This window comes from Schistocerca serialis, chromosome 1, assembly GCF_023864345.2.
Source record: "Schistocerca serialis cubense isolate TAMUIC-IGC-003099 chromosome 1, iqSchSeri2.2, whole genome shotgun sequence".
NCBI lineage: Eukaryota > Metazoa > Arthropoda > Insecta > Orthoptera > Acrididae > Schistocerca > Schistocerca serialis.
In genome coordinates this window covers 201,354,428-201,642,785 of record NC_064638.1, presented here as the reverse complement: position 1 = coordinate 201,642,785, position 288,358 = coordinate 201,354,428, and the positions used below count along the sequence as shown (strand labels likewise).

The window sequence follows — 288,358 nt, the reverse complement described above, 5'->3', positions numbered from 1 at the left end:
TCGACAAACTGTATTGTACGGTACTATAATGATAACTCGTCAGCAGTTTAGAATGATGGTTTCTTCTCATACATAAACTGAGTCTAATCAATACCAGAAGGTGAATTTGCCCCTGAAAATTTAAATAACACGATAGCTGCGACGAGTGAAATTACGTCGGGGTCTAGAGATCGGACTATTGCTGAACCTGTTAGCGTCGCAACACATCCTATTACGTAAATTGTACGAAAACTAGAAACTATGGCTGATGACATCGTCCCTATGAGACAACAACAAGATAGCTTATCTAATTAGGTTGCGCAAATAAATGACCAGGTCAGAAATCAAACTGAGCAGTTAAAAAACTGCTAGTCACGTGGCCACTGTTTTGCAAACCGATCTAGAAACGAGCGAGTTAACGTACATTAAACACACAATAACAGGTCTTCCTGAAGCTGTAGAGAAACTGACTGAAAACCTTATCACTTTGCAACTAGAACAAGAAACTTCGAAACCCATCATTCAATAGGTAATAACCTAAGTAGAAGATCTCTCCACTGATCACGAAAACAGAGGACATGCTTATTTAAAGGAAAGGGACGAACAAATTGCAGAAAGTCTAGGAAACAAATTAAGGCAAGCTGTGCAACAAACTACACTGAAGAGCCAAAGAAACTGGCACACCTGCCTAATATCGCGTATGCTCCCCCTCCCCAAGCACGCAGAAGTTCTGCAGCACGACATGGCATTGGAATCGGTTAATGTCTGAGGTCTTACTGAAGGGAATTGACACCATTAATCCTGCAAGACTGTACATAAATCTGTAGGAGTACGAGGGTGGGAGATGTCTTTTGAACAGCATGTTGCAAGGCATCCCAGATATGCTCAGTAATGTTCGTGACTGGGGAGTTTGATGGCCAGCGGAAGTATTTAAACTCAGAAGAGAGCTCCTGGAGCCACTCTGTAGCAATTCTGGACCTGCGCGGTGTCGCAGTCTCCTGCTGGAATTGCCCAAGTCCGTTATAATGCATAATGGACATGAATGGATTCAAGTGATCAGAGAGGATGCTTACGTACGTGTCACCTGTCAGAGTCGTTTCTAGACGTATCAGGGGTCCCATATCACTCCAAATGCACGCGCCCCACAACATTACAGAGCCTCTCTACCGGCTTGAACAGTCCCCTGTTGATATTCAGGATCCATGGATTCAGGAGGTTGACTCCATACCGTACACTTCCACCCGCTCGATACAATTTCAAACGAGACTCGTCCGACCAGGCAACATGTTTCCAGTCATCAAGAGTCCAATGTCGGTGCTGACGGGCCCAGGCGAGGCGTAAAGCTATGTGTCGTGCAGACATCTAGGTGCACGAGTGGGCTTTCGGCTCCGAAAGCCCATATCGACGATGTTTGTTTGAATGGTTCGCACGCTGACACTTGTTGATGACCCAGCATTTGAGCAATTTGAGGAAGGATTGCACTTCTGTCACGTTGAACGATTCTCTTCAGTCGTCGTTGGCCCCGTTATTGCAGGATCTATTTCCAGCCGCAGCGATATCGGAGGTTTGGTATTTTACCAGATTCCTGATATTCACGGTACACTCGTGAAATGGTCGCACGGAAAAATATCCACTTCATCGCTACCTCGAAGATGCTGTGTCCCATCGCTCGTGCGCCGACTATAAAGCGACGTTCAAACTCACTAAATCTTGATAACGTACCATTGTAGCAGCAGTAACGAGCTAACAACTGCGCCACACACTTGTCGCATGTAAGAGTTCCGACCGCAGCACCGTATTCTACATGCTTACATATCTCTGTATTTGAATAAGCATGCCTATACCAGTTTCTTTGGCGCTCCAGTGTGTTGCTAAAGTGCACTCCGAACCGAGCGTTCCAGCACAAGCTGTTAAAGATGAATTAGGACTTTCTCAAAGAAGTTGGACACAAGATTTGCCAAAAGGGCAAGAAAATGCCGAGATTCATATTAATGATGAGATGGCTAACATAGAAAAAGACTTAAACGCAGTAAAGAGACACACCCCAGGCAGCTCAGGTAACAGAGGCCTGTGACGATTTCCATAGTCCAGTGTCCAATGAAAATACGTAAGTGGATGAGATGCATTGTAGTAATCTGTTGCCCCAAAACCATGCAAGTGGGAATAGAGTGTGCAGAATTATCTTTTTCTGTTATTCTGCCAGACAAAAGGCTATTCAAAGAGCTTCATCTGTTCATATTTATGACAAACGATAATAACAAGAATAAAAAACCAACAATAACAGTTGCGGTGCGAGTTATATTTCGCAGCTGCATGTAAAGTTTAGTTGGCGCACTACTCCACAAGACGGAGCCGTCGGTTCGGTGACGAAAGCAATGAGCAGCGTCACCTGTCGAAAAATGACTGTCAGTCAGACACACGCAGCGTACACGCAGTACCAGTGACCGGGCTGTCCGTGTGTAGAATGGGGAAGGCGCGCCATCTGTCTGAGATTGACTGCGGGCATATTGTGATGGCCCGGAGGCTCGGCACAAGCATTTCGGAAACGCAAGACTCGTCAGGTGTTCGAGGTGTGCCACAGCACACCTTCAGCCAGAGCCTTCAGCACGTGGCGAAAGCTGGGTGAGACCGCGTCCTGACGTCGGGGCGTTGGGCGGCCACCCCACATCACATGTGTCAGGTGTCGTATGCTGGGCAGACTGGTAAAGCAGGACGGGCGACGAAATGTGGCGGAACTAACATCTCACTTTAATGATTGGCGGATTACAAGCGTGTCTGAACACACAGTCTACCGAATACTCCTAATCTTCTTCATTATGATGAAGGGAGGGCGCGAATCCGTTATCTCCCAGGGGAACTGAAGTGTTGGCAGAAGAGCCAACACTGTGTTCCTAGAGGAGGCCGAAATGCACGCTGTTAAGCTCACGCAGATTGGCGTGAGGTCTGGAACAAGGTAAAGTAATTATCCTATAAAGAAAAGAACGTAGTTCTTGGAATACTTAACTTTAATCCATAATTGGAGAACATCGCTCTTGACGGTAAATGTTTTATAATTTCAATATTAACTGGTAATGGCGCCTTGCTAGGTCGTAGCAAATGACGTAGCTGAAGGCTATGCTAACTATCGTCTCGGCAAATGAGAGCGTATTTGTCAGTGAACCATTGCTATGAACGTCGGCTGTACAACTGGGGCGAGTGCTAGTAAGTCTCTCTAGACCTGCCGTGTGGTGGCGCTCGGTCTGCAATCACTGACAGTGGCGACACGCGGGTCCGACGTATACTAACGGACCGCGGCCGATTTAAAGGCTACCACCTAGCAAGTGTGGTGTCTGGTGGTGACACCACAGGAACAGCTCCTTGACACATGTACAGGATGGAGTCAAACTGGCGGCGGCTCCGTTACGCTCTTTGAAACATTCACGTGGGCATCCATGGGTCCAGAGGAGCTCGTGCGAGGCACCGTGGCGGCAGACCACGTAAACCGCTTCTTGACGACCATTTTTTCCGACGGCAGTGGCGTTTTTCAACAAGATACTACGCCATGTCACAAGGCCGAGAGTGTGATGGAGTGGTTCGAGGAACACAGTGGCGAGTTCCAGTGGATGTGCTGGCCCCCGAACTCGTCAGATCTGAACCCAATCGAACGCATCTGTGAATGAACGTGGCGTCAGGGCTCATCGTCCTGCTGCCCGTAGTTTACGGAAATTAGGTGACTTGTGTGAGCAGATGTGATGCCGACTTCCTCCAGCGACCTATCGAGGTCTCGCTGCTTCCAGGCCACGACTCGGCGCCACTGTTCTCCGTGTCAAAGGTAGACGTGACTATTAGGTGGGTGGCCGTAATGTTCTGGCTGATCAGAGTGCGACGCATTGTACAAACAACCGACCACCAGAAGGGGTGTGGCCAATTTAATTCTAAATCAATTGCTTATTAGAATATCAGATTACCAAAACACGATTAAACGACTATATACGCACCGGGAACTTACGAAATACTTTTTCCAAGTAAAAGAAAGCCACTGAGAGGTGAAAAGCAAACTGCATGTTCAGGAATTGCATTTTATATGCCCAGTTAATTATCGCTGAATACACTCATACTATGACAGAACTAAGGTACAGTAAAAGCAAACAGCTACTGTCTGACTGCTACAAAAATGAATAAATGACTCTGATTGTATTTAACTATGTTAGTAATAATGCAGTTTTATATGTAAGTTGCTGTTTTCACTAGGTACACACTTATTGTGGTGAGTAATGATAGGTGTATAACCACTGTGATTTTTAACGTAAGTTTGTGAAACGGAATTGTAGTAATTTTTGGAGGGGAATGGAATTTACCTGATGGGCGAGTAACCAAATGTGCACGAATTTTTGCGTAATATGTATGAGATAGAGCAGATGCCACCTCAACTTCAACTCAGAGAAAGGAGAGTAATAGTAACGAAAGATTAAGTTTTAGTGTTCTCGGATATATGATTGAATGAATAAGTAATGCAATGGCAAATACCTACGAAAGTAGAAATTTTCCTGTGCAGAGTAATAGAATATCTATGTATAGCCAAGCGTGAAGCCTTAGTTGTGAACTTTGAAGCACTGTTTTATTCAAAATATTTGTGTGAAAATATTTTATTGATATTACATAGATTAAAGTGTGCTTTTCCTCTCGTGAGAATAAGAGTAAGATACTAAGTACTATGGAAACCATTTAACTTAAGAAATGCGATCTGATGAGTCATCTGGGGATTTATTTCTTTAAGACATATAAGGAACTCTGTACTGTGAATTTAAAATGACTACATACTGTTGAAAATCTTGGCCTCAAAGTGATCAGTTGAAAAAAATATAAAGATACCGTGACTAGGTAATCTAACCTTCATCTCCGTATGCAGTAGGCGACGAGAAATTTACCGATTAGTAACTAATAGTAAGAGGCTTGATATGTTCCACTCTTGACACTGGCTAAAATTCCAGATACAGTGCGAAGTTTTGAGTAGCACATGCCAATAGGAGTATTTTTCTTATTTCCATGAATTTTTCTAAATATGTATACACCTATCTGTAATTAGTAAATGAGTAGCCTTACACCAAAATAGTTATTAACACGTTATCTGATCTATGAGTAAATGAAGGAACAAAGTTGTGGCTTTAAAATGCCAGCTGGAGATAACCCAGTACATAAGAAATGTACGAGGGTCATTCAACAATTAAAGAGACAAATTGGTATGGGGAAAGACTGTTAATAGGACAAGTTTGGTACTTTTATGGCTTTAAGTTGGCATCACTCTGATGACCTCTGGTCAGCTGATGTGTCAACATTGCTTTGATTATAACCTCAAAAATACATTTCAAGATGGCGAGTCCGTTTGAAACGTCCACATTAGTTGAACAACGTTCTGTTATTCGCTTTATACCTGCTGAAGGCGAGAAACCAGTGGAAATATACTGTAGAATGTCTAAAGTTTATAGTGAATGTTGTATGAATGGTGCAAATTTTTACAAGTGGGTAGAGCAGTTCAAAAATGATGACAGTGACTGACGAACACAGTTCTGGCCGACCGGTTGCAGTTTCAACACCCTCACTTGAAAGTCGAATTGATGATACTATTCGTGCGACCGCCGTGTGATTGTCGAAATGATAGTTGTTAAGGTTCAGGTTAGTACTGGTACAGTTCATAACATTATCTGTAACAAGCTGAAGTACCGCAAAACATGTGCAAGATGGATCCGAAAGGAGTTGTGCGGCTACAGAAGAAAACAAGGCTGAGGGTGTGCACAGAGCTAAATGAAAGTTATTAGAAAGAAGGTGAGCACTTCCTCAATAAAATTTTAACTTGTGATGAAACTGGGGTTCACTACTATGAGTCAGAATCAAAGAGACAAAGCATGGAGTGGAAGCACACCAACTCAGCTCTCAAGAAAAAGTTCAAAACCGAAGCATCAGCAGGAAGAGTCATGTTGACTGAAGGTCCAGTATTTTGTGATTATCTCGAAGAGGAGCGTACAATGAACAACCGATAGTACCCGGATTTGCTTTTAAACAAGGTGAAGCCAGCCATGAGAGAGAGACGTCGTGGATCTCAGAGGAGAGGTGTTATTCTCCAGCGAGACAACGCACGTCCTCATATTGCTCAACTAACCCTTGAAACCATCGACAAAATAGGCCAGAAAATACTGCCTCACCCCCTTCACTCCTGACTTAGACCCTAGCGATTTCCATTTCTTTGGTGCACTCAAGGAAGCATTACGTGGGAAGAGGTTGCAGGACAAAGAGGACGTGAAAACGTTTGTGGGAAATTGGTTCAAACATCATACTAAACAGTTCTTTGCAGTCGAAATAAAAAAGCTTGTAGCCCGTTGGAACAAGTGCACAAATGTTCAAGGGGAATATGTTGAAAAGTAAAAAAAGTGTTGTTTTGTTAAAATAAACGCTTTTTTCCTTCAGACCAATTTGTCTCTTTAACTATTAAATGACCCTCGTACATTTATAGTAATATCTCAGACTTATTTCCTTTGTCCTTTGACGAGTGAGTAAATGAGAGGTATTCTAGAATCCTACGTACAAGTCTCAAATGAATAAATTTTATTTCTACTTTATCTTTCCGCTCCGTGGTTAGGATTTTTATTCTGTTTTTGTCTCCTTTGGTGAGACTGTTTTCTGCACTCATCAGTGCTCGTCATGAGTTGTTTCACTGGTTAGCAGTCCGTTACCGTTTCTATCTTTTAATAAACGAATGAATGGCATTGCGTTGCTAAGTGTGGTTAACGAAAACACTACATGTCTAAAATTCTCTTCTAATCTGACCGGAAATAAGATACAGAATATTATCACTTAGATTAATCGAGTCATCTTCCCACACAGAGAGCAATAATTAAATAAAAATTTGCAACGCAATTTAAACGCATCAGGTGAATTCTTCAATGAATAGTAATTAAACTGCACATGAGTGATACAGTAGAAGAAGAATGGGTAGCTTTGAGGGATGAAGTAGTGAAGGCAGCAGAGGATCAAGTAGGTAAAAAGACGAGGGCTAGTAGAAATCCTTGGGTAACAGAAGAAATACTGAATTTAATTGATGAAAGGAGAAAATATAAAAATGCAGTAAGTGAAACAGGCAAAAAGGAATACAAACGTCTCAAAAACGAGATCGACAGGAAGTGCAAAATGGCTAAGCAGGGATGGCTAGAGGACAAATGTAAGGATGTAGAGGCCTATCTCACTAGGGGTAAGATAGATACCGCCTACAGGAAAATTAAAGAGACCTTTGGAGATAAGAGAACGACTTGTATGAATATCAAGAGCTCAAATGGAAACCCAGTTCTAAGCAAAGAAGGGAAAGCAGAAAGATGGAAGGATTATATAGAGGGTCTATACAAGGGCGATGTACTTGAGGACAATATTATGGAAATGGAAGAGGATGTAGATGAAGATGAAATGGGAGATATGATACTGCGTGAAGAGTTTGACAGAGCACTGAAAGACCTGAGTCGAAACAAGGCCCCCGGAGTAGACAATATTCCATTGGAACTACTGACGGCCGTGGGAGAGCCAGTCCTGACAAAACTCTACCATCTGGTGAGCAAGATGTATGAAACAGGCGAAATACCCTCAGACTTCAAGAAGAATATAATAATTCCAATCCCAAAGAAAGCAGGTGTTGACAGATGTGAAAATTACCGAACTATCAGCTTAATAAGTCACAGCTGCAAAATACTAACACGAATTCTTTACAGACGAATGGAAAAACTAGTAGAAGCCAACCTCGGGGAAGATCAGTTTGGATTCCGTAGAAACATTGGAACACGTGAGGCAATACTGACCTTACGACTTATCTTAGAAGAAAGATTAAGGAAAGGCAAACCTACGTTTCTAGCATTTGTAGACTTAGAGAAAGCTTTTGACAATGTTGACTGGAATACTCTCTTTCAAATTCTAAAGGTGGCAGGGGTAAAATACAGGGAGCGAAAGGCTATTTACAATTTGTACAGAAACCAGATGGCAGTTATAAGAGTCGAGGGACATGAAAGGGAAGCAGTGGTTGGGAAGGGAGTAAGACAGGGTTGTAGCCTCTCCCCGATGTTGTTCAATCTGTATATTGAGCAAGCAGTAAAGGAAACAAAAGAAAAATTAGGAGTAGGTATTAAAATTCATGGAGAAGAAATAAAAACTTTGAGGTTCGCCGATAACATTGTAATTCTGTCAGAGACAGCAAAGGACTTGGAAGAGCAGTTGAATGGAATGGACAGTGTTTTGAAAGGAGGATATAAGATGAACATCAACAAAAGCAAAACAAGGATAATGGAATGTAGTCTAATTAAGTCGGGTGATGCTGAGGGAATTAGATTAGGAAATGAGACACTTAAAGTAGTAAAGGAGTTTTGCTATTTGGGGAGCAAAATAACTGATGATGGTCGAAGTAGAGAGGATATAAAATGTAGGCTGACTATGGCAAGGAAAGCGTTTCTGAAGAAGAGAAATTTGTTAACATCCAGTATTGATTTAAGTGTCAGGAAGTCATTTCTGAAAGTATTCGTATGGAGTGTAGCCATGTATGGAAGTGAAACATGGACGATAAATAGTTTGGACAAGAAGAGAATAGAAGCTTTCGAAATGTGGTGCTACAGAAGAATGCTGAAGATTAGATGGGTAGATCACGTAACTAATGAGGAAGTATTGAATAGGATTGGGGAGAAGAGAAGTTTGTGGCACAACTTGACCAGAAGAAGGGATCGGTTGGTAGGACATGTTCTGAGGCATCAAGGGATCACCAATTTAGTATTGGAGGGCAGCGTGGAGGGTAAAAATCGTAGAGGGAGACCAAGAGATGAATACACTAAGCAGATTCAGAAGGATGTAGGTTGCAGTAGGTACTGGGAGATGAAAAAGCTTGCACAAGATAGAGTAGCATGGAGAGCTGCATCAAACCAGTCTCAGGACTGAAGACCACAACAACAACAACGAGTGAGACCTAAAATATATAGTGTTCCGTTATTAAGGCAAGGAGGAAGGAACCAAATTAATTTTATCCAGTCTCTGCAGCTATTTGTGATACGTGAATTTAGAACTATTTGTGGTGAAATAAAAGGTGAGGCGGTGGCAGCTGGCGATGCGAAATACCTGTGTCGTCTGCCGATTAAACTAAGTGAAAACGAAAGTACGTTTCTCTTATTAATGCTGAGATGTTGTGAAGGCGCACGGCATTCCTAATCACAAAAGGAGTGGTCTCTTCACACACACACACACACACACACACACACACACACACACACATCCAGAACGGTCACTGAACCGATGCGATTCAGCGCCGATGTGTAAGCGCAGATCACTGTTGCAGTCCGATTCGAACTGTGGCATGCCCGGTGCGGTAGCCTTGAAGACGGTTGTCGCTATCTACCTCTGACGACTGCTTTCGTTAACGTTCTATGAAACGATACGAAGCATATTTGCCAACAATAGGAATACGTCCCTACACGTAAGAACTTTTGTAGGGACGTAGCGATGAATTTTCGATCATTCTGTAAAACGTAGGGACTTTTTGCCCAAGAAAGAAGTATTACAAAATAAGAAATTGAAACAGAAAAAGTTGCCAAACTGTATAAATTTTGCACGTTGACTACGTCTTCACCACTGCGTATAGAAAGTTTGCCTGTGAGGCCCTACCTCAGGGAAGAAACAAGATGCCGAAGGAAAGTATTTTAGTGATTGTCCGGAGAGGGGAAACATTGACGTGTTTGTTGTTTAGCGCTCCTCGCGCCTACGAGCTGCAGCCTCCTAAGACAAGTTTCGCATGCAAGTAACTTTGATTCGGGAATGCGCATTACGAGACAATATTTTCAAATGCGGTACAAATTTGCAGCAAAGAACGTAAATTAAACTACGGTTGTTGCAATACATTGCACTGTTTACAAGAAAAATGGCCACACTTGAGGAAACGCAGACCCGAGCAACAATCGTGAACGGAAGACAATCAACGCGAAGTGCTCCGAATGGGGCCGACGTGAGGCGACCGAAACCAGTCACTCATCACGCAACTTTTTGCGTGTCTGCTGTCATCTCTGCACCACTGTTCCTTCCACTGTTACATTCTTCACTTCCACAACGGCGATTATGTTTCGGTCTCTGCTGTGCGTTCACATGTTGAAAATAAACGATAAACAGCTCACGTAGGTCAGTTCAGTTCCTTGAGTCTTCACATAATCTTCTAAAGTTTCTTTTTCGGGGGTGTGTAACTGTACTATTAGCTCTTTTTTATTATGGCTTCAGCACCGAAAAAGAAAAGAGAATTAAAAGCAATGATAGTCAAACCCGAAAACAAAAATTTAGGGAAGTGTGGCAAGAGGATGAACACTTTAAAAGGTGGTTAACTGCAGAACCCATGGACAATTACCGTGCTTGTTGTAGCGCGTGTGATATTAGTTCGTGTGCTAGAAGAAGCGAACTTTTGAAACAAATCACGACTCGCAAAAAAGTCGAGTATCACCATTTACTAAACAATCAGTGCTTTCGCCGTGGTTGCATCAACCTACTACAAGTACCGCAAGTCTTAAGCCAGAAGAGGACACCATAGCCGTTGAAATAAGACTGGCGACAGCATTTGCTGAGCACTCGCTGTCCTCCTTGTGTCCTTGTAGGAAATAAAGAATGTACTTGTTAATAAACAGCACAGTACGTGTAATCTTGTACACATATTAGTTGTAAATAATCTGGAAAATAGTAATGCTAGACAAAGCGGTAGACAAGTTTACTCCCATATCTCCGTAAGCTGGCTTCTCGGACCCCTGGTTCCATACCTTAAATTGCTCAGTGGAGCATTTCTATGTCATGTTGCATTTTTGCACGCTCTTATGGAAACACTCTGCCGAATACTCACTCGTTCAAGTCTCGTAAGAATGCAAGTATATGGCTTAGTGGCTACGTGAATTAATCCAGAGGCCGATGGTTCATTCCCAGTTGGCCTTATGATTTATTTATGGTATTTTTCACTGTCACCTCCGTCAGTGTTTTGCGTATGACAAAAATTCATTTTTCGGAATCTGTATTTAAGCTGTAAATTGCCTGCTGTTAGTTAAGCAAATCAGACGAATTACCACCTTCCATAAGTTTATGTCCGCTTGCTATTACTGTGACCTTCAAACCTACCTTCAGCTTTATGATAGCTTTGCTTTTTTATGAAGTAGTGCAATCTCTATTTATCATACACTACTGGCCATTAAAATTGCTACACGAAGAAGAAATGCAGATGGTAAACGGGTATTCATTGGACAAATATATTATACTAGAACTGACAAGTGATTACATTTTCACACAGTTAGGGTGCATCGATCCTGAGAAATCAGTACCCAGAACAACCACCTCTGGCCGTAATAACGGCCTTGATACGCCTGGGCATTGAGTCAAACAGAGCTTGGATGTCGTGTACAGATACAGCTGCCCATGCAGCTTCAACACGATACCACAGTTCATCAAGAGTAGTGACAGGCGTATTGTGACGAGCCAGTTGCTCGGCCACCATTGACCCGACGTTTTCATTTGGTGAGAGATCTGGAGAATGTGCTGGCCAGGGCAGCAGTCGAACATTTTCTGTATCCAGAAAGGCCCATACAGGACCTGCAACATGCGGTCGTGCATTATCCTGCTGAAATGTAGGGTTTCGCAGGGATCGAATGAAGGGTAGAGTCACGGGTCGTAACACATCTGAAATGTAACGTCCACTGTTCAAAGTGCCGTCAATGTGAACAAGAGGTGACAGAGACGTGTAACCAATGGCACCCCATACCATCACGCAGGGTGATACGCCAGTATAGCGGTGAAGAAAACGCTTCCAATGTGCGTTCACCCCGATGTCGCCAAACACGGATGCGACCATCATGATGTTGTAAACATAACCTGGATTCATCCGAAAAAATGACGTTTTGCCATTCGTGCACCCAGGTTCGTCGTTGAGTACACCATCGCTGGCGCTCCTGTCTCTGATGCAGCGTTAAGGGTAGCCGCAGCCATGGTCTCCGAGCTGGTAGTCCATGCTGTTGCAAACGTCGTCGAACTGTTCGTGCAGACGGTTGTTGTCTTGGAAACGTCCCCATCTGTTGACTCAGGGATCGAGACGTGGCTGCACGATCCGTTACAGCCATGCGGATAAGATACCTGTCATCAACACTGCTAGTGATACGAAGCTGTTGGGATCCAGCACCGTATTACCCTCCTGAACCCACTATTCCATATTCTGCTAACAGTCATTGGATCTCGACCAACGCGAGCAGCAATGTCGCGATACGACAAACCGCAATCGCGATAGGCTCCAATCCGACCTTTATCAAAGTCAGAAACGTGATGGTACGCATTTCTCATCCTTACACGAGGCATCTCAACAACGTTTCACCAAGCAACGCCGGTCAACTGCTGTTCGTGTATGAGAAATCGGTTGGAAACTTTCCTCGTGTCAGCACGTTGTAGGTGTCGCCACCGGTGCCAATCTTGATTGAATGCTCTGAAAAGCTAATCATTTGCATATCACAGCATCTTCTTCCTGTCGGTTAAATTTCGCGTCTGTAGCACGTCATCTTCTTAGTGTAGCAATTTTAATGGCCAGTAGTATAAAATTAAGTTAGCTTCAGCGTTGATACAAATAATTTGGCACTTTTTCTACGCATAATATTTGTTTCAAAACAACGCACTATTAAATACACGGTAAACACCTGATGACCAAATACTGATATGATGCTGTACTTTGTTCTCAGTAAGATTCCTCAGACTGTTAAAGTTCAGTTTATGTAACTGAGAGAGAACTGCACACTTTTAGACACTTACTTCAGCGTAGTTCCAACAAATGCGTGCAGCACGTGATTTATCGCTCCCATCATGACTTGTCAAATCTAATCGACACCTCGTTATCGCGTATCGCTGATAACTATTAGTCCTTGCGTCAAAAAACTCCGCCCGTTAGAATGTAATGGATTGTTATCATGATCAGTGCCCCATAAATATATCATTTGTTTATGTCCATGAAAAGCAGGGAGGCTGGAAAAGTATCTTCCTTTGTACTATCCAGATGTCAGATTAATATGACATCCCTCACATGCAGGCTATTAATCCGCACAGAAACATCTCAAACTCGCGAACATCTGCACACCAGTCGTGTATAGACTTATTTGCTTATATCGTGGCCTTACACGTAAAAGCTACGATGTGATTCTTTATGATAATGCAGTTGCTTCCTGTCCAATTTAATCCTTAGCATACCTATTTTTCACAATCTTAGCCTAGCGACACAACCCAAAAATAGCAATAAACGTATGAAAGGACGTGCTGACAATAACTTCCAGAAATTTCAAATTCACGCGCGAACGGATTTGAAGACACGGAAAAAAAGCTAGGTGTACACGTAGACGTAGATGGACCCAACGTTCTTACGTATGAATACATGAAGATTCCTGGAAATCGCGGCAGGCATAAAGAACGGCCTGAATGAATCCAAACGCGAAGGATATTATGAAAACATACGAGTAGCTTCACTGAGCGGAATCGGGCTGCATAAAGGCGGCGCGCGGCTGGGCTGTGCAGCGTCCGCTTTAGTGGGGTCTCCGTCGGGAACACCTGAACAGGTGAACTGACAGCTACCGGCCCAAGGCTGGTATCTTGAGATCTCTACAGAGGAGAAGGATGTGAACACTAATCCTAGGAGATTGTTACTGTGATGACACAGGGCTTTTTAATGTATTATTTTTTTGCAGCTACGACACGTCGTAAGTGTCCACCTGAATTTACTAATGTCACGTAGTACATAACAAAACCAATATTTGTATGATGATGTTATTTTTTTTAGAACTAAGACTTGCTTATTTGCTTATTTCCCATGTTTCATGAGGGGCGTAGCAGATAACACCCAAACCTTCAGTTGTCACAGTCGGGTCGGTACCAAACTTTGCAGGTAGATAAAGTATCAACGAAAACACTGATTTAGTTCATGCTACGTACTGTCGTCCGTAGAACATGCGTAAACGGCAATTAAAAGTAACACCAGAACTACAGAGCACAGGAAGGGGTAGCTGTGAGTGACAGTTTCGTAGATCTCGCGTGGGTGAGTTGGTAGAGCGGGAGGTCGTCGTTCCAGAGGCCTCGCGTTCAAACTCGACTGGTGACAAATCCGTTCATCGTTTACGCGTGAAACTGCTACACGGGAGAACATTTTCCTGGCAGTCTGCTTTCGCCTCGTTAGCTGAAAGTAGCAAACCTTTAGAGCACATTTGTATAGATAAGTGTGGCGTTCTGTCGGACATGTGTGGCAGAACAGACACCACTCGTGATGAAGCAGCGTTTGTAGTTCCACAGAATAAAAGTAAACAGTGAGAGGAGTAGAATAAAGAAACAAATATATCACACTTGCGGAAGTATTAATAGTCCCATGTAACACACGCATATTACCGTAAGAAAAGGTCATTATTGTGGTATGAACGCAGTACTCTTGGTACAACGATCTAACGCGCTGCAAACTTCCGCACGGAAGCTATACATATTAGCTACTGACAGTTATGCTTTTCCTGCGCTCCGTAGTTCAGATGTTGCTTTTAATTAACGTTTACACCCGTTCTGCTGGACGACGGCACATAGTATGAACTAAACCGGTGTTTGGGTTGATGCTCTACCGACGTACAAAGTTTGGTACCGATTTGAGTGTCCGAGATCCGGAGGCTTGGGTGTAAGCAGCAGACGAAGGTATCTTCAACTTTGCCTGGAATGTTGACGTCGCCGGACGTGAACGTGAGAGAGTCGACGGCCGTGCGCGTGGAGAAGGTGCCGCAAGCTACCCCTAGATGCTATGTCCTATGTTATTTAAATAATGTAAATGTATTTCAAAACGAAAAATGAAATGATGTATGTTCAGTTCTCTGATAGTCAAACTTACTAACTCATGTATGTAAAACTACTTACGTTGCAGTTCTCTGTATTAGCTCTCCGAAATAAAACGGACTGTATCCTCGAAAAAGAAGATAAAATTGTTTATACGGAATTAATTCTTTTGGAAAATACTGAAGCCTATTTATTTAAACTGAGATGTGTTTGGAGATGATTTTCTTGAATGAAATCGCGAAAACTGGTGAATACTGAAGTCTTTGGTGAGCATAGAGCATATCACTGAAAACTAATCGGTTTATTATTTACGAATTATCTAAAGTAATCAAGATTTACGCAAAATAATTTTCCATACTTGGGAATTTTTAGTACGCCAGCTAGACATAAGTGCCGTCGCTGATTTTGGTGTTAACAATGGTGATAACAGTAATCCTTGGCCGGCATAGTTAACCGAAATAAGCCCATAGAGACAATCTTTGAATCAACTCACGTAATTAGATTTTTGAAGATAAATTTTGAAGCACGAAAAATATTCAGTGCCCATAATTGGCCGCTAGAATGGAAACAACCTGTCTACATATATTGTTGCTATTTTATACTCAATAGAACGTACTTCATTATTAAAGGTGACTCTCTCCTGTTATTATTGATAATGCAAAAGTCGTTTATGAATAACAGAAACATGTTTTATATAATTTTGACGAAGTATTGAAGTGATGATTGATATATTTTTGTTTTGTGGGTTTTTTATTTTGAGGAAATTGCATTTTCTGGTGCTATATGATAAATCTGTTCACGGGTGAACTGCCAGATGTTAGTGTCCAAAGGGCACAATATTTTGGCAAATGACCACGTTCCCGTCATCTGTTGCGCTGATGGACTATTTCGACGTGAGTTACGCTGAGAGAAGCTGAAGAAGCACATTAAATCTGTATTGTTTTCTTTCTCTTTTACTACAACATTCCTCTGCTTCACGTTACAAGTCGACGGTTTTCGAATAAAACCTGAATTTAATATTGGATACTTCAACTTTGCTGTAAATACTATTTGTTTTTAAGCGACAGACAAGAGGAAAGTTTTGTAGAACAAAAATATTCCATAGGATATGGGGCCCTTTATATACCCTCATTCCGTGTCATCGCTTCCTGTTTCTAGGGGCATCCCTTAAGGCACTTGTCGCATACGTAAAGAAAGAGCTTGCTATGCGGTAACGTTTGATAGGTATGCAATACGCCTTAACTGAGCAAAGTTTCTAGGAAAACTACCATAGGTTGTGCTTATTACAGTAGCTTTACAACTCTACACGTTACTAACTTCCTCGCCGCGTTTTTCAGTCTGCGTGAGAGGCAAAGCTCTCAAATTGTAGTAGCGTTTTGAATATGGGTTTCACTAATTGATAGATGTATTTATGAAGAAGGTCTTGGTATATAATTCATTACCGTTACACCAGACAAGTCATCCAGTCATAGATATTCAATGTTTCAATGTTACCCATGCAAGGATGAGGCAGGCAACTAGTCTTTACTATATTTGGCAAAAAAATCAGCTACAAACCTTTCAAGCTAAGTTATAGAGCTTTCATTTAAGGTGTTTTCTGACCATAAGTTAAAGTCAAATGAAACGGTATGATGTCCATGAGATGTGTTTTCTATTTCACCTAGTATTTTATCAAATACTTTGTAACATTCTAACTCAAGTAGTCTCGCCGAGTCCTCAGTCAGCAGAAATCGGAAGCCATTGGTTTAATAGCATATTTGCTTCAGCACCCAATCGCTGACCTTTGAGATCTCACAATACGATAGTGAAGTGGCAGCAACATGAACATGAGTGAGATGTGCTGGCGGCAGTTGTTCTGCCACAAACGTTGGGGATAGACGTCTGCTCGCTACTAGTCATTTCTTTGTGATGCTACTTGGACGAAATGATACTCTCATAACAACGTCCACCTAAAGCAAGGAAGTTAAACTGAGGGGAGATGGCAGTACCTATGCCAAGCACAGCCATCAATTGAAGCCAGTGACACAATCTTTTTGACACCCAGAAGTGAGTTTCTCGGTTAAATACTGCATGAAACTTGCCCTCTTAGCTCTCGATATGTCTAATGGAAAGTCATTTCTGAGTATACAATTTGATGCAATACAAAGCAATACTGCAATACAGTATGAATACTCACTCGACACCAAATGTTATAGACACAGCAGTACAGTGGCGGTGGCTTCATTTTTATTGTGTAAGGGCATCTCCCCTTATTCTAACCTCCTTGGCTTACAATCAAGACCTAGTGAAACTCAGGTTCCCACAGGTACGAATTTCTTACAAATGCATACCCCACCACAACTCGCGCAAGTAAACTTAAATGTGGAAACAGCTTCTTGCGTACCATCATGCCAGCTTAACGCGTAGGTTAAGAAAGTTGAACGGTTTTCTACTTTCTTGCACAATGTCGCTTCCCCCACCATCATGTACGAGCTTCAGCAACTGCCGGTAAGTGGATCTGCTCTCGTTCTACTCTTGTTCGGTCGACAGCATAGTTCTAGAACCGTTTGTTTATGTACGTGGAAAGCTAGCATCATGCCAAGGTAAGCCAAGTAAGTAAATACTTTCTAAAGTGGCAAAATGTTCTTAACACTAAATTATTAAACCCTTAGAAAATTTACGATTGTAGTAGGGTATAAAACAGGACATTTTGTACCTAATTTGGTATGTGCCATACCATTGGAAATCTAACAATCGTAATTAACTAATGCATAACCTATAATTTATAACTTACTTTGAATAAAATGTAGACTGGGAGACTTTACGATGATTTAGTAGCAATCTAAAATACCTCTCCCCCCTTTACTGTTCTACAGGGGTGCACCTAGGGCAATACCCTACGTTAAAATACCAATACTCTGCCTTAAAAATACCGTCAATTAATATGATAAGTAAATTGTTCTTTCATAGTACGGAATGACGTAAAAGAATTGATTTACTACTAGAGTAGTGGCATCCAAACAATTCCTAATTAGCCACAGTTTCTCACAATCATACATGCTAATTCGTTATTCCGCCCATAGATGGCGCGCGAAGTTTGCGTGGGAGTTGTGCCTTTATTGCAATCTATGGTACGAGGAATCCCCTTTTAAACCGAAATAAGTAAATTAGAGGTTATCTGTCGTCGTATTTGCTAGTGAAGTGTAGGTACAGTTTTCAGTCAGTTAGCGACACAGTTGTTTGTTTGTTGCTATGAACTGAAGATTGATTAATTTTGCGATGGAGACGTTCACTTTCTTCAGCGAGAAATGAAGATTTGAAGAGGAAAGTTACTAAGAAGAGCCGAATTCCTCAAACCGGATGGAAGCGCAAGATACAATTCTATATATAGTTCTATGGAAATGAATTCTATGAAACATGTTGGTAACGTTTGCTATGGTATTCCTTCAGAGATTGCACAGATCGGACAACAGATAAACATCTAAAAGAAAATAACTTGGCCTGTGTAGCGGACTGGTTCAAGCAACATAAATAGTTGCAGTATTTTGTCGAAAAAGGTGCTGCCTTTTGCTACCCTTGCCAGCAGTTTTTACCTCCTGGTAACACACAGGCTTCATAAAGTTCCACATGATTCAGAAACTGGAAAAATGACATTGATTCAAAAACTGTTTTTCCAAAACACAAAAAATTCAGTTCTCATACACAATCTATGGCGATGTGGTATGACAAATTATATACAATATCTACAACTTAGCACTGCTCAAACGTTGATGCATCAGAAAACATTAGAAAAAAAACGGGTATTACGTGAAGTCTGTTATTGAAGTAATACAATTTCTAGTTGTCAACGAAACAGCTTTGTGTGGAAACTATGTTTTGGAGGAAAAAAGTGAACAATGATTATTTCAGAATATGCCTGAACACACTTGTATGAAAGATCGGAATTTGAAGGAGGCTCTCAGTCAAATACCATAAAATGCAATATATCGTTCACTTGAAATTCAAATTCAAATAATAATTCAAGCAATGATTCAAGGATTACGATGTTCTGTTGTCAAAGATATTAAGGAATCTGAGGTGAACTGGAAGATGGGAAAAAAACAACGAAAGTATTGCAATAGCACTACGTTACGAAATGGATGGTGTCGCCATTGAATCATTGCTGGCAATTACAACTACTGTAAACTTGATGCAGCCACTTTTACAGAAACTGACGTTAAAAGACCTTACGAAAAAATGACATTGACCTCTCTCGTATGCTAAGCCAATGCTATGATGTCGCAAGTGTGATGAGTGAGTAAGTTTCGGAAGCTACGAATAAGAATAGAAAATAGAGTGGCCCGGAGAACTCCTTACGTCCACAGCTATAGCCATTCGCTACATTTGACAGTATCAGGACTAACTCGGAAATGATTTTCATTGGCTCATTTTTTGATTAGAGCATCATGTTATAGGAAATCTTTCACCATGGCAAAATAGCTGCCTGATGTGGGGGAGAAAGTATTTGCCGAATCCTCGACAGTATATAGAAGACTAGGATGCACAGCCATTTAAATCTGAGTATTTTGAAATGTTGGACATGCTAATGGCTGAATTGCAAAGAAGATTTTAGGACATCGACCTACTAAATTCATTACCTAGTCTCGATGATTTGGATGCAGACAACATGATCCAGCTGAAAAATTTAAGTAGACTAAGTGTGAGAAAATTAAACAAAACTACGAGGTTTGTGAGATAAGTAATTAAAGCCAAATGTCGCCACGCTGTTATACATTCGTTGTACGTTCCACGTTGATTTCTGAGGTTATTTCGCGCCGTGTTGCTTGTCTGTTAGCACTGACAGCTTTACGCAAACCCCTCTGCTGTCGATTGTTAGGTGAGGGCTGTCGGTCACTGCGTTGTCCGTGATGAGAGGTAACGACTGAAATTTGGTATTCTCGGTACATTCTTGACACTGTGGATTTCGGAATACTGAATTCGCTAACGACTTCCGAAATGGAATGTCCCATGCTTCTAGCTCCAACTGCCATTCCGCGTTCAGAGTTCATTAATTCCCATCTTGCGGCCATAATCATGTAGGAATTATTTTCACACGAATCACCTGCGTTCAAATGACACTATCATTTTATACTTTGTGTACGCAGTTCTACCGCCATCCGTATCTCTGCATTTCCTTATCACATGACTTTGTTACCTCATTGCACAGTGCAGTGATTCTAGTTGCCAGATATTTCAATGCTGCTTGTAATCCCAATCCGAGCTAGCACGCCAGATCGCATACTTGTATTACAATTTTGTAAAGAGTCAGAATTATGGCACAAAAAGATTTCAAAATTAATGTTACTCATTTGAAAATGATTTTCAATGCTGAACGTCGTCCTTGTCAGATAACTCCATTATTAGGTTTTGATATTCCCAACTATCACTTCGAGGTCTTTATTTCCAAGTCCAATAACTGAAGGTCCGTTTCTTCTTCGTCAAAATCACTATAAGCTCTTCGGCTAAAAGTTTCCCAACTCCCGTACGAATAATTTCACTTGCCTCCATCTTGAAAGTCGCGTAAGCAGTGTTTCCAACTCAGGCGTGTGGAAACAGTTATGGTAATTTGCCTGTAAACGCCGGGAGAAATACCAACTATTTTCATTAAGTTTACTAAAAACCCTGAACTCTTAGCGGGAAAAAAATTGTAGAACAATGCTGCACGTTTTGATATACAATTAGTCACATTAATTTTCATACTCACTTTATTAGAATGTTTTGTGTAGACCAGTAAATTGCATATTTTATTTGCGGGCCAATACTTAGAATCTATGCACTGATTAACTGTCTTACTTAGATGCTTGAAAATTTAAGTACACTTTAACAACACTTCTATCTAAAAAGTAGACTACAGTCATGTCATTTTAGCCACAAGATTTTATTCTAGAAATAATGATACCGGTAATCATAACCGATGGCTACTTTTCTAAAATTAATCAGTATGTATTTTTCTTCTTGTTGGTAGTAAATTAATGTCTGTAGTGTCCTTCACCCCAAATAGTACCCTGAAACATCTCAAAAAATTGCAAACCTCTGGCTCAAACAGATTATTGTACACAAAATAAACATGTCAGAAGATTCAATTCTCAAGAAATTCAAATCAGACTTACATTTGATCTATGGCTCACCTCTACTGTTCTAATACATCCGAGATATATAACCTTAATGGTTCACATGTTCCTCATCTTTTCTCTTCCTTTTCTTGTTTCTCCTCTTGTTTGGCCTCTTTAGTTGCCTCAAGGACTTACTTTTCAGCTGTAGCTACTCTCATGGAATCAACTGCCACCAGTGGTTTGTCTCATACTGAACCCAAAATACACTCCTGGAAATTGAAATAAGAACACCGTGAATTCATTGTCCCAGGAAGGGGAAACTTTATTGACACATTCCTGGGGTCAGATACATCACATGATCACACTGACAGAACCACAGGCACATAGACACAGGCAACAGAGCATGCACAATGTCGGCACTAGTACAGTGTATATCCACCTTTCGCAGCAATGCAGGCTGCTATTCTCCCATGGAGACGATCGTAGAGATGCTGGATGTAGTCCTGTGGAACGGCTTGCCATGCCATTTCCACCTGGCGCCTCAGTTGGACCAGCGTTCGTGCTGGATGTGCAGACCGCGTGAGACGACGCTTCATCCAGTCTCAAACATGCTCAATGAGGGACAGATCCGGAGATCTTGCTGGCCAGGGTAGTTGACTTACACCTTCTAGAGCACGTTGGGTGGCACGGGATACATGCGGACGTGCATTGTCCTGTTGGAACAGCAAGTTCCCTTGCCGGTCTAGGAATGGTAGAACGATGGGTTCGATGACGGTTTGGATGTACCGTGCACTATTCAGTGTCCCCTCGACGATCACCAGTGGTGTACGGCCAGTGTAGGAGATCGCTCCCCACACCATGATGCCGGGTGTTGGCCCTGTGTGCCTCGGTCGTATGCAGTCCTGATTGTGGCGCTCACCTGCACGGCGCCAAACACGCATACGACCATCATTGGCACCAAGGCAGAAGCGACTCTCATCGCTGTAGACGACACGTCTCCATTCGTCCCTCCATTCACGCCTGTCGCGACACCACTGGAGGCGGGCTGCACGATGTTGGGGCGTGAGCGGAAGACGGCCTAACGGTGTGCGGGACCGTAGCCCAGCTTCATAGAGACGGTTGCGAATGGTCCTCGCCGATACCCCAGGAGCAACAGTGTCCCTAATTTGCTGTGAAGTGGCGGTGCGGTCCCCTACGGCACTGCGTAGGATCCTACGATCTTGGCGTGCATCCGTGCGTCGCTGCGGTCCGGTCCCAGGTCGACGGGCACGTGCACCTTCCGCCGACCACTGGCGACAACATCGATGTACTGTGGAGACCTCACGCCCCACGTGTTGAGCAATTCGGCGGTACGTCCACCCGGCCTCCCGCATGCCCACTATACGCCCTCGCTCAAAGTCCGTCAACTGCACATACGGTTCACGTCCACGCTGTCGCGGCATGCTACCAGTGTTAAAGACTGCGATGGAGCTCCGTATGCCATGGCAAACTGGCTGACACTGACGGCGGCGGTGCACAAATGCTGCGCAGCTAGCGCCATTCGACGGCCAACACCGCGGTTCCTGGTGTGTCCGCTGTGCCGTGCGTGTGATCATTGCTTGTACAGCCCTCTCGCAGTGTCCGGAGCAAGTATGGTGGGTCTGACACACCGGTGTCAATGTGTTCTTTTTTCCATTTCCAGGAGTGTATGTTCCTAGCACCTCTAGACAATTTTTGGAGGTATAATAACTTTCGGCAATGACAAAATAGTAAAACCTCGACCTACAGAAATGTTTATAAGCAAAACAACGCTCGAAAACCAAAGATATAATGGGGAAAACATAAGAGCATTTTCAAAGTATATCTTCTAATAGGGTTGTCATCTCGTAAAGCATTTTTGTAGTATATCTTTCCCCAATGGAAATCCATTGATAGCATCTGACGTGTGAAAGCAGCGGAAAGAAGGGCCGCGGCCACACACAAAAATATGTTTAAATTGGTTTTTAAGCAACTTCGCGATGTCCGGTACAATTCTCTTAACTATAATTTTGTTCAAAAAGTCCTAAGCATGGTTAAGATCGATTTTTTTGAAAATGAATTCACAAGCAAAGTAGGCTTAATGTGCATGTAAGGGTAGTGGCGGCGAGGGAGGTGGGGAGATGCACGTGTGGGAAATTCATTTCAGTAGAATCGCGGCTAAGGGCTTCTTCGCGTAGGCAGAAGGTAGGAACACGACGGTTGGGGAGAGTCACGTATATCTGCCTGCTAATTCTTATATCGTCTTTCTCTCCTTTTGCGGGCGGTTTTTGGGTCCGCCCTGACTTTGTGGCCATCCTTCTACTGCAGAAGAAAGCTATTAGGGTATTACAGGCTCATCATATAAGGCACACCGTAAACCTGTGTTTTCTGAGCAAAAAACTGTGACAGTAGTAAACTTGTATATATACTGTCTTAATCTACACGAAAAAGAAGCTACCCGAAGCTAAACGCAGAGAAAATATACATTGCTACAACACTAGGACGAATAGATGTATTTATACTCCATTCCACAGACTCTCAAAACCACTGAACAGTTGTGAACTAATGGGGCACAAATTATTTAATAAACTTCCACTAGCTATGCAAGATTTACCAGAGCAACCATTCAAACAAGCACTGTATGACTGATTAGTTGCCCACCCATTCTACGACATAAAGGATTTCATCAACTGTAATATTATACTGCAACAACAAACCGATTACTGTTTTGCAACAGGAATTATATAGTAATATAAGTATATAGGATTTCACCAATCGTAATATTACCCTGTAATAACAAACCTATTGTTCTTTTGCAACATGAATAACATTGCGTTATACGTTTGACCTTGTAATTGTAATATTATAGTGTTATAACAAATCTATTGCTCTTTTGCAACAGGAATTACATTGTGTTATAAGTATGATTTTGTAGAACTTCATAAATTATAATACTACACTGTAATAACAAACCTATTGTTGTATTTGCAACATGAATCATACTGTATTATATGTATGACTTCGTCTATTGCGTTAATGGCCTAACGGGAGTGAAATTATTCTATTCTATTCTATTCCATCTCGTCGCCACACCATCGGCGCGGCCTTGCATGGTGTGACTGGAGGACACGAGGTGGGAGTGAAGGTGGATTCACACTTGCCGGAATGTCACCGTCACGTTTCTTAACGTTGATGGTCAGAGGAATTGCTGAACATTGACACTACACGGCACGTCAACGTCGAAAGAACTGGTTCATAAAACACTCATCAGAGGCTTCGTAGTTCATGGTAGATCTTCATAAAATGCCGAAACTTAGTTTAAAGCAGTTCGCAATAACTGCTGTTGCACTAGATGGCGAAAACCGAGAGCAAACAGAGTCTGGGTTGGAAAAATGGTAAAAAATAGAGACCGTGAAGGTGAGTTCCACATTCCTTACAAGGGGCTGGAAGAGGAGGAGCCATCGTTCTATAAATATTTCACAATGTCTAAAGAACAGTTTTTTTACCTGTTAAGCAACATACAAATAAAATTTATGAGGAGAAATTCAAGATTTAGGCGTCCAATATCACCTTGACGGAAACTGAAGGTTTGCCAACGGTATCTCTAGATGAGCCGTTTTAGAGTGCTTGAACTATGTTTACACATGTTTCTGCTACATGTTGTTGTTGGTCATTAATTTAGTACGAATCTTATTTTAAATTTCTGCAAGCCGCGTGCCTTCCGTTTTTTTTTTATGTGTCGTCTATTTTGCAATGTATTCCTTCAGTGTATAAAATACAGTACGTTAACTTCGTATTGTCTTCCAGTACATATTAAGACTTTTTCGTAATAGCAGTCAGTGGGGAATACTTTCGTATTAGTCCGCGCTGTGTACTTATGTAACGCCCGCATCTCGTGGTCGTGCGGTGCGTTCTCGCTTCCCACGCCCGGGTTCCCGGGTTCGATTCCCGGCGGGGTCAGGGATTTTCTCTGCCTCGTGATGGCTGGGTGTTGTGTGCTGTCCTTAGTTTAGTTAGGTTTAATTAGTTCTAAGTTCTAGGGGACTGATGACCACAGATGTTAAGTCCTATAGTGCTCAGAGCCATTTGAACTTATGTAACAGTTGCTCGTCAAGCAGACTACCTATGGTCCGTCGAAACACTCTCCCCGAGAAACCCTGACGTGACGCCGACGTGACGTGATGTGTCGATGGCGTCCCGTTGACGGCGTGTGTGAATGCCACCGTTTGAACTACAGGTGAGACTCTTTTGACGTGACGGTTAGGTGACTGTGACGTTCCGGCGAGTGTGCGGCGTGACGTAGCGCGGTGCGGTGAGCCGGGCGGAATGCCGGCGCGGCGCGGCGCGGCGGCCGCCCGTGGGGTCCGGCCTGCCTGAGTTACTGCGCTGCCCGCCTGCCTGCCTGCCTAATCCTGCCAGGGTCGTCGACTCGGCGCGGGCACCGGCAGCGGGGCGCCGCCCACCTGCCAGGGCGCCGGCAGCTCCGGCCCGGTCTCCTCTGGCACGCAGCGAGCCGTGTTCCACGCGAGAGCACCTCTGCTCGTGGATGTCACTTGTAGTACACATCAAAATACCTCAACTTTCTCATGTTCAGAAATCAGAGGGAGCGATCTGCTTTTACTTCGTAAAAACTTTCTAAAGCCGAAATAGCATATGTCTTTCTTTATTTACAACAACCAGAGTTTTCTGTCATCTTCAGGTCTTCAAAAATTCGTGCTATAAAAGCGTTTATTTTTGGTCGGAACCTCACGCCAAGTTCTGATGTTAGTGGGCAAAATGTAGCACACTATACATAGGTTTATCGTCAATAGTACATTTAAAGTAAAAAAGCGTCTTCTGCATGTAGCCATGTCCAGGGTGACAATTATTGAACTATGCTGAAGAGCCAAAGAAACTGGCACACCTGCCTAATATCGTGTAGGGACCCTGCGAGCACGCAAAAGTGCCACAACACGACGCCGCATGGACTCGACCAACGCCTGAAGTGCTCGAGGGAACCGATACCATGAATCCTGCAGGGCTGTCCATAAATAAGAGTACGAGGGGGTAGAGATCTCTTCCGAACAGCACATTGCAAGGCATCCCAGAGATGCTCAATAATGTTAATATCTGGGGAGTTTGGTGGCCAGCGGAGGTGTTTAAACTCAGAACAGTGTTCCTGGAGCCACTCTGTAGCAATTCTGGACGTGTGGGGTGTCACGTTGTCCTGCTGGAATTGCCCAAGTTCGTCGGAATGCACAGTGGACATGAATGGATGCGGGTGATCAGACAGAATGCTTACACATGTGTCATCCATCAGAGGTTTATCTAGACGTATCAGAGGTCCCGTATCACTCCAGCTACACGCGCCCCACACCATTACAGAGCCTCCACCAGCTAGAAGTCTCCTGCTGACATGCAGGGTCTGTGAATTCTTGAGGTTGTCTCCATATTCGTACACGTCCACTCGTTTGATACAATTTGAAACGAGACGCGTCCGACCAGGCAACATCTTTTCACTCATCAATAGTTTAATGTCGGTGTTGACGGGCCCAGGCGAGGAGTAAAGCTTTATGTACTGCAGTCATCAAGGATACACGAGTGGGTCTTCAGCTCCGAAAGCCCAAGTCGATGATGATTCGCTGAATGCTTCGCACGCTGACACTTGTTGATGGCCAAGCACCGAAATCTGCAAAAATTTGCGGAAGGGTTACAGTTCTGTCACGTTGAACGATTTTCTTCAGTCGCCGTTGGCCCCATTCTTGAAGGATCTTTTTCCGGCCACAGCAATGTCGGAGATTTGACATTTAACCGGATTCCTGATATTCAAACTACACTCGTGAAATAGTCGTACAGGAAAATCCCAACTTCATCGCTACCTCAGAGATACTGTGTCCTGTCGCTTGGGTGCCGTCTGTAACACCACGTTCAAGCTCATTTAAATCTTGATAAAAGGTGTCATTGTAGCAGCAGTACCGATCTAAAAAGTGCCCCAGACACTTGTTGTCTTATATAGGCGTTGCTGACCGCAGCGCCGTATTTTGCCTGTTCACGTATCTCTATATTTGAATACGCATGCCTATACTAGTTTCTTTGGTTCATCACTGTCTATAAAAAAACGTAAATCAGTTACAAACTACGGTGTGCACACACTTTACTTAACTTGTAAACATTACTACGAGTTCTGGCTCTGAGCATTATGGGACTTAATAGCTGAGGTCATCAGTCCCCTAAAACTTAGAACTACTTAAACCTAACTAACCTAAGTACATCACACACATCCATGCCCGAGGCAGGATTCGAACCTGCGACCGTAGCGGTCTCGCGGTTCCAGACAAGCGCCCAGAACCGCACGGCCACACCGGCCGGCACTACGGGTTCAATCCAGAATGAAATTTTATGTCTGCAGCGGAGTGTGAGCTGATTTGAAACTTCCTGGCAGATTAAAACTGTGTGCTGGGTCGATACTCGAACTCGGGAGCTTTGCCTTTCGTGGGGAAGTGCTCTACCATTTTTTTTTTTTTTTCATTTTGTTTGGTATTATTCGTTGTGTTCGGTCTGGGCGAACGACATATGATATATGATTTGATCGTTAATTCCTTTACGCAGTTTTTTAGTTACAGAGGGCCACCGGCTCTCTGACCGAACACGCTGAGCTACCGTGCCGGCACGAACGGAGATTTACTTCCGCCAGTATCTCGTCTCCTACCTTCGAAACTTCACAGAAGTTCTCCTGCGAAAGTTTCGGGACCAGGACTACCGGAAGAAAGGATATTGAGGAGATATGGCTTAACCACAACCTGGGGGATGTTTCCAGAGTGAAATTTTCAATCTGCAGCGGAGTGTGCGCTGATCTGAAACTTCCTGGCAGATTAAAACTGTGTGCCGGACCTAGACTCGAACTCGGGACCTTTGCCTGTCGCGGGCACTACAGGTATTGGGATTAGGTTATGACATGATCCATATACATGCCATCATTGGCGATGATGTGGCGCACACGAATAGCGAAATTCTGCCTGAACCGGTGAAGTGTCGGAACATCGATGCTGTCGATAACCTCCTGAACGGCGGTTTTCAACACAGCAATTGTTTTGGGGTTATTGCTGTACACCTTGTTTTTAATACAGCTGACAAAAACGAGTCGTATGTGTTCAGATCCGGAGAATATGGTTGCCAATCGAGGCCCTGCCAGTCCAGTGGCCTTTAGGTACACCAGGGCCAGTATGCGTTCCCCAAAGTGCTCCTGCAGGACATCAAACACACCCCTGCTTCGATGGAGCTCAGTCTTGCATGAACCACAACTCGTCGAAATCAGATTCACTTTGAATAATAGGGATGATATCATCGTCCAAAACCTTCACGTACCGTTCGGTAGTCGCAGTGCCATCAAGGAATATCGCACCTATTATTCCGTGTCTGGACATTGCACTCCACACAGTCACCCGTTGAGGGTGAAGAGACTTCTCGATCGCGAAATGCGGATTCTCAGTCCCCCAAATGCCCCAGTTTTCCTTACTGACAAACCCATCCAAATGAAAGTGAACTTCGTCGCTAAACCAAACCATACTAATTCCCATCATGCCCCGCGGCCAACCGTGCAGTTTGAACGTACTAACGCAAACCGTTCAGAAGTTAAGACGATTTTATTTCATGTAGTTCAGTAACAGTATGTAACACTCACAGATGATTGTTACGTCAAAATAACGCAGTACACAATACAATGCACAGTAACCATCTGTTTACGTTAGTTGGACATGTTCTGATCAGGTCTGCACAGTAGCACTTCTGTTTACTTTAGTTGGACATGCTCTAATCAATAGCACAGTACGTCCAGCTAAGATAAACAGTGTTATCTTTATGACACAACAGTCTAATCCTGATTAGATTATATCTATCTAACGTAAAGAGATGTACTACTGTACATTGTATTGTGTGCTGTGATTTTTATGACATAAGAATCATTTATGAGCGCTACATACATGCACATGGCCATGTGCACAAGGCGTTTTTTTTATTTTAAATGTTTTGTTTATGACAGACCTTCGTATAATGTTCTACATTTTACCCACTAGCATGACAATTTGGCCTCAGGTTCCACCTCAAAATGAACACGTTTTATAACAAAAATTTTTGAAGACCTGAAGATACAGCAAAGTCTGGCGAAACAGGTTATCGCAAATAAAGAAATAATTACGCGATCTCGATTTTAGAAAGTTTTTACAACATAAAGATGTGATTAGGATTACAGCGGTTGGACGAAAACATGGAACCACCGCGAAAACTGCATGCTTGAACATAAATGAAGACGGTAGCCAAGCCTGCGGGTTGCGCCGCTGTGTTTGACCACGAACGGCAGCTGTGCAGTGTCCTCAACACGTTACAAGTGCCAGTCGCGGTCAGAACAGTGTTCTGTGTAGCTGTGAGTGCTTTAAGTCGGAACTGAGTGAATTTGAAAGTGGTCAGGTTTTTGGTGGTTGTATGGTAGGAGCTTCCGTAACCGAGGGCGCAGAAGTATTAGGTGTGCCAAGAGGCACATACAGGGAAGGCATACCGCATACAGGGGAGGTGGAAAAACATCGTCCGCTAAGCCACAACGCGGACGGAACTGAGTGTTGAGTGATCGTAAGCGTATACACGTGAAAAGCAAGTCACTACTGCACAACTAAGCTATTGACGAGAAACTACTGGCAATAGCATCTGCCGTTAAATATTTACGAGTAACTATCCAGAGCGACCTTGAGTGGAATGACCACATAAAAGACATAGTAGCAGAAGCAGATGCCAGACTGAGATTTATAGGAAGACTCTTAAGGAAATGTAGCTCTTCCACGAAGGGAATGGCTTGGTTCAAATGGTTCAAATGGCTCTGAGCACTATGGGACCCAACTTCTGAGGTCATCAGTCCCATAAAACTTAGAACTACTTAAACCTAACTAACCTAAAGACATCACACACATCCATGCCCGAGGTAGGATTCGAACCTGCGACCGTAGTGGACGCGCGGTTCCAGACTGTAGCGCCTAGAACCGCTCGGCCACTCCGGCCGGCAGGGAATGGCCGATAGGGCGCTTGTTCGACCGAGTCTTCAGTGTTGTTCATCGATCTGGTGTCCTTACCAGATAGGAGTGATAGAAGAGACACAGAGCGTGAAGATACAACTAAGAGCGGCACGTTTCGCTACCCGATCGTTCAGTCGGCGCGAGAGTGTTACAGAGATGCTCAACAAGCTCCAGTGACAGACGTTACGAAAGCGGAGCGGTGTATCGTCGAGAGGCTTACTTTTAGAATTTCCAGAGACAACATATTACTTCCTCCCACATACATCTCGCATAATGATCACGACGAGAAAATTCGAGAAATGAGAGACAATGCAGAGGCTTACCCATAATCATTCTTTCCATGAACCATTCGCCAGGGGAACAGGCTGGAGTGTGGGGTGGGGGGTGGGGCGGAAGGGGGAAGGGTGAATCAGTAGTGGTACCAGAAGTACCCCCCGCCACACAGCATTAGGTGGACTGCGGAGTATGATCTAGATACAGATCCTGGCAGACGGTGATTGAAGAGGATTGTGACGAAAAGTAATTGGACGACAGCAGCAAAAGTCACTGCAGAACTGAATGTGGCACCCGCGAACCCTCTCAGCGCTAAGGCAACACGAAGGGAGCCCCACAAACGGGGAATTGCAGGGCGAGGCTGGAATTCCGACTCTACTCATCAGTGATGCAAATACCCGTGACAGGAAAACGTGGCGCCGAAGTCATAAGAACTCGAGTACGGGGCACGTGGGTGAGTCTTGCTGCACATTCTTTCCAACTTATGGCCGAGTTTACATCCCAGCAGTGAAATATGGCGGAGGATCGGTGATGATTTGGGCAGCCATACAGTGGAATTCCATGTGCACCACGGTTACTGTGCAGGTCGTATTACTGCCAAGGATTATGTAACCACTTTGCTGATCTGGTTCATCCATTGGGACATCGTTTGTTTCCCAGTAGTGATACTGTGTTCCTGCAGCTCGCATCGTTTAGCACTGGTTTTTTGAGCATGAGGATAAACTGTCATCTTTGTGGTTTGCTATGGAGGGAAGATAGTCACCTCCATCATCGTTATCCCAACTCTCCACTACTTTGCAGGAAGCACGGTATAAGATTCCCTCGAATACCATCCATTCCGAGACGACTGGAATCTGTTTTGGATGCTAACACTTTTCCTACACCACATTAACCACGGCAATGCTCTGCCTTTTTGGTGTTTCCATATTTTTGTTCACCCTCAGTATGTGCAGCGTACAAGCTCAAACCTCCTCTAGACAACCGATCAGTCAACTAGACATTGCATTAGATTAGTCATATACTGTGGGGTCTTCCCCACTTATCTCGTATAGGGTGCCTAAGGGATGCTGCGTTCTCGGAATGCTATACAACAATTCAAGCAAATAGCATTAGTAGTTTTATTTCAATAAAGCGGATTGACAGTACTTAACTTCGTATTTAGAACAAGTGTCGCAAGCTATGGGCGACATGCAAACAGTAATGTTCTTCGCTGTAGACAAAGTCCAAACAAGCAATGGATATGGGTCACTAATAACTGTTCTCGTAACACTCTCTGCTAGGCCGCGCTAATGCTGTCCCAGTACTCCACTAATGTCTGGCCGACGCTGGCAGGAGCGGCCCTTATACTCACTTTCTGCAGAGGCCGCTCCTGCCGTGGCGCGGTCCTGACGTCGCCTCACCGCCTTCTCTGGTCTTGCGTTCTTCCTCTTCGTTCCTGCGCTTGTGGTTACGCCAGAACATATACCATGAATCCCGCAAACAAAAATAGTCTAAGAAGTACAGGGTGCCGATAAATTATCTTTACAGCTGTGGACTCCCAGACCTTTATACCAAAACTAGATAATAAAAACTTGTTTTCAGCATCTGACAAGGTAGCTCACTGAGGTTTTTTTTCTAATTTCCACGCGCGGCAGATGTGGAGAAACACTGGACGCCACACGAGAAAGCTCAATTTGTAACCTACTGCATAGTGAGAAATTCCGATACTTAAGCGTAACGAAACTTTCGGACACATAACCCATTAGTGAATAAAAATATGCGGAATAAACTAACAATACCTTCACAAAACATTTACCCTCTTATGAAGCACATCACTGAAAAATTTTCACAACCTGCAAGAAACAGCAGTGTTAAGTATGGCTTTTAAGAATCTCCGACATTTGCTAAATACAATGTTATTCATTCTTATTTTATTTTGCTGTAGATATTTCGACAGTTATATGCCATATTTTAAAATGCATATTTGATTCGCAAACATAAAAAAAACGCAAGATTATCGTTAAACTTCAGCAACAACAGTAGCAGTAGTGTCCATACAAGTAACACTAGGACTAGTAGTTGAATATGATAGTTACAAGAACAGACGCCGTATATATATATATATATATATATATATAGCCTACGTCAGCAGCCCCAATAAACCCGTATCGGTGCTACATACGTTCGAACTCATACAGGAATCAGCGAATGCTGCACATATAGAAGCTTAGTGGGCAGGAACACTACGTCAGTAGTGTCAAGGTAAGTTGGAAATTTGAGTTGGTCAAGGACTGTGTCCGGATAAAGCAACTGTCCTTGAGAACCGGTACATCTGGTTTCGAGTCCTGATCCGGCACAAATTTTCAACTTTCCCCACTGATTTATCTCAATGCTCACTAGCTGCGTTTATCAGTCTTTCCTTCGTTTCAAATCTATTACCAACTGGCAGCACTTGTTAGGAACTGCCTCCTGCCCCTTCTTTAATATGCGGTCCCTTCTGACACTAATTTGGTTCCAGAACGAAATTTTCACCCTGCAGCGGAGTGTGCGCTGATATGAAACCTTCTGGCAGAGCGATACTCGAGCTCGGGACCTTTGCCTTTCGTGGGCAAGCACAGCTTGGCTATTATCAAACGTCCTTACACAATGAGGCTTAAGACTTCTTTGTCACGAAATGAAGATAGCCGTGCCTTGGGCCTCTGGGATATGACAGTCGGCAGTGGTAGAGCATATTCTTAATGATATGTAAAAACAATTGGTAACCGTCTGTATGGTGAATTCAGTCCAACTGTAAACGCAGTCAATAGGAACTCTTCATTCATTTATAATGTCCAGAAGACTTTTATGTTTTCCTAAAGATCGGGTATTGTTTCTCGTCAGTTTTTGTTGTTGTGGTCTTCAGCCCGAACACTGGTTTGATGCAGCACTCCAGACTCCCTCCACAATTTACCCCTTCCCCCTCCCCTCACTTCCCCCCTATTGTCAAATGAACCATTCATTGATGCCTCCCAGGATGTGTCCTAAGTACTAATCCCTTCTTTTAGTCAAGCTATATCGAAATACCTTTTCACCGTGGTTCGATACACTTTCTCTTCATTAGCTATACCATCTATGCGTCTAATTTTTCGATATTCTTTCCAAGCACAGCATTTCAAAAGTTTCTTTACTCTTCTCATCTGCTCTGTTTATCATCCATGTTTCTCTTCAGCACAAGACTGCACTCAAGAAGAGATTCTGGGAGAAAAAGAGCACAAAAACCAGAAAACCAACTGCGAAGATTAAACATGCTCCTTCAGTGGAAAAAGCACAGAGAGAAGGAAGGAAGCGTTGACGATAATTTACGCAATTAAAGGTTTCTGTTTATGTGTCTTGTGCAAAATTTATTTTCGTCATTGACATTGAACACTTCATCGCATTTTATGATCCCCGCTCTTGTTTATCCCAAATAACTGCATAAATATCAGAAAGGTGGAGTTTTTTCATGAGTATATATCAGTATCAAATAATACAAAAGTTGACAAGTCAATATGTAAACGCTAATGTGCTTTCCAACTTCTCCACGGTCGCAGTTTCAGCTTTCGATTCACAAAAAACGAATGAAGAGTTGACTCAGCCAATCTAAGACCCTCTGTACAAGTTTGCACATACATTTCAGCTCATGATCTGCTTCACTCGGTAGCTCCAGCTGTGTGGTGTTAACAGTCATCAAATTTCTCCGGTGCCACCTCGTGCAGTTCCTTCTCTCTGCACCACCGCCTCGCGGTGCCAGAAGCACTGTAGAGTGCAGAAGACAGACAGCATCACTCGGCAGTCCCACCCCCACTCTCTTCTCGCATACTGGAGGTGTTGTATCAGAGCAACTACGGTGTTTCACAAATATAGCCGTTGAGCTGTCGCCTTGCTAACTGGCCTGCCATCGGTAAACACATCAAGCGGCTGCCCCACTCCTGCGAAGGCTGAAAGCAGCAAAATGCGACTGCGCCACGTGTGTTCCTCACACGGCTCAACTCACTGAAGCTTGGTGGCACCTGCACGTAGACTATGCAGAGCCCCTTTTAGTTTTTCATAGATCTGACACTGGTTAATGTGTTTTTAAAATTTATTTTTGTGATTTCAGTTCATACAACTGTCGCTGAGGCTATTGTACCTGTTCTGTCAAAAATCTTCTGAATTGAAGATCTTCTTGAAACAGAGGTTTATGACTATGTCAGTCAGAAGCTCAAATTTTCTTTCATCAAAATGATATTAAGCGTATCTTAGCGCGATAGTACATTATCATTCAAAACCGAGGCAAAAGCTGGGTGCGTATGTTTAAGGAATACATACAGAGCACAAGAAGAGAATAGAAGCTTTTGAAATGTGTTGCTACAGATGAAAGCTGAAGATTAGATGGGTGGATCCCGTAACTAATGCAGGAGCACTGAATAGAACTGGGGAGAACAGAAATTTGTGGCATAACTCGAATAAAAGAAGGAATGGTTGATAAGATTCATTATGAGACTACAAGACAACAAGGTATCGTCGGTTTATTATTGGAGAGATGTGTGAGGGCTAAAAACTGTATAGACGAATGCAATAAGCAGGTTCAAATGAATATTAGTTGCCGTAGTTATTCAGAGATGAAGAGGCTTGCAGAGGAAAGAGCAGCTGGAGAGCTGCAGCAAACCAGTCTTTGGGCTGAAGACCACAGCAACAATGACATGCAGAGGAAGGTGTGATGGGTACCCACAGAAGAATCTTTAATCACCTTCCTGCACAAGTGGGTGATGAGACTCATGTGGAGCTGTCACATGGGCGACGACCCTGCATCCTGGTCCACCGACTATGACCAATATTAAGAGCAGTAGCACAGCACAGCCAGTAACTCATGCCAATTAGATTTCTGAGCATAGGTTTACAGTCGAAGATCAGGTCGGTTGTAGGGTGCCATTGTGCACATGAATGGATGATGCACACCTTCGGTTGTCATAGAGTTCGGCATCAGCCTCAAAACGTGCCATCGCAGTCTTCAGTCGCCGCCATCTCCGACTCCGTCAACCATCATCGACCAGCGCCGTGGCTCTCAGGCGATTGTGTGCTGTCCACTGCGGTGCGTCACCGCTGCCAGACTTGAGTGGACGATGGCGGTTGAAATTCCGCCGCCACAGCTGCCCTCCATGGAGGACTATAAAGAAAAGAAGTCATTGTTGCATTTGGCTAGCTGCCAATCTCCTCCTCACAGAAGCAGGCACGAATTGGGCCGTTTCCGTATGTGTGTGCCATTTTTCTAGGGCAGTGGGAGAGGTGCTGTATCCTCGAGACCCATTCATGATGTTACTACGACTTAGGTGTCGATGAAGTGGGGATACGTTTTTCATCACTAGCAAATTGCGGCAGTCAACAAACCGATGGAAGCCCTTATTTGGACCATTGCCGCAATCCGCTGGAGATGTGATAATGGTGATTATGATGATTCTGTGATTCTTCAGTTTTTCCCGGCGTATTTGTTGCTCGAACAGTCCACGGGTATACTGCCGGTTCATAGTGTCCAACGGGCACAATATTTCGGCGATCTGACATATCGCCATCGTCAGGTGCGCTGACAAAATGAACTCCTGAGGGCGGGCGGCCGATTTACACTCCTGGAAATGGAAAAAAGAACACATTGACACCGGTGTGTCAGACCCACCATACTTGCTCCGGACACTGCGAGAGGGCTGTACAAGCAATGATCACACGCACGGCACAGCGGACACACCAGGAACCGCGGTGTTGGCCCTCGAATGGCGCTAGCTGCGCAGCATTTGTGCACCGCCGCCGTCAGTGTCAGCCAGTTTGCCGTGGCATACAGAGCTCCATCGCAGTCTTTAACACTGGTAGCATGCCGCGACAGCGTGGACGTGAACCGTATGTGCAGTTGACGGACTTTGAGCGAGGGCGTACAGTGGGCATGCGGGAGGCCGGGTGGACGTACCGCCGAATTGCTCAACACGTGGGGCGTGAGGTCTCCACAGTACATCGATGTTGTCGCCAGTGGTCGGTGGAAGGTGCACGTGCCCGTCGACCTGGGACCGGACCGCAGCGACGCACGGATGCACGCCAAGACCGTAGGATCCTACGCAGTGCCGTAGGGGACCGCACCGCCACTTCCCAGCAAATTAGGGACACTGTTGCTCCTGGGGTATGGGTGAGGACCATTCGCAACCGTCTCCATGAAGCTGGGCTACGGTCCCGCACACCGTTAGGCCGTCTTCCGCTCACGCCCCAACATCGTGCAGCCCGCCTCCAGTGGTGTCGCGACAGGCGTGAATGGAGGGACGAATGGAGACGTGTCGTCTTCAGCGATGAGAGTCGCTTCTGCCTTGGTGCCAATGATGGTCGTATGCGTGTTTGGCGCCGTGCAGGTAAGCGCCACAATCAGGACTGCATACGACCGAGGCACACAGGGCCAACACCCGGCATCATGGTGTGGGGAGCGATCTCCTACACTGGCCAAACACCACTGGTGATCGTCGAGGGGACACTGAATAGTGCACGGTACATCCAAACCGTCATCGAACCCATCGTTCTACCATTCCTAGACTGGCAAGGGAACTTGCTGTTCCAACAGGACAATGCACGTCCGCATGTATCCCGTGCCACCCAACGTGCTCTAGAAGGTGTAAGTCAACTACCCTGGCCAGCAAGATCTCCGGATCTGTCCCCCATTGAGCATGTTTGGGACTGGATGAAGTGTCGTCTCACGCGGTCTGCACGTCCAGCACGAATGCTGGTCCAACTGAGGCGCCAGGTGGAAATGGCATGGCAAGCCGTTCCACAGGACTACATCCAGCATCTCTACGATCGTCTCCATGGGAGAATAGCAGCCTGCATTGCTGCAAAAGGTGGATATACACTGTACTAGTGCCGACATTGTGCATGCTCTGTTGCCTGTGTCTATGTGCCTGTGGTTCTGTCAGTGTGATCATGTGATGTATCTGACCCCAGAAATGTGTCAATAAAGTTTCCCCTTCCTGGGACAATGAATTCACGGTGTTTTTATTTCAATTTCCAGCAGTGTAAATCCCCTCCCCCCGCGGGTCGCTCTCTTCGCCGTCCGCGCCCGCGCGCCGGTGGTCGCGAAGACGTGGGCGTCGGAATCTGTCGTAGCGTCGATGTGCTTGCTACGTCCGCCCTGGTCGCCAGTTCGTACTTCTTGATGAGAGTCTTCTTAATTACATTCAGTGCTGGGTCCCAAGCCTTGCTGAGATTGTAGCCGCAATCTCGGTTGATAAGATCTTCCCTGGTGCGAATTTCGATAGTCTCCCTTATAACGCTATCCCAATATTTATAGGTCTGAGCCAGGATCTTGGTACGTTCATAATCCATCTCGTGTTTCTCGGACAAACAGTGCTCTGCTACCGCCGACTTATTTGGAGTGTTCTAGCCATAAGCAGGATGAAAAATTCTGTAATGTACTTTTGCTTAGCAGACGAGAATTTTTATTTTGACGCTATGTTCTACCATTTGGGGGTAGACCGAGACCTCCATTCGATGTATTGAAGGGCGTGTGTTTTTAGCGTCTGTATGTGATTCTTGAGCCGTAGGTTCATTGTTTTTCTGATCGCCATCATCTTTCTCATTGTCATCCATTGTTCGAGTTACATCATCGGTGAGTTGGTCTCCACATAATTCTGCTTCCGTTATGCAGTCAACATCAGCTGTACTGATGCACTCACTCACATCACTGGGCTCAACATCTCCTTGTAAAGTAAAGACAGCATCATACTTTTACGATTATTTTGGTACCATAATTTTTACCCCCCATGAACCGTGGACCTTGCTGTTCGTGGGGAGGCTTGCATGCCTCAATGATACAGATGGCTGTACCGTAGGTGCAGCCACAACGGAGGGGTATCTGTTGAGAGGCCAGACAAACATGTGGTTCCTGAAGAGGGGCAGCAGCTTTTTCAGTAGTTGCAGGGGCAACAGTCTGGATGATTGACTGATCTGGCCTTGTAACATTAACCAAAACGGCCTTGCTGTGCTGGTACTGCAAATGGCTGAAAGCAAGGGGAAACTACAGCCGTAATTTTTCTCAAGGGCATGTGGCTTTACTGTATGGTTAAATGATGATGGCGTCCTCTTGGAAAAAATGTTCTGGAGGTAAAATAGTCCCCCATTCGGATCTCCGGGCGGGGACTACTCAAGAGGACGTCGTTATCAGGAGGAAGAAAACTGACATTCTACGGATCGGAGCGTGGGATGTCAGATCCCTAAATCAGGCAGGTAGGTCAGAAAATTTAAAAAGGGAAATGGATAGGTTAAAGTTAGATATAGTGGAAATTAGTGAAGTTCGGTGGCAGGAGGAACAAGACTTTTGGTCAGGTGAATACAGGGTTATAAATACAAAATCATATAGGGGTAATGCAGGAGTAGGTTTAATAATGAATAAAAAAATAGGAGTGCAGGTAAGCTACTACAAACAGCATAGTGAACGCATTATTGAGGCGAAGATAGACACGAAGCCCATGAATACTACAGTAGTACAAGTTTATTTGCCTACTAGCTCTTCAGAGGATGAAGAAATTGATGAAATGTATGATGAGATAAAAGAAATTATTCAGGTAGTGAAAGTAGACGAAAATTTAATAGTCATGGGTGACTGGAATTCGAGAGTAGGAAAAGGGAGAGAAGGAAACATAGTAGGTGAATAGGGATTGGGGGTAAGAAATGAAAGAGGAAGCCGTCTGGTAGAATTTTGCACAGAACATAACTTAATCATAGCTAACACTTGGTTCAGGAATCATAAAAGAAGGTTGTACACATGGAAGAATCCTGGAGATACTAGAAGGTATGAGATAGATTATATAATGGTAAGACAGAGATTTAGGAACCAGGTATTAAACTATAAGACATTTACAGGGGCAGATGTGGACTCTGACCATAACCTATTGGTTACGACCTTAGATTGAAACTGAAGAAATTGCAAAAAGGTAGGAATTTAAGGAGATGGGACCTGGATAAACTGACTAAACCAGAGGTTGTACAGAGTTTCAGGGAGAACATAAGGGAACAATTGTCAGGAATGGAGGAAAGAAATACAGTAGAAGAAGAGTGGTTAGCTGTGAGGGATGAAATAGTGAAGGCAGCAGAGGATCAAGTAGGCAAAAAGATTAGGGCTAGTAGAAATCCTTGGGTAACAGAAGAAATATTGAATTTAATTGATGAAAGGAGAAAATATAAAAATGCAGTAAATGAAGCAGGCAAAAAGGAATACAAACGTCTCAAAAATGAAATCGATAGGAAGTGCAAAATGGCTAAGCAGGTATGGATAAAGGATAAATGTAAGGATGTAGAGACTTATCTCAGTAGGGGTAAGACAGATACTGCCTACAGCAAAATTAAAGAGACCTTTGGAGGAAAGAGAACCACTTGCATGAATATGAAGAGCTCAAATGGAAACCCAGTTCTAAGCAAAGAAGGGAAAGCAGAAAGGTGAAAGGAGTATATAGAGGGTCTATACAAGGGCGATGTATTTGAGAACAATATTATGGAACTGGAAGAGGATGTAGATTAAGATGAAATGGGAGATATGATACTGTGTGAAGAGTTTGACAGAGCGCTGAAAGACCTGAGTCGAAACAAGGCCCCGGGAGTAGACAACATTCCATTAGATCTACTGACCGCCTTGGGAGAGCCAGTCCTGACAAAATTCTACCATCTGGTGAGCAAGATGTATGAGACAGGCGAAATACCCACAGACTTCAAGAAGAATATAATAATTCCAATCCCAAAGAAAGCAGGTGTTGACAGATGTGAAAATTACCAAACTATCAGTTTAATAAGTCACAGCTGCAAAATTCTAACGCGAATTCTTTACAGACGAATGGAAAAACTCGTAGAAGCCAACCTCGGAGAAGATCTGTTTGGGTTACTTAGAAATATCGAAACACGTGAAGCAATACTGACTCTATGACTTATCTTAGAACAAAAATTAAGGAAAGGCAAACCTATGTTTCTAGCATTTGTAGACTTAGAGAAAGCTATTGACAAAGTTGACTGGAATACTCTCTTTCAAATTCTAAAGGTGGCAGGGGTAAAATACAGGGTGCGAAAGGCTATTTACAATTTGTACAGAAACCAGATGGCAGTTATAAGAGTTGAGGGGCATGAAAGGGAAGCGGTGGTTGGGAAGGGAGTGAGACAGGGTTGTAGCCTCTCCCCGATGTTATTCGATCTGTATATTGAGCAAGCAGTAAAGGAAACAAAAGAAAAATTTGGAGTAGGTATTAAAATCCATGGAGAAGATATAAAAACTTTGAGGTTCGCCGATGACATTGTAATTCTGTCAGAGAGAGCAAAGGACTTGGAAGAGCAGTTGAATGGAATGGACAGTGTCTTGAAGGGAGGATATGAGATGGACATCAACCAAAGCAAAATGAGGATAATGGAAAGTAGTCGAATTAAGTCGGGTGATGCTGACGGAATTAGATTAGGAAATAAGACACTTAAAGCAGTAGATGAGTTTTGCTATTGGGGGAGCAAAAAAAAACTGATGATGGTTGAAGTAGAGAGGATATAATATGTAGACTGGCAATTTCAAGGAAAGCATTTCTGAAGAAGAGAAATTTGTTAACATCGAGTATAGATTTAAGTGTCAGGAAGTCGTTTCTGAAAGTATTTGTATGGAGTGTAGCCATGTATGGAAGTGAAACATGGACAATAAATAGTTTGTACAAGAAGAGAATAGAATCTTTCAAAATGTGGTGCTACAGAAGAATGCTGAAGATTAGATGGGTAGATCACATAACTAATGAGGAGTTATTGAATAAAATTGAGGAGAAGAGGAGTTTGTGGCACTACTTGACAAGACAAAGGGACCAGTTGGTAGGACATGTTCTGAGGCATCAAGGGATCACAAATTTAGCATTGGAGGGCAGCATGGAGGGTAAAAATCGTAGAGGGAGACCAAGAGATGAATACACTAAGCAGATTCTGAAGGATGTAGGTTGCAGTAAGTACTAGGAGATGAAGCAGCTTGCACAGGATAGAGTAGCATGGAGAGCTGCATCAAACCAGTCTCAGGACTGAAGACCACAACAACAACAATTTAGTTTAGCATAACACTTTTTGATAAAGTTAGAAACAAGTTATTTCATACTAAAACTGATCGATCTATCACACCTGGCAACGGTCAACTGTCTACTGAACCATATAGTAGACAATGAACCCATCAACAAGCCCAGTTCTGCTTGTAGCAGTGGCCCATGGAGGTAAACAAACACCTAGAGTGGGATGGTTGCACTAAGTTGGGAGTTGGACCATCTGAGGTCAGATTAGAGAGGTTATGAGAACCCAATAGACAAGGTGTAGTAGAGACATGGTGAGTTGGCCACCGGCCCTCAAATAACAGATCGTTAAGAGTCGATGGTTCCTTCTTTCAGGTGCTTCCAGCCTTAGCAACCCCAAAGTAGTAACACTGTAATTGCTTGATGAAGTGCTATTGAGTTTTCTGTGTGAAATGATTAATTGATTAATAACAGTAATTGTACCGGTACTTATATTTATATGCATTTTGGAGTGTGAGGCACGATCAAAAATGTTTACTGAATGTTCAGAATGTCATTTTCAGCATTCAACACCTCAGTCAGTGGAAAGTTCCACTTTCTGGCCGAGGACAGCCCAATCGGAGCCAACTGACTGCCATGCCAACCTCTGCCAAAGGCATTATTGGATGCGATGTGCAGGTGCTGTGGTCATCATACTGCTCTCCTGGTCGTTGTCGAGTTTCTCGACCTTGGAGCCTCTACTAATTGGTCGAGTAGCTCCGCAATTGGCCTCAAGAGTTTGAGTGCACCCCTCACCAGCGCTCTCAGTACTGAGAATTGAACCTGACTCCTCCACATGACAGTTATGAAGGTGGACTCACTCAGTACAAACTGAGCTGTTGCAAAACCTATAGATGAATGATCTGTATACCCAATTAAGTTTGTACAAAACCCTCAGAGTGCCAGCTTACTTGCTCTTCTGTATGTTTTTCTTCTACTCATTGCGTTGTATCGCAACAACCTAGATTTAATTTCATATTCCTTTGCTACAAATGTGTACTGCATTTGTCTTATTATTTACCTTATGTCTTATTATTTGCCTAATTTGCAGTTCCATTTGCAAAATGGTGTGTGGGAAGACCTGCTGTCAGTGAGCCTCGCTATGAATTGTATCATTCTGGTCATTTTATGACACACGTGTAAGAGGAAGAGCCAAAACTTGATGCTTGACTCTTCTTGGAGTACTGTATGCAGTCTTGTAATTTGAAAGGTAAAATATCTTCAGTATGCATGATGCCTCTCTTGTAGGGGCTGCTACTGTAAATGAGTAAACATCTCATGCTTGTTGTTGTTGTGGTCTTCAGTCCTGAGACTGGTTTGATGCAGCTCTCCATGCTACTCTATCCTGTGCAAGCTTCTTCATCTCCCAGTACCTACTGCAACCTACATCCTTCAGAATCTGCTTAGTGTATTCATCTCGTGGTCTCCCTCTATGATTTTTACCCTCCACGCTGCCCTCCAATGCTAAATTTGTGATCCCTTGATGCCTCAAAACATGTCCTACCAACCGATCCCTTCTTCTAGTCAAGTTGTGCCACAAACTTCTCTTCTCCCCAATCCTATTCAATACCTTCTCATTAGTTACGTGATCTACCCACCTTATCTTCAGCATTCTTCTGTAGCACCACATTTCGAAAGCTTCTATTCTCTTCTTGTCCATACTAGTTATCGTCCATGTTTCACTTCCATACATGGCTACACTCCATACAAATACTTTCAGAAACGACTTCCTGACACTTAAATCTATACTCGATGTTAACAAATTTCTCTTCTTCAGAAACAATTTCCTTGCCATTGCCAGTCTACATTTTCTATCCTCTCTACTTCGACCATCATCAGTTATTTTACTCCCTAAATAGCAAAACTCCTTTACTACTTTAAGTGTCTCATTTCCTAATCTAATTCCCTCAGCATCACCCGATTTAATTTTACTACATTCCATTATCCTCGTTTTGCTTTTGTTGATGTTCATCTTATATCCTCCTTTCAAGACACTGTCCATTCCATTCAACTGCTCTTCCAAGTCCTTTGCTGTCTCTGACAGAATTACAATGTCATCGGCGAACCTCAAAGTTTTTACTTCTTCTCCATGAATTTTAATACCTACTCCGAATTTTTCTTTTGTTTCCTTTACTGATATACTATATGAATTTGTGATTAAATGTGTGGCTCTTCTTTGGATATTCTCTCCCTACTTGGTGAATAAGGTTGTGCAGCTGTTAAGGTCCTGGATTCACATTCTGAAGGTGTGGGATATTTCATCCTCTAAGCTGAGCACTTACATGCAGAGGCTATCTAAACACAAAAATATCACCAGTGCAAATGAAGAGAGATGATGTGCTCGGCTCATTTTACCCAACCGTCTTTTCATTTACTGGGTCTTTCTCACACTCATCTGTGAATGGTGGTGGACTTCCGTTTTTCATCTGTGAGTTTCTGTGAATTACCAGACTTTTTTTATCATCTTTTTGATGCATCAGAATTCTCCCCTAACACATGCAGATGTGGTACAGCTGTGTGATGAAGCCCAAGCGCAATGGAATGTGGTAATATCAGTCTCATTATCACTCTTACAGTACTACAGCTTTTGGCCACGTGGCATCACACAGTCAGTGGAGACAATGACCAAGGGAATGAATATTGTCAGCAACTACCAACTAGATGGCACACTTTGCTCTATAAGATGCCATTGAACATTGTGATACCATTGTCAATTATAAGTGCTAGTATAGGTTGCCTACATACAGGCGCAATGACGAAACAATCCAATACGGCGTTATGAAATGCCCATCCTAATCATTGGCATCATGATAATCATGATCGTCATCAACATCGTGTATGAGCCATGTTCTCCTTCAAAGACACCATCATGCCCCTCATCCATCCCTCCACCCCTCTCCAGCCAATAACAGCACGTTATTAAAAGCAGGCACAAAATCACAATGTAGCTGTCATATTTCGAAAGCTTCACTTAAATTGTGTAAAAATGGCAACACATTCAAAAATATTTGCCAGTACCACAATATTATTTATTATCATCCCAATGATCACATTTGTGATATAGGATTTGGCAGGGTACATTTTAACAACTATATAATATCTTTACAAAATTTTTATCTGTGCTGAATTCATATGAATCTATCTTATGTTTAATACAATATACAACTAATAAGTGTTTTTATAACGTAATTTCTTATGTGCTTGACAGACATATTCACTGATGTAATTTCATTTGTCACATTAACTTAAACATATATTCTTATACAGTTGCACAGATATATTCACTTATGCTGTAATAACATTTGCCAAGCATGTGGTTCTTTATAACAGTTTTAAATTTATCATCTTTTCCAGCTCTTTGATATGTTTTGATAGTGCATTAAAAAGTTTGATGCCTTGATTACATACATGTTTCTGACTTCGGGTACTTGTCACAGCTTGCATGTGGAGATCTTTCCGTTTCCGTGTATCGTAATTATGGTAGTCTGTATTGGTTTTCATTTTGTCCTGATTTGTTTTGATCACCAACAGACATTTCAGAATGTATAATGATGGAATTGTTAAAATTTTCAATGCTTTAAAAAGGGGCCTACAATGTGTTTGAGGTGGGCTGTGGGTCATTATCCAAATAGTGCGTTTTTGTAATTTGAAAATCTCATTGACAACAATTTGTTTTTCCCCAGAATACTATCCCATAGGATGCAATGGACTGAAAATAGCCAAAGTATACTAATCTGGTACAGTCATTACTACAAACTCTTGAAATTATTCTAAATACAAAACATGCTGAATTTAGTTTTAGTGCTAAGCTCACCACATGGTCCTTCCAGTTAATATTCTCATCAATGTGCATACCCAGGGATTTTACACACTGTACTATTTCAAGTTGTTTGCCCTCCATGGTAGGATTTAGGTCGTCATATTCACTTATTTTTCCATATTGCACATAATTAGTTTTTTTTTTTTTTCATTCAGTGTCAGCTTGTTAGCACTAAACCATTTTTGTATATCTTGTAGGACTTGATCCACAGAACTGTGCAATGACTGCTTCATATCACTAACTATTAAACTAGTATCATCAGCAAATAACATGATCCTAGCTTTTCTCTCTGACACCTGAATATCATTAATGTAAATGAGGAACAGCAAGGAGCCTAATACACTTCCTTGGGGTACTCCTACTGTGACCTCCCTTGGATCTGATCTTAGTTTAATTTTTTGATTAATATTTGGTGCTGTAATTTCAACCACCTGCATCCTCTTTTCCAGATAAGATTCAAACCACTTTTTTACCGGGCCTCTGATACCTATAGCTTTAAGCTTTTCCAAAAGTATGCTGTGGTCAACAGTGTCAAAGGCTTTTGACTAATCTAGATTTATCCCAACTACACTTTTTCCCTCTTCCAATTTAGTGATTATTTCTTTTGTGTATTCCAGTACAGCTGTTTCGGTACTTTCCCAGCTTGAAATCCATGCTGATTACTGTTTATCAGATTGTGGATATTAAGATAATGTGTGACTCTGTATTTCATTAGTATCTCTGAAACCTTGGAGAAAGTTTGGAGAAGTGAGACAGGTCTGTAGTTTTCTATTTTTAGCTTATCACCCTTTTTCAACAGGGGAATGACTTGAGAAATTTTCAGTTTCTGTGGAAACATGCCCTCAGCCATTGACAAGTTTGCTATGTGCGCCAATGGTTTTGCTATTTGATTAGCTGTTTTCTTTACTAGTATTATTGGTACCTCATCTACTCCAGCTGACATCTTGGACTTGAGACTTTTAATCACTTTTAAAACTTCCTTTTCATTTGTTGGAACTGCCATCATACTGCTGGCTGCCTTTGGTGCTTCCATCTTAATCTGCGCCCCAAAATTATTGCTTAATGTCTGGGGTACATTTAAAAAGTAATTATTTATATAATTAGGCATGGCATATTTATCTACCATTTTATTCTCCTCATCTTTTAGAATAATTTCCTTGCTTTTGATAGGTACCCCAGTTTCTTTTCTCACAATTTCCCATGCTATTTTAGTTTTATTTCTAGACTGTTTTATTTTCATATCATTACTTAATAAATAACTTTGCATCTGCAATTACTCTGCGGTATATTTTCCTATATCTTTTTACATATTCTATAAAATCAGTATCTGTACACTCCCTCAACTCTGAATTCAGTTTTTTCATGTTTTCACATGATTTCTTAATGCCAAGAGTCATCCAAGAACTTGACTTTATGTGTCCAGTAGACTTGATTAGGTCAGTTTCTTTGTAAAACACATCTCAAAATTCATCATATAAATCGATGCAAATACACTATATGCCTCATCTGTACTTGTTTGTTTCATAACATCTAACCAATTTTCATTTTCTAAGATACTTATGAACTGATGATAGCTGTCCACAGAGAAATCTCTTTTGTAAATATTATTTACAACTTTATCTTCCTTTGACCTTAAAGAGATTTCAATGGTGAGAGCATTGTGGTCAGACAATCCTAAATCTATGTTTGTTACCTCTATATCAGTTGCTGACATATTTGAAAAAATGTTATCTATGAGGCTATTGGAGGTGTTTGCTATTCTAGTTGAATTTTTTATGTGTGGTGACATGTTGAAACTCTTTAATATGTCCAAAAATTGCCTTTTTTGTTGACTTTCAACTAGAAGATTAATATTGAAATCACCACAAAGAATAATCACAGTTTCTTTTTTGTAAAAAGTATTTAGCAACAATTCTAATTTATCAAAAAAGACCTTTATGTTTCCACATGGTTACCTATACACTGTTATGACTATGACTTTTTTCATCAGGCCATATAGCTGGACAGCACCTGATCCAAAGAACTTTTCAATACCTAAGTTCTCTGCTTCACATCTCTTTTTAAATCCTAACTCTTGTCTAAGATAAATACCGACTCCACCACCTTTTGCAAATTTCCTACTATAATGATTTGCCAGTTTAAATGGATTAATATGAATACTACTAATTTCATGGTCCTTACACCACTGTTCAGTAATACACAAGACATCAGGTTGGGTGTTACTTACTCCTATTTCAAGTTCACAATATTTGTTCTTGAGGCACTGCACATTTAGAGTCATAATCATTAGAACAGGGGAGTGAGCACCGATGATATTTCTCCTTTCATTCAACACTGTTAACTTGGAGTTTTCATTATGGCCGGATACCAAAAATCCTGTTGTACCACAGGTTTCTTGTTTCTGTTGCTTTTCCTACTTGAAGTGGATGATGCTGATTGGTTGTTTATACTAGCTGTGGCAGCTGATGACATTTTAATATTCACTATAGCAGATGTTGATGTTTTTAGTGCTTCAGCAAATGTTGCTCTTGTTAAGGTTTTCATTTCTTCTGCTTCTGCCCTCATTTGGAGTGGGATTTTAGGGAACTTTTCTATTGATATACGGCTTATTTCTTCTAGTATCTTTTCACCCATCATCTTTTTTCCATAACAGTTCCTGTGCTGTCCATGCCTTGTGAATTGATTTCTCACTGAGCTGTTTGCATCCACAAAAGTTGCACACTTAAAAGCACAGCAGATCTTTGTAAATTTATTATTTGTTGACTTTATTTCTTTGTTTACACAAGATTCCTCGATTAGGTCATGTCTATGTGGCACACTTACAACGAGAACCTTTAAATTTAGATCTGACAGCATTTTTTAGAGTTGGTTGAAGTTTTTTTTAAAAAAATACATAAGCTTCACATGAATTAGTACCATATTCAAAGACATTTTCCTTTGAATTGCGTAAACTGGTGCCATAACTTACACTCACACTTACAATTACACACACACACACACACACACACACACACACACACACACACACACACACACACACACACACTCAATTGGATGAAGACAATGATGGTCAGTTGACTGGGTGACTGTCATTATCCCAGAAACTATTTGGTACAGCAATGATGGTCTGTTCACAGACTGACTTGGCATTACCCCCTGATAATACTGAGTGGGGCAGCCATTGTCAGTTGAAGAGGTGGCTACCGCCGTCGTCATCGTCATCTTTGTTACCCCTCTATCCAACACCTGGTCGGGTTGGGATATTAAAGGTACTTCGCCTGAAGAACAATTTCATATATAGGCTATTATTATGATGGGGTCACCACTCCCAAAGACATTTGGACCCCCCCCCCCCCCCCCCCCCCGGGAAGGAAATAGTGCACCCCAACTGTCTGCGTCTAGTGTAATCCGTGCAATAGTGCAAACGTGTTCAGATGTTTGTGAGCCATGTAACTGAGATGAAACATGAGGACCAGCCCAATATTCACCTAGTGGGATGTGGAAAACTGCCTGAAAACTGCATCCAGGCTGTCTGGCACACCGGCCCCATCGTCAGTCCACTGGGCGGATTCGATCCAGAGCCAGTGCACCTACCCAAGTCCAGCAAGCAACGCATTAGCGCTCTTGGCTCCCCTGGCGGGTCTGAAAAGGTGATTGCCATCACCCCATATTGTATTGGATCTGACAATGGTGCTCATCAGACACTGTGAGTGTCATCTCACATGCGCTCACACATGCTCTCTCTCTCTCTCTCTCTCTCTCTCTCTCTCTCTCTCTCTCTCTCTCTCTCTCACACACACACACACACACACACACACACACACACACACACACACACACAAATCTGAGGAAAATCTAATGGACTCAGTGCAATTACTGGCTGGATGGCAGACAAACAGACAGACAGGCACACACACACACACACACACACACACACACACACACACACACACACACACACACACAGAGAGAGAGAGAGAGAGAGAGAGAGAGAGAGAGAGAGAGAGAGAGAGAGAGACCTTGGGGCTAGTGGGAGAGAAATAGCTCCTCGCATCGGTGGTGAAGATAGCTGATAACATGCCCAGTTGGCTGCTAAGAGGCTACACATGTTGACCCTGCTAATGTTGTGTTAAATTCTATCTATCTCTCTTGCATGAAGCACATATAACAAAAAAGGAAGGAATAAAGTCAAAAAGCAATGCAGTGGATATAAACTTTGTTATAGAAAGGATTACATTCCAAAGATAAGTTAGATATAGATTTGGTTGACGGAGAACTTTTACATACACCATTCAGCACAGCCCATTATACACAGTCACATAACCACAAAAATCAGTTGCATGTTACATTTCCACTACTTGAGCAATTATGATGAACATTTCTTGATCACAAAAAGATGCAAACAAATGAAATGATATAAATTTCTGATATGTCAAAAATTATACATCACCAGACAAAATCAAGATATGTAAAAATATGTTCCTGGTGATTGCAAATTTAGTCTGGTCAATCAGAAAGGAGTATTTCCATATGAGTATGTGAATTCACATCTGTTTCAAAGGTAGTAGTGACACCAAGCTACAAATTACAATTACAGTACAATTTTTCAATTTTTATCTAGGTCTCTCTCTCTCTGACACACACACACACACACAGAGAGAGAGAGAGAGAGAGAGAGAGAGAGAGCGGGGGGGTGGGGTGCGGGGTGGGGGGGGGGGGGGTAAGGAAGAGAGAGATTTTTTATATTTTTCAGGTGTTTACATTGTACACATTTTCAGATAATTTCATTACTTACAATAACAAACATATAGTTTTTCAGATGGTAGTAATTCCATGGCAATGGGTTTGGGTGACCAACATTTAATCATGGTTTTAAGGGAGATGATCAACATATGACCATGATTTAAGGGATGTTTAAGGGAGATTTAGTTGCAATAAATTTCAACTACACAACTACATTTTTTGGAATGAATGGCAATAGAAATATAAAAAACTGACATAATTTGCTTACTTTTACTACACAAACTGAGGGAGTGCAAAAGTGTGTACTAAAAAGATTCAGTGAAAATAGTACACTGTAGTAAGTATGATTATGGAAAAAGACTACACAAATCAGAATATTTTGCACTGACTGTCCTTTGTTTTCAACTGCTGCCAGTTTCAATGATTTGTCAGTGCAGGTTTTTTTTTAAGTGTTGCAGAATGTTGTTATGTTGTGTGTGACAATTGAGAAATAAATAATGTAACAAGGGTGTTTAAACACAGATGTCTTTATAATCTCAGTTCATGGTGAGTGCATCACTGTCAGTACTGACCAAGAAACAAATAAATGTACCCCCGTCTAAGTCAATGTGTTTCTAGACACATAGGCTATGTCTCTCTTTCTCCAGTACTTGCATTCCCTTGAGACAAAGTGCCTTCTTTCCATAGAAACACAAAGAGGAAAACGAATATATGTTGACAATATGCTGCAGACTTAGAAAATGCAACAAACAGAAGCCAAAATGAATATGTTTTTCTATGAAGTATTTAGAGAACAAAGGCATTGCCACAGGAAGGGTGGTGGCTTGAGTGTTGGCTGGCAATGTTATGTGGACTCATGTGGTATCACATGAACTTATGTGGAAAAGCTGTGAGGTGTTGCATGGCATTGGTGAGGAACCATATATGGTCACATACTAGGCCCCAATGGGTGGTGGCCAGAAGCACCAACATGCAATGGGTGACACAGCCTGCCACACAGATAAAAGGTGGGAGCAGCATAGCTTGAAAAAGTTCAGTAAAGATAGCAGTCCAGGAGGGATGTCTGTTTAGGCCAGGCCAGGGACTGAACTTAAGCATTCGCTCTGGCTCTGCTTGTGCTTATACTTAGCTGTGTACCTCCCTCCATGGGATTTTGCAATCACTTTCACTCAAGTCACTATCCAGTTCTTGCCCAGATGAGCAATTTGTAGTTATTCAAGTCTGGCCTTTGTTCAGTTATTTCCTGACTGAGATCCATAACTCTTTCAAACTTCTAGTTAGCGATCTCCACTTTAGCTGACTGGATGGACCTTCTGCAGTCACTGAGCGTCTAGACTTCTCACTGGACGTGACATAGAGATGTTTTTTCTGGTGCCAGGAATGGGGTTAGGTCACGGAATTAGCATGCAGTTATTAGACCATGAGTTATAGGAATAGGTCACCTCTTTTTGGAATATCGAATCTTCCCACATAAGGCAATGGAATGGCTTTGAGAACCCCTTTTGCATTCTTTGAGGAACCCAAATACAGGCCAGTGGCCGATCCAGGAGCCAGGACAGAAAAGAAAAAGGGTTCCTCTCTCACTTTCAAGAAGAAGAAGGCACCCAAATAAAGAAGAAGAGGCCAACCTGGTACCATGTGCCATGGGATTTTTATTCCTGCCAGACGTCATTGATGTCGAAGACCCCTAGAGGTCTCTGCACCATCGCACCATAAGCTGTGGCGGCGAGTGCCTCCTGGCCTGCATTTAGTGTCAGGGTGCCACAGTGGAGCACGTGGTTGCAGTGGCCAATAGCGGTGCCCCCGATAGAGTATTTAAGTGCCTGCCTCTCACTCAGCCAACGAGTCTAATTTGGCATAAGTCTCTGGACACATTACCTTATGTTAGACAGCTTACTTACTTTCTTGTTCTGTGTACGAATGGACGTGGTGGTTAGGTTTCCTTCTGACTCCATTGTTTTGATCTTGTTGTTGTTTGTTCTGTCCTTCGTTGGTCGTGTCCGTCCTCTCCCATTGTATTGTCCGCAGGCCGCTCCACGGGTCCTGCCGCGCTTTACGTCACTTCAACCCTGCGACCATTCTGGTCGCAGTTACAACAGCCAAGACTAGCCCAGCAACAGACAGTGTCTGGGGACAATGAGGATATTCCAGAGGCATCCATGATTGGTGCAGCCTCAATAGCAGCAGACAGATGGTGCCTGGAGTCGAGGAGGACATCCCAGAAAGCAGCCAAGGGTGGCTGACAGCAGGACGAGGATGCAGACAACTGTACAAGAGCAGCCGGCAGCCACGGCAGACGGCACAGGCTCACTGGATGGCATGCAGAGGCAGTGCAGTGGCAGCAACAGTCGCGGATAGCGGTGCAGGCCACAGATGTTGTGAGGGTACCAATAGCAGTGCAGTGACAGTGGTCAGCACAGGGTCGCAGATGCCACAGAAGTTGTGCATTGGGACCGGCAATGACAGACAGTGGTGTGGGTAACACACAGCATGAAGGCAGCCAGCAGCAGGGCAACACTTCACAGCAGACAGCACAGAAAAGTAATGGCAGCAGTGAGAATTCCAATGGAGAGTTAGAAGTCTAGCAGGCGTGTCATGAGATTGAGATAATGTTTCTGATGCAGGCTCTGATGTGCTTGAGTTACAAAGTAGGCAATTCAAAGTTTGTCAGATGTGTTAAAATTAATAGCATAATCATGCAATGGCTCTAAGGACACTCTAAATGAGTTCCTTTACAATTGTGATCTTGCATATGCACTTACAGATGCAGAGTAGCAAATACCATTTTGTAATTTGTTAAACCTAAAATAGTGGGCTCAACATGTAGCAAATTATTAGGCACACTTGGCGAGATGTGCATGCTATTAGTAGAAAACTATGCTTGTAAAAGGACACTTGACTTCTACACATGTCAGATGTTTGCAAGTCAGCAAGAACGTAGGGAAAGTATAGCTCAGTGGGGCTCAAGATTGGATGCCATGCAGCACCATTTCAGAGAAGCAATTAGAGGTACGGCACAACAGTCAGAGCTAGAAGCCAGCCTTGCTCTCATTTAGAAACATAAGCTGAGCACTGTTTATCCAAGGGATTTACAATGACAGGATAAAGACAATATTGCGAACACGAGGTGAGCAGCTAACGTTAGCAGAATCTGTAGAGATAACTCTGACAGAAGAGAGTGTGACAGCCTCAGCCCAAGAAAAGATGATCACTGGAGGTGGTGGTGCAGTGCTGTGGACTGAGAAGAAACCCACCAAGTGTTTGATGTGTGAGAAGCCAGGCCATTTGGTGCTGACAAAAGATCAAAGAACATGGGACTGGCTATATCAAGAGAAGGCAGGAAACAGACTAGTCACAAGTAGTCAGGTACTCACAATGTAATTCACCAAGTCATAGAGGTCCATCTTTTTATTTGAAGTCCATAACATGTTTTAAATGCAAATGAAATGGTCACTATGCAAGAGGCTGTCCAGAAAGCATTTGCCATGTGCAGAATGCACATAGGAGAAGTAAAAGCCAGAAAAACTAAGTAATAGCATGAGAAAGCAGTTGCCTTATGCCTTATCTGGAAAGATATTAATAGCCAACTGCAAAAGTAGAAGTGAGTTTATACAGTTGGAGTGTCAGGATGGCATCACTAATTGTCTGAGGTTGCTCATGGATAGCAGCGCACAGGTAAGCCTAGTTTGGAGAAGTAGTTTGACAAATTGCGGAAAAGTGTAAGCCAGCTGAATGTATTAGGATTTGGGGAATCACCAATATGATTGCAAGGACAGAGGGAACTATAACCCTTGAATTACAAACGATAAATGGAATGAGAATGAGGTACCATTTCCACGTAATTGAGGAAGATGTGAAACTTCCATCTGATTAGCTTGTGAGCTGAGACTTTTTCAAAGAACATGGAGTTGTAATCAGTTATGCCACCAGAAGCCTGTTGATTTGTGGAGAATGGATCAGAATGAAGACAGAATAAGAGGTGAGCTCTGCCTGGTGCAAATTGGTATTAGAAGTCAGAAACGTGCTAATATGGTTATGCAGGTACAATAAAGAGAAGGCTCTTTCAGAGAAACCTCAGACACAGAGCAAAGGGTGTCTAAGGAAATGAAGACAGAGGGACAGGGTGAGATCCGCAGAGTACATTCAAAGAAATTAGTGGGCTCTTGTGAGAGTGCAACGCGAGAAATATGTGGAAAGGCGAGAACAAATAGTGACAGAAACTCCTTAACTGTTGGAATACAACAAAGTTAAGTAACAGGTAATGCCAGAGAAAAGCAAAAGGAGTGCATACAAATTGTTTCAGTGTTAGCAATAGGATCCCAGGAAGAACAGGTGTGTCAAATAAAAATAAAGGCAAATGGAATGAGAGAGACTATCATTTTGAAGCAGGAAATCACCAAGGGAGTGTATTTTCCTGAGGCATTGGTAAAATTAGAATCAGGATAACACCTAATGAGTGTGTTGAACACTACAGGTGAGAGTGTGTTACTGAACTGACAGCCTGTGGTTGGTTGCAGAAGCAGTTCTGGAACAGACATTGTTGTGGCAATCATTCAGTATGAACCATCAGTAAAAATAAGCCACACCTGAAATCAAGAATAAGTGTGCTAAAGGAGAACATCTGCATGAGTCATTTGAATGCAAAAGAGAAAGCAGCAATTACTCAGTTATGCGCCATGACGGTGACATTTTCCATTTGCCTAGAGACATATTACCTTACATGAATAGTATCAGGCACAAAATTAAACAGCTACCAGGAGCAGAAGGTAGGGTGATATGTTTGTGGCACTATAGAATACTGAAAGCACAAAAGGAGGTGATCCAGCAGGAAATCGAAACAATGTTAGAGAATGACATTATAGTTCCAAGTAAAAGTGGTTGGAATTTTCCTGTGATTTTAATTCCGAAAAAGATGTGCGCCAGTGGAAAGCAAATGGGTCAAATATTCATGGGCTATAGGTGACGTAATAAGATCTCCCTAAATTTAGTGTATCCATTGCAAAGAATAGATGAAATTCTTGATGATCAAGGAAAGATGAAGTACTGTTCAACCCTTGACTTAGAGAAGGGATATTATCAAGTCTTATTAGACAAACAGGGTAGAGGAAAGATGGTTTTCAGTACACCATATGGGCATTACGAGTAAAAACAAATGCCCATGTATCTTAAAACAGTTCCTAGTGCATTTCAGAAGATAACGAACTCCATTTTGACATGGCTACTAGGTGACAAATTGCTCATACTGGGATGATGATGTAATATTTGGCTCGTCCTTAGAGGAACACAATGTGCAGCTGATGGAGGTATTCAAAAGGCTTAGACTCCAAAATTTAAAGCTGCAAGTGGACAAGTGTGTGTTTTTGTAAAAGGAAATGTGCTATTTGGGTCACTTTTTATTGGCCCAGGGCTTGAGGCCAAGTACACAGAAAGTGAAGGTGATAAAGGAGTATCCACAGCTCAAAACACTGAAGCAGTTCAAAGTGTATTTAGGCCTTGTGGGATACTACCAGCATTTTATAAGCAACTTAAGCAAAATCATGAAGCCACTACATGACTTAGCAAGAAAGAGGTGACTTATACCTGAGGTATCAAGAAAGTAAATGCTTTTTAACATTTGAAAGAGAAGCTGCACTACAGTACCTGGACTTTGAAAAAGACTTCATAATTACTGTGGATGCCACCCAGTCTAGTACTGGAGTGGTTTTAAGTCAGAAAAGATCGCAAATGACTTCCCTGTCATGTACGCCTCATGGATGCTGAACGAGTATTAACTGTATTTTTCTTACTTGTCACTTCTTCTTCCGTGTGTATTTGCTTTAAGGAAGCTTTAATTGTCGGGTGCTATTAATAGTTCCATAGATTTCGTGTTTGTTTTGAACACAGTCAGAGAGTCCCTTTAGTCAACCATAGTGCCAGTAGTGCTAGTGTTTGTTTTCAATACAGTCCAGAGACAGGTAGTGCTATTTTCATTGTTTTCTACAAGAAGTGCCTAGCAACCACAGTTTAGTGAATAAACAGCTGCCTTTAGTGAATTAGCAGTCTAGTTAAAGGTTGATTAACTCTCTTCATTAAATTGATTCCTTAGGATGGATAGGATGTGTGACTGCTGTGTACGGACGCAGGAGGAGCTGGCCACTGTTCGCGAACAGCTGAGCGTGTTGATGGCCTCGGTCAGCCGTCTTCAGGCTGCTGCCTCGGAGTGTAGCGGCAGTGGGGAGTCTGGTGCATCGCAAGGTACACCCGAGGTGTTACATGCTTCACCCACTGTCCCTGCTGTCGAGACATCTTCGCGTGTACTGGGCGCGGTTGGGCCACCCTCTCCCCAAGGGAAGTGGCGGGTTCAGCGGCGTTCGCGGCGCACGAGGCGGAGGGTCAATGTGGAGGCTGGTCGTGTGGCATCGCCCGCTCTGCCTGTGAGTGGACATGTTGCTGCTCCTTCAGCAAGGTCCGAGCAGGCACACGGAGGGAGGGGTTTATTAGTAATTGGGAGCTCCAACGTTAGGCGGGTGATGGAGCCCCTTAGGGAAATAGCGGGAAGGTCGGGAAGAAGGCCAGTGTTCACTCTGTCTGCTTGCCGGAGGGTCTCATCCGAGATGTGGAGGAGGCCCTACCGGCGGCGATAGAGAGCACTGGGTGCACCCGACTGCAAATTGTTGCTCATGTCAGCACCAATGACTCCTGCCGTCTGGGTTCAGAGGTCATCCTCAGTTCGTACAGGCGGTTGGCGGAATTGGTGAAGGCGGAAAGCCTCGCTCGCGGGGTGAAATCAGAGCTAACTATTTGTAGTATTGTTCCCAGAACCGATCGCGGTCCTCTGGTTTGGAGCCGAGTGAAAGGCTTAAACCAGAGGCTCAGACGATTCTGCGGAGATCTGGGGTGCAAATTTCTCGACCTCCGCTATCGGGTGGAGAAATGTAGGGTCCCCCTGAATAGGTCAGGCGTGCACTACACACCGGAAGCGGCTACAAGGGTAGCGGAGTATGTGTGGAATGCACATGGGGTTTTTTTAGGTTAGATACTTCCCTCCCTAGGCCCGACAAGATGCCTCCTGAGATGCGGCAAGGGAGGAGTAGGCAAAATGCAACAGGGAATAACAATATTAATGTGCTAATAGTAAACTGCAGGAGCGTCTACAGAAAGGTCCCAGAACTGCTCTCATTAATAAACGGTCACAACGGCCATATAGTACTAGGGACAGAAAGTTGGCTGAAACCAGACGTAAACAGTAATGAAATCCTAAACTCAGATTGGAATGTATACCGCAGAGACAGGCTGGACAGTGAAGGGGGAGGCGTGTTTATAGCGATAAGAAGTGCAATAGTATTGAAGGAAATTGACGGAGATCCGAAATGTGAAATGATTTGGGTGAAGGTCACGGTTAAAGCAGGCTCAGACATGGTAAATGGATGTCTCTATAGGCCTCTGGCTCAGCAGCTGTTGTGGCTGAGCACCTGAAGGATAATTTGGAAAATATTTCGTGTAGATTTCCCCACCATGTTATAGTTCTGGGTGGAGATTTTAATTTGCCGGATATAGACTGGGAGACTCAGACGTTCATAACGGGTGGCAGGGACAAAGAATCCAGTGAATTTTTTTAAGTGCTTTATCTGAAAACTACCTTGAGCAGTTAAACAGAGAACCGACTCATGGCGATAACATATTAGACCTTCTGGTGACAAACAGACCCCAACTATTTGAAAAAGTTAACGCAGAACAGCGAATCAGCGATCATAAAGCAGTTACGGCATCGATGATTTCAGCCGTAAATAGGAATATTAAAAAGGGTAGGAAGATTTTTCTGTTTAGAAAAAGTGACAAAAAGCAGATTTCAGAGTACCTGTTGGCTCAACACAAAAGTTTTGTCTCAAGTACAGATAGTGTTGAGGATCAGTGGACAAAGTTCAAAACCGTCGTACATAATGCGTTAGATGAGTATGTGCCAAGAAAGATCGTAAGAGATGGAAAAGAGCCACCGTGGTACAACAACCGAGTTAGAAAACTGCTGCGGAAGCAAAGGGAACTTCACAGCAAACATAAACATAGCCAAAGCCTTGCAGACAAACAAAAATTACGCGAAGCGAAATGTAGTGTGAGGAGGGCTATGCGAGAGGCGTTCAATGAATTCGAAAGTAAAGTTCTATGTACTGACTTGGCAGAAAATCCTAAGAAATTTTGGTCTTATGTCAAAGCGGTAGGTGGGTCAAAACAAGATGTCCAGACACTCTGTGACCAAAATGGTACTGAAACAGAGGATGACAGACTAAAGGCCGAAATACTAAATGTCTTTTCCCAAAGTTGTTTCACAGAGGAAGATTGCACTGTAGTTCCTTCTCTAGATTGTCGCACAGATGACAAAATGGTAGATATCGAAATAGACAACAGAGGGATAGAGAAACAATTAAAATCGCTCAAAAGAGGAAAGGCCTCTGGACCTGATGGGATACCAGTTCAATTTTACACAGAGTACGCGAAGGAACTTGCCCCCCTTCTTGCAGCGGTGTACCGTAGGTCTCTAGAAGAGCGTAGCGTTCCAAATGATTGGAAAAGGGCACAGGCCATCCCCGTTTTCAAGAAGGGACGTCGAGCAGATGTGCAGAACTATAGACCTATATCTCTAACGTCGATCAGTTGTAGAATTTTGGAACACGTATTGTGTTTGAGTATAATGACTTTTCTGGAGACAAGAAATCTACTCTGTAGGAATCAGCATGGGTTTCGAAAAAGACGGTCATGTGAAACCCAGCTCGCGCTATTCGTCCACGAGACTCAGAAGGCCATAGACATGGGTTCACAGGTAGATGCCGGTTTCTTGACTTCCGCAAGGTGTTTGATACAGTTCCCCACAATCGTTTAATGAATAAAGTAAGAGCATATGGACTATCAGACCAATTGTGTGATTGGATTGAGGAGTTCCTAGATAACAGGACGCAGCATGTCATTCTCAATGGAGAGAAGTCTTCCGAAGTAAGAGTGATTTCAGGTGTGCCGCAGGGGAGTGTCATAGGACTGTTGCTATTCACAATATACATAAATGATCTTGTGGATGACATCGGAAGTTCACTGAGGCTTTTTGCGGATGATGCTGTGGTGTATCGAGAGGTTGTAACAATGGAAAATTGTATTGAAATGCAGGAGGATCTGCAGCGAATTGACGCATGGTGCAGGGAATGGCAATTGAATCTCAATGTAGACAAGTGTAATGTGCTGCGAATACACAGAAAGATAGATCCTTTATCATTTAGCTACAAAATAGGAGGTCAGCAACTGGAAGCAGTTAATACCATAAATTATCTGGGAGTATGCATTAGGAGTGATTTAAAATGGAATGATCATATAATGTTGATCGTCGGTAAAGCAGATGCCAGACTGAGATTCATTGGAAGAATTCTAAGGAAATGCAATCCGAAAACAAAGGAAGTAGGTTACAGTACGCTTGTTCGCCCACTGCTTGAATACTGCTCAGCAGTGTGGGATCCGTACCAGATAGGGTTGATAGAAGATATAGAGAAGATCCAACGGAGAGCAGCGTGCTTCGTTACAGGATCATTTAGTAATCGCGAAAGCATTACGGAGATGATAGATAAACTCCAGTGGAAGACTCTGCAGGAGAGACGTTCAGTAGCTCGGTACGGGCTTTTGTCCAAGTTTTGAGAACATACCTTCACCGAAGAATCAAGCAGTATATTGCTCCCTCCTACGTATATCTCGCGAAGAGACCATGAGGAGAAAATCAGAGAGATTAGAGCCCACACAGAGGCATACCGACAATCCTTCTTTCCACGAACAATACGAGACTGGAATAGAAGGGAGAACCGATAGAGGTTCTCAAGGTACCCTCCGCCACACACCGTCAGGTGGCTTGCGGGGTATGGCTGTAGATGTAGATGTAGAGGCAGAGAGAGGGTACAGTATGACTGGGAGGGAGATATCAAATGCATTTGGAAGGAACTTCTTGATATGTACTGACCACAAACTCCTAACATGGGTAGGTAGTTTATCAGATCTGTCATCCAGATTGATGAAATTTAGGTTAAAGCTGGAAGAATAAGACTGTCATATCCTGTGCAAGAACAGCAAATGAAATTCAAAGTGGCTAGTGTGCAACCAGAAGGTAACAGTAGTTTAGCTCAAAATACAGTGGAAACAGAAGCAACGGTGTGGGTCAGCGACCCACTGACAGGCGACAACAGCAGGGCTGTTGGCAGACACGAGCAGGTGGCAGGCAGGGCAGACAAGGACACAGGACATAAAGCGGTTGATCCAAGAACAGTAAAAGATATTATTCAGGAATGTGGAAACTTCATCAAGGTTATAGGAAAGTATATCTGGAAACAAGAGACAGTTGAGTTGGGAAAGAGAAGAAATAAGTGCGAGTGAAAAAGCCACAGTGTTAAAACAGCTTCACGGTTCTCCCGTTGGAGAGGACCAGAGCATAGGAAAAACCTATGAGCAAATAAGGAAGTACCAAGTATGGAATGGTATGAAGAAAGATGTAGAAGAATATATCCGGAAATGTGAAAGTTGCCAAAAGAATAAGCTTACTAGGAAACACATAAAGATACCTCTAGAGATCAGCATGATGCCTGAGCATGTTTTCAAAAGGTGTGGCATTGACATAGTAGATCCATTAAACCAGAAGGACAGAGGCAGCAAGTATATCCTTAGGTTTCAGGGTACGCTGATGAAGTTTATGGCAGCTGATCCCATTAAAAGGCAAGATGCCAATACAGTATTATACTGATGTATGGAATATGGTCAGTCTTATTGACATGGGAAGTGTTGTGTCTAGACAAGACAGCCTAGACACAATGAGAGGAAGCCGAACGGCAAGCGCTAAGCCAAAGCAGAGTGCGTGAGGTCTGAAACAGGATACGTTATGAATGCTATAAAGAAAAGTACGTAGCTTCTGGAATACTTAACTTTAATCCATCCTTGTGGTACATCTGGAGATTGTGGCGATACAAGTGAGACTCTTTAGATACATGCAATGTTACTAATGGCGCCTTGCTAGGTCGTAGCCATTGACTTAGCTGAAGGCTATTCTAACTATCTGCTCGGCAAAGGAGCGAGGCTTCATCAGTGTAGTCGCTAGCTACGTCGTCCGTACAATTGTGGCGAGTGCTAGTCCGTATCTCGAGACCTGCCTTGTGGTGGCGCTCGGTCTGCGATCCCTGACAGTTGCGACACGCGGGTCCGACATGTACTAGTGGACCGCGGCCGATTTAAAGCTACCACCTAGCAAGTGTGGTGTCTGGCGGTGACACCACAGGAAGTAATTTCATAAGTAAGACTATGGAAAGAGAATGTAAACTACTGCATATCAAAAAGATAAAGACAACAAGTTACCACCCTCAAACAAATGGCATGTTAGAAAGGTTACATCAAACATTAACGGAGATGTTGTGACACTATGTGAATAGATGTCAAACAAATTGGGACAGCTGGGTTCCATTAGAAGTTGTTGTGTATAATATGACACTGCATAGTGCAACAGGATATATGCCACATGAGCTATTCTTTGGAAGAACATGTAACGTTCCAGGGATACAGCAGACAGATACAATTGGAACTAGGTATAATTTTGATGATTATGTGACAGAGGTAAAGGAGAGTATAATATGCAGAGAAAAACAAAGAATATTTTAATAGGACACAGAATCCAAAGGAATTCCATCGTGGGGATAAAGTTCTGTTGTTTGATGAGAGCATGTAATGAGGCCATCATCTAAGTTAGATACACAATGATGAGGTCCATATGTGGTGGTACGGACAGAGGGCCCTAATGGTATAATCCTACTGAAACAAAATAAATATCTCACAGTTCATGCAAACAGACTGAAGGAATTTTTCTAATTCCAGATGTCAGCCTCATACTGTGTCATCAGTGTCATCCTACTGCTCACTGGGATTCAGCACAACAGAGAAGAACCATACACACAAGTAATTAAGTTCGAGTTGTCACCTGGACTGTTTTATGACAATATGGATCAAGTGAAAATTTACAATTTAGTCCAAAAAATTATGAGTTCTTTTAATTTGACAAAACAGAGAGAGATATTTGAGTGCACTGAGGTTCTCGCAGTGTGAGCAATTGGATATCATAAAGACAGGTTGGCAGTATTGAATATGAAAGCAACAGATTGTAACAGTGTAGAAGTTATATTAAATGGCACTTAGGAAAAATAGAAAAGGTACAATATCTTCCTGGGCAATAGACATGGCATGAACCCTGTCTAAAGAAATGAGGAATCTTAAACTTTGTGGGCGAAGTCAGGCTGTATCAAAATGTCTCAAATTATTAATTTTTGGAAAACTTCAGTTCATATCAACAGCTAACTGTTGCAGATGTAATTGTTACACAAGTGACCAGCACAGGAAAGAAAATCAAAACATTGCATGATGTTACAATACAGATGACTTCCAATTATCAGGACTTCTGTTTCTTGACATGAGATACTTTATAACAAGTCCTGTAGCATGGTTCTGATGATAGTTTTTTCTCCATTCATCAAAAAATGTGAAATGTCTATTGGATCATGAAAACTAAACACTGGAAAACCAGGATGGAATGTAGCAATATTATGAAGGAAAATTGCTACTCACCATATAATGGAGATGCTAAGTCGCAGATAGGCACAACAAAAAGACTCTCACAATTACAGCTTTCTGCTGTTAAGGTCTTCATCAACAATCAGCAGACAAATGCACACACACACACACACACACACACACACACACACACACACACACACACCTACACACACACACACACACACACACACACACAAATGCAACTCACACACATGACTGCAGTCTCAGGCAACTGAAACCACACTGTAAGCAGCAGCACCAATGCATGTTGGGCGTGGCGACTGGGTGGGGTAAGGAGGAGACTGGGGCGGGGAGGGGGAGGGATAGTATGGTGGGCCTGGCAGACAGTGAAGTGCTGCAGGTTAGACTGACAGCAAGGGAGAGGTGGGGAGGGGGAGAAGGGGGGAAGTAGCGAAAAAGGAGAGAAATAAAAAGACTGGGTGTGGTGGCGGAATGATGGCTGTAGTGCTGGAATGCGAACAGGAAAGGGGCTGGATGGGTGAGGACAGTGACTAACAAAGGTTGAGGCCTAAGAGGGTTATGGGAATTTCGGATGTATTGCAGGGAAAGTTCCCACCTGCGCTATTCAGAAAAGCTGATGTTGGTGCGAAGGATCCATACTGCACAGGCTGTGAAACATGGAAATTTGTGGTAATGTTCTATGGAACCAAACTGCTGAGGTCATCAGTCGCTAGGCTTACACACTAATTAATGTAACTTAAACTAACGACAACACAGACACCCATGCCCAAGAGAGGATTCGAACCTCCGACGGGGGGGGGGGGTCCTCTTGTTTTTTGGCCACAGTTTGTCAGTGGCTATTCATGTGGGTAGACAGATTATTAGTTGTCATGCCTACAGAATGCAGCACAGTGGTTGCAGCTTTGCTTGTGGACCACATGATTGGTTTCACAGGTAGCCCTGCCTTTGATGAGACAGATGATGTTGGTGACCGGACTGGAGAAAGTGATGGTGGGAGGTTGTATGGGGAAGGTCTTGCATCTAGGTGTATTACAGGGGTATGAACCATGAGGTAAGGGATTGGGAGCAAGGGTTGTGTAAGGATGGATGCTTATATTGTGTAAGTTTGGTGGACGATGGAATACCACTGTGGGAGGGATGGGAAGGATAGTGGGCAGGACATTTCTCATTTCAGGGCATAACGAAAGGTAATTGAAACCCTGGCAGAGAATGTAATTCAATTTCTCCAGTCCTAGGTGGTACGAGGGGAATGCTCCTCTGTGGCCAGACATTGGGACTTTGGGAAGTGGTGGGAGACTGGAAACATAAGGCACAGGAGATTTGTTTTTGTACAAGGTTGGGACAATAATTACAGTGAGTGAAGGCTTCAGTGAGACACTCAGTACATTTCGCAAAGGACTGCTTGTCACTACAGATGTGACAACAACGGGTGGCTAGGCTGTATGGAAGGGATTTCTTGATATGGAATGGGTGGCAGCTGTCAAAGTGGAGGTATTGCTGGTGGTTTTTAGGTTTGATATGGATGGAGGTACTGATGTAGCCATATTTGAAGCAGAGGTCAACATCTAGGAAGGTGGCTTGTTGGGTTGAGTAGGACCAGCTGAAGCAAATGGGGGAGAAGTAATTGAGATTCTGTAGGAATGAGGATAGGGTGTTCTCGCCTTCAATCCAGATAGAAAAGATGTAATCAATGAATCTGAACCACATGAGGGGTTTAGGATTCTGGGTGTGTTACCTGTGAAACCAGTTATGTGGTCTACAAGCTAAGCTGCAACCACTATGCTGCATTCTATGTAGGCATGGCAACCAACAAGCTGTCTGTCCACATGAATGACCACTGACAAACTGTGGCCAAGAAACAAGTGGACCATCCTACTGCTGAACAAACTGCCAAACATGATATCCTTCATTTCAATGACTGCTTCACGGCCTATGCCATATGGGTCCTTCCCACCAATACCAACTTTACTGAGTTGTGCAGGTGGAAACTTTCCCTGCAATACATCCTACATTCCCATAACCATCCTGACCTCAGCCTTCATTAGTCACTGTCCTCACTCATCCAACCCCTTCCCTGTTCACATTCTAGTGCTACACAGCTGTCATTCCACCACTACACGCAGTCTTTTTTATTTCTCTCCTTTTCCACTACTTACCCCTCCCCACGTCACACTGCCCATAGTCCTACCTGCAGCACTTCACTGTCTGCCACCCCAATCATCCTATCCCTCCTGCTGCCCGCTCAAGCCTCTTTCTTACCCTCACCCAGCTGCGACTCCCATCGTGCACTTGTGTGTGTGTGTGTGTGTGTGTGTGTGTGTGTGTGTGTGTGGTGTGTGTGCGCGCATATTATATCTACTGTTGGCAAAGACCTTAACGGTTAAAAGCTATAACTGTGAGTCTTTCTGTTGTGCCTATCTGTGACTCAGCATCTCCACCATATGGATCGTGAAAATTAACCATTTCCTTAGATCAGGCACACCAGTTAAAAGAAAAACTGATGCACTCAGGCACTTCACAGTAATTAACAGTTATGTTTAGAACTGGGATGAAGTAAAAAATAGTCATGACCATTGTTATGCATATTGTGCTGCTTAACCAAATTTGTAAAAAGTAGTGACACAAATTGACAATGCACAAATGACTAATGTTTAACAGTTCTGTTTTACTGATAAACTGAAAATGACATCTACAGGAATTTATATTGTCTGACAGTTTTCTGAAGAATCCCTTACACTGTTGAAAAATTTCTTTATCGAGAGGCTGAATCACACTATTCGTTCTGGATGTATCCGAATTATACTAACAGTCTTTCCGTCATTCTCCTAAAGAGAGAGGTATTGTTAAGTCCAGACCAAGACTCTAAACAAAAGCAATGAATTATTTAATGCAACTGGTAAGAAGGTGTTATGGAAGTAGTATTGGAAATTATTCTCACCCATTTCTCCAGATTTGCTGAGTCGATTACAAGAATTTTACAACTAAGCTGTCCTTCTTCAAATGTTTAGTCTAATTTGACTTAAGGTTGCTGAAGGTAGACATAAAGATTTCTTAGAATTGTTTCCTGTTTCTTCTAATTCTTCTTTTTCATGAAAATTTGGAACCATTCAAATGAATTTCAGAAGAATTAACTAATAAATGACACATGTGTAGGTGTTCAGGAGAAGTAGGTGATTTTGATTGCATACCACATTCTTCATATTTCATCCGTGCAAAGTCAAAAACATTAATTGGAATCCACTAACTGTGAAACTCTGGAACCTGCACAAAGACAGGTGCTATTAAAAGCTTATACAAAGAAAACACACAGAAAATCAATTGATTTTTATCACCTTTGGTAACATTTAATGATACCACAAAGGCAATTGCAAATTATTGTGCATATTAAATGAGTTGCAAATTTAGGCAAATAACAACTGTGAGCAATTGTGGCAGAGAAACTATCAATGGAAACTAAAATTTGCTTTACAAATTGCGATCACTTTGGCCTATGTTGTCTGTTTACTGATGCACTGTCAACCAAAGCTATAACTGAGTCAGCCTAAGTTGGTCCCTGACAATTCCAGTGGTCTGGGCATGGAAGCTTCGTGGGCCTACCTCAGTCAATAATGTAATGCGATTTTATAAATGTCTCCATGGCAACACTTCAGTGTCGTCACAAATCTATAAACAACTACTGTTTTCACCTGTAGCCATCATTTCTTCACAGTTGAAAGTTGATAACAGCGTTGTAAGCTGTCAGGGATCTTCTTATGCCATCTCGACTGTAGGTGCCTGCTCTGTTGCATGTGTGCTGCCTGCTACATCACATTCCTCCACTGTCTGGTGGGCTATGAATTTTGCAATTTTCAACATTTTTTAAAAAATACTTGCAGTTTATCTTGTTAGCTAAAATTTTGACATTGTGTTCCTTTCATTGTATTATTCCTGCATGAAAAATTCCAGGACAGTGAACAGTCTGCATTACGATCTGTTGTGTTTTTTCAGTAGAAGACAGTCATTGCTCTTCAAGCCACTTGCAGAAACAGAATGGGAAGAAGCATGCATGAGGTGCAGCAAGTAATCATTAGATGAAAGGTGCACGATTGTTTATAGTAATATACAGGTATCCTTGGGATAAAATAGAAGTTGAACATCAATGCTGGCTCAAATGGCGCAACATCAATACCTTTCCCCGAGTGGAAGTCCCACTTTTATAACAACACCCAATCCCTGCTGAGTCAGCCTAGTAGTTCCAAATACTTCAAATTGTTCTGAGTGGTTCCAATTATTCCTGCTGAATCAGCAAGTGGTGGGAGGAAAGAGTCTGAGCATGTGGAGTCACACAATTTCATATCTGGTATGAAACAATTAGTCAACAAGTTTTCACCAGTTCTTGTCATATTCCAGTCCTTTCCAGCAGGCAAAAAAGTGAGAATTCCTGCCTTGTCAACATGTGCATAATATTTCTCTTCAACATTTCAAGTTACGCATATTTCAAGTGTGCTTCCACATTTCAAGCAACAGAAACAGATATGCAGTTTCAAGGAACTCAAATTTAGGTGCTGTCTCTATCTTCATCTATGGAGCATGGTTATACTGGATTTTTTCAGCAATAATTATAATTTTGAAGTGAAATTAACTCCCTTACTGTCTAAGTCTTATGAGCGTACCAGCTGTCAGCTGTCCATTGCTGCCTCGACACGAGTGAGCTGGCAGAGGACACATGTTGCTGTATGCAGTAATATTTATGTTATGGAAAGTTAATGCAGAGGAAATTATGGCAGACTGGATCAAACCAGTCAGAAGACTCAAGATTGAACAAAAGGTGACATACAAACATTTCCAAAACATTAACTTGTTTTTTGATAGGTTAATATTACGTACAAGCTACAATCTATGACAAGAACACAAAAATCCTTTTAGTGTAACATAAGAGAGTGCGGCAAGAATATGTCAATGTTGACATAAAACTATCTTCCCATGGAACTTTGATGTCTATGTGAATGAAATGTATTTTGTAAACCTTTTTTTGACATTCTGATTTTTTGATAGTCTGTCGGACCGCATCCATTGTCAAAACTTTTTTTTTTACTTTCCATTTTTTAAATGATTTGTATGAATGAAATTCTGTGATGCACCCACTGGCATAAAAAGGAAGTGAGAGGTATTGTGTTGTCAGCAGAGAAGCAGTAACAGCAGAATGTCTTGGTGAGGAAAGCACAGTGACTTTGAATGGTGGCCAGTCATTGGGTGTCACCTGAGCAACAAATCCATCAGTGACAAGTCAGCACTTTCAAAGCAGCCCGAATAGACTGTTGGGGATTTTGGAGGTGGGGGGGAGAAAGATAAAAACACCAAGACTAGTGGACCTCGTGGACTGGTAGATTATGGATAGGCATTTCATTGGAAGTGGCCCCAGCAGATTTCAAGCTATCATAAAGGCAAAGTGTGGACACACTCAATACTAATGTACAATCAGAAGTATTCAGAAATAATCCACATGATGATAAAGTGAAAGACTCAATGGAACAATGGGAATTTGTGTATGAGAACGTTCTATCAGATTTAAGAGACAGTAAAAAGTGGGTTTTGCAAATCTGGAAGCAGTTTATGTAATTATTGCATAGGATATCACAGCACTCTCTGGATCTAAGGAATAGATGGAGAGGGATTGTATTTGATTTCAGATGAGAATTGGAAATATAGTCCAAATTATAGTGCTAGTATTATGTTCCCATCTGGACACTTAACTCAAAAGAACATGTGATGTACTGTCCAGCTGAACATATATCTTATTTTGCTCTCCCTGGGAGGAGTCTGGCTCCTTCTGGTAGCTGTTTTGACGTGTCAGATATGATAGCTTGGGCTTTCATGCACAGCAGTAGGTAATTTTACTGCAAAATTGGGATTATTGCCAACCAATGTAACCCATGCAGCAAAGAGGTGCTTAATGTAACATGTGCATTTGAGTTCCTTGAATGTTCATATCTGTTTCCTGTTTCTTGTAATGTGGAGATGCAACACACACATTTAAGATAAGTTTCCTCGGTTATGGATATCTCAAAGCATACATAGCTCTGAGATCATGTTCCTTGAAATGTGGAAAAAGAAATATAATGTTTGTAGTGACAAGACAGGACTTGCTAACTAATGCTATGTAATTCCTTGGTTTGCGTGTTGGGGCTCGTTGAACATGTTTACTCAGGATGATTATGTGTAACAAAAGCAGAAGACCCAATGCAAGTAGCTTGTCATTGTTGCTGGTCTGTAAGAGACATCATCATCATCATCATAGTCATTACCTCCATTCATGGCTTTCTTCTTTTTTGGACACAAAATGTTAAGTCTGACATGCACTACATACTACTACTACTAAAATTTATATTTTGCTTATCAATTATTTGTTGTAATACAAGATGGCAGGTGTTCTTCTGGCTGCATGTTGCAGAACCGAAGCATCTAGGTGAGGGTAGAAGCACAATATACACTGAAAGAAAATGACCTTGCAGGTGGGAGAGCACTACCCAGTATCAAGCATGAGACAAGTCAATACCAAACTGAAGCAAACTGGTCCATTCTGCTCAATCCTGGTGCAGCAACAGTGGGTCCACGTTGCAAGTAAAATAAGTCTCTGTTGCAACATTTATTGATTAGTAACACATTCTGCGGTCTTACTGCATCATCAGATTAACTGCAAAATATGTAAGTTTTGATTCGTGAACCTATCTGAACCATTAAGTGGCAGAATAAGCTAATGGTGCAATGATGCAAACATACCTTAAAACGGCAGTGGAGGCCACAATATTCAGAATAAAAAGCTTTGGTGGCAGTCACCTTAATCAATATTAAAACCATACAATAAACTGGTTGAACTAGAATTTCTATCATTAAACTGAGATAAACATCCCGAAATGATAAAAAGTAACCATCCATTAATGAAAAACAATGAAAGCTGAGTATTCAGAATCAGGAAAGAAAATGAATTAATCAAGCACCAGTAGCAAATGGTGTAGATAGGTCAGTGCTCGCAGGCATACGTCTCACTATAAGCAAATACTGTTCCCGATGAAGAAAAAAAGTTAATTCTCTTTGAAATAATGAAACTTCTTAAGTCACTGAGTCAGTTATGTCTTAATGACTAACTGGTCAGTAGAAATCACATCTACTATGATGTCAGCTTTGCCACAATTTGCTTGATTTTGTTCCAGATTTGTTTGATGCTTGTTTTTTGTGCCTCTCACACACCTGCCTCTCATCACTGTGTTCTTGTGTACATTTATGTTTGTCCCCTAATCTAGTTCTTCAAATCTAAGCAGTTCCCTACTGTTTTCCTGTTCCCCTTCCCCCCTACCTATTCACGTACCCACCCGATTTCTCCTCCTATTTTCCCCTCCTCTCCCTCCCTGTTTCATAACTTTTGTGTCCTTCATTTTTTGTATTTCTCTTTACTCATTTATTTGAACTGCACATTTGTTTACTATTTTGCTAATGGTCATTTTATTGTTATTTATGTCTTATCAGTCATGACCCTAACTGTCACTCAATGTTATAATTTTTCACATTGTTTTTAATTTTTTGCTTAAATAATAAGAACTGTTTTTATATGCTCACTACTTAACTTCTTGTCTTTACATCGCTTCTTGTTGTGTATTTTATTATTTCAGTTTTATCAGCTTACATAAATCATTCAATTCATCTCAGCCTCACCACTAGTGCTGCCACCCGGCCCTCCCAGTCAACTTCCGCTTTTCCCTTACTTTACTCCGTGTCCTTCATGCCTCAGCATACAGTTCATTGGCGGTGGTACTTGTTTATTAGTGAATTACATGCCTGTGAATGCTGACCTATTTACAGTGTTCACTTCTGGTGCTTGGTGAGTTCATTTGCTTCCCTGATCCTGAATACTTGGCTTTGTGTGAATTTCATGTTTTTCCGTTCCTACATGGTTACTTTTTATCATTTCAGGACTTTTACTTTCAATTTGACAGTTTTGCTTCCATTTCAAATGATTTTTTTTTCCATGGTTTTAATACTGACCACAGTAATTGCCATTATGGCTTTTAATTTTGACTACTGTGGCCTCCATTGCCTTTTTAAGGTATGTTCCCATCCTCGAACTATTAGTTTATTCTGCCACTTAATGGTTTAGATAGATCCACAAATCAAAACTTTCATGTAATACTGGTAATTACTTTGTCATGATCTGCAGTAAATCTGATGATGTGCCAAGAGAGTAAAACACATTGTTAATCAATAAACATTACAACAGACTGTCTTTTATTTGGAACCAGATTTGGAGAGGCAGTTCTGGTTTATCTGAACGACTGCAAAATACATATGTCAGCAAGATTCCCACCTATTACTGATTGTGAACTTGACTTTCTCAGTTGTGGCACCATGTGCTTGATGTATTGTGGAAGAGTGAACAGCACGGACATAGCTGATTTCAAAAATAGTGATACCAATTAATGTAATTTTTTTCATATGTGCCTTGTAGAAAACTATGCAGAGTGAACATGAATAAAACCAACAATCTGCAGGAACAGAACCCTGACTGGAAATGGACAAAAAGGTCCTATGGACATGTGTCCAGAAATGCTTCATTGCCACAATAGATTGCACTGACAAATGAAAGTTCCTCTGACAATGTGCTGTGTGTTGCTGGCTATGTGATTGACACAGTACTATAAGCAGCAGAATGATCTGGTATTCAGATCTGGGGTGGTCTTCGTGTACCATCAAGCAGATGGAAACAGTCGAGAGGCAGCATGGCTCACAGACACCAACCACATCACACAATGTTTTGGGCATTTGTGTGATCATGGATCTTTTCAGATAGATGAACGTGCAGGGAGGTGGTGGGCTGAGTGTACACCAGGTTTGGAGAGCCGGGTTCTACAATATATTGACACAAACCCTAGTACAAGGTCCAGGCAATTGGCCTACCAACATGGTGTAAGCCAAAGTATGATTATATGTGTATTATGCATGACAACACATCCATTGTGTCCCATGGAGGCCACTTTGAACATCTGTTGTGAAATGATTGCGATGCAGCTCTGTACTGTGTTCTGGGACGATTTGTTGTCATTACATGCACACTGTACATTTCCAGACACATACATGATAATAGGGTCGTTTTTCCTCCATTTCCATTCAGGAATCCGTCCCTTCAATTTGTCGCTTTCATTAATGTTCACCCTGTACATAATAATATCAGGTCCTACTCATAAAGTACGGCGCAGTGGAACTATAAGAGACATTAATGTTCAATTAATGTTGACTCTCTAAAGAAATTAAAAAATTGTTGTGGCTCTGTGTTTAATTTGCAAGTCATTGATTTTGGTAACAATCTAAATGCTTTCTTCAGTAGTGCATGAGAAAATGGTACAATCTCTCAAGAAGGAGTGTTTACAGATTCTGAATGCTTTGTTGGTTTTGAAGTGTATGATAAGTATCAATGTACTTATTACCCTGAACTTTGAGAGTGACAAACAGGTCAACTGCACATTAAAAATATATTGTTAATACTGTATACAGTTTGCTGACAAAATGCAATTCACTATCCCTTCAGTTTTATTAAACAACTGTCAAAACTTGATTATCTAATGGAATTGCCCAAATATTTACTTAAATCTTAACACCCTTCGGTTTACAATAAACAATATTTTAAAAAGTGTTGAAGATGATGATTTGTGGCAGCATAAGATGAGAAATAATTTGTGCTGCAAGTCAAAGTTAACTATGATTTTATAGAATGAAAATGTAAAAAAAAATATTTATAAAAAGTTATATCCATAGCATTTTTGTTTGCATTTTTTCCCTCTCATTCCATCTGTAATATATTATGACAAGGTTGGGAGTGTGTGAGAGGGAGTGGGAGAGGGGATTTAATAAATAAAAGAGATGAAATTTAGTGATTATGATGATGATGACCCACATGTGGAAATATACATAATTCTTTGATGTTATGTGCACATATGTGAGGTGAAATTTAATGACGAGACAGTACTGTATTTACAGAGATGTTTTCTCTTTGTGTGTATTTTGGTAAATATCTTTGAACATGGCATCATTTTTATGCAATACATGTGAAGCTTACGTAAGCTGACAACTACATTTTAATACTTGCTAAAATACTATGCTGCTGCTAGCTGTAGAGGGGAACGGCAGGGAAGGGGCATGATGACATCACTGAAAGGGGGCCTGGCATGTCATGTTGTGCCAATGATATCATTAATAAGGAGGTGCATTGCTCACTGCCCTCTCTGATTGTGATGTCATTGCCCCTGCATTTAGGTGATCCCCACTAGCACTTGAACTTAATAACAGTCGTATTGCAAGGTTCAATACTGTATTTATGTTCAAAGTTTGTCAGATAGTTGACTACTTGTGCTATTAGCTACACACTTTGTTTTGGTGTAGAATGAGCACTAAAGTCTCTGATGTTTACTTGAAATAGCTACAGGTTGTTCTGGATAAGTGTGGTGTGAATATAGGACCATCTTCAGGGTGGCACCATATGTGAGTATCAGTGGAATTGCCTCACAACTGGTGGTGTGAATAGTTGCATTCAATTTAATCTACTATTATAAATTTCAATATGAACCTATTTCATGTGGTAGAATTGGCTCCAGTGTTATGCTCCACACAGTATACTTTTATTGTGGGCTGTGGAACACAAAATCAAACATTTGTGTGTGAAAATGTTTCATAATTTCAAAGCATTTTAAATATGAATAGGTGCCTTGAGCAATCACTTTTGCATTTTCCCCTGACACAGTCATTATCTCTCACCAGTTAAATTAATTAACTTCAGCAACTCTAGCTTTTACTGGAGACAATGCATTTCATGTCTGAAAAATGATAGATGAGTACTCTCACTGCAAATACCAGCATATTTCATAAGTGGCTGTCTTTATTTTAATATACGGGAGTTTTGTGTTGGTAAAGTTTCACATTGTCTGGCTCAACAATACAATGCTCAGTGTTTGTTGCTCTGTGATTCTGGCTGATCATCTGTTAATGCCATAACAGATGTACCAAACCCCCAATACTACTTGCCCAACAAAACTGAATGCAGCAAGAAGTATGAATAAAATAATTTTCTCTACAACTGAGCATATGATTGCAGACACACTTGTGAAAAGGAATGACATCAGTTGAATACTGGCTGAGGATGAGTGGAGTATTTCCCAAAAACGCAGTAGAAGTAACCAAATATAGATCTGTCTAGGGTTTTGTTCATAACAGTGTCCCTGCTCACATGTTGCCAAAACATAAACTTTTCTTAGGGAACTCTTCATCGATCCCTTTCATGGAAATAGCAGGCGCATCAGGAAAGAAGGCCAGTGTGAACTCATTACGTTTGCCAGGAGGTCTCGCCCGAGATGCGGAGGAGGCCCTGCCAGCAGCTATTGAACACATTGAGTGGAACCAGCTGCAAAGCATGGCCCACATCAACGTGAATTATGCAAGGCTGTTGCGTTCTGAGGCCATCCTTGATTCCTTTCAATGTTTGGTGAAGGCAGCTAGCATCACACATGGAGTGCAATCCCATCTCACTATTTGTATCATCATAAGCAGTTGATTTTGGTCCTCTGGTGTGGAGGCAGCTGGAAGTTCTAAACCAGAGGCTCCAATGATTCTGACACAGTATTGAATGTGAATAAAGTAGAAAACAATAGGACTACCCTCACTAGGTCAGATATGCTCTACGGAAAGGAAGCAGCTACTTGGGTAGCAGACAACATGTGGCATGCACATGGAGGTCTCATAGGTTAGAGGAACCCCTCCTTGCTTGCAGAAGTAGGAGTTAAGTCATTCCCATTATTCACCAAGAATGTTAGCCCTTGTATATTGCTAGTAGACAAGATTAATACGATATCAGTAAACTGAAAGAGTACTCATGGTAGGGTCCCGGAATTAGTATCACTTATTAAATTTAATTATGCTCAGACAGTATTAGGAACAGGAATTTGGTTGGAAACAGAAGAGAATAGCAATGCAACCCTAATTTCCAATTGAAATTAATTAATTACTGACAATATAATGTAAAGGATGATAAAAAAATCTGCTCACCAAATGGCAGCAGAACAACACGAACACACACACACACACACACACACACACACACACACACACACACACACAGAAAGGTTTAACTTCTATAAGTTTTCAGAGCCAGTGGCTCCTTCTGGCAGAAGAGTTGAAGAAGAAGGAGTGCAGGTGAAGGAACAGGACTAGAGAGATTAAGGGAAAGGGGTACAGTTCACAAAAGTCACTCAAAACTCCAGGTCAGGCGAGACTTACCAGATGGGTTTTAGGTGATTTTTCTGAACTGTACCCCTTCCCCTAAACCTCTCCAGTCATTTTCCTTCACCCCTCTTCCTTCTCTCTCAACTCTTCTGCTAGAAGAAGGAGCCACTGGCTCCAAAAGCTTGTAAAATTTAAAGCTTTCTGTGCGTGTGTGTGTGTGTTCTCCTGCCACCTCTTGGTGAGTTGATTTTTTATGTATCCATTTACATTACAATTTCCAATTGAAACATATATAGAATAGGTTATATGCAAATACAGCGGTGTATTTAACCCAGTAATGAATTTGATAATATCTAATGAGTTGGTTATGGATTCCATGTATAAAATATCTGGATGAAGTTAGGCATCAAACATGAATAATCGTATGCTTTGATAGACAAGCTACCTCAGGAGGTGTAATGGCAGAATGGGTCAGACACAACTTGCATAGTATCACAAATAAGTTTCATGATCATTTCAGTTTATGAGCTATAGAATGGGATGGTTACTTGCTCAAAACTGGTGCATAATACAACGATTCATGCGAATTTAGTCTGAATGTCTTGTCTGACAATTACTTCAGTTTGGTTGAGAACCAAGTCATGAGTGTTAAGGCCTTAGACTTCCTAGCAACAAACAGACATGAAATGTTTGAATCAGTTAATACAGAAGAAGGCACCAGTGATCATAAGGTTGTCAATGACTACGAGTATTGCAAGGAATGTTAAGAAAGGTAAGAAAATATTTTCACTTAGTAGGAATGAAAGGATACAAATTGCATAGTATCTGAGTAGTCAATATCAAATAGTCCATTCCAAGGGTGAAGATGCGGAACACAGAAACCTAACTGAAGAACAAAAGCTGAATGAAGTACAAATAAGCATGAAGAGAGCAATAATAGAAGTATTCAGTGAAGTTGGAAGATAATATTTCAAGCCAACCTGACTAAAAGCTGTAAAAAGTGCACTTTGCTTTTCACTCTTATTAATTTGTGCACAATGTTTCATTAGTTCTCTCTGTCTTGCATATTACCCAGCCTTCCACCTTTAAGCTCTCAGGTTTTCAAATCTTGTCCAGTGCAGTCCCCAACAATCAGCCTTCCCTTCTCATCCCGTACAGTAAGTCTCCCCTGACCTGGGGTCCTGGGTGACTTTTCTGAACTGTACCCCTTACCCTAAACCTCTCCTGTCCTTTTTTTTCACCCCTCTTCAACTTTTCTGCCAGAACAAGGAACCACTGGCTCCAAAAGCTTTTAAAAGTTAAACCCTTTTGTGTGTGTGTTCCCCTGTTGCTGCTTGGTGAGTAGATTTTTTTATCTACCATTTACATCGTAATAAGTTTTGGACTTATGTAAAGCCAGCATGCAAATCAAAATCATCTATTCAGTCACTCAGTGACCACATGAATATTTATGGAAATGGAAACTCAATGCAAAACTTGTTCACACACTAACAAATAAACAGGAAGAGGAAATATAAAGAATTTCTGCTGAGCTATCGGGTAGAGCCTGATGTGATCCCACATTTCTGTCAAAAGAATATTTCTGGGGATGAAAGTTGGTGCTACCAGTGTAACCCTAACACAAACCACTATGACGCTCACACAAAGCAGCAAAGTTCTGAATGGTGGAGTCCTGGGTCACCAGCCTCGAAAAAAGTCAAACGACAACCTTCAAGAACAAAGATGGTGTTGGGTGCATTCTTTGTTAGTGAAGGATCACTTTAACATGAATATGTTCCTCCAAGTCGAACAGTGAACCAAACTCTTTACATCAAAGTCTTGAAACATTTGTGTCAAGCAATTCGATGTCACCGCCCTGATTTGTAGAATTCTCGGGACTGGTTCTTACTGCAAGATCCCATACTGCTTTATCTGTTACCAAACATCTGGCCAGACATACTGTTATTGCCACTGAGATTTGCCATATTTGCTCGACCTCTTTTTTCTTCTGTCCATGAGTGAAAAGACGACTGAAAGGAAAGCTTCATCACGATATCCCAGACATCCAATGGACTGTGACAAATGAGCTTACAAGCACCACAGTTGAAAATTTCCCTGCTTACTTCTAAGACCTCCAGAAATGTTCTCAACTAACCTGTCCTGGAACTTTTTTTTTCAAAGGGAGTAAATTGACAGAAAGTACTCTGAATACATAGGCAAAGAAATCCAGTACTGTATGATTATACTATTGGGGAAAAAATCACTGGAAACAGTAATTACAATAAAATACCTAGGGGTAACTATCCAGTGCAACCTAAAGAGGAATAAACACAGAAACTAAGTGGAGATTAATGGGAAGAATCTCAAGGAAATATGATTCACCTGTGAAAGAAGTGGATCGTAAAACACTTGTTCGACCTATTCCTGAGTATCAGTCAGAGACCCTCACCAGGTTGGATGGAAGAGGCAGATAAGGTTCTACTAAGAGCAGTGGGTTTCATCACAGCATTACAGGATTGTTTTGTTGCCATGAGAATATGTTCAACAAAGTCCAATGAAAAACGTTACAAGAGAGGCACTGTGCGCCATGGTGAGGCTTACTATTGAAATTTTGAGAATGTACATTGTAAGGAGAGTCAGGCAACATATTTTTTCCTCCCACATATACTCGCAAAATGACCACAACAAGAAAATCTGAGAAATTACCAGAGTTAATACGAATATTTACTGATGGTCATTCTTCCCACACTTCGTCTGGGAATAGAACAGGGAAGTCGGGGAACAGATAGTGGTATCAGAATTATCCTCTGCCGCACATTGTAAGGTGGTTTGTGGAGTATAGATGTATGTTTAGATTCATGACCACCATTTTGAGTCTCTGAAAGTGGCTGCATCCAACTATGAAGTTTTTCTGAACAATCTTCTAAGGAAGATGCACACTTTGCAGACTTCCTTAAAAATACATAGAGGAGACAGTGGTGAATATAACAAGAAGGGGAGTAGTTTGAAATGTAAAGATAAGTTTTGCAAACTCAAGAGTTTTTAATAATTTCTCAACATTATGTGTTGCCCAGATACAAGTACAAAGAGTAATAAAATTAAATTTCAAAAGGAAATCATGAAATCTAAAATTGTTGAGCATACAGCCTCATTATTTTCAACTCAGCTTTGGTGGAAAACTGAAACACATTTTTATAATTGTAGTATTTAACCTCACCAACTTTTGCTAGCATGGCTGACTGCTTTAAACAGAGTCCCAAATCACATTTGACAAGGAAGCCAACAGTAAACAATGAATGCATGTAAGGTTTGCAAAACCTTTCTAGTTAATTTAAATATTTTCTTTGCACTAAATCTTATTATTCTGTTTAAACTGAAAAGATTGTACTTCTATGTATTTCACGTATGTCTGATTTTGGATATCTTTTCTAAGAAACTGTGGTATTAATGTAATAGCAACAATTACCTCTTTTGCATATTTGAGATTTGTTTTCAGCATTTTTCTGTAAATTTACGACCAGAGGTTTCAGAGGAAAAGGATGAAGATAGAGATGAAAATGAGACAATGCGTAGCAAAATAATGATATATTTTTCTGTTTTTAAAAAATTACTGCAGAAAAACTCACAATACACAGCCTAATGTGACCTTTTATATCAACCGGGCCCATATTTACATTACAATATGTTCAATTCACAGAACATGAGAATTGTAGTTGTGAAAATATGTAGATATAAGACTACAGCATATAGGAACACTTGTAACAATATCAAATTTGTTTCTCAGTATCTTCTTTTCATATCTCAGAATGGAAGTACAGATAGTTTAGCATCATATCTCACAATGATTACAAGAAAAAGGTAATGGTAGCACAATAATGTGTAAACTTTATGAGATATTTACATACAACAGTATATTCACAGTTTAATACTGTTAAAACTATCACATACATAATAAAAAGTTTAAAAATTAATAAAAAAAGTTTTACACCCCAGCAAGTAACCCTGCTAATTTGTGTTCTTTACTGAATTATGAGGATAAAAAAAAACAAAAAACAATAATACTATTTAAATGCTACGATTAATAAAGTGCCATTCATATGAAAGGAAACTGGGCTTTGGCACCCACTATCACTTCTTCAGTTACTGAGGATGTTTGACACTGCCCAAACACACTGTTACTAGTACACAAACATCACTATGGATAATGCCTGTACACTTTAACATTCCAACACAAATTATGTGTTAATATTAGAGAGAACTTACAGTTCTCAACATAAAAACAGTTTTCTTGTGACCTACTACAACAATATTGAGCGTAAAATATAAAATTTAATTTATATACTTATTTTTCTTAAAAAAAAAGAAGGAAAAAAGTAGTTAATACAAATACAGGTGGAGGGGAAACAATGACTTAACATTATGGAATATGTTAGGGATTGACAGCACTGAAAAGATGCTTTTGTGTAAGCTATTCTAAGCTTCACTCACAATAGAAACAAAGAAAACAGAGGCTTATACTAATACTACACATTTCTTTATAAATCTGTACATCCAAGTTTTCTTTGTTCGTTGTATAAATCATTCCTATAGGCATGATGGATAAGACAAAATTTGTTTTAAAGTCTGTGAAAAATGAATAACTGTTAACAAAGCAAGCATTGAGGTAATCTGCAGACTAAGTCTCTCCTAATATTTTTTCCCTACTTCAGGTAAAATCCAGCAACATACCGGAATCAATCCCAAAGCTTGATTCTATAAACTATTGCAGAATTTCCCTACTATAAGCTTTTTCCTGAAATGCAGTTTTAACTATTTCTCATTCTGTTTATTCTTACCTACATGCTTCTGAATTAAAGTCTAGTGTTATCATTATGGTCAATCCTACACTGAAGAGCAAAACCAAGATTTCAGAAATTAAGTCAACAGTAAATTCTTACAGACACTGTTAACCACCTGTACTCCCGCTCTTTACAAAATGTTTAAAAACCTTGTAAATAAATATAAAAATCACATTTCAATATCTGTACACAAAATTTCATGCAATGACCTTTGCATGGTCAGTCTGCTTATCAAGCTGTGGCAGAAGGTGCTGGCCGAGCACTTTTGTGCTGTTGATAATGTGAGGTGCTTCATTGAATTCCTCTAATTCATCAGTCAAATCCACATCTTCAGCCAATAAGAAATATTGCTCACTACGTGTGGGCCACAACAAATGTGTCATCACACAGAAAGCAAGGCAATCTGCTGAGTATGTGATACCTGCAACATGACAAAAGTATATTCAATCAGCTGTTATACTTGTTAGTGTCAGACAAACCTCATACATTTGGCTAGTACTTATGAGCACATTGTCTCCAAAACTGAATTTAGTTCCTGTGTATTTTTAGTATTCCATATAGCTTTATTTTCTTTAGCTATGTACATAACAAAAGGTTTGGAAACATAGTATACAATGGAGGGAGTGTGAGGAGGGGAGAAAACCAAACAAAATTGTTTGTTCTCATTAAATTAACTTTAAACAATCTTAATATGGAATGTACACTGTGGAGACTGCATAAAAGACAACTGCAATTCAAAGACATCAACTGAATTCTTACATATTAAACTATTTTTCTATCCATGCCATCCCATGTGTTATGTTGGAAGTAGTTTATATCCAGTTACAACGGATGCTAACTGATAAATAAAGCATTCCGTAAATAATTTAGGAGTAAAGGAATACTGAATAGTAAAGGTGCTGAGTCACCGATAGGCACATAAACAAGACTGAACACACACACACACACACACACACACACACACACACACGCACTGTATGGCGATGATGGGCCAGAGGAATACACTGTGCCAGGACTGCAGTCCTGCAGACATTTGCCACATCCAGACATACACTGATTTAAACATTCTCCCAGCAGACATAGGCTCCACCATTGTTGCGATGAACTGATTACCTGACACGGGGTATCTGTCAAGTGGCCAACTTCTCCACCTCGAAGCCCTGCCTTAGTCAACAATCCTGGATGGCCCACTGTAGCTAGTTAGTGTGCTCTTGCGAACCAAACCCCAACTAACAGCCCACAGCCTAGGCTCGCATATCGAAGATAGGCTACAGTATGTTAACTGGAAGTTCACCAATTGCCAGAGGGGGTTGAAGGAGCGGAGGTTACAGGGCCGGACCCCACAAAGACTGCCACGGCATGGGGATCTATGTGGCGTGACACCTGCCTACTGCAGTCCAGGTACCCTAACCTGTGCTTCAATGTTTCCGTGAAAACAGATGTCACGCATGAGGTGAGAGTCACTTAAATGTTGTTCATAATCAAATCTGAAATCAAATTGTGTATTGACATTTTTAATAAAGATCATCAGTACAACAATTATATACACTTATCACAAGGAAAGGGAACAGTACGAAATAGAGTGAACATAGCAGACAATAGCTACTTCATACAATACTGTCAGATGCGTAATGCTGGCTGCAACTGAAATTAAATTACTACCAGCCGAAGGAAGGACAAGGAAGTTGATCATCCAACTTTCAGATAACAAACTGTACAAATAATTTCCTTCGCCAAATCCCAGGCATACACACCCTATTACAGTAGGATCTCTTTTTGTAACTATTTAAGGCACCTTCATATACAGCAACAACACCATGTCTTGAGTCACTACCACAGTGAGGGCAAGTAAACAGCAGCATAATAATGTAGATTTAAGCATAACAAAGCACACACTTTGCATAACTGAACAAAGAAATATGGGAAATAAGCATTCGAAGGTGACTGGTGTCTTGAAAACAATACAGTACATAGTTTATGAAATAAATAATAACTGAGACTGTAATTTCTATTCTCCGGGTTTTATAATGACAATTATGCAATAAATAACCGATACTTGTAGCTCTTCACTCAGAAATTTAAGGAGACAATGGTGCAATTCCATCCAGCTCCCCATCATAACTGTTGTTGTAATCAGTGCCAAAACCAACCTTATTGTCATCATCACCAAGACAAATCATTAGGTGTTCATGGTTACCGATGATATCTTTCATTGTCTGTGGAATACGTTTTTCGACATGCTCAAATTTTTTCCTCCAAGGCACTACACCCAGTCGCAAGAGCTTCAGGCGACAGCCTTTCCACCTCTGTCATCCTGGACTGAAACGGCTGAACCATATATATTATAAAAACAAAGATGATGTGACTTACCAAACGAAAGCGCTGGCAGGTCGATAGACACACAAACAAACACAAACATACACACAAAATTCAAGCTTTCGCAACAAACTGTTGCCTCATCAGGAAAGAGGGAAGGAGAGGGAAAGACAAAAGGATGTGGGTTTTAAGGGAGAGGGTAAGGAGTCATTCCAATCCCGAGAGCGGAAACACTTACCTTACGGGGAAAAAAGGACGGGTACACACACACACACACACACACACACACACACACACACACACACATATCCATCCACACATATACAGACACAAGCAGACATATTTAAAGACAAAGAGATTGGGCAGAGATGTCAGTCGAGGCGGAAGTGCAGAGGCAAAGATGTTGTTGAATGACAGGTGAGGTATGAGTGGCGGCAACTTGAAATTAGCGGAGATTGAGGCCTGGTGGTTAACGGGAAGAGAGGATATATTGAAGAGCAAGTTCTTATCTCCGGAGTTCGGATAGGTTGGTGTTGGTGGGAAGTATCCAGATAACCCGGACGGTGTAACACTGTGCCAAGATGTGCTGGCCGTGCACCAAGGCATGTTTAGCCACAGGGTGATCCTCATTACCAACAAACACTGTCTGCCTGTGTCCATTCATGCGAATGGACAGTTTGTTGCTGGTCATTCCCACATAGAATGCATCACAGTGTAGGCAGGTCAGTTGGTAAATCACGTGGGTGCTTTCACACGTGGCTCTGCCTTTGATCGTGTACACCTTCCGGGTTACAGGACTGGAGTAGGTAGTGGTGGGAGGGTGCATGGGACAGGTTTTACATCGGGGGCGGTTACAAGGATAGGAGCCAGAGGGTAGGGAAGGTGGTTTGGGGATTTCATAGGGATGAACTAACAGGTTACGAAGGTTAGGTGGACGGCGGAAAGACACTCTTGGTGGAGTGGGGAGGATTTCATGGAGGATGGATCTCATTTCAGGGCAGGATTTTAGGAAGTCATATCCCTGCTGGAGAGCCACATTCAGAGTCTCGTCCAGTCCCGGAAAGTATCCTGTCACAAGTGGGGCACTTTTGTGGTTCTTCTGTGGGGGATTCTGGGTTTGAGGAGATGAGGAAGTGGGTCTGGTTATTTGCTTCTGTACCAGGTCGGAAGGGTAGTTGCGGGATGCGAAAGCTGTTGTTAGGTTGTTGGTGTAATGGTTCAGGGATTCCGGACTGGAGCAGATTCATTTGCCATGAAGACCTAGGCTGTAGGGAAGGGACCGTTTGATGTGGAATGGGTGGCAGCTGTCATAATGCAGGTACTGTTGCTTGTTAGTGGGTTTGATGTGGACGGACGTGTGAAGCTGGCCATTGGACAGATGGAGGTCAACGTCAAGGAAAGTGGCGTGGGATCTGGAGTATATATATATATAGAGGGAACCAGTCCACGTGGGAAAAATATATCTGAAAACAAAGATGATGTGACTTACCAAACGAAAGCACTGGCAGGTTGATAGACACACAAACATACACACAAAATTCAAGCTTTCGCAACCAACGGTTGCTTCATCAGGAAAGAGGGAAGGAGAGGGAAAGACGAAAGGATGTGGGTTTTAAGGGAGAGGGTAAGGAGTCATTCCAATCCCGGGAGCGGAAAGACTTACCTTAGGGGGAAAAAAGGACAGATATACACTCGCACTCACACACGTATCCATCTGCACATACACAGACACAAGCAAAAGCTATGCTCGGCCTCAGTTCTCTATGTGCATTGCTACAGCTCTTTGTACACATAATTGGTTCCTGCTGAATGTTACTTAAATACTGTGTTTCAAGTTGTTAATACTTCCATGGAATAAAGTTGTGTTCAGTCTCATGGCCGTGTCGTGCTTATACCTAATTACAACACGACTGACAATGAGTGTGCCCTGTTCTCTGTGCAAATTTCTACTCTGGTTGGACCTCCATTTATTCTCATGATGGCTAATGGCGTTACAGAGGATATTTTGCATTGATTGGTCAAACATAAGAAACATTCACCATGGCATTGCACTGCCAATCACAGGCACCGGACAATTAGACTCAGGTACTTTAATCATTGGCTTATGTTTTGTCTAGTCGACATGCTCGTTAGCCTGTGTCACCTGTTGTTTTGTCCTCCGTGGCCCCCACGTTTTCCCTTCACTAGATACGATGAGTCTTTTGAGGAATGGGGCACATATGAGAAATGCCTGCGACAACATTTTCACTAACAAGCTTTTGGGGTTACTGACACTATTTTATGTGGTGTCTTGTTTCTTTAATGGATATTGCGAAGAATGTATCAGGTCCTACTTCAACTTGCTACTTTGCAGGATCCATCTTCTTTAATGTTTGATCAAATGTGTGAACTTCTTTCAAAAGACTACTATAAGTGTGCCCACGTTATTGCACGCCAGGTCGAGTTTTACCGCTGTAAGATGCAACCACAGCAATCCTATCGAGCAAGGGCAGCTGAACTCCACGGGTTACATCCTCATCGTCATTTTGTGTCCTATGTGCATAAAAGAGCCATATGTCGATCAGATGGTGAGAGATGTTATCATTCGTTTAGCTCTGGATCGTGAGGTGTGAGAGTGTGTCCTCCAGTGTGAAAATCCATCCCTCGCTGAGGTTTTAGATACTGCACAATCATTCGAAGTGTCATGAGCTGCACGGTCATTCAAACTGAATTGTGGTGTAAGGTATAGCCAACCCAACCCTCTCCTCCACACCGAGCTTCAGACAGTTCACGAGAGGAAGACGTGGTCATGGCGGTCTGCACACTATCACAGTGTCAAGGCAGCATGCCTCACTCCCAGCAGCAGCCGCACCAACAACGTAGACAGGGCTCGTAGACAACAACATAAGCAATTCGTGCTCCCACCCTGCCCTTATTGTTTCATTAAACAGGAGTGCCCAGACTGACCAAAATGCAACAAAAAAGACCACATTCCTTCTGTTTGTAATGCAAAAATTCAACACAATGATCCTGATGCTGATTTGGATGTAAACATTGTATTGGCTATTTCTGTTGCGTCAAACAAGCTTTTCATTGATATTGTGGTTTTTTAACTTCTGCAAATGCAAGTAGATACAGGAGCTGCAATAACCTTGTAACTTCTGCACATGCAAGTAGATACAGGAGCTGCAATAACCTTGTTAAACTTCCGAACTTACCATATATACTCGAATAATCTGCACACGTTTTTTTCCGAATTTATGGACAAAAACTGGGATGTGCGGGCTATTCAAAACAAGGTTGGTACTGCTCTGCCTCCAACAATAGATCTCATTATACTATTGCATTGTTGTGGTCTCAGTCTTTGATGTGTCAGTAACATGTTAGAAGTGAAATATTAATAACATTTTAAAACTTGTTAATCATGGCTACAAGTTCTCGTTATTGCTCATACACTGCTAAAGAAAAACTGAAAATTATTGAAGAAGCCATGAACAATGGAAACCGTGCAGTGGAAAGAAAGTACGATTTGAGAGAGAGTTGTATTCGCAACTGGCAAAGAAACAAAATGTGGCTCCAAGAAATTAAACGTGGCCTCAAGAAACTACCAGTAATTGCCAGGAATTTCTCAGCCAAAAAGCGAAGCATCTGGATCTCAAAAAAAGACTCTGCTATTATGAAGATCAGAAGCAACAATAGGGATATGCGATGACAAGTGAATTGTGCCAACTTGAAGCATTGGCTTTAGCCAAAGAACTGGGCATTACTAGTTTCAAAGCTATTCGAGGCTGCCTATCAAAATTTTTCAACTGAAATGGATTAGTATTCCGGAGAAAAACTACCACTGCTCAATGGCTTCCATGTGATTATGCAGAAAAAATGTGCATTTTCATCGTTACATGATAAATCTGAGATGTGAACAGCCCTATATTATCGCAAACTGGTAATGCGGACCAAATGCCAGTCTATTTTGAGATGCCGCTCAACAACTCCATAAACAGGAGAATCCAGCTTCATGATACCACCTGTTGGCAGTGAGAAGGAAAGGTGTACAGTGACGTGATGAGTAACTGGTGATGGACAAAAGCTACCACCTTATGTGATATTTAAAAGAAAAACTATTCCGAAAATATCAGTGAAAGGAATATTAATGAGAGTGAATCTGAAAGGGTGGACGGACAATGACCTTGTGGTTGACTTGGTGATTCATGTTTGGCAATGTCGTCCTGGCCCGTTACTGAATTTACATTAACATGTTGGTTCTGGACAGCTTCCGCGGACATACAACTAAGGAAGTGCAAGAGAAATTATGAGGGTAATCCCAAAAGTAAGGTCTCCTATTTTTTTATAAGTACATAGACCTGTTTATTTCTACAATGGTTTACATTAGTTTACAGCTTGAACATTTAGCTATTTTTCGACATAATCACCATTTCTGTCTATGCATTTTTGTAGGCGCTGTGGCAGTTTTTGTATGCCCACGTCATACCAGCTCTCCGCCATGCTGTTCAGAAAGTTATGAACCTCTTCTTTCACCTCATCGTCGGAGCTGAATCGCTGGGACCACAATTGATGTTAACAGGTACTGTGAGACTCTGAAAAAACTCAAATGGGCAATTCAGAACCGGAGAAGAGGAATGTTGAGCAAGGGCATACACATTCTCCATGACAACACTTGCCCACACATCGCTCGGCAAACTATTGCTCTCCTGCAACAGTTTCAGTGGAACATAATCACCCACCCACCCTACAGTCCTGACTTGGCGCCCAGTGACTATCACCTGTTCTCTAAGTTAAAAGAACATTTGGCCGGAAAGCGATTCAGCTGCGATGACGAGGTGAAAGAAGAGGTTCATAACTTTCTGAACAGCATGGCAGCGAGCTGGTATGACACGGGCATACAAAAACTGCCACAGTGTCTACAAAAATGCATCGATAGAAATGGAGATTATGTCGAAAAATAGCTAAATGTTCAAGCTGTAGACTGATGTAAACCATTGTAGAAATAAACAGGTCTATGTACTTATAAAAAATTAGGAGACCTTACTTTTGGGACAATCCTAGTACAATAAGGGAAAACTGGCTTGGTCATTATACCTGGAGGCCTAACACCCACTTTACAATTGCTACATGCGTGTACAAATTGTCCATTCAAAGCCGCACATAAACAGCGATATATATGCAATGGATGGCTGATGAAAAACACAAGTTCACAACCAGTGATAAAATCAAACGGCTGGATTTGCCCCAGATTAGTGAGTGGGTGAAAAGTGCATGGGACTCCATTCTGCGACCACTGGTGGAAAAAAAATCCTTCAAAAAATGTGGTATCACAAATACACTGGACGGAACAGAGGATGACACTCTATGAGGAGATGGTGACGACAACAATTGTTCTCTCACCAGTGATGACAATGAAAGTGATGATGAATAGAGAGGTAAGCCAACATATGTACTGACTAAAATATTTTATTGCACATATTAATATTACATTCTTAAACATGGTAATTCATATTTTTTTAAATGTTTTTATTGTAGGTGGGTCTAGAGCCCCAGCCGGCAGGGATAATGTTCCCAGGCTGGCCACTTGGCTAATGGACCAGCTGGTAGGCCTGCCAGCTGACCACCTGCATGCTGCTGAATTCGCTGTGTTTTAATGATTTATCAGTCTCTACTACAGTATGTGAGGATTATAGATTATGACACATTTCTTCAAATCAATTGATATTATATATAATTCTGAACACATCATTACATTACAACAATTTTTTTTTGTAAATAAAACAAATTAAAGCAAAAAATTTTTTCTTCTCTCTCACAAAATTAGGATGCGTGGATTATTTGAAGGCATGGATTATTCAGTTATATGCGGTATATCAACTTGGTCTCCCCTCTGCTTCTCCCTGTGTCAAGAAAGTTACTAAATTACAGTAAAACGGAGTATTCCTACTCTCACTCAATTCTCTGCGACAGTGATCTACAATTCAGTAGTCCAGTCACTTACATTTCTTGTTGTAGATAACACACATATGGAGAATCTTTTGGGATTACGCACTTTTCAGCTGTTTGGTTTTACACTTCAGATAAAGTGAATTTAATATGTGAACAAGTGTTCTAAACGCAGTTAGATGTACTATGTTCTGAGTTTTCCTCTTTGTTCTCTCCTGAATTGGGGTATGCCAACATTTTCAAATGCACATTACCTTCTGGTCAGCCTTGTGTTTTCTGGGCCCCTCTGGTTCTAGTTGCACTCAGGGACCAAGTCAAGGATGAATTAGATCGCCTCATGGAATACGCGATTGTTTGGCCTATTGCATCCAGTGAATGATCTACTCCCTTATTTATAGTAAAGAAACTGTTGGGCCACTTCTGCCTCTGTGGTGATTTTGAAGTTTCTGTGAACGCACAATCCATAGTGGATACATACCCAATACCTCACCCAGATGAATTCTTTGCAAAGTTATCCGGTGGTCAATGTTTCTCAAAAACTGACTTGTCAGATGCCTATTTACAACTCCCTTCAGATACAGAGTCACAACGTATGTTAGTTGTCAATACACCTTTTGGACTGTACCGATACTTGTGGTTACCTTTTGGAGTCGCCAGCACTTCTGCTATTTTTCATCAATTTTTGGAACAACTTACAGCATCTGGGCCAGGTTGTGCAAACTATTTGGATGACATTTTTGTTTTTCGTGCCTCCACTGAGGAACAAAATATCTAATCCTCCAAGAGGCCGGGTTGAAGTGTACTTTAAAAAAAGGTCAACTTTTTCAACCTTCTATAGTTTATCTTGGGCTTGAAGTTTCTCGCATGGGCCTCAAACCCCTGCATCAACATGTTTCTGATATTGTGCCACTTCCAAGGCGACCCCCCCCCCCCCCCCCCCCCGGTGTCATTCATAGAACTTCAGATTTTCCTAGACATTTCTCTTACTACCATAAATTTTTGCCTGGGGCAGTGACAATTGTGAGGCCGTTAAATGTGTTGCTGTGCAAACAGAGTCAGTTTTGCTGGTTGCCAGTTTGTGAAACCACGTTTTCCACCCTTAAGATCATGTTGCAGTCGGCACACTGCTTAGTCACATACTAATCAGGCCTCCATTTGGTCCTTGTGATGGACGTTTCACAGTACAGGCTGGGGCGGCACTGGCCCACAGATGTCCCGATGGCTCTGAGCAGCCTACTGCTTATGTCTCAAAAATGCTGACTCCTGCTCGAACTAGGTACTCTCAGAGAGAAAAGGAAGCTTTGGTCATTGCCTATGCTGTGAAGAAATTAAATGTTTTTCTTTATGGTACCAAATTTCACCTGGTTACTGATCACAAATCACTGGTTTCCTTATTCAGTCATTCTGCATTATTACCAGATCTATCGGCACATCACATTCAACTTTGGACTCTTCTCCTTTTGTGTCAGAACTACAAGATTCATTAACGCCCTTGGAATCAACACGCAAATGCCAATGCCTCTGTCCAGCCTACCAGCTGGTATAGATCCAGAATTAGATCAGGAGGAATTGCTTTGTTTCCACATTGATGTCGCCGCACAGCAGACAGTTGCTGGTTTTCCTGTAACTAGCGCACAGATCACAAACGCTGTAGCTTCAGATCCCGTTTCGCAGGTCATAACATTCATACAACATGGTTGGCCAGATTCACCACCTTATTGTGTGTCTGACCCCTCTGCAATTATTATACCTTTCAACAATGGTTCTCAGTTACGGATGGTACTCTGCTTTTAGACATGGATCACATAGCCTCTCAGGCAGTAATCTCCACAGTGGTTTGTTGGAGACTCTCCATTTCTTACATGCTGATCACTGGGGGTATGTCATGTACAAAAGCATTGGTCCAACAATATGCATTTTGGCCTGGCTTGGATGGTGATGTTACCTGCCTAATTGCCTCCTGTTTATAGTGTGCGACCCACCAATCAGCTCCCTGGGCATCATTGTCTCCGTGGCTGACGCTGTCGCATGCATGTGGCCGCATGCATGTGGCCACATACATGTGGATTTCACTGACCCCTTTCTCAACACTTATTGGCTGTTGGTCGTTGACATGTTCTCATTTTCTGTATGATATTTGTTGTGTTTCCAAATTCACAACTGTCACTATCGCAGCATTGCCCAAAATTTTTTACTCGAAGCCTTGCCCACAACATTAGCATCTGATAATGGTCCAGAATTTTCATCGGCAGAATTTTGCGATCCCTGTGATATCTGTCACATCCTCGTCCCACCATTCCATCCATGATCTAATGGTGAGGTGGAATGCCTAGTGCAAATGTTTAAAGCTAAAATGAAAAAGTATGGTGCCAACTCTTCGCCCAACGTTGCCTCAGAATGGTTTCTCTCCTCATATTATTCATGCCCTCGGCAAGAAGAGCCTGGCAGAGCTACTCCATAGGTGCCAGCCAAGGACACTGTTAGATTTCCTGTGTTCTCCACCTGGGCATCAACCTGTGCAGCCACCGTGCCTCTTCAGGCTAGCTGAGCTATGTTCAGCTTCAGTTCTCTATGTGTATAGCTACAGCTCTTTTTATACATAATTGGTTCCTCCTGACTGTTACTTAACTACTGTGTTCAAGTTGTTGATGCTTCTGTGGAATAAAGTTGTTTCAGTCTACTGGTCATGTTGTACTTGTATCTAATTACAACACCGTGCTTGAAAATGAAGAACTTCCTACTCACAATCTTTCCCACACCTCCCACAGTGGTATGCCAGTGTCCACCCAATCTACACAACATTCTTTTCCATGCTTATGCCATATCAACTCGCAACTCCTAGCCACATGGGTCATATCCCTGTACAAGATCTGTCTGATATGCCCAGTATATCCTATTCCAGTCCTGAGACAGGCTTATCCTATACAGTTAGACACAGAGCCACTTGTGAAAGCAGTCATGTCATATACTATGTCTGCTGCAATTTCTAGACAGTATTTTATGAGCTGTCCACCAACCAGCTGTCAATCCAAATGAAAGGCCACTGCCAAATCGTGGCAAAGAGCAAAGTTGACCATCCAGAGGCTGAACACAAAGCTGAGCATAAAATGCTAAACTACAATGACTGCTTCATAACCTGTGCCATCTGGATCCCTCCCCCAACACCAGCTTCACTGAGCTACATAGGTGGGAGTTATTCTTACAACATATCCTTCATTCCTGTAATAATACTGGCCTCCAACTGCTCTAGCTCCCTGCACCACACCAACCCGCTCCACTCATCCTCTTTCCTGCAGTCTCCCCTTTCTATGTTCTGTCACTCCCTCTCAAACCACTCCACAACGCCACAGCCATCATATGATGCACTAAATCACTTGTGCTGGTGCCTACATCTCATTCTAATCCCACACATGTGTTGCCTCTTCCTCACACACTCCTATCCTGTGGCCTTACTGCTTCCCTTCCAGCTGTCAGTCACTCTTTCCCAACTCTCAGTCCCACTTCCCGTATCTTCTCCACCCTCATGTAATCCACCTGACACAACTGTTCAACCCCAGTAAACCAACAGAACAGTCCCAGCACTACGTATTCAGCCAGTAAAACATAGCAGTAAAGGTGTGTGTGTGTGTGTGTGTGTGTGTGTGTGTGTGTGTGTGTGTGTGTGTGTGTCAGGGAGGGGTGCTCTAGTTCGAAAATGGATTTGTCCAAAAGCTAGCAAAGTTTCCAGTCTTTTTTGAGTACCTGTCAACATCTAAATGATTCTACTATTCAGTGAGGTGGCACTTTTATTCTTAAATTCTATTAATTTTCCATAGTTCTCTTTTTCAGTATATACACAGTTCTACATAGAGGGCAATGTATACTTGGTATAAACAACACATTATTTTGTTACACACTGCACTGTTCTAAGCACTATCTTTTTTTTTTTTTTTCTTTTAATATCTTCATCACGCTGAAAATAATTCAAGTAGCCACAGCAACATCCAATGAAATTCCACATTGTGGGATAATAACAACAGATCCACATATATTTTCTTGTTTTTTTCCCTTAGCTAGAATGGTTAGTTAGTGTGAATGCCAATCTTCACTTCTCTCTCTCTTACAGTTGACACATTTCAGATTCATTATAATGTATGAAACAGGAAGTGGCCTACAATGTTACAAATATGAAAATTTCTAGGGGAACTTTGCTATAAACAAGCCATCCCAAAGAAGTCACAACATTAAAGACATATTTAAGATAATCTCTGACTTCTTCAATTGATTAAAAATTTTAATCCTATCAGGTGATATTGTATTATTTTCATTTTTGTTCACTTACCCAGAAGCAATTTAAATCTCCAAAGTGTTGAGACTTGCAGTGCAATTAATGCAACAACTGGTAAATATATAAACCAGACAAGAGCTGAAGCTCCAAAGTGAAGGAAAAAATTAAGTTTTTGGATGTTGTGCTCATATCTCATTGTGCTCCTCAATTCAAAAAGGAACCATATCATAATAAGACTTCTGAACACAATAATGAGCCACCCAGGCCAGGTCTGGTACTGGTCAATATCTTCAATAATGTCAACTTCTGTCTGCAAAAATAAATATAAAGGGAAGTTAGACAAGATAAAAGATCCTTCATAAAACAGCTTTAAAATATAAATTATTTCAGTTTTCTCAGTTGCAGTGATTGCTTCTTAGACAATCTGTCTTTAAATGAATAAAGGTCAGACTGATACATAGAACTTAAAAATATATAAAAATTACATTATCTTTTCTCTTGCTCTCAACAGTAGCAAAGTTTGGAGCACTGTGAAGGCAGCAGAACTGTCCATGTTCATTTTGGAGCAATGGAACTCAGAAAAGTAACTGCCAACATGTTCTGTAATAGCAGAATATTCACAAAGTGAAATGAAAATCAAACTGTAACAAAAGCAGAACCCAATTCCAAAAGTAAAAAGCAAAGTCTCCAGGTTAAACAAAGAATATTAGTATTTCTGCTGACACCGGTTTTGTGGGCATTACGACATTGTCTGGTTCAGTGTCTTAGAAATAGGGAGGAATAATAATTTGTTAGCACTTGCACCAACAGTGTTGCCACAAAGTGTACTTCATCAGAGGCTTTCTATCAAATGTTACATCATACGACATTTCAAGAAAGAGAAAGAGAGAGAGAGAGAGAGAGAGCTGGGACAGAGGGGGAGGGGAGCCTGGGGGAGTGTGTATGGACACCCAGTCTGGTACCGTGCGCCACAGAATTTGAATCCCCGCCAGACGTAATGGACGTCGAAGACCCATAGACGTCTCTGTACCATTGCGCCATAAGCTGTGGCGGCGCGTGCCTCCTGGCCCGCATTTAAAGTGAGGGCGCCACAGTGGAACATGTGGTTGCAGCGACCAATAGCGGCGTCCCCGATTGAGTACTTAAGCGCCCGCCTGTCGCTCAGCCTTTGAGTCTAACCTCGCGTGCAACTCAGGCCATATCGCCTTGCATTAGACAGCGTATTGACTTTCGTGTTTCTTTACGAGTGGACGTGGTTGTCTTGTTTGGTTCGTGACTCTGTTGTCTGTTCTTGTGTCATAAGGTCCTTCGTTGGTCGTGTCCGTCCTCTCCCCTTGTGTTGTTGTTCGCAGGCCGCTCCGCAGGTCCCGCCGCATTTCCGTCACTACAACCCTGCGACCATTCCGGCCACCATTACACATTTTGGTGACGAGATAAACGGTGGTCATTCTTGGTATGGAGGCGAAGTTGGTCTGTCTGCTGGAGCAACAGCAGCAGCTCATGCAGCAGCAGCTCCAGTTAGACATCTTACAAAAGTTGCTGCAGTTGCTAATGGACAAAGTCGATGCCCAGGACGCGTTACCGCAACAGCTTCAGACTCCTCGGGTGTCTGATGCTTTCCCGCGTCCGCCGTCGTTTACACCGTTTAATGACGCTAAAGAGGACTGGGAAACCTATTTACATTGGCTGGAACAACATTTCACAGCTTTTCCAGTCACGGACAACTCCTTGCAGCAGTCTTGTTTTTGTCTTGGGCCTCTCCGGACACGTTCTTTCTTCTCTGCAAGTTGGCACCATTGCCTGATCCTGTGGCTCTCTCTTTCCAGGAGATCTGCCTTTTGCTGACGAACTATTATTCCCAACGCTACCATGTGGTTGCCTCTCGGCTGGAGTTCCACCAGTACCATAAACAGCCTGGTCAATCGTATAGTTCCTGTGTCACGGACTTGCAGGGTCTCAGCCATTGATGCGATTTTACATGCACCAATCAGCAGTGTAAGGCTCCGTATGCGGACTCCGTGATCCGGGATGTGGTGGTTCAGCTGGCTCCAGATCCTGAGGTCCGTACTGTGGGGTTGAAACTAGACAACCCCTCCTTGGAAGAGATTCTCTGCATTGCCCACTCTTTTGAAATTGCTCAAGCGGCTAACGAGCGTCTTATGGTGAGACTGCAGGTGGCAGTGGCACGGCGTCATGGCGGGTTCCGCCCTTGCGACGTCGACGTGGCCCAGCCGACAGAGGCCAGCGCCATCGTGACTCCTCGTTGTCCGATGTCTCTATGGCATCGTAGCCTTCGGTTGACGGTTGCGCGGCCCACTTCCATCTTGCCCACAGTGCATTACTGCACATTCGCGGGCTGATTGTCCCCACCGTCGGAAAACATGCACGCTGTGTAACAAGGAGGGCCACATCCGATCGGTTTGTCGTAGTCGCTCGACTCGCTCCAGTCCTGCCCCTCCTGGGCCTCAAGATACAGTCCATGCTCTACAATCGGTCGTCCCACAGGACAACCCGTCAGAGTGGAAGCTTTTCCTCATACACCGTATTTTCACAGAGGATGTCAGTTTTCAGGTCGACACTGGGGCCACCGTCTCCCTCATTAATATGGTGACATATACCGGGCTGGGCTCTCCTGCGTTGTCGCCTCCCTCTCGCCGTTTGTTTGCCTATGGAGACAGTTCCATTCCCCTTCGTGGGCAGTTCGTCGTCTAGGCAACGTACAAGCGTGTTCCCTGGCTCCTTACCCCCTTTGTCGTCGACCATCCGTTGGCTTCGAATATATTTGGCCTGGATGCATTTCAACTGTTTGGCTTTTCAATTTCCAACGAAGTTAAGGTCGTTTCCATGGCTGTTCCCTTTCAGGACATGGACGATCTGTGCTCCTCTTTTGCGTCGTCATTTTCACTGGATCTCGGATGTGCTTCCGGCTTTCAGGGGCACTCACCCTCCGGCCGGATGCACAGCCTCGCTTTTATGGGCCCAGCCCCTTCTGGTGGCCTTACGGCCTGCGGGCAAGCAGGAACTTGATCGGCTCCAGGCCGCTGGCGTGCTGGAGCCTGTCACTTACAGTGCATGGGCGACTCCACTGGTGGTCATACGGAAACCCAATGGGTCCCTTCAGCTATGTGTGGACTTTGGCACTACAATCAATGCTCAGTCCCTCAGTCCCGATTCCCCAACAGGAAGACCTTTTTGCCAAGCTTACCGGCGGAGAGTATTTTTCTAAGATCGACCTGGCTGAGGCATACCACCAGTTGCCCTTGGATGCCGAATCTCAGAACATCATGGTTGTCAACACCCCTTTCGGATTGTATAAGTACAAGCACCTTCCCTTTGGCGTCTCTTCGGCGCCGGCCATTTTTAAGGGGTTCCTGGAGCAGCTTACGCAGCCTATCCCTGCCTGTGTGAATTATCTGGATGACATCTTGGTCACTGGGCGTTCCCGCCAGGAACATTTGCAAAACCTCAGCGCCTTATTTCATGCTCTGTAGTCTGCTGGTTTACGCTGTCGGCTGGACAAGTGTTGTTTTTTTTCAACCGGAAGTGGAATACTCAGGCCACTGGTTTAGCAAAGATGGCATTCGCCCATCGGGTCGTAATGTCGCGGCCATTAAGGCCCTTCCTCGTCCCAAAGACTTATCTGAACTCCAAGTGTTTTTGGGCAAGGTTACTTATTACTTAAAGTTCTTGCCCCAGGCTGCCTCCATTGCTCAACCCCTCAATCACTTGCATCACAAAGGGGTACCTTTTAAGTGGACCCCTGCCTGTGACCAGGCTTTTCTCCGTTTTAAGGTGATACTGAAGCCTGCCCCTTGTCTTATTCCCTTTTCCCCGGACCGTCCCTTGGTTGTGGCGGCAGTTGCGTCGGCGTACGGCATTGGGACCGTCCTTGCGCACCGGGATGCCGACGGCTCCGAATATCCCATCACTTATGCCTATAAGATGTTGACCCCAGCACAACGGAACTACTCCCAGATTGAAAAGGAGGCTCTGGTGAGCATGTTTGCTGTCCAAAAATTTCACCCGTATCTATTTGGGACAAAGTTCACCCTCCTGATGGACCATAAACCCTTGGTTACACTTCTCAAACCCCACTCTCACCTTTCGGAGCGGACAGCTCGTCTCTAGCACTGGGCATTGTTTTTACGTAATTACATTTACACCATCCGGTATAAGCCTACCGCCCACCATGCTAATGCGGACACTTTGTCACATCTCCCAGCGGGCCCCGATCCTGCCTTTGACCAACAGGAGGTCCTCTGCTTTCACATTGATTCTGCCTGCCGGGATGCGCTGAACGGTCTGCCTCTTATGGCTGCTCACACTGCTGCGGCTGCCCACCGTGACCCTGTCTTGCGGCAGGTTCTCAACTACGTGGCCCATGGGTGGCCGTCCTACATCACTCATCAGATGCAGTCCGATATCAGCCCCTGGTGCCACCAGTCCCACAGGCTCTCTGTGGTCAATGATGTCCTTCTGTTAGCCATGGAGTCAGATGCCCATCGGGTGGTTATTCCTCCGGCATTGCAGCTTCGGGTGCTCAGTTTGTTGCATCGCGGGCACTGGGGTATGTCCCGTATGAAAGTTTTGGATCGCCGGCATGTGTATTGGCCCGGCATCGATGGCGATATTGAGTGCCTGGTCCGTGGGTGCACTGTCTGTGCGCATCACCAGGCGAGTGCCCCTTAGTCATTTGCTCCCTGGCCTGTGCCTCGCTGGCCCTGGGATCGCATCCGTATCGATTTTGCGGGCCCGTTTTTGGGGTCCATGTGGTTGCTCATTGTTGATGCCTACTCCAAATACCCATATGTTGTCCAAACGGCATCCACCACCATGGAGGCTACACTCATGACCCTGGCCCAGGTTCTCGCCATCGAGGGTTTGCCACACACAATGGTCTCCGATAATGGTCCCCAATTCACGGCATCCTCCTTCACAACTTTTGTCAGGCCAACAGTATCAAACATATCCCTAGCCCACCTTTGCACCACCCTTCAGCCAATGGCACGGCGGAGAGGCTTGTCAGCACTTTTAAACAACAGTTGACTAACGCGGTCGACACATCTCCAACCATGTCGGCCCTCACCCTGTTTCTGATCACCTATCACACCATGCCCATTGACGGTCGCAGTCCGACAGAGCTCCTTCTTGGGTGACAGCCGCAGACCCTGCTCCATTTGCTGATGCCATCCTCCTCCGGCCCCCGCTCCCGGCCCTCACTGGTACGCCCCTGGCACGGCAGTGTGGGCCCGCGAGTTCGGGCGCAAGGTGGGTTGGACACCCACCACGGTCGTCGCGGCTCATGGGCAGCGTGTGACGTCGGTGCAGACATCGAAAGGCTTGGAGCGCTGCCAACATAATCAGCTCTGCCCGCGTGCCGCCACGGGACTCGCGCCGCCACCTCTGTCCCTACCTCCTTCTGGTACGGACGTGGTCCTCGAGTCACCGTCCCTGCCCCCAGTTGCCGTCTCCCCGAGGGCCTGCCGCCAGCCCTCTCCACCTCCGGGTGGATCGGCGGCTCCCTCCCCAGCCCTGTACTCTTAAGCGCCTGCCTGTCGCTCAGCCTGCGAGTCTAACCCGCGTGCGTCTCAGGACATATCACCTAGCATTAGACAGCGTATTGACTTTCGTGTTTCTTTACGAGTGGTCATGGTTGTCTTGTTTGGTTTGTGACTCTGTTGTCTGTTATTGTTGTGTTGTAAGGTCCTTCGTCGGTCGTGTCCGTCCTCACTCATTGTGTTGTTGTTCGCGGGCCACCGTTACAACACCCATATACTGGAAGAAGTGAATAGAAGTAAGTAGAAATAAATAATAAAAAGTAAAACATACCATATTCCACACATACAGCAGTACATGTACTATTCCATATAAGAACCATATTCCAAAGACAAGAGGCTTCCATGTAAATTCTTGTCTTGTAATTGCCCATCCTTTTGCAAGGAGCAGCAGCAACAGCATGAAGATAGTCTGCAGAAAATAAAAAGAGACTGAAACTATTTGAAAAACTGAAAGAATTACAAGAAAGTTGATCAAAATATGTTCAAACTGCTGTTATGCAACTAAATAATGGAGAATTTGAGTCGCAGACAGGCACAACAAAACTACTGCTGCCAACACAGCCAGAATCATTGGTCATGAATGTCTGAGTTGCGTTTGCGTGAATATGTGTGTGTGTGTGTTTTCTAATTCAGAAGAAGACATTTTGGCCGTAAGCTTACTTGTTTAGCAGTCTTTCTGTTGGGCCTGTCTACGTTCAGCATTTTCACTACGTGGTGAGTAACAACCTATTCTTTTCATAATATTGTCATTATTCCATCTTGGGTTTTCTATTGTTTGATATGTAACTAAATTGCCATAAAATTGGTATGAAATTTTTGGGCGGAGAACAATGATCATCTGAATTCTTGATTTCAATTAAATATCTCTAGAATTGAAATAAATGTCAGTCTTAATATTTTTAACTTGGGTACAATTTGAAAAGTAACAAACAACTTAGCCTGTCTCTTTTTTTCAGTGGGTTCATTCATTCTCAGCTGCCTGAAAGGCATCTCACAAAACAATTTCCTTACACTAATCTTAGTCTGGTAGCTCTTTTTTATTTTCTACAAGTTGCTTCACATCTTCTCTAATTACTTATTATCCTAAATTCTTTGTTTAATCTTTCTTAACCATAGGTATGTACACACAGTGTTACACAGCAAATTTCCTACTTGGAAATCATCTGCAGTAAGCAAATGTATTTTTAATGATAATGATTTTTGTTTAATTAGTCAACTGCATGAACTTTACTTAAATTATTAGTTTTATTAACTTTGTTCTTGACATAAAATACTTGGATATAATTTACAACTCTTATCAAGTTTTATATTGTTTAATGTATTAAGAACTTATGAAACATCTTCACTCTATCTATTTTGCATTTACAAGATAACTGAATTTCTAGTTGTCATCTGAACCATTTATTTAACATACTTCCTGTTATCGAAATTTCTCTCTGTTGTGACTCGCCGTTCTTTCAAAGTGCCGCCGCGCAGCTACACGCATCCTCTACATGCGGCGCTGTCTGCCAGCCATGCAGCAGCAGTGCCACCTAAGCGGCCAGCCAGCCAGTGGCCGCTAGACTCGGACTCAGTTATGATTTGACTGTTAAAAGTGACACACGTCTTACTCTGTTTACTTGACCTGCGACTTTCATGTATTGCGTCATCCTTGAAATATATTTGTTCAACTTGAAGTTATAACAATTGGCGACAAGGTAGGAATTTTTCTTTTCATCGTTGACCCACGTGTTTGCATGACTACTTTAGAGGAACTATTGCAAGGTCTCATAGAACAGGAAATGCTTCTCACAAATGCAATTCGTGATTTCGTTGCGGCATCAAATGCGGGGCCTCTCTCGTAGTCGTCTCTACCACCTTTTCCTCCTTACGACGAGACGGCGGAAGACTGGTCTGATAATGAAAAACGTCTTCCACAGCACTTCTCGGCCTTTCATGTCGCGGACGACCAAACATGTAAGTCTCTGTTCCTTTCATGGATTTCACCTCAAATGTATCGGTTGTTGTCGCTGTGGTGTCACCGCCAGACACCACACTTGCTAGGTGGTAGCTTTAAATCGGCCGCGGTCCATTAGTACATGTCGGACCCGCGTGTCGCCACTGTGTGATCGCAGACCGAGCGCCACCACAAGGCAGGTCTCGAGATACGGGATAGCACTCGCCCAGTTGTACGGACGACGTAGCTAGCGATGCACACTGACGAAACCTCGCTCATTTGCAGAGCAGATAGATAGAATAGCCTTCAGCTAAGTCAATGGCTACGACCTAGCAAGGCGCCATTAGTAACATTGCATGTATCTAAAGAGTCTCACTTGTATCGCCACAATCTCCAGATGTACCAAAAGGATGGATTAAAGTTAAGTATTCCGTAAGCTACGTACTTTTCTTTATAGCATTCATTACGTATCCTGTTTCAGACCTCACGCCCATCTGCGTGAGTGTAGCGCGTGCCTTTCGGCTTCCTCTCATTGTGTCTAGGCTGTCTTGTCTAGACACAACAGTCGCAATTGGCTCCTTTGAAAGATCCTGCGTGTTTGTCCTTTGCTGCAATGTGCTCACTTCTGTCCATCTATTTTCAAAAGCATACGCATGTGGTAGCCTCTCTTGTTGCCTTTTATCGTTGTCAAAAACAACCGAATCAACCCTATCGCGCTTGGGCTGCTGAACTTCACGGCCTCAGTACAAAGTGTCAATTTGTTGCTGAAGTTCACAAAGAATCCTACGCTGACTCCATGGTATGGGATGCTATTATCCGGTTGGCGCCCGACAAAGAAGTTACGCTACGTGTCCTTCAGTTGGCAAATCCGACTCTAGATGAAGTCCTATCCATCGCTCAGTCTTTTGAAATTTCTCACGCCGCTGGAGCGCAAATAGAGGCATGGGGTGACGTCGGGGAAATACAACCTTTGTGCAATCTTGACGAAGCGTGTGGCATGTCCCTGCCGGCCAACGTGGCCGCAGTACGATCCCAAGTGCAGCATCAGCCTAACCGTAAACAAACCTCTAAGAAACTGCAGCAAAACCCACAGCAACTTCCTTCATGTCCGCGGTGTTTTACGATACATTCACGTGAGGATTGTCCACAATGTTGGGCCGTGTGTGTAAAAAAAAATACTTGGTCGAGATGTTCGCATGCAGGTGGATACTGGTTCTGCTGCCACTATCATCAATTCTCAGACGTATCTTCAGTTGGGTTCTACAATCCTGTCACCTGTCACTACACAATTTACGGACTTACAATAAACAGAAGATTTCTCTCTTGGGACAATTTGATGCTGAGGTATCTTACAAATCTGTCGTTCACACTGTTCCCATATTTGTGGTCGACCATAGTAATGTGGAGAATCTTTTTGGTTTCGATGCCTTTCGCGTTTTTGGGTTCTCCATAGATGACTCTGTCAATATCGTCTCTGATGTTATTCCTTATGCTCAATTGGATTCCTTGTCGAAGTCATTTTTGTCCCTTTTTTCTCCTGGGTTAGGCCGTGCAAACGACTTTGAAGCTCACATCACGCTCAAACCCACTGCTCGGCCGAAGTTTTTTCGGGCTCGGCCCATTCCTGTGGCCCTTCGTGATCAGGTCATATGGGAGCTGGATGGTCTCACTGCTTCAGGGGTCTTTCTTCCTGTCACTTCCAGTGAGTGGTCCTCTCCTGTCGTTGTTGCTGCTAAGCCAAATGGTGATATTCGTCTCTGTGGCGATTTCAAAGCCACTGTAAATGCTCAATGCTTCATCGACACTTACCCTATGCCTTGACCTGAAGAATTGTTCACTAAACTTGCTGGAGGCCAGTATTTTTCTAAACTTGACCTGTCAGAAGCTTATCATCAACTTCCTCTCGACGCTGCTTCCCGGCAGTTTCTGGTCCTTAATACGCCTTTCAGCCTCTAACAATGCCAACAATTGCCATTAGGGGTTGGCAGCGCCCCTGCTCTCTTTCAGGGATTCTTGGAACAATTATTGCTCACTGTCCCTGGGTGTACAAATTACATGGACATTTTTGTCACTGGCTCCACCATCACTGAAGAACATCTTCAGAATCTCCGCACACTTTTTCATGTCTTACAGACTGCCGGTCTTAAGTGTAACCTTCATAAATCAAAATTTTTTCAGGCATCTATCACGTACTTGGGGTTTCAACTCTCTCGGGACGGTATTCGTCCACTTCAGCAAACTGTCGCTGCGATCAATGTCCTGCATACTATCACAGGCTTTTACTGTCTGCTGCTACGGTGGCTCAGCCGTTGCATCACCTGTTGCATAAAAACGTGCCGTTTCACTGGCCGCGTCATGCGATGCGGTTTTCCAGAAATTGAAGAGTATGCTGAAACAGGCCCCATGCCTGGCTACTTATCGACCTGGCCAACATCTTGTTCTTGCAACGGACGCCTCTCAATACGGGGTTTCTGCAGTCCTTGCGCACCGTGTTTCTGATGTTTCTGAACAACCCATTGCTTATGCCTCCAAAACGCTCACGGATGCCCAACAAAAGTATTCTCAAATTGAAAAAGAAGCTTTGGCCATTATTTATGCTCTTCATAAGTTTGGTGTTTTTCTCTATGGATTCAAATTTCATCTTGTTACGGATCACAAACTACTTGTTTCCTTGTTTCATCCATCCACTTCACTTCCCGACAAGGCTGCACACCGCCTCCAGCGTTGGGCTCTTTACTTGTCTCGTTTCAATTATAGATTCATTTCCGGCCAACGGCTCAACATGCGAATGCTGATGCACTGTCTTGCCTTTCCATGGGTCCTGATCTGGCATTCGATAGGGATGAACTTTCATGTTTCCACCTGGATGTTGCCGAGCAGCGGGTTGTGGACGGGTTCCCCATCACCGGGGACCGGCTGGCGGCTGCTATGGGTTCTGACACTACCCTCTCCCGGGTTTTACGCTATATTCAGAAGGGTTGGCCAGATCGTCCATCCGCTAAGACTTCTGATCCGTTGCGGAACTACTACGCTTTGCATTACTGCCTCATGGCTAGGGATGGTGTTATCCTCCTTTTCACTGAAAATGTTTCGCCGCGTGTTGTGGTACCTGTGTCTTTGCGTGCTTTAGTCTTGGGCCTCCTTCACCAAGGGCACTGGGGTGTCTCTCGCACCAAATCTCTGGAGCGCCGTCATGTGTACTGGCCCGGCATCGACTCTGAAATCGCGCACATGGTCACTGCCTGTGGCCCTTGTGCGTCAGAGGCCGCCGCCCTGAAGTCATCTTTGTCACCATGGCCTTTGCCTGAGAAGCCCTGGGAGCATATTCATGCTGACTTTATGGGACCCATTTTAGGTACTTATTGGCTTCTCATTATTGACGCCTACTCTAACTTTCCTTTCATTGTCCGTTGCACGTTGCCTACCACCACGGCAACCACTAATGCTCTAGCTCGCATTTTATCTTTGGAAGACCTACCCTCTACTCTTGTTACTGATAATGGTCCGCAATTTGCCTCTTCCGATTTTGCGGATTTTTGTGCCCGTCACGGCGTCATGCATGTCACGGCCCCTCCGTTCCATCCACAGTCAAATGGTGAGGCTGAACGACTGGTCCGCACACTTAAGGCTCAGATGAGGAAACTCCTGACTTCTTCTGCTGCTGATGATGCGCTTCTCCAATTTCTGGCTTCTTAACGTTTCACCCCCATGGGCGACCACAGCCCGGCTGAGCTCTTACACGGCCGACAGCCCCGAACGCTACTTCATCTTTTGCGGCCTTCCACCTCATGGCCGCGGGTGCCTTCACTAGGCCGGTTCACTGCCGGCGACCTTGTACGGGTACGGGGATATGGAGGTGGCCAAAATGGAGTCCTGGCTGCATCTTACGACATCGTGGCCGACGCCTGTATGAAATCCAGACGGACACGGGTGTTACAGTGCGTCATTCGGACCAGCTGCGGCCTCGTGTGCAGGCAACGCCTGTTCTGGATGCCGCTACACCACCTTTGGCTCTACCTGATCGGCTCTACCTGATGCTCGGGATCCTGGAATCTCTCATTACTCACAACGCAGTCCTCTCACCATCATATCGGTGCCAGCACAAGAAGTGACACCAACAGGAGACGTGCCCATGCAGGAACCAGATGACCATCATCTGTCAGAGCAACTCTACTCGCATCCTTCTCCTACGGACGCGGACACATCGCCCATGTCTCCTGTTATAACAACCAGACTTGCCGCAATGGGCAGATTGGTGCACGGGGCCCCAGCAGATTCGACCCCCACATTTCCTGTCATCTCGACCCGTTATCATTGGGGACACTTCCGTCCGTACGGGAAGCCTCCTCCTCGAGACTTTACGGCCAGTCAAACAACAGCTATGGACGTTAGCAATCTACAGGCCAGCTCCATCAAGACCTTTGCAAAAACTTCAAAGGGGGGGAAAAGCGTTGTGACTCTCCGATCTTTCAAAGTGCCGCTACGCGCGTCCTCTACATGCGGCCTGTCTGGCAGCCATGCAGCAGCAGCGCCACCTAAGTGGCCAGCCAGCCAGCGGCCGCTAGACTCGGACTCAGTTATGATTTGACTGTTAAAAGTGACACACATCTTACCCTGTTTACTTGCTCTGTGAATTTCATGTACTGCATCGTACTTGAATTATATTTGTTCAGCTTGAAGTTATAACACTCTCTCAGTTCTCCAATTCCATAAATTCATTTTCTACCTCTCTATGGACCAAAAATATCCCATTTTTGTATCAGTGGTTTGTTATGGGAGAAATAATCAAGGTTCCAGTCATTGGAAGGTAATACCATAGGTATGTACACACAATGTTAAACAGCAAATTTCCTGCTTGGGAATCATCTGCAGCGAGCAAATGTATTTTTAATGATAATGAGTTTTGTTTAATTAGTCAACTGCATGAATTTCACTTAAATTATTAGTTTTCTTAACTTTGTTCTTGGCATAAAATACTTGGATATAATTTACAACTCTTATCAAATTTTGATTGTTTAATGTATTAAGAACTTATGAAACATCTTCACTTCTATCTATTTTGCATTTACAAGATAACTGAATTTCTAGTTGTCATCTGAACCATTTACTTAACATACTTCCTGTTATCGAAACTTCTCTCTCAGTTCTCCAATTCCATAAGTTCATTTTCTACCTCTCTATGGACTTAAAAATAGCCCATTTTTATATGAGTGGTTTCTTATGGGAGAAATAATCAAGGTTCCAGTTACCAGAAGGCTCTAGCATGAAGTAAAATGAAAGAGTATTATTTCAGTGCTATTTTATAAAACGCCATGTAAAATGTCATACAACAGGCAAACTTCTTATACCACCCACTTGATGATATTGTAAACTCACTGATGCCACTACTTACAGTAGAACATTCAACTAGCTTTCTCTGGCGAAAGAGCAGTAAATGGAGACTAAATAAGATAACAGAGGTGTGTGATGGAAAGGACAATTTATCGAACAGACTAGGATCAAGCAGCAGGTTTTCCACAGTAGAAGCACATACAGAAGCAGTCAGTATATATCTCATCCTCTGATACAGTTGTCCACTGTTTAATGATATAATGAGTAGGCCAGTATTTAATTTTTCATGAAATCACACATACAGCAATGCTGTTAAACAGTTTTATGCGATTTCCATGTAATGATGCTCATTAGATAACAAATCTTCAGTTTCAATGGAATATATAAAAGACTGTTCGATATAGCATGTTCAAGTGCCTAAAATGCTAATTCACAGTTTTGTTAATGTTTTTAAAGTTGATATGTCAGAATAATGGGACAATTAGGGAAACAAGTGGAGTTATCATCTTCATAAACTCGAACTGTGCATTATCTTCATCTGTGTCACAGACATCAAAAATGAAATATTTATGAAAAGGAAGAAAAAAAGGTTCCTGTAATTGAAATATGCCAATGACAAAGACAGAAGTGGTTTGTAAACAACAACTATGCATTGTCATGTTAGAACAGATGGTTATGACAACTTCTTACAATGTATAATATTCCAGTTTTGTGATTGTACCTATTTAGGAATTACTTCTATCATCAATGTCAACAGAAAATATTCCGAAACTGAGCACATGTATGAGAAATTAAGGATATATCTGCTGTCGAATCCATGAAATTGGGGCAGAATTTTAATGAGATTACTAAATAATTTATGAGTACAGGTAACAACTCACCAAACAGTAGAGGTATTGAGTGGTCGACGGGCACATAAACAAGACTGAAAGCACCTTTTTAGCACTAAAGTGCATGCATGTGGACACACAAACATACCACTGCTCCCCACAAACACCTGTATGGCTACACTGTACCAGCTGAATTGAGTGTATTTGTCAGCACTATGTAACCATCAAGTGTGTGTGTGTGTGTGTGTGTGTGTGTGTGTGTGTGTGTGTGTGTGTGTGGGCGCGCGCGCGTGTGTGGGGGGGAGGGGGGGCGGCTACAGCTCAAAAAAGGATTTACCTCAGAACTAGCAAAGTATTCGGTCTTGTTTATGTCTCTGTCAATAACTCAATGCTTTTACGACTCAGTGAGTTGATATCTTCACTCCTAAACTACTTACATTCTACCTGGACTTTGCATTACTATATGCTGACATTAATATATTTATTCAATTTAAGTCAGCAAGACAAATGTCTTAGGATAAAATAAAGAGTATTTAATGCTCATAATAAATACTGAAAAAAGCCATTAAAACCAGTATGTGGGAGAGAGTTAAGTTTGTGCCAACATCTGTGAAGATGAGGATTCTGGGGAAGTATAAGTGAACACAGCTCAGTTTCAGTCTGAGACAATTCAAGGTGGCTCCCATAGTTAATGATTTGGTGCTCAAAGCACACATGTGATAGCTACCAAGCATTTAAATGGCCTTGCGACTCTACAGGTAACACTTAATATAGACATTAATATCTAGACCAAAAAGTTACTTTTAGGTAACTGGTCAAGTATTCAGGAGATTTCATGTGATTATTTGAGGGGAGCAAACAGTAACTCAGTCCCAAGGCACAATGTCAGCTACCTTCGGACAGTTGGAGGCTATCAGAAGTTTATGCCACAAAATTATCTCTGTATTTTATAAATCAACCTCTATCATTAGGGAATATTTGAAATTAGTATTTCTAACCTTTGCCTGTGATTGTTAATTTGTATTTTTAACCTCTGTGTGTGATCATTAACAACTTGAACATAATAATGAATTAAATGTTTTGACTCATTCCACACCCACTTGCTTTCACACTATGATGTATGTTTGGAACATGTAGAGCAACAAATAAATAAATATGACTTATCAAAATGTGCCTATGTTGAAGTAATCACTGTGTTAACAGTAACTGAGGACATGTAAGTGGAGTATCATTTTAGACTACATGGCTGTATCAACCAAAAAATATATGCAATAATTATTAAACACACCACAGTCTTCTATATCTTCTGAGGTCCACATTTGGCGCAAATGAGTGAAATGTTTGTGAACAATATGCCAACACACTAAGCACATGTGTATGTCTTTTAGAAATACTACTTTTTGACTCTGCAGTCCGGGATCCAGAGAGAGTTTAAATTTTGCAGTCTTTTGTATGAGAGAAGTAGTGAAACAGAATTACAAAATGTGCTTCAAATGGAAAATTTGGGCAAAAAGCAATGACATTTCACAGTTTAAGGCAAATGAAATGAATTAACTAAACAGAATTTTGCATAATTCAAAAAATTGTTAGTTAATTGCATTCATACAATGTCATAAAAGATGAAGTTACAAAGCTGGTCTTAATAAGTTCAAAGCAATGCTTCTACATGTAAGTGTAACATAAGATGTCAAATGATAGTTAAATAAAACACTCCCACAAAATTTATATGGCAGAGAGATGACGTTCCTTCTTTCTATGGGAACAATTATATCCGCTCTATAATGAGCAATTCTCACATAAAATGAGGCTATTGCTTATTTTAGGACATCACATCAAGCAGCTTAGTGGTGTTTCATAGCTAGAGCTTATTTTCATGAGAGCACCTCATTTTGGCCATCTGAATAATCAAGTTTCCAATTATGTGGTCAAACATCTCACCCAGTGTTCACTAATACTTATTGTCCTGCATCTTAGTTCAGTATTTGGAAATGGTGTTATACAGGGAGGTTCAAAAGAATTACTCCATGTTCAGTGTCATCAAAAATTCAGTTTTATAGCTACCCATTAATCTGAGATCATGTCTGAAGACAATTTAAAAATACTGAATAGAGGAGCTGGACAAAATAATTTTACGCTACTATAAACATTACAAATCTGTAATGCATTATCTGACTTAACTGTAATTTATTAGCACTGTTCTTTGTTCTCCCCTTGTACTTTGATATCTCTGGAAGTGAACCCCGAGATTTTTCAGCATGATTGATTAATGGTGTGCTTTCAGTTACACAGCCAAGATGTTGGTTCCATTTTGTGCACTATATTTGGAAAACCAATTCAGCTGTCTTCTTCAGGTGCTGAGAGCCATGTTCTTACACATACCTGTTGCCTGGATCCCAACCAGACTATGTAGTATTGTTGGTGTCATACCACCACATATGACTGAGTTTGACTTCCGTGCCTGCTACGTTCTTCGATGCTCAATTGCTTTTCAGAGCTGGAAACAACTGGGAGAATGTAAGCTTCACAGAATAACATTGCAAGCTCTGGAAAACAAATGAGCATCAAAGGATTTAGTGGACACCAAGAGTTGAACTCTGCTATAAATAGTGGCACAACAGCAACAATATTTCACAATCCGCTGGGAGTCCAGGTGGCAAGTACACATAATCACACAACTTGTAGCACCTGAATACGATGGTTGGGTTGATGTAGAACCTAAATTATCTGATCTTTTATTAACCAACTCCTTGAATTATCTGACCAAGTGTTCAACCATCCATCTGCTCCAAAAAGTGTGGCACCATTGTCGATTGATGTTGCTCCTGTCCTAACAGGTGTCCATCCGAATAACACTCCTCACGCATGCTCAATTGACAGACTTTTGTCACACCAAACTGTTCGCTTTACTGTACTCTTTAATCAGCTGCTTTATTTGTAAGCTTTTCAAGTTTATTGCTGTATTCATTTTAATTTTAAGGTTACTGTGTAGTTTTATACAGTTTTAAAGTTGTGATTCAGTAGTGTAAGGATTCTGAAACACTAAAAATTGTTACAAGTCAGAAAAGGAAATGTTGTGTGCATAATCAAAGAGAAACTAAGAGTTCTGCAGAGACCTGACAAAGGTGAGTCAGTTACTAAATGAGCATGTGAAATGCTTGTTAGAGTGACACTCATTAAAGACTGCAAAAACAATGAAAAAGATCTTTAAGCTTTTGGGTTAACTGTAGATGGTGAGAACATTTTAAAACCTAGACTAGCACTGACAAAACCAAAACTTGAGCTCTTGAATGATGCAGTGTGGGTTTGGTGTTGCCAGGAAAGACTTACAGGGACCACCCTCTCAGGCCCTATCATAGAAGCTATTCAATTGCACCAAAAACTTGGGGTGGCATGTCTGAAGACAACAGATTGCAAGTAAGTGAAGGTTGGCTTCACTGGTGGAAACATCATCACGGCCTTAGGAAAGTTGCTCTTTCTGGTAAAAGCTCTCTGCTGATGAAGATGAAGGTAGAGAGCATGTCACAAAATTTGAAACACTAGTCTCAGAAAATAATCTGGTAACTGATCAATTATACAAACATTGTTGAGAGTGTGCTAAACTACAAAACGCTCCCTCAAAAACCCTTGTCTCAAAGAATGAAACAGTCACAGGCATGAAACAAACAAAGGATAGGATCACCATTGCAACATGCAGCAATGCAAATGGTGAGTATATGTTGCTGTTGTTTGTAAATGACAAATCTAAGAAACCAAGAGCCTTTAAAAACACAAACACACTGGCAGTTTACATTTATTACAAACCTCAAAAAGTGCTTGGAAGAATGGTAATTTGTTTAAAGAATGGTTTTTGTTGCATTTGTTCCAGCTGTTAAAATCAAAAAATGTACAATGCCATGCAGTTTTATTGCTGGACAATGCCCCAAGCCACGCCTCTGAGTCTGAACTTCAAGTAGGTGATATAAAAGCTATATTTCTGCCCCCAAAATTTACTTCATTAATCCAGACAATGGACCAGTGTGTTATGAAGTGGTTAAAACAACATTACAGGAGGAAATACATCAGCGATTTGTTAGAGAAGACAGAAGAGCGTTGTGATCTTTTAGAAGCAATGAAAGGCCTCAACATAAAAGATGCAATATGTACAGTTGGTCAAGCTTGGGAAGTACCTAAGAAAACCACTCTACAAAAACCATGGAAGAAAGTTTGTCCTAGCCTAAATAAAGACCTGGAACTTCCAGAATCTAATGAGTCAATTGCTGTAGCTTCAGTCACTGATTTGCAAACTCTTCATAATTATGTCCAAATTGCTGAAGTAAAGGAATGGCTAGCAGAAGGTGACATTGCTGCTGTCACCAATGAAGAACCTGAAGACCAGTAGAGAAGTAATCTTGTTTTACAACAGAATGTGTTGAGCATGAGAAGTCATATGATGAAGAAAAGGAAGAATACGAAAAGATCAGCCATTCTACAACAAAGGATGCATTCAAGACTGCCCTCAGATATCTGGAACAGCAGTCAACCACTACAACTATGGACATACTGTGTGCAAAGAAGTGGCGTGATAGAGCTGTGTCAAGTTTTACGAAATTGAAACAAAAAAAAACACTCCACATTTTTTAAAATAGATTTTCAGTGTCCAAAATTAAGCTCTGTAAATGACTTGTTTCATTTTTCTCTGATTATCAGACCTTTTTGGCATTCTGACCTCTGCCTGATCTGGGAAGTGAGGGTTAACCGGGGTTTTAGCTGTGTGCCCGAAATTGCACCATTAATTATCAATAGAAGTGTCTTGGCTTGATAACATATTTGTGATGATCACAAACCATGTCAAACCTTACAGTGCTTAATTGAGGGTAAATTTTAATGAGCTAATAGCTCCATGGTAGGGTTAGAGAGAGAGAGAGAGAGAGAGAGAGAGAGAGAGAGAGAGAGACTGTCAAGAGCAGTAAAGAGTTAGTGAAAATCTTCACTTGCAAAAAATAGTAGTGGAAGGGAAACTATATCAACTGATAGACATCAAATGCCATTAAAATGATATGTGGCTCCTAATGAGAAGACAAGTGCTGAGCTTAACATACAAGCAGAGATGATGAAGTCCACAAAAACAGTATGATGAGGACGATATATGTAAAACACTGATGATAGTACTGTTACTTCCAAACCTTGTACAAATTAAGTGAACTCAAATAAGAGCCTTGAGCAGTGAAAGAGTGCAATGCTTAACTTTTAATCAATGGAAACACGTAGTATGGCCTGCAAAGTCTGCTGGTCCACTATTCATAACTGCAGGATAGGGCCACAGTTTGAGAATAGCAAGGGTAGTGTACAACCCAGACTACTTGCATCTTTGATACACAGTGGAGGGAGGTCCTGTAACAGTTAGGGTGGCCCTAACATGATTACAGTAAAATCAACAGTTATCAGTTACCTATAGAATGAACTTAAGTAGCCATGTGCACTACATGTCACACGAATTGTTCCCAACAGGGGACTGCATAATCTGAGATGATAATGCAAACATGCGTATAGCTGGAAATGTCTACAATTAGTTTATCGAGTAAGAGGATGAAACAAGAAATGAAAAATTCAACAGCACTGAGTCACGGTGGTTTGTACGTGAAAAACCCATTAAGGGTAGATTATCCACTTTCTGCATCTCTAAAGGAACTAGAATAGTTTCTTTGTGGGAAACTACACAGGATATATAACCATAAATCCCCAGTATTCAGCAAGCCAAATGTAGGGCTACACCATTGCAGATGTGTATTTAGATTATTTTTATGTGTATTTATATTATTTTGTATAACTGCTATAACTTTCTTGAGAAATATTTCTAGTGAATAATTCTTGAGACTCTTCTCAGTGACAATAAATTAGTATTTCCTTTTGCTCTAATGAACTGTTTCTTTAAAAAAATCTGTTTATCAAATTTATGCAGAGAGGATCTTCTACATATTCCATGAATTTTCTGTTTTTCATTTTTTAAGAGAGAGAGAGAGAGAGAGAGAGAGAGAGAGAGAGAGAGAGAGAGAGATGCACATCAAAATAAATTAATGTGTGGGAGGTCAGAAATGATAGCAGAAACAATGGGCAGATCTGTGGGAGTAAAAAGGTGACAATAACAGAATACTTAAGAAAGAGACAGGTCACGTAGGTGATCTACACCACACACACACTGTAGAATTTTTTGTCCGACTGTTTATGCCTTGTACTTTATCTTACCTTTTTATACCCTGGATGCTTTTTTTCTGACTCTGCAACCAGCTTTTGTTGTATAATTTATGGATCTACTTTCAGTTTCTCTCACATATCTCTGACTTGTGAAACTTCTTTCTGCTGTTTCTTAATTATCAAGTTACAAAATATAATCTGTTCATAGCATTTTAATGTTGGGTGTTTTCTTCTCTCATGCTATTGTCTATCCCTAGAATCAGTTTGCTGATTAATCTTAATACCCAATTCTTTGAATGTACTTCTTCCTCACGTTTATCAAATGAAGGGACTCCATTTCTATCAGTGTCCCCTCTATCCCCAATTAAGAAAACTTTTTTTTTTTTTTTTTTTTTTTTTTTTTGGTGGGCATCAATCATGATCATTTTGTGATGTGTACAATATGCATTCTGAAGAACACTGTTTTCTGCATCTGCCATACATCAGCAATAAGTAGTTACGGAAATGGTGAAACTATTTTGCTTCTAGCATTGGTCTTAGTAGTCATTTGAATAATGCTAATTAGGTAGGACTTATAGCACTTGCAGACTTGGGTGATGCTTGTCAAATTCATATATACACTTTCTTCCTTTTTCATATTATAATACAGTTGTAACTTTTTTATGTAAGGGTACTCAACATTGTCAGTTATGCAAGAAAACTTGATATTAATAACATAAAATGCACTTATAACTTAGGTAACTGTGGTGCATAATTTACAAACCAAATAATTACTTCAATATGTAAAATACAGAAATAAGTCATACCCGCGACAATATATCAAAAATGTCTCCAGCTATGGATAATTCCTGGACACCCACGCCATCGAGTGAGAACTTAATTATATGAAGCAGTATAAATCCGAGACCCAAAAACTCCAGCAGGAGACTGACAGTGAACAGTCTGGTGACAGGATGACTCTGTCTAACTGCTGCATACAACTGCAGTGGTACAAGCACCATATAGCAGAGAAAGAATGCTAGATACAGCTCCACTGTTCCCTGAAAAAAGAAGACACCTCAAATTAAAACAAAAAGTTAAATAATGCAGAAAGAGGTTCAGTTCCATTCATCTTAAAAGATCACAACAATTTTTTACACTGACCTGTGTTTTCATTATTTCAATTGTTTTACAAGGAAAATGCAAGTGAGAAAACTAATAAATTATGAAACAGAATTGGTGACAAGTATTTACCTTCTAGAGGTGAAATATTTAGTAATGCTGATAGGCACATATAAAAATAAAAGTAAAACCAACAATGTTATCCTAGTTTTTGAAAGTATTAGTTTATTCCTCACCAAACAGAGAGGTATGGGTTGGGAAATGTTAAAAATGAAGGGCAGGTCACTTGGACCAAGGATGCAACTATTAGTTCCAAAAACTACGACAGGGGGTGGGGAGGGGAGAGAGGGAGAGGGGGGAGAGAGAGAGGGAGAGGGGGAAAGAGAGAGAGGGGGAGGGAGGGAGGGGGAGGGAGGGAGGGAGGGAGGGAGGGAGGGACGGAGGAGAGAGAGAGAGAGAGAAGAGAGAGAGAGGGGGGGGGGGAGAGGGGGAGGGAGAGGGAGAGGGAGAGAGAGAGAGAGAGAGAGAGAGAGAGAGAGGGAGGGAGGGAGGGAGGGCAGGAGGGGAGGTGAGAGGGGGGGAAACGGAGGAAAATGATGCACCATAAAGGAATTATCTGAATGGGATGCAAATTGGAAGATGTGATGTACATGTACAGATGATTTATTCAAGAGAAAGAATTTCACAAACTGAACAAGTGAGTAACACACTGATCCACCTCTGGCCCTTACAAAAGCAGTTATTTGGCTTGGCAGCAATTAATAGAGTTGTTGGATGTCCTCCTAAAGGATACTATGCCAAATTCTGTCCAACTGGCATATTAGATCATCAAAAACCCGTGATGGTTGGCCAGTCCTGCCCATAATGCTTCAAACATTCTCAATTGGGGAGAGATTCGGTAACCTTGCTGGCCAAGGTTGGATTTGGCAAGCATGAAGACAAGCTGTGGAAACTCTCGCCGAATTGTAAGCTGAGGATGGCTTACCATGAATGGCAATAAAATGAGGTGTAGAATATCAACATATCACTGTGCTGTAAGGGTGCTGCAAATGACAACCACTTGCAGACATGCACAATGAAAAGACTTTCATTGTGACAGTCTTCTCACTGTGCTCATCTGCTACTCATCTTTACAGTGAGTAGCAATCTATCCTAATCCTTATATTGTTGTTATTACAACCTGGAGTTACCATCAACAGACAATTCACTACTTGTGAGCTGCAACACATTTTTCACTTGATATCTTAATCTGCCCCCCCCATGAACCATGGACCTTGCCGTTGGTGGGGAGGCTTGCGTGCCTCAGCGATACAGATAGCCGTACCGTAGGTGCAACCACAACGGAGGGGTATCTGTTGAGAGGCCAGACAAACGTGTGGTTCCTGAAGAGGGGCAGCAGCCTTTTCAGTAGTTGCAAGGGCAACAGTCTGGATGATTGACTGATCTGGCCTTGTAACAATAACCAAAACGGCCTTGCTGTGCTGGTACTGCGAACGGCTGAAAGCAAGGGGAAACTACAGCCGTAATTTTTCCCGAGGGCATGCAGCTTTACTGTATGGTTAAATGATGATGGCGTCCTCTTGGGTAAAATATTCCGGAGGTAAAATAGTCCCCCATTCGGATCTCCGGGCGGGGACTACTCAAGAGGATGTCGTTATCAGGAGAAAGAAAACTGGTGTTCTACGGATCGGAGCGTGGAATGTCAGATCCCTTAATCGGGCAGGTAGGTTAGAAAATTTAAAAAGGGAAATGGATAGGTTGAAGTTAGATATAGTGGGAATTAGTGAAGTTCGGTGGCAGGAGGAACAAGACTTCTGGTCAGGTGACTACAGGGTTATAAACACAAAATCAAATAGGGGAAATGCAGGAGTAGGTTTAATAATGAATAGGAAAATAGGAATGCGGGTAAGCTACTACAAACAGCATAGTGAACGCATTATTGTGGCCAAGATAGATACGAAGCCCACACCTACTACAGTAGTACAAGTTTATATGCCAACTAGCTCTGCAGATGACGAAGAAATTGAAGAAATGTATGATGAAATAAAAGAAATTATTCAGATTGTGAAGGGAGACGAAAATTTAATAGTCATGGGTGACTGGAATTCGAGTGTAGGAAAAGGGAGAGAAGGAAACATAGTAGGTGAATATGGATTGGGGGACAGAAATGAAAGAGGAAGCCGCCTGGTAGAATTTTGCACAGAGCACAACATAATCATAACTAACACTTGGTTTAAGAATCATGAAAGAAGGTTGTATACATGGAAGAACCCTGGAGATACTAAAAGGTATCAGATAGATTATATAATGGTAAGACAGAGATTTAGGAACCAGGTTTTAAATTGTAAGACATTTCCAGGGGCAGATGTGGACTCTGACCACAATCTATTGGTTATGACCTGTAGATTAAAACTGAAGAAACTGCAAAAAGCTGGGAATTTAAGGAGATGGGACCTGGATAAACTAAAAGAACCAGAGGTTGTACAGAGATTCAGGGAGAGCATAAGGGAGCAATTGACAGGAATGGGGGAAATAAATACAGTAGAAGAAGAATGGGTAGCTTTGAGGGATGAAGTAGTGAAGGCAGCAGAGGATCAAGTAGGTAAAAAGACGAGGGCTAGTAGAAATCCTTGGGTAACAGAAGAAATATTGAATTTAATTGATGAAAGGAGAAAATATAAAAATGCAGTAAGTGAAACAGGCAAAAAGGAATACAAACGTCTCAAAAATGAGATCGACAGGAAGTGCAAAATGGCTAAGCAGGGATGGCTAGAGGACAAATGTAAGGATGTAGAGGCCTATCTCACTAGGGGTAAGATAGATACCGCCTACAGGAAAATTAAAGAGACCTTTGGAGATAAGAGAACGACTTGTATGAATATCAAGAGCTCAGATGGAAACCCAGTGCTAAGCAAAGAAGGGAAAGCAGAAAGGTGGAAGGAGTATATAGAGGGTCTATACAAGGGCGATGTACTTGAGGACAATATTATGGAAATGGAAGAGGATGTAGATGAAGATGAAATGGGAGATACGATACTGCGTGAAGAGTTTGACAGAGCACTGAAAGACCTGAGTCGAAACAAGGCCCCCGGAGTAGACAATATTCCATTGGAACTACTGACGGCCGTGGGAGAGCCAGTCCTGACAAAACTCTACCATCTGGTGAGCAAGATGTATGAAACAGGCGAAATACCCTCAGACTTCAAGAAGAATATAATAATTCCAATCCCAAAGAAAGCAGGTGTTGACAGATGTGAAAATTACCGAACTATCAGCTTAATAAGTCACAGCTGCAAAATACTAACACGAATTCTTTACAGACGAATGGAAAAACTAGTAGAAGCCAACCTCGGGGAAGATCAGTTTGGATTCCGTAGAAATGTTGGAACACGTGAGGCAATACTGACCTTACGACTTATCTTAGAAGAAAGATTAAGGAAAGGCAAACCTACGTTTCTAGCATTTGTAGACTTAGAGAAAGCTTTTGACAATGTTGACTGGAATACTCTCTTTCAAATTCTAAAGGTGGCAGGGGTAAAATACAGGGAGCGAAAGGCTATTTACAATTTGTACAGAAACCAGATGGCAGTTGTAAGAGTCGAGGGACATGAAAGGGAAGCAGTGGTTGGGAAGGGAGTAAGACAGGGTTGTAGCCTCTCCCCGATGTTGTTCAATCTGTATATTGAGCAAGCAGTAAAGGAAACAAAAGAAAAATTCGGAGTAGGTATTAAAGTCCATGGAGAAGAAATAAAAACTTTGAGGTTCGCCGATGACATTGTAATTCTGTCAGAGACAGCAAAGGACTTGGAAGAGCAGTTGAATGGAATGGACAGTGTCTTGAAAGGAGGATATAAGATGAACATCAACAAAAGCAAAACAAGGATAATGGAATGTAGTCTAATTAAGTCGGGTGATGCTGAGGGAATTAGATTAGGAAATGAGGCACTTAAAGTAGTAAAGGAGTTTTGCTATTTGGGGAGCAAAATAACTGATGATGGTCGAAGTAGAGAGGATATAAAATGTAGACTGGCAATGGCAAGGAAAGCGTTTCTGAAGAAGAGAAATTTGTTAACATCCAGTATTGATTTAAGTGTCAGGAAGTCATTTCTGAAAGTATTCGTATGGAGTGTAGCCATGTATGGAAGTGAAACATGGACGATAAACAGTTTAGACAAGAAGAGAATAGAAGCTTTCGAAATGTGGTGCTACAGAAGGATGCTGAAGATTAGATGGGTAGATCATGTAACTAATGAGGAAGTATTGAATAGGATTGGGGAGAAGAGAAGTTTGTGGCACAACTTGACCAGAAGAAGGGATCGGTTGGTAGGGCATGTTCTGAGGCATCAAGGGATCACCAATTTAGTATTGGAGGGCAGCGTGGAGGGTAAAAATCGTAGAGGGAGACCACGAGATGAATACACTAAGCAGATTCAGAAGGATGTAGGTTGCAGTAGGTACTGGGAGATGAAAAAGCTTGCACAGGATAGAGTAGCATGGAGAGCTGCATCAAACCAGTCTCAGGACTGAAGACCACCACACACACATCTTAATCTGATGGTAAATGACAGCATCATCTGTAAACAGTCTATGAGGATTGCTCAGATTTTATCCTAAATCACTTGTATAAAGAACAGCAGAGGCCTATAACACTTTCTTTGGAATGCCAGATAGCACTTCAGTTTTACTAGATCACTTTCCATCAGTTATTAAAAACTATGACCTCTCTGGCAGGTAACTGATTACAACTCACTTGTAAGGATCAGTGTCAAAAGAATTTTAGAAATCTAGAAAATGGAATCAACTTGTGACCTGTCAATAGTACTCAATACTTTGTGTGAATTAAGAGCCAGTTGTATTTCACAAGAATGATATTTTCTGAATGTGAGCTGATTATGTGTCATAAGATAGTTTTCTACGAGGCATTTCAATGTTCAAACACAGTACATGTCCCAAAATCCTACTAGAAATCTATGTCAATGATATAGGTTCCTTCTGTTTCCTTTCTTGTATATTGCTGTGACTTGTGCAGCTTACCAGACTTTAGGTACAGATCTTACATCGAGCAAGCAGTTGTATATGACTGTTAAAAATTAGGCTATTTCATCAGCATATTACGAAAGAAACCTAACTGGTATACTGCCAGGATGGTAAGACTCGTCTTAAATTGATTTATGTTGCTTTGACTCTCTCTTAGAAATGCGTCAAGCAAACTTTTATCTGATGTTCTGAGTAGATAAATTTTACATTTATGTTTGGTGGATTTGGATAATATGGTACACAGTCTCGCTGCAATGACCTTGTGGTCACTGGTGCTATTTATTTGCTCAGGATTCTTCGTCACTAAGAGGTCTAATATGTTACTGCAATCACTGATACTTTTGTGTGGACTCCTGAACTAATTGCACAAAATAATTTTTGGAGAATGCATTTCTACATCAATGATTACAACGTGTAAGCAATCTTGTGGTGTGTAGTGGAGAGTACATCTAGTATCACTAGCTGTTTCCCCCTTCCTGTTCCATTTCCAAATGGCATTTTGGAACGACAACTGTCGGTAAATCTCTGTATTAGACCTAATTTCTCAGAATATCTTATCGTGGTAATTTTGCAAGATGCATGTGGGAGAAAGCGAAACATAGATTGCCTCTTCTCAGAATGTACTCTTCAGGATTTCAATAGTATACCTTTCTGTGAAACACAATCCTTTCTTCTACCATTTTCCACTGGACATTGTTGAGCATCTGTGTAATGTTCTTGCAGCAACCAAACAATCATTCAACAATTAGTTGTCATCAGTTCTGTTAATTCATCCTGGTAAGAGTCCCAGACTAACGAACAAGACTCAAACAATGATCGAACCCAAGTGTTTTGTAAGCCATCACCTTTGTGAATGAATTATATCTCCTCAAGATTCATCGTACGAATCTCCAACTCACATCTGCTTTTCCTTACATTTGTTTTACATGGCTGTTGCACTTTGGGTCACTCTGGATCGTTAGCCCTAAGTATTTTACGGAAGTTATTGTTTCAGGTGATTTTTCACAAACAGTGTAATCCCACAGTAGTGGATTTCTTCACCCATTTATGCATAGCAAGTTAAAAACTTTGAGGTTCATCGATGACATTCTAATTCTGTCAGAGACAGCAAAGGACCTGGAAGAGCAGCTGAACAGAATGGACATGGTCTTGAAAGGATATAAGATGAACATCAACAAAAGCAAAACAAGAATAATGGAATGTAGTTGAATTAAATCTGGTGATGCTGTGGGAATTAGATTAGGAAATGAGACGCTTAAAGTAGTAAATGAGTATTGCTATTTGGGGAGCAAAATAACTGATGATGGTCGAAGTAGAGAGGATATAAAATGTAGACTGGCAATGGTAAGGAAAGCGTTTCTGAAGAAGAGAAATTTGTTAACATCGAGCATAGATTTAAGTGTCAGGAAGTCGTTTCTGAAAATATTTGTATGGAGTGTAGCCGTGTATGGAAGTGAAACATGGACAGTAAATAGTTCAGACAAGAAGAGAATAGAAGCTTTCAAAATGTGGTGCTACAGAAGAATGCTGAAGATTAGATGGGTAGATCACATAACTAATGAGGAGGTATCGAATAGAATTGGAGAGAAGAGAAATTTGAGGCACAACTTGACTAGAAGAAGGGATCAGTTGGTAGGGCATATTCTGAGGCATCAAGGGATCACCAATTTAATATTGGAGGGCAGCGTTGAGGGTAAAAATCGCAGAGGGAGACCACGAGATGAATACACTAAACAGATTCAGAAGGATGTAGGTTGCAGTAGGTACTGGGAGATGAAGAACCTTGCACAGGATAGAGTAGCATGGAGAGCTGCATCAAACCAGTCTCTGGACTGAAGACCACCACCACAACAACAACAACAAGTTAAATTTATTTATGTTCTGGATAAATTGCTAGTCCTTTGACGAACTGTCAATCCTCTGAATGTCTTCCAGCAATCTGCTAACATCCTCTGGCACTGCTTCCTTCTTACAGACAACCGTGTCACCTGTGAAATGCTGTATGGAGCTTTCGACATTGTCCACTATGGCGACCAAATGGCCTTCTTGAAGCCAACACTCCCCCACTGCGGAATCTGTGTACCCATCTGTCTGCACCCAGAGTGATCCTCATGTTCAAAAATTTCTTAATATTTGTGTAGCAACACACTATCTTGAAGCACTCCTGAAGTAATCTTTATATCTGTCAGTTTCATTTCATTAATAAAAATGAGATCGACAGGAAGTGCAAAATGGCTAAGCAGGGATGGCTAGAGGACAAATGTAAGGATGTAGAGGCTTATCTCACTACGGGTAAGATAGATACAGCCTACAGGAAAATCAGAGAGACCTTTGGAGAAAAGAGAACCACTTGTATGAGCACTGAAAGACCTGAGTCGAAACAAGGCCCCGGGAGTAGACAACATTCCATTAGAACTACTGACAGCCTTGGGAGAGCCAGTCCTGACAAAACTCTACCATCTGGTGAGCAAGATGTATGAGACAGACGAAATTCTCTCACACTTCAAGAAGAATGTAATAATTCCAATCCCAAAGACAGCAGGTGAATGACAGATGTGAAAATTACCGAACAATCAGTTTAATAAGTCACAGCTGCAAAATACTAACGCAAATTCTTTACAGACGAATGGAAAAACTAGTAGAAGCCGACCTCGGGGAAGATCAGTTTGGATTCCGTAGAAATATTGGAACACATGAGGCAATACTGACCCTACGACTTATTTTAGAAGCTAGATTAAGGAAAGGCAAACCTACATTTCTAGCATTTGTAGACTTAGAGAAAGATTTTGACAATGTTGACTGGAATACTCTCTTTCCAATTCTGAAGGTGGCAGGGGTAAAATACAGGGAGTGAAAAGCTATTTACCATTTGTACAGAAACCAGATGGCAGTTATAAGAGTCGAGGGACATGAAAGGGAAGCAGTGGTTGGGAAGGGAGTGAGACAGGGTTGTAGCCTTTCCCCGATGTAATTCAACCTGTATATTGAGCAAGCAGTGAAGGAAACAAAAAGAAAAATTCGGAGTAGGTATTAAAATCCATGGAGAAGAAATATAAACTTTGAGGTTTGCTGATGACATTGTAATTCTGTCAGAGACAGCAAAGGACTTGGAAGAGCAGTTGAACGGAATGGATAGTGTCTTGAAGGGAGGATATAAGATGAACATCAAAACAAAAGCAAAACGAGGATAATGGAATGTAGTCGAAATAAGTTGGGTGATGCTGAGGGAATTAGATTAGGAAATGAAACACTTCAAGTAGTAAAGGAGTTTTGCTATTTGGAGAGCAAAATAACTGATGACGGTCGAAGTAGAGGGGATATAAAATGTAGACTGGCAATGGCAAGGAAAGCGTTTCTGAAGAAGAGAAATTTGTTAACATTGAGTATTGATTTAAGTGTCAGGAATTCGTTTCTGAAAGTACTTGTATGGAATGTAGCCATGTATGGATGTGAAACATGGACGATAAATAGTTTGGACAAGAAAAGAATAGAAGCTTTCGAAATGTGGTGCTACAGAAAATGCTGGAGGTTAGATGGGTAGATCACATAACTAATGAGGAGGTACTGAATAGGATTGGGGAGAAGAGAAGTTTGTGGCACAACTCGACTAGAAGAAGGGATCGGTTGGTAGGACATTTTCTGAGGCACCAAGGGATCACCCATTTAGTATTGGAGGGCAGTGTGGAGGGTAAAAATTGTAGAGGGAGACCAAGAGATGAATACACTAAGCAGATTCAGAAGGATGTAGGTTGCAGTAGGTACTGGGAGATGAAGAAGCTTGCACAGGATAGAGTAGCATGGAGAGCTGCATCAAACCAGTCTCAGGACTGAAGACCACAACAACAACAACAACAACAATTATACGCTGAGTTCTATTGCAATAAAATCCTGAATTCAGTCACAAATCTGATCTCATTCTTCTTTTCTTCTTTTTTCAGCTCAAAATGGTACCAAATGCTTTCATGAAGTCAAGGAACATGGCATCAACGTGGGTGCACTTGATCTCATGCACAAACGCAATGAGCTCAGTTTTGTGAGATTAAATCACAGTGGTTCTTTCCCATCTCTTAAAACCTTGTTCAGCACATACCTGTCTATGTCATAATGAAGAATACTTCGGAATTTTATTCATTTGTGCTCGACATCTTTGCTCTCAGAGTTGAATTTTTTATGTTGGCTACTCAAATACTTTGAAACTTGTATCCTATCATTCTTGCTAAACAAAAACAATTTCTTATCTTTCTCAACATTCCTTGTAATACTCAGAGTCGCTGATGCTATCAGAGCCTTATGATCACTGATGCCACCTTCTACATTAACTGATTAGAAAAGTTTAGGTCTCTTTGTGGCTAGGAGGTCTAAGATGTTACCTGAAAAGTAGGTTCTCTAACTAATTGCTTGAAGTAATTTTCATACCAGACATTCACAATAATATCATGCGAACTATTATCTCTGGCACCAGTTTTGATTGCACAACTGTCTCATTAGCTGGCACACTGAAGTCCCCCCTACTAAAACAGCAAGGTTAGTAATCAGGAAACTCACTCACAAAATTCTGCAAGTTCTTTCTGAAGTGCTCTGCTACTATGTCTCCTGACAGAGGTGGTCTATAGAAGCAACTGATTACCACATCTGGTCCACCTCTGACACCTAACTACACCCAGATTTTGGTATTTCACAAATTCCGATGATGTTTTATGCCTACCACCACCTTAGAATATGTATTTTCGTCAACATAGCAGGGGCAGATCAAAGTCAGCACCAACTATAATTGTATGGGATGAGTATCTATTTGAAATAAGACTCAACAATGTGGGAAAAGACTGAGTGTTACTTACTATTAAGAAGACATGTCAAGTTGCAGACAGGCAAAATTAAGAGGCACTCACATATAGCTTCCGACCACACACACACACACACACACACACACACAATTGCCAACTCCAGAATCTCAGGTCAAGTTGCTGGAGTTAGCAGTAGCGCGCGCGCGTGTGTGTGTGTGTGTGTGTGTGTGTGTGTGTGTGTGTGTGTGTGTGTGTGCGTGCGTGTGTGTCTTTTATTGACGAAGGCTGTGGCTGGAAGCTATATGTGAGAGTCTTTTAAGTGTGCCTGTCTGCAAGTTGACGTGTCTTCTTTATGGTTAGTAGCAATCTGTCTTTTCCTACAGTGTTGATATTCCTACCTGAGGTTTCCATTGTTTGAAATAAGCCTCAAACTGTCATTGACCCTTTCAGCAATTACATCACCTGAATTCAGGGGTTAGTAAAAGTAACCAATTATTAATTTATTTCCGTTGTCAAGTATAACCTACACCCACACTAGCTCATGTGAAAGATCTACTTCCATTATATGATGAACCACTCCTAACAGTGACAGACACACCACTACCAACTAAATTTTGTCTATCCTTTGTGTACACCATTAGGTCCTTGGTAAAAAGTTTAGCTGAACTTATCTAAGGTTCTTAGACAGATTTCAGTACCTACAAAAATTTCTACTTTAGAGCTTTCTAAGAGCACTTGGAGTGATTTGGACTTTCCCAAGGCAGCTACAATAATTTACAAATATAGTAATGATGTTTTCTAGGTTTACTCTAGTCCTGTGTTTGACCTGCTTCCTTCAAACGTGTACCCTTGGATGAAGTTCTCCAAGACACACTAACCTGAAAACCGTGTGCTCCATTACATCCAGCCCCTACTATACTCTCTACGTAGCTGCCTCCCACGTATAATGGTCCTCTGATCTCTTAAGCAGATCATGTCACCCCTACACTCTATGATCCAAGTCAAGTAATCTAGAGTTTACACAGCCACAGAGCTGCTTGAGTCTCTGATTCAGACACTCCACTCAGCTCTGTACCAAAGACCTGGAGAATCAGTCTTGTCAATTATGCAAAAATACACTTCAGCATTACAGTTTTTTCTGATGTGTTAACTGTTCTCGTGATATGCCAAAAGTACCTTAATTTTGTCTGGATTATTTTGGCCTCCAAAGATATTTTTTTGTTTTATTTTTCCATTACTATTTTATTTTTCACTTTTTCAGCCCACAACATGCTCAAAATCTCTTTCCAAACACACTATTCAAAAGACTACCTAGCATAAATTTATCTAAAAAACAATCAAAGCATATCTCTTAAATAATGAATGCTGAAAGAACAAAATGTGATTGCAGGTGAATAATACTAATGTCTCATATATTTTCCGAGTTCAACATGACTGGATGTTGACTCTGTTACTCAGCACGGCCTTGGTCCTAAGGTTATTGGTAAGTGTGTATGATATGTGCAGTGAAAAGTGTGGAGAGACTGAAGGAACATGTTATTAAGCTATGTTGTTCGTAGTATGCACAAAAGTAAGACAATTGTTGTGTTAGGTGTAAATGAATGATGTAGTGCATGTGGTGAGACATTGCCCTCACTTTCAGGAGACTGCAGGCTCACACACTGTCTGGCCCTCCTGGTTTAGGTTTTTGCAATTCACACCATGCAGATGTCAGCGTCACCCTTTAATAATCAGTGACACACTATCTGTCCTCCCATAATTAAATATGAGTAAACATATCCATATGTCTGTATATATGATTTATGTCTCCCTCAAAATAAGATGAATGATCGATCCTACATCATCACAAAAATTATCACTGGATGAATAAATTATTAATACTAGTGAAATGTTGCATGGCAATCAAAGATGTTAATGAATAAAGCTTAATTCTCAGTCAAGTACACAAACCTGTTTGTCAAAAGAGAACTGGTACACCAGGGAAGTAAATCCAGTGACATTGGGATTTCCATTGACAAGCCATAAGTCGTATTCCAGTTCAGCTTCTTCTGGAAAGTGATGCCAGGTACAAGTTGTCAAATTACGATAGCATGCAACTAGACTGATGTACCAAAATCTGAAAACAAAAACATGTAAATCTTTAATGTAATCAATTAACAAATTTCCAACAGTTTTGTAATATCTACATCTATAAACGTACTTGTCAAGTGCATCCCCATCAACCTGAGTCTGAGTGAGCAGGCCCTTCTTTCTAATCTTTCTTCCCAACTTAAGCCTCTCCCTTTCCCTTAGCAAGAAAATAATAGTTCTAAAAGGAAGGGATGGGTTTTTACAATTTTAAATACATCTACTAATATATGAAAATATATAAATTTTAAAAAAATTGCAAAAACCAACAAATCATATTATACGAATCATCAGCTACACCAGATGTGTATGAGTCTAGCACGCAATACAATCTGAGCTAGTCCAATCCCCTCCCTGAAACACTGCATCGCTGCTCCACCAGGTCCACACTGCAGTGCCGTCTCCACCAGATCAAGTAAGTAACGTGTTCCGAGCAAAATCAAATGATCATTAGGATGTGAACATACACAAACTAAATGATGTATTGTGAACAAAATACAAATATGAAACATAAAGGTGAAACATACAAACAAAAACACACACACTATCAATGCAACATACGAGGGTAAGTCATAAAGTTTCAAGTGTGACCTCAAAAAATAATATTACATAATTAATTTTGGTTTGGTTATTGGTTTGTAGATAAATGCCTGCACTTATGGCACACAATGAAATCCCCATACTACAGTAGCACAGCATGTCATTAGAGAAACCAAAACAAAATGACACATCCTGTTACTAAAGTGCAGTGTCATGCTACATAGGCTACGTAGGTATGATTGGTTGCTCAAGCAAACCCCAAAATTTGAGTGAGTATGCACAGCGGTCCTCACTGAAAACTGCAGTATTATTTTTTCTTTACATTACTTTTAAAATTGACTTGCTCACCACATTGATGGGTAGCTGGTTTTTGTAATACAGCACTGTAAAAAGGTTATTTTAAAACAAATGGCTAACTGAATTTGTAGGAATTAAAATCCACATTGACATATAGCGTATCAGTGAAGTGACCATTTTCTAAAAAAAAAAATCAAATATTAAGGGAATGCCACTTTTTAAATCAATAACATAAACTGAAGGCGGTAACCTTTAATTATTATTTCCTTCACTTTCTCAGACGTTAAGTTCGGTTAAAAATGGAGTGACGCGGACCTTGATCAAGCGTCACTTCCTTTTAACTGTATGGTGTGTGTTATATTGCATTTAGGAACTTTCGGGTAATTGAACATGTATCAATAATTACGGATTTCTGTAGTTGTATATATATGTTTGGATGTAGCTGTATTGCATTGATGTACTGGTGGATATTGTGTGGTATGACTCCTGTAGTTGACAGTATAATTGGTATGATGTCAACTTTATCCTGATGCCACATGTCTTTGACTTCCTCAGCCAGTTGGGTGTATTTTTCAATTTTTTCTCCTGTTTTCTTTTGTATATTTGTTGTATTGGGTATGGATATTTCGATTAGTTGTGTTAATTTCTTCTTTTTATTGGTGAGTATGATGTCAGGTTTGTTATGTGGCGTTGTTTTATCTGTTATAACGGTTCTATTCCAGTATAATTTGTATTCATCATTCTCCAGTACATTTTGTGGTGTATACTTGTATGTAGGAACGTGTTGTTTTAAAAGTTTATGTTGTAAGGCAAGCTGTTGATGTATTATTTTTGCGACATTGTCATGTCTTCTGGGGTATTCTGTATTTGCTAGTATTGTACATCCGCTTGTGATGTGATCTACTGTTTCTATTTGTTGTTTACAAAGTCTGCATTTATCCGTTGTGCTATTGGGATCTTTAATAATATGCTTGCTGTAATACCTGGTGTTTATTGTTTGATCCTGTATTGCAATCATGAATCCTTCTGTCTCACTGTATATATTGCCTTTTCTTAGCCATGTGTTGGATGCGTCTTGATCGATGTGTGGCTGAGTTAGATGATACGGGTGCTTGCCATGAAGTGTTTTCTTTTTCCAATTTACTTTCTTCGTATCTGTTGATGTTATGTGATCTAAAGGGTTGTAGAAGTGGTTATGAAATTGCAGTGGTGTAGCCGATGTATTTATATGAGTGATTGCCTTGTGTATTTTGCTAGTTTCTGCTTGTTCTAGAAAGAATTTTCTTAAATTGTCTACCTGTCCATAATGTAGGTTTTTTATGTCGATAAATCCCCTTCCTCCTTCCTTTCTGCTTAATGTGAATCTTTCTGTTGCTGAATGTATGTGATGTATTCTATATTTGTGGCATTGTGATCGTGTAAGTGTATTGAGTGCTTCTAGGTCTGTGTTACTCCATTTCACTACTCCAAATGAGTAGGTCAATATTGGTATGGCATAAGTATTTATAGCTTTTGTCTTGTTTCTTGCTGTCAATTCTGTTTTCAGTATTTTTGTTAGTCTTTGTCTATATTTTTCTTTTAGTTCTTCTTTAATATTTGTATTATCTATTCCTATTTTTTGCCTGTATCCTAGATATTTATAGGCATCCGTTTTTTCCATCGCTTCTATGCAGTCGCTGTGGTTATCCAATATGTAATCTTCTTGTTTAGTGTGTTTTCCCTTGACTATGCTATTTTTCTTACATTTGTCTGTTCCAAAAGCCATACTTACATCATTGCTGAATCCTTCTGTTATCTTTAGTAATTGGTTGAGTTGTTGATTTGTTGCTGCCAGTAGTTTTAGATCATCCATGTATAGCAAATGTGTGATTTTGTGCGGGTATGTTCCAGTAATATTGTATCCATAATTTGTATTATTTAGCATGTTGGATAGTGGGTTTAGAGCAAGGCAGAAACAGAAAGGACTTAATGAGTCTCCTTGGTATATTCCACGCTTAATCTGTATTAGCTGTGATGTGATATTATTTGAATTTGTTTGGATATTAAGTGTGGTTTTCCAATTTTTCATTACTATGTTTAGGAACTGTATCAATTTAGGATCTACTTTGTATATTTCCAATATTTGTAGTAACCATGAGTGGGGTACACTATCAAAAGCTTTTTGGTAATCAATGTATGCGTAGTGTAGCGACCTTTGTTTAGTTTTAGCTTGATATGTCACCTCTGCATCTATTATCAGTTGCTCTTTACATCCTCGTGCTCCTTTGCAACAGCCTTTTTGTTCTTCATTTATAATTTTGTTCTGTGTTGTATGTGTCATTAATTTCTGTTTAATGACTGAAGTTAATATTTTGTATATTGTTGGTAGGCATGTTATGGGGCGATATTTAGCTGGGTTCGCTGTGTCTGCTTGATCTTTAGGTTTCAGATATGTTATTCCGTGTGTAAGTGTATCAGGGAATGTGTATGGGTCTGCAATGTAACTGTTAAATAATTTAGTTAGATGTGAATGTGTTGAGGTGAACTTCTTTAGCCAGAAATTTGCTATTTTATCATTTCCAAGGGCTTTCCAATTGTGAGTAGAATTAATTGCTTGGGTGACTTCATGTTGCAAAATTATCACTTCAGGCATTTGTGGTATCATCTTGTATGTGTCTGTTTCTGCTTGTATCCATCGTGCATGCCTGTTATGTTGTACCGGGTTTGACCATATGTTGCTCCAGAAGTGTTCCATGTCTGTTATGTTTGGTGGATTATTTATTTTAATGTGTGTGTTATCTATTGTCTGGTAAAATTTCTTTTGGTTTGTGTTGAATGTTTGGTTTTGTTTCCTTCTATTTTCACTTTTTTTGTATCTTCTGAGTCGTTTGGCTAATGCTTGTAATTTCTGCTTCTTTTCGTCTAATTGCTCTGTCGCTTCTTGTTGTGAGATTTTACCTAACCTTTTTCGTTTTTTTTCCGAGATTTCATTTCTTATAAATTGTGTTAGCTGTCCGATGTCTTTTCTCAGTTTTTCTATTTTGATCTGTAGCCTGTGTTGCCATGCTGGTTTTGTGGGTTTCTTCTGTGTGTTGGTTGGTTCTGATCTCTGCCTAGTGTGTATATTTAGCGTAGTGAGTGCTCCTATATAAACCAGTAGTTGTAACTCTTCCATAGTTGTGTTTTCATTTATTTTGTTGTGTATGATTGTGTTGATAGTTTTTATTGTTGTTTCGACTTGTGGGTTATTTGGTGGTCTATGCAAGAATGGTCTAATGTCTGTATTATTATTATTATTATTATTATTATTATTATTGTATTAAATAACTAGAAATGAAGCCAGTTGAGTATGCTATGATGAGAACATTTATACTGTGAAGTATGAATTTAAATAGCAGTTTCTTTTAATATAACCTTTTGATACAGCCACATATGTTACTAGTGAGCCAACATACCTGCTGTGAAGAGTGCCCCATCTCTCCTAGCTAAAACATTCAGTAAATGGACAGTACTTAAAACAACTTAGCAAAGTTCTTTGTGGTTGAATTTGCGGCTCTGCAACAATCACGAAACACAACAGACAGTGAGAGATTTTTTTTACCCTTGAGAATCCTGTTGGATGTACTGTAACTTATCCTGAATTTGAATTTCCAGACTTCAACAAGTGAACAAACAACGAAGTAGTCCGAAGTCAGAATGTGCACACCACTAAACGTTAGTTTGTGATCTACTTGAAATGTGTCATCTGTGCTTGGAATTATATTGTGTCTTCGTGCCTTGCATGTCAAAATCGTTAAAATGGATGAGTATATAGTGAAATACAAAAGGACTTCAACTGGTAATTGTGATGGTGATATCGAGTCGACAGCACGTGGCAGTAGAAGTGATCCATCCTTGGCAGCTTGTGACAATGAAATCCCTGTTACTATTTCTGGTAATTTCACAAAAAATGATAGTGGTACTGAAAGTGGCAGCCATTGGGGCAGGACTTCACAAAAACGCTGGATAAAAACATCTACATGGATTCAGTACAACGAAAAATATGGCAGAGTTTATTGTTTTTTGTAGAGGTCTATGTGTGAAAACAAGAGATTGCCTCTGAAACTGCGAACAAAGATTCCTATAATGCATTCATTAAGTACGGCTTTAAGAACTGTCCCGTTGCTCTAAAACAAAACTTAATGCAGTACTTCAAAAAGTTTCATTGAATTTCTGCCTTGCTTGTCATTCCGTAGATGCTGTTTTGTAGGAGTCAGAAATACAGATACTTTAGGAAGATGCTAAATAAAAATGTGATGCATTGCAATTAAGGGGGGTAGGATGTTAAACGGGCCGACTTGGAGCAGGAGAGGCACCACAGGACATTTTAATTTCCACTGTCTATACTTTTACAAATAAATTCATAAAACTTTGTCAGCATGACCAGGAAGGATTCAGAATTCACATTCATAGCAGTGGAAGTTCGAAAACATAACGAAGTAATTTTTTTTACATGTGAAATTTCATCATTTTTTTCACTTACTAGTGGCAGCATTTGTTGCTATAGGTACACTTTTCTTCATAAGTAAGAGAGATGGTTCAATGAATTTTGCACAACATACAAACCATACTTAAGGTGTATGAAACTCTAAAATTTTCCAAATCTATTAAAAACTGTGGTAAAAATTGAGGTAATTAACTACAAAATTTGTGTTTTTTCTAACCATGAAGTTTAAAATACAACAGATCATTCGTTTTTTCATAAATTAAATAAATTCTAGAGTTTAATACACCTGTAAGTATGGTATGTATGCTGTGCAAAATTCATCGAAGAATCTCTCTAACTTATGAAGAAAAGTGTACCTATAGCAACAAATGCAGCCATTAGTAAGTGAAAAAATTATGAAATTTCACACATTAAAAAAATTATTTTGTTATGTTTTCGAGCTTTCACCTCAATGAGTGTGAATCCTGAATCCTTCCTGGTGAAGCTGACAAAGTTTTATGAATTTATTTGTAAAAGTATAGACAGTGGAAATTAAAATGTCCTGTGATGCTCTCCTGCTCCAAGTCGGCCCGTTTGACATCCTACCCCCCTTAAGTCTCCCCACTGTTTCACACCCTAGAAAATTCCCATTAAAATTGGGAGGTAGTGACAAGCATAATTCGTGAGATATTTAAGTAAAGTTGCTTATTTTATACCACCAAAAGTACCTGCATTTAAACAGTTGCCATCGCTTCCACACCAAAAAAATCCCTTCCCCTAAAGCACAGCCACCCAGGGATGGCGTAATTAAAGTGATGGCTACTCTCTTGCCCAGAACCATAAAGGCTTTCACAGACAGGTACTGTCCCCCGCACATAGCCTGAAAACAGATTTCCCATGCCACATCCCCACACACCTCAAATCCTTCTACCACCCCCAAGAACTAGTTACAGAGGAATTACCCCCCCCCCCCCCCCCCATTACCCAATACTCCCCTGGACTGGAACAACTGACCCATATCCTTCATTAGGGCTTTGATTACCTATCGTCATGCCTTGATATGTGAGACAACCTGTCCAAGATCCTTCCCACCAGGCTTATCCTACACCATCAGAGGTGAGGCCATGGGCATTTTGTCTCCATTCACAGATAATTTAAACATTCCTGTAATCCTCCTGGCCTCAACCTTTATTACCCATTGACCTCACCTACCTAACGCCTTCCCTGTTCCCATTCCAGCACTACACAGCCCTCTATTCTACCAACACACCAAGTCTTTTTACTTCTCTCCTTTTCCGCTATCCCTCCCCCCATCCACCGTATAGCCTCCCGACTACACCTACCTGACCTACCATCTCTCCACCTCGTCCTTGCATGCTCCCACAAGCAGCACTTTATCATCCCCCACCCCTACCCTGTTATGCCTCTCCCTCCCTGTCCCAGCTCTCTCCTTACTCCCATCACTCAGTAGCCTCTCTCACCATGTGCTGTTGCTCGCAGGCTGGCTTCAGCTGCCAGAGATTGTGGCTACATGTGCGTGAGTTGTGTGTGTGTGTGTGTGTGTGTGTGTGTGTGTGTGTGTGTGTGTGCGCGTGTGTGTGTGTGTGTGTGTGTGTGTGTGTGTGTGTGTGTGTGTGTGTGTGTGTTTGTTTTGTCTATTTTCAACAAAGGCTTGTTTGCTGAAAGCTCACTTTCAGACAGTCTTTTTGTTGTGCCTATTGGCGACTCGGCATCTCCGTTATATGGTGAGTAGCAACTATACTTTTCATAATAATGTTACATTCCACCATGGATTTCCCATTTTTTGATTTTGCCTCATGGCTTTTCTTCCCTCCCGTAACCCTGTGCCGTTTTCATCTGTTATTCTAATACATTACTATACTCAGTGTTTATCCATCTTTCTCCTCTTTCCTGTGTTTCTCTTGTCACCTTTAAAACTGCACTCCACACTCTACTTACGAACAACATTGTATCAAATGTCTCGGCCACGCACAACAGATGGCTACAAGACCATACTGATTGTTGGTGCAGCATCTCATGTCCCATGTTAGTCCCACCGATATCATTAATCCATACCTTCTAATTGATCATTCTTCCTGCGTCACTCTCACTTATTTTTGTGTGTTATTGCCCATGTCTTTCCTGTGTCACACTAACTAGTATCTCATCCAACCAACCCCTTCTCCATTCGTCACTCCTTTTCCTCTCTATTCTTGTTTGCACTTATTAACTTCACCTCTTCTAATCACATCTGCAATACCTCTTTTTCACACTTATCTGCCCACAGACATGCAGCCCACATTACAATCTTTTTATTTAATTTTTCTTCAATCCCATTGTGTCTTCATGCCAATTTCAGTTGCTTTTCACCTTTCACTATCGGCCTACTCCATAAGATTTCATCTTGTTTCCCCTTACTTCATCCTTTTTGTGATTTTTTCCTCTTGGTTGGGTGTATTTTTGTGCATTTTGTTTGATGTAGTTCTACATTACATGCACATTTTTATGCATTTTTGGCCACCATCATGGATCCCTGCTCCTTCCATCTGCATCAATACAGAAGTTTCCTTATCTATGGCCAGAACGCACTCCCGTATACTGTTCCTGTGTTGTTTCTTGGCTCATGGAATCCCCCAAAATGGCCTTACCAACAAATTACCCCTCTCTTGCTGTCACACTTCCTTCCACAATGAACTCTGTCTGTTCAGATTCGGCTAATTCTGGACCCTCACTAACAAAGTCCTACAAAACCATATCAATCAGGCACAAACCTCCTTGCAATATCTTCTCTCCATCCATAAAATTCCTCTGCTATGCAATCCCGAATGCCTGGACCCCATAACTCACACAAACTCTTGCCCTCCAGGAACTAGGCCACCTCAAAAAACTCTCCGCCATGTTCGCTTCTTGCTCCTGCATTGGACTTCCACAATCAACCACCTCTACAACAACCTCAACACCTCCCCCATGTCCCCTCATAGTTGACAAACAATGTCTCGCAGATCTACTACATTTGCCCCACCCTCCAAAACTCCCTACCACCACCACACAGAATCCAGAACCTAAAGGGACCAAAAACAAAGTCATGAACCTTTCTTCCAAATGCCTTAGCCTCACAGAAGTATCAGTCCTTTGCAAAGGCCTCAATTTTTGACCCACTCCCAAATTCAATCACGCAGGACCTATATAAAATGTTCTCTCCTTCTCCCTGACCCTACAGTGGAGACACTTTTTCGCCACCTACTCTACCAATAAGACTCAACCAACGACCAACTCAGTCCACTTCTCCATCTAACAGTGATCCACCCCCACTGCCCCCAAATCACCCCTGTTAATTTTCCCCAAATCCCTCAACATGCAAACTAACCTTACATCTGCAGAAAGAACAGCAATCTACCACCTAAAAACGGATCCCAACCTTATAATCCTACCTGCTGACAAAGAGTCCACCACTGTTGTTCTGAACTGCAGGGATTACCTGGCAAAAGGACTCTGCCAGCTGCCAGATTCATCCACCAACTAACCCTGCTACACTGACCCTATACCAGATACCTATACCAGATATCCAGCAGGATGTCCAGTGTCTCCTCATCCCTACCACTCCCTGCACTCCTACCTTCTACATGCCTCCTAAAGTCCATAAAACCAACAAACCAGGATGCACCATTGTGGCCAATTACTATGCTCCCACTGAGAGAATCTTTACTCTCATAGACTGACACTTTTATCCTATTACCAACAATCTACCCTCTTATATAAAAGATACCAACCATTTCCTCCACCGACTCTCCACAGTTCATGTTCCTTTACCACATGGTGCCCTGCTTATCACTACTGATGCCACCTCCCTTTACACTAACATCCCTAATGCCCATAGCCTTACCCCTATTGAACACTACCATTCCCAATGCCCAATGGATTCCAAACCAACAAGCTCCTTCCTAGTTGCCACAACCAACTATATCCTCACCCACAATTACTTCTCCTTTGAAGGCATTACCTACAAACAAATCTGGGGTATGGCAACAGGCATCCACATGGCACCATCCTATGCCAACCTATTCATGGACCATCTAGAGGAATCCTTGCTAAACACCCAGAACCCCAAATCCCTCACCTGGTTCAGATTGACTGATGACATCTTCATGATCTGGATCAACCCAACAAACCACCTTCCTCAACGTTGAACTCCACCTCAAAGATGGCTCCATCAGTACCTCTTATCTATATCACACCTACCAACCACCAATAATACCTCCACTTTGGCAGCTACCACCCATTCCATACCAAGGAGTCCCCTTCATGTAGCCTATCCACCTGCGGCCATCGCATCTGTAGTGATGAGCAGTCCCACTCGAAATATACCAAGGTTCTCACTGGGGCCTTCACAGACCGTAATTATCCTCCCAACTTTGAACAAAAACAGATCTTCCGTGCCTTATCTTTCCAGTCACTCACAACCTTCCAAAGTCACACTGTCTGGCCACAGTGGAGCATTCCCCTCAAGACACAGTACCACCCAAGGCTGGAGCAATTGAATTACATTCTCTGCCAGGGTTTTGATTACCTCTCATCGTGCCCTGAAATGAAAAGTATCCTTCCCACTATACTTCCCACCCCTCCCACAGAGGTATTCTACCGCCCACAGAACCTACAAAATATCCTCACCTATCCCTACACAACCTCTGCTCCCACACCTATTGTCTCATGACTAATATCCCTGTAATACAGCTAGAAACAAGTCCTGTCCCATACATCCGCCCACCACCACCTACTCCAGTCTAGTCACAAACATCACGTATTTCATCAAATGCAGGTATACCTGTGAAACCAGTCATGTGATCTACAAGCTAAGCTGCAACCACTGTTCTGCATTTTACGTGGGCATGACAATCAACATGCTGTCTGTATGCGTGAATGTCCACTGTCAAACTATGGCCAAGCTGAGCCTGTTGCTGAGCATGTCACCCAACAAGATGTTCTTCATTTCAGTGACTGCTTCACAGCCTGTGGCATCTGGATCTTTCTCATCAACACAAGCATTTCTGAACTGCACAGGTGGGAACACTCTCTGGAATATATCCTATGTTTCTGTGACCCTCCTGGCCTCAACCTTCGTTAGACATTGTCCTTACCCATCCAGCCCCTTCCCTGTTTTCCAGCACTACACTTGCCCTCTATTCCACCAATCCACCCAGTTGTTTTACTTCTCTCCTTTTCCGTCACCCCACCATCTGTCTGACCTCCCAACTGCACCTAGCTCCCCTGCCCTCTCTCCACCTTGTCTCTGCACACTCCCACAAGCAGCAGTTTATCATCCCCCACCCCTATCCTGCTATCCCATTGCCTTCCTGCTTCAGTCTCCTCGTTACCCCAAACACCTTGTTGACTCTACACGATGCACTGCTACTCTCAGTCTGGCTTTAGCTGCCAGAAAGTGTGGTTTTGTGTGTGTGTGTGTGTGTGTGTGTGTGTGTGTGTGTGTGTGTGTTGTGTTGTGTTTGATTTTCAACAAAGGTCTTGTGGCTGACAGCTCACTTTCTGACAGTCTTTTTGTTGTGCCTATTTGTGACTTGGCATCTCTGCTGTATGGTGAGTAGCAACTGTCCTTTTCACTGTTAATTTTCTTTATATATATATATATATATATATATATATATATATATATATATATATATATATATATATATATATATATATATATATATATATATATATATATATAACTCCGCCTAAGCCGGTCCCAAGCCCGGTTGTAAAAGGAGGAGGGGGAGGAGTAACACCTCGTACAAAAACCTTGGTTCACCTGGCCCGGGTGATAGTACCTTGTGAGGGTCCCTTGCCAGGGATACGGCGAAGACCTCAACGGTAGTGAAGACGGAGATGAAGATCATCGGTACGGCGGAACTGGCGGAAGAGGCAAGCATTATCAACAAGATAAAGCATATTGAAAAGCCCAGACACGTCTGTGTGGCAACCACCGGTACTCTGGCCAGCGTCTGTTCACCATGTGAGGTGCGGCTGAACACCAAGCTCCAGGAACTAACAATCCCTGGTTCTAACTACCCAGCATTAGCTGGAACTTAATTACAAGCAGTATGATTCGTACAAGTAAAATTAATATTACCCCAGGTGGCCAATCCACTCGCCCTGTGGCGACAACCAAGCTATCGGATTCTGGGGAGCTTGGGCTCGTACGACAGAGAAAGTCGGAGTTCTCTAGTAAACGTCCACGAAAGTCCCATACATTTATTGGCACTTTTAACATTCAGACACTAATTCAGACAGGCAAACTTCATAATCTTGCAACAGAACTCAACAAACAGAAAATTCAAATCCTTGCTCTCCAAGAGACCAGATTCACTGATTCAGAAACAATAGACTACAACAATTACCGTATCTTTAAAAGTAAAACAGACAAGAAAATTGGCAAAGGAGCTGCAATATTTGGCATGGCTTTTATTGTAAATAAGGACACCCTTGACTCTGTTATAGACATGAATCAAATCAGTAACAGACTAATGACCATGCGAATCAAGCACACCAACAAAATATATACATTTATTAATGTTCATGCACCTACCAACATTGCCAACAAAAAAGAACCGGAGAAGACAGAAAAATTTTGGGAAAAACTCGAAACTGAAATGTCCAAAATTCCAAAGGAGGATGTAAAAATTCTTCTAGGGGATTTCAACGCGCAAATTGGCAAAGAGAGGAAATATAAAAAAACAGTCGGTAATTACCCTGCACACAAATTCACAAACAAGAACGGCATGAGACTCATCGAGTTATGTCAGCAAAACAACCTAAAAATCGTGACAACATCACTTCGAAAAGACCCCAAGAAACAAAAAACATGGAGATCACCAAACCTTCAGCTTGGTGAATTTCAAATAGACCATGTTGCGATCTCCTATGACTTCCAGAAAGAAATACACGACGTTCAAGTCCGCAGAGGGGCAAATATAGATTCTGACCACTACCTTACCAGAGTTAAAATTAAATTCACTCCAAAAAGGAAACGCCAAAGGAAATCACCACTAATTCCCAAATTTGACTTGAAAAATATCAAGGAATCAGAAATTACAGAAGCATGGGATAAACAACCAACAAACAACTGGAAAGATTTCCGAACGAAAATTATACAGAAAGCAAGAGATTTGATTCCATTAAAGAAAATATCCAAGCATCCATGGTGGAATTCGAATTGTGATAACGCATTAGAAGAGAGACAACAAGCCTTTTTAAATTACAATTGTGACAAATCAGAAACAACACAACAAACATTTTTCAAAGTGAGAAAACAAACAGCTAAAATACTTAGACAAACTAAAAGAAAATACCTTAATGAACAGCTAAACACAATTGAAGAAAACTTTAAGAACCACAACACTCAAGATTTTTATAAAATATTCGCAAATCAAATCAAAGGATACACTCCACAAAATCTCTGCTTCCGGAAACAGAATGGAAAATTGGCACTAACTAACAAAGAAAATTGCCAAGAACTAGCTAAATATTTCTCACAACCCCTAAATTGCCCACAACCAAGTACAAGATTCCCCAGATTACAACCAGAACACACGAATGAGACTTCACTACCACCATCTCAAGAAGAAATTTATAGTCACATTAGAAAACTCAAAAATAATAAATCATCGGGAGAAGATGGAATTGTAGCTGAACTACTGAAAAACCTTGGTCCAAATTCGTTAAAAGAGATCACTAGCATCATCAAAGAAATTTGGCAGACAGAAAATATCCCAGAGGAGTGGAAGTGTGCACTAATTCACCCATTGCACAAAAAGGGAGAGAGATCAGACGTAAACAACTACAGAGGCATTTCACTTTTACCAGTTACCTACAAAATTCTATCTGCATGTCTCCTAAAGAGGGCACAAGAACAACTAGAACATACAATTTCAGACTACCAAGCAGGCTTTCGTCCTAATAGATCATGCCCGGAACAGATATTCAACCTTAAAACTATTTTAAAGATTAAAGCAATCAGGTCAAAACCAATAATCTGCACATTCGTTGATTTCAAAAAGGCATACGATTCCATAGACAGACAGTCTCTATGTCACATTCTCGAAGAACGAGGCCTAGACACTAAAACCCGAAAACTAATTGAACAAACACTAACAGAAACCAAATCAAAAATTAAATTCAGAGGGGAAATTTCGGAACCATTCTCAATTAAAACAGGAGTAAGACAAGGAGATGGGATCTCACCACTATTATTCAATATAGTTTTGGACAAAGTTATGAAAGAGTGGGAAGTAACACTAAGGAAACAAAGCTTTTGGAAGCCAATTGAACTAGGAAGAGGTAAAGGAAAATTGAACATCCCTTATTTAGCGTTTGCAGATGACTTGGCAATTATAACTGACAGTGAAGAAACAGCAGTAAAACAAATTGAGACACTTAAAGAATGTGCTGAGAAGGTTGGCCTGCAAATCTCCTTTGAGAAGACAGAATTCATCTGCTCAAAATTAGATATTTCGAAACTAAAAACAAAGTATGGTGAAATAACTAGAGTCAAGCACTTTAAGTATCTCGGTGAAGTTATTGAACCAACAGGACTTGAGAAAATAGCACAAAAAAACCGATTACAGAAAATCAAGAAAGTATTCGGACTTATTCAAAATATATATAACAAGAAATGTCTATCAAAAGGCACTAAAATCAGACACTACAACACAGTCATCAAACCAACAGTCACATATGCAAGTGAAACACTCTCCCTGAATAGAAAATTAGATTTACACGAAATTAAGAAAGTAGAGAGAAAAATTATTAGAAAAATCCTAGGACCACGATACACACAAGATGGATACAGGCTGCAGACTACCGAGACAACCGAAAAAATATCAAACATCGAGGCAGATATCAGGAAGAGGCGGATGAAGTTTTATGGACATATAGACAGATTACCTGGAAACAGGTTAACTAAACGTCTATTGGACTATATGACATCACTTAAGGCAACAATACCCTGGGTAACTGAAGTTAAGAAGGATTTGAAAAAGACAAAAATTGACATAACAAACACATCAGACCGGGATACATTCAGAAAAAAAATCGACAAGTGGAAGTTTACTCCAGAGACGGAATCTAAACCTTTCCGACCAAAGTGGACCGAAGAAAGGAAGAAGGCCTTTGGGGAGGCAATGAAGAAATACTGGGGAAATAAGAAGAACATTAAGAAATGTTAATCACCTGCTTATCGTTCTCCCATGGGGACATTCGCTAATAATAATAATAATATATATATATATATATATATATATATAACAAGAGCAGTGAGAGGCAACATCCTTGTCAAACCACTTGGTGAATGTGTTTCCATTCCAATAAGTGGAATAACATTTTGACTGTATATGTTCCAAACTGCTTTTTATGGTGTGTGTTAGGGTGTTACTTTCTGCCCAGATTTTCCAAAGTATTTTCTCTCAGCTGTACTGAAAGATTTCTTAATATCAGTAAATGCCAGATATGTTTTCAGGTTGAATTCTTTCCTTTTCAGTTAGCATCTCCAGTGTGAAGCAGCCATCAGTGCATGATCTACCTTTCCAGAACCCATTCTTTTCTTCTTCCAAGAGTGGTTCACAAAAAGTTTGTAATTTTGATTTTATGATGCTGGAGTAAATTTTATAACCCATAAACTTATGGCTTTATAGTTACTTGCCAACCTGGGCCGAACATTGGAAAACCACACTCTGAATGCCAAAAGTCAAGATAAAGAGTGAGTGATAGAGGAATAACACCTCCTTAAAAAATCTCAGTCCACTGACCTAGCTGGAAGTACCTTATGAGGGTCTCCTGCCGGGGTTAGAGGAGAGAATGGTCAATTGTTTTGAGGGTTGAAGAGGATCGTGCATACCAATGGTAGATAAAGCACATGAATGATCTTCTTCTACACTGCCACATAGGTTTGATAAGGGACTTTCCAAGACTATGGGAGACAACCCCAACAGAAAATTGAACTTGGGTCTGAATGTAGAAATGTGGAAGCACCACAGCCAGACCTTCTACCTTTGGTTAGCAATGAATTGGAAGGCTACATGCTTTGTTTTCAAGCCTCAAAGAATAACAGGATTGGTTTTAACAGTGATTTCTTACAATCCGAAGATCAAATTATAGATTTACTATAGTTTTCCAACAAAAGCACATCTGTAACTGAACTCTCATTAGACAGCAACTCATGTGTCTATAAATGACGAGTGTTGCATAAATACACACTATTACGGTTACAACACGCAAGTTGTAAACACAAGTTTTAGTTATCACTATGTTCAAATTCGTACACTGAATATTGCAGGAGACTCAAACTGCATGGAGTAAGAAGCAGTGCAAAATTTGGAATATTTTTCTTTTTTCCTGAAGGGAGCAAAGCAGAATGACATTTACAGCTGTGATGATACAAATATGATGCATTTATGTCCACATTTAAGCATTTTTAATATCTTTTGGAAAGAATGATGATGGTGATGATGATGAAAAGGTTTTGAGGGAGCACAGCAGCAAGGTCTTTAGCACCTGAAATAGAATTAATGAGATGAGTGTGGAGGAATATAAGAAAATTAGTAACATGGGACCCGCGTATAAAAACATAAATGAGTCCTGAAAGAAAGCTACGAGAAACACTGAGTCAAATCCAACACAAAGTAGAAGAGGGAGAAAACATGGAAAGAATTAAAAGAAGAAAGCAGATACGTATGGCTGACTGATTGATGGAAGAAAGGGGTGTAAACCAGACAGTCTGCAACATACTAAAATCTTAGGCCAGAATCCAGACATATCACAAAATTTTAAAAGCTTAACCACACTCACCTCATCATCAGGTAAAATAGAGGGCAGACCCCCACCTAAATTTCAGGCATCACAGATGGGAGGCTCCTCTCGCTGGAGTAAAAAGCCTTATGTGAGGGGGCAGTGGCCAATGTGGAGGTGGGTCAGGGTTGCCTCATCACGCCAGAGTGACTGGCACATGGATCTCCATAACTGGACAGCTGGCTTCACCAACAGCAACTTATTGTCTGTCACTACTGCCACTCTCCTCCCATAACTGCAATGATCTGTGACCCATCAGCGAAATGGCAGCATGGAAGGAAATGGTGCATTCTGTATGGTATGTTCCCTGCGGGCTTCCTTCACTGCTTTGTCGGCCTGTTCATTCCTCCAAATTTCCGCATTTGCATGTTACCCAGCAGAATGACACTTCCTCCCCCACCATTGTCGGAAGTACAGTTGGTCCTGCATGAGCTGCACCAATTTCTCTGCTGAATACATGTGCTGCAATGATTTTAGAGCATTATGAGAATCAGAGTAGATGAGAAATTGTTTGCCCTGAAGATGCCTCATCTGCTCCAATGTGTTCAGGATCACATGGAGCTCTACAGAAAATACAGTATGGGTATGGGGAAGACGAATCCTGAAGAGAGGGTTGGACGAATTACATAACAGTCAACAAAGTCCCCTGTTGGGAGCCAACCTCACACGACTGTAAAACCATGATACCTTGCTAAAATCTAAAATATTATAAAACAGAGACTGAAATGTAAAATTGGAAATGCAATCATCCATCAAATTCATCAAATCTTAAACAATTCTGGGCCTCTGTAGGACCTAAGGAGGAGATCTGATCCAACCTTGGTGTAAAACATTAAAACCCGCCACACCCACCTCTAACATGCAGTCCACACGAATCCCACAGGGCCTCATCGCTTGTCACAGATTATGAAAAAGTCTTTCCATTGGAGGCCGAGTAACAGTACGGTACGCAGGTGTATATGGCATTGACAGCATCTTATCTTATATGGCTGGCTCACACTGAGCAGCTGTCACCTGATGTGAAGTGGCAGCTCAGCAGCCTCAGCACAGAGGCTCAGTATGGGGCTAGTGAAATCCCTTCATTGTGCACTAAGTCCAATATCTTTAAATAAGATGGTCTTGCAGACCTATACACCATGCGCCCATAATTGATCCAAGACCGCAAGAAAGCTCTGTAAAATTGGAGCAGACAACTCCTGTCTGCCCCCCATGAATTGTGGCTAAGGCATTTTAAAATACTTAGTGCTTTGAGAGACTATCTTTTCAGGTCCTTAAGGTGTGGCACCACGTAAGCTTCAAGAAAAATAGGCCCAGAAACCTAACCGTATCTTTAAAATCAAGAAAAATGTCCCTCATCCTCAACTCAGGGAACTTGAGAACAGAATGGGAACAGCTAAAAAGAAATTACACAGACTTCTCGGCTGAAAACTTAATGCCCCTCTACTCTGCCCATTCATCCAACTGCTGAAGAGTGAGTTGCATCTGATGTGTTGTCGTTGCAAGGCTTGAAGAGGAACAAAAGACAAAGAAGTCATCCACACACAAATAACACTGTACAGGACATTTAACATCTGATGTAACACTATTAATAGCTATGCCAAAGAAAGTCACACTTAAAATACTACCTTGAGGGACACTGTTCTCATGCTCAATGCAGTCATGTCACCAACTTGATTTTGGAAACACCTTGGAGAGATGAAGGACCACATAAAAATGGGAAGATATCCACAAAAACTCTGTTCATGGAACTGCCTGATGATAAGACGCCTCCAAATAGTATCGTAGGCCTTCTTGATATGAAGAAATATACCCAGAAGATGACGGTGCAGGAAAGCCTGTTGTATAGCTGTCTTCGAGAAGGCCAGTTTATCAAAGGTGGAGCAATATGTCCTGAACCCGTACTGAAAGCGACTAAGAAGCCGCCTGGATTCTAAGATTCAGACAAGGTGGCGGTTGACCATCTACTATGAGGTCTTCCACACACAGTTAGTGAGGGCAACATTATGATAACTTCTTAGGCATGTGCAGTCTTTTCCAGGTTTTAAAAGAGGAATTAAAACTGCCTCTCGCCACAAGTAGGGAAAGTAACCTTATGCTCAAGTGACATTAAAAAGGGTTAGGAGGATTTCTTTGCTCCACCCTGATAGGTGCCACAGCATACTATAAAGGATCCTGTTGTGGCAAGCCGCAGACAGTGGAGAATCTAGCTTCCAGATGGAAAAGGAGCACTTGTATTCTTCATCAGTAGTGTAGCAGAAGGCCCAACTGCTCCTCTAAGCACACACTATGCGGTGCCAGTAAACTAGATCCTGATGGGTTGTGGCGGTAACTGTAGCAAAATAGGCCACCATAGTCTGAGAAATGTCTTGTAGAGGGGTTTGGAGACTTCCATTCTCATTACAGCAGCCACCGGTCACACCCTCCTCTCTCAAAAATTTTCCTCATGGCCTCCCATGCAACTATACTTTTAGTGGAACTATTTCCTGACCTCTTTTGTTTTCCCTAATAATTCAGTGATATTTTTCCCTTACTATCCAAATGCTACGAGGTCCTCTCTAGATGGCCGGCATTTGAACCGATGGAGAGCCAGCCGCCTGGACTGGATTGCAGTGCAGCACTTGTCATTCCGCCAAGGGACAGCTTGCCTTTTCAGCAGGCCTGAAGACTGTGGAATGATGCTTTAGCAACACGGTGAATGACATGGGTAACACAAACCACCCATTCCTGGACACTGTTGCAGTGTTCAAACACAGTGATTTGGCTGTTAAGTGTCCAGTCTGCCATACAAAGTGAATGTCTTTCTGGTACCACTCAGCCTGGCAGATGAATCTAGATTGGGAATTGATGACTTGAGTACAAATCATCAACTGCTTCCCACTGAGCGGTGTGCGCGAGGATCTACGGCAGTGAATAACCTCGATGAAGTGCATGTTCTGCTCCATGTTCAACAACATGCATGTGACAGAGCCCCAAAGCACATTATGTGCATTCAAATTGCCACAGAAGGTAAAAGGGTGGGGGAGCTGAGTAAGAAGGTCACAGAGAGGCTCTTTATCAAACACTTCATGTGGGGGCAAGTAAAGTGAACATACCTTCAACTGATGATGTACGTGAACCAATAGAGCACTTGCTTGCAAGGCTGGTTCTGAGGGAGAGAAGCGAGGAGTGGTAGACATTGTTGTAAAAAATGGACACTTCTCCTTTAGCTCTCTCTCCACTGAGGTTGTCCTCCTTGTTGACAACATAGCCATGTAGCTCAGGAGCATCAGAGGATTTAAAATATGTCTCTTGAAGATAAGACTCACTGATCTACCCTGAGTTAACGGACAGAGTTCCTCCACATGTATCCTGAAACCATTGAAGTTCCACTGCAGTATGGAAGCCGTTTTAACAGTAAGGGTTCACTCCATCTTCTTTCCCTTCCTGTTCCTCCATGGTAGCGAGACTGCAATGGAGGGAGAGGTGGGGTGGGTCACTTGAGGAACTCACTGGTTCCCTTACGACAATGCCGCCATCCGTACCAGTGATGGTATGGTCGTCATTAGATCCATCCGATGGCTTTGGAGCAGATAGCTTTCTTCCTATGTCTCCTGTGAGGGTTTTGCTATCTATACTTACACTATTTCAGTAACTTTCAATGTTTCAGTGATAGGAAGACTAGGCTGCAAGACCAGCGGTGCAGGCTGGCAACTGCATTTACAGGTGCAGGTTGATGTTCTCTGCTCAATTGCTACAGCCTGAGTACTAACACTGACCTTCTGGGCAACCTGCTTCAATGTTGAAGCAAAAGACTTAACAAAACTTTGTGGCTCAGAGGCCTTACATTCTTTCTTCACGTCAGTGTAAAAGATACATTGTGTGACTTTTAATTTCCTGAATATTCTTTTCTTCAGCAAAGGCAGTATAGTCCTTGTTCCTAACCATAGGGGCATGGGAACAATTAACACACCCAGGTGGGGCAGTGCATTGAGAACACTGCTTGTGTCCCAGGTTAGCACATCGTCCACATGTTGCCAGACCATTACAACCCATAGTGGTATGACCGAAGCATTGTCACTTGAAGCAGCACATTGGATTTGGGGCATAAGGTCTGCCCTTAAGGCAGAGAATGCCTGTTACAATATACTCAGGCAGCTTCAGCAGACTGAACAGCAGGATAAATGATACTGACTTTTGAAGCTCACTATCAATCCTTTTCATAACTTTCTGGACTTGAATCAGCCTTACACTTTCCCACTTCAGATGCAGTTGTTTTGTATCCATATCCACAATGTCCCAGCATGTTACATCGCTTTTCATGATGTTTAACTCAGTATGCAGCTCACTACTGATGGGATATTTTCCATGTAGCTTGTCATTCAACAGCTTCTGTACTTGGGTAGCCTTCATAGTTTCCAGAAGGAGAGTACCATTCCACAGCCTCTTCATCGATTTGAGTTGCCCTGCAAGTACCTTGAGAGCTCTATGGATATAAAATAGTGACAATTTCTCAAAAGACACATCCACATGTTTCATGACAGCAAAAACATTGTCTACTGCAGAATGTGGTCATTTACTTTAATTACTGTCACTGACAGGAGAGGTGACTCAAGTGGACTAGCCACATGAGGCCTCATGATTTTGGGTGTTAATATTGCCCAATGGCCAAACTGAACCACTGGGAATAGAAACAGATGTCTTAGGCTTCATGGTGTTCCCACGAACAACTACGGAAGAAAGACAGATCCCCATTTGCCTGGGTAAAACTTATAGGTGACCATCAACAAAATGTTGGTTCTACTTTGTTCATTATTGTCAGTTATTACCCAATGTAGTGGTGTTGCGTGTCATCTGCTAAGCTGAGTGATAACGTGCTTGTCTACCATGCAGCAGACCCCAGTTCGATATTTTCTCCACTCGTGGACAGAGTGTTATGTTGTCCTCATCATCATTTCATGATCACCCACACGCAAGTTGACCAATGTGGCATCACTGCAACCCAGCAACCAAACTTCCCTGGATGGGGCCTCCCGGCCATCAATGCCACACCATCATTTCATTTTACAAGTATTGTGTGATTTTTCTTTCGAGAAATATATGAGTACATAGCGTACAAGCTGCCAGTGACAATTTTTTTCATTCTTATCGTCCATACTTTCTAACATATGAACAACTTTCAAAGAGCCAAAATGTACTAGAACAAATAAAATGTCTATAAAATGCCACACAGTACAATGTACTTGTGGTGAGACAGTCGCAATTCCTGAAATCCATTGCCTGTGGTCTCTGGCCTGTTGAAGAGCACTGCAGTCCTGGGTCCATAATGAAAATCCACCGCATTATGCCACAGACAGACCCAGCCTGTGGGCAGGTCAGTGAGACTAGATCTGACGGGCAGCACCTGCACATTAGTGGAAAATATTGGGCGTCACATCGGCAGGCCTGATTCATTAGAGATACCCGCAGAAATGGCCTGCAGTTTTGGCCTGTCATGGAAATCCACTCATGCGGCCAACTATTCACGAGTCAGAGGCAGCACGTTGATGAAATGAGACTGCGGTGATCAATCCGTGCAACAGATAACTTGCGCAAATACTCTGAGAATCAACAATAATGAGGATAAGTAGCAACTCATTGTGAAGATATCTAGATTTCTACATGCCACAGACAGGCACATACAAAAGATAGTCACACTCTCACAACAAAATTTTCAGCCATAGCCTTTGTCAGAAAACGAGAGCGCACACACTTTCACATTATCACTCAGACACAGCTTATGTACACATGATCGCTGTCTCTGGCCACTGAGTCCACAGTCTCTGAGAATCAGATCCAAACAATCGACTCCTCACATCCCCCTGCCTATCATTGGCAGCAGCTAGGCTACTGGCAAGAAATGGTGGCAGCACTGACTTCAAGCTGAGGGGAATGGTTGGAAGGCGAGAAGCTGTAAGAATGAGGGAGTAGGGAAGCGGCACACATACTCAGCTGCATCCAGCCAGTGACCATGCATGACATCACAGTAACCAAACCACTTCATCCACTGAGACAAAAATGAGATTTTACCTTTTTTTTTCTTTCAAATGTCCCTGATATTTGCCTAATTCCCCTGACACATTTGAAATTCCCTTATATTCTCTGATTCCTAGAACTTGTGGACCACAAAAGGGATAAAAATCATGTGAAAATAAGGGGAGATTTTATGAATACTCCAACCAAACTACTAATCTTGATTTCTTTACTTACTATGAAAGATATGAATGAATATAAAATGTTGACAAATAATGCACAGCATGGCTTCCAAACCAAAAGGTCAACCCAGTCAGCAATATTTGCCTTTTTAACAGAAATAGTAACAACATCAACTGGCTTATATATTGAGATTAGTATCTTGAGTTTAGCCGACCAAAGTGTCCGATCCCACCCATTGGCTTTGACCTGTTATGTAAGGCTGTTTTGGTGTGTGACATTACAACGGCGCGGAATTTAGTTTGTGAGACTGGTGTGTTTGTAGGTGTAATTTTGATGAGATCGGTGGTGCTCTCTGATGGTATGTTTATGTGTTGTGTGTTAGGTGACGTTTTCAGATTAGTTTGCGTGTGTGGCGTGTTTGTAGGTGGTGTATTGTTGCGATCGGTGTTTCTCTCTGGTGGTGTGTTTACGGGTAGCGTGTTACGTGGCGTATGGGGTTCATTTGCATAGTAGCAATGCACATGTGTAGTATCGGTAGTGACTGCGCTTTCAGCGGAATATTTTTCAGTGAGTTAACGGTTTTGGTTTTGTTATGTTGACGTTATTGTAGTTTTTTTCTGTTCGTTGTGTGTGAATTTTGGTAAATTGCTTTTTTTATGTCTTTGGTAGGTACGGATGTGGCTGACAAGGTCAACAGTTTTGGGCTGTCGGCAATGATGGGGGACACTGTGTTGTCTCTAATAAAATTTCTTCAACTATTCGAATTTTTGGATGAAGTCGTGAAGTGTTCAGTGTGTCATAAAGAAATGAGGCTTACTAAAGTTCAGGCGTCTCAGACCAGGAACGGCTATATGTGGAGATGTTGTAAGGATAACAGGTCAAGGGAAATGTTCGATTCCAATTTCGTTGGTTTGTTGTGTTTTTTGAGGTAGTGATGATTGCGAACGTGGTTGTAGTTTTGGGTTTTATGATTTGGTGTCGGTAGTTTCTGTTGACCTATATAGGTCTTCCAGTATCAGGAGTTGCTGTTGAGCTATATAGGTCAAGGGAAGTTTTCGATTCCAATTTGTGGGATCGTGAGCTGCTGTTGAGCTATATAGATCAAGGGAAGTGTTATTTGTGGAATCGGGAGCAGCTGTTGAGCTATATAGGTCAAAGGAAGTGTTCGATTCAAATTTGTGGGATCAGGAGCTGCTGTTGGGCTATATAGGTCAAGGGAAGTGTACGATTCCAGAGGATATTGTGTTTAGTGGAATTTGAGGAGTTTTGTGTTGTCGGTTTTTTTCGTCATTTTGTGTGGTTTGGCATGGTGGTGTGTGTCTAAATTTGTTTATATTTACTTTGTTCCCACCCAAAAACCCACAATTTCCCATGCTTGTCCCGTTAGATTTTTTGTGGAATGTGTGTGTGTTGGTATCTCAATATATTTTCGTGTTCGTGGTCATGGTTACGTAATGACGTCATAGGCATCATATTAGAGCTGTAGTGTATGGTTGTTTCCGCCATATTTGTGACATCATGGGTGAAAGCAGACGGGCTTAATCAGATGCTTCTGTATTTCTGTATTTGATGTTATATTGATCACGAAAATCTCTTGCATAAATTAAGTAATTACAGAACAAGAGACAAGTCTAAAGGATAGATACAGCCACGCCTCAGAGATCATCAACAGGAATAAAATATAAAGATACAGTAACACACAGCACTTCTGATTATTGCAGTAATGTGGGGGGAATTCTATTGTGAAGTGCCTCAACACTCAGTTCTGTGACCTGTCCTACTTCTGCTGTATGTAAATGATTTGCCTGAAAAATAACTTTACAGATGTCACTGATATTCTAATTTGATCACACAAAGAGGGAATCTGCAGGGAACTGTGACATCAACACTGCAAAGTTTAGCAAGATGTTTCACAACAGACTTATCATAAACTCTGAAAATAAAAGGTGGCACTTAACTTCCACACTATACAAAAACTTCACAATGCAAATCCTGTTTTCATAATCAAGGGGAGAAATGTCTGAAATGTTTAGGCTTATGTGTACAAAAGAATCTGAAGTGGGAGATCCACATTAAAAACCCAAATAAAAAGCTGAGTACACTTACGTATGCTGTTAACTGTCACACTAAAAATACAAATTACCATGGCACTGCAGTCTCTACTTACATACAGAATTATTTTTTGGGGAATTCCACATTTAAAAAAAATAAAAGGCAAAGCTGCCAGTTTTGTTTTAAAAATGCTTGTTGAAATAATGTTACCCAGCCACATTCGCGTGAGTCATTTGAAAGTAGAACAGTTCACATTTGACCACTTCTTTTGCTCTGTTTCTGGATTAAGTAAATCTGATTTACCAAATATTGTTAGCCCAATTATATTATCATTTTGTGTTATGACACTTTATATTAGGCCTATGTTATATTATTATGTACTTGTTTGTGTTGAACTTGTAGTCTCACTTACTAACTAATGTAATTATTAATTAATTGCATTACCTGTGAATTGTCCTATACGATATGAAGAGTGGACATGGAAAACATTTTAAGCGCCAAATCTGATATTTGTCATGAGAAGGAAAAAACAGTGTATCTCTATTTGTACCTAACTGATTTGTATCCACAAATACTGAGGTGTTCTGATCCCACAAAATTCTGAAGCTCACAAAAAAATTATGTTTAAACAAATAAGAGCATAAATATCTTATTAAGAACATACCACACCAGGAAACTGAAAAATAAAAAATTAGCAGCCGGCCACTGTTAACACTGTTATTTATTTACACAAATAGTACCTTTGCCGGTTTTGAACCAAAAGTTTCATCTGCAGATGGCTGTTCACATTTGTAGTACATTTGTTGTTGAACAGGTGATGGCTGTGTTTTTTTCCCAATAACTATTGTAAACAGTAATAAACATAATAGAAACATGAACAGCTGTTTGAAGACGAACCTGTTGGTTTGAAACTGTTGGTTCGAAACAAGTAATGGCACTATTTATGTTATGAACAGTGGCTGGTTGATGTTTTCTTCTCTGCAAGAATCAGCTTGTATTTTGCGCACAGCCACAGTTTCAAAAATGTCAGTTTTGACAAATTTTAGCAGGAAGAAAGTACTTGTTCCAAATGCCATTGATAATGAAGCATAATTTTTCATTTGTGATAATACAAGTACAGAAATACAGCATTAAGTTTTTAACTAGTAGAACTGTAGCCAACAAAAGCCATTTCTCATGTTTTTTACTCCACAGGGAAGCACAGCCTGACACAAAGCCCATATGCCATCTACTAAAACGTATGTTTCAAAGACATTCTGCATGTGTTGGCACCTGGATCAATGCTATGTACATGGAACAGATTACCAAGAACAGAATAGCACTGAAAATGCATTTCATGAAAGAGTGTCATTAAGAACATTCTGTATTAACACTCTTTAGATGTATGAAAAAATGTACCAAAAAGACTGACTGGGCCAAGTGATAAATAAAAACAAAATGAACAAACACTAATACTGAGTTATCATTGGCAATATTAACACATGTAACTTCTATTTCCCTAAAACTTAGTTTGGAAAGTCCAACAGCATTTAATACTTTCTGCTCTATAAGTGGCACATTAGCTTTCTTGCTTACCTATAACAGCTTCCAAGTAATTAAATTCAACATAAATAAGGTAATTTAACAAATGATAATGAATGGACAAGTTAAGGCCATCATAAAACACCATATAACTTACTGCTTCTTAAGGGTGTATATCATCCATCAGCAGCAAGATTGACAGCCGTAATTACAGATAACATGAGAAATGAATGCAGTCTGTTTACCTTTTAGCAGTGTAGAAAGTTTTGTAATGAGTTTGAAGGATTACTGTGATATGAAAGAGCAGGAAGAAACAGATGAACGTTATATACATATACCCCATGGCACTGAATCTAATATAGTTCAGTCTAATTTACTATGAAATGGTTATAAGGATAACGAATGAATCCATACATAAGCCTACCTTGGCTGTTTGAGATCCTCTATAACGAACGTCAGCTGATTTCCTTTTATGACATTCCACGGTGCATCTTCATCCTTACACAAGCTGTTTTCCGGACAAGGTACTTTCCGGAGAAAATCATTCTTTCCGTCGTTATTGCACACAGAATCGAAGGCTGATTTATTAATTTTATTAAACATCCTAGTACAAGCTACATCTTTATTTTCAATTGATCTGTTTCCATAATATTCTAAAAAGTAGTTTCTGTCAAGGACAGCTAACGTCACCGGGTTAGAAAAATTATTTTTTGAAGTAATGTTCCCAAATATATAACCTGAAGTGTCTCTTTGGTTATGCATATCGGTTTTCTGAATGCCATATTTCACTAGGAATTTGAAATATTCTTTTGTGTTCCAGGTACCTTTTACGTGCAGTCCACGCGAATTGTGAATAAATAAACAAACAAAAAAGAAAACGTAATATTTCATATTACGTTACTTGGCAAGCAACACAAACACACAATGAACCTCGCACGATTTCGTCGATGTTATGTTTATTGTCGTTGTCTCCTTGAGTATATCAAAACAATTTGTTATCTTTGTCCAAAGGTACAGCAAGGTGGGAGCAGTGATCTTTGGCAGGTGCCTTACCGGTAGTGTTTGTGGTGGTTACGTGATGTTGTGGTGGTTACGTGATGCACTGACATTTAATGTTTTGTTGTGATTTGACACGTCGAGTTTCCTCGTAGGAAGAAGACACTTTGGTTTAAGGACGTGCTATGAGTTTTAGATAACGTTTTATTCTAGAGGTGTGTAGTTTGTGTTGTCAACAATAAACAATTGTTCATTGTTTTCCTTTTCAGGTAGTTGTGTTGGTGTGTCAGCAGCTATTAGTTCCTCTCTTCTGACATGCTTAATGAAATGTTATTTACGAATGCACGAATGACAAATTGTTTATAATTTAGCTTGCGATGAAGTAACCTCAGCCTTTTCGGTGGTGCATAAAATATATACTTTGAATTATAAAGAGACGGTTTCCATTATCCTGTAGAATTGCGTGTACCACCTTCGAATTCAAAATTTCTTCCTCTCCACCTAATGCGGCGATAAATGAATATTTTCCTACAGTGAAATGAGTGCATCAGCGATTCGATCTTCTAGCATAACCATCATGCCGCGTGCTTGTCATATAATGGTATTAAGACTTTGTGGTGTAATTAAGAATTCTTTTTCTTCAGTGTGGTAACTGTAGCGAGGATATTTGTAAATGTTACCTTTACGATACAATCGGACAGTTCTTGATTGAACGACATATCATTGGTAACTCCCGTGACAACCTCTTATCTGTAGGACACAATGTAAGCACTAGTTTACAAATTGTAATTCGGAAATAAACGATATTCCAAGTACTTCAATTCTCACACGCTACGGATTGCAAATGATGATTAACGGTAAGCAGTGGAACGTGTTGACTGCATAAACACAAAACAGGAGTGGACACAGTGGCATCACTGTAACCCGCACCTTCAGTATAACAAAAGAAGTACTAGGTGCTATACCGAAAGTGAATGCCTTGTGGAGTTTTTTTTATTATTTTTTTTTTATTGTTAGATAATGACTTTGCCTTGCCCTGACATATCTGGAGGGTTATCAATTCTAGACCACTCTTTCATAAGTACTTGGCATGAATATACAGCCACACGCCGTTCTCTCTGCTCATGTAGCCCAGTGTATACCAGCTATTGTCTTCAGTAAAACTAGACGTATGTAAATTTTTTGTACCACTTATATGAAATGAAATATTTCTGAGACATTCAGAGTAGTCTGTGTTAGTTATGCATTATCATTTTTGCTTATTTATTTTAATTAATGAAATACACTGTTTTTAAATTGTGTGGTGACAGAGGCCAATGCAAGGAATGCTGGAGTTGTTTTCCCGTCTTTTTGCCACACTTTACTTAGGCTAAAGAATGATTTATGGTGATGCAGTGATTGCCATTATTGCTAACACAAACCAGTAGTGGGAAACTAGCAGCTACTTTTGAGACTTGAAGTTGATTTGGCAGGGAGAGTTTGGCCAGGAGTGTTAACATACTTGTTATCTGCAGATGTTAGCAGTAATATTTGGGCTAATCAATGTGAGTAAGTCGAAGTCAAACTGCCAAATTGGTGGAGAATCCCAGGAGATATTGCAGTCCAAACTCCACAGGTTGCTTCAGTATTTCAGTGACTGGGAACAATGGAACAAGGTGGTGCAGTAGTTGGCATACTGGCGTCACATTCAGGAGGGTATTGGTTCAAATATCCACCTTGCCATCGAGATTTAGGTTTTCTATGGCTTCCTCACATCACTTAAGAGATCTGCTGGGAAGGGTCCTCAGAAAGTACATGGCTGTTTTCTTTCTCCATTTTTTCCAACCCGAGTTTGTGCTCCATTTCTAATAATGTTGTTGATGGGGCATCAAAAAATAATTTTTAACGTATGAATGAAGGCACAGAGACAGCCCCACATGTTTAAAAGCAATCTGACTATATAGAACATCAGTTGCAAGTGACTATTTGTGACTAAGAAGTATGTAATGGTTTGTAGCGTTATTGGGATGGGTCAGCCCCAACTGGCACAGAACTCATTACAGCATATATCAGATTTGTATTTAAACAATGGAAAATTCTGGATGGAATGAAAATATGAATCAGGCTAGATTACTATTCACAACTTGTAGGAAGTTTTGAACAATGGACAGGTACATTTAATGCCAGACATTCAAGTGTGTGTGTGTTCTCTGTGTGATAAGTGGCAATCTATCGTAATTTGTACTGTTGTTCAGATAGATATTTAATCCTGTATAATTTCAGAGACAACATGAAATATGTCTTTCATCCATGTGAGAAATTGAGTCATTCCATGTCACATCAACACACCTATTTTACCTCACCCTCTTAGATTTTGCTGAAAGTTGGTATACTTATAGTGGGCACTGAGACTAAGAAAAATACCAAATTCCAATTTTTTCTCTCAAACCATTCCTGAAATTTGGCTATGTAAACTTTTCAAAAACCAGCCAAAAATGTGTGAACGGACTTTTTTTTTAAATTGTCCTAGGAGCTGCCTTAATTGAGCTAGAGAACTGGGAAAGGTGTAAAGGTAAAAAAGTATTAGAAATATCAAAACATCACCTTATTAAACCAAAACTAATCAGCATATTTTATAATTAAGTTGATTGCTTTTTTTAATTTCATACAACTTCACTAACAGTATATTAACCGATATAACAAAAACAAGAAATTGAGCATTTAACTACAAACTGAAATAAAGTATGAATAAGTACAAGTAGGCCTATTTACATGATAGTTCTGGTCCATGATGTTTGAAATGGAACTATTAAACAAATTAAATACGTAATGCTTGTTTTTGACTAACAGGTATCTGTACATAGCTAAATTTAACACAATAGGCACTAACAATAATTTTGAAACAACTTTCTATAAAATATTCATTAACACTAACCTGAGACAAAAATTAAATTTTGAGTTGAAAGCAGTTTCCCAATAAATTGTCTTGGAATTTCACATATTACATTTTAATAAAGCTGACTGGGTTTGGTTTACATCACTTTCATTAAGAATTTATATTCTCCGTGTCAGAGTAAATGGATTAACTTTTGTGAGAACACCCACAACTGACACCTACAGGACATCTGCATGTGCAGGATAAGAGAATGACTTAGCTGGTCCACATGGATGAAGAAGAGTTATTTTCACTTCATCAAGTTCTTCGTTTTTTTCTAAAATGTACCCAAGCCACCAGTTTCTGCCATATTCAGTGGTGACATAGCCTGATACATCTTGTAACTTCAGTTTGTCTGGTGATGTAGTTACTTCCCTCTCCCAACTCTGCATATCACCTGAGAAGTATTTGACTATTAATTTTGATGTAGTGTTGAAATGAAAGCGTGAAATTGCTGTGTTCCTTCGATTGTCAACGCCTCTTCAAGTCCGCTTTTTAAGAATATTTCTGAAGCAGTGTAGCCTTCTTGAGTGGAATATGCAAAATCAACATTTGTGATATTATCTATTGCCCACTCAAATAGATCTCGTGCGGTTTGGATCTGATTTTGGTATGGCCTTTGCAAACTTGCATGAGCTGCCAGTCTCTTTACTGAACCCCCTACTCCATCACAAGGCCCTTTCCCATGTGCTGTGGCTGAAAAGTGCCACTCAGCTTTTATGATGAAGTCTTCCTCATGAAGGCAGAGGTTCAGGAAGTTTTTCTTATTTTTATACTGAGCGGCAGAACCGTCAGAATAATAGTATATCTTTTTTGGAATCTTTTGAAATTTATTTGTTAGATATGAAATTAGCTTCTTTTGAAAGGTTTAAACCGCAGTTGTATTGTGCTCCAGGCAATCAGAAACAATGACAAAGCTCATATGCTCAATTTTGTCTTCCTGTTTGTAATATATAACAAAAGAGTGAATGGTAATCTGCTGTCTTGTCCAGTGGAAACTCTGAGCTTCATCCTGTAGAACTATACTATAATTTTCTGAAAAATCGCGTATGACAACAAATTCAGGTTTTCTCTTGTCAAGTTAAGGAATGTTCGTAGTTGCTTGGCAATGAAGTCATGCCGAATCAAAGTCGACATCTTACTACAAAATAAATCTATAAATTCTTCAGAAGACTGAACTTATTGAATTAAGTTTTCATGAAAAGAGTCTCTTAAAATTTTACATATGACAGTTTCTCCTGGGCAGTATTCACAGTTTCCCATGTTGCAATCAACTGATGATGGGTTGCAAAGCATTTTTGCAATGCACTGGTTATAATTGTTTAAGCTGCTGTTTGTTGCTGTATTTAGTTTGGCATTTTCTGTCATTAATTTTATGTTTTGGTGAGTTGTGCACACACAGACAGTGTGTGCACCACTCCGGCCAGCTAATACACAATGTTTTGGTCTCAACTCAGCAAATTTAGAGAAACATATTTTTATGTTATTTAAAATGCTTGTAAGCTTCTTTAAGGTTACCCAAAAAAGTCCTTTTGATATTTTTGTTTTATTTCCACTTGTTTCTGTAACTGTTACACAATCTTTAATACCTGGCATTGCCCTGCTAACTTCATCATTTTCATAAAATGAATGTACAGTTTTGACAGTTTCTGTTGGTAAACACTTCTCTGGTTTTGGGTTTGGACCTTCTATGAATCCTTTCTCTTTCAAAATTTTTTTGGACTGCCGAACAATGTAATTAGGAGCATTAAATTTCCTCATTATTTTCCTGACACTCCACTTTTCAGGTAAACTTGTAAGAATCATTAGTTTTTTTGCTCTACTTATAGAATTTTTAAAGTTTCTTTTAAGATCTTCAAGAACAAATTCATCAGTATCTGACGAAGAAGTTCCAGGAGCAACAAAAAGTTTACGTGTCATTGATGAGATTTTCTTCGCTTTTGATTTGGCGTAATGCCTAGATGTTAGTTTTCTCTTGTTAGTTGGGGACTCACCTAGTTCTTGAAGTGTTGTGTTAAATGTTTTACCAGCTACTGAAGTTGGAGTGAAGTCAGGGTCTTGGTCTCGGATGATTATCTCTGATCCAGAAGATTCTTCTTCAACACTTTCATCACTGATGGGCTCTGGCGTATTTTTCAATTTGGTTACATCTTTCCTACATTTATCACAAATCTTGGCACCACTTGATATTTGAGGAAATAATTTGGACATCTATGTTGTGACATTTCTCAGTTTTTTTCTGTCTCTAATAAAATGATTTGACTTCTTCAATGGATTACAACACTGCACTCTTACAGCACTGCACTTTTTACTTGGTTCCATATTTATACAAAAATGTATAGATTTACTTTTAAAATGAACTATTAAATATAACAGATACAGAGTGGTCAACACATAGGTAACAATTGATTTGCTCCAAAGCCACAGTGCACAATAATGATGTATGCACACAAAGCCTTAGAATGTAACAATGCAGACTACATCATCTCAACAATGGCTCCAGTCTCTGAATTATTGTACAGTAGAGATGGGCAAACTGAAACACGTAACTGTTTCGAAACTAATGAAACAGTACGATGTAATGTTTCGATACACTGTTCCAAAACAGTGAAACAGTTTGTGTTTTGTAATCTAATAAATCTACACATTTTATCATCTTGAATGTCTACTGTATAAGTATGTCCACATAAACATAAATGAGGTGCGAGATCGCTAATCGTATCGTAGTAAGTATGAAACTATCACTTAGGCATCTTAGCAGTTTCGTATTTCCTTCAGCAAATGCGCTGCTTTCGTGTCGTGTGACTTTCATACTTTTCAATTGGCTGAGGACAGCCATAGCTGAAGACAGAAGAACCACCATGAACGGTGGGAGCAAACTGCAGAAACAACGGATATGCTACTGGGATTCTCACATTCCATTAGTATGGCTAATATACCCATCCTACTAATTTCCATGCACACAAAGGGAATCATTATGGATAATAGACACAGTGACTATAGACTCGCAAATAATTCGAATAAATAATAAAATATAACAGAAAAAAATTTTTGTGTTTCAAGGTGTTTCGAACCGTTACTATTAATTTATGATGCTTCCCATTCACCATTACACTATCAGTGATATGTCAAACAGATTGCTTGCAATTATACCTACATCAAATTTATGTACATGTCTAATAACTGTCACTCTACGCCTTTTTTTATTTAAAATGTTGTAGTCTTACTTGCGTTTCTTAATATGATTTCTGTACATGAACAGAGAAGCGTATGTTATAAAAAAAAGTGTAATTTAACTGAATGATTTTCACATATTTATTATTTTGAATGTGAATAGTATGCGTTGTTTTATTGTTTGGTTAGTGTTTATAAAGCAGATGTTACGCTATTTCGGAATAGGACAGTCAGCTAGAAACGAAGCTTTATTTTCGGATATCTTAAGCTTCATGCTATTGCTTGTCAAAAGATTTCGACACTCTTGAAAGTGTTTCACGAAGTGGTATGTTGTGTTTCAGTACCTGTGCCGAGCCCGAATCTTGTCCGACACAGAGCGGAATGAAACATCACTGTTTCGATACAATTACTCCGTTCCAGGCACAGGTGGACTGAAACAGTCTTATTTTGAAACAACGATACAGTTTCAGTGTCTGGCTCGAGATCCGAGACAGGGGCGGAATGAAACACCACTGTTTCGAAACAGTGAACCATAGCCGTTCCGAAACACTGAAACAGTTCCATGTATCGATACACTGTATTGAAACATAGAAACAGTGGCCAAGTCTATTGTACAGACATCAAGCCCTATGTATACGGTCCTCTACTGACGTACTACCGTAAAGGTCAGTTTGGTTAAACTAGGGCCTTTAGTGAAAAACAAGAGTCCGGAATAAGTTTTTTTAACAATGAACCCATCATCATCCCACATTTATATTTTGCCATGTGATTTACAACAGTATGAAGTAGTTATGGAAATATTTTGCAAATTTTCAATTATGTACTTTTTGTAAAGAAATGAAATCAAAATATTAATTACTATTTTGAAAAAGGTTATTAATTAGAAGCTATGTTTTTTGGTCTATCACTGGAAAGAGCATGAAAAATGCTGCAAAATGACACCTTTCCCAGTTCTCTAGCTCAATTAGGGCAGCTCCTAGGGCAATTTAAAAAACATACGTTCACACATTTTTGGCTGGTTTTTGAAAAGTTTACATGACCATATTTCAGGAATGGTTTGAGGTAAAAAATTGAAATTTGGTATTTTTTTAGTTTCAGCACCCACTATAAGTATACCAACTTTCAGCAAAATCAAAGAGGGTGAGGTAAAATTTTGATTTAAAGTGTGTTGATTTAACATGGAATGCAAACTTCAACTGTGAAATATTAAGGGAACAGTGCACATAGTTGTTGCAAGAAAAATGATGGCAGTATGTAAAGAGTTCCCTTTCAGGAACAGAGTCTTCCATGTGTGTGTAACATCACTCATGCTGCGGATGGGTGTCTTTGTGCCCAAACACAATTGGAGTCCTCCACTGTACCGCGTCAGAAATATTAGACTAGTTGACTACAGTCCATTGGAAGGCACTGTTCCCGAAAGGGAACTCTATACATACTGCCATCATTTTTCTTGCAACAACTATGTGCACTGTTCCCTTAATATTTCACAGTTGAAGTTTGCTTCAAGCAGTTACTACTAAAATATTTACTACTATTCGTCAGCTGCTTAGTAGACTGTGGATAAATCAGTTTCGAACTTCGTCACTGTATTCTGCAGTAGATGCTGGGAAATAATTACATAATACCACATCTACTGTCTTTGAAATAATATAGCAACACGTCTCATATTCAGGATGTTCATTAAGTAACTATGCAGTTCATAACCTACCGTATTAGGATCATGGAAGTTATAAGAGATGCTGGTAGTGATCCACTTGAGCTTGAAGTCACAGTTGCACACATTTCTGCATGTTTTTGAAGATGTTGAGCAGAACATTGGGAGTGATGTTCTGATGTGACATGTGCAGCTTGGAATTCTTGTATGGTGTGTGGATTGCCTTTATAGGCCTTTCCCTTCAATATACCCTATAGGAAGTAATTCGGTGGAGCCAAGTTGGGTGAATGTGGAGGCCAGAGTCCTCGAGAGATGATGTGGTCACCGAAGGTGTCCTTAATAGTGTTCATCGCCTTGTGGGCAGTATGTGCAATTGCCCCATTCTGTTGGAACCAGACATTCTCAATTTTGTCCTCATTCAGTTCACCTAGGAAGGGCTCCGGGATGCAGGTGCAGTGCCAATCTGCATTTATGATGTCCTGAAGTAATATCAGCCCCAGTGATGTGTTTTTGAGTCACGGCGCACCAAACACCAACCTTTTGATCATGCAGTGCAGATACCTTAAATTTACATAGATTCTCTGAAGTCCACACATGACTATTCTGGCTATTCACGTAACCGGAGAGGTGAAACCACGCCTCGTCCGTGAAAAACGTTGTGTCAAGAATCCCCTCACCATTGTCCTACAGGAAGGACAGAAACCAGTTGCAAAAGTTCACATGCACCGAGTGATGGGTGTGTCTCAGTTCATGTATGACCAAGATTTTGTACAGGTAGATGGACAGTGACTTACGTAGAATCTTGTGAGTGGAACCCACGGACACATGGGTCTGCTAAGCTAGTTGTCTAACTTATTTTGGACTTTGCAGGATTGTGTCTTGCAGCTCCATCACCTTCTCTTCGGATGTGGATGGCCTGCCTGATTTTGGAGCATTGTGAATGCTTCCGGTCTTTCAAAACTCGATGATGAGATTCCGTACACAGCATTGTGGTTAGGCATCTTCACTCCTGGGAACTTTGCTGCAAATGCAGCTTCTAATGCTGAGGTAAACTTGTCTGCATTGCGGGACACATGCTCCACAAGAAACACTCTTTGATCAATCGTCAGCTTGATGATGTAATGATATCACTCAAGACGTTGGTCTTCAATTAAGCCAGACCAGTGAACAGATACAAATACGTAGTCAAATATGGTTCAAATGTGCTTGAAATATGTTAATCAGTGGAAAACATTGTATTAACAATTGGCAGTCATATCAGTCATAACTTACTTTCTGAACACCACACACACACACACACACACACACACACACACACACACACTTCAAATTCGATACAATAATCACTATAACAAATATTTGATTCTTGGAAAACACTACCAACAGTGTCTATTCATTTGTCTTACAAAATCTGTATAGTGTAATGTGATTGGATAGATAAAAAATCTACTTACCAAGCAGTGGCAGGACAACACCCCTCTAAAAAAAGGTCTCGTGTATGCAAGCCTTCGGAGCCAGTGCCTCCTTCTGGCAGAAGGATTGAAGGGGAAGGAAGAAGGGCAAGGAAAAATAATGCAAGGGGTTTAAGAAAAGCAGTAGAGTTCAGAAGGCACCCAGAACCCCGGCTCAGAGGAGACTGGGGATGATAAGAAAAACTCTTTATAGTCTGTACTTGTCATTGTTCTGTTTTGGCACTTATTCATGGGAAGGCCCACTTCTCCAGCAGAAGTCGGCGATACACGGAATGTCAATATCACACCCACACACGTTCTTCATCTTGCGAAGTTACAGTGATCACCGATCAACCTTGAAGACGTGCTGTCCATTGACAAAATTAATAATAAATTCACACAGCAGTCTTGCTCTCCTGTACGCTAATGTAATGTATTGTTTTATTCAGTGTGAGTGTCATTTGTTGAAAAGGCAAACATAATGTTGCACATTACATTTCCTGAGTGATATGTAACACCATATATTTTCTCACTTAGACCAACAATCTTATGACAAATTCAAGTACTATACTTTAGTTGTGTGTTTTTAAATAATTGCAGTATATCCCTTAGTGTGTAAAAGTCTTTATCTACTGCTATCTTATAAAGTTAATATTTTCATTTGGAGAATAGTGCTATAATTCTTGCTTTCCTTGCTCATCTGTCTCACTACAGCCATCCACCAGTGTTAAGTTTCAGTTGTCATTAAGTATAATGCTTCTGTATGTGCACAAAAGTATTTTCTTAACTTAAATTACATCCAAACTTAACTCCTACTGCGAAGTACGTCTTTTGTTTTGCCTGTACTTAGTGTCTAATGTAATTTCATTTTTCTGTCCAAGCAATTGCAACACAGTTGTAATACAGTAATGTTTTTTTCAAAACCTCTTACCTATCCTTAATAATGGTTTACTGCAGAATTGTTGAGCATATTCCAAGTCCCTACATAATAAATTTCCTTGAGGCAGAAAAGCATCTGTGCACAAATCAGCACGGACTTATAATGCAAAACTCAGCTTGCCTCCTTTTCTCACATAATATCCTGTGAACCATGAATTATGAGTAACAGGTAGATTCCATGCTTGTAGACTGTAGATTACCAAAAGGTCTTTGCCACAGTGCCCCACTGCAGACTGTTCACAAAGGTCTAAGCATACAGTGTAGGTTCTCAGATATGTGAGTGGCTCAAAGACTTCTTAAACAATGAACCCAGTATATTGTTCTGGATGGCAAGTGTTCATCAGAGACATGGTTATCATCAGGAATGCCCGAGGGAAGGATGATAGGACTGCCCTTGTTGCTTATATACATAAATGATCTGATGAATAGGCTGAGCAACGGTCTGTGATTGCTGATGAGATTATAGCGTACAGGAAAGTGTCATTGTGTGACAGTGGGGAGATACCGGATGACATGGACAGAATTGTTGTTTGGTGTGATGAATGACAGCTTGCTCTAAATGTAGAAAAAGCCGGTTAAAGCAAATAAGTAGTAAAAACAACCCTAGAAAGTTTGAATATGATATTGATGGTGTGTCACTTGACACAGTCATGATGATTAAATATCTAGGTGTAATGTTGCACTGTAATATCAAATGTTGCACTGTGATATAAAATATAATGGGTACATAAGGCTGGTAGTGGGTAAGGCAGATTGTAGACTTTGGTTTACTGGGAGAATTTTAAGAAAGTGTAGCTCCTCTCTAAAGGATATAATGTATAGGCCATTAATGTGTGACATTCTTGACCCCTGCTGTTGCATTTGGGATCCCAACCAGGCTGGATTAAAAGGAAGACATCGAAGCAATTCAGAGACATGCTGCTAGATTTGTCTGATCAACATGTGAGAATTAATATACTGAAGAATTGGCACTCATTTGGAGATTCAACAAAAAAGGCAGGATGCTAAAATTCTCTTTCAAGACTGCTTTAAAAATTACTTTTGTCCGGAAGTAAAAACAGTATTTGAAGGACAATACCTTAAGCATGTTAATTTTGGATAACACTCTGCACCCAGTTAGCTTATCTGAATTATCTGGCAGTGTAGAGATTGAGTATCCTCTTAAAAATACAACAGCTCTGCTCCAGCCAGTTGTTCAAGGTGCAGTAGCCACTTTTAAGTCTTATTATTTATGAAGAACTTTTCATAAACTTATACATGAAATCAGTGGTAAATCTTCAATGACAATAAAAAATATTGCAATAAACAATGGCTGCATGGCCAAAACAATTGATAATTTGGACACACAAGTACACAAAAATAAGACAACAAATTGCCACACTAATAAAGAAGAGAAAATATTTCCCAGCATCCCATACCTAGGTGCCATATCACAAAAAATTGCAAAGCTGTTCAATAAAACCAATGTAACAGTTGCATTCTCCAATAATAAGTCATCACGCTTACTAGTATGCCACATAAAAACAGATAACCATAAATTCAACAGCATTGGAGGGTATAAAGTAACACGTGTTAGTTGTCCTGCCTAATATATAGGGAAAACAGGCAGAAATTTCAAAACGTGTTTCCAGGAAGAGACAAAAGCTTTCAGTTTACACCACTTTGAAAAATTGTGTATTGCACAGCACATGCACTGCACATTGAAGCCAAGGGTAAAAATGTGTGCCCCGAGTGATGAGTTGCGCAATGACAGAATGAATAAACTAACGTATGCTGACCTCAAAACATTAAAAATGTTCTTCTTTGTACTAAGGTCTTCTCTGGCTTCCAGCCTCATTGAGTGGTTAAAAACCCATGAACTTTCGACCGAGCTCTCCTACACCATTGTGAAGTGGTAAATGACTGATTTGTTGCTGTGGCCTCAGTGTTACATAGCTGCAGTGCCGACTGTGACATCACAGGTTCACTCTTCTTTGCCAACTGCAGTAATGTTTTTGTCCTGCATCCATCATGCTCGCTTCAACATTGGGATGGCCTGGTCTTGGTCTGTGTTGAACTGCAAACCACCATCCATGTTGGAGGTGTTTTCAGATTATTTTTATTTCTACATCAGGCCATTTTTGCTGGGGGCCTGAACACTGATGAGATGATGTGTTTCTTCAGGAGCCGGCTAATGTTTCCCGACACTGTGCCACAGAAAGGCAAGACTGCAAGTTTCTTGTTCATATCTTTGGTGGTGTTTTTCCTGCGTGTCACACAAGAAATAGCCTGTGATACCTGACAGTGATTGTAGCTATTTTGGTACAGCTGCTACAATGTCTGCCAAACTACACAATGTGGATCAATGCCAGACTGAACATAAGAGGTGCTTACACCTGTACTGTCTAATGAAACATCTGTCATTATGAGGACATAGAAATTGTGGGTTGCATCATAAAAGAAGCACTAGAAATAGAAATATCTGAAAACACCATCAACAAGGACTCCTGTTGCAGCTCAGCACAACCTGGGACCCAACCAACCCAAGGTTGAAGCGGTCGCAATGCGTGTCGGATGTAAACGTTACCACAGTTGGCAAAGAAGAGGGCACCAGGGCCATCACAGCCAACAGTGTGTCTGTATGATGGTGAGGCCATGGCAACATGGCAGTCATTAACTACTTGACAATGGCAGAGGACAGATCAGTTGAAAGCTCATGGGTTTTAACCTCCTGGCGCGACTGGAAGCCTGAGAAGGTTTTAATAATTCATATCACAGTGCGACCATGCATTCGTATATTCTTACTTGATTTTTTGTTGAGTTTTTTACTGTCCCCCCCTTCCTGTTTCTCTCATGTTTCTGCACTTGATTCACGAAAATATTGAAACTTAATGTCTCATTTCTCACTATAGGAAAATACTTTTCACTTCATTCAAAGAGCAAATGTTAGATGATTTGCACCTGAAGATGAACCCACAGGGTGGAAATGCATTGTGTAATTTAATAAATGAAAGAAAATTGTGACTGAAGGCATTTTTATACAAACTTCTTGTGACATTTTTAATGTTTAACACCAATGTTACTGTTTATTTATTGACTGATAAGTTTCGGGCTTTGCCCATCTTAACAAGCCACATACATCTTTGACATATTTTAACATAAATACCAGATAGATTTAAGTGTGTTGACACAAGTAGAACTGTCCACTCCAACCATTCCCTAATTACAAATACAAAAGTAGTTACTACATGAACCATTTTATTCACTGATACCTTTATTGACCACATTCTCTATAACAAATTTGGTTCTCTGTAATAGGTGGTTTGTGAAAATAAGCAAAGCTAGAAGCAAGGCAGCAAGTGAATAAACATTAGCTTTGGCGTTAAACATTAAAAATGTCTTTTCTACAACAATGTTATTACCAACCACAGTGCATGAAGTTAGTAAAACTGTACAAAAACCAAAACATCAGGTGTCAGCAGGCGTAGATGAAGTATCCATCTGTGTGCTGAAACGGTGGATGTGGAGCATACACGCTGCCATACAAACATAATGAATGAACCATTTGCATCAAGGAATTTTCTAGGGTATTAAAAACAGCCAAGAGTTGGCCCTCTGTTAAAGGTAATGCAAAAGAAAGAAAACACTGCAGACCAAATTCTGCATTGTCGTCATTCTGAAAAATAAATAAATCAGTTGCGAAACACAGATTAATGAGTTGATTAATAAATTCTAAGTGCACTGTAATAGAAGTACAGAATCTGCCATAGTAGAATTTACAAAAGTAGTACTAAGTGCTCTTTATAAGGATGAGTGTTTCGCAAGCATATATTATTAGATGTGTTTAAGGCTTTTGATAGTGTTGACCACGAGATTCTGCTAAATAGGCTATAACCATCAAAAGTAATAACTGTAGCTAACGACTAGTTCTGATCATGCATAACAGATAGGGTACAAGAATAAAGCTCCAGTGAAGCAGTTCTCAGAACCAAAACACATTATGATAGTAATTTCCTGCGATAGCCATTACTGCTCCTGATACATATCATTGACTTTTTCAATAGTGTTAATCATGGAGGAAAAGTTTTCGTTACTGGTGACAGCAGCATTATCATTGCTGAAAAAATGAGAGAACGCTCAGTGAAAGCAAAGGAAACCTTTAAAGAAGTTTACAGTTGGTGAATATGCTGTTAAGCTACATTGAACATAAAGAAAACAAATAAATGAATTTCAGTTTCAAGAGGAAAACTATTACTGGAAACATAAATGTAGGTGATACATCTATAGACTACATAACAAACACAAAATTTCTAGGAATGATTATTGTATGTTGAAATGGCCTGAGTACCAAAAGATATTTGCAAACGGATTGTTGTCACCGTTTTATATCCTTACAGTTCTGCCAGAAGTGTGTAACAGCCTTGCATAGTCACTTCTTAGCAAAGGAATTCTTTTCTGAGAAACAAATACATGAAATAGAACATAGTTTTCAGTGCACAGAAAAGAACCATAAGGATAACAACAAAAATAGTAATGAGGCTCTTTGTATATACGAGGTGTGGCTAGAAAAAAACCAGACTAGTACTGGTGAAACAATAAAACGAATGCAATAAGGCTGAAAGTCGCCTGGCCTGTCACGTGACTCTCGCTCCGCCTACTGCTCAAGTTTCATCTGCCTCCTGCACTCAGTCTGCCCGTGGCGTCTGTTTTAAGTAGTTGACGTTTTGTCTGTGCGTCGGAAAATGTTGAGTGTACAGAAAGAACAGCGTGTTAACATCAAATTTTGTTTCAAACTAGGAAAATCTGCAAGTGAAACGTTTGTAATGTTACAACAAGTGTACGGCGATGATTGTTTATCGTGAACACAAGTGTTTGAGTGGTTTAAACGATTTAAAGATGGCCGCGAAGGCACCAGTGATGACACTCGCACTGGCAGACCATTGTCAGCAAAAACTGATGCAAACATTGAAAAAATCGGTAAACTTGTTCGACGAGATCGCCATTTAACAATCAGAGCAGTGTCTGAGTTAACAGGAGTTGACCATGAAAGTGTTAGGCAGATTCTTCATGAAAGTTTCAACATGAATAAAGTGTGTTCAAAAATGGTTCCAAAGTGTCTCACAATTGAACAGAAGGAACGCCGAAGAATGATTTGTTCTGACATCCTGGAAAACATTGAAAGTGATCCCACCTTCTTACAAAATGTTATTACTTGCGATGAATCGTGGTTTTTTACTTACGATCCCGAAACTAAACGCCAATCGATGCATTGCAAAACTCCTGGTTCTCCACGACAAAAAAAAGCACGAATGTCAAAATCGAAATTCAAGGCAATGATTGTTTTTTTTTACATCAAAGGGATTGTGCACATTGATTGGGTACCAGAGGGACAAACAGTGAATCAGCATTACTACATTAGCATCCTGGCTACCCTACGTGAGCGAGTACGGAGAAAACTGAATGATTTGTGGAGAAAAAAGTCATGGATCCTTCACCAAGACAATGCCCCAGCTCACAGTGCGTTGTCAGTGAAGACGTTTTTGGCAAAACACAACATTCCCATCTTAGATCATCCACCCTACTCACCTGATTTGGCCCCCTGTGACTTTTTTCTTTTCCCTAAAGTCAAGTCAGCTTTGAAAGGAACTAGATTTGAGACTGTTGAAGCAGTAAAAGAAAAAGCGACGGAAGTAATGTATGGACTTACCGAAAATGATCTGCAGCATTGCTATGAACAGTGGAAAATTCGTATGGAGCGGTGTAGAGACCGAGGAGGAGAGTACATTGAAGGAGATAACATGAAATTGTAAATAATTGCAAATGAATGTTTTTTCCAGCATCAGTCCGGTTTTTTTCTAGCCGCACCTCGTATTTGCTCAGAACATTAATGATTTTAACTACACCATATGAATACATTTACCAGTGTGTTACACACATCAAAATTAACCATGATAATTACAGCTCATGCTCATCACCATGGAGCAAGAACTAGACCGAACTTACATTTACTAAGAAAGAATAAATATAAAACTACTACTACATACAGTGACTACACTGTTTAACTATTGTTTTCATAACACCTGATTTTGTGATGTAGACATTTCACTGACTGCAACCCAAGTATGTGTGTTTAATCGGCTACCCTCTACATTCAGGTAATGTATCATGCTTTTGGACCGCGTTGCACATACAACTTAAACTCCTTTTTTTTTTTGCCAAGGAATAAACTTGTCACAGCTGATATTGTGCATAGTGTTAAAGTACATTATGAAATAATGTGTCTAAAATGTGTTCCAAGTGAATGGATGGTATAGAACTAGCTTTTTACGTAATGGGGTAATTTCTTTGAAAGATGATGAAACGACACTGTTGTACACCAGGGATAAACCAAATAGTTTGATCAATTTTAAACAAACTGGTCCTGTATTTGAGGGGATAGAGGGTCTAGTTCCAATCCAGCCAGCCTGATTTAAGTTGTCCATGGTCTTCCTAAATTACTTCAGGCAGCTGCCAGTGTGGCTCCTAGTATAAGGCCATAGCCTCACCTGTCTCATCCTTGTCAAACTAGATCTGTGACTATGTACTTTGTTTTTTGTTCTTAAACTGTAATATCATTCATGTCCAGAATCCTTGTAAAAATGATCCAAGGATTAATAAAAATATTATGGTGCTGCCACTACCCTACTACTACTAATGCTACTACTACATCATGCGTTGTCAATTATGATCATGTAAGCTGGAGGTTTGGTAATGCGAAACTCTCAAGACTTCGACGGAGGGTGCTGCTTGAAATACGTACTCAGTAATATTTGTATGTATTGACTCCATCTATGAAATGCAAACATGTGATGAAATACTGTAGGAAATAGATGTAAAGTCTCTTTGGGGAGAGAGAGTGTCAACATGTGCGTTATTGGAGGGAGTCTTTATTATTTTCCAGACAGTGATGTCTATCAGACTTGTGTATGGAAGGTCTCATTGACAGACAAAGCTTGTGCATTTGTGAATGGGAAGACACCACGAAAAAGTGTCTGCCCCTGTAAAAGGTAATAGAAATGACACTTCACTTTCACATAAACAATATTAATTTTGAACTTCACTGCTTTGAAATGAGTTGTTTTACTTGTGCCCATCATGGAAATATTATTGAGAAATATAAGTGGATTACTTTTAAGTTCACTAGGTAGTCTGACACTGCTGCCAAATAGCCAAGTGGTATACAAATGAAGCTTCATTACTTAGTTTGACATTCCATTTATAATTTGCACAGTAAATCATAATGTTGTGGAATGAGTCATTTTACATTCACATTGTAAATTAATTTGTAAATATGCATACAGGCTGAAACTTTATGAGATAATGTTTTTTCATTATTATTATTATTATTATTATCATTGTTACTATTATTATTATTATTAAATATACAGATGTGAGTTAGTAATTCCTACCCACCACATTTTTTCACATTACAAAACATTTTCAGTTTGTTTTCAAATTTTACTTTGCTGTCTCTCAGACATTCTGTATCTCCAGGTGAATGGACAAAATTTTAGTTACAGCATTGTGCACCCATTTTTGTGCAGTAGTCAACCTTAATCTGTAGAAATGAATGTCATTTTTCTGTCTGCTATTCTAACTTTATATCATTTTTCCTTTTGAACTGGAGTGGTTTATTTACAACAAACATTATGTGGGACTAAATATACTGTGAAAGCAGTAGTCAGAATGCCTAACTCCTTAAGCAGATGTCTACAAGAAGGTTGAGGGTGAGCACCACATGTATTCTTACAGCACTTTTGTGAGCGATAAAGACTTTTTTCTTTAAAGATTATCTACCCAAGAATAGTATTCCATATGACATTATTGAATGAAAATATGTCAGGACAATATGTGAACAACATGTACAGAATATCAAATTGATCAAGCCTGTGGAGTAACTATTTATAGTGATATCCAATGTAATTACTTTAAAATTGCATTGGTTGAAGTGGTTAACGACAAGTTAAATGTTACTGAAGGGTTAAAGGGACAGCACAGCTCTATCCACGAAGGAAACCTGCTGCAGTATCTATGTATTAATGTTCTTCGTTGTGAGTCAGATTTGAGTGAATGTATGACAGCTTTAATTGAGTAGACAATTAGAGAATGCATGGAACAGATGTGTAGTTTAGAAATTAAACTATGATTCTTATAATTATGTAGCTAGCATTAAATGAAATAAGCAATAAGAAAGGTAGCATTTTCATACCTGAAAAGTTAGTGACACTATGAAAAATGCACACAAAGTTTAAAATGTTCAGTATTCCAATTGCATTCAGAATTGTCATAATTTTAGTACTACAGGAAATAAGCATGTGGATCATTGTCCCATTTATTAGTTCATGGTGTATGTAAACGGTCTTTTTGTCGTGTTCCATTTATTTGTAGATTGCAGTAGGAAGGTTGTGCTACTGGTTGAGAGTGTTAATACATAGACAGTAATATATAAGTTTTTATTATTTTTTAATCTGTTTCCTACATTAGGTTCAAAGATATACAACAGATACTATCCGGTTTCTGTAGAATGAGTACTATTTGTTTTACTTGTGGAATTACCTCAAAATATTATCTCATATGACATTAGCAAATGGATGCATGAAAGTAAACTAACTTTCTGGTGATTTCACCACAAAAACGAGCAATCATATACAGTGCAGATGTCGCTGAAATTGTAAAATTACAATGAACCAATCAATAACAGTTGTGAAAAGTTCATTTGCTATTCCTTCTGTTAATGTGTGTCTACTGGGATTGATTTTGGATACGAGGTACAAAATGCAGCATGAAATTCGCAGTGAGTGAGGAAATCGACCGCTAGAGTTCACAATGGACAACTACTCCTCCATAATGGATACCATGCTTAAAAATCAAACAACACCATCTCTTTATGTGGACCTCCCCAGATGGACATTATGAGAATCAAATTGACTATATCCTTATTGATAAGAGATGGAGAACCTCTTAGCGCAAAGTGAAAACAAAACTAGTGTCAAATGCAGATCTGATCGCCATCTACTGAGGGCCTACATCAGAATTAAGCTGAATAAACCAGTGGCTGAAATGAAGTTGAAAAGGCTGGCAGCAGCTGACCCAGTTATATTCCAAGAAGTACTTTGAAGAATTGGACTTCCTGACCTAGAGAGAAATTGCAACATAGCTTGAATGAGAGCAGGAAAATAGATCACAGGTGTAATAAACAAAATCCCAAAGATGAACACCACGGTGTAGTGATAACACTAGATGTTAAATGAAACTTTGGCTTTGATTGAAAGGCAACTTAACATCCAGCTTACAGTCATAGATCCAGGACAATGAGAACAAATTATGGAAAAAGTGAATAATGAAATTAAACATACTTGTAGGAAAGACAAAAATGATCAAATTAACAAAATTTGCGTAGAGCTCAAACTCAGTGCAACAGAGAACCACAGCCCGGAACTATATGACAATGTGAAGTGCTTGGCACGGGTGTGGGAGTTTTCACTCAGGACTCAGTTATTAAAGACAACTAAGGGAATATCATCACAGATGCAAAAGGTATTACTAAAGTGTGGAGTGAATACTGCATCAACCTGTTTGCTGAAGACACACAACCAATGTCAAGATACCAGAGCACAACTGACACTGAACCAGCGATTCTTAGACAGAAGTGGATCATGCACTGAAAAAGTTGTAGAATCAGAGGGTACCAGGCCAGGTTGGAATTACTGCTGAAGTCCTAAGAAAACGTGGCTAACATGGGTGTGGGCATCGCACATAGGTTATGTCAAAAGATCTGGATGTCTGCAAATTGACTGGATCAATGGTGCCTCTCCATTTTCATACCACAATTCAAGAAAGATTCTCCAATTTAGCATACAGGCTGTAGAACAGTAGCCTTTATTTCCCATGCAGTAAAATGATGCTCACTATATTGAATGAGAGGCCGAAGCCCTTCTTACATCCACAATTATCAGCTGAACAAACTGGATTTATTCCATGCAATGGAACTCATGAGAAGATCCTAAATGTCTGACAGCTCATTGAGAAGGTAGGAAAATATAATACCAAAATGTTCATGTGTTTCATGGATTACAAGAAAGCTTTCAACAAGATGAAATAGTCAAAGCTGTGGACTATCTTCATTGACATGGATACGCCGAGACACCTAGTATACCTGATATGGCAACTGTACTTTTCGAACATAGCGACAGTAAGAATCGGTAACACCTCATATAATTTTCCTACTAATGCTGGCATAAGACAAGGATGCATTATTATCTCTCCACCATTGTTCAGTGCATGTAGTGAGCACATTATAAGAGATGTTCTTGAAGAATGGTACAATGTGGCATTATTGTCAGCGGCAGAAAAATCAATAGTCTCAAGTAGGCGGGTGACACTCTGAAAATTGCAACAGATGAGCATCAACTGAAAACCGTCATGTGAAGGTTGGCTAAATGAAGCAGAGAATAAGGTCTTGAAATCAACAATATAAAGACCAAAGTGATGATTGCAGATTGTCCTAAAGACAACAGACCTGATATCACAGATATTGCTGGTTATGAGGTCATCAGCCGGTTTGAGTATCTGGGGTCTCTTGTCAGATACTGGAGATTGTGAGCCTGAGATCCATGGGTGCATTTTGACTGTGAGAAATTCAACAGCAAAACTTGCTCACAACTGGAAGGATGCCTCTGTCACTGTCAAGACAGAGCTCACCCTCATCTGGCTCTAATCTCCCCTATGATGAGCTATGCAGCAGGAACTTGGATGATGAAGGTTTTGGATCATCGTAGGATTCATTCTGTGGAAATGTAGTGCTATAAAAGATTACTTCGAATTCCATGGACAGCACATCGAAGTAATGAATCGATCCTGAGAGAGCTCTAGATCATCTTCTCAACCAAAATTTGTTGAAAAATTTAGCTCACATTGGCAAAAGGCAATGGAAAGAACAATGATAGAGGGAAAAGTCAACAGCCGAAGACCTTGAGGATGCGCACCATTACCCTGGATAAACCAGATTAAGAGCTTGACCAGGATGGGCTTACAGCAAGCAAGTCACAATGCCCAAGACAGAGCTCTGTGGAGGCAGATTAGCAAGGCTCTGACCACGTGATGCCACTATGCCCCTGCGCAGGGTTAGACCAAAGAGAGAGATGAGATAGGAGGTTATTTATGCATAGCAAGAATGTTACTGGATTGTTTGTTGCCCAGACTACTGTTTTAGCAATTATTTTCTTTGTGAAGAACTGCTTTGCTTTGAGACACCCATAAAACATCATATTTTTATGCTTTGTTCTGCTATGAATTGAAGAAAACTAATATTCTTTATTTTTCCCTTTTTTATGATTTTCTTTCAGCAGAAAAGAGTAACAGCATTGCTTTGAATTTTGATTTTGAGGTGACACACAGTGAAAATGTTACCACTTTCAAAGAACTGCTTCAAAACTGTTTCGTCCCTCTGCTCAGCCTACCCCTTAGGTCTTTCCAGCAAGGTAAGTTATGTACTTTTAACATTAGTTTATGGAGAATATTGATTTTATCTTCTTAATAATTATGATATTTATTTGTCCTGTTTCACAGTACATTCTAAGAAATGGATTCGGTTCACTGAAACAACAAGTTTCATTGACAGCTCATAGGGTAAGTGGCATCTTTTTGTCTGTTATTCAAATTACTAGTATGACAGTAACACAATTTTGTTCAATTCGCATAAATCACTTTGACATAGTTGACTGTTAATATAATTTTGTTCAACGCACGTAAATCACTTTTACACAGTTGATTGTTGTTACCCAAAACTTAATTTTCCTTAATTATAAGGCAACAGTACAAACAGTTCCATGAATCTTCCAATCCCGCAGTTTTCCTGAATTTTCACCAATTTGATAATGTTGACTAAGGAATATACACACTTTTCTCTTCTCATGTTTGCTCCACATGTCAAGCAAACATTGCAGGGTTTCTGGATAGGTGTTCTTATTTCCTGTAGTTTCAAAAGAAGAGATAGAAGTTTCAAATTATGATGAATTATTACATTTTTAGCCTCACAACTACGCATAAATGCAAATGCTTTTCTGTTACATACATGTTTTTTGATCTCACTCCATTCACTTCATATTTTTGATCTTGTTCTTCTTCTTAGATTTGCAACCATCAGATCAGTTAACAGCAGCTCGGTATGCATTTCTGTCTTTAGCTTTGCTCTTGAGAGCGGTATGGGTGTTGCAGCTGGTATCATCAATGATCTGGTTGATGGAATCTAGTCTCAGTCTGCCTCTTGTGTTCTCCACTCTACTATCCCTTCAATGATACAATCATATCTCACCAGATGGTCAGCCCATGTGTCCCTTCTAAGTCGGATAAGTTTTGAAACATATGACTTCTCTTGCTCCACTCTGTGGTGCTCTTGTTCATTTGATATCTTGTCTACCCAGGAAATCTTGAGCTTAGGGTATCATCACATCTTGAAGACTGTTGTTTTGTTTTTGTCTGCTTCTCTGAGTGTGGGTTGATCGATTTGGGGGAGGAGACCAAACAGCGAGGTCATTGGTCCCATGGATTAGAGAAGGATGACGAAGGAAGTCGACCGTGTTCTTTCAAAGGAACCATCCTGACATTTTCCTGAAATGGTTTAGGGAAATCATGGAAAACCTAGATCAGGATGGCTGGACGTGGGTTTGAACCATCATCCTCCCAAATGTGGGTCCAGTGTGCTAACCACTGTGTCTGTGTGTCCATATTTGTCTTCTGTACAGCAAATCCAAATAAATGTGTTGATGAGATCCTGTGATGTTTGTCTATGCAACTGGTTGTAAAAATGTTTCTTTTCTTGTTAAAAGCAGCTTTTACTTGATGGATTTGGCTTGCAATATCCTTTATTGATCTTCTGTCTGATGTAACTTTACATCCTTGGTAGGCAAGGGATTGAACATTCTCCAGTCTTTCATTATCAAGTGAGCATTGGGCAATGGTGTTTTATCTACTCACCACTAAGATTTTTGTTTTTCTGTTATTAATTTTCGTGTTATAAGAAGAGCTGAGAGTAGCTTCCATCGGGGTCAGCATCGCTTCTAATTACATCTAACACTGCGGTATCATCAGCGAATCTCGACATGTCTATTTTCTGACCATGAACTTTAATTCCACCTATAGTCCCTATGTTCTCCATAGCTTCATCTATTGCCCTCTGAATTTATACGTTCTTCTTCTTCTTCTTCTTCTTCTTGTTCTCCAAATCTTTTCACAGTCTCTGCACTATTGTAAGTACTTTATACCACCATCTGTCAGAATCTCGGAAAGCTGTCACTAGGCTACTGTTAAAAATGCTTTTTCTAAGCCGCTGAAGGCAATTATGTGTCTTCAGCCTTCCTCAGCCTTTTCTCAAGAGTTAATCATAAGCAAGTACTGCCTCTCATGTGCCTACACCTCTTCAAAAGCCAAATTGGTCTTCCATGATCATTGCATCTATCCTGCCTTTGATCCACCTTAGAATGATAGAGGTCAAGATCTTGGAGACATTTGTTACCAAATTAGGAGTCCTATAGTGTTCATGTCAGTTTGGGAATTCTTTTTGTAGTATTGACCTTGTACATATTTTTTAAAAGTCTGTGTGTTGGAGCTCTCCAGTTTTTTCACATAACTTGTGTGACGTGGAACAGTTCTTTGTGTAGCTGTTCTCCACCAGCCTTGATGATCGTACATCATCAATTCCAGTGGCTTACCCAGGTTTTAGCTGCCTGACAAAAATGTTGAAGTCATCATACACCATCTCCCTCCGGTTTTGGATCAACTTCCTCAGCGTTCTCCAGTTGCAGATCTTCATTATTTCCTGCATACAGCTTTTTAGTGTTTCCACATTTTTCTTGTCTATTTCTGGTCATGTAATACTATTCCATCTTTGTTTTGGACTCCAGTGCATTTGATTTATAGGTACATTTCAGCTTTGCTGTGCTGATCATTTCGTTCACCTCTTTGTATTGGTCCTCTAACAATTGTTTATTCTTTTTTTTACTTCTGGTTGATTTCATTCCTCAATGCTTTGTATTGCCTTTCTCCTACCTCAGGTTTGTCTTGTTTCTGCTTACATCTTAAATTTATTTTTGTTATTGTTCTTTCTGTACTCTGTTCTTGTTTATGCTTTGTCTTCCGTGTCTTGACTGTTTAATTTGCTACTCGTAGAATGTTATATTTCGAAGACCCCCATTTTTCTTCAACATATCTGGTTGTGTGTGTGTGTGTGTGTGTGTGTGTGTGTGTGTGTGTCTACTGTAGCCATGTATGCTTGTTTGTTTGTTGTATGCTGACCTAACTGTGTCATTCTGTAGTCTGTTCAGATCCCATTTATAATTTGCCAAACACATGTAATTAACGCACAGACAGACAGGATAGCTGCCAGAACATACTTTCAGGAGACACTCCTTCCATTACTGGGGATATAAATACTTAAAAATAGATCACCACACTCTTAGCTTCAACAACATTAATTTCCTTATAAACAACATTAATTTTGTTCTTGTTTGGTAGGGAATGTTCCGCAGAGGGGTGGGTCACAAAAACCAAGATAAGGAAAGATGTCAGATAGAGTAGGGGGTGAAAGACAGTGCATTAAGAAGTGTCATGCCAGCTGCGAGTGAAAAATGATAGAAGGACCAGTGTTAGCCAGTGGGTTAGAAGGAGAAGAGAGAATGAATTGTGAGAAGAATAGCGTGAATGTAGAATAATAAATAGAAAGAAAGAAGAGTGAAGAGAGGAAGAAGGTAGAGAAAGAAGTGTAGGTGGTGGGGGACCCATAGTAGAAAAGAATAAAAAGGTAAAGAAATGAAAATATAACAAAAGTTTGACAAATGCAAATGTAAGAATGGCTAAGGCGAGGAGGGGAGACATTAGGCTGTGAAATATTTTTATATTTCCTTATAAGCACTACTTGGAGGTGAGTCTCCCAATGGCATATACTGGCAGCCAATTCTGTTCATTGTCAGTAACAATGTTTTGAATTGAATTTTCTCTTTAATGGAATGAGCACAAGATACATATATCACAGGATGTATGGAGCTGTCATGTTACAAAACACTGTTTTCTTTACCCTACAAGAGTGGTGTCCATGAAAGAACATGAGTGTGTGTTGCATTCTGTGCAGAGAAGGAGAATACTTTGTGGAGAGCACCTCTGTGTCTGTCTCACACCACATGCTACAGTTGTTCTCCCCTCTGACACCTGGCAGGGTTGGTGTGTATTCAACATGGGGAGTGTGTTTCTGCTTCTATCTCTTTTTGAAAAATATATGCTTGCAGAAAACTAGAGCTACTGCTTGTTAACGTAATACGTTTGCTGTATGTTACCCAGAATGAAAACTACAATGACCAAATACCCTTATTGTACATATGTACATTATGTGAAACTCATTGTTAAATATTTTATGCTCACGGTGAAGTATATACTACAGAAACAAGCTGCAGAATGATGTTAATGGCTGGAGTATCAAGCGGTATGCTATTCAGTGCTACTGTGCATCACCTCCTCACTCGCCTTCTTATATACACACCCCTCTAATTTTACCAAGACTTGACCATCATCAGAGTATTCTGATTCTTTTCTTTAGCTTCTCAAATGTATCTCCAAAAGCTACAATGTATTATATAGTACACAGTGTTATAACACACATCCTGGAGTCATTTTGTTATGTGTGAAAAAAAATTAAAAACACACCAACTGTTTTAAAATCTTGTTGACACTCATCTGGAGAAATCAAATAATGTGTTTTGCATTATAACAGATAACAAGTCACTCAACATACATGCGTTGATTTTGTATGTTAAGGAAATTAGAGTATATATCCAAAAATGAAAGATCAAACTCTGCAAAGTTTGATGCAAAAATAAACATATCAAAAAAATAATGGCAAGTGGTAAAATGTGACACAGGAAACCAGTATAATTCTTCATAATTTGGAACTTGGGATCCTTCCTGAAGATAAGAGAATGTTGGAAGAAAGCGAAGAATAGTCAAATATGTGAAGTGAAACTGGAATGCATTCTACTAATGATAATATCTGCATGGATGGAACATGCATAAATGAATATTAATCAATGGACAGCAACAGAACAGATTTGAGATGAAGTAGCTGTACATGGTCACTTAGAAATGTGTTGACACAGACGCTAGGTGGAACAGATGATGATGATGATGATGATGATGATTTTGTTTTGTGATGCACACAATAGTGTGGTTAAGAGGACCCGTGCAAATTCCCAATCTTTTCACTGCCAGTCTTGCCTCTTTCCTGAATGGTGATGAAATGATGAGAACAACACAAACACCCTACCCATGGGCAGAGAAAATCTCTGAAACGGCTGGGAATTGAGCCTGGTACCCTGTGATCCAGAGGTGGAACAGATCATAGAGTAATTGCGAAACAGAGGAGGTGCATAAAATATAACAATCCAAGAGGCAAAACAGAATAAAAGAAAGGAACAGAACAGTTTAATTAATTATGCAGAAAGCTTCGTGGCTACCAGCATCTAACTGTATACTCTGCTAACCACTGTTTAGTGCACGTTAACAACACAAACACCCTATCCATGGGCAGAGAAAATCTCTGGAACGGCTGGGAATTGAGCCTGGTACCCTGTGATCCAGAGGTGGAACAGATCATAGAGTATTTGCGAAACAGAGGAGGTGCATAAAATATAACAATCCAAGAGGCAAAACAGAATAAAAGAAAGGAACAGAACAGTTTAATTAATTATGCAGAAAGCTTCGTGGCTACCAGCATCTAACTGTATACTCTGCTAACCACTGTTTAGTGCACGTTAAAGAATACTTTTTTTCTCCAACATTAACAGTGTAGGAGAAGACAGATTGCTATTTACCGTAAAGAAGACTTATGAAGTTGCAGACAGGCACAACTGAAACACACTTAACATAAAGCTTTCGGTTACAGCCTTTATCAGTAAAAGAGAGATGCACACACCATTCACACAGGCACACACACCTTATGCACACATGACTGCTAACTGCAGCAGTTTGGACCGGAATGCTACTATCACATGGGACGCAAGTATCAATCTAGAGGGGGTGGAGAAGAGGAAGGGGAAGGGATAGTAGGAAGGGGTAGTTGTGTATGGGTAGGGAAAGAGACAAAAGCCATCTGGTGGAGTGTGCAGGGACTAGACTGCCAACAGGTGCAACGTCAGGGTTGTGGGGCAGGGATGTTTGGCAATTGGAGGCCGGGACTATTATGGGAGTGGAGAATTTGTTGTAAGGATAACACCCATCTGCACAGTTCAGAAACGTTGGTGGTGGAGGGAACGATCCAGATAGCTTTGGTAGTGAAGTAGTCATTGAAATAAAGTGTGTTATGTTCAGCTGCATGTTGTGCCATTGGGTGCTTGGCCACAGTTTGGTGGTGGCCATTCGTTCTGGTGGACAGCTGGTTGGTAGTCATACCAATACATTATATTGGTATATGGTCTTTCCCCTCTCCTCTCCTTTTTTCCCCATCTCCCTGTTCCACAACTTGCAGACACTGCATATGTTGGCAGTCTAGTCCCTGCACAGTTTACCAGACAGTGCTCATCTCTCTCCTCTCAACAAACAGCTGTCACTTTCCCTTCCACACCCCCTCCAGGTTGCTGCTGGCATCCCACGTGATAGCCGCATTCCAGCCCGAGATGCTGGAGCTGTGGGTCATGTGTGCATGAGGTGCGCCTGCTTGTGTGTGTGATGTGAATGGTTTGTGTCTGTCATTTATTGATGAAGCCCATGGCTGAAAGCTTTATGTAAGTGTGTTTTAATTGTGCCTGTCTGCAACTTGACATGTCTTCTTTATGGTAAGTAGCAATCTGTCTTTTCTTACATTTTTGATACTCCTACCTGGAGTTTAAGATGTTTGATTTTTCCAATATTACTCACTCCATTTTTAATCACATTCATCTGTGGAACATGGGATAAGTGAATGTTTGCCTTCATATGCACCTTAATCACTTCTCCATATGCACCTTAATCACTTTTATCATCGTGATTCTTACTTGAGATATAAAAATGAGGGTAAGAAATTTGCTGCATAGTCTGCACAGAATATCACTAGTCATCCATTTGACTGTTAATGGCGTGCCAGTGGTAGGTCTAGAGACCATGTATGTGAGAGGCAGGGACCAAGGAGAAGTCGGGGTTTTAAATCCATTCACCTAACCAATAAATTTGATCTGCTGTCTTCCATTACTGAGCCCATGAGACACACTTCACTTATTTGGAAACATGCTGTGTCCTGTGCGAAGGTCAAGGAAACACAAATGTGCCCCATAGGGAAATGGCAGCAGGGGTTGGAAGGGATCACCGTGTGCGGTCTTTGTTATGCATGGAGGCCTCATTCAACATGTTGAATAGGATACAGCAGCCATTGAGGGTAGAGGGTGCAACCAACTGCAAATTCTGGCAAGTGTTGGGAAGAACACTGCATGTCTTTTGGTGTCTGAGGCCATACTCGATCAACCCACTGACTGACATATTGGGTTGAGAAGACAGCCTTGCTGCAATCCAGTGATCACCAAAATCTGTAGCATTGTTTCTAGAAATGATCAGGACCCTTTGGTTCTGAGCCAAGTAGAAGTTTTGGTCCAGAGATTTAGAAGATTCTGTTAGTAGCTTGCATCTTGCTACCTGGACTTGTGCCATAGGGTTGAGAATTGTTGGGTCCCCTTAAATGGGTCATGTGTGCGTTACACATTAGAGGCTGCTATCAAGGTGGCTGACTGTACCTGGATTCCACACAAGGATTTTCTAGGTCAAGCCCTCTTCTGTACGTTCCAGATAATCATAGCTGTAGGTGACTCCGAAGTATAAGGTGAGATTCATCCTAAAAAGCAGTAGAGCTCTTTTAGGTACGGAAAGCTGGCTAATACCTAAAACTGGCAGCTGTTAGATTTTTGGGGTAAATGTAAGTGTATATCAAAAGGATGGGCTAATTGTATACGAAGACAATGTGTTTGTCACAGTAGACAATAAACTTGGACCCTCCAAGATAAAAATCGAAGCTGCATAAATTTTCTACTGTTTTTTTTTTTTTTTTTTTTTTTTTATCGGCCACCAGAGTCACCTCCACATGTAACTGCAAACATTAGAGAGAACCTCAGATTGGTTGTATGAGTGTCCAGACGTGTCATCATTGGAGGAGGCTTGAATCATCCAACCATCAGCTGAGAAAATACAATTCTGTATGTGGTAGGCATGACAGGACATCCTGGGAAATGTTTCTAAATGCATTGTCTGAAAACTGTGTAGAATGCATTGTTCATGAGCCCATTCATGCTAGAAATATATTAGACCCAATGACAAAAAAATAAACCTACACAAATCAGCAAGGAATTAGAAAAAATTGTTGGTGCAAAACTCAGTTTGCCGTTTTCTCATGATACCCTGTGACCCATGGCTGAAGTGCAACAGGCAGATTGCATATTCCTAGATTTCCAGACAGTGTTTGACACTGTGCCCCACTTCAGGCTGTTAACAAAGGTCTGAGCATAAGGAACAGATTCTCAAAAATTTGAGCTGCTTTTGAAGACTTCTGAAATAATACACCTCAGTACATTGTCCTCGACAATGAGTGTTCATCAGTGACAAGGCAGCAGGAGTACACTACGGAAGTGTGATAGGACCACTTTTATTCTCTGTATGCATAAATGATCTGATGGACAAGGTGAGCAGCAATCTGTGCCTGCTTGCTGATGCCACTGTGGTGTATAGGAAGTTGTCATCGTTGAGTGATTGTAGGAGGATACAAGATAACTTTAACAAAATATCTAGTTGGTGTGATGAATGGTAGCTTGCCCTAAGTGTAGAAAAATACAAGTTAATGCAGATGAGTAGGAAAAACGATCTTGTAATGTTGAAAATATAGCAGTAGCGTGTGCTGCTTGATAGAGTCGTGTTAATTGAATATCCAGGTGTAACAGTGCAAAGCGATATGAATGGAGTGAGCATGTAAGGACGGTAGTAAGGAAGGCAGATGGTTGATTTCGGTTTATTGGGAGATAGTGTAACCCATTCTTGAGTGCTGTTCGAGTGCTAGGGATTCCCACCAGGTCAGATTGAAGGAAAACTTTGAAGCAATTTGGAGGTGGTGGGGTGCCATATTTGTTACCTGTAGGTTCAGTCAACACATCAGTTTTATGTAGATGCTTTGTGAAATCCAATGGGAATCTTTGGAGGGGAGATGCCTTTCTTTTCAGGAAACACTATTGAGAAAACGTAGAGAATCAGCATTTGAAGCTGTCTACAGAACATTTCCGCTGCCGCCAACATGCATGTCACGTTGGTACCACAAAGATAAATATATAGGAAATTAGGGTTCCAATGGAGGCATATAGGCAGCCATTTTCCCTTTCTCTATTTGTGAGTGGAGCGGGAAAGGAACTGAGCAGTAGTGGTACTAGGTACGCTCCGCCATGCATGTTACGCTGGCTTGGGGAGTTTGTATGTAAACGTACTGGGCAATGCAGTCAGTCTACAAAGGACACTGCTTACGAATCTTCGAATATTGTTAAAGTGTATGGGATTTGTATGAAATAGAACTATCAGGGTATATTGAACATATACAAAGAAGTGGTGCATGAATCGTCACAGGTTTGTTTGACTCATAGGAGAGCATTACAGGAGTGTTGAAAAAATCCTGAATTGGCAGACCCTTGACTGTAGAAACAAATTATCCCATGAAAGCCTACATACAAAATTTCAGCAACCAATATTAAGTGGAGAATTTTGTTGTAGTCTTCATTTCCCTATGTTTTGGTCCCCTAAGGACAATGAAGACAAACTTACACTAATTACAGTGTGTACAATGGCATTCGGACAGTCATTCTTCGTGCACTTCATACATGATTGGATTGAGAAGAAACCCTAACATGTTATACCATGCAAAGTACCATGTGCCACGCCCAGAGGTTTGCAGCATATGTTTGTATAACTTTTTTTCTGAAGTAACCCAACACATTATCACTAAAATAATGGTACTTCTCCTCCAATGATTCACTGGTCATCTCTGTTTCACTTCTGTACAAATTGTGGGAACTTGTAACTGTACTAACTATGCTTGTTTGAATTCTTGAGACATGTGGTGATACCATAGTATTCCAAGCATTTGGTGTGTGTGTGTGTGTGTGTGTGTGTGTGTGTGTGTGTGTGTGTCAGCAATATGACATCATTGGTTACACATTTTGAAGTCCCCCCCCCCCCCCCCCCCCTCTTCTCTCTCTCAAATAAAAATTTTGAGACTGTTAAATGTTCTTTTATACAAGGCGATTAAAACAAATGAGGTCAAGCTGTGGGAAACCGGCCACTGCAAGAACAAGTAGTAGTGTCAGATGAACACATGTCCAAGGTTGCATGTTTTCCATGTTGGAGACCATCTTACAATATCGACCCTGTACAGCACATTTTCAGCAGATGAAAGGCAGTAATTCCCTGCCACAGGAAGCGCTACCTCGTAACAGCGAGGTGAACCTTTAGGCTGTCAAAGCCATTTCTTTAAGCAGGAGAGACAAGGTGTCTTGTAGAAATTAAACACATCTTATTTTGAAACTTCCTGGCAGATTAACTGTGTGCCAGACCGATATTCGAACTCTGGAACTTTGCCTTTCGCCGGCAAGTGCTCTACCATCTGAGTTACCCGAGCACAACTCATGCCCCGTCCTCACAGCTTCACTTCTGCCAGTAACTCATCTCCTACCTTCCAAACTTCACAGAAGCTCTCCTGCAAACCTTGCAGAACTAGCACTCCTGGAAGAAAGGATATTGCTGCGGAGACACGGCTTAGCATTACGTCATTATGAACACAAATGACGAAACCGTAAGGTTTTCTTCGCACGGCTTAGCCACAGCCTGAGAGATGTTTCTAGAATGAGGTCTTCACTCTACAGCGGAGTGTGCGTTGATATCACTGGCAGAAGTGAAGCTGTGAGGTCAGGGCGTGAGTCGTGCTTGGGTAGCTCAGATGGTAGAGCACTTGCCCGCGAAAGGCAAAGGTCCCAAGTTCGAGTCTCGGTTGGGCACACGGTTTTAATCTAACGGGAAGCTTCATATTAGTGCACACTCCGCTGCAGAGTGAAAACCTCATTCTGGAAACATATTATTTTATTTTCCAGATATAGCAGGAAAGCTTACTGAGCAAAATATCACTTATGAATATTGCACAGACACGTGATATAAAAAATATTTCTCATGGCAACAAATATACAGCAGTATATCAAAAAATTACCTACTAAAATAAATACTTTACGGCAATAGAGAATATACCAGATTTGGTTACAAACATGTGCAGCAATAAATCTCTGAACCATTGGCATATTTTATAAATTAATCATCTTCTGCCATCTTTCCAGAATGCTCTAAAATCACCAACATGGAGCCATTCCATTAATAATAATAATAATAATAATAATAATAATAATAATAATAATAAAACCATGAAGAGGTGCCAAACAGTAGAATAAAAAATTTGAGTTTTTCTGTAGTATTGTGGCTGAGTTTGCAGACCACTCAACTGAAGAGTAATATTTTTTTTTTTTGTCTGTATGAAGTGTTTCAGGCTTCAGACACCTACAGTGACAATTCACTCATAATCCTAGCTTTATCAAAGGACTCTGATGCAATCAGTACAAGCGGCTGACAAGAGTAATATACAGAAGAATGGAAAAGGTAATTGAGGATCTGTCAGATAATGATGGAAAAGAAAATTGAAGATGTGTCAGGTAATGGTCAGTTTGGCTTTAGGAAATGTAAAGGCACGAGAGAGGCAGTTCTGACATTGTGGCTGATAATGGAAGCAAAACTGAAGAAAAATCAAGACACGTTCGTAGGAGCATAGCGTTTAACAATGTCAAATAGTGCAAGATGTTTGAAATTCTGAGAAAAATAGGGCTAAGCTATAGGGAAGATGGTTAACATACAATATGTACAAGAACCAGGAAGGAACCGTAAGAGAGGAAGACCAAGAACAAAGTGCTCGCACTAAAAAGGAATGTATTCTTTCGCTCCTACTGTCCAATCTATACATCGAAGAAGCAATGACAGAAATATAAGAGAGGGGTTCAAGATTGGGATTAAAATTCAGGATGAAGAGAGATCAGTGATAAGATTTGCTGAAGATATTGCTATCCTTAGTGAAAGTGAAGAATTACAGGCTCTAGTAAATGGGATGGATAGTGTAATGAGTACAGAATATGACGCGAGGCTAAATTGACAAAAGATCAAAGTAATTGAAGTAGCAGAAATGAGAATGGTGAGAAACTTAACATCAGGATTGGTGGTCATGAAGTAGATGGAGTTAAGGAATTCTACTACCTATACACCAAAATAACCCATGATGAGCGGGGCAAGGAAGAGACAAAAAACGGACTAGTACTAGAAAAGAAGGGCATTCCTGGCCAAGAGAAGTCTACTAAGTACCAAACGTAGGCCTTAATTTGAGGAAGAAATTTCTGAGAATGTATGGTAGTGTAACACAGACTGTGGGAAAATCAGAATAGAAGAGAATTGAAGCATTTGAGATGTGCTGCTACAGAAGAATATTGAAAATCAGGTGGACTGGTGTTCGCATGGGAGAGGAATTTGTGGCAGGCTGCATCAAACAGTCAACTGACGGATGACTCAGAAAAAAAGGCTGTTACAATGGAAATATTTTGCCATACAGAATAGAGTAGTAACTAATTCTGATATTGGAGTAAGTGAACAAACATAATATACAAAATTTCTAGGCATTTAAATATAACTAAATATAACAGGACATAGAATGGGATACACATATGGGCTATACAAACAGAAAATTGAGCAGACTCTGTTTCATAAGAAGAATGATAGGGAGCTGCATAACAAAATATTCTCAGGACTATATATTTATCATCTGCTCACTAACAATTAATACTGAAATACAGAGTAGTATTTGGGAAACTCTGTAGCAAGCCTGAAGCATTTCAGGCCAAAGAAAAAGATTATTAATGTCAGTGATAATGTGTTACCAGTCCCATACCTGCATATTAGAAAGTATAACTAGCACAATATAAAAATTGAATAGTAGTTTGTACCTTTTCCTAGTTAATCTGTAAACAGCTCCTAAATAATGCATTACGCAGTGGCACAAAAATAATAATGGACAAGGGCAAATTCTAAACATCACTTAAAAAGTGCTTGGTCAGGTGCAGGTAATTAATTGTGAGGGAATATTTAGAAAAACAGAATTGTAGCACTATTTAACATTATGTTCATAAAATATTCTGTATGGATCAGCGCTGTACAATATTATTTCTTGTTGAAAAATATGTTCTTCTCTATAAGATGTAAAGACTGGTACATTTTTTGTTTTTAAACTGCACAGTTGTTAATTTACAGATCATTAAAAATAAATCCATCCTGTGAGGTGATGCTTCTTTAGAGGTTAAGACACAAGTAAGGTCTAGTGAACACAGCTGTAATGGAGAGCAGTACCACATACTGATAGTGAATGATGGCATCACACTCATCAGAATGTACTGTAGGCCCACAAGTGCTGCATGATGTAGATAAAATGGCCTCGTAACTTAAAAACCCTATGCTTCTGGAATGTATTTGTTAAATCAAATCTGTTATGTATTCTCTCTGGGATCATCTTCTGAATTTTGTCCCTATTGTTCAAAGTCACTTTCTGTATAATTTATATATTTATTTTTGCCACTTGGTTTTATTCTATTTATTTTATGTCATCTCATTGTCAGTGTAGAGCTGTACCATGGGAATCAAGTAGAGGATATCGTTTGGTGGCCGGTATCCTCTTTTTATAACACAAACTGCACACATAGATTAACTGGGTTCTTTATTCATAAGAATGGAAAGTTTTCTTAACTCAAGATATTCAGTGTGGTACAAGCTCTTCTGTGTAGTGCACGTTAGCCTCACTGCTGGTGAAGAACAAAAGTCCGTTAGGTACACTATTAGGGTTGTTGTGTGCTGCCTGTCTCTGAGTTAGCAGCAGAGCTAACTGCTACTGTGATTCCCGCCGGGTTGTGACTGATGACACTGGAACTTACTTGGTTTGAATAGACTTGCTCTCCTGGTCCATAGCAGCACACTAAATACTTGTGGCTCATAGCGTTGGCAAAGCATTTCCTGTGACTCTGTTGTTGGCCTCTATCTATCGTCTTGCAACCTCTTTGCCACATGGTGTGCTGGTGTCAGCTTTACGCCAGCAGGTGCCTCCCCTACCACCCCCACCCCCCCTTTCCCTCCCGGAATGCCGCACCATTGTCATATAGTGAAGCTGTGAATGAAAACGCGGAGGGAGGCAGGACACTGGACGTAGAGGTGGGCATCTCCCTATTGTACCCTGTCATCTGGCTTGCGAGCCAACAGGAACATCCTCCAGAAAACTGCTGCCAGGGCACACGTCCTGGCCTGAGGGCGTGTGCTGGGGCGATGATGGTGACGGCAGGCCTAGGTCCGTGGGGTAAGTGAGCAGGGACAGTGGGAGCGAGAATGCATTGTCCATCTATTCCTCCTAGGGTGCGCTGTCGGTACCAGCAGGCGGCTGCAAAGGTTGCACTGTCCTGTGAAGTCATGAATCTGGGGAAAGAAAAGCAGCAGAATCACAGGGCAAAATGACATGCATGAATTAGGTTCTGGTGGTGGTGCTGAAAACCATCGGGACCTGCAATGAAATACAGGTAAGAGCCAATGTATTCCTGGGTCAATCCTCTTTTCCAGCACCCACAGTTGCCATAAACCCTGAGAATAACAAGATCACGCAGTGCAAAGTGATACTTGTGGACCATTGGCTGCGCTGGATGCTGTGATGGGTGTAGCAAGTGTAGCTGCATCCGATGGTGGTGGCCATGCAGAAGTTCCGCCGGTGATGATCCATCTTGTGTGTGGGAGCGATAGGAGGCGAGAGAGAGTTGCAGTACCTGTTTCTGTGTGTGGGTTGTGCAAAGCTTGGCCATCTATTTCTTGAAAGTGTGAACAAAGCATTCTGCTACTCTGTTGGACTGTGGGTGAAACGGAGCACTTGTTAGATGCATTCACAAAACTGTTCGAAGTTATGTGAAGTGAACTGTGGTCTATTGTTCGAGACAAGTACTTCTGGCAAAGCTTCCATGCAGAATATTGAAGACAATGGTTGCATGGTGCTACTTGATGTGTTAGAAGCCATAGGCAATACAAATGGGAACTTGCTAAAAGAATCTACCGCTATAAGCCAACAAGTGTTCCGAAATGCACCTGCAAAGTCAATGTGCACTGCTGCCATGGCAATGGAGTCTTAGGTCAAGCTGAGAATGTTTGTGGCTGAGCAGATTTGGTCCATGTGCACACGCAACACTGTGATGTCATCTGTTCAATGTGGGCATCCGTGCCCTGCCAAGTACAGTGTTGGCACACTAACTGTTTAGTGGAAACAATTCCTCAATATCCTTGATGGAGCAGTCACGTCACATCCTTTTACAACATTTTGGGAATATGCACACGGGATTGTCTGTTGTCATTTTGAACTAGAGTCACACCTTGTTGAACCGAAAGGCTTTGCCGATGGGCAAAATATTGGCGCACAACATAGTTTTGGATACTGCTCAATGAAAGAGGCCAAGATGTGCGAATATAATGCAACAAAATCTTGAGGTCTGGGTCTGCTTCCATGGCCTGTACAATTTTTTTTGTTGCAAGGGAAAAGATTCCAGCAATTCAGAGTCCTGTGCATCAGTTTGCAACAAGGTGTGGCAGTGCATCAAAATCAGAGTCTGGGCCAATCGGAAGGCGAGATATGGCATCTGCATTGCCATGTTTTGCCGTAGGTCGGTACACAATTTCATGTTGATACTGCGAAAGCAACAAAGCCCAGCGTTGCAATTTTTGAGAAGTGCACGTAGAAACTGGCTTTGGCGGATGAAACATGGACTGCAAAGATTTGTGATCTGTCATTAAATAGAACTTGCGGCCATACAAATAGTGATGGAATTTAGTCACACCATACACAATAGCAAGAACATCTTTTTCTATTTGAGAATAATTGCATTGAGTTTGAGTGAGCAACTTTGAGGCAAAAGCAATAGGTATGTCTCGTTCACCAATTCTGTGCGAAAGCACAGTGCCGATTCCGTAGGAAGAAGCATCGACTTGCAAAACTATCGGCTTGACAGGGTCATAATGCACTAACCATCTGTCACTAAGCAAAGCATTTTTGAATTTCTGAAATGCATCTTTACAATCTTTAGTCCACACAATGGAGCTGTGATCTGAGCGGCATTCGGTATGAACCAAATGTAGTATGTCATCTTGCCTAGTACTGACTGTAGTTCAGACACATTGCGAGGAACAGGCAAGTCATGGATTGCAAGCAGATGAGATTGGAAGGGATGCACACCCTGACTGTTTATCATGTGACCTAAGTACAGTAATTCAGATTGAAAAAAGTCACACTTTTCGAGACGACACTTGAGTCATGCTTCTGACAACACTCAAAAAAAGAGTACACAAATTGGCAATGTGTTCCTCTGATGTACGACCTCAGGGAACAATATCATCAAGGTAATTTTAGCAACATGACACTTTAGCAGTCAGTTGTTCCAACTAATGTTGAAAAATGGCGAGTGCGTAAGCACTGCCAAAGGGCAAACATAAATATTTGAACAGTCCTAAGTTTGTATTTACAACAAATACTTTGTTTGATTCTTCATTCAATGGAATTTGCAAATAGGCATCACGCAAATCTGTCTTAGAAAAGAAATGCCCTGCACCAACTTGTTCATGAGTTCCTCAGGATGAGGTAACAGATAAGTGTCAACTACTGTATGTGGGTTGACTATAGACTTCAAGTCAACACAAATGCGAATGCGACCAGAAGGCTGAGGCAACAAAACTAGTGGACTTGCCCATTGACTAGCTTCAGTGGAAGCAATTACACCATTATCTTGCAAGTCTTTCAAATCACTGGCTTTTTTGTCTCTTAAAGAAATTGGAACGGGGCAGGCCCAGATAAACTTAGGCTGTGCATTGTCTTTCAATGCAACATGCGCTACAAAGTTATTAGCTTTTCCCATTCCTTCTGAAAATAGTTCAGGAAATTCCTTACGCAAGCCATCTACACTTTATTGTGGTACAAATGTAGAGACTGACAGTACACCGTTATGGATGCTAAGGCCAAACAAAACAAAAGCATCTAAACCGAAAATGTTCTCACTGTCTCTTGATTTTAACACATTAAAATTCTCTGTTCTAGTGTGAGAATTGTAAGTGACAGGCAAACTAGACTGTCCAAGCACTGGAATTTCCTATCTGTTGTAAGCAGTGAGGTGCTTGCTAGATTTAGAAAGGCATGGTGAGCCCTTTCTGTTTGTACGTGGCACAATTTAGCAAAGTGACTGATGTACTTATGTCTAACTGAAAGTTCACACGATGGCCAGCAATTTGTAGTGAGACAAATAGTTTGCTAAAATGTCGTTGCACAACACTAGGGCGAGAAGGAGGCACAACCTTAATCTTACCTTTGTCAGAACCTGTTGTAGGCTTGGAAAACACAATGTTCACTTCATGTACACAAGCCTGTTTTTTCTGGGAGCGGGCAAAATTGGCGTTTTTGTGCCATTGCAGACAAACTCCTTGGCCATGGCCTTTTTTCTGCACATGTAACGTGTTGCGCTTCGTGATGGGCAGTCTTGTCTTTTTTGGTGAGCAAAAGATGTAGGGCAAGACTTCACTAAGTTCACAAGTCTGTTTACGTGGCTGTCCACATGTTGTGGCTGCTTGGGGCAGTCGCGAGCACAGAGCGACTCGACCCAACAAATCAGGGTCTGGTCAAACTTATCGGCCGCTACGGCACCTGAATCATTTTGCTCTAAGATTGCAACATTTGAGAAAGTGAAGGATCACAGTACTTTAGTATCTGTTCCCATATTCTACTATCTTGGACACTGAATGTTATAGCATCCCTAATCGTTTAGTCACTATAAACATTGCCACAACTACACTTCACTTTACACTTCCCAGTCATGCCCGTTAATTCTGTATACACTTATGGTACATCCATTCCGGCTTTATCTGCAAATGAAAACACTAATATCTGGCTGCAGCTACTTGGACTTGCTGATCATAGCACTGAGTTAATGCAGTGACTAATTCATCATAACTGAGTTCATCGGGAGACGCAGTTGGGAATAGTTTTTGTGTTAACCTGAACACTGGGGACCCCACGATTGAAAGAAAGTATTGTAGCTTCACACTACCTTAAACACATTGAACTGCACAATGAACTTGGAACTGTGGGTTAGGTATTCGTGCCATTCGCCTTCTGTGTCGTTAAATTGCCATAACGGTGGTGTGCTGGTCGGTGCCATTTGTTGGGTGTGTCGGTCGGTTGGCTTCTGTTGTTGTGCAGCCAATGCTGCTTTTGCAGCGAGAAGTTGTTGTACCGTCGTCAGCTCGGGAGCAATTTGTTGGTTCTGAAACTGAAAAGCTTGTGTTAGATCCATTACATTGGAAATCTTTGGCTAAGGTGCAAAGGGGGAGGGGGGGGGGGGGGGGGGGGCAAGCAAAGCCTCTGGAAAGAGAAAGTTAAATCGTTCTGCAGTTTCCCTCCTGGGATACATGTGAGACACAACAAAAATTTAGCAAACACTGGAATACAATCACCCTTGCAATCTGAAACACAAGAAAAGCAAGCAAATTTTTCTTCACTGAAGTTTTCTTGTCGCCATTTTTTATGTTGTCTTGTCTCAGTAGAGCTGTACCATGGGAATCAAGGAGAGGATATTGTTTGGTGGCTGGTATCCTCTTTTTGCACACACAGAGTAACTGGGTTCTTCATTCATGATAATGGAAAGTGTACTTACCTCAAAATATTCATTGTGGTACAAGCTCTTCTGTACAGTCCACGTTAGCCTCACTGCTGGTGAAGTGCAAAGTCCACTAGGTACACTATTAGGGTTGTTATGTGCTGCCTGTCTCTGAGTTAGCGGTGGAGCTAACTGCTTCTATGATTCCCGCTGGGTTGTGACTGATGAGGCTGGAACTTACTCAGTGCGACAGACTTGAATAGACTTGCTCTCTGGTCCACAGCAGCACTCTAAATACTGGTGGGTCATAAGGCGTTAGTGAAGCATTTCCTGCGACTCTGTTGTTGGCCTTTATCTATCATCTCGCAACCTCTTTGCTGCAAGGTGTGCTGGCACTAGCTTATGTCAGCACAATTTATACACAACGTCATGAATGAGAGCTCTCTAGTTCTGGGTCAGTTGAAGTCAGAAGAAATCAGTAGCCTTTGGGCCATGAGAATTTTGTGCCCAGCTACTCTTAGTATTGATCTAAAAATACAGCGTGTGCATGTGTATGACTGTCATGTCGTGCAATAAGCACATGCGTAGTGCCAGCATGTGTATGTGTATGACTGTCATGTCATGCAATAAGCACATGCGTAGTGCCAGCATGTGCTTTTGTGAGCAGAACTTGCTTTCTCCTTTCCCTACACCCATTGGAAACGAAGCCAGGACTTCATAAACAAATAGTGCCTCTACATATTTTTGTCTACTTCGTATGTTCAGCTTTTTGTTTGCCCTTTTTTGTACTGTTTGAAGATGTAGATTCATGGTTTACTGGGAATCGTGCATTAAACAAATTTTCAGTCTCACCAAGCTCTTCAACAGTTTTTTCTTAATAATGCCATAAATATGGTTGAAAATATTTAAAGCTCCTGTCTACTGCTTCACAGCATATTATTTCCCTCATGATATTTGTTTTAAATAAATCACTGCAGTTCAAAAGGAATAATGATGTGCAGAATTAGAATACCAGATGGGTCATTCCATGCCAAGTGGTCTAAACCTTCCCACCATCATGCTTCCAATTTTCTTCAAATTTTATCTGTAGCACTAGTCAAGTGCTAAATTAAGTTTCTCAAGATTTCAAGCCTCTAGCTGCAATACTTGCTGATCTACACCCCCTTGTCTGAAGGGTAGTAAGTTCGCATGCGCGCGACATCAGACAAAATGCCATTTTTGGGGTCTCATAAAATTGAAACCAATTCATAAGAATGGTTAGTAAGATGAGACCCTGTACAGTTTTTTGTGCTGATTCAAACGAAATTAATTATAAGATTACTGATGCAAAATCCGGTCAAACAAGTCGACTCAAAGTGTACCCCTAATTCTGTCGTGACTTAATGCGACAAATTTTGACCAATATTCAGACTGCAATAATTTCCTTGCAGATAAAGATATGGACTTGAACTTTTTACCAAGTCTTATCTTTGTGCTGGACATAATACAGCTGGATTTCCAACTACCCAGGCTTTATAGTCGCCTTGCAAAATCTCTTCAAATTTGGCAGTGTCAGCGCAAATGGCTTTATTTACCAAAGTTCAAAGCCCATTACTACAAAATAGTCAGCCTGGATTTAATTGTGAATAGTATCATCTGAAAGAGAAACTCTTGCTCTACGAGATGGATATATTTTTCTTTTGCAACGCTTCCATTAAGTGCTTATTTACTCAGGTCAAAGTATCTTATATTTTGTGTGCGCAGTGCCCTGCGTTGGTCCATGATGGCTGAGCCATTACTGGTTATCACAATAAAACCAGCATCCCCATCGCCATAGGGGCCACGCCCGATAGCCATGCAGTAACAGCCACGGGTGGGTATCTTTACTGCAGGTTCCCAAGCCTGATTACAGGGTGTCTTTACCACAGGATCCCAAGCCTGATTGTGGGTTTTTTTATGCAGGTTCCCAAGCCTGTCTTCCACAGTTACTTCATCATTCTGGAAGCATCGTTGATTTGCAAGAGAATGCTTTCAGGAAAACTGTATTGCCGACCAGATGATGTCACTGATGGAGCTGGAATAACACCAATGATAAGTTGTTCTGGAATCCAGCAAGTATCACGTCTTAAGGGCCAATAAAATGAACTTGCAGGACCATGAGGATGCATAAAGCTTATGAAAGCATCTTTCTGTTCGACTGAGATTTCAACGATGTTTCCAATCCACCATTTCTTTTCATAAATGCAAGCAACATACTGCCCAGGCTGAAGATCCATGACTTGAACTACTACTTCAGCAGCACTAATTTTGGCCAAAAAAGATGTCGCATCATTAGAAACTCTACTGACCTTAATTGTCGTCATATCAATGGGCAAAAAATGGTGGTTTTCTCTTGTGCCAGCTAGAGTGTGCCCTTGCAGGAATCTTTCTTCTTGAGAAGCTTTTTCTTCTTCAACTTCCTCTTTGCTGATGAAAAAGAATTTGATTCCATTGATATTATCATTGCAGAAGTTGAAAAGATCTTTGGGTGTTAGAATCTGGTTTTCATATGGACGTTGCAAACTTGCTCTTGCTGCCAACCGTTTTGTTGTGCCTCCAATGCCATCACAAGGCGACTTTCCATGGCTTGTTCCAAAGAAATTCCATTCTGCTGTTATTTCAAAATCTTCTTTGTGATAGCATAAGTTGAGAAAATTCTTGAAATTCTTATATTGTGCAGCTGAACCATCACTGAAGTAGTGGATGTGGCTTATTTTGGAAAATTGCATCTTCAGGTAATTGATTACTTTTCCAATGTAAACATGGACAGTAATCGTATCGTGTCGAAGGCAGTCACTAATAACACAAAGATTCACACATTGCACCTCTTCGTTTTCACAGTAGTAGACTACAAATGGATGAACTGTTGCTTGACTGTTTTCCCAGTGAAAGCCTTGCACTGCATCTTGAACAATAAATGAATAGTTTTCAGCAAAATCCATTAGTATTATGAATTCGCCTTCTTTCAAATCAGTTTTGAGAGCTTTCAGGTGCTGGCTTTGATGCTTGGCAATGTAGTGATGACAAGACAGGTTCCAAATTTTTGCTGCAATATCTTCAACATACTCTTCTGTTGAAAGCTGCTTTGTTTCTAAAGTATCCCTGTCGGTATGAATCCATTGTTTGTACTCAATCAGTTCTTCAGGGTCATTATCTTCAAAATATGTTGCAATAACTGCTTCTACACCTTCTGGACCAGGGCAGTTTTCACAACGATGAAGCATACAATCCTTGTTTTCCAAGCTGCAAACAGCTTTGCTAAGAATTTCCTTGTAGTCTTCATTGATTGATGCACCAGTGAGCATAAGCTTGACATTTTGGTGTATTGTACAGACACAAACTGAGTGCATTCCAGCAGAGCCAACTGTAACACACCATTTTGGTCTAAGCTCGCAAAACTTTGAGAAGCCAATTTCTGGTCCATTTTGCTTCTGATAAGACACGTACATTTCCTTCAAATTGCAAAGCAACAACCGCTTTTGCTTGTACACCTTTGTTCCTGAAATTCTCACAGGCACACAGTCTTTCTTCCCTGGACAAAGTCTGCTGAATTCGTCATCTTGAAAAAAGTCATGTACTTTCTGAACAACTTCATCTGAAAGCTTCCTTCCTTGCCGATTTGCTGGAAAAGCTAGAACACCTTGCTCATTCTTCAGTTTTCTCGCTTGCTTTACCATTCTTTCTGATACATTAAATGCTGTTGTCGTATCTTTAATTGTCCAGCTTCTTGGAACCAAGGTCAATATTTGAACTTTTGTCCTACGATTTGACACTTTACATTTTTCTTTCAACTCTTCTATAAGATTATCAAGATCTGCACAATTATTGCATGGGCGACTTTTACTTGAACTTGGCTGTTCATCGTAATTGATTCCTACAGCAGCAGCAATTTGATTCCCAATTAAACTTTGTGCATCCAAGATCTTTCTTTTTGCATAGCTTTGCTTATCTCTTTTACTTAGTTGTCTTCTTTTCAATGGTGAAGCACCAATAAATGATAAACTTTTGTTGATGGCTGGTTCAGTTTCATCCGTTGTGAAATCTTGTTCAGATTGGGTTGATAGTGATGATGAATCTTCTAGCTTTTGGTTCAGTGCCGACATGCAGCGAGGGCAAAGCTTCTGACCAGGTTTTATATCAATCACTTCTTTTTTCTTTAACAGGCAAAGTTTGGCAGCTGTTTCATTATCAAGCAGTCTAAGTCCAGCTTTTACATTGTGATTCCTCTTCTTGAATGGATTGCAACATTTCTTTTGCATCGCTTGATATTCATGTAGGAAGAGGGCTTCATGGTGGAAGCAAATGATGGAATTTTCGTCAAGTTTGGCTTCTGAACGCGAAACAAGCAATTTCTGGTCACATTCTGTGAAATCACTAAACGCTTTGAATCCAGTCTTCTTAGCATAGAAGATAACATGGCACTTCGATGCAGCAGCATCTTTTCCAATTGAACAGGGGGCCAACGATTCTTCTTCTTCATTAACTTCTGACATCTCTCACTGGCCAATCACTGAATAAAACACGAATGAAATATCCAATTATATCAGTAATTCTAAGCGACTATTAAGATTCAAATTCCTAGAAATGAAGAAAAATTAGTGCATCGCGCATACAAAATATAACAACTTTGATGTGAGTTAATGAGTACTTAATGGTCGCGTTGCAAAAAAAACAAATGTCAGTCTTGTAGAGCAAGAGTTTCTCTTTTAGGTGATACTATTCACAAGCAGATTCAGGCCAACTATTTTTTAGTAATTGGCTTGAAACTTTGGTAAATTTTACCGTTTGTGCTGACACTGCCTAATTTGAAGAGATACTGCAGGGCGACCATATGGCCTGGATCATTGCAAATCCGGCTGCATTATGTCTAGCACAAGCATGAAGCTTGGCCAAAAGTTCAAGTCCATATCTTCAACTGCAAGGAAATCATTGCAGTCTTAATATTGGTCAAAATTTGTCGCGTTGTGTCACGACAAATTTTGAAGTATACTTTGAGTCGAGTTATTTGACCGGGGTTTGCATGAGTAATGTTATACATAATTTCGTTGGAATCAGCAAAAAAAACTGTACAGGGTCGCATCTTACTAACCATTCTTATGAATTAGTTTCGATTTTATTAGACTCCAAATATGACATTTTTTTTATGTTGCATGCACACGGACTAAGTACACTTCAGACAAGGGGGTCTAGATCAGCAGCTATTGCAGCTAGAGGCCTGAAATCTTGGGAAACTTACTTCAACACTTGACTAAAGCTACAGTTAAAATTTGACGAAAATTGGAGACCATGATGGTGGGAACTTTTTTCAGTTTTAGACCACTTGGTGTGGAATGACCCAGATGGAAAAAGAGCATTCATCACACCACATTACGATTGTCTTTAGCACAGAAAGGGGTGCACAAGCTGCATCTAAAATTTTTGCTTACTTACCCAGTGACATAAAATGACTGACACATAGCAAAGTAAAATTTGAAAACAAACTTAAGAAAAAGTACATTTTCCCATTTTGTTTCACTGATTATTTATTTTTTGGCATAGGTTTAAGGTTATTAGCCAACTGTTAAACATAGCTGACTAACACATGGAGTTCATAGTGGTACAAACATAAAATGCAAGAATTTACAATCATCTAAGATATTTATTTGTGATTCTAGAAAAGAATACATTCACAATCATAGAACATTAAAATACATAAATAACTGATAGATCAGTTCAATGAAATTGAATTGGGAGTTGGGCAATTTTGGTAATATCAATAAGTGGAGAGTGAATGAAGTCTGTTTGTTCAATCAGTAGGTGTTCAAGACACTTCTTGTACTGCATCATGATCTAAAGTATTTAAGCAATGACAGTTTCTGCCCATTGTGGTCATAGTGCAGTATTTTCATGTCTACTACATAAGTGTGTCTGATTTTCATATAATGCTGCACAAACATGGAGTCTGTTTTCTGCAGCTCCCACTTTCTGTGTTGGTCTTTAAGTCTGATGCGTGCTGAACTACCTGCTTTTCCTGTCTTCTTCATTTTAAGTTATTGTTTTCTTGCAGATCAGCTGTTCCCAGCCAACATCTTCATTCTAATGCAGATACTGTCAACAAATAAAGTACTAATGTCATCTGTGCTCTGAAATCTTGAAATAACTGAGGAACTTTAGTCATTAAAATTTCTTATCTAATGCTAGTCATTTGCCTGAAGTGGTAAAGCAGCTAAGACCTTTGATTCATAGCAAGATGGAGAGATGGAATTTGATGTCCTGGCTAAGAGAGTGGGCTTGTATTTGGAGGCTTGCCATTCAAATCATTGCCATGCCATCTTGATTTAAGTTGTCCTTGATTCCAATCTCTTTAAGTGAATACCTATGCTGGTTCCTGCTACAGAGCGAAGTCTAAATACTTCCCTCTATTTTCTGTTGAGACCTCCATATCTCATTCCCTCGATTTCCTGCGGAGACCTTCATATCTCAGTCCACAATGTCAGTGCAATATTAAACTCTATCCTTCATTCCATTCTTTTGCAAAATGTGTGTGAATGTTCTAAATTTTGTGATTATCTATAATTCATGAATTTAAATTATAGCTGCAATCATCTGCTTTAATAGTAAGGCACCTGGTTAATGTCTTCAAAACCGTGTTCTAATATAGTGGTTTAATTATGTTTTAGCAAACCACATCTTTAGCTGCATCCGCATCTGCATCTGTGAGAGCTGCGCCCAAAAATGAGAGATTGGTTGGATATTGGCTTTTGGGATGTGGTTCCATGGTTTTTGGTGCAGTTGTGCTAGGTAGTGTAATTGTATCATAACTTTGTTTTACATAATATTAATTTTTACTTACAATTTTGAGGTAGAAGTTGTGCATTAGTCTTTGACAACAATAAAGCCAAAAGAGTAATATTTGTTAATGTCCATATGGAAACATTGAAATCAGTTCCGTATTGATGCTACTACAAAATTAACTGGATGTAACAATTGAAAATTTGTGCCACACCGGGGTTCGAATACTGAACTCCTGCTTGTGGCATTCAGTCATATTAACCAGTTAGGGCATATGAGTACATCTCTAGGCACTTTACATCACTTCCAGCCATTCAGTTTCAGGTTTTCAATGGTTTTTGTGTATCACTTAAATTAAATACTGAGATGGCTCCTTTGAAAAGGACATGATCATTGTTGAGATGTTAAATCCATTTCTATTTGGAATGGCAGCACTGTACATGGAAAACAAATATATGTGAAAGCGGAATGTCGTGGTGGTGATTATATTCACCTTCAGTGACAACAGCAAATTTGCACCAGACTAGGACAAATATGTGTCATTTATTACAGCTCAAGGAACATGTGTCAAAATAACAATAATAATGCATGTCAGAGAAGATAATATGTTCAGATGTGATGTGTTCCTTGACTTGTTTTGAGGTGTGGGATATCTGAGCTTTGTTATTTAGGCTTTTGCTGATGTACATTGCATTTCTTGCAACACATGCCATTGCGATTTGTTGAGCATTCCTATGACACGCCTGTGCTAAGTAAATGAGCCATTGAGAGAACTAACAGCTTTTCTTTGAATCTTTTCTCTCTCTCTTCCATTTATATAACCTAGTAAGAGTCTATACACAGGCATGTTTGGCTAACCAAATTTTCAATTTTCAGTGTAGCTCCTTACGTGCACATGAAACAGCTGAGAAATGGTTCTTGATGCAATTGACAAGATTCACTCACTCCAATATGTCTTTTTCTGATCATAAATTTTCCTCTTATTTTCACCTACAGAACTGGTTGCTCAGTATTTCCCTCTCCACAGAGAAATTTTGTAACACACACACGCGCGCGCGCTCGACCACAGTCACTGGTCTGGCCTTGGCAGCTGTAGGCTGTGGTCATGTATGTGTGAGTTGTGTTTATGTGCGTGTTGTCTAATTCTGATGAAGGCCCTTTTGGCTGAAAGCTTTGTTTCATAATATCTTTTATTCGAGGTTTCTTTCAACAGATATTTTTTTTTTTTTTTTTTTAGTAACAACAAGTGCTGTTGTATCTTATTTTATGTAGTCTTTTGTGCACTTTAACAGATTTTACAAATATAATTTTCACAATGTAATGTGAAATATTGTTCTTTTTGACCAATTACCCAAACTCCACTACCATTAAGTATAGTTAATGCTACAGTTGTTTTGTAAAACTTTGAAACTGCTTGTTACTTGGTCTTATTTCGTAGAATCACCCTTATTGTTCTGCATAGTGGCTAGCATTTTTGCATTGAGTTCTTGATTTCATTTCTTCTCTTACAATAGTTGCTATTTTCAAGAAATGTGAATTGATTTAGCTTTCCATTTCAACAGTAGTTAATACTGTCAATATTTGCTGAACATTAACACTGTTTCTGCTATTTTTACACTATTTTTAAGAAACCTGTAAATTTTCATCCCAGGTTTTTCCTTCATTATTTATACAAGCGAAGCTTCAGGTCTTAAAGGGAACACACAATACTTGCAGCATAACAGATCCTGAAATTAAAACAATATTAGAAAGACTAATTTAAAGTTAATTACTTTGTGTTCAGATAAACATAACACCAGTAAGAATACAGGCCTGCCACGAGTGCTATCCTCGGGTACTTAATGAGGTAGTTGCTGTTTGTTGCATGTTGCTGCATGTTGTTCTCAATGGAGACTAATCTTCAGGTGTAAAAGTAACTTGAGTCATACCCCTGTGGAGTATTATTGGACCATTAGGGTTTTTGCAGGTAATGCTGTTGTGTACAGAGCAGTTGTAACACTAGAAAATTGTAGCAAAATACAGGAAAACCTGCAGAGGATCGGTCGTTGTTTCAGGGATGCCAGTTGACCCTCAATGTAAACAAATGTGACATATTGTGCATAAATAGGCAGAAAGAGACATTAGAGCAGACCTCAATCACCCAACCATCAGTTGGCATAATTACAGTTCTGTATGTGGTGGATTTGACAAAGCATTCTGTGAAACATTACTAAATGACTTCTATGAAACATACCTAGAACAGGAAATTCAGTAGTTCACTCACAGTGGATCTTCCTTAGACCTAAAGGGAACAAATACACCTAACTCCTCGATGATGTCCATGTTGAAACTGACATCAGCGACTGAGAGGCAGATGTAATAATAGTGATTCAAAAGTAGGAATGGCAGCTAAAACAAGTAAGAAGATTTACATATTTAGTAACACCAACATAAGGAAAAGTATAGATTGCTACTCGCCGTAAAGATGACACATTGAGTTGTAGACAGGCACAGTGAAAAGATTGTAACACACTTACCTTTCAGCGAAAGCTTCATCAGAAAAGGAAACACATACACATTTATTCACACAAGCAAGCACACCTCACACACTCATCATCGACAAGTCAGACATGAATGCAACTGTCACATAGAATGAAAGCAGTAATCTTGAGTGTCAGGGAAGAGGAATGGATACCATCTTTTCAGAACTGAGCAGATGGGAGCTGTCCTTACAATACATTTTCCAACTCCCAAAATTTTCGCTGCCTTATCCTATGGTAACCTGCTGTCTACCCAACAGTTTATGCCCCCTTTATCCTATCACCTTCTTCCTATTCACACACCCTCTGTCCTACCATCTCCTCCTAAAAAGCACTTGCCTGTCTTTCTCCATCTCTGCTCCTCTACCCCCCCCCCCCCCTCCCCACCCCTGCCAAACTCCCTGCCCCCATGACCTCTTGGCGCTGTGCATGCTGACAGTCTTGTTATACATCCATCTGGTCCCTGCATGCTCTGCCAGATAGTGCTCCTCTTGTCCCCCCCCCCCTTCCCCCCCACCCCACCCAGACACCTGTAACTTGGTATCCCTTCACCTTCCGTGCATCCTCCAGATTGCTGCTTTTGTTCAACCTGACAGCTGCATTCCGGTCTGAGCTGCCAGAGTTGGCCATCAGGTAGATGCAGTAATTCTTGATATCCCAAAAGTATTTGACCCAATACTGTATTAACTTTTGTTAACAAAAGTATGATTGTATGGGGCACTTCAGGTGTACTCTGGGAAGTGAGTTGGGACCCTTGTTATTCATGTAGTATATTAAGGACTGGCAGACAATAGAAACCATGAGCTTTTAGCAGATGATGCAGTTATTTATAATCAAGTACTGTCTGAAAAAAGCAGCAGAAATATTGTCGATCTTGATAAAATTTTAAATTGGTGCAAGGATTGGCAACTGACTAAATATAAAATTATGCATAAACATTTTCAGAGATTCACAATTATAATCAGTCAACTCATAGAAATACATGAGTATAACAATTAAATCATACAATGGAAAATCCAGGATGGAACGTAATAATAGTAGAGAAGGAAAGTTGCTACTCACCATATAGCAGAGATGCTGAGTTGCGATAGGCACAACAAAAAGATTCACAGAATTATAGCTTTTGGCTATTAATGCCTTTATCAGCAGTAGACACACAACACACACGCACACACATACTCACGCAAACGCAGCTTGCACACACGTCTGCAGTCTTAGATAACTGAAACCACACTGGGAGCAGCAGCACCAGTGAATGATGGGAGGGGCGATCTGGTGGGGTAAGGAGGAGGCTGGGGTGGGAAGGGGGAGGGATAGTATGGTAGGGGTGGTGGACAGTGAAGTGTTGCAGTTTAGACGGAGGGCAGGAGAGAAGGCTGGGGGGGGGGGGGGGGGGGGTTAAGTAGCAGAAAGGAGAGAAATAAAAGTAAATTAAAAGACAGGGTGTGGCAGTGAAATGACGGCTGTGTAGTGCTGAAATGGGAACAGGGAGGGGGCTGGATGGGTGAGGACAGTGACTAACGAAGATTGAGGCAATGTGGGTTACAGGAACGTAGGGTGTATTGCAGGGAAAGTTCCCACCTGCGCAATTCAGAAAAGCTGGTGTTGGTTGGAATGATCCATATGGCACAGGCTGTGAAACTTGGAAATTTGTGGTAATGTTCTATGGGACCAAACTGCTGAGGTCATCAGTCGCTAGGCTCACACACTAATTAATGTAACTTAAACTGTGAAGCAGTCAATATCATGTTTGACAGCGTGTTCGGCAACAGGGTGGTCCACAGTTCGTTGGTGGCCATTTGTGCGGACAGACAGCTTGTTGGTTGTCATGCCTATGTCGAATGCAGCACAGTGGTTGCAGCTTAGCTTGTAAACCACAATACTGGTTTCACAGGTAGCCCCTGCCTCCGATGGGATAGGTGATGTTAGTGACCGGACTGGAGTAGGTGGTCATAGGAGGACATATGAGACAAGTCTTGCAGCTAGGTCCATTACAGGGGTATGAGCCATGAGGTAAGGGATTGGGAGCAGGTGTTGTGTAAGGGTGGACGAGTATATTGTTTAGGTTCGGTGGGTGGCTTGAGCAAGGTCACCGTAGCAGAATATGAGAGCTCACTTCCCACATACAAACATTGCATGTTCAAAATTATGTTCAACCCACCAAATATGTAGTACTTCTCAAATGAATGTGATTACTGCAGTGATGCAAGTACTTTTAAAGATGCCGTAATTCCTACACTTTAAGGTAAACTATAGAAACTATATCTCTCCAAGTTCCTAAAATTAGGTATTGCATCTTGCACTGTTTACAATTTCTTGTAATCCTTGGAAGCGGAGTATGTCTCTATATTGAATTCAGTGCTTTTTGTTTCTTTGATCACTTCAGGATGTCCCAAAAGAGTAGCCTATACTGAAATTATATTCCTCTTCCGTGAGGAATATTGCTGTAATCTTTTGTCTTCATACATCAGCTTATGTTGGAAAGATATTTCGTTCCTTTATCTCCCACTCACCTGACTTGTGTATGCCTGAACGTTTAGATCTGACTGCAAACTGCAGATTGTTAGCTGATAAAGTGTGGTGTGGTGCTCTTTCTCTCACTTTTTAGTTTTGTTTATAGCTAGGTGTCTTGTTGCATCTTCCAGTATAGCAGCCTTAATGAATTTCTTTTATCTGATTCCCAACTTGTGCAGGTGGGGTAACACGCCTTACTGAGTCTGGGTTGTCAATGGTAACATGGAGATTACTTGGTGAAAAGAGACCAGTCACACAAGCAGAATGGGAAGCTGAGTTTCTTAAGTATCAACAATTTCCAGAGTTCAAGATGTGAGTATTATGAAAATATATTAAGACGGTGTGATTGCGTTATTTTCAATGAAAGTTTAAAATGACTAGCAAGCATCAGTGTGTGTCTTTGTGAATAAATAATTTTTTCAGAGTTGTTTTATGTGTAGAATGGAAATGCTGGTATAAGAAGAGAAAAAGAAAAGAAAGATTCTTTAGTGATAAAACATTTTCTTGATCTTCTTCTGGTTGACATAATGCTGAAGTCATTTTCCTAGTTTGTATTAATTGCATACAAGTGCACAGTCTACTGTGTGAGTGGCTAAGTATTGCACCTTAACTAGCCTTCCTTGTGTCCTTTCCTGCGCCACCCATCTCACCTCCTACTGCACAACTCCAGAGCCCACCTGCTATATCTTCCATGTAGAGAAACATGATGAGAAATAATAATACGCAAAAACAACGGTTTATTACGACCACAGCAGAGATATTCAATAAGAAAGGGAAAACTCTTTGTAGTAAAAAATAATACAACTTGTCAAACACAAACAGGCATATGTCTGAAACAGACCATGAATGAAAGTAGTGGGGTATAAAAACTATGCCACTGATAATCCTTAATGACAGAGGTAGAGCGTTCGACATAGTTGGTCGACAGGTACGTCTTTGGATATCGCTGGAAAGTTGTAGTTCCCACTGCGATTTTTCCTGACTAGGCTCTGACTGATAGACTGTTAAGAGTTGGGGCATGAATTGTGCCAGAGCTATGGTGGACTGAACTGCCAACATGTTGGCTTGCGCTGCCCTATATGGCCGGGGTGTGGAGGAATTCATGTGAATCCAGTTCCGCACACATGATATGGTGGAGGAAACATGTCATTGGCACAGAGGACCTATGGTGGTGCTTGTCCTATCACCTGTTGTCCTTGTTACGATTGACGCAGTCTGGGATGGCAACACCTTGTACATATGCAAACCTGTGATGCTTCAGTGTCTGACCGTTTCCTGGTCCCTTTAGGTGAATGGCGGGTACATGACACCACATGTGCTTCTGCATCCGCTTTTTGAACCGTGCAGTAGCTTATTTGTAATTTGTAATCTGTAATGATCTCTCTACATCTCCATTTGTACTCCATAAGCTATCATATGTATACCAGAGTCATTGTTTTATTTTTCTCTTCCATTTGTGGATGACACTTGAGAAGAAATATTGTATTTCTGTGATATTCTCATGCTGACCAAGCAAACCCTCTTTCTGAGTCTTCTCAGTCTCTGATAAACATTCCATACCAACAGGTAGTTCTTAGGAATTGGTTCTAAGATGATTCACATTCCCTAAGGAGTCATCCAATAAATCTGTTTGGCACTGCTGTTCCCCTGGTTAGATATATGTGGTTGTTCCACATTAAATCAATCCAGAGATGTACTCAAGACTTGATTGTTGTGACTGGTTCCAATGACTGATCATAAACCGTGTTGGCAAATGATATTGCCTATGTATTCACATTACTTTAAATTTATTTCTATTTTGGTTCAGCTGCCAGTTATTGCACTAGTCACTGATCATCTTCAAATCTTCCTGGATTTTGTAGCTATTGTCTGTGATGTACACTGTATGTATACATGTGCCATTTGTGAACAGCCTCAGAGAGCTGTAAACTTTGTTTGCCAGATTGTTTGTATAGATCACAAACAATTACTGTCCTGTCACAGTCTTACCATTGAAAATCACATACTGGATTTAATTTTATTAGGAATGCTTCAATCTAATCAAACACTTTTCATGGTATTCTGTAAGTATTCCATGTATTTAGTTTAGTAGGTGACAGTGCAGAACTGTTTAAAGGGGCTTTTCAGAAGTCTAGAAACTCAAAATCAACCTGGACTCCACTGTCTACAATCGTCTGTACCTTGTGAACATGACTTGTACTTGTAGAAATTACGTCAGTTATTACAGAGAATAAATGTGACATTTTCCCACTTATGTAGTATAGTTACTAAGATCTCTTTTTAATTACACAACTAGTTTTTGTGTGGTTATGTGAACAAAGTGTCTTCCACACAAAAATAGCAGTTTATTCACATGATGTGCTGCCATTCATAATGATTTAAAAATTATACTGTTTGTGATGTTTTGACAATCAGTGCACTTAACGCAAGAAAATATTATTAGCATTGTATGTTTGCACGTCTGTTGCCACCTTAAGTGCACTAATGTTCTGTTACACCATCACGACCAGTATAATTTGTAAACCATTATGAATGGCAGCACAGCATACAAATTTGCAGCCATTTTCACGTGTATGATACATTATTTTGGGTAAACACTCAAAAATAGCTTTTAAGCTGACACTATTTGGGTAACAGACAAGAGCTCTTAATGATTGTACTACCTAAATGGAAATATCCTGCTTTCATTCAACAAATTTATGGCTGTGGCGCCCACTATGTAGATGATGTCCTACAAAGATGTATTATAGTCCTTAAAAAAAGTCATCGTACACCAACAAAAAAATGGTTTAATAGTGATCATTAATGAGATGCAGGGAACAAACTACCTTTTTTCCCCAACCCCTTTTGATTCTCCCTTTTCCTGTTGTATTTGATAGTCTGTTGCTGGTAGAGAGGCAAGACCTACCAGAGAGTTAGTGAGGGACCTATCTAGACCAGTGGTATTTCCTCACTTGATGACTGGCAATTATTATTTATTTTCACATTCTCTTATTTTGATATTTCATTTTTGTTGCCTAGAGGCAACGGAAAGTAACAAGTGTGCTCAAGTCTCCCACTGTGAGTCAGTTTTGGAAGACAAAATTGAATATTTTTGTATTCATTTATTGCCTCGTGTGTTGCTGTGTCACCATCACCAATGATCATATAAACAGATTTTATAGGTGACCAATACCTTTTAGGATAAGTTGGTACCATTGTAGGTGAAATCTTGATTTTTAATTTGTTTAACACTTCTTGCCTGACTGTCTATACGTTTGTTTTGACTCTATTATGGTTCCATTTGCCAGCAATGAGTTCAGCTACGTTTGAATCGATTTTACAGTTCTCTCTGTTTTGAATCACGTGGGTTCTTTCCACCCCTCTGTGTCTTCCTCGACACAAATGTATGTAACACATAACCAACAATATTTGTAAATTTTTGCCAGAAATTGTGCACACTCTTCTATTCACAGCTGAATGTATCTTTTTTGCTGCTCAGGTAGTTTAAATAATATACTTGTTGCTCACATTAAGTTGAAATAACTTCCTACCCATAACATTTCGTTGGATGCTAATAATAAATAATACACCGACAGCATTAGTGACATGGAATTGAAGATTCGGGGCATGTTTTTTACCAGATTTATGTCGTGTCCCTTTGCAAATGGGACATTTAGTATGTTTAGTATGATGTTGTAAGATTCTGTGTTCCTTCATTTAATTCTAAATACACGTATTTCATACTCTAAAGTTTGCAGATTGAAATCTTCTTCCATCACTAAGGCACTATTGGAAAATTGTGCATGTGATATTTTTCATGCTTTCTCTGAAGCATTCCATAACTTTGGTACTTGATTTGGCTGTACTGTATTTATGTAGCATATAACCTACAATATTTGTAAATCTCTGTCAGAGATTCTGCACATTTCCTTTACAGAGCTGAGTTTATCTTTGTAGTTGCACAGATAGTTTTAATAATATTCTTGTTGCTTGAATTACTTTGAAATATCGTACTACCCTTAACTTTCTGTTGAATGCTAATAATAAATACTTAATATTTCTATCCAACTAAGAGGATTATTTTCAGCCAGATTACGTCACTTTCTGACTGTATTTATCTGTTTAAATGTCGCTGAATTCTGCACAGCAATAAGTAGGCTTCCGCTATGAGTCTATCCTCCAGGTATTCATTCCATTCCGACTCTTTAAGATTTCATTTCTGTTTATTACTGATATAGACAACTTTCTAATCCAGAAAGTTACCATTTCTACCATGAATAATTAATAATAATTTTGTGAGATTGCTTTGTGAATTCTTCTTCAGTTAAATTATATTAACAATTTATTTTTCTGACTTTGGAGGACATGTGTTCTGCCTGTATAACAACTATAGGTGAGCAGCTTGATATATGGTGTACAACTACACTCAGCTGTTTCTTGGGAGTGTAGTATTCCCTCTCCTCTTCCCTCCCCCTTTAGACCTAAAAAAACTCTCATGTTCTTGTCTGCACGTGCAGGGGAAAAAATGAACTACAATTTACAATGAGGTAGCCAGCTGCTCGTAGGACACACAACCTGCAGAGCTGCTTCCACATCTCCCTCTCCCTCAGCGAGTGTAGACTTTTGTGGAAGATTTGCCCTAATCCTAACAGGCAAAGTGACCCATGCTGTCTCAGCCATATTTTCAGCAACAGTCAACGTCTCATAACTGTAAGGTGATTAGGAACAGCTATTTGACCAGTAGCCAAATTCACCTACCACCCAGAGAGAATTGGCCCTGTTGTCCACTCTTCACCTTCAAGTGGAGACTAGTCAGCAAGATGAAGTAAATCAGAAGATGCTGTGATGTCAAGGGACACAGGTGATCCCAGAGACAAAAGTTACCAAATATTCTCAGTTTCAATCAAAACAAATTCTGTGGCTGATGCACTCTAGTGAATTGAGATGTCTAGGAACTGCATCATTGGTTGATAGTGTTCCTACTGACTAAAACAGACATTATTCAGAGAATAATCTACAAGGATATTGGGCAGTAGTTTTGTGGATGACTTCCACTACTCTTCTTGTAGATGGGTGTGACCTGTGCCCTTTTCCAAGAACTGTACACGGTTTTTAGCTCAAGGGATCTGTGACTGATTATAGTGAGAAGAGAGGCTAATTGAGCCACAAACTCACCATAGAATCTGATAGGGATTCCATCAGGCACTGGAGCTTTGTCCAATTTTAACAATTTCAGCTGTTTGTCAACACCACTGGCACTGATACTGATTTCACTCATCTTTTCAGTGGTATGAGAATGAAATTGGGTCACTTCTCCTGGGTTTTCCTTTATAGAGAAATATTTGAAAACAAAGTTAAGCATTTTGGCTTCTGCCTTGGTACCTTCAATTTCAGTTCTTGTCTCATTCATTAGGGACTGGACACTAACTTTGGTGCCACTAACAGCCTTTACATATGACCAGAATTTCTTTGGGTTCTGTGAAAGATCATTTGACAATGTTCTCCGACAGTAGCCATTGAAGTCATCACACACTACTCTCTTAACAGCCAAACATGTTTCATTCTGCATATCTCTTTTTATAGCCCTACAATTTGTTTTACATTTATTATGCAGTTATCTCCGTGTCTTTTGAAATTTCTTTATAGTGACTGTATACCAGGGAGGTTCCCTCCCATTATGAACTGTTCTACTGGGTACATATATATCCAGTGCATAGTTTAAATTTGAGTCATAGTTCGTCTACATGCTCTTGCAGAGCTGAAAGTTTCAAGTTCCTCATTCAGATATGGCACTACTGACTGATTTTTGTATCTAATTGACTGAACATTTATATGAATATTTATATCTTTCTGCATGTTTTATTTTTCCTTTGTACTTTGGTAATCATTGTTGCCACAGCTGTCATGGTTATTGAAATTAGTTTTGATGTGGAAATCGCAAAGAGGTCAGGTCTTTTTGTTGCATTTACATCCAATATATTTTCATCATGTGTGGGGCTTCTGACTGTCTGTTCTAAGTAGTTTTCAGAGAAAGCATTTAGTAATGTTTTACAGAATGTTTTTTCGTGCCTGCCACAAACAAAACTGTAATTTTCCCAATTAATTTTTGGACAAACGTGTTGTTCCTGAAGAGGGGCAGCAGCCTTTTCAGTAGTTGCAGGGGCAACAGTCTGGATGATTGACTGAGCTGGCCTTGTAACACTAACCAAAACGGCCTTGCTGTGCTGGTACTGCGAACGGCTGAAAGCAAGGGGAAACTACAGCTGTAATTTTTCCCAAGGGCATGCAGCTTTACTGTATGGTTAAATGATGATGGCGTCCTCTTGGGTAAAATATTCCGGAGGTAAAATAGTCCCCCATTCGGATCTCCGGGCGGGGACTACTCAGGAGGACGTCGTTATCAGGAGAAGGAAAACTGGCGTTCTACGGATCAGAGCATGGAATGTCAGATCCCTTAATCGGGCAGGTAGGTTAGGAAATTTAAAAAGGGAAATGGATAGGTTAAAGTTAGATATAGTGGGAATTAGTGAAGTTCGGTGTCAGGAGGAACAAGATTTTTGGTCAGGTGAATACAGGGTTATAAATACAAAATCAAATAGGGGTAATGCAGGAGTAGGTTTAATAATGAATAAAAAAAATAGGAGTGCGGGTAAGCTACTACAAACAGCATAGTGAACGCATTATTGTGGCCAAGATAGGCACAAATCCATGCCTACTACAGTAGTACAAGTTTATATGCCAACTAGCTCTGCAGATGATGAAGAAATTGATGAAATGTATGATGAGATAAAAGAAATTATTCAGGTAGTGAAGGGAGACGAAAATTTAATAGTCATGGGTGACTGGAATTGGAGAGTAGGAAAAGGGAGAGAAGGAATCATAGTAGGTGAATATGGATTGAGGGTAAGAAATGAAAGAGGAAGCCGTCTGGTAGAATTTTGCACAGAGCATAACTTAATCTTAGCTAACACTTGGTTAAAGAATCATTAAAGAAGGGTGTATACATGGAAGAATCCTGGAGATAATAGAAGGTATCAGATAGATTATATACTGGTAAGACAGAGATTTAGGAACCAAGTTTTAAATTGTAAGACATTTCCAGGGGCAGATGTGGACTCTGACCACAAGCTATTGGTTATGAACTATAGATTAAAACTGAAGAAATTGCAAAAAGGTGGGAATTTAAGGAGATGGGTCCGGGATAAACTGACTAATTTCAGGGAGAACATAAGGGAACAATTCACAGGAATGGGGGAAAGAAATACAGTAGAAGAAGAATGGGTAGCTCTGAGGGATGAAGTAGTGAAGGCAGCAGAGGATCAAGTAGGCAAAAAGATTAGGGCTAGTAGAAATCCTTGGGTAACAGAAGAAATATTGAATTTAATTGATGAAAGGAGAAAATATAAAAACACAGTAAATGAGTAGGCAAAAAGGAATACAAACGTCTCAAAAATGAGATTGACAGGAAGTGCAAAATGGCTAAGCAGGAATGGCTAGAGGACAGATGTAAGGATGTATAGGCTTATCTCACTAGGGGTAAGATAGATACTGCCTACAGGAAAATTAAAGAGACCTTTGGACAAAAGAGAGCCACTTGTATGAATATCAAGAGCTCAGATGGAAACCCAGTTCTAAGCAAAGAAGTGAAAACAGAAATGTGGAAGGAGTATATGGAGGGTCTATACAAGGGCAATGTACTTGAGGACAATATTATGGAAATGGAAGAGGATGTAGATGAAGATGAAATGGGAGATCTACATCTACATCTACACCTACATTTATACTCCGCAAGCCACCCAACGGTGTGTGGCGGAGGGCACTTTACGTGCCACTGTCATTACCTCCCTGTCCTGTTCCAGTCGCGTATGGTTCGCGGGAAGAACGACTGTCTGAAAGCCTCCGTGCGCGCTCTAATCCCTCTAATTTTACATTCGTGATCTCCTCGGGAGGTATAAGTAGGGGGAAGCAATATATTCGATACCTCATCCAGAAACGCACCCTCTCGAAACCTGGCGAGCGAGCTACACCGCGATGCAGAGCGCCTCTCTTGCAGAGTCTGCCACTTGAGTTTATTAAACATCTCCGTAACGCTATCACGGTTCCCAAATAACCCTGTGACGAAACGCGCCGCTCTTCTTTGGATCTTCTCTATCTCCTCCGTCAAACCGATCTGGTACGGATCCCACACTGATGAGCAATACTCAAGTGTAGGTCGAACGAGTGTTTTGTAAGCCACCTCCTTTGTTGATGGACTACATTTTCTAAGCACTCTCCCAATGAATCTCAACCTGGTACCTGCCTTACCAACAATTAATTTTATATGATCATTCCACTTCAAATCGTTCCGCACGCATACTCCCAGATATTTTACAGAAGTAACTGCTACCAGTGTTTGTTCCGCTATCATATAATCATACAATAAAGGATCCTTCTTTCTATGTATTCGCAATACATTACATTTGTCTATGTTAAGGGTCAGTTGCCACTCCCTGCACCAAGTGCCTATCCGCTGCAGATCTTCCTGCATTTGGCTACAATTTTCTAATGCTGCAACTTCTCTGTATACTACAGCATCATCCGCGAAAAGCCGCATGGAACTTCCGACACTATCTACTAGGTCATTTATATATATTGTGAAAAGCAATGGTCCCATAACACTCCCCTGTGGCACGCCAGAGGTTACTTTTACATCTGTAGACGTCTCTCCATTGATAACAACATGCTGTGTTCTGTTTGCTAAAAACTCTTCAATCCAGCCACACAGCTGGTCTGATATTCCGTAGGCTCTTACTGTGTTTATCAGGCGACAGTGCGGAACTGTATCGAACACCTTCCGGAAGTCAAGAAAAATAGCATCTACCTGGGAGCCTGTATCTAATATTTTCTGGGTCTCATGAACAAATAAAGCGAGTTGGGTCTCACACGATCGCTGTTTCCGGAATCCATGTTGATTTCTACATAGTAGATTCTGGGTTTCCAAAAACGACATGATACTCGAGCAAAAAACATGTTCTAAAATTCTACAACAGATCGACGTCAGAGATATAGGTCTATAGTTTTGCGCATCTGCTCGACGACGCTTCTTGAAGACTGGGACCATCTGTGCTCTTTTCCAATCATTTGGAACCCTCCGTTCCTCTAGAGACTTGCGGTACACGGCTGTTAGAAGGGGGGCAAGTTCTTTCGTGTACTCTGTGTAGAATCGAATTGGTATCCCGTCAGGTCCAGTGGACTTTCCTCTATTGAGTGATTCCAGTTGCTTTTCTATTCCTTGGACACTTATTTCGATGTCAGCCATTTTTTCGTTTGTGCGAGGATTTAGAGAAGAAACTGCAGTGCGGTCTTCCTCTGTGAAACAGCTTTGGAAAAAGGTGTTTAGTATTTCAGCTTTACACGTGTCATCCTCTGTTTCAATGCCATCATCATCCCGTAGTGTCTGGATATGCTGTTTCGAGCCACTTACTGATTTAACGTAAGACCAGAACTTCCTAGGATTTTCTGTCAAGTCGGTACATAGAATTTTACTTTCGAATTCACTGAACGCTTCACGCATAGCCCTCCTTACGCTAACTTTGACATCGTTTAGCTTCTGTTTGTCTGAGAGGTTTTGGCTGCGTTTAAACTTGGAGTGGAGCTCTCTTTGCTTTCGCAGTAGTTTCCTAACTTTGTTGTTGTACCACGGTGGGTTTTTCCCGTCCGTCACAGTTTTACTCGGCACGTACCTGTCTAAAACCCATTTTACGATTGCCTTGAACTTTTTCCATAAACACTCAACATTGTCAGTGTCGGAACAGAAATTTTCGTTTTGATCTGTTAGGTAGTCTGAAATCTGCCTTCTATTACTCTTGCTAAACAGATAAACCTTCCTCCCTTTTTTTATATTCCTATTAACTTCCATATTCAGGGATGCTGCAACGGCCTTATGATCACTGATTCCCTGTTCTGTACATACAGATACGATACTGCGTGAAGAGTTTGACAGAGCACTGAAAGACCTGAGTCGAAACAAGGCCCCGGGAGTAGACAACATTCCATGGGAACTACTGACGGCCTTGGGAGAGCCAGTCATGACAAAACTCTACCATCTGGTGAGCAAGATGTATGAGACAGGCGAAATACCCTCAGACTTCAAGAAGAATATAATAATTCCAATCCCAAAGAAAGCATGTGTTGACAGATGTGAAAATTACCGAACTATCAGTTTAATAAGTCACAGCTGCAAAACACTAATGCGAATTCTTTACAGACAAATGGAAAAACTAGAAATGTTGGAACACATGAGGCAATACTGACCCTACGACTTATCTTAGAAGAAAGATTAAGGAAAGGCAAACCTACGTTTCTAGCATTTGTAGACTTAGAGAAAGCATTTGACAATGTTGACTGGAATACTCTCTTTCAAATTCTAAAGGGAGCGAAAGGCTATTTACAATTTATACAGAAACCAGATGGTAGTTATAAGAGTCAAGGGACATGAAAGGGAAGCAGTGGTTGGAAAGGGAGTGAGACAGGGTTGTAGCCTCTCCCCGATGCTATTCAATCTGTTTATTGAGCAACCAGTGAAGGAAAAAAAGAAAAATTCAGAGTAGGTATTAAAATCCATGGAGAAGAAATGAAAACTTTGAGGTTCGCCGATGACATTGTAATTCTGTCAGACAGAGCAAAGGAATTGTAAGAGTAGTTGAACGGAATGGACAGTGTCTTGCAAGGGGGATATAAGATGAACATCAACAAAAGCAAAATGAGGATAATGGAATGCAGTCGAAATAAGTCGGGCGATGCTGAGGAAATTAGATTAGGAAATGAGACACTTAAAATAGTAATGGAGTTTTGCTATTTGGGGAGCAAAATAACTGATGATGGTCGAAGTAGAGAAGATATAAAATGTAGACTGGCAATGGCAAGGAAAGCGTTTCTAAAGAAGAGAAATTTGTTAACATCGAGTATAGATTTAAGTGTCAGGAAGTCGTTTTTGAAAGTATTTGTATGGAGTATAGCCATGTATGGAAGTGAAACATGGCCGATAAATAGTTTGGACAAGAAGAGAGTAGAAGCTTTCAAAATGTGGTACTACAGAAGAATGCTGAAGATTAGATGGGTAGATCACATAACTAATGAGGAGGTATTGAATAGAATTGGGGAAAAGAGAAATTTGTGGCACACCTTGACTAGAAGAAGGGTTCGGTTGGTAGGGCATATTCTGAGGCATCAAGGGATCACAAATTTAGCATTGGAGGGCAGCATGGAGGGTAAAAATCGTAGAGGGAGACCAAGAGATGTATACACTACGCAAATTCAGAAGTATGTAGTTTGCAGTAGGTACTGGGAGATGAAGAAGCTTGCACAAGATAGAGTAGCATGGAGAGCTGCATCAAACCAGTCTCAGGACTGAAGACCACAACAACAACAACAAGTTTTGAATATTAAAGTCTCCACCAATGATTATTATATGATTGGGGAACTTACATACAAGTGAACTGACATTTTCTCTAAAGTTTTTGGTTACATCAGGAGATGAGTCTGGTGCTGAATAGAAGAATCTAGTCACCATTTTATGGCCACCCCTGATACTGAGTCTTGTTCAAACATTTTCACATGCAGTTTCAATTCCTATCTTGGTGAATTTGAGTTACTTGTCTACTGTGACAAATACATCACCTCCATTTCCCATTTGCCTATACTTTGGATATACACTGAAATTTTCCCCAAAAATCTCACTCCTGTCAATTTGAGGTTTCAACCAGCTTTCTGTACTTAATATTATGTGAGCCTGACTGCTTTTCGGGAGTACTTCAAACTGTGGCACTTGTGAATGTTTTGCCAGTTTACCATTAGGATTTTAATTGTCTCATCTGTTGGAAGCCTTTCTTTCGATCTTATATTGTTACTTCTGGGTTTCCTACAGCTATTGTTATCTCATCTGGATGGAGAGTCGCCTAACCTAAAAAACCCTTGTGTGCATCCCCCACACAGTCAGCTACCCAAGTAGCTGATGTGCAGTGCACACCTGACTCTGACAAGTGGTGTGATGTTAGTTTGTGTCCCTTTTTTTATATTGGTGAGGGTGTGAGAACAACTATTTGGATTGTAGATACAAATGTGTTCCTATTGTGGTGTTCTCATCTTTGGTATTCATGCAAACACTTACTATAGTTTTTAGTACATAAAAAAATGAAATATATAATACCCTGTAAAATTGTTCTCAGCGAATTCTTCAACAGTACTTTTCCACAAGAAGAGTAGAGAACAATATTTTCAGTGAATCAAGCTCGATAATAAATATATTACTGCCCTTTTGTTTTATTGTAAATATTTAACCCCATATGCAAGTATTCTGGTTTTTGTGCATATGGCTATAAACAGTTTGCTGTGTCATATTTATTAAAATATTGTACATTCACAGGCTAAATGATCTAGATGGGCCATATTTTCATATTTAAATCAGAAATCCATTTTTCCCCCTTCTGACAGAAAGTGTGTTAACTAAGAAACAGTAGAAGTGTCTGTTTCTGATGACAAGGAAATTAGCTCACTGAATAATGTAAATGTCCAGAATCTGTTGTGGCTATTGACTGCTGCTTTCAGCACAGTTTATTGATGGACCTGATCTCTTAATGACTCCCTTCTTACAGATGTTATTTTATAGGCAGCACTGATGTCAGAATGATACAGTAGATAGTAATTCATAACTGGATTTAAATAGACCATCTGATAGTAACTGTTAGTTGTTGGACACAAGCTGAAATGTACATAATTAATTTTTTGTCACATTATATTTCAGTGCTGTTTACAGCTTTGAAGAAAACATGTATGACAGACATAAATAGTTTTTGAAAGTTCTGCTTTGTGTAATGTTAAAAACTAAGGAAATACATTTTGTATTTCATATTTCTTCAAATAATTTTCTCTCTGTGTTCCTTCCTTCACTTCCTTTTATTTATATTTTCAGAAAAAACAGAGACATCACTTTAAATGAGTTCAAATGGATCTGGTGGATGGAATATGCGCATCGGATGTGGGGACGTACACTTGGTGCAGCATTCTTGATCCCAGCTGCATTTTTTTGGGCTCGTGGTTATCTAAGACCCGCTATGAAGAAGCGTGTTTTGGCATTTGGTACATTAATTGGTTTGCAGGTGGCTAAATATTAATATATGCATTGACTTCATAGAATTTATGGTACCTCATGTAATAGTTAAACCACTGTTCTCATGATTTTTTTTGTGATTCCAGGGCCTGATGGGCTGGTATATGGTACAATCAGGATTGGAGGATCGTTTCCATGGAGAGAGTGACGTTCCAAGAGTGTCTCAGTACCGCTTGGCATCACATCTTAGTGTTGCATTTGTGTTGTATACACTCTTTTTGTGGTCTGCTCTTGACATTCTGCTGCCAGCACAAGCAGCTCCACTTGTGAATAAGGCAACACGCCGATTTAGAATGCTTGCACACACATGCAAGGGCCTGGTATTCTTCACTGCTGTATCAGGTATATTTTTATCTCAATTGGAATTGCACATTTATATGATCTCTTAAGTACAGAACTTTTTTGTCAGTTATGAGACATGTAATGTGGGCATTAAGAACAAGTTTGGTGATAGCAGATTTCAGAAAATGCGTGTGTTACATATTTGGCCTCTTAAAATTGATCTCTTATTACAAAGCCAATGAATTCACAGTAAACCACATATTGATATAGTGTTGTGAGAAATAATTACCAGATGACAAAAACCATGCATACACACGCGTATGCACCGATATGCTGTATTTGTACACCCCTCTCCTGGCCCCCTCGCTCCCATAAACAAACACATTAAAATAAACAATATTATGAAAAGGAAAGTTGCCACTCGCCGTATTAGTGGAGATGCTGAGTCGCACATAGGCACAACAAGGAGACTGTCACAAATAAAGCTTTCAGCCCATAAGGCCTTTGCCAAAAATAGATGACAGACACACTGTGTGGCTACAGTTGCCTCAGACAACAGTCGTGTGTGTGTGTGTGTGTGTGTGTGTGTGTGTGTGTGTGAGTGAGAGAGAGAGAGAGAGAGGTGACTTCTGAAATTTTCCCGGCGTATTTCTTCTTCTAATAATTTCCGGGTATGCAGCCGGATCCCGTCGACATTCTGCCACGATATTTCGGCCCAGAGACGTCCGGCCATCATCAGGTGAGTACACAACTACTGAAGAGCCCAGGTGCAGTCGCGGTATTTATGCCGAATCTCGCGCATGTGAAATGTACTGGCATCCTACAGCGCATGCGTCAGGTGTTAACATGCGCAGCATAGCCGAGTTGTACGTGCTGCCCTCGGTGGTGGAAATAAAGATTCATCTAGTCATTGAGTATCGAATGACACTGTCGATTCCGCTGTGATTGTATAATTTTAATAACAGGATTCCAATTTTTATCCAGCTGAAAGCCGTTGTCTCGATTTATAAGATTATTGGCAAGACGTATTTCCACTGATTCCTTGATTACGGAATCCCAAAAACCGGAAACCGGGGATAAAATTTTTGTTACATTGTATTCCATTGAATGTCCCAAAGAAATACAGTGCTCTGCTACTGCCGATTTTGACGGTTGCCGCAGACGGGTGTATCTTTCATGTTCTATACATCGTTCATGGACAGTTCTTGTCGTCTGGCCAATATATGCAGCGCCACATTCACAGGGAATTTTGTAGACGCCTGCCTTCTTCAGTTGTAAATCGTCTTTAACGGATCCAACCAGAGCCCGGTTCTTTGCTGGTGGACGGAAGATAACCTTGATTTTATTTTTCTTCAGTAATCGACCTATTTTCGACGACACATTCCCGGCGTATGGAAGGAACGCAGTTGATTTAAAGTCATCATCTGCGTCCTCAGTGCGTTGCTTCTTGTTATGATAGTTGCGCATGGCCTTCCTTATTTGGCGAGAAGTGTAGCCATTCTCTTTGAAAACCTTCTCCAAGTGTTCTAATTCTGCGTGGAGGTTTTCATCATCCGATATTATATGCGCTCGATGTATTAAGGTACTGAGAACACCGGCTGTTTGTGCTGGGTGATGGCAGCTTGACGCCTGGAGATACAGATCTGTGTGAGTCGCTTTCCTGTACACAGAATGTCCTAATGACCCATCATTTTTACGGCGTACTAGCACGTCTAGAAATGGTAAAGTGCCCTCTTTTTCAATCTCCATCGTAAATTTGATGTTCTCATGTAATGAGTTTAAGTGATGAAGGAATTTCTCCAGTTCCTGTCTGCCATGAGGCCATACAGCAAAAGTATCATCTACGTACCGCCAGAAGACCGTAGGCTTTAAAACAGCAGACTCAAGTGCTTTCTCCTCAAAGTCCTCCATAAAGAGATTAGCTACCACAGGCGACAAAGGGCTCCCCATGGCGACGCCGTCTGTTTGTTCAAAGAATTCGTCATTGAATAAAAAGTACGTTGAGGAGAGTATATATTCAAACAAGGCCGTCATTTCTGCACTGAATAAGTTACCAATAAGATGTAATGATTCCATTAAAGGCACGCGTTTTACGCGTCGTGAGTTAGACGCTGTCGCAAGGAATTTATATTATTTACATCTGAAGATTTCAGCAAGATGTTCTTCCCTTAGTTGGGACTGGATTGACGGCGTATCCTGGGCCAAGGCAGACTGGGCTCACAGGGACAGTACGAACAGACAAAGTGCGAAGTTTAGCCAACTCGTAACACGAAAACCGCAAGAAGCTATCTCTGGACGATCCGTGGTGAACCTCACGGAGAAATCTTTTGATGATGCGACGATGTCAGTGCTTGCGAAAGGTTTAAACTTCGCTCCTACACCTGCCTCACTGCCTTTAACGGATTTCATCAGTTCCATTGAGGAAGCCATTAGACGTCTCCCTGTGGATTCTGCAGACGAAATTCGACGTGAATCTTGCCGAACGTTGTTGAAATGTGCGCCACAACGGAGTAACATCTCGCCAGCTGAAAGAGCTGCTCTCCGCAGCCTGAGAGAAGATACTAGCACAGTCGTACTGCCTGCGGATAAGGGTAACGCCACAGTTCTTCTGACAAGAGAAGCCTACAACGAGAAGATATATTGTCAGCTAAATGATTCTACGTACCGTAGAATTGAAAAGGACCCAACAAGCCGAATATCAAGGAAAACTACTACCCTTTTGAACGACTGTTCTCTACCTGAAGAAGTTATCAAGAGATTGAGACCACACAATGCAGTACCACCAAGACTCTACGGTCTTCCGAAGATACACAAGGATGGTGCCCCACTACGATTAATAGTGAGTAATATTGGTGCTGCGACCTATTCTACAGCAAAATATCTGGCCTCATTACTAAAGCCGTATGTGGGTAAGTGTTGCCACCATATACGTAATTCCGAGGATTTTGTCAGTCGCTTGAAGGAAGTTAAGCTTAGCAGCTCGGATTTATTAGTCAGCTTTGATGTGGTCTCACTTTTTACCAAAGTGCCTTTAATGGAATCATTACATCTTATTGGTAACTTATTCAGTGCAGAAATGACGGCCTTGTTTGAATATATACTCTCCTCAACGTACTTTTTATTCAATGACGAATTCTTTGAACAAACAGACGGCGTCGCCATGGGGAGCCCTTTGTCGCCTGTGGTAGCTAATCTCTTTATGGAGGACTTTGAGGAGAAAGCACTTGAGTCTGCTGTTTTAAAGCCTACGGTCTTCTGGCGGTACGTAGATGATACTTTTGCTGTATGACCTCATGGCAGACAGGAACTGGAGAAATTCCTTCATCACTTAAACTCATTACATGAGAACATCAAATTTACGATGGAGATTGAAAAAAAGGGCACTTTACCATTTCTAGACGTGCTAGTACGCCGTAAAAATGATGGGTCATTAGGACATTCTGTGTACAGGAAAGCGACTCACACAGATCTGTATCTCCAGGCGTCAAGCTGCCATCACCCAGCACAAACAGCCGGTGTTCTCAGTACCTTAATACATCGAGCGCATATAATATCGGATGATGAAAACCTCCACGCAGAATTAGAACACTTGGAGAAGGTTTTCAAAGAGAATGGCTACACTTCTCGCCAAATAAGGAAGGCCATGCGCAACTATCATAACAAGAAGCAACGCACTGAGGACGCAGATGATGACTTTAAATCAACTGCGTTCCTTCCATACGCCGGGAATGTGTCGTCGAAAATAGGTCGATTACTGAAGAAAAATAAAATCAAGGTTATCTTCCGTCCACCAGCAAAGAACCGGGCTCTGGTTGGATCCGTTAAAGACGATTTACAACTGAAGAAGGCAGGCGTCTACAAAATTCCCTGTGAATGTGGCGCTGCATATATTGGCCAGACGACAAGAACTGTCCATGAACGATGTATAGAACATGAAAGATACACCCGTCTGCGGCAACCGTCAAAATCGGCAGTAGCAGAGCACTGTATTTCTTTGGGACATTCAATGGAATACAATGTAACAAAAATTTTATCCCCGGTTTCCGGTTTTTGGGATTCCGTAATCAAGGAATCAGTGGAAATACGTCTTGCCAATAATCTTATAAATCGAGACAACGGCTTTCAGCTGGATAAAAATTGGAATCCTGTTATTAAAATTATACAATCACAGCGGAATCGACAGTGTCATTCGATACTCAATGACTAGATGAATCTTTATTTCCACCACCGAGGGCAGCACGTACAACTCGGCTATGCTGCGCATGTTAACACCTGACGCATGCGCTGTAGGATGCCAGTACATTTCACATGCGCGAGATTCGGCATAAATACCGCGACTGCACCTGGGCTCTTCAGTAGTTGTGTACTCACCTGATGATGGCCGGACGTCTCTGGGCCGAAATATCGTGGCAGAATGTCGACGGGATCCGGCTGCATACCCGGAAATTATTAGAAGGAGAGAGAGAGAGATCTATTTTTGACGAAGGCGTTACGGGCTGAAAGCTTTATTTGTGACAGCTCTTTTGTTGTGCCTGTCTGCGACTCAGCATCTCCGCTATATGATGAGTGGCAACTTTGCTTTTCACAATATTGTTGCATTCCATCCTGGATTATCCATTATTTGAGTCACATTAAAATAAATATAGAATTATAGTGAATGGACAGGCCTAGGACTAAAAGGACAGTAACTCACTTCATGGACGTTTAAAAGACATGATGCAGCTAAGTGTTTGCAAATCTGGCATTATATTTTTCTATTTCGATGTAACTTATGGTGAAAGTGTAATAACATAGTGTGTAAGAAAATCACATTTAGTGTCTAGCAAGAATGTGAGAATTTAGAGGCAACTTCCTAAAGGGTGGTACTTAAAAGATGAATAGTGCTGAATTAGGACTGTTTAAAAAATGATCATTTACAGTTGTTAATGATTCAGGCCCACGTTCCTGGATAGTTCTTCACATGTCTTCACATGGTTCTTTTTTTTTTTTTCAGAAATTAATGGTTTTAAATTACCTAATAAGAAACGACTACATATACCTGCTTATGGCTGTGAACTTCTGCTCACAAAAGAAAAAAGGACTAAGGGCTACGGATACAGCAGTGTGATTGTGTTGTGAACCAGATCATAAACAAACATATGTACCATATTTACCTGATTATAACTGGACCATGACTATAAGATGACCCTCCTTTTTTAAGAGGCTCCTTGAGAAAAATATAATTTTTTGACATATTCTGACTAATCAAAATTACAAACTTTCTCTGCCTAAACAGTTAACATTACATCTATTCAAACTTATACCATTTATTGATTATCTACATTTTGATAATACAAGGAGAAATAAAATAAACAAAAAAGTAATTTAAATTAATTATGGGGAATTGTTTTCTTCACAGTGATTTTTGTTCACTTAGCCTACCATCTGTGGTATTACAATTTTTAATCCTCTTTGTTGTCATCCTAACAGGACAGCTGTGAAACTTACATCTTTGTTGTCACAAATATTTGGCTGTTTCTTCTGAATATGTTGCAGTTTGTGAGCTTGTGGTTCCAGTGGGACCTGAGAACAGTGTTTCATCCACCCTTCCGAAAACCTTCCAAGGGGGCTTGCCACGTTTTGGCTGGTTTGTGCTTGGTACCACAGGGCCCCAGCCTTTGCAGCATCTTTTCCCATCGGTGCTGCATTCTGTCCTCTAGCTATTCTTTTTCCTCTCCCTTGTGCAACATGTCTGGGATGTTTTTGGGATTGTTCTGCATTGTCCATTGCTGACATAAGAACAATCTCACCATTGTTTTTCATTCACTTTCCTTTTTTTTTGTTCACCTTCTCCTGTCCTCCTCTGCTTCGGCATTTGAGGTTCTTCTTTTTCTTCTTCTTCCCTGTGCACTCCTGAAGGCTGGCCCACGCATCTGACGCTTAACACATGACTGGGTAACACATAATTCCCAGCCCTGGGTCGACAGGTAGGGTTCGCACATACCCCCTGGTACAGGCCAACCCCAGGGAGGGGTGACTGGCTAACTTGCTAACTTCCCAGATGCCGATTGGTCCCTCTGTCAGGTGTTCAGGAGTTGTGACCTGAGGGAAGGCGGGTGTGTTCCCATGCGAAGGGGGCCTCCAGTTGTAAGGAGTGCAGCATCGGAGGTGCTGGCATAGCGGGAGATTTTCTCACAATGAGCCAATCATCTTCACAATCAATGTCTACGAAACGTAAACAGAATGACACTAACAACTCAAAGACCCTTCCAGGTGCACCATGGTTCCTCATGGTTTCACATACTGAAAATGGTCAGCCCTTCTCAATGGTAAATCTGTTTATTATTCAGAATGGTGTTGGTGCAATTGCCAGCCTTGTGAAATCTTGCTCTCGTTTACAGAATGACACTTTGCTTTTAGAGACTACTTCTGATTCTCAAGCACAACAACTACTTGCTCCTTCGCTTCTCCATGGCTATCTTGTTCATCTCGTGGCCCATAGAACTCTGAATTTTTCCTGAGGTGTTATTTACATTAGGCTGCTCGACTGTCTGACTGAGGCCGAAATCCAAACCTCTCTGATCAGGGTGTCCTTGCTGTCCATTGGGCGATGAAAAAATTGTATTCATCCTCAGTGCCCGTGCACTCTTTTTCTCACCTTTGATAGACTGGTGTGTCCATCCAAGTTCGAAACAGGTATCAAGTTATCACAGTCAGACAGTTCGTTCCGAACCTGATGCGCACCTAACCGTGTCATCGTTTCAACCACACTCAAATGTCTTGTCAACACCCAGCTAAATGTGTAACCTGTGGTATGGATGCGCATGGGGGCAATTGTCCACATCCTTCTCCCTGCTGTATCAACTGCAATGGCGACCATGCTGCCTCTTCTTGAGATTTTCCTGTGTATCTCGATAGTGGCCTGTCCAGGAGATCCAGGTAAAAGAAAAAGTTCCTTACCCAGCCACTTGCAAGTTATTGGCTAGTTGCAAACCCTGTGTTCTGCTGTCTGTCACCTATAATACTGTTCTTGTTACATCTCGCTCCATGAAGGACATGGCCACACAGACATGCGACCTCAAATTCAGCTCTGAGGTTGTGAAATCGGCCAGTGTCAAGGAGCATCACCTCCCCTCATTGAGCTGTACAACAAGCTATGAAACTCTCACCTCAAAGGGTGAAGTCACCAGCTACACAACCAGCAGGCCAGAAAGGACAGAAGGAATACTCCTGTGTAGACTTCCTACGTCCCTCCAGTCAACCAACACCCGAGTCTTCCTCTGCTAACCAGAAAGGCTTGAAGAAGTCCAACAAAGGCAAACGGATTTCTCCTTTGCCGACTTGAAGATCCTCTTCGACGGTATTGCCACGTGATGCCTTGCCTGGCTGGCCTCCGTGTGACCAGTGTGTACCACCAACCGTTTTTCTGCATTGGACTCTGCAGACAGACAGCACAAAAAAGCTGATGCTTCTGTGAACCTCATGGAGCAGAATCCTCCTGCCTCTGTGCCCTGTAGCAGCGAGTCTTTGCAGGCTGTAACTCGGCAGCCGCCATGGTGTCACCCCTTCATTTTTTCCTCCTCATGACTCTCCTCCAATAGAACATTCATAGCCTTCTACCCAACAAAGAGGATTTATGGCTGCTCTTAGCATCACATCATCCCTTTGTACTCTGCCTTCAGGAAACAAAATTATGTCCTCACAACCGCTTTGAGCTCCCACATTTCTTCCTGGTCTGTTTTGACCTTCCCCCTTGAGGCCGCCATTCCATCTCACGGGGGAGTCGTGCTGTTCACATGGGATGTGATGTTCATAGTCAACGCATTTCCCTGGCTTCCCGTCTTCAAGCTGTTGCCTTTTTCTTCCCCTCCTGACTTTTTCCTTCTGTACCATTTATATCCCCCTGTCATTCAATGCCACCAGTTCCAGTTGCAGAGTTCCTCCAGCTTATTGGGCAGCTAACTCATCCATTTCTGCTGCTCGGTGACTTTAATGTGCACCATCCTCTTTGGGGTTCTCTCAGAACCTGTCGGAGAGGTGCCGTGTTTTTAACCATCATCCTATGTTGGCAAACTGCATTCATTATAAACAGATGCATGCGCAGTGTTGTTGCATTCTTTGGGATAGCATAAAAGCTAGCTGGATTTCATTCACTAGTTCTCTTAACACTTTCACTCCCTCCTCTGTCGTGTGGACCAACCCCCGACAGCTCTCTGGGACCAAGATCCATTCCCCAATTTCTGGCCTGACAGTAGCACATGATGTCATCATGTACACTATTCCTATTTCCAAGGCCTTGGGCCGCAATTTTGTGGAAGTTTTGAGCTCTTCCAACAATCATCCTGCCTTCCTCCATCGGAAATGAGTGGAGGAGGCTCGGGCGATATCCTTCTCTTCTCAGAATAGTGAGTACTACAATGCCATCTTTACTACGAGAGATCTATATCATGCTCTCACTTCATCCTGATCCTCCTCCCCAGGGCCAGATGCTGTTCACATTCAGACATTGCAGCACCTTTGCCTTGTGGACAAGCACCTTCTGCTTATAATACCTACAACTGCATCTGGCAGAGAGCACATATCCCAGACGCTGGTGTGAAGTCACTGTCATACCCATGCCTAAGCCCAGTAAGAAGAAAACCCCCCTTCTAGCTACTGCCCCATCCCTCTCACCAGCCGTGTTTGCTAGGTGATGGAATGTATGATTCATGCCCAGCTGGTATAGTGGCTCGAGTCTTGCAATTTACTAACCACTGCACAGTGTGGATTTCGAGTGCGCCGTTCTGCAGTTGACCACCTCGTCACTTTGTCCACCCATGTCATGAATGGCTTTCTGCGGAAATCTCAGGCTGTGGCTATGTTTTTCGATTTGGAGAAAGCCTATGACATCTGCTGGAGTACTGGTATCCTCCATACTCTCTACATGTGGGGCTTCCATGGCCGCCTGCCACGTTTCCTTGGGGAATTTTTAAAGGACCGAGTTTTCAAAGTTTGTTTGGGTTCTGCCCTGTCGGACGCCTTTATTCAGGAACATGGTGTGCCTCAGGGTTCCATCCTGAACGTCATCCTCTTTAGTACTACCATTGACCCTATAATGAGTTGTCTCTCACTGGGCATTTCCGGCTCACTGTTTGTTGAAAATTTTGCCATCTATTGCAGTTCTTGATGGACCTGTCTCATTGAGTGGCGTCTCCAGCAATGTCTCAATTGTCTTTACTCATGGAGCATTGATGATAGCTTTTGTTTTTCCTCTGACAAAACCCTGTGTATGAATTTCTGGTGGCGCAGTTGGTTTCCCCCTTCGTCTTTACATCTTGGGCCTGTTGCTCTTCTGTTCGTTGAATTTACAAAACTCTTGGGGCTCGTACTCCCATGTGTCTTACCTGACAGCTCGCCGTACACCGTCCCTCAATATCCTACGTATCCTCAGTGGTACTTCCTGGGGTGCAGATAAAACCTCCGTCTTCTGTTTATACTGTTCCCTTGTCCATTCGAAACTAGACTTTGGGTGCTTTGTTTGTGCACCTGCACATCCATCCCTCTTATGCCATCTCAGTACTATCCGCCACCATGGCATCTGTTTGGCCACTGGTGCCTTTTACACTAGCCCAGTTGAGAATCTGTATATGGAAGCTGCTGAACTCTGCTGTCCCTACCGCCATGACTTTCTCCTCAGTAGGTATGCATGCCATCGCCAGTATGGGGCACATCCCTCTTCTCTGTTACCTCCTAGAGTTCTCTTTTGGTACTTGCTCCAGCAGCTTAACTTCACGCTACCTGCAACTTTTCCGGTGGGTGTGAACCCTTCACCACTTTGGCTTCGGGCAGCGGCCTGTTTTCACCTTGGCCCTCATTTGCTTCCTGAGAGCACTATTCCAGCCTCGATCTATCGCCTTCAGTTTCATGACCTTCACATGCAACTTCATGATTGTACCTATGTGGACACTGATGACTCTCAGACTGACCATGGTGTCGGGGGTACCTTAGTCGTTGGTGCCGATGTTTTTTAGTATCGGCTTCTGGCACACTGCTCAGAATTTACAGCAGAGCTCTTCGCCACAGAGTACATCCGTCAAAGCAAGCTTTTTGATTGTGTCATCTGCTCAGACACTCTCTGTGCCCTTCAAACCATCTGTGCGCTGTACACCACCCATCCCTTAGTGCAACAGGTCCAGGAAAACTGTCGGTTGCTCACTCTTGATGGAGCCACTGTGCTGTTTATGTGAGTTCCTGGTCGTGTTGGCCTGACAGGAAATGAGGCTGCTGACGCTGCTGCCAAGGCTGCAGTCCTCGTGCCTCAGCCTACCAGTTCTTCTTTTCCCTCCGATGGTCTCTGTGTTGCCGTCTGTCAGGAGTTGGTGTCACTGTGGCATCACTACTGGTCCTCCCTTGCTGGAAATAAGCTCCAGATTATTAAGCCTCTCCCAGTGGCTTGGACAACCTCCTCTTGGCACTCCCACTGTGAGGAGGTCATTTTAACCAGGTTGCATATTATTCACTGCCTACCACTTTGTACACATTGCGCCCAATTTTTAATTTCTACCACTTCCTGACAGAATGCCCATTTTTTAACGATTTGCGTTCCTGCTTGGGTTCGGCTGAGTTATCAGCTGTTTTAGCAAACGATGCGTGGGCTGTCAACCACATTCTACTTTTTATCCGTCTTAGCAATATGGTGAAGGCCATTTAAATTTTAGTTCTGGGCCTCCATTTCTTTGTGGCATATTTTATAGACCTTTCTCCATGTCCCTGTTTTTAGCTGTCTTCTCTTCCATTGATTGGGATTGACATGTAGCCATTTTTAACTCATCTTTTTGTTTTCGAGTTTCATATCTTTGACATAGGCTTGTATGACCCTAGTTGTTTTTGCAGCCTGAAACAAAACAATAGCGGATTTTGTTTCTATACTGACGTGAGAATGTTACAGTGTCTCTTGCTTCCAAACATGTTGTCTGTCCATTACTCTCTCATTGATTGCTGACACACCCTAGTCATTCCATCATACCTCATGGTGAGCATCAACAACATTGGTGCACAAAACCAATGTTGGCCTCAATCTAGACTTTTAGTATCTCCTGCAGAAATGTATGCTATTGTTGACTATTTTTCCAATTTTAAAAGTCAGTTCGATTCCGAAAGCAAATGGATTTAAGCAAACTACAGTTTAAACGTGATAGATGTTCATAAAAATCCAAACTATGCAATATACATTCCCGTGGTTGGTAACACAATGGAATTTCTGCCCGCTCACTACTGCCCTCCCCACACTCATCCTAGTTCAAAGCCGAGCCGGTGTCACTGTGCCCCCTGTATTGTTCTGTAGTGCTGTGCTTGAACAACAGTGAAATGTGGATAGCAATATCTTCCAGGGTGGAGGTCATAAGTGACAACAGCAACTAATACATAAATAAAAGATTGCAATCATGATTTGATGCAATTCTTAAACTTTCTCAAACCTGCAGTATAGTTACATCTGCTGCTACTATCTCCACAATGAGTCTTTCCATTACAATTTATTCTTGCGATAACAGTTGCAGTAAGTTTAATGTGATCTACTTTCTTTGTTAGACATTTAACTCTGGGTTAATTTTCTTTCTCGTTTCATCTGAATATCATCATCTTTTTATAAAGCCGATTAAAAGCTGACAACATTTTTCCCCAGCATTCTAACACACGAACAACAACCAAATTTCCCATTTACAACCCACTTGGTAAATCTCTACAGTTATTCATAAACAAATAAGATATTGTCGTGGATTCAGAATCAAGTAATGATTTTTGAAGGACAGGATTTTGCCTTTGAATGTTGCATTTACTTAACAAAGCGGCATAAATGTATTTGTATGGTATCCATATGAATCAGAACTTCTTTTCACAAACCTGCTCCAATACTACAAAAGTTTGTAAGTTTATAGGATTTAATGGCATTTCCTGTGGTGTTTCACAGAATTGTTAATTTTTACACAGAGCAGTGACTGTTGTAGTCACTAGTTCATAGCTTTTCGTGTATCCCTTGCACTAGTGCCGCGAATCTGATGTCACGTGATTGTTCGAGCAAGGTCAATACTGTATCGAATGCTTCAGTGTATCAGGAAATTTTGAGCCTATTCAATTGTAAGCATTGTTTGTTAAGCCTACCCTTTGGGATTGTTAAAAATAAATTTGTGCGAAACATCAATTTCCAAAGCTTCATCTTTAAATGTAAGATGACCCCTATGTTAATCTATTAAACAATGTAAAAACTTTGAACTCAGCAGCAATTGCTTAATCTTCGAATATGAGAGGACCTCGTATTTTTCAAATGATGAATATGGTGAAAAATCCTCATCTTATAATTGGGTAAATACGGTACATAACATTCATTCATAGGGATATAACCTCCAAATAAACATGAAGCACTTTCTGTCTACGGGATGGCAGCAAAATTTGATTGAAGTTTTTCAGGAATAGTGGTGAATTGGAGTTAATGAGGACTTGTGTGTTACAAAGGCAATCGCCAGGCAGCTGGATTAAGGGGAGTTATGATGGGATAGTATTATATAAACATGTACAATGAAATACCAACAGTTCTTAAGATTTGAGAACCTCTGGAGTTAGAATTAACAGAGATTAGAAATTAAGAAAAGGTCTCCTGCAATTAAAGTACAAAGGAGACAAAGTGGTTAGTGGCAGAAAAAGGAAACAGACTTGAAGTAGTGCAAAAGCGGCAATCAGGGTACTTAAAGACAAGAGAAAATACAAAGTATGCAAGAAAGACAAAAAAGGAAAATAAATAAATGTGAGAGAGAATAAAGTTTATGGTTGAAACTAAAGAGTGAAAATCAAAAAGCAGAGCATCAACAGCATAGTGCTTAGTGTATGTGGTAATGAGAGGGGTTAGCAGGAATCAAGTTCCCAGTGAAACAAATTCCCACTTCATATGTTATATTGCTGGTGGCCATGAGATAAACAGGCAGTATTTGTCACTGTTGTGGTATAGCAAAGAATACTCTGTGATAGTGTTCTATGAGTAAATAGTATACACCCTCCATATTTATTTCTCCCGACAGTATTAATATGGTAACATAAAAAGTTGAACAGTTGGTGCTTGTCAGCCACTATATACAGGCTTTCTGCTAGATACCCCTTCCTTTGATAAAGTAGTTGCAACTAGGTCTGGTAGTGGTAGGGAGGACACAAGAATGGTTTCATGGTTGTGAAACCAGTACACAAGTACGAGGGTTATTCCAAAAGTAAGGTCCGATTCGCCGTAACTATTGAAATTTGGCGCCAATGACAAAACACGCATGCGCGCCGACTCCCGGCAAGCCTTGCGCGTCAAACGCCGCCATTCGCTTTGTTACTGTTGCTGAGTGTAGTTCACAGTGTCACTTTACAATGTTTAAGACAATTGATCAGCCCGCCGATTGTGAAGTAAGGGCAGTGATACGGTTTTTGTCTGCAAGAAACAATTCAGCGGCGGAAATCCATCGGCAGATTACTGAAGTGTACGGTCCTAACATAATGAGCGACAGTAAAGTGCGCAAGTGGGTGCGAGCTTTTAATGAAGGACGGGATAATGTGCACGATGAACCACGGTGTGGCCGACCATCAGTGATTTCAGACGATTTGGTCAATGCGGTTGACAAAAAAATTCGTGAAGATCGCCGATTCACTATTACAGACGTAGAAATGCATTTTCCGAATGTGAGTAGAACAACTTTGTACAGAATTGTGTCTGAACATTTGAAGTTTCACAAATTGTGTGCCCGTTGGGTTCCCAGGCTGCTTACTGAGCCCCAACGAATGAAAAGAATGGCTCTTGCTCTTGATTTTTTGGAGCGATATCATAAGGAAGGTGACAGTCTTTTAGACAATGTTGTCACAGGGGATGAGACATGGGTTTCTCACATCACTCCAGAGTCTAAACGTCAGTCAATGCAATGGCGTCACAAGTCATCGCCAGTCAAGGTCAAGGCAAAGCAGACAATCTCAACACGTAAGGTTATGGCGACTGTGTTCTGGGATAGACGTGGAGTATTGTTAGTCGACTTTATGGAGAGAGGAACTACGATTAATAAAGCCGCCTACTGCGCTACCCTGACTAAACTTCAACGTGCAATCCAGAATAAGCGACGTGGTCTTTTGTCGTCTGGAATCTTGTTGCCAGACCCCACACTGCAAATGAAACGCAAGCTCTGATCAAGAAATTTGGATGGGAACAGATGGACCATCCTCCTTACAGTCCGGACCTGGCGCCAAGTGATTTCCACCTGTTCCGTTACTTAAAGGAGTTTCTCGGCGGCAAGCGCTTCGACACAGATGATGAAGTGAAAGAAGCAGTTAAGGACTGGTTATCGTCACAGGCGGCCGATTTCTATAACATGGGCATTCAAAAGCTTGTTGAACGATGTGACAAATGTTTAAATAAGTATGGAAGTTATGTAGAAAAATAGATAAAGATGTAAGGAATGTAAATAAAACAATTGTTTTGAAAAAACATTTCAGTTTTGATTTTTTTTTTATAACCGGACCTTACTTTTGGAATAACCCTCGTATATTGAATATATGCTAAGTTATGTGTTTTCAAACAAGAGGTGCTCTGTTCAAGCAGTCTCCTATTTTATTCATGTTATACTGTAAATTTCTTTTTTCCCCAATTTGATTCTGTATCACCTCATCAGTCATCTGATATATCCATCTAATCTCAAACATTTGTCTGTAGAACAACATTCCAGAAGCTTTTCTTTTCTTCTTTTCTGAACTATTTATCATCTAGATTTTGCTTATTTATGAGGCTATACTCCAGTCAGGTGCCTCCAAAAAAGACTTTATAACAATTAGATTTACGTTCAGTGCTAACAAATTTCTCTTTCTCAGAAACACTTTTCTTGCTGTTGCCAGTCTGCATTTAATATCCTCTACTTTGGCCATAACCTGTAATAACAGAAGTTATCTAATACTGTTAGTTGTTTTGTTTTGTAATCTAATTCCCTCAGCATCAATCACATGATTTAATTTGACTCCATTCAATTATCATTGTTTTACTTTTGTTGGTATCCATCCCATTCAGCTGCTCTTCCAAATAGTTTATCGAGTCTCACAGAATTATAGAGTCATTATCAAACCTCAGAAGGTTAACTTTTTCAGTTCTAATTCCCATTCGAAATTTCACCTTAGTTTCCTTCACAGCTTGCTCAGTGTACAGATTGAATAACATTGGATACGTGCTACAATGTTGTCTTCTCAACTACGGCTTGTTTCAGGTCCTCCGACTTTATAACTGCAGTATGGTTTCTGTACAAGTTGTAAATTACCTTTCACTCACTATACTTTGTCCCTGCTACATTCATATTTTCTAAGAGTGTAGTCCAGTCAACATTGTCAAAAGATTTTTCTAAATCTTCTAATGCTGTAAACATTGGTTTGCCTTTCTTCAGTTTATCTTATGAGATAAGTCAAAGGGTCAGTCTCGCCTCATGTGTTCCTACAATTCTCTGGAACCCAAACTGATCTTCCCTGAGATTGGTGTCTACCAGTTTTCCCATTCTTCTGTAAATAACTCATGTTAGTGTTTTGTAACCAGGACTTATTAGAGAGACGGCTTGGTCATAGATCCTTCTGTGCAGTTGGATTATTACATTTTCTTTGAAGTCACAGGGTATTTTCCCTATCTTGCGTATCGAACATCAAGGGTGGGGGTGCGGGGAGGGGGGGGGGGGGGGGGGGGAAGAAGAAGAAACGCCAACAAGTCCTATATGGGCTGCCACAGAGAAGAAGTGGAGTATAAATCCCCATCTGCTAAACAGCTTTAATTTGCCAGGAAATTTCAAATCATCACACAATCCACTCCAGAGTCCAAATTCGATGTAGAAGTGGAGTATAAATTAACAGTGACCATGTAAAAACTAGATTGGTTAATTAAAAAATGTGGAATGGTTATAATTAATAGTTAGAAAATGGTGATAGAAACAATAGAAGCAGAGTACTAGACAGGAAATGATTGTGACAGAATTGATGCAACTAAATGGGAACTTGGTTGATTGTAAGAACCAGGCACATTCTGTAGTGGAAGACCTTAAGGTTTGAATCTCATCTTTTGATACCATTTCATAATTGAATTTCCTCTCACTCACTCCATATCACCGAGCAAGGTGGCACAGTGGTTAGCACACTGGTCTCGCATTCTGGAGGCTGACAGTTCAACCCTGCATCCGGACATCGTGATTTAGGTTTTCTATGATTTCCCTAATTCCCTTCAGGCAAATGTCGGGATGGTTCCTTTGAAAGGGCATGACCAACTTCCTTCCCCATTCTTCCCTAATCCGATGGGACTGATGACCTCGCAGTTTGGTCCCCTCCCCCAAATCAACCAACCAACCAATCACTTCATTTCACTTAAGACAGCAAAGTGAATGACATGTCTGTTTATTCCATGAACAGTATTACTTCCTCAAAACCCTTTCTCTCTGTTTGTCAGGCAAAGGAAATAAAATTTAATTTGATTGGGTAGTAGTTTTGTAGTGGAACACATTAATGTATCTTATGGTAGTACTTCTTTGCCAAATGCTGATTACTTCCTATTCACCAAGGTGGAAGTGAGTTTAAGAGGACTGTCTCTCTATATAAGACGAGCTCTTTTTGTTTGTAAGTGGAGTATATAAATTGCATTTGAACATCTTCGACTCAGTAAAATCTTTACTGGGCTGAGCATGTATCCAGGTGATTGGTTTTCCTGGGCATTGCTCTTCTTATTGAGGTATTCATACTTCCTCACACTGATTCAAATTTGCATCTCGGTACCAGGTTCCTTCCTATACATCCCAAAATCTTCTTACAAAGTCGGCTGCAGGAATATGTGTGTGTGTGTGTGTGTGTGTGTGTCTGTGTGTGTGTGTGTGACTAACTGATGCTTATCTGAGTTTTTTGTTATTTTTTGCTGTGTGGATATTAACAGTATTATGCATTACCATTTAATACAGTGCAAAATAAATGTTATTTCTCTGTTTAGGTGCGTTTGTTGCTGGTCTGGATGCAGGACTTGTGTACAATTCATTCCCAAAAATGGCAGATCGGTGGATACCAGATGATATTCTAGCATATTCTCCACCACTTTCAAATATAACAGAAAACCCGACAACTGTGCAGTTCAACCACAGGATTCTGGTAAGTAAAGTGGAAAGAAGATTGCCTCTGTAACAGGCTAAACATTAGGGTATAATGTGATGAACCAGTACTAGTGACAGTGGAGAACAATTGTTGGCAACAAATATGTGGATGAAGGTAGCATATGTATTTTCTTTCTCAGGGATAAAGAAAAAGTAGGAAAATAGCTGCAGTAGAGAGAGGAATAATCTGCTGAAAGAATTAGCACAAAAGAAACAGTGGCACAAAATGCACAGGAAACATGTTGGATATTACCACAGAACATAAAACTTCCACCCACAGTCCAACATGTTTGATAGTGAAAACATAGATGTCTTCTCAAACAAAAATTATAACTATTTTAGTATTAACCCATTTATCTGTTCACCAAAATGGCACAGATAGATTAGTAAGAAAGACTAAAGAATTTTGAACTTTTAAAACCCAAAATTTCTCCATTCATAGGTAACAGAGAAAGTTAAAAATAGTGAAGTGTGAGTGTGGTGAATCTGTGGTCTTCAGAGAGCTACAGTTTCTCTTCCAAGTAGCCCATCTGACTTCGCTACATTGTCTCATGCAAGATAATCATAATCCAATTATTGTTTGTGCTTTTGGTATTCTGGTATAGCCAAGAGTGCCCCCCCCCCCTCTCTCTCTCTCTCTCTCTCTCTCTCTCTCTCTCTCTCTCTCTCTCTCAAATTTCACACAGCAGCTTAAGAGAGTCTGTGAGGGATCTTCACTTCTTGTTGGGTTGCCTGTGGTTTCCCACTCAGCAAGGGGGTGATGGTGATGACGATGATGATGACCGTTGTGATGAGGTATCCAACTCGGAGTCTCTACTGTTGATGAACACTCATTATCAGAAAACTTCTACATTTTTTCACTGCTGAACTTTCTTATTATTTGATCATGTGCCATTTATAGACACACACACACATCAGCAATCACAGGTGCTGAAGATCATGTGCTGACCTTACAGTGTTCCTCCGTAGATGATGGTCTTGTGCACTCTGGATCCAGTTCTCATGAACACCCAGCTGCTGGAGGTCCATGTGCAGTTCCTTCTCCCATAGCTTCTTTGGTCTTCCACTGGATGAGTTCTATCACAGGATGTATATGATTCGGGACAACCAGGAGATCCAGGAAAAAACCGGGAATATTTTCATCCGGGAGAAAACCAGGAAAAACCTGGGAATTTTTTAGAATTCCGGGAATTTTTCATTGTTTTAGTTTTCAGTTCAATTTTTGTTATTTTGACTGGTAAGAACCGATACTCTACAAAAGGATATTACTGTATCTCTGTACTGCAGAGTAATACTTCAACAATAAAATATAGATGAGAGGAAAAAACGAAAATAAATTGTGAAGGAAATGTGCCATATACAACGACGACACACAGTGCTCATGCAAGCGTCTGCCAACAGCAAAATGTGTCAAAGGCTGTAGGAAGACTATCCAATGCTTCATAACAAAAAATTGTCTCCAATGAGTGTGAAGTCACAACTGTTTACATTAGATTCGTTTTAGCAGTTACGAGCGGGCTCTTGTGCATGCGCAGTTGAGTCACGTTTGAGTAGTAGATTCTCCCACTTCTGGCTACAGGAATGTTGCTGTTGGCTGTGCAAGCAGTCGCAGCAAGCAGCTAGATGCTACCGGGAAAAGGGGACACCAAATTCATATTCTTGAGGAAAAAAAACTTGTTTCACAAAGCGCCTAGCATCCAGCGCAAGTTGGTCTATCGATTATTCATATGATTTTGAAATGCATCCCTTTAGGTTTTTGAACACATTTTAAGTTGATTTCTTAATCATGAATCATAAGTTGATTTTTGAATACGTGCATTGTGTACGTGATGTCTCTGTCAGGAGAATCCTTGTCGCATCTAGAAATAAACGTTCCACAGACAAAAGGGGACAGGGCTATACGAGGTGGGCGGAGTAAGGCCGAACAGATGAACGCCAATCACTGTCTGATTATGTGGTTGATTGGGTTTGCAAATGTTCAGAGTTGTTCTAATTACTAGCAAAATCCATAGATTCAGACTAGCAGAGTGGAAATAAACGACTAACAGGAACAACAGGTGAGAAAGATTACGTATTATCTTCTTGGTGTATCCAACAAAATGAAATTTTGACAGAGAATTTTTGGCCAGATCACTACACTAGTAAGGACCAGTTGTACAGTCCCCGGCTAGCAGCCGTTTAAATTCTATTCTGGAAGTAACGTGGAAAACGTGTTGTTTGAATATATAAGAACGCCTAACAGGAGAGTAATTGCAGGGTAACTAAACCTGTGATTCTGGTAGGGTTTGTGAAGTTAATTGGCGAACAAATTTTGACAATGGCAGGAATAGCTACAGAATTCTTGATGACAAGATATGTCTGCTTGTGTCTGTATGTGTGGATGGATATGTGCGTGTGTGCAAGTGTATACCTGTCCTTTTTTCCCCCTAAGGTAAGTCTTTCCGCTCCCGGGATTGGAATGACTCCTTACCCTCTCCCTTAAAACCCACTTCCTTTCGTCTTCCCCTCTCCTTCCCTCTTTCCTGATGAGGCAACAGTTTGTTGCGAAAGCTTGAATTTTGTGTGTGTGTTTGTGTTTGTTTGTGTGTCTATCGACCTGCCAGCGCTTTTGTTCAGTAAGTCACCTCATCTTTGTTTTTATATATAATTTTTTCCCACGTGGAATGTTTCCTTCCATTATATTGACAAGATAATTTGTTAGAACCAGGAAGAAGAAGAAACGGGGACATCACACAAATTATGGAAGAATAAGACGATTCCAAATTTATATAAAAATTTCATAATATTACTTTTCGATCTCGTGATTGAGAAATTGGTGCTTATGAATGAAATGTGAAACTATTTCCTAACATAAAGCTTTTTGTGAATCTTCAGGTTTTGGCGGCCCAAAGACTGTTCCATTAAGTTTTGGGTGTGCAACCGCAAGAAATCTCCTTCTTCTTCTAATATTTCGGCTGTATAACATTCAGCCATCTTCAGAGTGAGCCGCAAGACTGCCGTTCCAGTGCTCGCTTCGTCCCTTTATATTGTTGTACTGCGCGACTACGCATGCGGCCACAGAGCACTGGAACGGCAGTCTTGCGGCTCACTCTGAAGATGGCTGAACGTTATACAGCCGAAATATTAGAAGAAGAAGGAGATTTCTTGTGGCTGCACGCCCGAAACTTAAATGGAACATAAAGCTTTTTGCTTGTAGTAAGTCTTATAGGCATTTTACATGGGTACTTCGTGAATGATATTCTATCGTGTTATAAAAATGACCATTTGTGCCAAAACAGCCTCGTTTATTCGGTGTGTGCTACAAAACTACTGCAATATTAGAAAGGCCTATTTTGTGTTATCTAGCAGACAGTGACAAAATAGACGTAATCAGTTCGAGGAACCACACCAGTCTTGGGTATTATTTGTATTAACAGCTTTTTCAGTTTTAGATAACAGCATTCCGATTTATCATGTAGCCAAAAGTTTGACGAACTTTGATGAGGTAGTAGATTCTTTCGCAGAAGGGAAAGCACGTCATGTAAAGCTGTAGCAAGATTAGAGAGAAAAAAAATTTTTAGGAGCTAAGGATTGAAGAAATGTGTACTTTCTTGCCTGTCTCTTGTCTTTATTGGTTTTATGTATCCTGTATTTAATTTTATGCCACACAAAACAGCACATTATTATCTAAAAGACAATAAAGAGTGTAAATTTTCTGAAGAGTTCCTGTTCTCCCGATTACAAATAATCCCATTAACTATTAATTGCGACATTTTTTTAAAAGAGGGGCAGGCTGTCAAACGGACCGACTGGGAGCAGGAGAGGCACCACAGGACATTTCAATTTCCACTATCCTGTGTAGGTTTGATGGCATCCATTGCAAAATATACACGTTTCAGTTCCACAGAGCGAAAAACAGTGACATGCTATAGCAGAATGCTGGATGAAGAGGCGTGGCACTGCACTTTGGCACACTTAAGACCAAATAACATGTCTTACATTTCCTCGAACACATATGTTTTGTGTTTCAGACTTTTCAGAAAGATGCGCACTACAAGATGATTTTTTTTTTTTTTTTTTGACCCCTTTCACAAATATTGTAGATCCGAGCCTGATGCGCAGAACAATCTGACTTATAGTGGGTAGTCTCCACGTGACCCGTGTTTACATTTAGTGATTTTGCTGTTTCCCCTTTGTTTACTCTCACGTCAAATGAAAACAAAATGGATACCTGTCGCCGGGAGCTATCAAGTGAATTAAAATACATTCACATAATTACAGAAGGCTAAAATATGTTATTAGTTTTAGATTATATTTTATTTCCACCTTTCTGACAGTCAAGCATTAATCGCCTTGCAGAACAATCAAGTTATTTTTGTCTGTTTGCTAAAGAAATTTGACTTTTATTTACCTTTTCCGCAGAGGCAGTCAATGTATTTGAAACAAAATGTTTAATTCCACAGTACTGGCTAGTTTCAACTGTTCACTGCATTTCAAGTGCATGTTTTCATCTTCGAGCACCTATGGCATTATGTCATAATAAAGAACCAAACATGATATAATACAGTGCTGGTGCTCCAAGAAAATTTACATCCTGAAAACCACACTGAAAAGCTTAATATCAGGCCATGGTCTACTTCATTGGGAATCTGGACATACGAATGTGCACTTTAAATGTGCACGTTTTAGTATAGTTCACGAAATTCCTGAGCTGTTGGAGTATCCTCTGATGACTGATCTTTTAATGTTTTACACGTACGTACATACGGGCCTCGTAAGTGATGGTAGCTGCACAAGCACGGTGTCGTCTGTTATCTGCGCTCTCAGGCAACTGCTGAAATAAACCTATTTCTAACAGTCGCGGGAAAATACTGCAAATGGTGGTTTGAAAAGCGTTACTTTCAAAGTAAATATCCTTTTAAGTAAGTAGAACTATGTGCGAGGATGTACCATGAATTTCTTAAATCACAGAGTCTTTGACTCTCATTTAAAAATCAACTCTTTGATGACGAGCCATTTAGAAGAATTTCGAACCCTGAAGATAAGACATATAGCCAATATAAAAAATTTTATTTCACATTTGTGTGATATATCTTACAGTGTAACACGCACAAAAAAGATCAACATTATATGCAAAAGCTCAGCTTCTCTTGCAGCTTATTAACCGTAGAGACCAATATTATATGTGAAAGCTTTGCTTTTCTTGTAGCAACACTTTGTATGTTAATTTAAACTGTTAACTTTCCCTGTTTGTGTGTTCGTGCTACTTAACAGTGATGTTGCTGTTGGCTGACTACATCACTTGTCCTATGCTCTGAATATCTGCTGTCATCGGCTGGCGAGATCATGTGACATGAGCTATGACTGGCTTACAAAGTGCTTTGCAATCTCGATTTCAATGATTCGGAAAGCAACATGCGGTGTTTGTTTACTTTTGTAATATGAAAATATGCAGCGTACATGTTGCTGCACATCAAAAATATTTCCAAAACGTGTCTTTTTCCCTAAGTTTTGTTTTCTAAAGTGCCGTGAAATTGTACACCCGTGTATAAAACCATAATCATTCAAAGGATTGATAAGGTTTGCAGTTCCGAGGGAAAATATACTGTTACTTAACATGGAAAAAATGTGTTTTCACCCGGGAGAAAGTGTATTTTTAACCGGGAAAAATCCGGAAATTTATTTTACTTGTCCACGTATACACCCTGTATCAGGTTTCCTAAAAGCTCAGGTTTCGCCCAGCACATTTCTGATCGTCTAGCAATGTGCCCTGCCAGGCTTACTCTCCATACTTTCATTTTCTGCACAACATTCAATTACCTGTAGAACCAGGTGCCAAGGTATTTAAAATTTTCCATTCTGTTTATATTCCTATTGGAACTGATAATGGGGCATTATTAGGGGTTCTCTAGATACTTCTATCATTTCATCCTGAAGACAAATCCTGATAACTTTATGTGCCAGTTAGCAAACATAATTAATAGGCTGCAATAACATTTTATACACTGATGCAAGATGCTACTACATGCCTAAACTAGAAAGTCGTTGGCTCTAGAGTAAGGCTCCAGTGTAACAACATTAACGGACACTCGCTACACTGTTGTTTCTCTATAGTTACTTTGAAATAATAATGCTACAATTTTACAACATTGGTTTTAATTATCTTTTTCCATATAAAATACTTACTTTGCAACTAAGCAATGGAAACTCCTTGTCAGAATATCAACAATATGGAAAAGATAGTTTGCTACTTAACATAAAGATGACAAGTTACACCATCCTGGGCAGTTATATATTCTAAGGCTCACTGAAGCTACCACTCCTCTGATTCTTGTTGCTTCCTCTTCAGTGTTCCCTGTTTGTTGTATGGTGTATGGTTTTACAGTTTTTGTATGTTCAACATATAATAAATTTGGATGTGCAGAGTGTGTGTGTGTGTGTGTGTGTGTGTGTGTGTGTGTGTGTGTGTGTGTGTGTGTGTGATCCTAGTTGGTTCAACATAATACTGCTACAATTTGTACTTCTCTTTATTCATTCATAAAGATTGTATGTGAAACATAACTAAATTGTGAGCACAGTATGCAATAGACTTTACTGATTTATCATGAGCTTTCTTCTCATCATTGACCATGCTGTGTAATCATTACTACAACCATATAAATGTGTTGTTGGCAGACGTTTGTTATGAGTCAGAAAATTGTTGTATACTTAAAAAACACTATCTTGTTTCTGCTCTAATAAGACAATGTACTGGCACTGTCATGGTACAAGTTGTTCATGATCTGGTCAGATGCTTCTAACTTTTCAATCCTTACTTTCTTGTTAATTCTGCAGTAAGTTATCAAAGGTTTGAAGCTGGATGATGATTTGACAATATATTGTCTTCTTACATAAACAGTGTTTATACTCATGAATGGAATTGTGGACCATTATCAGCAAGGACACAGTCAAATCGTATAATGTGTGGGAAAAATCATAGCATAGCTTATTAATCATGATCTTGTGTTTTCTTTACTGAGTGGGCATAAATGGAGAAATGTTCATAGTGTTTCTCTTATGATCATAATTTGTGTGAAGTTACCCTTTGCTCTTAGTAATAGTACATAAAAATCTGTTGACATTGTTTCATCTAATTTCTGTGGAATAATATTGTGCATTAACTTTTTGTGGTGTACTGTAGAAACTTTCATTTTTGTGGCTGTCATAACATGCTCTAAGGACCTTCCTCTCCCCTCTCGCCATACATTAAAGATGTATGATCCTTATAGTCTGCAGTCCAGAATGTACATAGCTCATGTGGGTGTCAGCTATATAGCTTGAGATGCATACTGATTTCGTAGGGATTATAACTTACTTAGATCTGATTCTATGCCATCATGTGCAACAGTGTTTCTAAGACATTATTAGATCTGCTTTTTAAGAAAATCCTGATTTTTGAAAACTTATTGTCATGCTTCATGTTCTGATAGTTTCCAGTACTACTTCTTCTATTTTAAGATTTTATTTCTAGTTAAAAGTAGCTGCAATACTGTTGTGCATGTACAGGGTCACTTTTTAATAATGCTTGTCTTAATATTTCTTGAACTACCCACATGAATACAGACAGAGAGATGTTTAATACAAATGGTGTTACTTGGAACTGATAACATCTCCCTTTTTGTATCAGTTGAACAGTTTCCTGATGATGATGATGATGATGATGATGTTTAGTTTGTGGGGGACTCAACTGCACGGTTATCAGTGTCTGTATAAATTCCCAATCTTTATGCAGTCCAATCTTGTCACTGTTATGAATGATGGTGAAATGATGAGGACAACACGAACACCTAGTCCCAGGGCGGAGAAAATTTCCAACGCATCCAGGAATCGAACCCAGGACCCCATGATCGAGAGGCAGCAACACTAGCCACTAGACCACGAGCTTGCAAACAAGAGTTTCCTGTCTTTCTTTCTATGGTAATCTAATTTATCACTCTCACATCCGTTACTATTCATACATCACCATCTTTCTTGCTCACTACATGTAAAGAGCTGTTATGACAGCTGTCTGTTCTTTCAGTGATAGCCTCAGATAACATTATTTTAGTTTCAGCATCAGCTGCACTTCTACATCCCAACAGCATTGAATATAGTTTGCTGTGTAACAGTTCTTTTATCAGGAAGCTACATTTAGAATCCTCCATGCATGCTGGTTTTGAGAAACATGTTATACGTTGTTAAATCCCATTGCGTTTTCTGTTTGTAGTCTTCTGTAAGGCTGCTCAGTTTGTTGACCTCTCATATTGTTCAAATTACTTTCTTCACAATATGACTTGTTTTATGTCAGCATCTTGATCCATATCTCCTGAACTCACATTCACTGAATGTGTACATCTCACAGTTATGTCTTCTGTGGTGCTTCCTTTGTTGTTGACCTCCGTCATTTTGAGAGGAAAGTCCGCCCCTGGTAGCTGAGTGGTCAGCACGACGGACTGTCAACCCTAAGGGCCCGGGTTCCATTCCCGGCTGGGTTGGAGATTTTCTCCGCTCAGGGACTGGGTGTTGTATTGTCCTAATCATCATCATTTCATCCCCATCGACGCGCAAGTCGCCGAAGTGGCGTCAAATCGAAAGACTTGCACCAGGCGAGCGGTCTACCCAACGGGAGGCCCTCGTCACAGGCCATTATCAATATTAGAGGAAACATTCATATTTTTTAACTTTAACACACACACACACACACACACACACACACGCACACAGAGAGAGAGAGTTGGGGGGGGGGGGGGGGGGTGTCACATTAGTTGGAATTCACTTCAGATAATGTTTTGTCTTTGAAAAATATTGACCACTGACTCTCATGCAGTATGTTTTGGTGCATATTCTGTTCACAGTAGAGAGGCCACTAACTGCAATGTAAATTTACCATAGTTACATGATAGCAAATAAATAGGTTTCAGAGAATGGGTAAAGGATGAGGATGAAGCAGAATGAGAAGAAAACAAGTAATAAAAGCATTAGAAATAGGCAAGAAATCAAAGCCATTGTTTCTTTCACTTCAACTTTACTTCTCCTTTTTTGTGTTATTGTCAAGTTTTACCTCATACTGTTTGCATTAGTTGCATGAAATTGTTGTTTCTATGCATGTATTGTGTGTTTCTCTGCATCTCTTCTTGCACTTAGACGTCAAATTTTAAACAATCATTATTTTTAAGTTTGAACCTCGACTAACACATTACATTGACTGTACACTTTCCTTCCCCCATGCCTCCACCTGTCTCCCACCCTTCCCTCTACCCTTTTAAAAGTTAGGTTAATGAGAACCACTCAATTAGAATGCATGACTCTATGTGTATTTGAAATTTTTTATTCCTTCAGTGAATTGTAACTAACATGGAGTTTGAAACAAGGAAGGAGATGTATCATGAACTGATGTGTCAGAATATTGTGTACTTACTACTCCTACTCACCTGGCCCCACAAATTGCAGCCAGTTTTTGGCCTTGTGAAATAGCTTCCTACACAGTGTCATGTCCTCAGCATCATCTTCCCTTCCTCCAAGTATCTGAAGATACTTGGTCACCTGGTCTCTCCATCTTATTTTTGGTCTTGCTAAAATGAATGTCTTCGTCCCTTTGGATTTCGTCTGCAAGACTTCTCTCAGTATTGATCTCTCCTTCCCTGTCTTCTATAGACGTACCGTATTTACTCAAATCTAAGCCACACTCGAATCTAAGCCGCACCTGAAAAATGAGACTCGAAATCAAGGAAAAAAAATTTTCCCGATTCTAAGCCGCACCTTAAATTTTAGACTCGAAATTCAAGGGGATATAAAAGTTTTAGGCCGCACCTCCAAATCGAAACAAAGTTGGTCCATTATAATATGAGACACAATTTAGGTCGAATGAATGACGATACAGCTACAGTAGTTTGGTTCGAGTCGTAAGCTTAGCAGTTAAGCTTTACCAGGTAGCCATTGCTATGCGTCAGGCGCTCTGTCCGTATTTATACGGATACCCTTCCTATTTCACATGCTTCATCTGGTTTGAATTGATTGCTTACTTTTCTTTGATCTGATAAGTGCCGTTATGTGTTTAAGTCACTCTAAGCTGAAAATGCATTACTGTACTGTGTCATGCATTGTTTGTCGCATTCTGAAAATGAGTGTTTATGGCCTGTCGCCGCTTGCGGCATGGCTTGCTCTTGTGGGCGGTTACTTACACTGCTGCCTTCTTTGATAATGATCAACAAGAACCAAATAATAGACTGCATATGATGGAAGATGTTCTGAACGAGAGTTTAGCGAACATTTTTCTCCGTTTGAAAATCTTTGCAGACGCCTCTTTAGTACATTATATTCTGCACAGAAATTAGAGTCATCTTAGATTTAAAAATCTAGTCAATTGCCGTGCTTCATTTCTGACTGTATCACTATTAGGCATAAGAATAATACGAATATAAACATGACATGATATGTGTATTCTTCCGCGTTTGCTGTTGTCTCGCTCTAGTTTCGTAGTTTATCAGGCAGATAGGATTTAAATGAGACAGCAGCAAACAGTAAAAAATACATGGCAAAATGTTTATATTCGTGTTATTCTTATGGTGAAGAGAATACTGCATGTGATTCACAATTCATAAAAGTTCCTAGTAGCAAACATCTCTTCTCACAGGTAGGAAAAAATTCAGGACGTAGAGTTTCCCATATTGACAAACATCCCAAACAGTCTTGCCAGTCGGATTTTCGTAGTATATTGACATGCTGCTAGAAGATGAACAATACGAAATTTCTATTTACTTCGTTGGATAATGTATGAAAGTGCAGTGGTCGAAACTCGGGGCGGAGAAAAAAAGCTCGTTTTCCACCTTTTTTTTTTTAAATTTATTTACTGACGAAGAGGTTTTGGCGCCAGTATTTATCTTTGTGCCGCAAAACATGCCTGTTGTAGCGCTACATATATTCGATGGCAGAAGTTAGTTGTGGCGGCACCTACCAACATTTTTCAGAACTTCCGCTTACTTTGCACTCGATTCTAAGCCGCAGGCGGTTTTTTGGATTACAAAATCTGGAAAAAAAGTGCGGCTTAGATTCGAGTAAATACAGTAGCCAATCCATCTAAGTCTCCTTGTCTTGGCTCCCTTATGAACATATGGTTCAATGTATATCTCATTGTTCTTTCTTCTTCACCATTCTCCTCCCTCACAGATTGGTCCAAATATCTTTCCCAAGATCTTTCTCTCAGTATGTTTATCTAAACCCCTAGTTTATGTTTAAGTGCAGTTCAGGCTTATAAAAAGCAAAATTGTGGAAAATGCATAGTTGAAGAAAATGCTAAAGCCCCCCAAAGTATGTGCAAAAATACATATAATTCGCATACATGATTAAACATCACAGTCTTCTCCAATACTTTGTATAAAATCTGCCTAAGTGAAGGAAATTAAATGTACAGTGCAATGTTTATACAATAATTTGTGGTAATGAATCTCATAACATTTGCAACAGCAAGTAAAAATTGATCAAAAAATTGAAATTGGTATCTGAGTACAAGGTAATTGAGCTGTTTTCCGACTTGCTACGACTAAAAATTATACATTCAAAACACGTGTTTTTGAGAGATCATCCTTTGTGCTCACCCACAAAAAAAAAGCAAAACTTGATGAACATGCTGACTTAAACCAAAAACATCACAACTGCTAAGTGGTTAAACTGTAAGCATCTACTTAGTTACATACTTTGTCACCATTGCTGTTATTGTTTAATGCTTTTCTTATGAGCCACACTTCATATGTTCACCACCACTAAAGTGTTATTTTAGGCTTGATGAGAGAAACAGATGTGTAAAAAAGAGTTTACTTCCCCAGTTCATGTTAGAAGCTTATTAGAAGTTTGGTCAGCAAATTTCTGTACACTGTGCGAAATTTTAAAGAAAACTCAGGTGCTACATTTTCGCTTCAGGCTCTCTGTCACTGCTGCCAATCTGCACAATCTACAGTTGTAGTGGTTAATAAGAAAAAAAAAAATGGGAGAAGAGAGACCGTGAAAAAGGGAAAGAATGAAAAGCAAATCGGACTTTGTATTACAGAAAAGCTATCGGACTTCGTTATTCACTACCTAAAAACTGCCAAATCCTACTGCTAAAAAAAAAAAAAAAAAAAAAAAAAAAAAAAAAAAAAAGAGAGAGAGAGAGAGAATATAATACATTATAACGTTTGCATCACCTTCAAGGGGTGTGTGAAAGGAGGTGCTTACAATTTACCAAATCTTGGGTAAATGTAAGTGTCCTTACGTCAAGTCTGTGTAGTGTAACATCATGACAGATTCTCTGTTTGTGTTCTGACTGTTCATATGACTTAGTGTATTATACCTTAACAAATCCTTGCATGAGTGAATCGCATGTCCCCTCAGTACTTCCTCAATATCTCCACTTCTTGTGGATACCGTCTATACAAATGGAAAATGTATCTCAGAGATTGTCTCTCTCATAATGTGTATTATATGGTAACATATCAAATTTCCTCTCAAGAGTTCAACCATGAACTTTCTTCTACTTTAGTGAAAGTTAAATATCATGTATGTAGTATATATATATCATTTCTATCTATAAATTATAAATAAAGAACATATTATTATAATTGACAGTAAAATGTCTCTCTCTCACTGTCCGTTGCTCGAAGTCGGCTGCACAGATGGTCACTGCTCCTTTGCACTTACCTTGCATAGCCTAAAAAGTCAAATGTCTTCAACGTAGATGTAATTTTGTCATCTGTTCGCTTAAGTGGACTTGTTGTACGAGTCGCAAAACGGCCTTAATAACTCTCCTATCTTTTGCTTCCTCAGAGTTTTCTGTCATATGTAAGTATAAGTATAATAAAGGCTAACATGGCACTAAATTTCACTTTCGTAAAAAAAATTTTTATACAAATGCATTCACATGAGGGCTGTGTAAAAACTATATTTCAACTTAAGTTCCTTAAAATATCATTCTCCTGTCTGAACACGAAATATAAATGTTTTCTTCCACACAGTGGCTTAACAAAACTTAACGAAAGGTTACTATGTTACACTTCTGAAATAAATTAAAGCTAATGTGTTTCCAAGTTACCTTCTTATTACATTTCTTTCAACAGCTGTAATCATCATTATGTTCACTCTGCTTTTCTTGCATTCGTTCATTTTCAATGGCACTGTAAATAGATTTACCTTTAACGCCTTGTACTCACGTGTTCTAACTCATCACAAATGTTTTCTTTCAAACTGAAATTCTTACATAATCTTAAAGATGTAGACTGTTTACTCACTTCTCTATGTAGCACAATATTACCAAACATTCTCACTCATTCCTTACTCACATATTCATCATAATATATATATCCTTATACATTAAACAGATTCCTCATCAAACATTAATATATCACATACGTGGGGCCATTTGGCACTTCCATTCTCATAAAACTCCAATAATATTTTCCTCAAATAATCTCTTGTCTCCATCAACTACTTCACAGTAACTTACCTTGTTACATTAACCTAAATATTAACTCATTCGTACTGATCATTCATTCTTACGTCCTCATTCATTCTGCTACATACCTATGTCATTACTGATCTCAATAGCTATTATCTCCTGTCATTAGAGTGCCTTGAAATAACTAACTAATTGTTGGTTCACCTTATAATTTACAATTAACAACAAATGTAACCTGTGTAGATCTCATTCCTATATGAATATCTTTTCTCATTTAGTAAGTGTACTCGCCGGGGTTTACCTTCTCTTCATAATTATGTGTACAAGTGTAACTGCAGTATATAATTTCCATAAATGAATGTTTGTGTTCTTAGGCTGTATAACTTAATGTTCGTGTATTCAATACAAATATTTATGATCTCGTTTTCACAGAAACTTGCTCATGTTCAACTTAGTTATCATTATATTATGTTGTTTTAGTGCACAAAGGGTTTCAAATGTCTGTGGGGATGCAGCCCCCTCGGCTTGTGAGATAACGGGTATTCTAGGGAGTAACAACCTGGGTGAGGTATGCTTGCTATTCTGAAAGGACCTGAATATAATAGCTGCCATTTTCTGTTCAGTTGTTTTAATTTTGTAGACTTTGGATGTGAACGCAAAAGAACAAGGTCATCAACCTGATAGATTTGTTAATTCCTGTTCTACTGTCATTTTGTCGTCGTACCTGAGGAAACAAACCGTCTCAGCCGTTGCGCTCTTACACCACCTCCCGACCGAAGCATGAGCGCTTAGCTCGGTCGTCGACTGTTTTCCTTCGTCTGCTGTGTTTGGCCGGGTTCATTGACCAGCTCCACTATGTTCACATTCCGGCCGGTTGGCGCCCACGCGTCAGCTGATGGCGCGCCGCAATTGTTATTGCTACTTCGTGGCGGCGAGTGCAAAACTGTACTGGGGAACGGCGGCGGATTCCGTGGAGGGTTATGATTTGTCATGCGTGAATTTTGTGTGTTCCACATATTCTGTCGGTGATTGTTGGGATTGTTATTGTTTTGGTGGTAATTATGTCTGTTATATGGCATGTTCCTGTCAAAGTAGCCCGGGTTGTACCGGTTATTCTCACGTCTCCTGTTGTTGTTGTACTGTCTGTAATTTTCATTTTGCTTGTAGTTACCATTTTGATATGGGTGATAATTATTGTTGTTATTATTCCACGAATTTCTGCGGTTGTTCCTACCGTCATACACGTTTCCATTTGAATATGTTTCGCGCGCAGGCATCGTATTGTGTCGCGTCGCGGACGGATGGTTCCACCAACCACCGTCACTACGGTTCCTTTGGGGTGGGTGCTGATTTTGGTTAGTAATATGAGTAAAATTTGAATGGCGTGAATCGCCTCTGTAAACTACGTCCATTTGATATAAGAAGTTTAAGAAAGTCTTAATGTCATTCTCCGGTACTCCTATAAATCTGTCTCGGTATGGAGAGGGTAAGTGGCTCTTTAAAGTGTCAATTATCGCTGGAAAGTCGGCTGGTTTGGACCAGTACAGTGTCTTGTCTAGGTACCTCTCAAAGTATTGTCTTAATGTCTCTTTTTTAGGGTCATAGGTCTCGGGGTTGCACACTTCTCTCCTTAGACTCTGTTGCTCATTCTCGGACCAGAATTCGTCCAAGAAGGCTTGTTCGAACTGTTCAAACGTAAGGCACCGCCGCTTCATAGCGGCACCCCACTTAGCTGCTCGTCCTCTCATGAGATTGGTGACGTATCTGATTTTATCGACTTCTGACCAACTACGTGGAAAAACACCGTCGAATGATCTAATAAACACAATAGGGTGGACTTCGTGCTTGTCCTCACTGGAAAATGTCTGGAAATACCCATGTCTTACAAACGTGTCATCGGCCATGCCGGTTGGCATAACTGTATTGATGTGATTTAGGTCTCTTGCTACTCTAGGTGTGGTACCGTAATATTGATCGTTCGGTGGAAAAGAAAGCGGCACATTGTAATTTTGATTGGAAATAGGTGATTCCATAATAGGTGGTGTTCTGTCTGTGTCATTAGCCATGGTTTTAGCTGTTTTGTCGTTTCCTAGCGATGCGTTTGCACCAATCGCCAAACACGGCACAACATTGTCTCGTAATTTTGTCACTTCATCTTCTGTGTGTTTTGTCTCGTCTTTAACATGTGTCTTTGCTTTTGAAAGTATGTCCTGTGTAATTGTTTCAAGTTTTTTGTCCAGATAGTCGTCACACAATTTACATTCATGTACAATTCTTTCGGCCATGTTGGTGTCGTTGTTTAGTGACGCGAGGTCCGCTCGGTCTTCTAATTTTTCTATCTTTTCTTTGAGGTGGGTCTGTTCAAGAACTACCATTGTGAGTTGTTGGGTAATATTTCCCACTTCTTCAGTCAGCTTTTCTTGGGTGGAGCTAGCTGAAGTGTGGGCCTGAGCTACCTCTTCCACACGGGTGTTCACTTCCTGCTGCACATTAACTATTTGAGTTAACGGATTCTCACATCGGGTGATATTGTTTTTTGTTTCGTGTGTGAATGTAACCAAAGTTTCTTCCTGTTTAGTGACTCAATCGGACAATGTCTCAAATCGCTGGCTGAGCTGTTGAGTGGTGTTATTTAATTTTGTCATCTGTTTTGTCGTCCGTTCAAAATTTTCGGTCATAGTATGGTTTAATATGTCAATTTTCTGACTAACGTCTCGTTTCATGTCTGCAAATAACTCTAATAGTCGGTCCAGTTTGTCAGTTTCCTGTGTCCGATTTGTGTCACATTGCTGAATTTGTCTCATATTCGGTTCTGACATTGATGTTAACAATGGCGCTGACGGTCTAGTCTCGCGTCCATTCCACATTTCGTCATTTAAAGTCGCCATCTGTGTATTATCACAAATGTTGCGAGTTTGAGGCAAAATCATCGCATTGATCTGTGAACTCGTCCATGGAGGAAAACTCGGACTTTCTTGTTGGTTGAAAGATGAATCTACTTCACTTAACTCATCTGCCGAAACTATCTCTACCTTACCACGTTCCATTGTAATAGGATGTATAATAGTAAGTCAAAAAGGGAATAATATAAGTCTGATTAATAAAGATTTGACTCAAATTTAGGTTGAAATATTTTCTCGTCAATGTAAATGATTGCTCTATTGCAAACAATGGTTGAGAAAGATGCAGCAGGGCGGACAAAATTTTTCGTAACAAATGACTGTTTGGCGGTCAAATTCACGATCTTCGTATGCTACAACAATACTATAATTACCACAAACTACAATAGAGATAGATAATTTTGTAAAAATCTAGAAGAAAACTACAGGATGTGTGGAAAAGGAAAAATGGATTCTGCAGTTGACTATTGAATGTTTGAATGAAACATAATTGTGTGACTCACCATTAAATTTTCTGTCCTGCAGCGACTGGTCAATCACTTCTGCGTAAATCGTATTCGTTAAAATATGAATTTTCTTAATACATCTCCATCGGATAATCACCAAAAGGTCTCAAAATAACAGTTTTGCATCAATATATGCCATGAAAAGAAAAACACATTGAATTAGTTACAAAAATTCTTTACAATATTGTTGTATAATCATTTGCTGAGGTACAATAAAGTTGGTGTTTTCGTTACTCTTTAAACTTCAGGATTTTTGGTTATTCTCTGTTCGGAAAAAATACAAATTAAAGTTTCAAATTTGCTCAAAAACGACACATCCGAAAATTGCGTCCAGTCGCGGGAGCCAGTTGTAGTGGTTAATAAAAAAAAATGGGAGAGGAGAGACCGTGAAAAAGGGAAAGAATGAAAAGCAAATCGGACTTTGTATTACAGAAAAGCTATCGGACTTCGTTATTCGGGTTATTGGGGTGGTCCTTTGTGGCGTTTTTGAGCAAAAGTTAAACCAATTTTCACTACAAAAGTTATTGAAAAGAAACAGAGAATAACAGAATGTAACTGACAGGGGGAAGTGGCATAGACGAGAGATCATCCTTTACCAGATTAACGTATCTTCTTTAGGGCGGCGTCCATGTCTTCATAAATCTCCTTCATTTCAGCGTGAAAAAATCTGCTCCGAAATCTTGCAATAGTCCTGGGATCACTAATTTATACCAATTAAAATCATCTTGATACTGTATGCAATTTAATTCACTTTGCTACTTCCATCCACCGAATTTCTTAATAACTTCCACAATGTCTACACATTACAATCAGATCAAGATTAGCCATTAAGTTTTTACATCAGCATCCGATCACACCTGCCTTAAGCTACCGCTATCAAGAACAATTGAAACGGAATAAAAAAACAAAAAAAAGTTAACAATTTTAGTAGTTTCTCTGCCGTCGAGCGCTCATACCGCTGCGACGAGATATTTCTTATCTGAGGGAACGAGTGTAGCGCGGCGAAATTCAAAGCCCCGCTACAGTATCTGAGTACAAGGTAATCAAGCTGTTTTCCGACTTGCTACGACTAAAAATTATACATTCAAAACACGTGTTTTTGAGAGATCATCCTTTGTGCTCACCCACAAAAAAAAAAAGCAAAACTTGATGAACATGCTGACTTAAACCAAAAACATCACAACTGCTAAGTGGTTAAACTGTAAGCATCTACTTAGTTACATACTTTGTCACCATTGCTGTTATTGTTTAATGCTTTTCTTATGAGCCACACTTCATATGTTCACCACCACTAAAGTGTTATTTTAGGCTTGATGAGAGAAACAGATGTGTAAAAAAGAGTTTACTTCCCCAGTTCATGTTAGAAGCTTATTAGAAGTTTGGTCAGCAAATTTCTGTACACTGTGCGAAATTTTAAAGAAAGCTCACGTGCTACATTTTCGCTTCAGGCTCTCTATCACTGCTGCCAATCTGCACAATCTACAGTGTGGGTGTGTGTGGTGCAAAGCATATACATGAGTAGTGTATATAGTTGTTGCAACTATATCATGTCAGATTTGAACACAAAAGTCTTTAAAATGTGCTGTTCTACTTCCATGTGACATCTCTTTCATAGCACATCATCTGCATGAAAAGTATATTTTCAGCACTTCACAAAATGTTTTCACCCCTACCTGCACTCCCGTCACTGAAGGGCCACTCCCTTTCTCCACACATCCAGTAGGAGAGCTCATTTTCCATGTGTTAGTGTGGTGTGGTGGCCGCATTGGACTTAACAAGTTGCCAACCAATAAGATTTCACTAGGCAGAAATGGGTGAAGTTTTCTTGGTTATGACCAAACATATTCTTCAAGACTCGGTGCTAGAATTTAAAAGGTTGGTGACTGATATTGTTGCTGAATACAGAACATCAGACATACATGCAAAAAGATGAGACAGGCTGTGACTGTGCCCCTTTGTCACACAATGGCTCTGTCCAGAACACTTCATGTCGACTGTCTTGTTTTTCGATTACTGCTGCAACCTAGCAGTAGTTGTATCATAATTGTGCGGTGAAGCTAAATGTTTCACGTTGTGTTTTCGTGTAACTCCCACATCAACATCTATATACATACTTCACAAGCCACTATACAGTGTGTGGTGGAGGTTAACCTTTATCACTACTAGTCATTTCATTTCATTTCCTGTACCACTTGCATATAGAGTGAGGAAAAAATGACTGTCTTTGTGCCTCCTCATGAGCCCTAATTTCTCTTGCGAAATGTACGTTGGCAGCTGTAGAATTGTTCTGCAGTCAGCTACAAATGCTAGTTCTCTAAATTTTTCTGATCGTGTTCAGCTATAAGAATGTCATCTTCCCTCCGGTGATTCTCCTTTGAGCCCGCAAAGCATCTCCATAATACTTCCATGTTGTTCAGACCTGTTGTTCAGGTAACAAATTGAGAACCCCACCTCTGAATTATCTCGATGTCTTCCTTTGATCCAACCTGGCCTGGATCACAAACACTTGAACAGTACCCAACAATGGGTCGCACTGGTGTCCTATATGCGATCTCCTTTACAAGTGAACCACAGTTTCCTAAAATCCTCCCAATTCACCTTCCTTTCTGCAATCCTCTCATGCTCATTCTATTTCGTATTGCTTTGCAGTGTTACACCTAAATATTTAATTGACTTGATTGTGTCAAGCAGCACATTACTGATGCTGTACTTGAATATTATGAGCTTGTTTTTCCCTCTCATATGTAGTAATACATTTTTCTACATTTAGAGCTAGCTGCCATTCAGCGCACCAATTAGAACTTTTCTCTAAGTCATTTTGTGTCGTCCTACAGTCACTCAACGACAACACCTTCCAGTACGCTACAGCATCATCAGCAAACAGCCGCAGACTTCTGCGTACGCTGTTCGCCATATCATTTATGCATATATAAAATAACAGCAGTATCACACTTCTTTCCACATTTCTTTTTTCATTTATCTCTAATCCACCTTCCTTTGCTTTTTTAAATGGCTTTCTTGCCAGTATTTCCAGGTCATGTAGATTTTCACTGATTAGTGGTACACCAGATACAAGGGACTGTAAATTCATTTGTATTCCCATCCTAATTCCGTCTTCTGTTTTGCTTGCTGAGTCAAATGCTTCCTGATTCTAATACTGAACAATATAATGGTGACATTTCATGTCCTTACCTTACTCTTATTTTTATGTCTAAACCCTGAAATTTGTCAAAAACCCTGGAATATTCTCCATCCATTTTCACTTTTTCTTTCAACCGTTCCATGGTAACTTTTGCAAGATTTGTAATTGTCTTTAGTATTCCAAACTTCGGCATTTTCTCTCTCAACGTTTCTCTGTATATGCTGTCACAGGCTTTCTTAAAATCAATGAACAGTATTGTTGTTGTTTAATTGTGTTTGCAATATTTTGATATGGCTTCTTTCAGTAAAAATATCTGATCTGATCTGTGGTGGATTGATCCTTCATAGAACCTCCATGTTTCTCATCTGGTACTTCTTTTAAATATGGTTCCAATTTTTTCCAAAGAATCTTGGCGAACACTTTTTTCTTCTTTTCTGCACCTGCTTCTTCACATTTGTTTTGTTATTTCTCATGTGCTTTCAATGTAGAGTTTGTATTCTGTTGTTAGAAACTCAGATCTGTTTTGAAACTTAATGACAAACTGTTGTGCCTTGTCATTATCTTTCAATTTATTTGTGTCAGTATTCTATTGTTTTATGCTCTTCCCTTCCTTCAGCTTTTCTATGGCTATTTGTTGCCGTACCTATCGTGACTAAATAGTGATCTGGGCCTGACGGGGTTCCCAGTATGAGTCTCACGTTCATTATACAGCTTTTATATCTTTGGTCTGCCAGGAGGTGTTGTCCATTTGGTTTCTTGTTCTGCTATCAGGAAGCAGCCAAGTTGCCTTTAACATCCTTCTGAGGAAAATATGTACAGATAACTATTACGTTGGGTACTCTTGCATAGCTAAGTAGCCTCATTTCTGTATCGTGCTTTCAACATGTAGGCTTTTAATTGCTACTATTCCCTTCCATAAGGTCTCCCTTCGATTTTAGCTTTGGCATCTCTAGCCATGAGCTTTGCATCATGTCCTGGTATTTTACTTAAGTACCTCTTTAAATATTGCATAGAAACTGCCTTTCTTTCCATCCTCAATTGGTTAGAAATCAATTACTGCAACTGCTATTCTTTTATTGGCCACGAAACATACTACCTTTTGGAAATTTCCATCTTCCAATCTACTGTAGTATAGAATGTGTTAGTCCGTTTCCAGTTTTCCTGTTTATGGGCATCTTGTGTCTTGCACTGCAACTAGGCCCGTTTCATATCTGTCAAGTTCTTCTGACAGAATATTTAGAGGTCCAGGTGTTGCCAAAGTCCTGACATTCCGTGTTCCAAATTGTAAGTCCTTGTTGGTAAGCAGCTTTCAATAACTAACTAACTATTTATGGGATGTGTTGCTTCCTTTAGCTTTTCTATAGCTATTCATTGCTGTACCTGTCATGACTAAATTGTGTCTGTGCCTGGCTGGGTTCATGTTATAAATCTCACATTCATTACTCGGCTTTTATATCTTTGGTCTGCCAGGACATGTGGTCTATTTATTTTCTTGTTCTGCGATAGAGAATTGCCCAAGTTGCCTTTAACATGCTTCTGAGGAAAATATGTGCAGATAACTCTTATATTGTTATAATAGAGGGAAACATTCCACGTAGGAAATATATATCTAAAAACAAAGATGATGTGACTTACCAAATGAAAGTGCTGGCAGGTCGACAGACACACAAACAAACACAAACATACACACAAAATTCAAGCTTTCGCAACAAACTGTTGCCTCATCAGGAAAGAGGGAAGGAGAGGGAAAGACGAAAGGATGTGGGTTTTAAGGGAGAGGGTAAGGAGTCATTCCAATCCCGGGAGCGGAAAGACTTACCTTAGGGGGAAAAAAGGACGGGTATACACTCGCACACACACACATATACAGACACAAGCAGACATATAGCCTGTATATGTGTGGATGGATATGTGTGTGTGTGCGAGTGTATACCCGTCCTTTTTTCCCCCTAAGGTAAGTCTTTCCGCTCCCGGGATTGGAATGACTCCTTACCCTCTCCCTTAAAACCCACATCCTTTCGTCTTTCCCTCTCCTTCCCTCTTTCCTGATGAGGCAACAGTTTGTTGCGAAAGCTTGAATTTTGTGTGTATGTTTGTGTTTGTTTGTGTGTCTGTCGACCTGCCAGCACTTTCATTTGGTAAGTCACATCATCTTTGTTTTTAGATATATAACTCTTATATTGGCTACACTTGCATAGCTAAGTAGTCTCATTTCTGTATTGTGCTTTCAGGATCAGTCTAGTTATTTTTTTGTGGTGAGTATTTTACTCCTTCACTAACCTCCAACACTGCTGGCAGCAGAGCTGGCAAACTTCCTGCCCCACCCCCCGCCCACCGCCCACAATTCCGAAGGTGATGCACCTGATGAGGGTAACTGACAAATCCCCCCCACGGATTATTGTGTACTTCGTCATAACTAGTTTGTTCGTGTATGTAACAGATTATTGGGTGCACAGTTTATAGTTAAATTTGAGGCCTTGTGTAATATAACATGTGGCTTGCTGTGGAAGTTCCAGAAAATACACTGTGGCTTAAACTTGAGACTATTGATATTGCTGTCTTTTATTGAACTAACCAAGCTGTCATTCTTCTAAGCCTACCACAGATCAGGAAGTTTACTTGCTGCTGTCAGAACGGAGGATGTACATAGTCTCAAAAATATGACAAAGTTCCCGACAATAAACACATCAACAATGGAGGAAAGAAGGGAGGAGGGGAGGGGGAGAGAGAAGAGAGAGAGAGAGAGAGAGAGAGAGAGAGAGGAGAGAGAGAGAGAGAGAGAGTGCTAGCTAGCTCCACTGACAGAACCATTTTTAGTGTAGTTCATATAATAGTGCTATTGTTTGTTTTAAGCATAGCTTATAAAGATTGAAAGCCCTATGTCTTTAACACTAATTAATTTCTTTAAATGAGAATATACCTGGTGAAGTATGCCACAGATGCAAATAATATTAGTTGTACTGGTTAGACAAAAGTCAAGCCATAGAAACAAGTCACTGTGGTGAGTTTAACAACACTACACAAGTAAAAATAGTGAGTTAAAGTTCCAGAATACTTTGTTATGTTTATTATAGTTTAAGTGAAAAATGGTGTTTCAGAGGTACTGGATAAATGTTTAATAATAATAGGTCAGTAGTTTTTTTCTTGTAACTCAAAGACACTGTATGTGTTATTGCAGGGAACATCTACACTGGGAATAATTACGGGGATGTGGCTACTGTCACGTAAGAGGGTTCTTCCACCCCGTGCTTACACAGCAGCAACTGCTGTGGCTGTCATGGCCTGGTTGCAGGTTAGTTTATTACTCCTTTGAGCTGATTTTCCTTACTCCTGACACTTCAATATAGAGTCCACCAGCAGTCATAAAATGTTAAACTTTACCATTTAATTAATATTTCTAGTTGATTCTGGACTCTGCAGCTGCTGCATGCTGCACAGTATCTTTTTTTAATGTATTTACTTTATGGCTAGTTTCAGCCAGCAGCCATTTTCAGGGTGTACTTACATAAGCATGTTGTATGTGTTTACATTAAAAGAAAATGTCAGATGATCAGAACTAGTTGTGATACAAACACAACAAACATGATTTTGTGTAGTCAAAGTGGAATAGTAGTTTTTTATTACTAACTCATAAATATGATTTTTTTTTTTTTGGCATTCAGTAAGTGGAGGTCAATTTCGATTTTTCAGGTTACACTTGGAATCACCACACTTCTCACATATGTTCCTGTCCCAGTTGCTGCAAGCCATCAGTCTGGCTCACTTGTTCTACTGTCATTACTTGTGTGGCTCACTCATGAATTGAAATATGTCAAGAAGTTACCAAAGTAATGGAAATATAAATGATTGTTACCAACCATTGTCGTATTTCATTCTGTGTCTGATGTAAGATATGAACTGTTATTTAGATTGCAGTAGTATAGTCCTAGATACATTTATAGGGACTACTGACTTATGGTGTGGAATCATGAGTAAACAACTTCTACTATATGCAAATACTGATCGCCACAAATGCAAAAATGTGTTATGTAAACAGGATTCTATTTTTGTACTTTTGGGCTTATTCGCTATATCATTATTTAAAACACACACGATGTAAATACTCATTCTAATTAAAGTCAATTTTTTTTTGTAAAGTGTTCCTAAGTATTTCAGCCTATAGTTGAGACAGAGTAAGTTGATCCCTGACAGTTGCAGTGGTCTGGGCGCAGCAGCTTCACATGGCCACCTCGACCAGTAACGTTAGGTGTAAAATAAAGGGTAGGGCTATAGATAGAGAGATGTTGAATGAAACATGTTTGGCTGTCAAGAGAGTGATGCCTTCAATGACTGCCGTAGTAGAATATTGTCAAATGACATTTCACAAAATCTGAAGAAATTCTGGTCGTAAATCCTCATACCACTGAAAAGATGAATTAAATAACTTTCAGTGTCAGTGGTGTTGAGAAACAGCTGAAATCGTTAAAATTGAACAAAGCTCCAGGCCCATATGGAATCTATGTCAGTTTCTTTACTGAATTTGTGGCTGAGTTAGCCCCTCTTCTCACTGTAATCTGTTGCAGATCACTCGAACAAAAGACTGCGCCCATTTCTTGGAAAAAGGCACAGGTCACACCTGTCTACAAGAAGAGTAGTAGAAGCGATCCACAAAACTACCGTCCAGTATGCTTGACATCAATTTGTTGTTGAATCTTAGAACATATTCTGAGTTCAAACATAAGCAGGTATCATGGACAGAATGACCTCCTTAATGCCAACCAGCATGGATTTTGAAAATGTCAATCGTGTGAAACGCAACTTGCACTTTTCTCACATGACATACTGAAAGTTTTGAATCAAGGCAATAAGGTCAATGCAGTATTTCTTGGAGAGTCACCATCAGATGTAGAAGTAACTTCGAGTGTGCCCCAGGGAAGTATGTTGGGACCCTTGCTGTTCATGTTGTATATTAATGATCTTGCAGACAATATTATATTAAAATAAGACTTTTTACAGAGATGCTGTTATCTATAATGTAGCACTATCTGAGAGAAGGTGCATAAATATTCAGTCAGATCTTGATAAGATTTCTACGTGGCACAGAGACTGGAAACTTGCTCTAAATGTTCAGAAACGTAAAATTTTGAACTTCACAAAACGAAAAAATGTAGCATTGTATGACTATAATATCAGTGAGTCACTGCTGGAATTGGCAGCTCATACAAATTCCTGGGTTTAACACATTGCAGGGATATGAAATGGGATGATCACATAGGTTCAGCCATGGATAATGCAGGTGGTTGACTTTATTTTATTGGTAGAATACTGGGGAAGTACAATCAGTTTAGAAAGGGATTGCTTACAAATCACTCATGTGACCCAGCCTAGAATATTACTCAAGTGTGTGGGACCCATACCAGATAGGACTAACAGGGAATAATGCATACAGAGAAGGGCAGTACGAATGGTCACAGGTTTGTTTAATCCCTGAGGGAGTGTCACAGGGGAGGTGAAGGAACTGAAATGGCATATTCTTAAAGACAGGCATAAACTATTCTGAGAAAGTCTATTAATAGAGTTTCAAAAACCAGCTTTAAATAATTATTCTGGGGATATACTACAACCTCCTGCATTTCATTCACACAAGGATCATGAGGATAAGATTAGAATAATTACTGCAAGCACATGGGCCTTCAGACAATTACTCTTCCCACACTCCGTACATGAATGGAACAGGAAGAAACCCAAATAACAACTGAGCGAGGTGCCGCAGTGGTTAGCACACTGGACTCACATTCGGGAGGCCGACGGTTCAATCCCGTGTCCGACCATCCTCATTTAGAAACGTCCTGGCAGATTAAAACTGTGTGCCGGACCGAGACTTGACATCTGGACCTTTGCTTTTCGCGGGCAAGTGCTCTACCAACTGAGCTACCCAAGCACGACTCACGCTCCATCCGCACAGTTTTACTTCTGCCAGTACCTCGTCTCCTACCTTTCAAACTTAAAAGAAGCTCTACTGCAGGTTCCGAATTCGAGTCCCGGTCCGGCACACAATTTTAATCTGCCAGGAAGTTTCATATCAGCGCACACTCCGCTGCAGAGTTAAAATCTCATTCTGGAAACATCCCCCAGGCTGTGGCTAAGCCGTGTCTCCACATTATCCTTTCTTTCAGGAGTGCTAGTTCTGCAAGGTCTGCAGGAGAGCTTCTGTTAAGTTTGGAAGGTAGGAGACAAGGTACTGGCAGAAGTAAAACTGTGAGGACGGGGCGTGAGTTGTGCTTGGGTAGCTCAGTTGGTAGAGCACTTGCCCGCGAAAGGCAAAGGTCCCGAGTTTGAGTCTCAGTCCGGCACACAGTTTTAATCTGCCAGGAAGTTTCATATCAGTGCACACGTTGCTGCAGAGTGAAAATCTCATTCTGGATCCTGACTTAGGTTTTCCACGATTTCCCTAAATCGCTCCAGGCAAATGCCGGGATGGTTCCTTTGAAAGAGCATGGCCGACTTCCTTCCCCGTCCTTCCCTAATCCGATGAGACCGATGACCTCGCTGTTTGGTCTCTTCCTCCAAACAACCCAACCCAACCCAAATAATGATTACAATGGGGCATAGTGTCTGCCATGCACTTTACGGTTGTTTGCAGAGTGAAGAAAACGTGATTCTGTAAATATCTCTATGAAGTGCCTCAGGTTTGTCACAGCTCTATAGATAGTTATTGTTTATGCCTGCAGCTATTTGTGCTTCACAATTGAAAGCTGACAACAGCACTGTGAGCTATTGGAAAGCTTTTTATGCCATCTATGCCATAGCTATGGTTACATGCTTCAGCACTGCATTTGCTTTACAATCAAGGGTTTAATGAAAAGTAATGCCTCCACCTTTGTTAATTGGGTTTGGATGGGAATATTTTAATAAATCAAATGCAGAAATAATCCTTAGAATGTGATCTTTAATTACCAATATTCACTTTTCCACATAATCACCAGCCAGTTGGGTACATTTCTGCCAATAATGAACAAGTTTTCTGAAGCTGTCATGGAAGAAATACACACTCTGTTTCCGTAACCACAATCTTACACTTCTCTCAACGTCTTCATCAGAAGCATAATGTCGCTGCATATCATCTTTCATTATCGGAAATAGATGTAAGTCAGACGTGCTAAATCTGGACTGTATGGAGGATGCCATACAGTGGTGAGATTCAGTCTCTGAAGTTCTGCTGTGGTGGCACGTGAAGTGTGTGGTTTGGCATTGTCGTGCTGCAGGAAAACATTTCCCTTTTCCTTTCAGACCCCTGTTAGCCGTCGTTTAAGAGTTTGCAGCGTTGTGATGTAATGCTCCGAATTTATTGTTGTTCCACGATCAAGGAAATCAACCTGGATAACACCATCTGCGTCTCAGAACACTGTGGCCATTATTTTTCCAGCTGAGGGCTGCATCTTGAATTTCTTTTTCTGGGGCGAGTCTTTGTGTCTATGTTCCATAGACTAACGTTTCATCTCCAGGTTGTAATGGTGTACTCACGTTTCGTCTCCTGTCACAGTTGAATGGAGAAAGGCATCGCCTTCATTCTCATAACGTGAGAGGAGTTCCTAGCAAATTTCAAATCTGTGGGCTTTCATTTCAGGAGTCAGCATCCAGGGCACCCATGGTGCACAGATCTTCCGATAGCCAAGCAGAGCAATAATGTGATCCACACGTTCTTGTGAAATGCCGATTGTGCTTGCAGTTTCTCTCTGAGTGCTACAGTGATCATCCTCAATCAGTCTGTCAACATTTTGCTTGTGAAACTCTGTGGTTGCTGTCACAGGACATCCAACTCTTTGTTTGTCATGCAGGTCAGATGTTCCCGCCTCAACATCTTTAAAAGTACTCGCCCAACGACACACAGTACTCACATAACACAATCACCATAAACTGCTTTCATTCTCTGATGAATTTCCTTTGGGGTGACACCTTCTGCTGTCAAGAATTCAATGACTGCACATTGCTTAACACATTGCAGTCGGGCCACAGATACTACTGCAATCCCTCAGAAGTCGTAGACTTTTGCGCCTTTTTTACATGGCTCCTGACCAAAAGGTAATGAAGGAAAGCAAAACCTTTTAACTGATGTGTGTGTTATCATCCTATATCTAAACATTTGTTTAAAGTTTTTTGTAAGATATCATATATTTACAGAATTATTATATTTTGAAAATTAGATGATTCAGAGGTAGAAAAAAAGTTTGAAATTGCAAGAAATCAGAATTTATTATAAAATAAATGTACAAAATTATTTCATTGAATTTTTACAACTCTTTTCATTGAGTAAAATTTGTCTTTGTGTGATATTGCTTGAAACAGTCAGGTAGACATAATCCTACATTACATTCTTCACACCACCATCTCGTCTCCCTTCTCACTCGTTTGCCAGTACTCCGTGCGCCCTTCTCAGAGCAAACAATGCAATATCTTGATGCATATTTCTTGCTTGTTGTCGATGGGACGTGAGTGTGGAAATGCCTTGCTGTTAGCCTGTTTGCTGCTGAACCCTGCTTTTCATTTTCGTTGAAAACTTCGCCGGATTTCTCCAGTATTTGTTTTCCCAGGTTCACCATAAAAGTAAACAAGCTGGTTCGTTTGTGAGAGACAGGCCGAAGTTTCTTGTACAGAATGTAAGAATTGACCACGCACATCATAAATACATGAAAAAATACCTTTTTCCACCATTTCATTGTTCGTCGTTGAAAATAATAGTAGGTCACCAGCTGATCTCCATGATCAACACCAGTTTTATTTTTATTATAATCAAGTATGAGATCAGGCTTCAGTTTTTCTACCATTCCAGCCTTGGATTTTGTCTTAGTAACACTACTTGTCATTCTATGTTTGGTAGAAAGGGCAAACACATCCCTAGTATCTTTCCAGTGAAGTGCTAGCACGGAATTTTTTCTCTTGAATACGATTTCACCTCTTCTTAGTTTATTCTGTTTGAATTCCTGTGGTAGGCCTCTTCTGTTTCTCATTACTGTGCCAACAGCAGATGTGCCCTCATCAAACAACTTTTCAAATAATTTTACAGAAGTATAAAAGCGGTCCATGTACAATGTATGACCCTTACGTAGATAACTGTTGCACAAACGTAGCACCACTGAATCTGCACTGTTGTCTTTTTCACCTGCACCGGTGTACACTTCACAGTTCAAAACATGTCCTGTTGCTGAATCACTTAGAATGAAAAATTTTATACCATACCTGCTCGGTTTGTTCTTGATATATACTCGAAATCGAATTCTCCCTCTGAATGGACATAAACCTTCATCAACTGTGAGATTCTCGCCAGGAGAAAAACTGTTCTTGCTTTTCAGTACAAAGTTATCAAAAAAAGGTCGGATTTTGTGTATAGGATCATGGTTTGGTTGACCCCTTCGTACATAATTGTCGTTGTTATTTACATGAAGCATAAAGTAAATTGACCTAAATCTGTCTCTTTTCATGATTTTTGCAGGTAAGGAGGAATCTAGCATTAGGTCATTGCTCCAATAGTCCGTAATATTTGGTTAGTGTACAAGGCACATGTGAATAATTATAGCAAAAAACTGATACATCTCATGTAGCTTCACAGCAGACCAATTGGCCCAAAGCGACCTGGAAGTTATTATTTTGCATCCGCAATTTGGAAATTGTTGCTGCAGCGTAGCAGTTTGTTTCTGTCTTTATATTTTTGATGACATTTGCGTCAATAAAGACGCTCCAACAGTCAAATTCAGTGCTTTTGGCGCTCAAAGCTGCCAAGACATTACTTACGCCTTCAAAGAGCGGTAATTGTTGTAGGACATCGTCATTTACCCATTCAACAACGTTGTTTTGGGACTGCTGTTGTTGTATTCTGCCTCTGCCTTTTTGAATGGGAGCTTCACACTCTTCTAATACGTCTGATGGCTCATTTTCATTTTCGGACCACTCGTTGTTACCTTCGAAATAAATGACATGAGTCAGTGAAACTGCCGAGATTATAATTGTGATTCGTAAACACAATGACTGACCATTATAATTACCATCTATTTCAGAAGAACTATTTTCAGTTTGAAATCCATCATCCTCATTTCAGATCCAGATTCTTCCAGCAGCCTCAGAATTTCCTCTTCAGTCAAACTGTCCCCCATTTTACGACAAACGTTTGCGATAAAGACAACTACATAAGCACACTGCAAGAGTGAATGTGCGGGAATTGTTTTGGCGCCTTTTTTGAGTGACATAGCGCTTAGAGGATGCAGGAACACCATCTAGCGGTCGTCCGATGTACTACAAGACCGAAACACTCAACTCCAGATGTCACTGCACGGATATAATGCACCGCAACCTGAAATAATAATCGAGAAGGCGGCGCTCGGAGAATCTCCGAGCGCCGACTGTTACGGCAATAAATGCGCGCTCGTAGTTTCTACGGGCAACGACCGGAATGTGTTAAATCACATTGACCAACTGTCTTCGCAGGGTTCCATACTTTACACTGTAACATCATAACCGTTCAATGCTAAGGCTTCCCACCAAATGGAGATGTAAAGAAGAGGCTACGGAACAAGCCAGTACCTTAAATTAGAGGGAAGGTCAGTGTTGGCTGTAATTTTGGTTGTTTATTGACAGCAAAATCGATTTTCAATCGCATAGTGATCATCATCAGTGCTGTAGTGTACAAATTAAACTCATAGGCACTGGTGTCAAGTTATTATCAGTAACCGAAGCTATGTAACGATCACAATAAGTTATTGTTGTTTCTCACGTTTCAGTGTCTTATTGTGGGCAGTGAGCAGTCAAGTCCACTTAAAATGCGAGGTCTGCAAACCATTTCAGATGTTCTAATTGTTGTTCCTGCACTCCTATTTCTTTGGTAAATTTGACAATGTTGTTGTTGTTGTTGTGGTCTTCAGTCGTGAGACTGGTTTGATGCAGCTCTCCATGCTACTCTATCCTGTGCAAGCTTTTTCATCTCCCAGTACCTACTGCAACCTACATCCTTCTGAATCTGCTTAGTGTATTCATCTCTTGGTCTCCCTCTACGATTTTTACCCTCCACGCTGCCCTCCAATACTAAATTGGTGATCCCTTGATGCCTCAGAACATGTCCTACCAACCGATCCCTTCTTCTGGTCAAGTTGTGCCACAAACTTCTCTTCTCCCCAATCCTATTCAATACTTCCTCATTAGTTATGTGATCTACCCATCTAATCTTCAGCATTCTTCTGTAGCACCACATTTCGAAAGCTTCTATTCTCTTCTTGTCCAAACTATTTATCGTCCATGTTTCACTTCCATACATGGCTACACTCCATACTCACAATAGTGAGTTCTAAATTTAAAAAAAAAAAAAAAAAAATTCCGGACATGCCCTTGATTTAACCAACATACTTTGCAGTAATATATAAAATCTTCATACCCATTGTTCATTTCCATTGAAAACTGTTGCAACTGTCAGTGGAATAATGTGTGTGACTTCAGAAATTTTTAAGTAATGAATGACAGTTGCAGACTTTGCTGAATCATCTAATATGATGAACGAAATTAAGTTCAGAAATTTTATTGTTTTTACCATCAGATTCTTCATGTGCTCCATGTCTGCAAATTTAGCACAGAGTGCTTCTTGATATACAGAACAATGAACCCCATCTGTTGATTGTTGTAACTAAATCTTTAAATTCTTTCTGATAGTACTGTTATGTTATTTTATAGTCAATTTGCAGTACCTGTCTTTAATGTGACAGCTTAATATATATTGAGAATTATTATACCTCTCATTTGTCATTCTCATTCATTTTTAAAGTCTTGTGACGATAGATCACTAGACTACCTCTTTTTGTGTAAACAGCCACTGGACTTGTGAACATTCTTCATACCATAAACCAATTGCTAATGGTAAACAGCACTGACACCATGTTTCTGCCGAACAGACTGAAAAATGCTGCACTTCAATACTCAATAAAATGTTTCTGTGTTCTGGGTGTTTTTGAGAAGGACTGAGCAAAGCCAAGACAGATTGGGCATTGGCTCACACACTCTGTGTGCGTGAAATTTGGCTCGCTGTGGCCGGCCCTGGTTTAAATGGATTGTAGGTCATGCTCTGGAGAAGTATGTGCCAAATATGTGGATTACAGATGGAAAAGACCCACTGTGGTTTAATAACAAAATTCAGAAATAGCTGAGGAAGCAAAGACTGCATTCTTGGTTAAAAAGACAACACATAAATTGTGACACACAAAATTTATTAGAGGTTTGTGCATCTGTGAGAAGATAAGTGCATGAAGTGTACAACAATTATCACCATCATACTTCAGCAAATTATTTTGCCGGTAACCTGAAGAAATTTTGGTGCTATGTAAAATTGCTAAAAGGCTTGAAGGCTTCTGTCCAGTTACTTGTTGATCAGCTTCTGCAGCAGTGAAAGAGAGTGTTTAAGAAATCATTCATGCAGGAGGATCGTACAAGCATACCGTCATTTGACCATCACACAGACTGCTGTATGGAGGGCATAGTAATAGGCACCTCTGACATAGAGAAGTAACTGAAAGAGTTGAAAATAAATAAGTCTCCATATCTGGATGGAATCCCAATTTGATTTTACAAAGAGTACTCTACGGCATTGGCTCCTTACTTACCTTGCATGTATCACAAATCTCTTGCACAGTGTAAAGTCCAAAGTGCCTGCAAAAAAGCCCAGGTGACTTCTCATCTATCCAATGGACCCATGAAATTACAGAGCAGTATCCTTAACATTGGTTTGCTGCAGAGTTCTTGAATATATTATGAGGTCAAATATAGTGAAATTTCCTTGAGACGGAAAAGCTTCTGTCCACAAGTCAGTGCAGTTTTAAAAAGCGTCACTCATATGAAACTCAGCTTGCCCTTTTTACATGATATCCTGTGAACCATGCATGAAGGACAACATGCATATTCTGTATTCACATATCCCCAAAAAGCATTTGACACACAGCCCCATTACAGACTCTTACTTACGGTACAGTGGCACATTGCATAGTGAGCATAGTTCGTTTCAGAATCTTACTCATAGTGCGAAACAGTCAATAAGCAAAACAATTTATCCCATATAAATTAATGTAAAATATGATAATATATTCCATGCAAAAGAAGTACTGAAAGTCGTATTATATTCATGCAATTTATTCAAAGAAAATTGTACATACAGTATTACATATTTTATTATTCACAATAAATAACTAATTCTTTTTTACCAGGAAGCTATTTACAGTCATTTGTTTCTGCTGATACTTCAGAACTTGCAAAAATGTGACACAGCATTCTCATCAATCAAATTTGTAGCTTCCCTGGGGTACTCCTGAGAATATCCTTGTCTCTGAGGAACACTTACCATACAGGACAACATGGTGGGTTATACTACTGCAGAAGTCCTTGAGGCACCTACATATTTGGGAACCTATTCTGTATGCTTATATAGTGGAACCTCACTTAACGAGCACCTCCCATAATGCACAATTTGCATAACAAGCAAAACAAATTGTAATAAAATGACTCACTTAATGAGCGATGTTTCGCATAACAAGTGATGATGATTTAGTGTGACATCACCAGCTGTTCGTGTGCAGTGGGGGAAATGTTCAACAATATGAACACCTTTCATTGTCAGCAGTGGTGTATGAATAATGTCTTTTGTATGAACTGCAGTCAGGTTTTAGCGCTGTTTCTGCTACTGTCTTAGTGCAGCTTATGACCACACTAAACTTCTGTACACACAGTGCTTTCGTGTGTGCAAAGTTTAATAACCTTCGTAGAAATGTCTCCGAAGATAAAGCCACAAGATGATGACTGTAAGAGACAGAAAATGGCTTTACAAATTAAAATAATTGAAAAACATGAATGTGGTGTGAGTGTTGCTGATTTAGCATTCACATAAAATCAGTTTATATCAACAATTTGCACTGTCCTCAAGAACAAGGACAAGATTAAGGAGATAATGCTTCAAAGGGAGTGACAAGAGTGTCTAAACAGCAGTTTCGTGTTCTATATCGATAAATGAAAAGTAAGTGCGGGGCATCAGCATTAACGAGAACATCATTTGTGAGGAGGAGAGAATGATTTTTGCTGACCTCATTAAGAAGACGCTGGGATTATCAGCGGCTGAAGAAGAGTTTAAGGGAAGCCATGGGTGGTTCGGGAAGTTGAAGAGAAGGACCGGCATCCACAGCACTGGGAGGCACGGCAAAGCAGCCAGCTCCAAAACAAAGTCAGCAGAGAACTTCATCAGCAACTTCAAGATGGATTAGAGTGGGAGGGTTATGTGCCACAACAGGTTTTTGATTGTGACGAAATGGGTCTATTCTGGAAAAGATGCCAAAGCATACCTTTATAACAGCAGAGGAGAATGCACTGCCCTGTTGCAAGGTAATGAAAGACCATCTCACACTGCTATTCTGTGCCAATGCAAGAACAATTTGAAAATTAAGCTTGTTTACCATTCAGAAACTCCATGAGTCTTCGAGAAGTGTAAAGTATAGAAGGGCAGGTTAAATGTGACGTGGAGGTCCAACATTGGGTGACACATGATCTTTTTTGTGATTGGATCAATGAAGTGTTTGGTCCTTCAGTGAAAAAATATTAGCTTCAGATGAATCTGCCACTCCATGTCTTGCCTGTTATGGGCAATGGTCCTGCCCATTCTCCAGGACTACAAACCCCTTATTGAAGAATTTCAGTTCATCAAGATCCAATTTCTGCCTCCCGACACCACTCCGTTACTCCAGCCTACAGACCAGCAGATTATTTCGAACTTTAAGAAGCTATACACTGAAGGTTGGGCATTACTTTGAGTTGACTGTGAAGCTACCGATCTCACTTTCAGAGAGTTTTGGAAATATCACTCCAACATCTTTGCCTGTGTCAAGATGACCAAAAAGGCATTGGAGGGGGTTATCAAGATAACCCTCACTTCTGCTTTGGCTGGAGTGCATTGTTAAATGTGACCCTGAAGCATTTGAGTCAGTACCTGTAAAGCCTGTAGTCAATAAGATTGTGTCTTTGGCCAAGAGCATGGGACTAGAAGTGGATAACAATGATATCAATGAGCTTGTGGAAGATAACAGCTAAGAAATGACCACTGAAGACCTTATGGAATTGCGCTGTGTTTGACAGAAGGAAGTTGAGAAGAGGAGTTCTTCAGAGGAGGAGGAGGAGGAGGAGGAGGAGACAGTAACAGCAAATCAGCAAAAATCACTATTATTCTCTCAATATTCACTCCTGGAAATGGAAAAAAGAACACATTGACACCGGTGTGTCAGACCCACCATACTTGCTCCGGACACTGCGAGAGGGCTGTACAAGCAATGATCACACGCACGGCACAGCTGACACACCAGGAACCGCGGTGTTGGCCGTCGAATGGCGCTAGCTGCGCAGCATTTGTGCACCACCGCCGTCAGTGTCAGCCAGTTTGCCGTGGCATACGGAGCTCCATCGCAGTCTTTAACACTGGTAGCATGCCGCGACAGCGTGGACGTGAACCGTATGTGCTGTTGACGGACTTTGAGCGAGGGCGTATAGTGGGCATGCGGGAGGCCGGGTGGACGTACCGCCGAATTGCTCAACACGTGGGGCGTGAGGTCTCCACAGTACATCGATGTTGTCGCCAGTGGTCGGCGGAAGGTGCACGTGCCCGTCGACCTGGGACCAGACCGCAGCGACGCACGGATGCACGCCAAGACTGTAGGATCCTACGCAGTGCCGTAGGGGACCGCACCGCCACTTCCCAGCAAATTAGGGACACTGTTGCTCCTGGGGTATCGGCGAGGACCATTCGCAACCGTCTCCATGAAACTGGGCTACGGTCCCGCACACCGTTAGGCCGTCTTCCGCTCACGCCCCAACATCGTGCAGCCCGCCTCCAGTGGTGTCGCGACAGGCGTGAATGGAGGGACGAATGGAGACGTGTCGTCTTCAGCGATGAGAGTCGCTTCTGCCTTGGTGCCAATGATGGTCGTATGCGTGTTTGGCGCCGTGCAGGTGAGCGCCACAATCAGGACTGCATACGACCGAGGCACACAGGGCCAACACCCGGCATCATGGTGTGGGGAGCGATCTCCTACACTGGCCGTACACCACTGGTGATCGTCGAGGGGACACTGAATAGTGCACGGTACATCCAAACCGTCATCGAACCCATCGTTCTACCATTCCTAGACCGGCAAGGGAGCTTGCTGTTCCAACAGGACAATGCACGTCCGCATGTATCCCGTGCCACCCAACGTGCTCTAGAAGGTGTAAGTCAACTACCCTGGCCAGCAAGATCTCCAGATCTGTCCCCCATTGAGCATGTTTGGGACTGGATGAAGCGTCGTCTCACGCGGTCTGCACGTCCAGCACGAACGCTGGTCCAACTGAGGCGCCAGGTGGAAATGGCATGGCAAGCCGTTCCACAGGACTACATCCAGCATCTCTACGATTGTCTCCATGGGAGAATAGCAGCCTGCATTGCTGCGAAAGGTGGATATACACTGTACTAGTGCCGACATTGTGCATGCTCTGTTGCCTGTGTCTATGTGCCTGTGGTTCTGTCAGTGTGATCATGTGATGTATCTGACCCCAGGAATGTGTCAATAAAGTTTCCCCTTCCTGGGACAATGAATTCACGATGTTCTTATTTCAATTTCCAGGAGTGTATAAATGATCTGACTGACAGGGTGAACAGCAATCTGTGGCTTTTCACTGACGATGCTGTGATGTACAGGAATGTGTTGTGGTTGAGTGACTGTAGGAGTATAGAATAACGACAATGTAGGAAAAGAGATTGCTACTTACTGTAAAGAAGACACATTGAGTTGCAGACAGGCACAATTAAAACATACTTACTTACAGATTTCAGCCACAGCCTTTATCAGCAAAAGAGACTCTCACACCATTCATACACACAAGTAAGCACACCTGATGCTCACTTAACTGCGAACTCCAGAATCTTGGCCCAGAATGCAATTAGCACTTGCAATGCAAGCAGCAACCTGGAGGAGGTGGAGAAGAGGAAGGAATAGTAGCGTACAGTTGGGGAGAGAGACGAACGCTGTCTAGTGGAATGTGCAGGGCTGGAATGCCAACAGGTGTAGCATCATGAGGTTATGGGGCAGAGGGGTGGGGAAAAAAGGAGTGAAAAAGGAGAGGGATGGAGAAGATGGGTGGGTGCATTGGCAGAGGGTGGCAAATAAACAGGGTGGGAGATGAGAATCAGGAAGAGGTGATAGGACATAGTGGTGGAAACTGTTGGGTGTAGGTTGTGGGGACAGTATGTTACCTTAGGTTGAGACCAAGGTAATTACGGGAGTGGAGAATGTATTGTAAGGATAATTCCAATCTGCACAATTCAGAGAAGCTACCGCTGGTTTCAGATGGCTAAGTTAGTGAAGCAGCTATTGAAATCATGTATGTTACGTTCAGATGCATGTTGGGTTATAGGGTGGCCTAGTTTCTCATGGCCACAGTTTGGTGGTGGCTGTTCATCCTGTTGGACAGCACATTGGAGTCATATCAATATGAAAAGCTGTGCAATAAGCAGCAGAGCTGATAAATTGACATGGCTGCTTTCACAGGTGGCCCAGCCCCTTATGCGGTAGGATAAACCCGTGACAGGAAAGGAATAGGAAGTGCTGGGTGGGTGGATTGGGCAGGTCTCGCACCTGAATCTGCTCCTAGTGGCAAGGAGTTGGGATTGGGATTGGCATAGGGATGGACTAGGATGTTATGGCGGTTGGGTAGGCAATGGAACACCACTTTAGGAGAGATGGGAAGTATCTTGGGTAGGATGTCCCCCATTTCGGAGCATGACAATGGGTAATCAAAAGCCCTGGTGAAGGATGTCATTCAGTTGGATGATAAGGGGGACACTCCTTTGTGGCTGGTGCTTGTGGGATGGTGGGAGGATTGGGAGTCTGAGGGGAAATGGCACGGGAGATCTGTTTGTGAACTCATTCTAGGGGATAGCGTCTGTCTGTGAAGGCCATGGTGAGACCCTCAGCATACTGAGCAAGGTAGTTCTTGTCACCACAGATATGCTGTCCCCAGGTGGGTGAAAGGGATGACAGCTGTCAAAATGCAGGTACCGTTGGTGAGTTAAATGTGGACAGAGATGCGGATGGAGCCATCAGAGAGGAGGTGGTCAACATCTAGGAAGGGGGCATGCTGGATTGAGGATTGGATGGAAGAGAAGATGTTGAGGCTGTGAAGAAAAACCTCCACAACATTCTAGTCGTCCATATGCCACTCCCAATCCCAACCACTTGCTACAAGGATCATATACTTGTGGAAGACCCATGTGCAAGACCTGCCCAATCTACCCACCCAGCATCTCCTACTCCAGTCCTGTCACAGGTTTATTTTTTGTCCTGATCTAAAGAACAAGTTGTACATCCTACTGATCTTGTTTCATAAACTTATGTTGTAATATTCAACAGAAATGTGGTGATAAGGAACCATTTAGCAACACTGACATACAAGAAAGCTTCAAGCTCAGAACAGTTATTAAGTTATGTAAAAGTATGATTCTCTCTGAGCAACTATCATGTGACAGACATCTGAGGCAAATTCTCAAGAAGAGAATAAATTGGAATATTCTGCTAAAGTAATGTTGTTCATATTTTCCTTTCACCTATGTTATTTTATTTAATGTTCTGTCACTGCTGCTATAAAACATATTACAGTATTTTTCAATGAAGTTAAATACTTGGTATGCATAATTTATAAGCGTATGTTGTATAAAAACATCTACCCTTTGAAATCAGTGACATAATTTTAAACAAACGATTGATTAGTTTTAATCTTCTCACAGTCTTTGGTTTGATGTTAACTCTAAAGTTCTTAGAGGAAGAGCTCTCTCTCTCAGAAGATTACAGGAAAAAGTGGAGGATGAGAAAAATGGGAAACAATATAGAGTCAGCAAAGAGACTGGTAGGTGTATAGGACAATTGGCTCAAATTCTTGAGTCATTGGGAAGAAATTGCTAGAGGACTTGATTATGATTGTGGGAAAGAAGACAGTCAGTATACTGAGAAATAACTCCATTTACAGCTGCAAAGAGATTTGTAATGAAAATAAGTATTCTAGGGTTGTAGTAGGGAATTGAGGACAACAAGCATCCATTTAAAGAGAACCAAAATCATCTCTCATTACCTACTTGTAGCTTAAAAATGTAATGTAGTTCTTGTTTATTTTATCCTCATTTTACAATACATCATAAATTCCACTTTATTCCTTTATTGTACTTCTGTTCTTTGTGCTGTTATTAACACTCCACCTACCCCAATTTTTTACTGTGTTGTGCTTTATGTAACTGGTATGTTATAATTTCTTAAATGGAAAAAAGTTCGCATCTGAGCAGTAAAAGTAAGTATTTTCCTCAAAAGTCGCATTTATTGCTGTCCTCTTTTAGGTCAGTACAGCCTTTCTCAATCTAGGGCTCTTCTCACAAATAAAATGTTGACCATTAAAACTGTGACACCATTAAGGCAGCTTGCAGGAAAGATCAAACTGGCGTGAAGCATCCTACATGCTCGGACATGTGAGTGATTAGCATTTCAGCACAACCACGCAAAGTAAGTAGGATTAATACCATCTACAATTCCCATTCAGAAATCTCTTTTGAGTGTTGGTTGTTTGCAAGATCATGTTATGTCTCATACAAGGAAGAGAAGCCTATGTCTACGTGCATGTGTAGGAATTCGACCATGGTAGGATTGTGGTCTCTTGAGACTGCCCCATGTATCATTCCACAGTGTTGCTGCTCGCATTAGTTGGGATCCTGTGGCTGTTGTCCAAACATGAAACTAGTGGATTCATGTGGCATCTCAATGGTCTCATATGACTAGTGCCTGAGGGGACAGACATTGTTCACTCAGCCATGTTATGTACCTCAAGGCAGGAAATTGACTTGTTTGCAGCAATACTCATAAAAGGACAATGTGTTCAGCACCACAGACTATCAGCACAGCAACCGTTGTTGCAGTTTCATTTGGTGCGGCAGCAGAGAGAGGCATACTCTACTTGTGAGGCATACTGGCGGTGAGGCACTCAGCAACAACAGTGAACACAGGAGTGACACTATGTCTTCTTTACAGACAAGTACCATTTCTGCATGCAGCTTCCTGATGAAGATATCTGTGTGTGGAGACAATGAGGAGAACAAATGTGTCCAGATTACATTCACCATCATATGGGCCCAGCACTTGAGAGTGATAGTATGGACTGCTACTGGGCACACAACATGGTCACCTCTGGTTTGAATAGCTAGTAATTTGGACAGCAACCATTACATTTGTGATGTGTCAAGGCTTGTTGCCGTGACCTGTTATCGAGCACTCTGTGATGTTACTTTCCAATGAGATAATGCAAGACTGCTAGTTGCCCTTACTGTCATGACATACCTCAGTACAGTGTGTGTCTGACTACATTCTGGCCAGCACATTCTCCAGTTCTCCTACCCATTGAAAACATTTCGTCACAGGTTGCTGAGAGACTGACACACCACTGTTCATCAGCCTCTGGGATTGATGAATTCTGTAAAAGAGATGAAGCAGCGTACTAAGATGTACCATTACCTGTCGCCCAAGCTTTGTTCAATTCGATCCCAGAGGTGTACATCAAAATTTCACATCCTTTATGCCGAGAATGCACCAACAAATTGAATTATATGTTATTCCTGCTACACTCGGTATGCACAATAAGCAAAATTTTGTTATTGCTATTCTTCTTGCTGTTGCAATTTTAATAGCTATTGTGTAATTTCATCCACTTTGTCTAAAAGAGTTGCGTAGATTTTGCCAGTTTTTGTTTTAGCCCCTGTAAGGTAATTGATGAAAATAATCCCTTTTGCAGTGCAAAAAGCAACTTTCAGGCAGATGATATGGACTTATCACTTTTATCTTCCTATGGTAAAGGGTTACCAACTTCCACTCACTGTTTTGATTATGGTTTCACTTCTGACAAGATCTCATCATCTAGAAAAAAAAAAGTGACATCCATCTTGCAGAAAGGTTTCTCATATGGTCAGTTATATACGTTAAGTGCAGCATACTCTTTTCTTTTGGTTTTTCTATGGTGTCAACTCCTTCATACCCCTCTAAGTGTCCATTACCATGTACCATATCATGCACTTTATTGATGCTTTCACTTGCTGTTGTATTGTTGGGATGCATTTCATGTAAATTATCTTCAAGAGAAGTGCTGCCACATTTAAATTCATGTGCTCATATATTAACTGATGAAAATAAAGTGCCAACTCCTTATGCAGCTTCTCCAACTTGGATTAATTTCCATTGGTAATAAAATATGCAAAACAAATAAATTTATGGTTGTATTCCAATCGATCAGGAACACACTGATGCAAGTACTTTAAAAAGTCATATAAATAAAATTCTTCTGTAGGTCATGTTGAGTCTTGATTAGTATTATTGTGCAATATATACCAGATTAAAAAATTTCATTGATATTTTGCCACCTGAGTTCCATGTTGAAAACTTTTCATTTTTCCCTTGCAATAAGAATTTTAGAACTTGACACTACAAAAAGGTTTTAATTTTAATAGTTGGTTTAGTAAGACCTTTCCAATCTCCTTTTCTTAATATTAACTCAATTATGTGTGCCACTGAATTTAATTCTATTTTCTCATTTGCTGCATTATGCTCTTTTTGAGCATATTTGTCAGTTTTTACTACCATTATTTCACTTTCATCACTATATTCACTCTGTAATTATTCTTATCTTATCTATTACGATCATAAACAGTAAGATCCACAGCACACTTTTTTCTTACAGCAGTTTCGTAATCCTAATTGATGTTGTAGTATTAGCTGTGCAAATCTTTTATTGTCTTTTGTCTGGTTTTGTTTTGTATCGTAATTTATATAAAATGTTTTTGTAAGTCATAAAATGGCATATTTCATCTACCTATAAAAGAGTAATAGGTTGTATTTTTTTAATTTCCGACAATAAATGCTTTCCCTACAATAAAGGTTTAATTTCTATGACTGGAACTGCCGTCTTTTAGTTTAATATAATTCTCATAGGTGTACGACATTGGACTGACAAAAGTAATTCCACTGCAAGTTTTTAGAAATTTGGTATATTAATTACTTTTTGCAAGGCATCCAAAACTTTGTACCTTCTCCATATGTCCCCGATTACTTGGTATATGAATTTCTCCAACTGAATTTCTTATTTCTGTAATTAGCTCTTCAATCCTCAGATAAACCAGTTATTTTAAGAAACTGGATACAAATGTGTGGAGTGAGAATCTCAAAATATTAGTTGTTAAGTGCCAGAGCATTCACAGTAAAGTCCAAGAGCTCACATCTCTCATAAAAAGCAGTCACCCCCATGTCATATCAGGACTGGTAAATTTTCAGCTACATGTGGAGCATATATCTGAAAGATAAATTAAGATTCTTCAGGAGAAGGATTGTTCATACTGACAAGCAAAAACCTTAGAATACTGAGGTCCAACATTAATCCAACTGCAAACTAATATGAACAAGAGCAACTTAGGTAAGTGTTAGATTAATAATCAGGTTTTTTTTCCAACCACCAGATGTAGACACATTTGTCATAGAGTCATTCAAAAATAGGAGTATCCCTATAGCCTCAAACAACTAGTCTTGAGTATCTGCATGTAAAAGAAATATTTTACACCTTCTTATTACAAACAGACTTGATCTTTTTGAGAGTATTACCAATAAGAGGGGCTAGCAACCATGATGCTGACGCAGGAACTATGATCACCAAAGGCAAAAATGTCGTCGAGAAAGCTACGAGAGTATTTGTGTTTCGTTTAACATTTTTAAAGGACAAACTGAGAGCATTTAATTCAGATTTGCCAAACACAGAATAATTGTGGTTAAAGTTTAAAGACATTATAAACTCAGCAAGTACATCTCAATTAAAGTAAAAAAGGACGGCAAAGGTCCATCTTAGCTTAATGGTATCGTTCATGGGATGCTGCAAAAACAGATACTACTACTGCTCTTGATACAAAAGAGATTTGCAGAGATACTGGCAGCGAAAAATTGATAGTGACTCTTGCTTCCATTAGAATGGGTATGTGTGAAGCCTACAACAATTTTCACAGTCATCCCATGGTAAAAGATTATGAGAAACGTAAGTTGTTCTGGTCATAAATGAAGTCAATGAATGGATGCAAACCTCACATTCAATCTTTTGCGGAGGTTCTAGTACTGAAAATGAAAACAATGAGCTGAAAGCAGAAATTTTAAATCCCACATTTAAAAATCAATTTGCAGGCTAATTTTTGACCACAGCACATACTCTCGAATGAGTGATATTGATATTAGAATCCCCCCCATTGAAAAACAATTCCACAATTAGGACTTCTTAAAGCAAGCAAGGGTCCAAGCCTTGGCAGAATTCCAGTTAGATTTTACACAGAATTAGCTCCTTTCCTGGCTCATGTGTACTGACAGTTGCTTGTGCAGTAAATAGTCCCATGTGACTGGAAAAGAGCACAGGCCACTCTTGTTTACAAAGAGGTCAATAGGCTGGATGCAAGGAATTATAGACCACTTTTGCTGGTGTCTTTGTTGCAGCATGCTAGAGCATATTGTAAGCTCAGACATTATAATGTTCCAGGAAAAAACAAGCATCTCTCAAAAAATCAGCATAGTTTTTGGAAAAAACCAATCAAGTGAAACACAACTTGCCTTATTTACGCATGATATCGTGCAGATAATGAATGCAAGTGAACAGGTAGATTCTACCTTCCTAGTTTGTCTTGAGGTGTTTGACACGGTACCACATCATCGACAACTAACAAAGCTACAATCACACTTTGTACCTTCACAATTATGTGACTGGTTTGAAGAATATTTGATTAATAGAAGCCAGTATGCTATAATGGATAGTGAAAGTTCCACAGAAAAGAACGTAATATGAGATGTGCCACAAAGGCATATAATGGGGCCTGTAATGTTTTCAGTATATTTAAACAAATTATCAGACAGGATGAGCAGAACTGTAAGATTGTTCAGTGATGATGCAGTTGTGAACAGAAAAGTATTGTCATCAGACAACTGTAAGGAACTGGACCAAGACTTGGGCAAAATTTCTACTTGGTGTAATGAATGGCAGCTCTGTTTAAATGTGGATAAATGTAAGATAATGCCCGTAACAAAGAGAGATAATCATGTAAAGCTTGATTGCAATGTAGTGGTGTACATCTGGAGCCCTTCACATTGTATAAGTATTTGGGAGTTATACAAATAAGTGATATAAAATGGGACACTCAAATGAAATCAGTGTTAAAGAAGATGAGTGAAAGAGTTAGATATTTTTGAAGAAGCCTAGGGAAGTGGACTGTTTCTGTAAAGGCAATGGCATACAAAGCACTAGTGCAGCCAACTATATAGTATTGTTTCAGTGATTGGAGTCCTTATAAAGTAGGCAAGACAACAAAAATTGAATGGATTTAGAGAACACTGCTAGTATCTGTGGTTCAGATGGAATATTGTGATTTGGAGAAATTTCAGGATATGGTGATCCCTTACCATACTGACGGCACAGCTCTGATGACATATTCTGACCTGGTAATTGCTCCAGCACTCTCAGGTCAAGTAACGATATCCCAGCAATCAATTGGCTCTGTATGCTACAGTTGGCAGACAGCAAAACAACTCGGCTACATATAGGTAGGCTCAATAACCTATTGATCTGCGAAGAGTTCAGCAACAGAGCTCAGAGGACCTGTGTGTCAGGCCACACAGCTTCCAACAGGCAGCTGCCGGCCACGCTCCTCGGGGTCTGAAGTTCGATGCTGCTGGGCTGCCCATAAAATCCTGCAGGTGAAGGATACCTTCACAGGGATGCCATCAAGTGTGCTAACAGCAACTCTCTTGCCTCATATTCACTGCCTACACACCAACTGGTCATCGCTGCTGCCTATGGATCTACCACAGCAGCACATCAGTGTGCTGCCTCCCAGTGGTGTGTGCGACCTTCAGGCACATTCGCCTCCACTACACTGGCACAAGGACGCCGTGGATCAATTTATTGATACAGAGGGATTTAGTATAAATGTATTTAGTGTAAATGTATTGTAGGTTATAACCACCGATATTTTTAAAAATATTGGGAATCTCATATATCAGTATTTAAAAAAATATCATTATCGGCTCTCAATATATTGAGAAAAAGTATCAGTATACTCACGGAAAAAATATTGACGTACCGGTCCATAAATTCACATTGTAAATATACTACCGGTTTTAGAGCTGTATACTTAAGTATTAATTTAGTAATAAATGAAAAGCACCAGTTTGCTTTTGTTCTGCAATATTACTTTTATTGCTAACCAGTTTTCGGCTTACAAGGCCATCTTAAGACATTTACTGAGTATACTCAGTAAATATCTGAAGATGGCCTTGTAAGCCGAAAACCGGTTAGCAATAAAAGTAATATTGTAGAACAAAAGCAAACTGGTGCTTTTCATTTATTATTATAAAGTTGTTCTACCAAGAACCGACAGAAGATTCTGTTAATATTGATTTAGTATTAGAAAGTTTGTATTAAACAAACTAGCAACCTGCCAATTTCTCTTAAAGTAAGGATTGAAAGGAAAATTATGCATGTTTACACTTGGCAGTAACCCCTTTGCTAACAATGGTAGCTACCCACTGAGTACCCAACACTCTGCCTTCTTCTTCTTCTTCTTCTTGGCACAGGGGAGCATATGCATTCTCTACATTCCACCAATCACCTTTTGGACCGTGTCAGTTTGCTAGTATAAGATTGCCAGTTCCTGGTTTTTTAATCTCCTCCATTCCCACTGGGTGCCCCTTTTGGGCCCATATATTTTCCTTATCATCTTTCTCTCAAACACTAGCAGTTTTTGTCATGTTTTCTGAATGTAAGTGCTTAAGAGCCATATAGAGCTACTAGAAAAATTAAATTGTGGTTTAGTTCTATTCAAAAACTTCTTGAAAGTGCTCTACCGCACAGCATGTCCTGAAAGCCAAAATATGCTCTATTTTCCTCTGCAATCCTTGCTTCCATTCTACTCTGCTCATTAAAAATGCTTCCCAAATATTTAAATATGTCTATTCTTTTAAAGCTTTCTGCATCAACTGTCGATGGAGTACCATCACTGTATGCCTTGCTCTTGATCACATGCTCAGCTTTTTCCTCATTATTTTGTAAACCTGCTTCCCTTGCAATATTTCTGTAAGAACTGCCCATGAGTTGCAAGTCGTCCTTGCTAGCACTTATTATAAAAACATCATCTGCATACACAATTTGATTTATTGTGTTCTTACTCAGTTTTATTGCAGCTTCGTTTAATTTTTGGTGTCCTCTGTCTATCTTTTCTAAAATTGAATAAAAAAGTACTGGAGATAATGTATCTCCTTGTCTAAAACCAGTTATGATTTTAAAATGATCTGACATTCCTGTAGTTATATTTACTCTGTATTAGACGTATTAAGTTTTGTGAAAACTGAAACGCTTTCAAGCCATTGGTGACTGTGCCCCTGTGTAGGATATAGTTAGTTCATGTGAATCACAAAAAAATCATGTGAATATTAGTGTTATGTTCGCAACCTTTCTCAGTTAACTGCCTGATTGTAAGCATAAAAAACTGGTCTATAGTTGATCTGTTCCTTCTGAAACTACACTGATAGTGCCCTATATAATTCCTTTTGCAATTTGAACCATTCTCTTAAGTAAATACTAGTGCAATTCCTCTAGAATCATCACATACCAGGGGTTTGACCTTTGGTATAGAGCAGGCTATTGCCATTTTCCAGTTGCCTGGCAATCTCTCATATTCCCAAATAGTCTTTAACAGGTTCATAATTATTTTAACCAGTACCAGTCTCCTGTTCTTTATTACCTCTCGTGAAATTTTATCTTAACTTAAAGCCTTATTGTTTCTTAGGGTTTTTATTATTTGACATATCTCTTTTTCATTGGAATCTTCATTTTGATGTATACAGTGTACAGTACCCACATGGAAGAGATTCAGTGGGGTCATCAGAGTTTAATAATTCTGCAAGGTACTGTGCCTATCACCATTCCATTCAGTGTCATTTGTGAGGATCTTCCCCTATGTATCTTTCATAAATGTCTCTTTTTTGTTATATTTCTGTGCTACTTTCTTTACTTTTTGGCACATGTCTCTTATCCTGTGGTGGATACAGTCCTCTCCAGCTTCTTCTGTTATCTTCTTGCACTGTTTGTGTTTCCCTTGCCTTAGTATAGTTGCTGTTTCCTTCCTGAATCGGATATAGCAGTCTTTTAACTCTTGATCCTTCATATTTACTAACCACTCTTCCTAGCCAACCTTCTCTCTATTTTGCTGGCACACTTGATTCAACCGCACCTTATCTGACTTCTTTTATTTGCCTAGAATTTCAGGTGCTTCCATGTTTATTGTTTCCTTAACTTAAGACCAGATGTGCTTGATATCAGCCTCCTATCTTTTCCTCACATTTATGTAGATTTTCTGCTAGAGTTGACTGGTATTTTCTTTTAATATCCGTCTCCTTTAATCTGTTTATATCATAATATGTAGTTTGCTTAGCTATTCTACGCACCTTCATAAAATCTCTCTCTCTCTCTCTCTCTCTCTCTCTCTCTCTCTCTCTCTCTATTTCTACCAATTTTAAAAATCAGGTTTCAACTTACTCTCCATGTGTTGTTAGATCTCTGGCATTTTTGGAGTGACTGATGGTAGAGGTTGTACAGCTTATCCAGGAAAGAATAAATTATTGCTTTCTTAATAAAAAGCTTTTCTTACATCACCAACAGATGGCTCTAGCTTATTGCTTCACTATCAGTGGCTACAGAAATGAGAGATATATACTCTTTCTACTTTGAATCTTATGGATACTATCCTTTCATTCACCCATGCATAGGACTGTATCTTACTTTTTCATTCTGTAACTTCTTGCAAGGCACCACCATTTGCGGTGGAATATTGTCTTAGGTCTTTCGACACTTTTGGTTTCTATTTTGTCTTTGTTAGTAAAGCAGGATCTATCTACTGTATCGATCTGTCTGACTTACATTCTGTGTCACAATTTTAAGACAATATTGTATACGAGAACATTTATCCTTCTTCCATTTCCTGTTATTATTGTTTGTGGTGGTCGTATTATCTGAGGCTTTATTGTAAGGATTAACAGTAGGTAAAGTATCCTCCAGCAACATTACAGACACTTTGCAGGGATATTTTGGTTTGTTAAACAATTCCTAGACTCTACAAATAATATAATGTCACTAGGAATTTTTGCATATACATCTTCATATATACTTCACAACTCTCTGTAAGAAACCGTGCATGATGGGCAACAAGTCATACAAATATTAGTGATTTCTTACCCTATTCCATTTGCATATTGAAAGAGGAGAAAATGGTTGTCTGTATGACTCTACATGCATCCTAATATCTATTACAGCAATGAAAATAATAATTTTTTGTAAATGCAATGTAATTGGATAGATAAAAAAAATCTACTCACCAAACAGTGGCAGCAACCCACATATGAATATTTTGAAATTTTCCAAGTTTTGGAGCCAGTGGCTCCTTCAGCTGGCAGCATGCTTGAAGTGGAAGGAAGAAGGATGAACGTATAGGACTATTGAGGTGTGGGAAAGAGGGAGAGTTTGGAAAACTTGCCCAGAACCCTGGATTAGGGAAGACTTACTGGATGGAATGAGATGGAAACTTCTGACCTAGGGCTCTGGGCACCATTTCCGAACTCTCCCCATTTCCTACATCTCACCAGTTCTTTTCCTTCACCCTTTGTCCTTCCCGTTCAACCCATCTGCCAGAAGAAGGAGCCACTGGGTCTGAAAGCTTGCAAATTTCAGTATCTTTATATATGTATTCTCCTGCTGACACTAAGTGAATAGATTTTTTATCTGTCCAGTTACCTAACATTGATTATCTTATTCTTGTGATCTCTATGTAAGATCTACAGCAATGGCAGCAGAATTAATGCACAGTCTTCCTATAATACAGAGTTAAATTTATCCAACAGAGTTTCACAATAACTACATTGCCTTTCTTTCAAGCATTTGCATTTAAGTTCCTGAAGCATTTCTGTTACACTTTCATACAAGCAGTACCAACTTCTTACAATCATAGCAGTTCATCCCTTATTTCATCAACTGGCTGTTGACATGCCTGCCTGATGAGATCTCCAAATGGTGGAGCAATATTCTTGAATTAGTCGTGCAACATAGTCTTGTGTGCTGTTTGCTTTACAGATGCACTGTGCCTTATCAGACTCCTCCAAACAAATCAAACTCTCCAATTCACCTTCCTTAATACCAATTTGAAATGTTTGTCCTACTTCATATTGCTTGTTAATTTACCACTAAATGCTTATATAATGTGACATGATCAAGATCTTCATTACTAATCATGTAATTGGTTACTAGTAAATTATTTTTCTTTGTGATAAGCTTAGACTTTTATGTCCTCACCAAAGCTGTTGAGTGTACGAAACATAAAATTTTCCTTTTGAAGGCAAGGAAACAGAGATGTGGGTTAAAACATTCCTTGATTCCAGAAAGTAGTACTACACAATTTAAATGTACTTCCTCCAACTGTAGTATCATGACACGTGGAGTTCACACAATTCCTTGCTTGGTCATTTGCTGTTCTGTGTCTTCATTAATGACCTTCCACAGTGGATGAGCCAAGAAATTTACTTTGCTATATTTTTACTTCTATCTGGAGTCATGAGAACATTGTTTGGAGAAGTTTGTAATTGCTTTGCTTCAAGTGGTTTTATGTTCAAAGTCCACAAGACACACTTTCACACATCAAAAAGTGTTCAAAGATTGGATAACACATGAAAAAGACAGTGAAATAAACTAAACATGTACTTTTTGAAATTACCTATTGACAACAATAAAAATTAGTTTACTTACATTACTGACCTTTGTAAAAGATTGTTTGTTGTAATTTGTACTATCACATCCATATGTTACACGGATATGACTGCAGCTGCATATTCAGGCAATTTCCTTTCACTTGTGGTGTCATATTCAAGAGAAACTGACCATAAGCAAATAAAATTTTTATTGTGTAAAAGAGAGTCAACAGAACTGTGATTAGTGTCCCCTCTAGGTGTTTATGGATGTTAATTACTTTTGAATGCGTTATGGGAGTATGCAGTGATCAGTGTTATTAAAAAATACTTACTATCAAAAACAGTATTGATCACAAATTATTTATTCCAGTGACCTGTTTCGACCACAACTGTGGTCATCTTCAGACCAATGAGTAAGAACTTCATTTACCACCGAAGGAGGTTCTTACTCATTGGTCTGAAGATGACCACAGTTGTGGTCGAAACTGTTCTCTGGAATAAATAATTTGTGATCAAGACTGTTTTTGATAGTAAATGTTTATGGGTGTGGTTATTGAATTAGATGGGTATCCTTAACATCTCTTGACAATACATTTTCTTTTTACTTATGTGTCTCATTGCTAAGAATCAGACAATTTACAAAATGAATAACACACACTACAATCATAATGCAGAAAGTAAAAAGATCTTTGCACAGAAGCAGAAAATCTCTGCTAAATACATAAATGGGTATATTATTCATGCATAAATCACTAGCAGCTATATTAGATTTATCATTGCTGACGTGACTAAATTTAAGAAACAGTTAAAACTTCATATTATGGGTAGCTCTTTCCAATCTTTACAGAAATTTTGGCAGTGAATATAACTGTATAAATTGTGACGAGTTTTAAGTATTCCTATGTAAAAATACTATGTAATCACTTATACTTCATTACTCAAGTAACTATTATTAAATTGCTCCAACCATAAGCTTTGTACTGATTATGTAAGGTTATTAATTGTTCTGCATTATTGTGATGTACTTATGTCATCAATGCATGAAACTTGAAGTAAAACAATTAAAATAAAAGGAAGCAGATGAGAAATTACATTGACAGCTTGCTAGTCAAAAAATTAGGGACCCCTAGGAGACTCACACTAATACTAAACAACATCACCTCTAGCCTTTATTGTGGCATTAATTTGGCAAGGCAGTGTGTCCACAAGTTTCTTAAAGTATGTCATATCCAGCTGGGGACACTCATTGATGATTAGATACCATACAGCTCCCAAATTGTGAGGACATTGGTTGCTACATTTCACCCACGGTTCCAGTTACTCCCTGGCATCTTCTAGGGGTCTAAGATCAAGTCATTTAGTGAGCCAGTCGAGTTGCAGGAAGGTATTTGAATGTTTGTCAAACTGGGAACATATATGTGTAGCCATGTGAATGTGACTGCTGTTGTCTTTGTTCAGGATCTTTTTCAAAGGCTCGCCATTTTTGCTGTGCAAATGGTATCTGAAGTAAGTGACAGTTCGGAATGAAAAGTAGTCTACTTTGGTTATTTGCATTCACTTATGACATATGTTGTTATATTCTGGGGTAACTCTTCCCATTCTCAGAAATGGGCAGTTCAGGCAATAAGTGGTGTAAGTTCATGAACCTCTTGTAAACCCCTGTTCACTAGTCTGGGTATTCTGACATAAGTCTCTCATTTTTTTTTAACAATATCAGCTTAATCCTAAGAATTAGCAGCTTTCACTCTGTTAATACTAGGCAGAAATCCAATCTGCATTTGGATTGCGCTTCCTTGACTCATGCGCAGAAAGATGTGCAGTACAATGCTGCATCCATTTTCAGTAAGCTACCACAAGAATACAAAAATCTTAGCAGTAATCCATGTGCTTTCAAATTGAAGCTGAATGAAGAGTTCCTCATGGATCACTCCTTCTATTCTGTCAAGCATTTCCTTGAAAAATTAATCTGATTTCTGTGTTATACTGTTGATTGTGTTTACATAAGCTTATGCCTTGTCTTTTTTGTTCATAAACATTTTATTTTATCTGTTTTTACTTGTATGTTGTAATTTCATGTAATGACACGTTCCATGACCTTGGAGATTTGCTCCTCAATTTAGACCTACAGAACTAGACATGTAAAATAATAAACAAATAAATAAATCTTGGAAGACAGAGTGTCCACAGCATACCCTTCATGAAGATGTAGAAAAATGGACAACCCTAGGATATCAAGATGTTGACATAAACATTGTGGTAATGTTCACAGTAAAATGAATGAGTGGGTGCAACGAATGGTATGAAATATTGCAGAAACACCTCTGAACTGAACTACAGCCTACATAAAATGTGAATTAAATGCCACACTGGGCTGCTAGTGTACTCAGTGCCTGGTGTCACTTAAAAAGAAACAAAATTATAAATTGTGAGACTGCACTATGATGCTACCAGTCTCCTAACATCTAGATTCTGTATTGTTTGAACACTGAAGATGTACAGCTTTAAGTGCTACAGTGAGCAAGGCCTTTTGCAAGGTACCTGATTGTAATAAATGTCCACTGCATGCAGTTTCCTTCACAATTTTTGCACAGAAAATGGTTGTGATGGAGCTGCATTCTGTGATAGCAGGAACTGACAAAGTGTGACACCACTCCCTCATGCTGTTGGTAAGAATCTTTACACAACCACTGCTGTTATGCCATGTCACACAGCTGTGTGTGGTACATCTTTCCTTGTAGACACATGGGACAGTCTGCATGTATACCCCAACAAATAGGGTATTTCATGTACAGTCACAGGTATGTCCAACATAATAACTCCTTTCTGCCAGCCTGTCACGTCTACTCATATTACTGCACTGACTCCATTCTGACTGGCACATACACACCACTTTGCTGCCATACCCTACATCAGTGACAGATGGTCACATGTCTGACTGGTCACACAACTACCTGGTACCATTTCTATATCACCTACAGTGCTCCAAGGTGACCAGTGTGCTGTCTTAAGGGGGTGACATTTTTTATAAGGTGAGCTTCCAAATAGTCCAGTTTGCTAACACCTAAGTAGTTAATGTTGTTTAGTCTGAAAAATATTTATTGAAATAGTTTTTCAACTATTAATGAAATCTTTTATATGTTCATTCTCTACTGAAAACCTCTTGACTACAGATATATGTTTCACAACCACAGCATGATAATACACACCTTTCTTTTCACTTATATGAAATCAGGGCTGTTTAGAGCTAAGGCCATTTCTGGAAACAATCTCAGGAAATAGGTACCATGCAATCTTTAATTTTTATCAGGTATCGTCAATTTTTGTAGTCTCATTGCCCTCTGTTCCATAAAATATCACAGTACGTTGATCGTTTATTACTTTGGGACTGTCTAATCACAACTGCATAAAACAAAATTTGTGTGCCATATGCATTTGGCCTTTATTTTCAGGGCATCTTCAGTGGTTTAGAATATGTTCATATTTTGTTTATACTATTTATTTTATATTTTGCGATGTTGTATATTCACCTCATAAACAGTTTCGGCACTTTTTGCTTTTTTATAGTGTTGTAATACTTTAAAGTCCTACTTGCAGATTTTGTGGATGCTGATCTAGGTGTGGCAGTCAAGTGAGTTTGGACTTTGGCTTACAATATTAAATATCCTTTTTTAATGATTAGTCCTTGCATATTTTAAGATGTTTGTATCTCATCAGTGGTCAGATACTGCAATTTACCTTTTAATTCTTGACCCCCATCCAATTTCAAGTTAATCCTGTCATAATTTTTCTATTTTCTTCTCTACAAAGCTTCTGTTAGAAAAGAAAGAGCTTCTATGTATGCTCCTATCAGCCCTTTCACTTTCATTGTTGAAGTAAATATGGAAGACTGAAAAAGCTAGTTTTCCTTTGGTTGGTATACTCATATGTGCCATTTGATTTCCAGCTTGTCAATGGCAGAAGTATTATAATAATGACAATTTCATGTCAGAAACAACAAACAAAAATGTAAAAAACCAGCCACTTACCTTTACCTGATCAGTTAAAAAGAAAGAAAGAAACCTAGCACAGATACTATTCCAAGAATTGGTATGCTGAGATGCACCAGCATGTTTGTGTCCTTATCAAGGATAAGGAATGCTGGCTTGTTATCTTCTCCTAAGCAGGATATGTCATAATAAGCAGTTGAGACAATACAGTATTTTATCCTATACTTATAGGAGCTTAAAAAATTGACTTCATGTTACTAGTTTTTGTGTAACAGAGTTACATACCGTTAATTTTAACTCAGTTAGGTAACTTATCTTATGACCTATTCATTATTTTGTCATTCAGTCACTACATCTGAGGAACATTTTTAAAGTTCAGTTCTTAATTTTCCCATCCAGCACAAAATGTCTTTAATTGCAAAAGCCTATCACAACTGTTAACTGTTTGTCAGCGGCATTATAATTAGTGATTCTTAAATAGTAAGTACACACAGTCTAATACTGTAATTATATTTTATAGTCAAATATTAATATAATAAAATATAAAATTTGTTAAGTGCTGCAACTTTTGTGTTTCATT

At 40.6% G+C, this 288,358-nt stretch overlaps 2 protein-coding genes across 6 annotated transcripts; one reads left to right on the top strand and one right to left on the bottom strand.

Moving 5' to 3' along the window:
* Positions 1 to 78,175: 78,175 nt before the first annotated feature.
* LOC126465405 (integral membrane protein GPR180) lies at positions 78,176 to 151,718 on the bottom strand. Its single transcript, XM_050096303.1, has 6 exons — positions 151,118 to 151,718; positions 124,653 to 124,818; positions 112,587 to 112,820; positions 97,784 to 97,921; positions 92,009 to 92,264; positions 78,176 to 79,864 (listed from the first exon to the last, which is right to left on the bottom strand). The coding sequence occupies exons 1-6, from the start codon at positions 151,582 to 151,584 to the stop codon at positions 79,641 to 79,643; spliced, it is 1,485 nt and encodes a 494-aa protein (XP_049952260.1). The 5' UTR covers positions 151,585 to 151,718; the 3' UTR covers positions 78,176 to 79,640.
* Positions 151,719 to 151,750: 32 nt separating this feature from the next.
* On the top strand, positions 151,751 to 257,796 carry LOC126465421 (cytochrome c oxidase assembly protein COX15 homolog). 5 transcript variants are annotated; one of them, XM_050096308.1, is made up of 11 exons: positions 151,751 to 151,904; positions 154,199 to 154,240; positions 173,188 to 173,319; positions 173,408 to 173,467; positions 198,288 to 198,408; positions 203,612 to 203,744; positions 216,364 to 216,550; positions 216,648 to 216,903; positions 233,813 to 233,967; positions 257,119 to 257,232; positions 257,631 to 257,796. In XM_050096308.1, exons 3-11 carry the CDS (start codon positions 173,242 to 173,244, stop codon positions 257,769 to 257,771), a joined length of 1,245 nt encoding a protein of 414 aa, XP_049952265.1. In that variant the 5' UTR covers positions 151,751 to 151,904; positions 154,199 to 154,240; positions 173,188 to 173,241; the 3' UTR covers positions 257,772 to 257,796. The 5 variants fall into 5 exon arrangements, with proteins under 5 accessions (XP_049952265.1, XP_049952264.1, XP_049952262.1 ...); XM_050096307.1 differs by lacking the exon at positions 154,199 to 154,240 and having other exon boundaries at positions 151,756 to 151,904; positions 173,185 to 173,319; XM_050096305.1 differs by lacking the exon at positions 154,199 to 154,240 and having other exon boundaries at positions 151,759 to 151,904.
* Positions 257,797 to 288,358: the final 30,562 nt, after the last annotated feature.

Excerpts from the sequence above, each read along its gene's own strand:
- LOC126465405 (XM_050096303.1), bottom strand. The coding sequence starts at position 151,584 with ATGAAATATTACGTTTTCTTTTTTGTTTGTTTATTTATTCACAATTCG. Across the intron at positions 124,819-151,117 it reads GAGGATCTCAAACAGCCAAG|ATTTTGGTACATCAGTCTAG; the intron begins GTAGGCTTATGT and ends TTTTGTTTTCAG. Across the intron at positions 92,265-97,783 it reads TGCTGTATGTGTGGAATATG|ACAGAAGTTGACATTATTGA; the intron begins GTATGTTTTACT and ends TTATTTTTGCAG.
- LOC126465421 (XM_050096308.1), top strand. The coding sequence starts at position 173,242 with ATGTTACCACTTTCAAAGAACTGCTTCAAAACTGTTTCGTCCCTCTGC. Across the intron at positions 173,468-198,287 it reads TTTCATTGACAGCTCATAGG|CAAACCACATCTTTAGCTGC; the intron begins GTAAGTGGCATC and ends ATTATGTTTTAG. Across the intron at positions 216,904-233,812 it reads ATTCTTCACTGCTGTATCAG|GTGCGTTTGTTGCTGGTCTG; the intron begins GTATATTTTTAT and ends TTCTCTGTTTAG.